This window comes from Diabrotica undecimpunctata, chromosome 9, assembly GCF_040954645.1.
Source record: "Diabrotica undecimpunctata isolate CICGRU chromosome 9, icDiaUnde3, whole genome shotgun sequence".
In the NCBI taxonomy this organism is placed as follows: Eukaryota; Metazoa; Arthropoda; class Insecta; order Coleoptera; family Chrysomelidae; genus Diabrotica; species Diabrotica undecimpunctata.
This window is the reverse complement of record NC_092811.1, coordinates 117,890,020-118,178,377: the sequence shown is the minus strand read 5'-3', so window position 1 is coordinate 118,178,377 and position 288,358 is coordinate 117,890,020. Positions and strand designations below refer to the sequence as shown.

General features: G+C 32.9%; 2 protein-coding genes across 16 annotated transcripts in view; both read left to right on the top strand.

The window, feature by feature from the left end:
• Positions 1–90,292, top strand: part of cu (NADP/NADPH phosphatase nocturnin) — a 94,725-nt gene extending 4,433 nt beyond the window's left edge. The window contains exons 2-7 of one of the 9 annotated variants that reach the window (XM_072544614.1): positions 41,336–41,540; positions 73,061–73,278; positions 76,112–76,177; positions 82,040–82,161; positions 83,814–84,020; positions 89,637–90,292. In XM_072544614.1, the coding sequence (XP_072400715.1) occupies positions 41,479–41,540; positions 73,061–73,278; positions 76,112–76,177; positions 82,040–82,161; positions 83,814–84,020; positions 89,637–90,140 (1,179 nt within the window). In that variant the 5' untranslated portion in view covers positions 41,336–41,478 and the 3' untranslated portion in view covers positions 90,141–90,292. Of the gene's footprint in view, positions 1–17,019; positions 17,541–41,103; positions 41,541–47,386; positions 47,563–47,622; positions 47,909–49,988; positions 50,078–59,094; positions 59,341–73,060; positions 73,279–76,111; positions 76,178–82,039; positions 82,162–83,813; positions 84,021–89,636 lie in introns of those variants that run through there. The other 8 variants (XM_072544612.1, XM_072544615.1, XM_072544617.1 and 5 more) reach the window with 8 other exon arrangements.
• Positions 90,293–145,631: 55,339 nt separating this feature from the next.
• Positions 145,632–271,578, top strand: LOC140450839 (UDP-glycosyltransferase UGT5-like). Of its 7 annotated transcripts, none has more exons than XM_072544516.1 (5): positions 145,632–146,135; positions 252,938–253,299; positions 255,470–255,692; positions 257,926–258,145; positions 271,211–271,578. In XM_072544516.1, exons 1-5 carry the CDS (start codon positions 145,679–145,681, stop codon positions 271,485–271,487), a joined length of 1,539 nt encoding a protein of 512 aa, XP_072400617.1. In that variant the 5' UTR covers positions 145,632–145,678; the 3' UTR covers positions 271,488–271,578. The 7 variants fall into 7 exon arrangements, with proteins under 7 accessions (XP_072400617.1, XP_072400618.1, XP_072400619.1 ...); XM_072544517.1 differs by lacking the exon at positions 145,632–146,135 and adding an exon at positions 159,805–160,272; XM_072544518.1 differs by lacking the exon at positions 145,632–146,135 and adding an exon at positions 178,676–179,160.
• Positions 271,579–288,358: the final 16,780 nt, after the last annotated feature.

The following is a 288,358-nucleotide window of genomic DNA, read 5'->3' as shown; positions in this document are numbered from 1 at the left end:
TTATTTATTTTCCATACTTCCTGATTATGTCTTTATTAATAAATATTCTCCGCCTTCTGTTTGTCTCCGAAAATTTTTCTGAGCACCTTTCCTTCCCAGGTCTCTACTTTCTTGTCTTCCTGTTGGTTCATAATCCACGTTTGGCTGGAATACATCACGGTGGCGCGTGGCTCTGATTACTGTCTCGTGGACTCGCAGTTTAGCTGTTCTTGACAAATTTTTTGCTTTCAATATTGAATTTAGTGACCCTAGGATCAGAAATGTGTGCCCGTAAAAATCATTGGTTTGACGATGAATGTAAGAATGCAGCAAAAGAAAAAAATGAAGCCTACAGAAAGATGCTTACCCGACGAACTAAAACAACTGTAGAGAATTACCACATAAAGAGAAGAGAAGAAAAGAGGGTACACAAAAGAAAAAAACGAAACCACTTAAATAAGGAACTTAAATATATAGAAAACCTAAAAAAAAGAGAGAAAGAATTCAGAGCATTCTATAAGAAAGTTAACATCAACAAAAAAGAAATCAAGGCTACCACAAAATAATGCAAAAGTCAGAATGGCGACCTATTAACAACAAGGAAAGATATATTGAGTAGATGGGTGGAATACTTTAACCAGGCACTTAATATGAAGGAGGAAGAAGAAAACCTAGAAGACGAAAGAGATGAGGTAAGTGGAGCAGACGAGAGGAAAAATGAACCACCAACGATTCTTGAAGTTAAAGATGCAGTTAAAAAACTAGGCAGAAACAAATCACCTGGAATAGATAATCTCCCAGCTGAACTACATAAAGAAGGTGACCATGATACCATTATGGTATTACAACAGCTTATAAAAGAAATATGGACACACAAAATGCCTCCCCAATGATTGGAATATTGGAATACTTTGCACCATACACAAAAAAAAAGATATCTTTGAATGCACTATCCACATTTGAGGCGGAAATAATATTAACTATCAAAAGACGAAAACTTGAGTACTTAGGACATGTGATGAGAGGGCAAAAATACGCATTATTACAAGTTAATATGCAAGGCAAAATCCGAGGAAAGCGAAATGTGGGAAGACGAAGAATATCTGGCTTAAGAACTTAAGGGAATGGTTTCAATGCAGTAGTGCAGAACTTTTTAGAGCGGCAGTCAACAGAGTCCAGCGGCAGTCAACAGAGTCCGCATAGCCATGATGATTTCCAACCTTCGATAGAAGATGGAACTTAAAGAAGAAGAAGCACTATCCACAGAGAAATTACGCTTCTAAATGCAGCGTATTAAATATTTTCCACGGTACTATGTCATCGTATGGCACCATATGCAGAATGGATAGTAGGAAAATACCAAGCTGGTTTCAGAGGTGGTAAATCAACCATTGAGATTGCAACCCTGAGACAAATTAAAAAAAAAACTCTGAAATATTGCATTGACACTAATCATATATTAAGAGACTACAAAGTAGCCTACGACTCTGTGAACAGAAGAGAAATGTTCAAAGCAATGAAAGAGCTAGTAATACCAAATCAGTTAGTAAGTTCAACAAAACTAACTGTTGAAAAAGTTAAATGTAGATTACGAATTCAGGGAGAACTGTCTGAACCTGTTAAATCAAATAAGCAATTATTATTTCCACATCTTCCTCTTTTTCTTCTTTCGCCTTCATTTATCCATTGTTGGACATAGGCCTCCTCCAATTGCTTCCACGATTTTCTATCTTTTGCAATTCTCATCCACTGCTTTCCAGCTACAGATGTTATATCGTCTATCCATCTCTTTTTGGGTCTTCCCACGCTTCTTTTTGTTTCTCGAGGTCTCCAGAATGTCACTTTATGAGACCATCTGTTGGTGTCTTGTCTTGCTACATGTGCTACCCATTGCCATCTCAATGACGCTATTTTTTCCATGATGTCGGTTACTTTAGTTCTTCGATGTATTTCGGTGTTAGGAAGTTTGTCTCTGAGGCTTATATTTAACAACATTGTGGTTTTTTATATGTTAAATATTTCCACATGCCGATCAAAATCAAGTCTACTGTGGAATAAGTACAAGGTTGAGATGTCAGATGACATTTTACGTAAAATTCATGTCATTTCAAAAATTGTCAATCTAGAGTTAAATAAGGAACAACCAGGCTTCGTTTTTAAGCAAAGAGATGTGTTATGTGCAGCAGTGTATTGGTAAGTTAGGAATGCCATCTAAACCTGGTGAATTAAATGACGTTTTCAATCGAGAATTGGAACGTGAAAGTAAATATGATCGAGATGCATTGAATCGATTAGTTCGAACGAATATACCAATGTTAAATTCTCAACAGAAAGAAGTATACGATAAGTTAATGGAGGCAATTGGTGATGAAAATGGTGGGTTATTTTTTCCCGATGCAACCTGTGGAACTGGGAATATATTCATCATGTCACTTACTTTCGCTAAAGTTCGTGCTAGATGTGAAATTGCTGCAGTAACTGCTTCTTCTAGATTAGCAACCAAGTTGCTGAAACTATGCAGAATGACTCGCTCAGCGTTAAACCATCAAACGACCAAAGAACCAACATACAACGTTGCAAAATACTGTACTGCATAATAACTCAAGATGTTTTGGAGGCGTAATGATTCTACTGTCTGGCGATTTTTGCCCAACACTAGCAGTAACTCCAAGGTCGACCGCTGCGAACTAAATATCCATTTGCATGAATGCAAGAACATGGACATGAGATATTACGACTACGTCCATATCACTGTCAGTACAATCCGGTAGAGTTGGTCTGGGAGTTTGTAAACACTAGGTATTATGATTGTCACATGACATTGACAATATAGACGTGGAGATACTGTAGTAAAAAACGTATAGAATGATGCTCTAAGTGAAGCAACATCTGTGATACAAAATGATTGGGCAGAGCCTATCATATACGACGAAGATAAAGCACTAGTTATAGATATAGTAGGTAATCCAGAAGACGGATTTATATGAATAATGTGTGTAGGTAATTTGTTTTTCTGTTTTTATTATTCTCCAGTTATTCATATTATAATATGGTTTTAATTTATATAGGTTTCAATCTCGTTTTGATATTATAATGTAAGAAATAAACTTTCATAAAGTTTAACAAACAAAGAAAAGCTCATATAGGCTTTGCATAATTTTGATCCGTGATTACTAATGTTTTTGTCAACTAGTAATAGGTACGGAACTATTTTTTTTTCTATCAAGTGGTAAATATCTATTATTTGTACGTATTTTTAATTTAATTGCTATTGATTAATTTTAATTTAGAAAATATTGGTAATTTGATTAGCAGTTTCATCTTACTCCAGTGATTTTAAATATCAAATCGACCAAAAAGGGTGAAGCGGACTATAATAACTACTATTTGTATAATCAATTTATACTATGCTCATTACGTTCCTGTCCACTTTTATTTCTAATATCATCTAATTTACGTATCCTTTTGTAATTATTAGTTGTTATACATCGGCAGCACGGCAGTAGGATGTAAACAATGTTTTATTAGTCATAAGGAAGTGAATTACTAGTAGATGACCTCCCAAGTTCATGTTTATAATCGCCGCGGCGGTTAACTAGCTTGTGTTCGAGAAGAAATTAAAACTATCGAACAGCTGGCCGGAATAGTTACAAAATTCCGACAAGTAGTCCTTTCTCTCTGGGAAGGAATTCCGCGTTCAATCTACACCCAAACAAACAAGTAAACGACAACAAGCTCTTTTTATTTTCAATTTTATGAAAAAAGTTATTCTTTCTAAAAAGTTCTGAATAATTTAGAATGACCTAGAAGAGTACAATCATTAAATATTAAAATTTTTAGACGCCGTTAGTCAAAAAATATAAATTTTATAAAAGAGTTAACAATATCCACAAATATTTTTTGACAAACCGCATATATGACTGAACAAATTTAATATTTGATCATTTTATATTAGTTATATAAAGAATAACTTTTTTTCACAAAACTAAAAATAAAAAAGTTTCCCATATGGTGCCGACATACTTATATATATATATATATATATATATATATATATATATATATATATATATATATATATATATATATATATATATATATATATATATATATATATATATATATATATATATATATATTGTGATGATGTTTTATTTGTGAATGATGAGCAATGAGTGTTTTTTTTTAATAATATATATAGGGTTTTTATCGCGATTCTCAAAGAATTAGTTTGTAAGCACTTTTTGAAATTATCTTTATTATATCTATTATGAAACACACATATATATCTAACATAATCAATGTAAAATTTAAAATAAACTATCTTTAAATTAAAATTCTTATGAAACTAATTAAATTATATAGATAATGTAAATTTTACACAAACTATCTTTAAAATTGAAATTCCTATGATACTAACTAAATTATATTAACAAAATTTTGTACCTTTATTTCACTGAATGCCTAAATAAAATATTCTCCAAAATAAAGATTTTAATCACCACTCAATGTCTTCGTTCTCAGCCTCGATTATCCTTGTTTTTGTGAAATTACCAAATTACCAATTATCAGCTTCCACCAATTTAAAATATTTTTCTTCTTAACAGCATTTATATATATTCTTCTTTACAATATACCAATATCCAATCACCAAATATATTATATAATTTTAATTTTTAATTAATACTTCCTTCCATTATCCAATTACCATTTTTACATAACATAATTTTTAATCTTCAATAATATTATCTTTATACTGTTTCTTAATCTTCATTGAACTTATTATATTGAACATCTGGACCTTTTGACGGACTATCTTGAACTTACTGAACAATTGACTTCACTAACTAAATGTGTCTATCTTCTAACTAACTTTCTTACTAACTGACTGGCCATCTGACTGAACTGATTCTTTGAATCTAAATCACCGGGTATTTATATCTTTTTCCATGTTCCAGAATCATCCGGCAAGAAATCCTATTCGAATTGTTCTATATGATTGTTCTCGAAAAAGTATATGCTCTGGTTATGTCCATTTTACAGACATAACCATATTCGAGAACGTTCTACGTAAACAAAGGTTATCTTCGGTGATCTAGAGAATTCCTTACTTTTCTATCGAGAATTTTGTTGACATTTAGACTTTTCAGATCAGAATGTACACTTAAATCAGTAACCACATATAAATTAAACATTTTAAACTAACATATTATTATAACCCCACTTTATATTCCTAATTATTATTTAAAATGTCACTTTCAGAGTATGTATATCTCTCTGTCACTTAAATGTATAGTTGGTTGCCTATGCACATGGCTCACTTAAATATATTTACAATATTATAATTATTAAAATAAAACTTTATTACACTTATTATATGCTAATTTCTTAAGAATACCCTCATATAAATAATTTTTATAAAATTCTCTAGTATATAACTTATTAAAATAACCAAATACTTTTAATATCTAATATTATCTAGTATATAACTTATAAATTAATTTTTTAAAAACTATTTTTCCTCCTCCTACGGTCCAATATCATTTCAATATATATATATATATATATATATATATATATATATATATACATATATATATATATATATATATATATATATATATATATATATACATATATATATATATATATATATACATATATATATATATATATATATATATATATATATATATATATATGTTCGGAAAGATTTCCGCGGTTAGTACAATTAAACTTAGTATATATATATATATATATATATATATATATATATATATATATATATATATATATATATATATATATATATATATATATATATATATATATATATATATATATATATATATATATATATATATTCTGTGCAGTTCAGAACAAAAATTAGGCCGTTTTCCGTATGCTTCACTACATTGTACATTATACTAAGAGACTTAATCAGACGCCACTCGTACCTCGAGTGTGACAGGAACATGGGCCTAATCAATAAAAAATCTGTGGTTGAAACTCCTTCCGAGTGGAACGAAATTATTGAAAACTCCAGGTCCAAATCAACACCATTTAGAGTTATTTATTTTACGACAAAAATTAATCGTATTATTAATTATATTATTATGTCATTTATATTATTGGTATTACGAGGCATGTTTTTTAAGTAAGTACCGTTTTGTGATTCCGCCACCGCAGCGCCACGGTCGGCGTTCCGCGCATAAGCGCTGGTTACCTACGGCTAGTTGTCTACGCACTGACTCCATTACAGTCTGATTCTTCATTGTATACTTGTTTACTCCAGTGTTTAAGATGCCTCCAACAATCGTGAGTCACACTGATTGTGAAGTACGGGCTGTTATACGATTTCTTAGTGCTAAAGGCGTAAAACCGATCGATATTCATCGTGAGATCGTTGAAGTTTACGGACAAAACATTATGAGTGATGGAATGGTAAGGAAATGGGTGAGAGCATTTAAAGATGGCCGCACAAAAGTGCATGATGAAGAACGGAGTTGGCGTCCTTCGGTCGTTAATGAAAATTTGGTGCAGAAAGTGGACGAAAAGGTGAGAGAAAACAGACGCTTTACAATTTCATCATTGTCCGACTGCTTTCCTCAGTATTCTCGTAGTGTTTTGTATCGCATTGTTACCAAGAACTTGAATTACCGGAAATTGTGTTCACGTTGGGTTCCAAAAATGTTGACGGTTTGCACAAAACCCAACGTTTAGGCAGTGCATTGACTTTCCTTGAGCGGTACCACAGTGAAGGTGAAGATTTTTTAGACCAAATTGTTACTGGTGACGAAACGTGGGTGGCCTACGTCACACCAGACTCGAAACAACAATCCATGGAATGGCGACATTCATCATCACCCAAAAGAGTGAAGTTTAAGCAAACAATTTCTGCCCGGAAAATCATGTGCACAGTTTTTTGGGACAGAAAAGGAGTATTGCTAGTGGAGTTGCTGCCTCGTAATGAGACAATCAATGCAGCGTCTTATTGTGAGACATTGAAAAATCTGCGTCGTGCAATCCAGAAAAAAAGACGTGGCAAGTTGAGTAAGGGTATCGTTTTGCTGTATGACAATGCCCGTCCACATGTGGCTAATCAGACCAAAGATCTCATCAAATTATTTAAATGGGAAACTCTAGATCATCCTCCATACAGCTCTGATCTGGCGCCCAGCGACTACCATTTGTTCCAGCACTTGAAGAAATACCTGGCCGGTCAGCGTCTTCAAGACGATAACGAAGTCAAAACAATTGTGATGCAGTGGTTAACAAGTCAGGCGGCAGAATTTTATCAGGAGGGTATTCAAAAACTGGTGGCACCAGTAGTAGTAGTAGTAAGTAGATTAAGGTACAGGCTTTCATGTAATAATAAAATTATTGCCATATCTTTGCACGTCTTTTTTTAATTCCAAAACGGTAATTACTTAAAAAACACGCCTCGTAATAATTAAACGTCTCGTTTCAAAAACAAAATATGATTGACTCAGTAGATTGAAATGTCAGTTGGTATTTCAGATTTTTTTCCTAGGTATCGTAGTTACCCTATCGGACAAACAGCGTGACTTGTCCTAGACTTTTATATGTCTAAATAAATAACGTAAATATGTATTTCTGACTATTTGGTCGTCAAGATCTGTTGGCCGAAGACAGAATTCTTGGTTGAAGGATATACGTGATTAATATTAATGCAGATTGATTGATTTGTTTAGAGCAGAAAGTTCAAAAATAAAAATAACCATTATGATTGCCAACCTCCATAATATAATATACTTTTTGACGATAGCGAGTGTTGCATTTCGCGATAGGTCGTTGGTACTTATTGATGAGATGTATTTTGCAAAATATATGTAAAATTGATTATTCGTACATCGATTCAAATAACAAGTCTGACATTTGCTTTCAATTTGAATATTTTTGTACTCTATTACAATACAATAATAGTTAATATACAATAAACATGTTTTCTTCGGGACGTTACTGGTCAGAAAAAATAATAATATCTATTCTAGAAATTATTCATCAGTCAATTTGAATTTAACTATATTCATTCTATTACTTTACCATATACAAATAGTGACTATAAAGAGTTCCACTCAAAACCTATTATATTACATAACAATACTTAGTTTTATTGTTTTTCTTCGTATTTCTTATCAACTTTCTCCAATGTAATATTTCTCATTCTCGCTAATTATTTCATTGGGTTCAAATCCGTAGACCAATCATTTTGTAACTAATTCAAAGAAATTATTACAACGACAATCAAATGTTTCCAATGATATACATGTGTCATAGCAAATTCGGTAAATGTCTTAAGCATAATTGGCGATTTGATTGGAATATCCAGCATTTGTTAGCTAACAATGAAGTGATCCTGTTCGCTTTAAAGTAGAAAACATAAATTTATGTAATTCTGTTGGAGAAACAGGCTAGATGTCTGTAGCAGAGACGGATTAATATTAATTTAATTTGTACATCAAAAGTTAATTCTATATGACATTGCGTTAAATTAGTGTTATTTAAAAGGGTCCTATACCACACTGCGATGTCAAAGATATTTTGTGTATACACTACATTTAAATTTTAGTCCAAAAGAATCTAGGCTTCTAAATAAGCCTATTATCCTTTTTGCAGCTACGTTTTTATTGGATTAGGTTGTAAAATATGTTCTGATTATTTATAGCCTTAGAAAAAAATGACTTTACTTGAAGACAATATCATCATTATATAACGGGGGCCCTACGGCGATTGCCGCTTCCCGCATTTCAGCCTCCATCTTTTCCTATCTCTCCAATCTCCCTCTTCTAAGCCTCTAGATTGCATTGTTTTTGTAATTTCTCTTCTGCAGGAATTTGGTGGTCTTCCCCTTTTCCTTCTTTCTGGCGGAACATACATTAAGGCTTTCTTTGGCCACCGCTCCTCCTCCATTCTCGTCACGTGACCATACCATTGTAATTGCCTTCCTTGTATTCTATTTGAAAGAGTATCTCTAATTCACGTACGGTTTCGTATTTCCTCATTCCTGATTCTTTCCATTCTCGATACTCGACATGACCTTCTAAGATAATCCATTTCCACAACGTCTACTTTATCTCGTTCATTTTTTGTCAATCGTCCAACATTCGGCACCATATGTGGTAATTGGTTCTACAATTGCTCTGTATACGCGAAGTTTGGTATGCATCTTTATTTTATTAGACCACAGTAATGAATTCAGTATTCGGATGCATTTTTTCCCTTGGGTTATTCGGTTTTGTACATCTATCTTAACTCTGCCATCTGCTGATATGATGCTTCCTAGATATTTATACTGGTTGCAGCCTTTGATGACTGCGTTTTCAAGCCTCCGATCTGTGGTATTTCCTCCAATTTTTAAATATTCTGTTTTGCTTATGTTTACAGTAAGCCCCCATTTGGCATATTCCTCAAATAATTTTCGATTCTCGGTTGCAACCACCACCTGATCATCTGCAAACAACAATGTATACAGAGTTTCTTGTTCCACCTCGATGCCCATAAATCTACATTTATTTCTCCAATTCCTCAATGCTTCTTGGACGTATATTTTAAAGAGTGTCGGTGACAAACAGCATCCTTGCTTTAGGCCTTTAGTGACTTTAAATTAATTTGAGGTTCTGGTTCCAATTTTTACACAACTAACTGCATTTTCGTACAATTTATATATCGCTCGGATATACGTCGAATCCAATCCGGACCTTTTGAGGACCTCAAACATTTTCTTTAATGGGACACTATCATATGCTTTCTCAAGGTCTATAAATACCAAATGGGTCTCTCTACTTCTTTCGACACGCTTTTCAATTATTTGTCGTAGGATAAATATATTATCAAGGCAGGATCTCCCGGTACGAAAGCCGCTTTGTTCTTCAATATCTTGTATCTGTCTTTCAACCCTCTTCTTTAATATTCTGCCATACAACCGGCCCACAGAGCTCGTCACACTAATACCTCTATAATTGGAACAGCCTCTTTTATTCCCTCTCTTATATATGGAGCTTATATAAGATTTATTCCAATCTTTAGGAATTTCCTGGTCTCCACACATACATTTATTAAAAAGGTCTACTATTAATTCTAAAAGTGCAGTCGGCCCATATTTAACCAGCTCTATGGGAATGTCTCCAGGCCCTGCGGCTTTTCCGTTTTTAACCTCTTTTAAGGTTTCCGTCAATTCAGGTAATGTTATTATAGGGATTTCCTGTCTTTCGTCTCTGTTGTCTATTAATTCCCTTATCTTTTCCCATCTGTACTCTACTCTATCCTCTTTCAGCAGTTTCGTATAATATTCTTCCCATTCATTTAACTTTATGAGAGAAATGTTGTCTTCATTTTTCCCATTTTTCCTAAACTGCTTTAATGTTTTCCAAGCTTGTGCTACTTTTGTTCCACCCATAAATCTGTCCAGTTCATCACACATAGCCTCCCAGTTTATATTTTTCGCCTTATCCACGTCTTTTTTAACTTCTCTATTCCATTTAGCGTATATTTCTCTGTCTTGAGGATCTTTGGATTGAAGCCATATGTGATATGCTTGTTTTTTCTTGAGAACTTTCTCTTTTAGTTCCGTTGACAACCATTCAGGTTTTCCTTTTTTCCGATTTTCAACTTTTCCCAGTGCTTCATTTGCCGCTTCATGAATATATTTTTTAATTACCTCATACAGACTTTCAGGGTCTAAGTCCTTTGTTTCTATATTTTTTATTTTCTGAGCTATTCTAATTTTATATAAGAACTTTGTCGAATCTTGTTTAAAGCTTTCCAGGTTATATTTTATGTTTTCTATGGTTGTTCCTATGTCTGTTACTTCATCATTTTTGTGACTTAATTGTTCTCTCTTAAATGTCACCATTACTTTTGCAATAATCATATGGTGGTCACTTCCACATTCTGGACTTGAAGACAATATATTCGGTCATTTTCTTTGCTCTTTCGTAGAGTTTCTATGTTGCTCTGTCCACTTTGTCCATTTTACAAAGTTGATCTGAGTGGGCAGTGTTCATTGAGAATTGTTTTCAGAAGCTCAAAGAGTATTTTAAGTGACGAGCAGAAGTTTGTAATAACTGTTTTACTTGCCCTTGGCTAAAATATTTTCTCAGTAAGTTTCGCATCTCGTTTCCAACAATCCTTTATGCCACATCACTAATAATAAAGTTACTTTTTTGGCTTTGTCATTACTTAAAAGACTGTTTATACCATTGTAAATCATAAACGTTGAATATTTTTGTTAGTCATTGAGTACCGTCGGTTTTAAATAGCTTTATGAGTTCAGCATATGCATTGTTAGGTCCAGGAACTTTATCGTCTTTTAGTTGTGATATTGTTTTTTCCACTTCCTTTGATGTGATTGGTAAGTGGTTATTACATACGTAGGACGGAGGTTGTTTGGACCTGTTATCATCAAAGAGTTCTTGTAGGAACTTGGTCCATATGCGTATTTCTTGATTTTTATCTGTGATGATGTTCCCCTGTTGATCTTGCAGCTAGCTGTGTTGGATTTTTGAAGACTATAGTCGGTTCGCTATATTTACGCGGGTTTCGGATTAACAAAATTATGCTAATAACTCATTGATAACCAGTTGCAGTAAACGACTTCCCAGAAAATTAGGTAAAAACTGCATTAATGGTCATATTTTAAAATACATTAAAATAACATTAGGGTAGGTATAAATTTGTTACAATATTGCAGTTGAATTGATTCTTTGCCAGTGTTGACATTGTATGTTTGGTGGAAATATTTAAAAATGCCTAGACGTGTGTTAGATGTAGATAGTCTAATTTGTAGTGTACATAAGTATTTTACGGATGAAAAAGAAAATGGCGGTCCTTTAAAATCGGTAATGTCTGTTCAACAACGCGTATGTGATGCTCTAATAATTAGTGAAACCAAACTAAGAGGAGTATTACAAAATCGCAATAATGAACGGCCGAAAGAAGATCACCGAAAAACTCGCATATCATTGAAAACGAAAGATATTCCAGATGGAAAAAAATTTGAAATTCGTGATACCATTTATCGAATGCGAGCCAACAAGGAACATGTGACCTCAAATACAATTCTCTCGGAATTAAAAGATAGAAAATTTGACGAAATTGGCAGAACAAGTCTATGGCAAGTGATACATAATTTGGGTTTAAAATTTCAAAAGGAGGATAACAGAAAAGCCCTTTGTGAAAGAATTTTGTTGTGCATAAAAGAATTAACTTTCTAAGAAAATATTCTAAATTAAAAGAAGAAAGGGCAAATTTTATATATTTAGACGAAACATGGATATTTTCTAGGGGTGCAACCAAGAGAATATGGCAAGATGATAACGTAAAGTCTATCAAACATACTGATGGAGAAGGGAAGTGACACATAATTTTACATGCAGGAGGGATATCGGATTTTATAGAAGGTGCTGATTTAATATTTTCATCTAAATCAAAATCAAGTGACTATCACGATAATATGAACACAGAAATGTTTGTAAAATGGTTACATGAAAAACTTCTTCCAGGTTTAAGTGAGCCCAGCGTAATTATTTTAGACAATGCACCTTACCATTCTGAAGTATTAAACAAAAGTCCAACGAATTCTTGGACTGTTAATAAAATTAAAGAATGGTTGACAAAGGAACATATACCATTTACACAACATATTTTAAAATCAGAATTATTACGCTTGGCAAATATCCACGCAAAACCAAAAACCTTTGTTGTGGATCAGATTATTGAAAGTTACGGTCATCAAGTTTTACGTCTGCCACCGTATCATTGCCAGTTTAATCCCATCGAATATATATGGGGAATAGCAAAACAATATTATGACAACCATATTGGGCCTAACGGTTATAGCGACGACGCAGTTTGGGAAACTTGGCGAAAGGCACTTTCAATTGTAACTCCAGAAGTGTGGTGCAACTGTATATTCAAGTGCGAGAAACTAATAGAAGATTGGTGGACTCGTGAAAATAAAATAAACGAAATAAGTCCAATCATAATAACAATTAATGGTGATGACAGTCATGATAATGACGATTATGATATTTTTGATGATAATGACTGATTTTCATTTTTGTTGGCAAGTTAAATTTTTTTATTTTTCATTAGAAATTCTCTCCATGGAACAAATATACATAGACCATATTTTCTGTGTGAAGTGTAATATAAAATTATTATTAGGTTTATATTAGCCACATTAGACTCCATTAATGAAGTAATTCTCCTTATTATACTGTCAATTATATAAAAGATTTTCCATTATTATTTAATTAAAACAAGTTATGGATTATTTTTCATTTCATTTGACCAGTTGATATTTCCCCAAAGAGCAGGTAATTAAAACTGGGTACTTACAATAACATTTTTAATCCGAAACCCGCGTAAATATAGCGAACCGACTATAGTTGTTTGTTTTATCTTTTTATGCATATTAACTGTATCGCATTTTTGTTCCAACAACTCTATCTCTTCACACTGTGCTTTTAACCAATTTTGTTTGGCCTTTTGTATTTCGGTTCTTATTTGTATCAGAATATTTTTGTACTTTCTTTTGCTCTTTGATTTTCTTCTTTCTTCCATGAGTTAAAGTACATTGTCATTCATCAAAGTTTTCTTCTTCTCTTTCTATTCTATTAGGTGTTTTCCTCTGATCTTGTAAAGGGTTTCACATATATTCTGGAGTGATTCTTTTGGATCATATGTTTGCTCCATGTTACTAAGCTTTTCTGAAAGAATCCGTGCGACTGCCTCTTTTGTTTCCTTATCTTTGAGTCTTCTCATATCACATTTTTTATAACTTTTTTAAATTTAAACCTGAATTTACCAATAACAGGAACATGATCTGATGATATGTTATTACGGAATATCTTGTGCACCATTATATAATCAATTTGATTCCGTATTGTGTTTCCTGGTTATCTTGCGGAGAGACCAATAATACAAACTTCTTGGTGGTAGTTTGAAGAACGTATTTAGTAATGCAAATTTTTCTTCATCTACAAATAGTTTTAATCTTTCTTCTCTTTCATTTCTCTTCCCTAGACCAAAATCACCAATGAATTCACCGCACTTTATCAATTTTCGCACTCAAGTCACCCATTATAATAGTTATATCTTCTTTTTTAATTTGATTAATAACGTATAATCACTGCTTGTATTTAACTGATATAACACATTTACGTTTTCAAATATTTATTTTTTATTTATCAAGAAATAATCGATTTCGTCCCTTGTGCTTCCATCTGGGTTTTCCCATGTCCATCTTCTGTGTTTTTTCTTTTTAAAGAAGCTGTTTATTCGATAGAGATTCTTTTCCAAAAGGAAAATGCTGAAATGTTGAAATTGCCACTTATTATTAAGAATTTACAGGATTTTCCTTGATTGTACAGGATATTTGATCGTAGAATATTTGGACTTCTTCGTCTGGCTGTCCTGTAGTAGGTTCGTATACGTAAATGATCTTAAGGATATATCTTGCTCTTATTTTGATTTTTAATTAGACCACGGGTTGAGATTTGGTTTATTAAAACAATTCTGTTGGCAATTCTTTTGTGAATAAAGAAACACACGCCTCCGACTATCAATTTCTCTTCTTCTTTGGAGTACCATAAATAGCCTGTTGGAGATAATTGTCTAGCTTATGCAGACCAAATTGTTTTATTATCTGGAGTTATGAAGGAGCTGGAAAAAGTGGTCAGAAAATTAACAAAAGCAACGTCAAAATATGTACTCGAAGTACATACACTATGTAAAATATTTATATGAAAAGTTAACAGCTATAAATTTTATAAACAAAAAACCTACCATTAGAAATTGCAAAAGATTCATTGGGGCCGCAATAGGCACGACCAGAAAGCATATACCAAAAGACTATCGAAAAGAATACATTCCTAGTTGGCCCATAAGAGCTAAAAACTGTACCAAAATTTCCTTGAAAGCGGCTATTAAGAACTAGCCGATGAACTGCTCCATAGCCTAGATGCAGCGAGACAATAAAAATGGACGGAAACTGTTGAAAGTCTTAATTTTCGAACATCAAGTAGACAAGCATGGACACTACTAAGAAAATTAGGAAGTGGAACTCCCATAACAAGGAACAAAACAACAATTAACCCAAACACTATTGTCTCACATCTGGTATCGACATCTAGGGATCCGAAAGACAAGCCACACACAATCAAGGTAAAACGAGAGCTCAAAACTTTAAAATTCCAATCTACAGAAACCAAATACTCCTTCACTTGTACTTGCGAAGAAGTCACCATAGCTCTCAAGGATGTAAAACCACACAAAGCACCAGGTTTTGATCAATTTTGATATTTTTGAAAAATTCATCCCGAATTTTTAATTAACACCGGAAAATATGCGAGAGAAAAGATAGCCCACTTTTTCACAGATATTATGAAGAACGGTACCATACCACAGGAACTCAAAGGCTTAAAGGTCATTGCCATATTAAATCCAGGGAAACCAAATGATAACAACCCTAAGAACTACAGACCAATAACCCTACTATGGGCGATGTTCAAGCTACTAGAAAGACTTATCTACGACAGAATTATTCCAAAGCTACTTGAATCAATACCGGTTGATCAGGTAGGTTTCCGACCGAAAAGAAACGCGCAGATCAGGTTCTTTCACTTACCACATTTATTGAGGCAGGGTTCCAGAGAAAACTGCAGCCGCATTCATAGACCTAACAGCGGCCTACGACACAGTCTGGAGAGAAGGTATGATATACAAGCTCCTGTATACAATCTCCTGTAAATCCACTGCTCAAATAATCAACAGCATGCTAGCTGACCGAACTATTCAAGAAGTCGTGTGAACCGAAATTAGCACCCCAAAAAAAAACTGAAGAATGAACTGCCTCAGGGATCTGTTCTAGCTCCTCTTCTCTTTAGCCTGTACATCGCTGATATACCAGAAACCAGATCAATGAAGTTTGGTTACGCCGATGACTGGCTCCTTGCAACAAGGTGTAAGTCATTTGAAGAAACAGAAGATATCCTCACGGCGGACTTACACACAGTGGAAAAGTATTTCCGTAAATGGAGACTTCAACCCAACGCTACCAAAACAGAGGTTTCCAGTTTCCACCTAATTAACAAGCTTACAGGAAGAAAACTCAAAATCCAATTCGAAAACACTACACCAAAGTCCCTTGCGGGGATTCTTGACTGAACCCTATCTTTCAAGGAACATCTTTTAAAAACAGAGTGAAACTTTAAATCCAGAAACATCATCCAGAATCTGTGCGGCACAATATGGGGAGCACCGGTTTTCACCTTGCCATCATCTGCCCTGGGCCTTGTCTTCTCAACCGCAAAATACTGCTCTTCAGCCTGGCTTATCAGCCCACATATACACAAAGTAGATGCCCAATTGAATAATACAATGAGAATGATTGCTGGCGTTATGAAATCCACCTCTACGCAATGGCTCCCAGTACTGAGGAACATTCCACCACCCAAACTACGGCGGATACACTCCCTCCTAGTGAGTACAGAAAGATACTTAGTACCGAGATCCTGCCAATCTATCAAGGTATAAGGAATCAGAACCCAACAAGGCAGATGCGGTTACATGATGCACAAATGGAGTAAACGACCATCCCCACTCTGTGACTGCGGACAACCACAAACCATCTGTCATATCAGAGGAGTTCCTAATGGCGACTCCAAAGTCGATAGACTATATAAATAAGTTAGATGTTCGTTTGTAAACATATGTACTATGTTTTATTTAAAATATATGTACATTTAAATGTAAATGTGTCAAGTGCTATACAATAAATAAATTTGTAAACAAACCGTTTGAGTAATAAACCATTTTTATTTAATTTTTTGTTCTTGTAAAGATTAAATATAATTTTTTTTAATGAAATATTGCATTATAGTTGTAAAGCCTGACCTGGATTCCAATCCTCGCACCTCGTCGGGGTTGCATTGGATTTATCGTAAGTGCTCGAGATAAAAAGCTTTTGATGGACTTTACCGACTCCAGTCCGACTTGAAACTTTTCCACACCACCGGCTTAAACTATTTACTGTAATTTGCACATGTTTTAATATATTCATACAAATATTATTCAAAACACATCGGTGCCAGGTCAAAAATCGTCGTAAGAATAGATTGGTTCGACATCGGCTGAATATAAAAAGAAAACTATCAACATCGGTGTAAAACAAGAACATTGTATGTGCGTGCGTGATGTTACAAGTGCTACTAATAATTTAGTAAATACACTTTTGTTAAAAAACAGTTTTAAACTTATAAATCATTTATACATCTTCTTTATTCTGTTACCTTAATTAACGATCTAACGAAAACTACCGTCATGTCGACTACTATATCGGTCGAAGAAGTTAATATAAATTTGAATAATTTTCGCGAACAATTGGCATTAGCTGAATCTTTGTCTCGGACTAATTTCAATACCACGCCAAATACTAGAAGAAGGGTAGTGAAAAACGTGCAGCCCACATTCGGCTCTTTTGATGAAGTTTCTGGGAATTTTGTGCCACCAAGGCAGCTGTTGCAGATTCTGGTGAGGTAATACATAGTTTTTATAATAAAAATATACAATTATCTTTCCCACTGTATCTTCAACTCAAACTCTACTTTTGTACTACTTAACAAGTTTTTAACTTTTTCTTTTAACTTAATTTACATTCCTTATTATTTTTTTTGTTTTGTCTTTTCTTTTATCTCTTTCTTCTTTGTTTTTTTTCCTCTTTATTTTTTCTTTCTTTTCTTCCTCTTATTTGTTTTTCTTTCTTTATTTCTATAATTCTTTATTGTTGGTAATTTTTTGCCACCATTACTACAAATTCCAAAATTTATTCTTGACTTCTGAGTGGCACTTTCCTTCTGTGGAGGTGGATTATAATTTTAGTGATTTTTTAGATAGGCTTGTCTGTATTTTCAATACAGCATTATATTTAATTACAATTAAGTCAAAACATCACAAACCCTGGACCAACAAAGGTATACGCATATCAGCCAAGAATATGCGTTCACTACTGTAGCTCAAGAAATTTACTGCCAACGTCTTTGTTAGTGAATATATCACCAACTACAGATAAACCTATCTAAAACTTATCAAACAGCTTAAAATAATGTACTATAGTCCATTTCCATCATATTGATAGCACATTATGTATGCAAATCCCCAAACTGTTGATACGGGTGACTCAATGAAAAATAGATATTTGTCAACAAGTTTACAGAAGTATATAGGAAAACAATTTTAAATTGAGTATGACCACCAATTATAAAGGTTGAAGCAGAATAGAATACAATAGTTTTGAGGGTTACTAATCCCTAAATAAAGTTGCCAGTGTCGGAGTGATGAAGATTAACAGGTACTAATAAATTTGCAAGAAATGTAAGATGTTTATTTTATTGGTTATATATAAAATAATTTGTGGCCGTAACAGGGGCCGATTTGTAAAAAAAATGAATATTATTTTAATCAAATTCCATTTCAGATTCACTGCTTTCTTCAGAATCTAAGGAATCTTCAACTCCAATGTTAATTATTACCGGTTCCAGCATTGCATCAGTCATATTATCCAAATTCCACATTTTATTTTCTTCCTTGTGAGCATGATTAACAGCATTTTTCCAATTTTCTGGAGTTACTTTTGTTTGAAGGAATGTTCTAATAATTTCTGTAGGTCTTCTAATTTAAAAGTTTTGTTGTTGCGTCCGACTTCACCCTTTACTTGAGACCATATATTTTCTATCGGATTCAGATTACAGTGGTATGGGGGTAAACGTAAAATAATTACATCACGGTTTAATGCCATTTCATCAATTATATCTTTTTTATAAGGTGCTTTATGTTGCCTTACAATAGGTAATAATTCCTTTTTTGTCGAATTCTCCTTGTACTCAATTGCGTGTTTATCCAACCATCTCCCCTTTTTTCCATGCCGTTGTTGGCAATTTTTCTGCTAGTCTTGAATGGTAACTAGCATTATCCATAACTATGACAGAATTTTTTGGAATTAAATCCAACATTTGCTCAAAATATTCTTCAAAAACGTCAGCAGTCATTTCCTCATGGTAATCTTTGGTTGATTTTAAGGCAAAACTTAATAATCCACCATTGACAAAACCGTATTCGTTTCCAATATGGGTTATTATGAGTCTGCGTCCTTTTCCAACGGGAATATTGCTTATTCCAGTAGATACACCTTCGATGAATGCCTGACGGGAACTTTTCACATTTGTATCAACCCATAGATATGGTACAGTATGACCTTCATTTAGCCAAGTCTCGTCCAAATAAAAAATTGTTTTCCCTTCTTCTCGGTACTTTTTAATAGTTCTTAGATAATCTCGTCTCCAACATACAATGTAATCTTTTTCAATTAAAACGGATTTTCTTCTATTCTTTTGCCAACGAAATCCCATCTCTCTTAATAGTCCCCATAATTTCTTGTTGCTTATGATTGGTAACTCTTCGTTTTCTCTAATTAATGTTTGGATTTTGTCCAATGTTGGAAATTCTTTATTAAAAAAAAATGAGTGGACGCTGCGTCTTATCATGTTTTTATGTATTTCTTCAACTTCCAAGGGTTTACTCCCTCCACTCTTCTTGGGAGAGGAAACAGTTCCTCCTTTTCTTTCTTTTAGGAATCTATAAATTGTTGCTTCTCCAACCCCTGTCATATTTGAACACATGTTAACGATTTCACGAACATTACTTAAAGGGCGTTGATGTACAAGTGCATCGTGTACATTTAATATTATATTTTTCTCTCTTAGACTGAAGGCACATTTAAAACTACACTTAACCGGGATAAAACCTGTTGTTGACGTCATTTTTAAATGCAAATAACAAAATATCGACACCAAAAACGTAGGTAGGTAAGACATGAACAATGTACATCTACAAACTAAATGGAAGATGCAATCAATTTCTAATTTATATTATTGGCATAAGCTGTAATGTGGCATAAAAACTACTTAAACTATCATTAGTGAAGCCTTATCAGCAATTCCAGGTAATCGTTCAAAGAAGGTATTCTTTTTATGTCAGGCGATAACTTGTATAGAAAACAATAATCACCTTTAAATTACTGTTTACATTAATTTATTTCGTGAAACATTGAATTCTCTCGTTAATCACCCGTGTATAATTAACAATAATCGTGTGGCATATATACCGACGTTTTTTACGCACAAAAAAGGTATAGTGAGATTAGTGGACACTTATTTTACAGAAGATTTTTTAAAAGATAATGAATTGTTGACGGCATCTTAAAATATTAATTTTTTTTATTTATTTCAAAACAAGTATAGGGTGACGCCTATGGTTTTTTGACCTGTTGAGGATTTGTATACATAATGTGTTATCAATATGATGGAAAAGGACTATATCAAAATCGACTGGGAAGCTTTAAAAATGTTACAAAAGAAACTTTTTTAACTCTCCCAAAACATGTGTTGGAAGTCCTGGTCTCACTAATTAATGATTCCTTTGAAAAAGGTATATTTCCAGAGTGCCCAAAAACAGACATTATTATTCCTCTTCATAAGGGTGGTGAAAAATCGAATGTCTGCAACTATAGACCTATTGCCTTACTACCGGTACTATCCAAAATTATTGAGAAACTTATAAAAGCCCGACTTATGTCCTCTCTCGTGCAAAACAACACTTTATCACAAAGTCAGTTCGGCTTTTTATCTAATAAATGTACTAGATATGCTATGTTTTCTGTACTACATGAGGTCTATCAAGCACTAAACAATAATCTTTATACTGCCACTGTTTTTTGTAACTATGCCAAATGCCTATGCCTTTTGTAAATCACGACATTTTGATAAAAAAGCTAAATTTCTACGGAACTCGTGATATTTCTTTAAATTGGCTCCAATCTTACTTGGGAAATAGGAAACAACTATAGTGTATTTTTATGTATGAGAGAGTAATAAAACAATAAATTATGTATGCAAATCCCTAAACTGTTGATACGGGTGACTCAATGAAAAACAGATATTTGTCAACAAGTTTACAGAAGTATATAGGAAAACAATTTTAAATTGACTATGACCACCAGGTATAAAGGTTGGAACAGAATAGAATACAATAGTTGTGAGGGTTACTAATCCCTAAATAAGGTTGCCAGTGTCGGAGTGATGGAGGTTAACAGGTACTAATGAATTTGCAAGAAATGTAAGATGTTTATTTTATTGGTTATATATAACCAATAAAAGTTTAATAAGTACCTACCTATTTGCAAAATAAAGTTTAATTCTTTAGATAAAATAAAACGTTTTATTTTATCTGAAATGAGTGCATTCCACGAAGTAAGGGTTTCAACAATCAAACATTTAATTCTTTAATTCCAGGAATCTACGACAGTAATTGACTAGATAATTACCTTCTAAACTTATTCCACAGAAAATGTGATAGTGGGTTTTTCCATTTTGTAGGAAGGTCCAAGTGGCGTATTCAAAATTCTTAACAGTTCACTAAAAGTAGGTACTTCAGTTGCAAGGTGCAGTTTATTGTGTATACTAGTGTTATGGAAAATTTGGAAGTGCCGTGTAAACGCCGAAAAATTGGTCCTCTAACAGTTAATGAAAAAACATTAATATTTAATTGTTTTAAATCATTTACAGACAAACGTTTATGTGAAAGTGTTGATGAGACCGTTGAGTTAGTTAGCAGTACACTTGGTGTTGGGAAATCTACGATTTACAGAGTTATTAAAGAAGAGAAATATGGTAGTTTTCAAATGCCACGTAATGCTCCAGGGAAACCAAAATTTCAAATAGAATATCATTTTAAAGAAGGACTTCGACGGAAAGTGCATGAATTCTTCTTTAGACAAGAATTTCCAACATTGGATAAAGTTCTTGTCTCAGTTCGAGATGATAAGGATTACCCAGAAATGAGTCGAAGTACGTTATGGAAACTTTTAAAAGAAATAGGCTTCCGCTGGAAAAAGAATCCCAGAAAGTCTATTTTATTAGAAAGAAGCGATATTGTCATATGGAGAAGACATTTTCTAAGAACCATAAAGGAAATGAGAAACCAAAGAAGAAAAATATTTTATCTTGATGAAACATGGATCAACGAGGGTCATACACCAAATAAATTTTGGCAGGATGAAACTGTTACAAGTCAAAGGCACGCTTTTGTAAATAACTTATCTACTGGTTTAAACCCACCATCAGGAAAGGGACGCAGGCTAATAATAGTACACATTGGCAGTTCAGACGGTTTTGTTGAAGGTGGTTTATTAACTTTTGAATCAACTCGTACCGGTGACTACCATGAAGACATGAACGCTGATGTCTTTCAAGAATGGTTCGAACAAATGATAGATCTTCTTCCTAAGAACTGTGTAATAGTAATGGATAATGCAAGTTATCACTCCAGACTTATAGAAGGACTGCCCACAACCAAGTGGTTAAAAAAAGACTTGCAGAATTGGCTGAGTTCAAAAAATATTACGTACCATCCCGGATCTATAAGAAAGGAACTTTATTCGTTGTGTGCCCTTCATAAAGAAAAATTTAAAAAATACGAAATTGATGAAATTGCCAAAAATCGTGGAATGACAGTACTTAGATCCCCACCATATCATTGTGAATTAAACCCGATTGAACTGGTATGGGCACAGATAAAGAGTGAAGTTTCAAGAAAAAATACCACTTTTAAAATTCGTGATGTTAAACAGTTGTTTTTGGAGGCCGTAAATAATGTAAAACCTGAAAACTGGGAAAAGGCAGTAAATCACACTATTAAAGAAGAGGGAAAAATGTGGAAGCTGGACAATATTACTGATAAAATGATCGAGCCAGTTATTATAAATCTTGGTTCTGAAAGTTCATCTTCTGAATTTGATTTGGATTTGTAACAAGTAGCTGTAAGTTTTATATTAATATTTTTATTCATCTATTTAACATACCTTAGACGGTTTTAAAAACTCTTTTTCTCTTTTGTAATTTTTAAAAATTAAAAAAAATGTGAATTTTTTAAAACCCTTTTTAATGTAGGCCAGTCAGTTCTAATATAGTGTGTGATAAAAGAGGTCACTTTTGTTTACATACACATAACACTTTATAACACTGAAATAATTCATTTATTTTTTACAATTATTCAAAGTAATTTTTCAATTAATCTTGAGCACGCCCATGGAGTGGTCGGAGGTACCAGTTAAAATTATGCTAATTACTCTCTCGTTCATAAAAATAAACTATAGTTAGAGCAAATGATACTGGCTCTAGTCACAAAAGCATTGTATGTGGTCGTGTATTTACCACAAAGTTCAGTATTTGGTTCTCTACTTTTCTTTATTTTTATAAATGGCATCACTAACTTAAAAATCGATGGAAAAATTTTTCTTTTTGTAAATTGTTAATTTCACGATCTAATTTCTAAAGTCTGCTTATAAAACCTTAGTACACAATGGACTTAACGACTTACGCCTTTGAAATGTGGACCTATAGAAGAATAATGAGGGTTTCCTGGGTAGATAGAGTTACGAACAATGAAGTAATGAGAAGAATATGTAAAGAGAAGAAAGTTGAACTAACAATTAAAGAAAGAAAGCTACAGTATCTCGGACATGTGATGAGGGGCGAGAAGTATGGCATCCTGCGACTCATAATGCAAGGAAAGATAGATAACAGAAGAAGCATCGGAAGAATACAAATTTCATGGCTCAAGAACCTGAGAGAATGGTTTGGATGCAGCTCAAAAGAACTTTTTAGAGGGACTGCCTCAAAAATTAAAATAGCTATGATGATTGCCAACCTCCGTAGCGGAGATGGTACCTGAAGAAGAAGAAGACACAATGGTTGATGGTAGTCATTGTGTACAGAGGGCAATGAAGCGTGATGGCGAACAATGATCAATGAACGGTAGTTCGTGGTGCTCGATGGGGATGTTGCCAGTTTTTTGGGTACATTTCAAAGAAATCCAGGCGTACTACAGCAAGTATTCTTCACACAATCGCTCATTATTCTATTCGTTACCGTTGCTTTACTCAATCACTTCAAAGTTCGATGTAAGTGTCGCCGAGCAACAACGAGCATTGCACTACAAGTAATGGTCTCACAGTCGCCCATTGTTCCATTCGTCACCTTTGCTTTACTCAATTACTTCAAAGTCCATATTAATTGCTTCACCTGGCAACAACGAGCCATGCACTACTGTGTGAATACCTATCCACCGATGATCGATACTGGTCTTCCGTAGTATTTTGACTCTGGAATTAGATCGAACTCGTTTGAACCAAGAGGTCAATATTCATCTGGCATTGATCATTATAATTAAATAAAGGCACACGCCGCGTCGTATCGTTGAGCGACCCGGTATCATGGTAAAACAGACGGTTATTTTGACAAATAGTTATATAAATCTGAAGTACACAAAGACACCTCATTATTATTGTATTTGTTACGATTTACGATGGTCTAATCATATATCATTATAATCAGATGAAGTCAACACGAGTTTTATTCGGGTTAGTAGAATTGTTGACGTAGTAATATTGACCTAGCTTACGTTCGTTTAGCAATTTAATATAATACCAATAATACTTTGTAATACAATTGCATTTTATTGTCAAATCAGTGGCAAAACTGAAAACCTAAGGACCACAGCACATGGCATTACCTATAACAACACACTTGGTCGTGTATGGCACTAATGTACTGGGTCCTTATACTTTGCAAGTTAATTAAACTACACAACAACTCTTTTTCACTCTTAACATTTTTTCTCGGATTAAATATCTTATTGGTACGATATTTACAATAACACTGAACATTTTTATCGACATAAAACTTGTTTTTTTTTGCTAATACAGTTTTCTTATTTCATAGCATTTTCTTCCGGACTATTTATCGTTTTTGTTTAAGCGTTGATTGAATATTCAATCAACGGTTTAAGTATGTTCAATTTAGTCAAATATGTATAAAAATATACTAATTTATCAATAACTTTCTAAAAAATAACCACTTATTAAAACACGTATAAATTATCCCTAAATGCCCTTGATATGTGTTAAAAATAGGTATAAATATTCTGTGATATAAAAAACTATATTCTTCAAGACAATCCTGTTTAGAAATAATTCCCAAAATAGAAATTACATTGATTCTTGAAATCGCCAGGTTCATTTTTTGGCAGAGGTAATTGAAACTTCTTCTTCTTCAGGTAAAATCCCCGCTACGGAGGTTGGCAATCATCATAGCTATTTTAATTTTTGAGGCAGTAGCTCTAAAAAGTTGTTTTGAGCTGCATCCAAACCATTCTCTCAGGTTCTTGAGCCGTGAAAGTCGTCTTCTTCCGATGCTTCTTCTGCCATCTATCTTTCCTTGCATTATGAGTCGCAGGATGCCATACTTCTCGCCCCGCATCACATGTCCGAGATAGTGTAGCTTTCTTTCTTTAATTGTAAGTTCAACTCCGTCTCTTTACCTATTCTTCTCAGTACTTTATTGTTCGTAACTCTATCTACCCAGGAAACCCTCATAATTCTTCTATAGGTCCACATTTCAAAAGCGTTAAGTCGTCTTATTGTGTCTAGATTTAACGTCCATGATTCCACTCCATAGTATAGTACACTGTATACGTAACATTTTGTTAGGCGTACTTTAAGAGCTAATGTTAAATCTTTGCCACATGGGACCTTTTTCATTTTCATAAAATTAGAACGTGCTTTTTCGATTCTGACTTTGATTTCTGCAGTGTAGTCATTATTTTCTGTTATAAGTGTTCCTAGGTAAGTGTACCTTTTTACTCTTTCGATCTGCTGGCCTTCTACTGTCAAGATTTCGTTAGTATTGTGGTTGTTTTTACAAATTTTTATAAACTTCGTCTTTTTGATATTTAGCGAGAGTCCGTACTCCCTACTACACATTACTATTTTACTTATGAGTCTTTTCAGGTCTTGTAAACTATCGGCTATTATTACTGTATCATCTGCATATCTGATGTTGTTAACTAAGACTCCATTTACTCTTATGCCGACTGTTTCATCTTCCAGAGTTTCTCGAATTACCTCTTCCGAATAAGCGTTAAATAATAGAGGTGATAGTATGCAGCCCTGCCTGACTCCTCTCTTTATTTCCATTTCTTCAGATGTTTCTTTTTCAATTCGTACTATTGCTCGCTGATTGTAATAAAGGTTTGTTATTAGCCTTAAATCTCTTTCATCTAGGTTTTTATTTTTTAGAATTTCCATGAGCCGGTCATGTTTTACTTTATCAAACGCTTTATTGTAGTCTATAAAACAGACGTAAAGAGGACGGTTAACATCCAAACATCTCTGCGTCAGCACGTTGAAGGAGAATAGTGCCTCTCTGGTACCCATACCATTGCGGAACCCATATTGTGTGTCACTAATATCCAGCTCCAGTTTAGTGTGAATTCTGGCGTGAATAATTTTCAACATTGAAATTGAAATTGAAACTTCTATTGATTTGAAAATTCTACTGTTATTTTTAATGACAAGATAAAAGTCTACATTTTCATGGCAGATTTTTCCTACAGGTTAAACGGAAATTCTCTAACAAAACACGTATTAATACAAAAATTTTGTTACATTATTAGTACATAATTAATTATAAACTAAACAAAAATCAACGAAGCACAAATATCATCTATAATCGTAAAAAAGTGTGGAGGTCAAATAAAATGGCGAACAAAAACAACTTATACTATTCTTCTTTATAATTCCAGTGCGTCTTTCATTTCCTTTTGGATTTTAATTTAATTTTTTATTAGAAATATTTTTTTATCGATATTCATTCATGGAGTGCATGTTTAGACTCCATAGAGTAAAATAGACAAAACGTAACATTTTTAAATTAAATAAGATGTTTATATGGAGTTAAGCCACAATTGATTGTAATGAAAATTACATTTTTAAATAACGTTAGTATGTTATGTTTTTAAAATTGATAGGTGACTAAACTACATTCATTTTACATATTCCCAATTGTCAACAAACGCACGTCAAAGTCAAATATTTTTTAAAATATTTACTTTTGAAACTATTAGTGTAAGAATTTCTTGAAATGTAATCATTGTGAGCAAAATTTAATGTTCCATTGAAGAAAAATGTGCTAAAATAAAATATTCATTAACTGAGAGATACAGAACAAAGTGAACATTTTAAATAAAACAGCATTGTCATAAGTTTGACAAAGAATAAAACATACCACTTAAATTACTCAGAGTCTGAGGAGCTACATGTGCTGCTGTCTTCGTCTGGATTTATTATTATGGGTTCGATATGGTTCTCTATTATAATGTCCAACTTCCACATTCTGGACTCGACTTTCTTTTGAACGTGTTGCACATATTATTTATTTTATCATAAAAAATATTTTTTATATTTGCATATTTGAAAGTAGTGTTTTTGGCTGCTACATAATTTTTTACTTCTGCCCAGATGAACTCAATCGGATTGAGCTCACAATGGTATGGAGGCAGCCTTAACACAGGCTTTGGCTTTTTGCCATCTCATCAATGATATATTTATTGTATTATCCCTTATCTTCCTTAACGATAGCCAGAAGTTGCACTTTTAATATGGAGTCCGCAAACCCTTTTTTTTTTATTTCAGCCACGCTTGGATGTCAGCTTTTCTAGAAGCAGTAGTTGGAATTTTTTCCTGGAATTTTCTGGAATGATGGAAGACGCTTTGTCCAATACGATGATGGAGTTGTCTTCTAATCGGGGCAGTATATTTTTGAACCAATTTTCGAAAGATTTCCCGTTCATCTCTTCATGGTAGTCCCCACTTTTTTTGATTCAAACACCCACAGTTCTTCTGGAACAAACCCATCTTCACGGCCAATGTGACAATTATTAGTCTTTTCCCTTTTCCTGAAAATTTTATTATTTTAAAATTTACTTGAAGTGAAAAAGCACATAAAAATTTACCTGCAGGATTTTTTAACTCCATAGAAAGTCCATGTAAAACGCTTGTTTATAAGACGTTACCGAATTGTCGACCCATACTTTAGATTTTATTTATTTTTTATTCACAACCAGTGATTTTGCCACCGGGCTTTTAAAAGGACACCCTTTTTTGAAAAATATATTGTATTTTTTCCAAAATTTCTTCCATACTTTATTTCTGTCAACCTTAATAAGCTTCTATAATATAATATAATAAATTCTTCTGCGGCTCTATATTTATTTCAAGAGCTATTTTGCCATATATTGTCCAAGTTCCTCATTTTTTTAGGGAGAGAATAGGAATCACCCGGTACTCTCTCCAACTATCTGAAATATCTTCTAATAACCATATTTGATTAAAAAAAAAATTTAATAGTGTTTTTTTTTCTATCTTGATATAAATTTGCCAACATAATATAACGTACATATATTCCTACTTCTGGCGAAGTATTTTTCTTATTCCTAAGACTGGCTAAATGGTACTGAAAGTGGATAATATTGTGTAATGGATAACACTGGACAAAAAAAAAATACTTTAGATTTGGTGTGACCAGCGTTAAGCCAAGTCTTGTCTAAGAAGTAAATTTTACGGTTTTCATTTCTGTAGGACTTAATTTTTATCAGAAATTCTCGTTTCCACAAGACAATTTCGTCCTGTCTAACAAAATGCTGTTTCGCTGACGACGTTGAAACTTAGAATTTATTTCTTTGCGTACACTACGGCTACACACGCCTACAATAGATAAAAAGTAACAATATTTGTTAAATAAAGTGAAAATGCGCACTCTAAAATAAATAATGGGAAACAATATCAGTACCTGTTTTATCTGTTACTCTAATAGAAATTGCACTTTTCGAAATTGTAGGGTTCTCCTGCATTTCCGTTTTAAATAGACATTTTTGTTATTCTATTATTTATCTTCAATAACTTAATGTACTTAGGTGATTGAGAGAATGTCAAAATAGCCTAGGGAAAAATAATATGTATTGTAATAAAACCAGCATTATCGAAAATATCGGTCAAGTTATGAAACTGCATTCCGTATACTTTTTCAAGTTCAGAAATATTCCATTCACTCACGATAAAATCTCCCCAAAGAACAGCTTGGATTGACAGGACATTTGGCATACACATACCTAACATATTAAATAAAAAAAGTTATATTGTGCCGATGTGTGTTTTTGCCCTAGAGCTGAGTTTCACCCATTCTCAGGGGTGAAAAAACATACTTTCAAAATAAGTCAGGAATTGGATAAACTGACTAATTCTAAGCCACTTTTGTTTTATAGAGTTTTTTCACTGAGTCAATACTTTTCGAGTTATTTGCCAGTGAATATGTCCATTTTTCAACAACAAAAAAAAAAGGTTTTTAGATGGTTTTTGCAAATAACTCAAAAAGTAAGTATTTTATCGAAAAAATATTCTTAGCAAAAATATAGCTTATAAAATAGCAAAAAAATAGTGTACGTATAAAGCCAAAAGCACATTTGTAGCTAATAAAATGTAGGTTCTTATTCGTCAAATTCCAAATCGAATATTTCAACGTAAAAGAGTAAAAAAACAAGCACTTTCCCACACAGCGAGTTTTCCCCGAAAAGTGCTTCATTTTTTTGATATTTCTCGTTGAAATATTCGATTTGAAATTTGAATTACTTTTCATTAGCTACAACTCTGCTTTTACTGAGTGTACAGACTTCATATTTTTGCTAAGAATATATTTTTCGATATAATACTTATTTTTTGAGCTATTTGCGGAAAACCATCTAAAAACGTGTTTTTTTTTTATTGAAAAATAATCATATTCTTGCGAGTGAATATGATAACTCGATAAGTATTGACTTTGTGCAAAAACTGTATAAAATAAAAGTTGCTTAGAATTAGTCAGTTTATTCAATTCTGGACTTATTTTGAACGCGTGTTTTTTCACACCCGAGAAGGGGTAGAACAAATACAACCACGGAAGGTAAGTAAGTAAGTAAGAGAAGGGGTCAAACTCAACCCCATGGCAAAAGCACACATCGGCACAATACCACTTTTTTTGTCGTTAGCTATATATATACCAAATTTCATGTCAATTCAAGTGATTCTTTAATATTTACAGCAAAAACTGTGAATAAATGGACTAAAAAGGAAATAAAACTTTTCGAAACATCAATAAATTAAAATATTGGTTTCTCTTACCTTTATTAAAGTGATTATCGCAAGCTATTTTTACTTTTGATTAACAAATATTTTGTTTTTGGATATTAAAAGTTCACTACACACTATAAAACTTAATACTAAACACTTAAACTAAACTCTAAAAAATAACACGACCAGTAAATAACTTAACAATAACTATAACATATAACACACAATATATTAACTTAAAAACCAACACGCTACAATTTGAATTTAAACAGACTGGCAAGTTTGGACCTGTAAAGGGAGAATACGTCTGGCTTAAGGCAATAAATTATATTTAATAGCGTCTTCACGAATATCAACACGTGCGTTTGTTTACAGATGGGAATTTGCTGAACGAATGTACTTTATTGGCCTCGATATTATAGGCAATAGCCTTGTTTTGTCGTATGTGCCAAAAAAATCAAAATCAATTATACTGATTTAAAGTTTACATAGGGACACAGCTATTGATGCTGAATCTAGAGAGTCTCAGAAGCCAGAACTATTAACATTTTATAATAGAACACGAAGATGGCCCGTGGCTCTTTTTTCCATCTTTTTAACGTTTGCACTATAAATGCTCTTGTGATGTATAATTCTTCAAACATTGACGAACCTATAAACCGAAGAAATTTTTTGAAAAAGTTGGCTCGAGAGTAACAAATTGAAAGAAAAGACGACTCACACATTCAGAGAAAAATCAAAAAACGACTTCAAAGTCATTTTGAAGAAGAACCTCAAGAAGTTCAAGCTACTCCGGTGGTTGGACAAACAACGAAGAAAAGACGTCACATTTGCCCTAGATCAAAAAATTAATCCAGTAGGATAATTTGGATCATTTACCAGAAAAATATTGGCCAAGAGCACCAAAGGAACCTCTGTTCAAATTGTTATGAAGATGAATAAAGGACTTGAATTATTATTTTTAATGTGCTAATGTTTTTTTCATTTATTTGCAACTTTTTATACTCATTTATTTGTAGTTTGTTGTAAAATTTTTTGTAACTTGTTGCAATATTTTATTTGTATAGAATAGAATAGTTCAATTAATCAAAGTCGAAGGACTAAATACGGACTCCACACGGAATACTTATACAGAAAAAGAATATCAGAGAAGATCGCTGGGAATGAAATATTAGAAAACGATAACATCGATGAAAACTGGAAAAAACTCAAAAATAACATAATTAACGCAGCAACAGAATCACTTGGAGAGAGGAAAGTAACGAACACTTACATATCAAAAAAGAAAACACCATGGTTTAGAGAGGAAGTGAAGACAAAATGTGAAGAAAAGAAGAAGAAAGACTTTTTACAATACAGAACACAAAAAACACAACAGGCATACAACCACTATAAACGAATCAGAAATGAAACGAATACTTTAGTTAGACAAATAAAAAAGGAACTCTGGCAGGGTTTCTCAAAACAGATGGAACACGATTTCTACGGAACACAAAAAGAAATATGGAGAATGATCAGAGGACAAAGAAAAGAGATGACCGAACTAATAAAAACGAAACACATTCAGAAGGAAACATGGGTAGACTACTTTCGATACCTATTTGCTAAAGCTGACGATAATGAATCACCAACACCAGAGGTGACGACAAACGAAGAAATAAATATTGAGGAGGAAGAGGTAAAGGAAGAATTAAGGAATACCGAACGAACTCCTAAAGTACGGAGGACCAGATCTGACCAAACAACTATTGAAACTAATCCAAAAAATAATAGAACAAAACAGAATTCCTCAAGAATGGAGATCAAGCATCCTAATACTTCTCTTCAAAAAGGGAGACAAATCGGACCCGGAAAATTACAGAGGAATTAATTTATTAAACACAACACTAAAATTAACAAATAAATTGAATAAAATTATAACAATAGCAGAAGAACAACAAGGTATTAGGTCAGGAAGATCATGCACCGACGCTATATTTATAATGAGGCAAGTGCAAGAGAAATCATTAGAATACAACAAACCGGCATATCTATGTTTCGTGGACCTTACAATGGCATTTGACCGGGTCAAATTAAAAGACGTTATCCACTTACTGTATGCAAGAGAGATACCTCTAGGAATAATCAAAACGATCGTAAATATCTACCAAAGTCCTCTATTGTTCAACCTGATTATATAAAATAATACGAAATAATAAAACAAGTAAGAACTAAAAAAGGATATCAAATGGGAAAAAAACAACTTAAAATAATCTGCAATGCAGACGACGCAATACTACTCTCTCAAAGTGAAGATGATTTACAACGTATGCTGCACCAATTGGGTAAGAAATAGAAGAGTAGAATGGAATGATCATATAAGCCGAGTAACAACAAATAGAGTAGTAAAGATGACAAGAGACGGTTCCCCAATAAAAAAACGATCAGTAGGAAGACGACGAAAACGATGGAACGACAACTTACTTGAGTTTATTGATCACCAGCCTTAGTTCGCTTTCAGATATATCAGTATCCTGGTAGATTTGTTATAGGTCTTGGACGTCTTTATATAAATCATGGCAGTATGATTTCCTCTGCTATAATATTTACTGGTTGTTTTGATCATCATCATCATTTTTGTCCTCATCACGGTACTATAGCTCTTAAAGCTTTTTCCGCGAAATTCTGCTTTGTCTGTTTTTTGAATTTCCAGTTGGCTACACCGATCTTCTCAGCATCCTCTATCCGACTCCGTCTTGCATATTCCCACCTGCTACGCTGTTAGAATTTCAGTTTATTCAATTCTGGTCAGTTTAAAGTTATATCTACGACCCCAATTATCATGGTGGTACCGTTATGGTATTAACATTGAAGAAAGAATTAAATTTGTTTTACTTCAGGATGTTATGAATGAAATACTTCAAATATTTCTTCTAATGTACGAAGATGCTCCTTCAATCTCCTGGTCTAAATAAATTAACGACTTATGGAATATATGCTTTAGAGACAGGCTGTGAAGAAGAGTTGATTGGTTGTTTACATAATGAGTTTACTGTAACTGACCAAAACATAATTGATTACCTAATTTTGAAAATGAGTTGAAGCTGCAGGGATATATTGGACAGAAGACGGTGGGGGTCATACTAGGTACTTAATGTTTATGTTACATTTTTAATGATTATTTATTACAATTAGTGGAGTTGTAGAAATAAATTTTTGTTTTTTTTTAAATCTCTTTACATATAAATCACTAGGAAATACAAAAATCTGAATATTCAAAGCTAAAAATTTTCTAGAAGATAATATCTTACTTATTTAAATATTTTTGAAGTATCCCTAGACATTGTTGATGTGTGTGTTTATTTGTTTAATATGATTAAAGCAATATTTTGACGTTATACCAATTAACACATTTTTTGCTACTACAATTTTTTTTCTCAAACATCCTTCGCGTTTAACTGATTCTTATAATTAAAGTATATTTGTTTAATAATATTTATATTTAAGATTATAATGCAGCTAAAAGTAGAAAAAAAAATTATTTATTAAAAGAAAAAACCAATATGTTGTACTGAAAAAATATTTGTAACTTCAGTCTTAATACTCTTCCGAAGTGCCTTCTCGATTAGGATTGGCGACCATTTTCTGGGTCTTAATCTTGATAAATTATTTCATTTAATGTGATATTTTGGTACCCCTCTACAATTATTTTGCCATATTTTCTAAATACTATACATTATATCAGTCTCAAGTATATTTTAATCTAAACATAATGTTTGCAAAAAACGATATCAACATCAATACTGTGAGCATTACTACTTATCATAAATATCGAACTTTTGTTGCGAAAATTTAAGATTAACCTTACCATTGTATGTCATCGATTATTGGGGTCTTCGAACTAATCAATCTTTTTGTCTTCAAAAACATGTTTACCTTTTTTATGATTGGTTTTAAAATGATATTTTATTTGTTTGGGATATTTATATTTACCTGTCTACACTAATCGTGACCGTATTAAGAATATATTAGCAGCAGAAATAATATTTTTATTTAAGTATCTTAATATTTTTTATTATTTATTATGTGTATATTTTTAATTTGCGTATTTTTATACTTTTCCATACTCTTGATAAGTTGTATATGTCGATATAATTATATTTTCTCACTTAGAACACTTTAAAAAAAACTTTATTTTTGAAAGTATACAAATTTACAAACTATGCTTAATAATAATGTTAACAATTACAGTTGAACTTTAATTCAAGACCTTCAAACACAAATTACCACAAAAACACGACAAATAAATACCAAAACTCAAATCTACCTCGATCAACACAAAACCCTCACAACCCTCGACCAATGAGTGGTGTAGAAACAATATGTACAGAAGCACGACACATGACAACATCAACTAGATGGACCCAAAACTTCAACGTCGAATCAGAAAACTGCCCCGATTCCATCAAATAGAAGTCCATCCCGAAAGTCCATCTAGTCATCTATAGAAAAAACCTCTTTCACTGTACCTCATGGCCATTTTGAATTTCTCAGAATGCCTTTCAGTCTAAAGTGCAGTCCTGCAACTTTCCAAAAATCAATGGACAACATTCTACGCCCCTTTTTACACAGAGTTTGTTTCGTCTACATGGACGACGTAATCATATTTTCAAAATCATTACAAGAACATCTTATCCACAGCAATATCTCGCTGCAGTCGAGCTTAAACAAAACTAAATAATAAAAAAGTATAATAATCAAATCTCTTATGGCGAAACCTTTAACACCAGATTCGACATACTTCTTAAAAAGTTGAATGAGAACAATGTCCTATTATCAAATGAATTAGATCACGTTTCCAAATAATTAGCCATAATTAATGAAATTTTAGAAATACAAAGCATAAATGAATACATCAAAAAACTAATAAGAACAATAACAATCTCTCAATCCAATATTCCAAATATCGAACTTCTTACCCTACATGAGATACTCAATCTTCAAAATACACTTCTCGCAATTTATACTCGAGACGGCCTAATACTTAATGAAGAACACCCCTATGAATTCTTAGAAGCCTCACACTCAGTAATATGTATAAATCAGACAAGTATGCTTATAATCCTAAAAATTCCTATTCTCCACGTCCACTCTTACCCAACTTTCAAAATATATTCGATACCCAAAAATGAACAAGCAATGATAATTCCACCTGCAAAGTACTACGCAAACAACATATGGTACGAAAATTGCACGCCAAAATCAAACATCATCATATAGATCTCAAATATGTAAACACGCATGGGATAATGAACATAGGGTTCAATGGAATGATTCAAATATAGTCCTAAAAGAAACGGATGGTAAAAAGAGAAAAATCAAAGAAGCGGCTCTAATTATGCTAAATGAGACCAATTGTGTCGCGAATTCCTCGGCAGAATGTAGTAGGATCTGGTTACCCATATTGAAAGAGGAAGTTATTAAAAGGAAAATACCAGTATTGGTAAGTCAGTAACATATAGAGGATACATCATTTATGTTTTTTAAATAACAAACATATAAAATCGGAATTTGGTGTTTATTGAAGGTAAACTAAATTCACGATCAAATACTTACCATGTCGGGATAGTATTATGAGGTTTTTTTCCTGGGTTTTCCCTCATAATTTACTATGGAATCACCAACAGGAGAATTTTACTGTCATCATGGCATGTATTTGTCTTTTTAAAGACGAATTACATGTTATGATCTTTTCTGACGGATATTCTCAAGTTAAAGTTGATTTCATGTAATCGAATGAACTATCTTATAAGTAAAGTCGTCCCAGGAACGCAACTCAACAATATTGGCAATATCATTTTAAAGTCGTCTACTTTAAAATGTATAATGTATGTCTGAATTGTCAATATAGATGAGTCAGATAAAATTAAATTAGAATTAGAAGAATTTTTCACTAAGTAACAAAAAAACAAAATTTGTTTAATTTACTAATGTTTGTATTTTGAGAATGATTTCCGAAGTGGAAATTGAAACGTCAATAAACGTACTTTTACCTTTAATTGTGGCTTATTCCCATTTAAATAATAAGAACTTTTTAATGAAAATATTTGTAAGCATGTAACATTTCCGGTTATATTTGAAATAGTCCCCAATTTTTTTATTTTATTTGCATTCGGTCTTGGATTATTCTTTCAAATTATCAAACTTTAGCGGTTTGCAACCATTTACCAACTACCGGTTGCCGATAGGCCACTGGTCAGTTACCGAGTACTATCTACGAGGGCATTTATGCTAATTGGTGATGAGTTTGCGTATGCCCGTATTAATAATATATGGGTATTATTTGCGATTCCAAAGACCAGCTGTTTTGCCGTGTCTTTTGTAGATTTCCCATCTCTTATAATTTTTGCAATTCTATCTTTTTCTATTCCAAAAAATACTTGGCGCATTTGTCAAGTATTTTTTGGAATGTTTTGTATAGATTTATAATTCATTTTTGAATTTCTAGATATAGCAAACAAAAAGCGAATTCTATCTGAATTCTCTTTATAAATATAAGTTATATCATCACGCTTTTTGAACCATTTAAAAACTATTGTTTAAAACCACTTGACATTTAAGTATTAATGACAAGTCGCATGCCGTTTAGAACATTAAGTAAACGGTTAACCTCCAGACACCATGCGAAACTGATATGATAATAATTTTTGAGATAACGTATTCCAAAAATTGAGATAATGATTCGTTTTTTGGATTTTTGACTTAATTAGGCCTCTCCAAAAACCAGTTTTGATAAGAAACATCTGATTGTGCAAAATTAATATTATAGAAATAATTTTTTAAGATTAAATGTATACGCAGCCTCAAAAATAACAAATATTTCATCATCTGATATGAGCAGGTTTCCACATATTCATTTCTTCATCACTAACATATTGAATACATTTCTTTCAATTTTTTACTTCATTATAGTCATTAACTTTTTAGCAGATGTGTTGTGGTTCATGATTTATATGTACTGCCTATATGTACTGTAACTAGTCTGTGTGTTGAGAAGCTTTTTCGTAATTGCCCATCGCTTTGTGCTAGTCCTCCTATTGACGCTTTTGCTATGTTGGCTTTTTGTATTGTGGCGTCTACGTGTGTATTAAATGTTAAGCCTTTATCCATGATTAATCCTAGATATTTTGCTTCGCTTTTCCACTCGATGGGGTTGTTTTGCACTGTTACTTATTCCTCTGCTTATTGGTGCCTCTTTTTGAAGAGTACTGCCTACGTTTTTTTAATGCGAGTTTAATGCGATTTTCCATTTTAAAGTCCACTCTTCGATATCGTCTAGCGATGATTGCAGGTTGTTTACCGCAATGTCTATGTTTCTGTGTTTGGCCACTATCGCTGTGTCATCGGTATATAGACTTAGTAAAGTTCCTGGTGTTCTAGGTAGGTTGGCTAGATATTATATTATATTATATATATTGTGTATAGCAGAGGTGACATAACCGCTCCCTGTGGTACTCCAGCCTCCGTGTTCCCGAGTTTTCCCGTGTTCCCGAGAACTCTGAAACTACGGTTACTCAAATACGAAGAGATATGTCTCGCCATTACCCCGTTGTAATCGTATCTTCTCATTTTATAAATTAGTCCTTTATGCGAAACTCTGTTCAAAGCTTTGCTTACGTCTAGGACGGCAGCTCCTGTATACTATTTATCGTTAAATCCAGCTGCTATGAACTCTGTTAATCTGAGTACTTGTAGCTCGCTGAAGTGCTCTGATCTGAAGCCGAATTGCGCTTCTGGTATTATATCTAGTCTGTCTATTTCGGCTTGGAATCTGCTGAGTATCACTCTCTCTACAATCTTGCTGATTGCAGATAGTAAGCTTATTGGCCGGTAATTTTGCGGGATTTCACACATTCCTCCCCGGTCGAGAAGTTGCGCGCTCGCAGTTATTGCTCATACCTTAAACTTTTGTGGGTGAAATAAAATGGTAGTTTTTCGTTACCTACCCCATTGGTAGGGAATGTAATAAGGAACCGAAAAAGGAGAATTATAAACAATTGCAAAAATCGTGCAACGTTTATTTAATTAACAGCTTTACAGAAACTGACTTCATCTGCGGTAAAATGCAAAAATTGCATACGAAATATGCAGTCTTCATCTTTAAGAGGCATTTTAATTTTTGTCGATAGGACACTCTGATCAAAAGATATCGAATTTTTACAGTCGAGTTGATAAAAATTTGATTTAAAATTGATTTCGCGCATCTAACTGACATTTAAAATCACCGGTCGATTTAAGTGTTGTTTATGAGAGAACGGTTTATTATACACAAAAAGTGCTAATAAACCTTTTTGTTTAAAATTATTTCAGCTACATTTCTTGTTTAAAACATTTTTTACTGCTGCGTACAGATTTTTGGTAAATCGAAGTGTTTCGTTTCACCCAATGCGAGGGGGTGTTTTAGGGGGAAGCTCGAGGTTAAGAGTGACAAACTTTTTTGCGTCTTTTTCGGGTTCTCAAAATTGATATTCTCAGCAAAATTCAGCCTGTTCACATGATTTTTAGAGGTTTAGAGTGGTATTTTCGTCGCTAACGACTGGAGTAATAGAGAAAATCTGAAATGGACTTTGGGAATGGGAACTAGGAATATTTAAAATTAATAAAAATAAGCTTTTGAAATTAATTATTGAAGGGAAAGTAATGGGTAAGAGGGGACTGGGAAGACGCAAACTGATATGACACACAGTCTTTGTCTCGAGCTTCACAAGATAGACATTAATTTGCTGAGGTTGATGTCAACGTTTAGTGAAGATGGTGTCGTAAGAAAACCATGTAAAACTCAACCGTTTTCTCAAATTTTCCTATTTAGCCAGTCCCCTTCCTGTAGGTTTCTTCTACTCATTGCTTCGTCCACTTTATCTCTGAAAGATCTTCGGGGTCTGCCTCTCTTTCTTCTTCCTATCGGGCTCCACTCTGTTATTCTATTTATCCACCGATTTTGGTCTGATCTTCTGACATGTCCGTACCAGGTTAACCTCTTCTGTTCGATGTAGTCTATTATGTAGGAGTTCATTCCCATTCTCATCTTAATCTCCATGTTATTTATTCTATCTATTCTTGTTACTCTGCAGCTTCTCCTTAGGAATTCCATCTCTGTTGCTCTTATTTTGTTTTTGGTTTTCTTATTTATTGTCCAATTTTCACACCCATAAGTAAGGATACTTCTTGTCATGGTATTATATATTTTTTTCTTTGTTTTCATGCTGATGTTCTTATCCCATAGTACCGGGTTCGATTTTCGTATGCAGTCTCTTGTTTGTCCTAGTCTATTTTTTATATCTTCCTCCGTTGTTCCTTTGTTTGATATTATGAAACCTAAATACTTATACTTGTCTGTTCCTTTGATTTGTTTACCTTCGTCTATTTCCAGCTGTTTTATTTCTGTATTCTCCGTTGTTAGGTATTCAGTTTTCTTTAGTCTTTAGGTTTATTTCCATCCCATTCTTTGTATATTCCTGCTCCAGTTTTCTCATCATAAAACTGAGATCATCCTCGTCTTGTGCGATCACTATTTGGTCGTCGGCAAAACTTAGCGTATATAGATATTCGTTCCTTACTGGTATACCCATTCCTTCGCACTTTCTTTTCCATGGTTTCAGGGTTTTTTCCAGGAATCTTTTGAACAGGGTGGGGGATGTGGAACAACCCTGTAGTAGTCCCTTTGTCATCTTAAATGGACTGCATATTCTATTGCCCGTTTTAATAGCTACTTCGTTATTCTTGTAGAGTGCTTTTACCGCGTTTATTAATCTTCGTGGAACTTCGATGTCTTCCATTGCTTCCCATAGCTTGGTTCTAGGTATTGAGTCATATGCCTTCTTAAGATCAACAAGAGCCAGATGGACGGATCTATTTTTGGCCATTCTTTTTTTATTAGTTGTTTGACCGTGTAAATGTGATCTAAGCATGCTTTCCCCGCTGTGAAACCTGCCTGGTCTTCTCCGATTTTATCTTGTATATATATTTCTAATTTTTCCTTTATGGTCTTTCCATACAGTCTGCCTATAGACGATATAATGCTGATTTCCCGATAGTTTTCGCAATTTTTTCTATTTCCTTTCTTGTATATTGATGTCGTATATGCTTGGGTCCATTCTGCCGGTAAGTCTTCTCCATTCAGTGCTCTCTCAAACATTTTATGTATCATACGGAATAACTTTTCCGATCCGTTTTTTATCAATTCATTTGGTATTCCGCCGGGACCTTCTGCTTTTTTGTTCTTTAGGGTTTTGATCGTTCTTTTTACCTCATCTAGGTTTAATTCGATTTCGTCATGTGTGTAGATTTCTATTCCGTCTATTTCTGATTCTTTGAATTCGGGGCGGTCTTCGGTTAGCAATTTTTTATAGTATTCTTGCCATTCGTTTTCTGTGATTTGACCGATCTTGATTTTCTCTGTTTTATTTCTTTGGAGCGACTTTAAGATGCGCCATGACTCTGAATTTCTCGTTCCTCCTATGTGGTGTTCTATCTCTGTGCATGTTTTTTCCCATCTTTCATTTTTTTCATTTGCCACTTTTCTTTTCACTTCTTTATTTTTTTCCTATATAGTTCCAAGTCCTCATAGTTTTTTGTGTTCAGGTATTTTATATGTAGTTCTTTTTTCTCTTTTACGCATGTTTACAAATTTACAAATACATCTTCATGCATCTTTACAAATAAATAGACTTTTATAAACTTTCATAAGCTTTGTAGTAGACGAAGGGTATTGAATACATTTATCTATCTGGATATATTGATTAAATAGCCGCCAGGTAGTCTACTTTCCGTTAAGTTTATCTAACTTATAGATGCTTTCAGTGTCCTTGATTTTGTCTCTAACGCTATTATAAAAAAATCTAACGTGTGCTACATTCGAATTCGAAACAAAACTGATAATTAAGACAATTATTGAGATAAAGCATTTCAAAAGCTTAGATAAAACCTACTCTTTCGATATTTAACAGGAATCGAGATCGTGGTTTTTATCAAAACGCGTTGTTTATGTTCATGCTTTAAAAATTTTTCAAATTGTTTAAAAACAATTCGAGTCTCGATCACGCCAAAACAACACCGTTGGTGACACGTCGTATTTCCCGGTCTAAAATTAAATCGGTGAAAAGCGACGAGTTAAGTCGGGAGAAAATACGCAGTCAATCGAGTACCAGACATCTATCAAGAGATTATTTATCTTAACGATCATCAGCAATTGTTATATAAAACCTTTTTTGTGCTAAATTTTTTTAATCTTTTGTTTAGCCGGTTGTGATGACATACAAGTGGACGAGCGCCTGCAGCTACCATTATCAAAAAGTGTGTTTTAACAAAAGTCAAAACTGTAAAATAAGAACCTTCAAGTGCAATTGACGAACTGTGTTTGAAAAGTGATCTTTTTGGTAAAAATGGCTACAAGAAATATGATTCGTGTCGTGAGGCGCTTCAGTAGACTCAACATCCTACCTAGGTAAGTCCTGGAGGTACCTTTCGTTCTTATAGCATGTAAGAAAAACGTCGTTCAGTTATAGAGACTTTGGGGTGTATAAAATCTGTTCAATTATTATTACTTTACCGGTTTTTTGTGGACTACATCTCATTAAAAATAAAATGCACAATATAGCAAGCCTTGGAAATTTGCTTAAGGCGAACAAACACTTGCATTGTTTAAGTATTTTAGTTTCAAGAATTTTCGATCCATTGAGAAAATAACAGAGAACACCTTTATAAAATATGTCCTTTTTTTCTTTTCAAATGAAGAGTATTAAAATAAGCTTACATAATTCCTTCTTATGGAGAACAAATTTGGGAGATTAAAACGTCTTCTGCACAAGAAAGGCCTATAACTTTTTATTGTTGTATAGGATACTACAGTTATATATTATAGTATACAAGGGTTAAAACAATAATCGAGGTTTTTGTACAACAAGAAAACTTTTATTTTGTTTATACTACATTATATTTAATATAATTTTATGCTAAATTTGCTCACCATCTGAGTCATCAACACTACTCTTATTGTCCTTTTCAGTTTCTACTTTTTTCTCTTAAGTACTGAAACAAGTCTCTCACGTCTTTTATTTTAGAGTGATTAATAGAAACCAGAGGCAAAGGTGTAAGAGTAAGGTCAAGTGGCAACGTTCTTGCGTACTTAAAAGGAGTATACATTTTAAAGTAGGTTTTAGAAGCAGCCAGTGCTCCACAAGGTTTATACTTCAGCACGGGATATTGTGTATATAAGAAGTGCTGCATCCCAGTAATTTACGTTAGGAATTTTCGCAAGAGACTCCTGGTTTGAAAAAATACAAAATTAAATTTCTATTACAAAAAAAAATACTATTAAAATACACACATGTGACTTTAAAAGTTTTATTTATTTCAGTTTCTTCGGTGGTACAAATTCGACTCAGCTTATTTTCATCAGTAACACTGGTCACAAAATTATCCACATAAAACCCAGTCATAAGCTTTTCAATTGTGTTTTTAGAATACGGATTACCATTACAACATTTCTTCAGCGCCTTTGTTAAATGAAACTCTATAGTGGCACCCAGAAGAAATGGACTACAATTGACTTCAAAAACAACCCTCTTGTGTCGAAATACAAATTCCTTTCCTTCATCGTTCAGCCATAGGAACCTCAAAAAATCTCTGTCCTTTGAATGTATAGAAATTTTAAGAAATGCCTTTCGAATATCCGACACAACTCCTACCTTTTGTTGTCTGAATCGTAATAGAATAGAAGGAATAAGTTCAATAAGATTAGGCCCCACCTCCAAACACTGATTTAAAGAAGGACAATCCTGTTTATGAGACGATCCATCAATTGATTTGACTGATAAGATAGCTTATTTGAGACAAGCCTCTGTAGAGTCTAGTAAGCAAAGACGATTAGTGGAGAGTTTTCCTGCAGTAACCGACAATTACTCAAAAATTATTCAGAGTTTACAGTCTAGGTTTGGCAGAGAGGATCTCCAGATTGAAGTTTATATTAGAGAGCTCTTAAAGTTAATTTTGAGTCGAGTTTCTAGTAGTTCTTGTAATATTTCTGCTCTTTATGATATGATTGAAAGTCAACTTCGTTCACTTGAGACCTTAGGCATAACTGCTGACTAGTATGCGGCGATATTGTCTCCTCTTATTGAGTCATGTTTGCCAGAAGATATGATTCGACTATGGCACAGATCTTCACAATTTTTAAGGCCTTATGTTTCCGTGTCCATGGAAAATATCGTAGAAACTGAAGTTACAACTTTAGAAACAAGATTGAGTGGGCTAACGAGCTTTTTACAGAGTGAAGTTCAAAATGAACAAAAAATTGATTTAGAAACGGAAGGTTTTGGTTTACCGACTGAAAATAAATATAAATTCAATAGCCTCGTTGCCAAGAAAAATGTAGAAATACCTAAGCAAGGAACTGATCAGCCCTTAGCGACCGCTGCTGGGTTAGTAAATTATGAGGTTTACAGGTGTGTATTTTGTGAGAGGCAGCATGACTACAAATTGTTTTAAAGCACAAAAATTTACTATGGAGCAGAAACGTCGAACATTGTCAGAAAAGAAAACCTGTTTTCGATGTCTGAAAGTAGGACATTCTTCTAAAAAGTGTAGAGGACGTTTGAACTGTATATTATGTTGTAGATCATATGCTGTTTTGATGTGCCCTAATTTGCCTGTTAATAAAATTGATACATCGACCTCAAGTACTACCCGTTCGAAAGAAAATATAACTGAGGATCAGACGCTTGCTAATTTGAATAAAAATAAGAAGTGCACATGGTACTAAACAATTATGGGCACTTATTGACACTGGATCGCAGAGGACATATATTTTACAAAGTACCGCGCAAGAAATGGGATTTTCTGCTAAGGGAACGGAAAAGATTGTACATGCGTTATTTGGCGGCAGAAGCACTTCTAAATAACGACATAAATTGTACGAGGTAAGTGCGTGTGAAGGAACCTACGCTTGTTCATTTGAAGCCTTAGATCAACCAAAAATTTGTGCAGATGTCTCTTCTATTTATGACGGCCCTTGGATTGAGGAACTCAGTGAGATGAATATTTCACTCAGCGATGTCGGAAAGACAGCACCGATTACAATTTTTGTTTGGAGCTGATATTGTAGGCAAATTGTATACAGGGAGGAGTTACAATGTGGTCTTGTAACAGTTGAAACTTTGTTAGGTTGGACTCTTATGGACAAGGTGCCGGCAGTTGCTTCTAATTTTATTACAAGTATACATTTTCGTTGTTTGTTGATAATTCTTCTGTAGCGAAACTCTGGAAGCTTGATGTTATTGGGATAACCGACCCTATAGAAAAAATGACACGAGAGGTGGCAGCCAAAGAGGCTAAGAATTTTTTTCTATGAGACTGTACGACGTGACAGCGAAGGCAGGTATGAAGTTATGTTACCTTGGTTGAACGAGCATCCTTTAATTTCAGATAATTTAGTTGTCGCTAGGAGAAGGTAAGATAATACTTTAAATAAGTTAAAAAGGTCTTAATTGTTTGAATCGTATGTGATTGAAATAGTGAATAATCCCGAAGAGAATAATAGCGTGCATTATTTACCTTACAGGCCCGTTATTAAAAATAATAGTGAAACCACAAAAATTAGGCCAGTCTTTAACGCATCATCTCATAAAGAGGGCTGTCCTTTAAATCAGTGTTTGGAGGTGGGACCTAATCTTATTGAACTTATTCCTTCTGTTCTATTACGAACAAAAGGTAGGAGTTGTGTCGGATATTCGAAAGGCATTTCTTCAAATTTCTATACATTCAAAGGACAGAGATTTTTTGAGGTTCCTATGGGCGAACGATGAAGGAAAGGAATTTGTATTTCGACACAAGAGGGTTGTTTTTGGAATCAATTGTAGTCCATTTCTTCTGGGTGCCACTATAAAGTTTCATTTAACAAATTCGCTGGAGTAATGTTGTAATGATAATCCGTATTCTAAAAGCATAATTTAAAAGCTTATGACTGTTTTTTATGTTGATACTTGTGTGACCAGTGTTACCGATGAAAATAAGTTGAGTCGAATTTGTACCACCGAAGGAAACTGAATTAAATAAAACTTTTAGTTTTAGTCACATTTGTGTATTTTAATACAAAAGTAATTTTTTGTAATAGAAATTTAATTTTGTATTTTTTCGAACCAGGAGTCCCTTGCGAAAATTAATCGTAGAACATTCCTAACGTAATATATATTATAGAAGAGTGATGTTTGGGGCAGAAAGGAGAAGGAGTTTGTCTGTACTGTACGATTTTTTCTAGGTAGACCTTGGGTTCCTCGACATCTTAAACTTTTTTTAAGGCCTGTCTTATAACCCTAAAATTTCTATCGCACTGACTAAAGGAGTGTTTATGAACAGGATAAATAAATGTCACTTCGACTCTGTATAGTTTTGATATCCAAGAACAAAGCCGGAACAAAGTCTGATTTTTATTTTGGCCTCCAGCTTCATCTGATAAAAGAACAATATGTTTGGTATTAGGATAATCTGCTAATTTATTGTGAATACAGTCAAAGATGAATGAAGCAACACTACTACTACGTGTATATTGAATACGTACATCCATAAAAGTGTTTTATAGAACTGTTTTGTTATGCTGAGTTTTGGCAACAGTAGATTTTGTGCGTAATCAAATTCCAGGACACGAATGCCACTATCATCTGTTGCCTTTCTCAAGTAATCATTATTTAGCTTGGAATATGCCTCGAGTCTCTTTTTATGGAGATTGTGATCAACACGGCATTCATCATTCCGGTTCTTTTCCAGTTCGATTTCACACTCACGATAATAATCCCATGTGTCGGTTTTCGGTTTTTTGAACGTAAAATTAGTTTTTCCGAAAAACTTGAAATAGGTCTTGTATTTCATGGTAAGATTATTCCCAGTAGTGTCTTTAAACAACTTTTGAAACTGCTTAAAAATGTTCTTAATCGAACATTTCGATCGAACTTTAGGTAAAAGAAATAAAATAAGACTTACAATCAATTTAATTTTACCACCAAAACGACCGGTTTTGCTTACTACACTTAGCATAAAGCATCTTCAGGTCTAACGGTACCAGATAAATTAAATGATGCCGGTACAAGAATTATTAATTAATGATTCGGAAAACAGAGTTCAAACTATCCTGGATTGCTGGTGATGGGTAATCATCGGTTTTATTGTAACTGTTTTGACAATTAGCGGGGAAGTTCTTGAGAGAAGAGATATTAACAAATGAAATAGGAAGTAGATATTATGTAATTGTTTGTTAAATGAAAGTGATGTTTTATATTATTTAAATTATTAAAAGTTATTTACATTAATTTATTCCATAGATATATTTTAGAAATATGTGTTAATTTATTGAATTTTTTCAAAAGGATAGTTATATGACAATGAATGAAGTTAGATATATAATTTTGTGGGTGTGCAATTGCTCTAACTTGTAATTATCAAATTTTGATAAATTGAATTTGGTTTCTGTTTTGGCAGAAAATTGTGATGTCAAATATATTAAAAATATTAAAATTAAAACAATTAAGGACAATCAAAGACACTTAGGGAGAAACAGAACACAATCAAAAAGAGAAAACACATTAAATTTAAAAGGAGGCATTTATTGGTACTACATCACTTATTAGGAGAGGAACTGGTGGACTTCCTATTCAGGGATCCATATTATTCACTTTACCTTAACATTTTATTTATTATTCTTTCTAGATTTTCTAAATTATCAGCTGTTATTACGGTATCATCAGCAATCTATTATCGTTAACTAAAAACCCATTAACTTTTATCACTGCTGATTATGATTCCATAACTTCCACATGGTCACAGCATCTACATTTGCATGTATTCAGTATTTTTTCTGCCGTTAAATTACTGCGATACCAGAATTTGGATTATTTCTTAAATCGCTTGATTGTGCACTTATAACTGATTGGTATTATTCAAATAGTCTTAATCTATATTTCTCATTTCCCGTTGTAATTCTGCCAGTTTCTTCACATTTCTTTCAGTTTTATTTTTACAATAATTGTTTGAGATTGATATAAAAGGTCACATTATCCAACCGAATTTTTACTAGTGCAGCCTTTTCTAAATTTAAATTTGACACAATTATTGTATTTCTTTATAAAAATTCTTGAAACACTTTGTATATTACAACTTTATTATTTGAATCAGTTTATAAAATCTTTACCCGCGACGCAAACTAATTGACCACTCTTATTGTCTAAGGTCACGTCAATTAGGAAGTCTATCATTCACAAAAAACTCGCGCCAGGTATTATGATTATTCAGTAATTTACCAACTTTCTACGTCCGCTACATCGATAACGATATCACGTAGTAATTTTCACCGCATAAATTATACGCATTTTTTATAAAAACGTTTATTTTCCGAAAACGTGCAGCAGTGACAATTCTACGAAAATGACAGTCAGAAGTATAGTTGGCATTGTTGTTCGTATGGGTAGATTTCTACCAAGGTAAGCAGAACGGAAACAACCTTTAACTTGACCTTTAAATATTGGAAACGTGTTGTTTTAACGAGATAAACTGCGGTAGTGAGTATTTTATCATGTGGAATGCTATTAATGATCGTTTCAGAAGTAATAATAGGCAGTTGTAGGAGATAGTGAGAATACCAATTGGTAAATTATGTAGTTTGTGTAATAAACGGAAGTCATACGTGAAGTGAATAATGTATTGTGTGTTGTCTAAGCTTATGCTAATAATATTCCTGACTTTATAGTGCTCGTGCTTGATAATGTAGGTTGACAATTCAATGGCAATATTTTTAGAACAAATCATGTCTTTTAAATACCACAAAAAGTACGTATATATATTTTATATTTATATTGATTTGTGTTTAAAGTACATTTTATTTATTTATGTAATATTCATATTAACAAATACTTTTAAATATTTTCTTTATTTAGCAGAGGCCCCTATCTTCTAATTTTTCAAGTTGTTACGTATGATTTCATCATCACTACATTTATTTGTGGCTTGCTAGTTTGTTTTATCAATCATTCTTGTCTATTGCCAAACGTTATAGATTTACAGCTCCAACTTTCTTCGCATCCTCGTCTACACCATTTTTCCACTTCAGTCTTGGCATATCCTTACTTATATTTCCCGTAGAAAGGGATTCGTCTGGTACGTAGTTTTCGTTTGCTATGGACAGGTACCGATCTTAAGGTTCGTTTTCTTCGAGATGACTGTATCGAAGGATGGTTTTTGAGAGATAATAAGAGGCTTCTTTGTATTTCCTATAGAGCTGTGATATTCCGTATCATATCAGTAGAACAGTTGTGGGTGGAATATAATCATCATCATTTCATCATCATCAAGCTCTTTCAATGTGTCTCTGTCTTGTGCGGTTTGCACTGAGTTATAACACGCTTCAGATCGTCAGTCATCAGTTGGCGGACGTCTTCTGCTCCGTAGTCTTTCTTGTATTGGTCTCCACTTGACAATACGTTTTGTCCATCGGTTGTGTGAGAATCTGGCGGCGTATACCCAATTTCATTTTAGCGATGTGATTTTTTCGATAGCGTTCGCTGTCCCTCTGAGTCCCTTTTGTTATCAGTAATCAACGAATAGTTGTCGAGTCACAGAACCATTTAAAATCGTTTATTTTTACTCAATAAACTTATCTTAATTGTCACACAAGCACAATGATTAAACAAAAGTAAACAGCAGACAGAACAGGCAGATAAATACACTACTGATTACTGAAAGTTAATAATCGTTCACTCATTAGCAAACGTTTCTTCTTATTCAAGTACCATATCTGCTACGAAGGTTGGCTATCATCATGACAATCTTGTTCTCCCTTTGCTGCGTTTGCGTCTAGTCTTTCCTTGCCTAATCTTGTTCTTCTACTTTTATCTAGATATATATTCCCTGTTTCTGTTCAGTATTGTATCGTATTCTGTTAAGTTAGATTAGTTTCAATATGAGTGGGCCCTTAAGCATCCTTCCACTCGATCTAAGAATCTATTGTGACTCATCTCTAGATTATAGTTTTCCAGCATTTAAAAAAAAATCTATTATAGTCTATTATAGCCTTTGGTGACACTTATCCTATCTAACCCTGGACAGTGGCACAGAAAGTGTTTTGCCTAACGGATTTTATTAACGTGCTCCTTGAGGTGACAGCGTTCTCTTAGGAGACGTACAATAATTCGAGAACATTCATATTCATATCTATTAAAAACGACAGGTTCTGGGAGTATGAATGTTTCTTTTCTCTTTTGCCTCTCCGCTGGCAAGTAGGTCTATTTTTTGTTCCCTTCAATACCAGTATGTCCAGGCAATCAGAGTAAAATGACTTTGTTACTTTTCCGATGCGAATCAGATTCTGAAGATAGTTCCAAACTGACTTGAAGTCAATTCGATTCGATTCCAGTGATTGCCTGGCTATCCGATATAATTTTTATAGATCTGTCCCTGCAGTTCCTGTTTATTAATGCCTGCAGGCACTCTCTATAGCAAAAATTTATGCTTGGAAGAAAGTGGAGTAAATAGCTAGGCTTTTATTAAGGCTTAACCTTGGGTGTTCTCCTTATACTTCAGCTTCAACTCCTTCATCGATTTTAGAGCTGTCTGGATACCAGTATTGATCTGCCACTATCAGATTCGTTTTATTCGACTTACTGAAAATACGTTGATATTTTTCTAATACTTAATTTATATATAATACTTCTCTAAATAATATTTGCTTACATTTTTCAGAGTATTGGAATTTGAGTTTTAGTTTAAGATATTGTTTCCCAGTAAATTATAGTGTATCGTAAATGGTAATATATTTATTTTACCTTGTTGCTAACGCTAAGTGTACACAAAGCTTTCCTGGATTAAAATTTACAAATGTTATCTACATTTCTTATAGTATAAATAACTATCTATCTATTTAGTGCGAAGCACAAAATTTTTAATAAGCAAAGGTGTAAATTCAAGTATGGCGGGCCGTTGTGAAGAGCATATTTATGATAGGTATGTATTAATTTTAATCACTCTATTATACTAAGTCATAAGAGTAATGCTGTCCAGATAGTATTTTCATTCTAAATCATTGAAATCGTAAGAAAAACTGTTAATACCCTCTTAACAGACGAAACAAAATAATTCAGTAGAGTACAAACAAGTAGGACTCTGCTTCATATTATATGCGACCGCTTAAAGCCTTTATTGTTCCTACAGATGGTAAGTAGATGCTACATACTAAGATGGAAAGAATTAGTTAAGATGGAATACATTATTCGAATTATACTTCGTAGATTGGCTGTAAGACCGTGTGTTGTAAGACAAAATGTATTTTCTGACTCCATAACCTAAGACAGTGTGGTCCAATCTTTTAGACGTTGCTGGCCTTATTAAATTTGAAATGATTATGAAGGGCCAGAGAACTCGACTACATATAAAAAGTTTATTTAATTTTAATTCAATTTTAACTTGTTGCTATAGATACTAATTTGTTGTTTAAACATTGAGAAGCTTACTACGCATTAAAACTATTTATCTAAAAAGCCATATTCTAAGTAAGACATCGATAAAAATAAAGCTTATGTTTAAAAATAAGGAAATACACAAAGCTGTTATGTGCCCTTTTTAGATAGAACAGGGGATTTTTGATTAAAATGAATTTGCATGTGAAGAAAAAGAAGCATTATAGAATTATATACTTTTTTTTATACATTACATATTACATTTTTAATACATTATTAAACTATCCATTCAACATTTCATATTTAATGAAGTTTACATCTTCTTCATTTAGGAATCTGAAAAGGCTTGTAACATCTTCAACTTTCTTCTGGTTCACTTCTGGTCTGGGACATTTAGTTGTACGTACTTCATAATTTTGAAGGGAACTTTGTTTCTGGACACAGGTTTAGGCAAGATAAAAGGTTTAAGGAAAGAGTCCCAATCTTGAAGAAGGTCACTGTTCATTTTTACCTCAAATGGCGCAGGATTTTTCCTGCATGTTATAATAGCAGTAAGGTATGGCTTAGGACTTCCTATTACTTCAGCTTTGTTAATAGTCTTGTTGATCAAACCAAAATTTCTGTCACATTGTAAAAAGCTGTGGTCTCTAACCAGAAACAGTTGTATGGTAGTTACTTGGAATACTCTTTCAAACCACGATGAAAATCTTGTAACAGTTAAATTTCTGTTTTGTCCTCCTGCGGCATCAGATAACAACACAATAGTTTTAATGGTAGAAAATTTACATATCTGTATTTTAATACAATCAAATAAAAAAAGATACCACAGCATTGGGAATCTTCTTTCCATCACACTCAGTAAATGTATAGCAATAACTAAAGTCGTCGTGACATGAATGTTAAAACAGTACAACCAAAACATTCTTTTGTAAAATTGGGTATTGACATTTAGCTTTGGTATTGGAAAATTTTGAGACTCCAAAACCAGATGCGAGGAATTTTCTTCTTTGGATTTAGCAATATAAATATAACGCAGTTTTTTTCTTTTATTTGCTTTCCTTTTGTTGATTTAAAAAAAAAGGCATACATGGGTCTTTATCATTGATATTTAGCTCCACCTTTCTTGGCAATAATCGCATACATCTGTTTTAGGTTTGCGAATAGAATAGGAAAACTTTTAAAGTACTGATAATATGTTTTATAAGACAGAGAACTCTTGAGAGTTTCCTTTTTTCTTTCTTTGAAAAAGACCTGAAACAACCCATACAATGGTTTTATATTTAACAAAGTGTTGTCAAAATATTGCAAAATACTCTTGTTTCTACAGTAATGACTTTCATCATGGTGTATACTAGCCAAGTGATCCCCCATTAACACAACAACGTCATCTGAAATGTTTCTGGGCCTATTTAAATGTTTTCCTCTTTTTTTTTCAAATGAATCTCCCAACAAGATCTTTTTTTGAATAATTCGTATGCGTTTTATTGAAAATTGAAACAAGTCCAAAATAAATTTTATAAACTTTAAATAAGACACACTTAAACAGTATTTCCTCCTACAGACATACGATAGGCCCAGTTGTGATCTCTTTTTTTTTGGGTTAAGAGATTTCCTTTTACTTTTGGAATCTTTAGCCAGGTCCATACCAAATAAGCACTGAGGTTTGCCTTTTAATTCGATGAAGAAATATTGATTTTCCCATGTTCCTTGAAACGTACTCTCTTCGAAAATTTTCTGAATTTAACATTCAATTTACTCGCTACTGTTGCAACACTACACGTGCAGCTGACTGAAGCTAACTGCCCGCTCATCGGGAGTGGGTGTTCAAGGTTAACTACTTTCTTAAGATTACGGAAAGTTAGACAGGTTGGAACAGGTGAAAGTTATCAATGGCAATATTTTTGAAATGTGTTTGCGGAGGCCGCAATTTAACGAGCCTCGGGCTGCATGCGGCCCGCGTGCCTGAGGTTGGACCACACTGACCTAAGAACTTGGTTTAATATATCGACCGCAGGCCTGTTTCGAGCAGCTGTTGACAATGACAAAATTGCCATGATGATCGCCAATATCCGGAAAGGATAAGCCCCGCAAGAAGAAGATATTTTGAGAAAAGTCTTGAAAAGATGGATATTCAGACTAACGATAGGTGGCGAAAGAATTAAGAATCTTAGATATGCGGAAGAAACCCTAATAATAGTCTGCTCAGAAGAGGAACTTTACACAACAGGGAATATGGTCTTATACTGAAGGTGCAACATTAGGAAGACCTAGGGGAGGTATAATATATAACCGTTAATAGAGTACCTGGGATGGCGGAAAGTAATTATGACGATGAAAATATACATGATTATATTGGAATTGTGTTTTGTATTTGTACTGAGAATACACACATTTTGAATGTGTATTGTATTGAGAATTATAAAATTCCCACTATTTGAGATCATTTATGTTGTGTTCTTAGGAATATGATGATTAATTCAACTTTATCATCATGTTATAATGTTTTATTAGAAATTATCGTCATATACCATTATACAAAACAAAATAAATGAAAAATGTCGTCACCTTATTGCTGAGGTTAATCTTTCGTTCCGTTAATCAACTTATTCATAGACGTCTCATAATAAAATTTAAGAAGGGAATAAATAATATAATTTTGATGTAATCTGCCATTGTCGCTGTACCATCGGCATCTCTGATATTAATAAATATGCCGTTTACTAAAATTCTTTTTTTACGTACATGTTAAACAATATTGGAGAAAGCATACAACATTGCATTACTTCCTTTTTTATTGACAAATCCGCCATTTTGTTGAAATTTTGAAGACGTACTGTTGCTTTCTGGTTCCAATACAGATTGACGATAACTCTTATATCCTTGGCATCCAATCCCAATTCTTGTAGATATTTTATCATTCGTTCATGTTTTACGTTATCAAGATAGTGAAGACAATACTACTTTGGAGCAATATAGTGAAGATAATTGAAGCCATGAGTCTCTAAACCTTAAGAAACTATTTGTTGAGATTAATCTCTTGCTTAACACTAAGTGTTATTAACGACTATTTTAAATTATTCTTCCTTTTATACATATGTTTATTTACTTAAGTTCAAAGAAATATATCACATAATTCTGTCACTGTTTTTTTATGATTTCTTCTTCTTCTTCTTTCTCTTTATAAGCAATTCTGCTTATTTATTGGCGGATTAATACCTCTATGGAAGGTTGTCATATCTTTTGCGCGGTCGTCCGATACTTCTTCTGCCGATTGGTGACTTATCTCTTGCTATTTTGACAAACCGGGTCTCCCCCACTGTGCTTATGTGGTTATTTCATTTTTTTTTTCTATTTTGTATCCATTCATTTATACACTGTACATTACATTTTCTTCTAATGTCTTCACTTCTCTTTCGATCTCTCAGCGTATTTCCTGTATTTCATCTCAGTACTCTCATCTCTGCCGTTTCCAGTATCCTTTGCATTGTGGCTGGGTCGGGTCTTGTTTCTGAGGCATATGTCATTATTGGTCTTACACTGGCTTTATAAATTCTTGATTTCATCTCAGTGTTAATGTGTCTGTTTTGCCATATAGTGTTATCAAGGCATCCTCCAGTCTATTTGCTTTTTGTACTTGATCTCTCACTTCTTTGTCCAGGTTTTCATAGCTAAACAGTGTAATTCCCAGGTATTTTATTTCCATTACTTGTTTAATACTGATACCATCAATTTCCATTTTACATCTGGTTGGTTCTTTGCTGACTACTATTGTTTTAGTTTTCTGAGATGAGATTTTCATATTAAATTCTCATATTGCCCTTATGTTAAATCTGTGGACCAGTCTTTGCAGACTATCTTCATCTTGGGCTATTAATATTGCGTCGTCTGCGTAACAGAGTATTTTGATTTCTTTGTTAACGTTTTTGATGATTTCATCCATGATCAAATTGAAGAGCATGGGACTCAATGAATCCCCTTGTCTTATTCCGCTGCCCATTTCTATGGGTTATGTAAGTTTTCCATCTATTCTGACTTCGATTTTGTTGTTTTGGTAGATGTTTTCGATAGTTTTTATAATATTTAGTGGAGCTTCTCTATTATACAGAAGATGGAGTACATCTTTGAGTCTTACTCTGTCTAACGCTTTCTTTAGGTCAATCAGACACAGAAATGCTGGTCTATTATACTCTAGTGATTTCTCATTAATTTGCTTTATAACGAATATTGCATCTGTACACGTTCTTCCACTACGAAAACCCTGTTGTTCATCTGCTAAACTTATCCTCTGATTTATTAGCACTTGTAAAATTTTAGTTGTAAGTTTTAGCGTAGTATTTAACAACTTTATACTCTGTAGTTTTCTGGCTGTTTTTTATCCCCTTTTTTGAATAGTAGAATTAGTTCGCTCGTTCTCAATTCTTCCTGTATTTTATTGTGTTTGTGTTTTATTGTGTTTTATAATTTTATTATTTTTTTATGACATGTTTAAGTTAAATATTGTATTTCTATGGGATTAAAGCACCATTATTATTTGTGATAAAAATTACACTTTACGTTTTTTTTACGTTTCAATTTTAACTCTGGAATAGTATTCAGAAAAAAGATTAATAATAAATCAGGAATTGTTTTAACCAATTTGAGAGATGCCAAAGGCACATTGGTGAAAACCGTGGTAATATTAAAACTGACTAGCATATTGTCAGGATTGTAACCTAGCTAACTAGATTGTAACCTCTGCTAGCTTTTTATTAGCTATTAGAAAATGTGAAATAAATGCTGTGCATGTTTAATATCTAAAATGAAAATTTAGGAGAAAACCACAGACAAAAACCACACATATAAACAATTTCAACAATCTTTTAGAACACAACAATAACACCAATTCCAAAAACCAAAAAGGTACAATGTATATAACACAACAGTTATCAATTTATTAAAAAGACTAAACGCAAAAGAGAACCTGATTCTTTCAAAAGGTCTTAATTTTGTTGTAACCTGCTTATCAGTTCCTAAACTATAGGTTATTCCACGAATATACGACTGTTTTGGATTACTTCGACAACGAATATTTTACTGTGCAAGTAGAAGTATGAAGGTAAATTGGTCTAACCCAATATTCCAATAAAAAGGATCTACTATAATCCGAAAATAACAAAAATTTTTACACAAACGCTACTATAAATAAATATAATGACAGACATTTGGGTAAGCTTTCCGTGAAATGCATATGCATATGCATAATGCATTTCCGATATTACACTATTTTATTACTTTATTAGGTACTACAACTGTGATAAAAAGAAATATACTATTTTTAATATAAATGAAAAGAAATTGGCAGAACGATGGTTCAGAAACCAGAAAAAGGATTTAATATTTCACTTTGTTAGTTTTAAATATTTGTTTGTTTTGAGTGGATGTACTCTTAAAAGTTCCGAAAGTAACGGGTATAACATACCGGCTATTGATAGTTAAAGTAACAAGTCGTTACAGATATTAAAAAGGAACGAAAATTTATATACAGTTTCATATATCGCCGACTGATTATGGCTGTGAATCTGATCATTGATGATAGTTTTAGGAGATTAGGAGAATAAGAGAATAAGTAAGTTTTTTTGTTTTTTTTTAATACTAATTGAATATTCGACTAAATAAATTACACTATTTAATCACTTAAGTATTGTTACACTTCGTTTAAATAACTTAATTCAAAAACCAACTTGTTTACAATACTAAACTCAATGATAGTAATTATATACTTCAAAATCTGAATTACTGTTCTATAAACTATTAACTCTATATTTATATCATAACTTCATATTTAAATCTAAGGTTTATATTTGTCATAACAGTATTTTAAAAATGGAGAGAATTTACTATTGTACAATTCAGCACATTGGACCATTTGAATCGATACCTTAAAGCGAATTTAAAACAGTCGTATATTCGTGGAATGGAGTATAGACATAATTAGTGCTGTTAAAAGAGTCTGTCAATAACTACAAACACATGAAGAGTTAGAATAAGAAGAATTAGAAATACGCTTATGAACAAAGCACACAAAAAATCAGAAAATAATACTAATTACAATTTACTGAAATTACATAAATCTTCAATATCATAAAATAAACAATTCATTGCAAAATTTAAATAAATTTTAAAATGCGTAATAAAACCTTACGAATTAATCCGATAAAGTTGCTGCATATGGTACTCAAATATAGATAAAAATACTTTAGTTACTTATATATAAAGGCACTGTAATTTCTTAGTTATTCATTAAGAAACTCTTCTATTGAATAATATGGTCTTGTAGATAGATAGGTTTTTGTCATTTTACGGAACTTGGGGAAAGATGTTGCAGGTATAAGTTGTAAAGGGACATAGTTGTATAGTTTTTTTTGCAGAATATAATATATATTTCTTTTCTAACTTAGTGGACGGGATCGGTAAATAAACATCAGTGATTGAATTTCTGGTGGAGTAGTCATGAAAGCATTCAAGCATGAAAGTAGTCAAGCATTTTGTTAGAGCAAATGTCAGTGTACTTTACTCTAACCAGTCGTTTTTTATTCCCCAAGTAAGATTGGAAACAATTTAAAGAAATATCTCGAATTCCGTAGAAACTTAGTCTTTTTATCAAAATTTAGTGACTTACACATTCAAAAGTTTTAGCATACACGTTGTTTTCAACGAGAAAGGGCATAAGTCGGGCTTTTATAAGTATTTCAATAATTTTGGATAGTACCGGTAGTAAAGCAACAGTTCTATAGTTGCAGACATTAAATTTTCCACCACCCTTATGAAAAGGAATAATAAAGGCTGTCGTTCGGCACTCTGAAAATGTACCTTTGTCAAAGAAATCATTATTTCTGAGACCAGACAACACATTTTTTGGGAGATTTGAGAAAATTTTTATGGATGGTCTATCAGTACTACAGGAAGATTTGCTTTTGATACTATTGATTGTTTGGATCAGTTCACTCTTTTTACTCTAGATAGAACGTAAGTACTCTTTGTTTACAATACTCCTGTTTAAACAATCTTTAATAATTTTGTTTGCTAAAACTTTTGTTTATATAAACACAAACAAAACAAAAGTAATGGCCGTTACACGTGTACCAAATACCGACATTAATGTTAATATCTACAACAAACAGATAGAACCCGTACAAAAATTCCAGTATCTTGGTTGCTGGATACCAAACGATCTTGACTACGAAGTTGAAATACATGCTTGTATAGAGTATGCTAGGTCCGCTTTTCAAAGAATGAAAAAATTCCTAATAAACTTTACCTTATCGTTAGATATCCGATACCAATTTGTGAAAACATTCATTTATTCCATATTGGAATGTGTGTGTGACGATCCGAATCACAAGTATGAGACGTGTAGAAGCCTTTGAGATGAGGGTTTTTCGAAGGTTGCTGAGGATCTCTTGGATAGAGCACGTGACCAACAACGAGGTGCTGAGAGGAATTAGGACTGAGAGAGAACTCTTAAATATTGTAAAAACCAGAAAAACGAGTTATCTAGGACATATTTACAGAGGAGAAAAATACAACTTCCTACGACTGATAATAGAAGGGAAAGTGGAAGGAAGAAGAGGTCCAGGAAAAAGAAAATGCTCCTGGCTGAAAAATGTAAGAGACTGGACAGGCATGGACACACATTCGATACTAAGAACAGCTCAAGATAGAGAGCAATTTGCTGCAGCCAACCGTTAGTAATGGAGAGGGCACCTTAAGAAGAATTAAACTTTTATTAAAAACTTTTTTTTGTTATAAAAGATTGGTTAATTTCAGCCCTTAATATTGTTAATTAACGTAACAGTAATGTAAAAAAGGAGCTATCTTGGCTCCTAAGGGCCCTAGAACACTTTTTTTTTTGGTTTTAAAAGTTGTATTTTTAACCAGATTTCCAAATATTTTTTAGCCATTTAATTTGAACTAAATTTTACGAAGTTATTGTAAATGTTTAAAAGCTTAAAAAGTGCTATTTATTATTAAATCATTTTGTGTACATAAATGTATTTTTTAAACATAAAGTAGAGACGAAAAAGGTTTATTTTATACTAATTTGATTGGCCTATTGTTAATCTGCTCATAACAAATGTGCTACACAACCACAGGTAAAATACCTACTTATTTCAAAACAATCTCTTTTTGAAAATGATTCCCGGAGTGGAAATCAAAACTTAAATTGTAATTTTTATTATAATCAATTGAGGTTTAATCTTATATAAATACAATTTTTAATATCACATAATGACGTTACTGCTGAAACGTAAATGTTAAGACTATTACATGCTGCAGCTGCGTGATTTCAAAATCTGGCAACACGCCATATAAGATTTAATTAAGTATTGTCTTAATTTGCGTTTGTAGTAGTAGTATCAGATAATTGAAATTTTTCAAAATCCATAATATTCCAAATACAATTAAATTGATTTCCCTCCTACACACCATCGATTTTAATAGCCATGACGTTTAAAAGTGAGCAATCATCGGTAATTAGCTAAAAAATCCGCGAACAGTTTTTCGCGAATACTGGTGCAACCTCCGCGCGACACCCATGCTCGTTCATTTGTTACATCAATAATCCAGTTCAAAAATAAATTCATAGTTTTGGTGTTGGCAATTCCCGGCGTCAAATGTGGTTTTTGCATCATTCATGCTATAATAAGAAAAGATAAATATGAATTCTTTAGAGAAACAAAAACTCGTGGATGAAATGAACATTTATAATTATGACACGGAGAAATTGTGGGTGATGGCAGTGAAGAAATGGATTATAAGGTCAAAAATAAAGTGAGTTTGTTATTCTTATTCAACAGTTTATCAACAATTTATTTTATTTTAAGATTTTTATTACTTAACGTCGGATATCTCGTAGAAAATTGCTTACAATTATGAAATAAACTCTTTATTTGACGCTTCATTTTCCGGATCGTAGGCCGTTTTTAAGATACAACAATTTTATTTAAAAAATATTGAGGCCTCTTCTTGAATTACAGTATATTATTTAAAATCTAAAGAGTTGAATCGACAAACTAATCTGATAGTATCCGAGTAGTCTTTCTTTTTTCCGTTTTTCTTGTATTAACCTGTCAAAGCTGGTACCTTTCAGTATTCTTTTTGTATTCTTTCAATATGCCTAATAAAAATCTGAGCAGTTTGCAAGGCAATTTGTTTAATTTAGTAAAATAAGATCAGCTTCTTTGATTTTCTTTTGTGATCGTTCCATGCATGTCTGCGGCCTTTAGGAAAACTTTATTCCTAAAATTTATAAAATCATTCACCAACGGAAACAGATTTCTTATTTCTTCTGCAATTCTATTTACCTTGTGAGCTACACAAGTTATAATAAAAAACCTTTAAATTGAAGACATGAGATGATAAAGGTGCCATGTCCACTTTTTCAGATATTGAGTAATTGAAGGAAACGCGTTTTCACTTATATACTTTTTTTAATAAATTTTATAAAAATTACCAATATCTTATTAGATTAGAATCGTTTTGTACTTTTTTATATAATATTTTTTGTTTTTCTAGAATTTAAACTTTTTTAGTAATTTTAATTTTAATGGACATAGCACCTTAATCAACCAACATTTTATGCAGATGTTGGTATAAACTTGAGTAGAGAAAGGTGTTATGTCATCTATGTTGTATTTAAATTTAAAAAAATAATAATAAAAAAAACTATTAAATAATCTGGAAATTAAATTTTATTTGCAGATTAACAAAAGCAGATTAACAAAAGATACATTAAAAATGTATAAACAAAGACACAGAAACATTTAAATTTAACATGAATTAAGTTTTTTCTTAGGGTTTTTCAAACATTCTTCTAAGACAATATCATAATACCATTTATACTCTGCTGGAATAAACGTAAGTTGATCTTGTAGATTTGAAATTTTTTCAGAAGTGAAACCACCGCATTTAGGTAACTTTTGTAAAACAACTTGATTACTTTGTACTATCAGTTCTCTTTTTTTTTGTAAGTCAACTTCCATAAATGGGGTAAACGGATCTAAACTAGTTTTGTAAAAGTATTTTCCAAAACAACTTACTCTTAGCCACTTCACTTTATCTCGAAAATTTATTTTTTGGTCAAGACTATTAGTGAGTCTTTTGTTTAAATGAAGTTTTGCAGGTAGAGTTTCAAAGCAAAAAAAAAATGTTCCATGTTAAGGTATACACTTTGTTTGGTACTCGCAGATCTAATAATTTCCCGATATTTCATTACTTCCCCTATTGGCAATATCCTCAGTCCATGTAAAAAATAGGACTTATGACCAGAACTGGTTAAACAGTGGACTCCAAAGTTGTATAGCCACATTTGTCTTAACTAAAAAGATTTTGACGTTGATAGCTTTGGCAAAGGCATCGTTTGTTGAAGATCCACTGTTATGTAACATTTTTCTTTGGAAATTTTTACTGCTTCGCGGTCAACTTTCTGCTGCGCAAAAGCAAGTTGAAAATTATTCGAGTGCTCTAAAGAGTTCTCTCCAGCATCGCATAAACTGCAAGTATCACTTTTTGGTACACCAAAAGATAAGTTAAACCTTGTTTCAAATATATGTCTGTAAAAAGAGGTCTTTACGAAATATTTAGTTTCGAGCTTTTTTATTTGACAATCCTCTACATACAGTTGATGAAGTCGGTTAATATTTAGTAAAGAGGAAAGGTATTTTTATGTGGGTTTTTAGTCCTAGAATAATGTGATTCTTCTGAAGGAAACTGCTTGATATGATTTTCAATGCAGTTTATTACTTTTTTTTAGATTTTTGTGATGCCCTTGCTTATGTAGTGAGGGCATTTACCTGGGCAGATTTTAAGTCATTTTGAGCTTTAAAGACTTTTTTTCGTCCAATTCGGTATAAAGAGCAGAAAGCATCTTTACGCACTAGTGTATTTTCTTTATCACACGTAATAAAATATTTAAAGCTGTAACCTTTCGTTTTTATATTTTTACGAGGGCGTAGACGATTAACTTCCTGCATCTTAATACTTTTAAAAATTAAAATATTTTTGGAATTTGTATCTAGCTTATAAAATTTTCTTAGAATTTCTTCTCTGCTTGCAATACTAAACTTCTCAGTACAGTTTAGTCTACATTTTTCTTTACACAGTAAATCTCTTTTAATTGTTTTTTCTTCCATCACTTTACCAGTCTTTTGAGAAATATATTCTTTACCTTGTTGTCTTAACCTTGCAGCTTTATTTCGTCTCCAATTATCAGGTTTCCGGACTCTTTTTTTAGATATTTTTAAAACTGGTTTAACAATTTCTCTTCTACTTATTTCATCGGCAGTAACATGGAATTGCTGGTTATGGTCTTCTATACGTATTTCCCGAGGTATTTCCTCCTGCACTTGGTCAATCCTATCCGGGGTTTCCCTGCTGTTTGTCGGAACCTTAAAAATATCTTAGTTATTTATTAAATTTATACTTATTTCTAATTTCTATTTTTATTTCTTAATCTTAACTTTTTTTAGCTTTACCTTTTTAATTTCTTGGTTATCAGAAAACATTTTACGTTTGACTCTATCAACATCCGGATATTTGTTTATGAGACTCGTCGAATAAGAAATATTTGAGTTATCAGAATCCTCTTCTGAATCTTCTTCACTGGATGGGGAATATTCGCTGCCTGATGTAACACTTTCATCAGTACAATTATCCATATAGTCTAAAAATTTAATTTATGTACATAGGTAGGTATGTATGTAATAATAACTCAAGTAAGGTATATTATATCTATATTTTTTTAAATAAAAAATTGAATTGCAGAGGGGGTAAATTGTTATTAAAAAGAGATGATTAATTAATAAAGGTAGTAAAAAATTTTTTAATATGCTTACCTGGTTTAGAGTTGACCTTCTTTTGAAGTCCACTAGTGCTTGGCTGCTCCAAAATCACCGCATTGGTATTCACCTCTAGAGAAGTACAAAATAGAGTTTCTATCTACAAAAAATTCTCTATTCGGACTTACCTTTATTTGAAACACATATTTTCTTGTTTTTTACTAATTCTAACATTCTTTTCTTCTCGAACCTATGTTGAAAGATGTGATAAACAACAAACATAAAAATGTCACATTAAAATGTCACATGGCACCTACCATGTAAATAAAACTTTCCCACTATCTAGTGGATAAAGGTGCTATGTCCTTAAATATGGACATAGCGCCTTTATCTAATAAAAAACTGTACTTGGTCATAGGACATAGTACCTTTATCAATTAAAATAATCCTTATTATTAACAATTTAAGAATCTTGAGTTATTCAGGGGTTGTATTACGACTCTAGGTAACCAAATATATAAATAAGTCATTTTTTGAAAAAAATGGACATAGCACTTTTATCAACTCATGTCTTCAATTAACAGCAGCTTTTAACATATATTCCACAGCTTCTGAAAGCATTAAAACTATTTTATTCACTGGTGTACGGTTGGGTAAAATGGGGTTTGTTATAAATTAACAGCAGCTTTTAAAATATATGCCGGAGGATTTGAAAGCAAGTTTATTAAAATATGTTGTATAAATATACTTATAGTAAAATTATTTATTTTTCCCATTCTTTAACGACAACTAAATATGGTATTCTCACAAAGCCTTTGTCCAAAAGTCCAACCATCAAATTAGCTATATAACTGCCGTATACATCTATCGTTCTATTTACGATCATATACAAAAAATTGCCCTCTAATTCCTGCTTAATTTTTGAAATACATTCCATATAGCATTTTTCCATAGTCTGGTTTTTCAATGAACTCCACTTCGGAAAGATTTTTTTCTAATATTTCGTTTGATTTTTCAACTAATATTCCATTGATTTTTACATGTAAATCGTCAGCCTGGAGTCGACTTTCCGAAACGGGTCTTCTAAGTCTAAGAATTCACACAGTCGGATGGATGGCTCGGATCATTCATTTCTGAAATTTCGGAAAAGTGTCTTAATGCGCAGTTTCACTTAACACTTTAATTGGTTGAATTCTATAAAAAAACACGAATAAAATTAATTATTGAAATATTGATTAAATTAAATATTAAAAAAAATCTATAATATTTATAAATGTGTGGACCCTGTCGACCCCGACCGGCTGCCACTGGTACTATTATGCCTTTACAATAATCCTTAAATCTACTAGAATTTTCGCTGACATCGTTGAAATTGTTGAATTTCAGCGGAACAGTTCATGGATTTCATTCAAAACTAGATATTCATTTGTTTTATTCTTATATAAAATGAATTTCCATCAAGTAACATAACAATTCCCAGTATATTTTCAAAGGTATTTGAGTATGGATATTTAAAGAGATTAAATGGTTATCTAAAAAACAATAATATCATAACCATAAATCAACATGGATTTCAAGAAAATAAATCTACTAATACGGCAGTCCATGCATTTTATGCTCATTTAATTAATTTGATTGATGCAGGTGAATGCCCTATTGGAATATTTTGTGATCTTAGTAGGGCATTTGACTGTGTCAACCATGAAATATTATTTAAAAAACTAAAACAGATAGGTATTACAGGAAACTCTTTACGGTGGATTATGTCATTTCTAAACAATAGACAACAATATGTGAGCCTGCAGACGAGGATCGAGGATTGTGTGACCAGTTGTAGATCTAGTCTTGTTACTACAAACATGGGTGTTCCCCAAGGATCTATAATAGGACCAATTCTCTTTGTAGTCTACATTAACGACATCGTACAAGTGGACAGAGCGGTAAATTTCACTATATATGCGGATGATACGTCAATTATTCTATCTAACAAATCCAACGTAATCCTACAACATCAATGTAATGATTTTCTTTCATCTTTATATTCTTGGTTTTGCTATAACTCGTTGCATCTTAATGCAGAAAAAACGCAAGTTATACATTTTCACAATAAACAAAAATACTTGGAAAATCTTCAGGTTATTTTTAACAACATGCAAATAGCTACGGTGTCGTCAGGCAAGTTTTTGGGAATAACGATTGACGAAAGTTTGGATTGGAAGTTGCATTGTGGAGCGGTTGTTTCGAAGTTGAGTTCCATTAACTATCTAATTAGAAATTTAAAATATGTTCTGACGGAAAATCAGTTAATTATGATTTATTATGCACTCGTAGAGTCCAGGCTAAGATACGGGATATGTTTTTGGGGTATGTCTGGTTATGCTAATGGTATTTTCGTCATACAAAAGAAAATATTGCGTTGTGTCGCTGGTGTCTCCCGACTAACTAGTTGTAGAGAATATTTTAAAAATTAAAAATTTATAATCTAGTCTATAAAATGTATAGACACGCCAATAACATTGGCGTGTCTATACATTTTTGAATTATGTGTTTTTATTTTTAATAACTTACATCAGTTTAAAACGAGTGGTGATATGCATAATTTCAATACTAGATATTGTAATAAACTTTATATACCATTTTCAAAAGGTAACATTAAATTTAAATCGCCCAGGGTATACAGGTGTTTAATCATTTACCTACAGTTGTAAAGTCCACCAGTTCAATAAATGTATTTAAGAGGAATCTTAGGCAATTTTTATATGAAAAAGTGTTTTATACAGTCGAAGAACTTTTTAGATCTTAGATATTAGCTGTATTTCATTTAGCTTTTAAATTCATTTCATGTCTTGTTTAGTCTAGTTTAGTGTTTAGTTTTTAGCAATGTATATTTATGACTAATTCTATACAAACTATGTTTGTCAGAAAGAAAATAAAGAATTTAATTTAATTTAATTTAATTTAATTAAAGTAAAGGTCGAATCCATCACTTCTATATATTAGTTTTTAAATATTTATGGCATTTCTTATAAACAGTAAATTTGTAATAGCAAAATGAGTGTACCTCATTTTGCTGTTAAAAGAACCATTCAGCGGTTCAATCAAAACGGCAACTGCATTAGAAGGTCAGGATTAGGTCGTAGGAGATCAACATCTGCACGCGATGATCGATTTTTGGTTTCTTCCTGTTTAAGAAATAGATATCTAACTTCAATTGAGGTGGCAAATCGCCTGAACGAAGTCCGAAATGTGAATGTAAATAGGCGAATAGTTCGTCGAAGACTTCATGAAGCGAACTTATTATCCAGAAGACCAGTCCTATGCCCACAGTTATCCGTGGAATACCGCAAGCTACTTTCTTTTGCACGGGAAGACGAAAATTGGAATTACGTAGATTGGAGTAATGTTTTGTGTTCGGATGAGTACAGGGTTTGCTTAAGGTCACCAAACAGTCACGAAAGAATCTGGAGAAGACAATAATGATTTGCCCAATGCTATATTACCGACAAAATAACCAAGAAGTTCAGTTATGGTTTGGGATGATATGAGTTGCGATGCCTGTACTGATTTAGTTCTTGTGGATGGAGGTTTTATGATAGGACCAAGGTATACAACAACCATTTTAGATGAGCATGTGGTACCTTTTGCGCGATTCATAGCACCTTATTTTAATTCTATTGACAATAACACGTGTGAATGAATACTTAGAACACGTCAGAATTGTCCCTATGAATTGGCCAGCTTCCAGTCCCAAACTCAATCCAATCCACTGGGAAGACGAATTGAAGTTTAGCTACCCCGCCCAAACACCTTCGCTCTTCTGTGACAGCACGGGACGAATTGGACCAACTTCATGTTCAAATTTAATTACCACAAGGCTAAGACATAATACAGGCTGTTATAAGGACCGAGGAGGAAATACTAGGTATTAATAACAAATTAATAAACATTATTTTGGTATATCTGTTTTTATCAACAAAACTACTGTAATTTTTTTCAATTTTCGAACAATGTCAGATGTTTTCATAAATAAATGATTTTTTCGCACACATTGTATTTCTTATTTACATTAAATGTTCCTCCTTAAATCTATTCCCAATATATAAGTGGCATCCCAAAAAATGCCTTCTTCTCTATAAAATAGCCGTGAATCGAATTTTTTGCACTAAAATGTATTTATAAAGCTAAGTGCAAAGTCTGTTCTTATTCATTAAGAGGGTTTTCAGACGAGCATACTGTATGCGAGATACTGTATGCGAGATACAGAATTTTCGATGGCGACTGTATCGGATTCACGGGCATACTCGTCAGTATGAAAATAGTAGCAGTGCAGTGCGGTTATATTTTTGGAGTATGGATGTAGAAGAGTATGTTATGCTGTGGTACATATTAAATAAGAAGAAAAAGAAACTGAAAAGACGCCGTAATTTGTGGGTTCATCCTATTGTAGAGTTAAGAGAAACCAAGGGAACGTATAACTATATTCAGAAAACACCGTCTTTCTTTCGTTGCTCATTCACAATTATTCGACAGAAAATCGCGCGTCTATGGAATGTGGTGCAAAAGTATTCGTGTCTGAAAGCGTTCATTTAACGTAATGTTTCTTCTGTATCTGGGATACGCATTCAGTCGTCGGCGACAGGAGGGCCCGAGATACTGAATTCGGTATCTCGCATACTGTATCCTTCGCGCGTCCCGTCTGAAAAGCTCCATTTGAGTCTATGTAATATCTGCGTCTCGGATACGCGTATCTCGGATACAGTATCCTCGTCTGAAAGGGGGCTAACAGCCCAAATTGTGATTAGAAAGTAGGCATAAACTTTACCTAATACCTCTAAACACCCAAGTTTTTATATTACGAAATTTAAAACGCGAATTTTACACGTGCCTTTATCTAAACAAACCAATCACGAGTCAATAATCTACTAATTTTAAATTGAACTTCCAATTCAATAGTTTCATAAAAACAATTAATAACCATTATCCATTATTTTATGCGATAAAATTAAATTTGACGATTATTTGTTCGCATCTACTATAATTTTTTCAAATCTACTATAATTTTATGGTTCTGGCACAATAATCCCACACTCCAGGGTTGGGGACACTGTTTTAGAGGGAAACGTATGTGCAAGGTATCCGTCACACTAAAATTGAAAAGAATTGGCAAAAAAATAACAAATAAAACATTACAATATCAGCGCCTACAGTAAACAAATACCAAAGAATATTTGTTTTTAATAATGAACCCTGTTCTCAATCCCACTGTTCTCGGTGAATTCCGATTGTGAAGTATGTTTATACCATGCGGTCCATATGTATGGAATAAATTCATTTTTAGCGTTATTATGTACTATCTGAAAAAAACCTGAAACAGGTCGATTTTATTCTTAAATTGACAATTTACAGTATGAAAATATTATCCCCCTTCAGCACCCCCTTTGAATTATAAACACCCCCTCGAAACTTTTTAATAACAAATGGGGTCGTGTGACACCTTGTTATAGTGTATTTTTATGTATGAGAGAGTAATAAAACAATAAATTATGTATGCAAATCCCTAAACTGTTGATACGGGTGACTCAATGAAAAACAGATATTTGTCAACAAGTTTACAGAAGTATATAGGAAAACAATTTTAAATTGAGTATGACCACCAGGTATAAAGGTTGGAGCAGAATAGAATACAATAGTTGTGAGATTTACTAATCCCTAAATAAGGTTGCCAGTGTCGGAGTGATGGAGGTTAACAGGTACTAATGAATTTGCAAGAAATGTAAGATGTTTATTTTATTGGTTATATATAACCAATAAAAGTTTAATAAGTACCTACCTATTTGCAAAATAAAGTTAAATTTTTTAGATAAAATAAAACGTTTTATCTTATCTGAAATGAGTGCATTCCACGAAGTAAGGGTTTCAACAATCAAACATTTAATTCTTTAATTCCAGGAATCTACGACAGTAATTGACTAGATAATTACCTTCTAAACTTATTCCACAGAAAATGTGATAGTGGGTTTTTCCATTTTGTAGGAAGGTCCAAGTGGCGTATTCAAAATTCTTAACAGTTCACTAAAAGTAGGTACTTCAGTTGCAAGGTGCAGTTTATTGTGTATACTAGTGTTATGGAAAATTTGGAAGTGCCGTGTAAACGCCGAAAAGTTGGTCCTCTAACAGTTAATGAAAAAACATTATTATTTAATTGTTTTAAATCATTTACAGACAAACGTTTATGTGAAAGTGTTGATGAGACCGTTGAGTTAGTTAGCAGTACACTTGGTGTTGGGAAATCTACGATTTACAGAGTTATTAAAGAAGAGAAATGTGGTAGTTTTCAAATGCCACGTAATGCTCCAGGGAAACCAAAATTTCAAATAGAATATCATTTTAAAGAAGGACTTCGACGAAAAGTGCATGAATTTTTCTTTAGACAAGAATTTCCAACATTGGATAAAGTTCTTGTCTCAGTTCGAGATGATAAGGATTACCCAGAAATGAGTCGAAGTACGTTATGGAAACTTTTAAAAGAAATAGGCTTCCGCTGGAAAAAGAATCCCAGAAAGTCTATTTTATTAGAAAGAAGCGATATTGTCATATGGAGAAGACATTTTCTAAGAACCATAAAGGAAATGAGAAACCAAAAAAGAAAAATATTTTATCTTGATGAAACATGGATCAACGAGGGTCATACACCAAATAAATTTTGGCAGGATGAAACTGTTACAAGTCAAAGGCACGCTTTTGTAAATAACTTATCTACTGGTTTAAACCCACCATCAGGAAAGGGACGCAGGCTGATAATAGTACACATTGGCAGTTCAGACGGTTTTGTTGAAGGTGGTTTATTAACTTTTGAATCAACTCGTACCGGTGACTACCATGAAGACATGAACGCTGATGTCTTTCAAGAATGGTTCGAACAAATGATAGATCTTCTTCCTAAGAACTGTGTAATAGTAATGGATAATGCAAGTTATCACTCCAGACTTACAGAAGGACTGCCCACAACCAAGTGGTTAAAAAAAGACTTGCAGAATTGGCTGAGTTCAAAAAATATTACGTACCATCCCGGATCTATAAGAAAGGAACTTTATTCGTTGTGTGCCCTTCATAAAGAAAAATTTAAAAAATACGAAATTGATGAAATTGCCAAAAATCGTGGAATGACAGTACTTAGGTCCCCACCATATCATTGTGAATTAAACCCGATTGAACTGGTATGGGCACAGATAAAGAGTGAAGTTTCAAGAAAAAATACCACTTTTAAAATTCATGATGTTTGTTCAAACAGTTGTTTTTGGAGGCCGTAAATAATGTAAAACCTGAAAACTGGGAAAAGGCAGTAAATCACACTATTAAAGAAGAGGAAAAAATGTGGAAGCTGGACAATATTACTGATAAAATGATCGAGCCAGTTATTATAAATATTGGTTCTGAAAGTTCATCTTCTGAATCTGATTTGGATTTGTAACAAGTAGCTGTAAGTTTTATATTAATATTTTTATTCATCTATTTAACATACCTTAGACGGTTTTAAAAACTCTTTTTCTCTTTTGTAATTTTTAAAAATGAAAAAAAATGTGAATTTTTCAAAACCCTTTTTAATGTAGGCCAGTCAGTTCTAATATAGTGTGTGATAAAAGAGGTCACTTTTGTTTACATACCTACACATAACACTTTATAACACTGAAATAATTCATTTATTTTTTACAATTATTCAAAGTAATTTTTCAATTAATCTTGAGCACGCCCATGGAGTGGTCGGAACTACCAGTTAAAATTATGCTAATTACTCTCTCGTTCATAAAAATAAACTATAGAAAGGGATTTTAGTCCTCTGTTTAGCAATATAAAGTTTTTTGAGTTTGTGCAATCATAACTGAGAAAATTGATTATTACAATTAAATTAAATGTTCAACTCGACCACTATTATTCACGTCTTGACAATAACCGAGGCGATTTTGAAATTCTAGTACATTTTGTATGACCTCGGGGGTTATTTTGTTAGTTTCTATCGTTCTCCTAACTTTTAAATCAGCAATATTGCTGAGTCTATTAAAATATACTTTAGAAATAATCAGGTATTTTCGTATCTGTTCTGCTAAACCTTAGGGAAAAAACTTTGAAGATAATAAAATATTAGTCAAAAAGCCAAATAAACAATTGATATGAATCTAGTAGGCTGCTGTCATTTAGGTATTTAAAGTTACTAAAAGACGTCAGTATATTTGTGCGCATATTAAATTTAATTATGGCTCATTTGTCCGAGACTCAAAGAATAGACATTTTAATTATGATTGGTTTTGGTAATAAACAACAAGAACTCAAAAGGAGGTTTGTGAAATGTTTAATAATAAATACCCTGGTCAACAAGTTTCGCAGTCTACAGTTAGAAAAATTGAAAAGAAGTTTCGTTTTGGACATGTAAAAAATATTGAAAAACCAGGTAGAAATGTTAAATTTACTGATGAAAAAAAGGATGTACTTCTAGAGATTGAGGAAAATCCGCATAAGACAACTCGAAAACTGGCCGCCGTTAATGATGTAAGTAAATCATCTATTTTGAGAGTTTTGCATAAAGAAAAATACCACCCTTACAAAATTCAGTTGGTTTAGGAGTCAAATGAAGATGATCCCGACATAAGGCAAGAATTATGGAAATTATGATGAACAGAATGAACGCAGATTAGCAGTTCAAAACAAAGTAGTTTTTTCTGATGAAGCGACGTTTCATTTAAACGGAACGGTTAACAAACTCAAAGAAAATCCTCACTTGGTGTGTGAGACTCACGCAATATCCGAAAAAAAAAAAATAACATTTGGGCTGGTATCAGTAACAATAAAATTATTGGTCCTTTTTTTTGAGCGCACAGTTGATGGTGAGGTTTATCTAGATATTTTGATTAACTTTTTAGTGCCTACATTACGAAGATTTTTCCTGATGTCAATCATACAAATGAGTAAGATCGATCTATTTACTACCAACAAGACAGAGCTCTTCCGCATTTTGCACGTATAGTTAGAAATTATTTAAACGAGGTTTTTCCCAATAGGTGGATTGGAAGATATGGAACGATCGAATGGCCGGCTAGATCCCAGATTTGACTCCTCTTGATTACTTCTTATGGGGTTATTTAAAATCTAAAGTATATTTTAATAGACCAAACAGTATTGCTGATTTAAAAGTTAGGATAACGGAAGAAATGAACAAAATAACCCCCGAGGTCGTACAAAATGTTGCGCGAGAATTCCAAAATCATTTTGAACATTTAATTTAATTGAAAATTACATTAAAAATACATTCTAAATATTGTGTGACATTATTATCTTCATTCGACCTAAAGTTTTGTGATAGAGACATTATCAAAATTTTACATCTTAAAAATCAATTTTTTCTCTTTACGATTGCACTAAACTTAAAAAACTTATTATATTTCTGAACAGAGGATTAAAATCCCTTTCTAACACGGTGCCACACGATCCCCTTTGTTATTTAAAATTTTCGAGGGGGTGCTTATAATTCAAAGGGGGTGCTGGAGGGGGATAATATTTTCATACTGTAAATTGTCAATTTAAGAATAAAAATCGACCTGTTTCAGGTTTTTTGCAAATAGTACATAATAACGCCAAAAATGAATTTATTCCATACATATGGACCGCGTGGTATAATTATGAGGCTATAATAAAAATTGTGGAAGGTGTAAATGTGTGATGGGGCGACTAATATTTTTATTCTTAATTTCATGTCAAAAGACCACATTCTGTATATATTAAGTTAAGGAAGTTAAACTGTTAAAAATACTGAATGATCTAAGTAATTATTTTAATGTAAAAATCATTTTCCTGGTTAGTTTGGTAAACGAACTGTAACAAATTTAGTATTTTGTGATATAGTTGTTTTACTATTGCTTTTTTTGTATTTCGTAACTGTTTTGTAAATAATGTATTATTCCGCTATCTGTGCGATTGCTGTAAACAATTATCAACAAAACGTAAACAATTTTCGATATTTACGATTTTAACTCAATTCTTTGAAAACTCATTTTACACAAAACATTAAAAGCCAACTTTGAACCTTCTAAGAAATACAACATGAATACCTCATAAATAATGTAGGAAAATTAAGCGTGTTTGTTAAAGAGTACGCTTTCTGGTATTATTTTTTAAGACCAAGGTCATAGGTTGCAACAATTCTTTGTTCGTTTAGTAAATACCATAAAAATATTTGTTTTTAATAATATCCAAGAGGTTTTACAATGACAAATATATGTAAGGCGTAGTAGTGGAAACATATTAAAAACTAATGAATCATTTAATTTCATTTAAGGTTGAACAAGCAATGTGGTTAAATATTTAACGTCCTATTTTTTTCTTCATCTCTGGAAGCCGTTTATTCCACATCAGCCGTATTGCAGCCAATTTGATTATTGTAGGGAAGACCGGGGGGATGGTGGCCCCCTAAGCCTTATCTAAAGTATTTTTGCAATTATTTGGATATTTTATTACAGGTTAGGTTGACTCACCTGCCCACTAGTCGAAAATTTCAAAGCTGAAAATTAATGAATTCGATTTTGAAGAAATGCCTCATTCGCTCTATTTTTTAGCAATATCTGTTTTCAAATCAGATGAACTGATGTAAACAAAAGTCATAGCTAATTTAAAAGTTAGAACATCTCAAAAAATACCAAACATTTAATTCTATTTCTTTTTTACAGAATGGGCAGTTTCACATCAACTCCTAGGGTCCTCAACGAAGACATTCTAGACCATGACGTCAACCTTCCCAAAAACATAAGCAGAACAGAGTTGTTGCAACATTGTCAGCGTCAGCCAAAAATACAACCTATGGTGAAGAGAATGTTTCGGAAAGCTAGACCATCTTCAGATTTCAACTGTGGGGTTAAAGTCAAGAAGTTGAATGCTGTATCGAGAGGTATGTATAAAATATAATGTTACAAGCAATGTCCGAAATTGGGCAATCCTAGCATTGTACGGAAAATATTGTCCATTTCTAGCCTTGTACCCCTTTACTGTACAATCTCCGAAATATACATAATCGTTACACTTTGTATAAAAGACTTGCAGATAAAAGATTGAACAATGTTCGAATTTGAATAAGTAGCCATACGTCAAAGTTTGGGAGAATATGACAGATATCGATTCATTCAGTGGCGGCGCCTGGTGTAAAGTATTGAGGGTGCACACATATTATATATACCATATAAAAATAGATAACACCATAGGCCTCCGCTTCAGCCTTATTTCCGTAAGCATAAGTTTTTTGAGTGTCGTCAAATTGTAAAAATCAAAAGATCTTATTAAGAAACTACAATAAATAATGTATTTTATTAAACTTAAAATTATTATAATTTAGTTTTTAAATGTTACAAGCAAGTTTTGTATTGAAAATCAAGTCGCCTGTCTTTTTTTGAGATAAATTCTTCAATAACCAATTCATTAAAATTTGGAATTTCTTGAATCATTTTTTTTTTCAATTGATAACATGGCGAGTGCAGTTAGTCGATCCTGGCCCATAGTACTTCTAAGGAAAGTTTTGATACGTTTCAATGTAGAGAAACATCGTTCTGCTTCTGCTGTTGTCATTGGCATCGTAACAAGTACTTGAAGAATTAAATTAATTTCAGAAAAATCTTCTTGAAAATTATTTTTAATAAAAAATTTAAGTAAGTGAACTGCTCCGGAAAGTTCTTTAAAATCGGATCTTCTATAAACAATTTCCAATTCAGTCCTTAATTTGTTTTTATTTAAAAAGGGATAATTGTTAATTGCTGATTCCAATGTCAATGTAGGAAAATTTGAGCTGTATATTTCAAAATTGTCCACTGAAAATAATTTTGCTATTTCCAAATGTCCTGTAAACAAAAACCTTCTTTTAATTTCAGATAGTATAGTATCGCAAACTTCCTTAGCTTGAATAATTGTGGAGACATAACAATTTCTGTCATCTTTCTTTCTTCTCTTCCTGGATTGACTATCGTCAATGTCTGTTAACTCGGTTTCTCTTATAGTGTGAATATTGTCTCTTTCTTTTTGTATATTTTCTTCAAATGTAGTCAGGCATCGTTTTACGATTACGGAATCAGTAGCAGTTTTTTGTATTTGTGAATATAGTATGTCAACGTGGGGCATAACACGATGAAAAACTTTCAACCAAAATACAAATTTATTATCATTCAATAACCTTAAAAGTGCACCTGCTTTTGTTATGGTACCAGATTGCCTGGATGTGGATTGTATTCTTTCCATGCACTCTATTAGGGCTTCTCTATTTTCATACACCATGTTCACCGTTTTAATTTTGAAATTCCATCTTGTAGCAGATGCTGACGGAACCCTATTTCCCATAACTTCATCTAATATGGCAACTCTCTGAGGTGAATTTGAAAAAAAATTAGTAATGTCGGCCAAATCAGCCAGTCGACATTAACAAATTTAACTGATGCGCATAACAATGTATATAATTGGCATATCTAAATTTATCCTGAATGAGTTTTTGCACACCCCCATGAACGCCACTCATAACACTTGCTCCATCATAGCTTTGAGAAATTAACTTATCAGAGTCTTTATTGCCATATTTTGTCCATTCTATTTCCTCATCTCCAAATAGCAAACACGGAAAACAGTAAAGAGTATTGGTAGTAGCACACCCACACAACCAGTCAGTTTTTTCATAAATCTCAATTTTAAATGATCGTTTATAATTCCGACTTTTGCATTTTGTTACCTTCGAAATTAACAAATTTGGTTTAGGACGACCGGCACTTTTAATTTTTAATTTTTCTTCTAAAGATAATGAAGAAAATTTAATTGATTTTACCGCAAAATTTAAATGTGTATTTGCCGTCCGTACAAGTTACAATGACAATAGGATTTAGGACATAGAATAACCTGTTTAGGATCACCGATCACAATCGAATTGTGCACATCAGGCCAGCTACAACGCTTGGCTATTGCGGGGAAGTGGGAAGTTGGAGAATCAGTTGGAGAAAGCCGTAACGTTCTTGATCTCTCATTACATGTCCTAGATATTCCGACTTTTTAGTTTTGACGATCATGAGAATTTCACATTCTTTCCCCATTCTACGCAGGATCTCCACATTAGTAACTCTGTCAACCCACGGTTAATTAGTTGATTAAAAATATTATTTATAGAATAATAAATTTTAAATATTTATATAAATGTTTGTATGAAAATAATTGTGGGAGTGCACGTGCACATGTGCACTTATGAAGGAACCGCCACTGGAGGGAACAACTCTATATATAAATAGAAAATGTTTTGATATAATCAAATAATTAACAAGAAATGTTCGATTTTTGATGTGGTGTGTCGCTTGTCAATAATAAAATCGATTTGAATCGATGAGCGTTTCGATAATCATTTTTAATTTTGATCGTCTTGAGTGTCATCGTTAAAATAAGAAAGACATTTTTATTTATTTAATGTATGAGATATTATACAATTGATTGATATGACCTATTTATTTAAAAATTTCTAACTATAAAAGGTTCAACTATGTTTAATTAAGAGATTTAAGATTTTATTCAACTAACTTAAGAGTAAAATGTAATAAATAAAAATCTAAATACATAATAACATATTCAAATGGTAAAATTTTTGTGTCATCACTTCACTTATGTGTCATCACAGACTTTTCAATATTTCAATCACCATTCATCTATTAATATTAATTACTATTATTAATAATACAATTATTATTAGTTCTGATGTTTTATTTTAGCATGCAGTGAATATACCTCTGGCCCCAACAATCTACGGGTATTACAATGGAATATTTTATCCCAAGGTAAGTCAATTTGTTTTATTTAAAACGAAATACATATTTAAAAAGCAGAGTTAACATTCCAAGTGAAAATTGGACAACGGGTTTGAATCTGAATGCAATTTACTATTTTAATTGGGAATAAGCCACAATTTTGCTTTTAAAATAAGTTTGTTTTGATGTGTCGATTTCCACTTCAGAAATCGTTCTGAGAAATTTGACACTGACGTGTTTTTGTACCGGTGTGGGCTACAAATTCAGGATAGGTACATTCCATCGAAGCCAGCTGCCATTTCCTGTTTTGTTTTGGTTAAGTACGTCGTTAAGTCATCCAATGAGCAGGCAAGTGAGGATTCTGATCTTGCTGGAGTATTTGAAGTTTGAGTTTTCTCAGATGGAGCTCGGGAGTTTTTAGTTATTCTGTTGACTCTCTTTTTTGGCTCAACTGTTGATTTGTTCGGGTGTTGTGCTCTACTTGCTTTACCCAGTTTGCGAATCAGTCCCCGTCGTCCGTCTGTGGAACAATTAATATGTTGTACAGTAGACTTCCATTTATTAATTCTAGTTGAGTCCAGTGACTTCAGTAAGTTGTCTCCAATTTTGGGATCCTCTGATCTAAAAAATTGTCATATAGTTTTTGATTTTCCTCTGTCCAGCCTGGGATGTACTCTTTTCGGAAACTTCTACTTCTGGGATATGTTTTTTAGAGATAGAGATAACCATTTATAAAAAACAGTGATAATTGTTGGCCTTTGGGTCAATGAAGTGAATGCAGGTGTCCCGCTCTTTGGTGTATTCGGGCCAGTTTGCTTTGTTAAAATGCCAACGGGGTCTTGGCGTGATTCGACGGTAGGAATTTGTATACCTATCGACGTTGGCCGTGAGGGAAACTAGGGACTACGGTCCAAAAGCGTGGGAGTGATTGCATCTGTGAGTTACTCGAAACCCAGCAAAGATCATTGTTGTAGCCTTTGCGCTATCTTCTGGAAAAGAAGGTGGCGTTATCTTTTAGACTATGGATAAGTTGAATATGGTTCCCTTCGGCCCACTCAAGCAGTTTTTTCCCATTTTTATCATTGTTTTCATATCCCCATTGTAACGAAATATTTTGTCTACCACATGGGGTATTATTATGGGGGTTGAAAGTTGGGGATAGAAACTATTGGGGGTGGAGATAGGGCAAGCAAAATAATCGATTCTTGTGCGAACGGCACTCAGGGTTTGTTTGGAGAGCTGGGGTCGTGGATAAGTAAATGGCAAGGGGTCGGATTGGGGCAACTACAAAAAATGAAACAAAGGGATATTAACGTGAATCTCTTGGGACAAACAAAACAGAAGGAAACAGGAAATACCTCTAGCAACTTAAAAAGGACGCCGCTTCGAGGTGCCAAATTATAACCATTACAACAGCTAGTTGTAACTATTGAAATAATTATTAAACATAAAAAATATATCTTTATACATGAAACTCAAAAAGGGGTTAGTTAAAAAAATAAACAAAATGTTAGAAAAAAAATTAAACATCTATTGTGTCTCATCACAAATAGTTACAAAAATAAATGACACAAATTACTGTATAGATAGTTACAGAGTACAAAAATAACAAAGAAAAAACTTACATGTGTTCTAGCCGTTTACAAACTCTAGGAGTTGGAGTTGGATACTACAAAAACTTACAAAGAAATTGTTACTGCAATGAAGGTTAACCTTTTTTAAAAACAAAACAAATGAATTAATACCAAATATGATTATATAGTACAATAATAATAATTATTACAAATTCTTTTTGTTATGAAAGCAAATTATTATTATTAAAAAAATGTCTGTCTTTACGTTAAATTTTAACACAAAAAAGTTACCTGGATTGCACTTCGGTTTTACACAAAAACTCTGGGGCTAGAAACCAAACTTCGCTGGAACTCAAACTCTGTACCACTCGAACAAATTCAACTCCACTGTGATAGGACAAGACAAAATTGAGATTGGAAATTGGGCATGGAACACAAACTTTAGAGCTCTGCTTTTTAAAAAGACTGGAAAATTGTGGGTATATTTCAAATCCTCACTTTAACTGTAACTACTAAATAAACAATTAATTGCCACTAAACTTATTTTCCATGAAAAGGGGCAAAAACAGGAAACTTTACAAATTCGACGAATAAATTTGGATCCACACCTAAGCCGACTGTCTCTTACAGCGACCCAAGTGAGAATGACGAAATTATCTTTAAAATTCATTCACATAATTTGGAATAACAAAACACTTGACCGAAAATATTTATTTAAAACGCAGAATTTGAAACGCAAAAGAATGCCGAGAACGTGCACATCTGTAAAACATAAACAAACTCTAGAAGTGTGTTTATATTACTTCGGCGACGTAAAAAGAACGAAATAGCTATTTGGGTTTTAACTCGTACGAAGAGAAAATAAAATACAATAAAATATTCTTTGATATTTTAACAAATACGAGGGGATTTCAATACATATCCAAAGAATTTTCAAATGCTACACCATTTAGTTACTGGTGATTTGTAAATGTTCTTGCTGGTTATGCCATTCATTTTCTGAGATTATGGATACATTATTTTCACAGCTTCAGTCCGTCATCTTGGCCTTTTGCATACTGTTATGGACATAAGTTAGTGTGTCGTAAAGGCTGCTGTAAGTATCTCCAATCATGCTATATCCCGGAATTTTACCCCTTCTAAGAAAGTCGGTTTCCAATAGTGTGTGAGTTTCTTGAATGGCTGTGATGTTAACGTTATTTTCGATTAGTAGTTTTGAAAGAAAATGCAGAGGGTTAGTCCGATCCTTGTCAAATGGCGTTGATAAACACCTTTGTAGTTTTCCATACTCATATATAGAGATTTCTTTTCTTACTTTTTTATCGTACTGATTGCCAGGAAAGCTCAGCGGCTAGTTTGACAAACAAAATTATATAGCTCATTTAACGTTACCCAGGGTGCATCTCGAGGAGGCGAACTATCATTACATCCCTAATGATCAAATATCATTCATGAGACAAATATTAGAAAAAACGACGGAGTAAGACATAGACTGTCATCACATCTTCGTAAACTGTAAGGTAGCGTACGAGACTATTGACAGATCCCCATTACATTCGGCTTTGATCGAATTTGGAATACCAAAAGGATTGGTATACTTTTTCCAATGTCAGTTTGCCAAACGTCGGCTTTTGAGATTCTTTGATGCCAATGCCGACCATTGGCGTGGAAATTAAGAAAAGGGATCAGTTCATCAAACGCACATTTCAAGAAAAATCATATAATTTTTATTAATTTTTACATAATTATATTCAGGAAAATTTCTCAATTTTTGGGCAGAAATTGTTTAAACAATTTTTTAAACAAATTCAAAATATCACCTTTTGTGCTCCAAAAAATATTTTTTAGGTTTTTGGGCGACTCTAAATAAGATCTATGTCATTTTCCTCAAAAGTTAATAGTTTTGGAGATATAGGCGATTTAAAATCCGAAAAATGCGATACCTAATATGCATTTTCGAGGCTGAAAAATATGTAAATGAGTATTTTTGAGATTCAAGAGTATCTAAACTTAAGTCTCAACATTGATTTTGGTGAGAAATCGGGGCAATATTTTCCGTAGCAGAAAAAGGTGATCTTTTGAATTTGAATTGTTTCCGGCAAAAATGTCCGGCAGCCTTCAACCTTCGATTTGTTTAAACGGGGCATTTTTGAATAGGACTCTTCAAAGGACAGAATCAGTTTTTTTTTAAATGGGAGCGGGCTCACAACATCGAATAAATAACAAATTAATTCTTTCAAATTAAAGCTTGTTAATTTTAGTGATTTATAAGAATATTGAACTTATTATTTAGTTTTACTTTTACTTTTTTCATTAATTGAAGAGCTTATTTTCAAAGTGTCTTAAATCCAAAATTTCGATTTTTTTAATTTTTTTTTTTTAAACTTTATAGATTTCTTCAAGTCTAGAATAAAGTTATATGTACCAAAACAACTTCTTATTTACTATTTAAAAGTGCATATGAAAATTGTAAAATTGTATAATTTGTATTTTAAATTTGTATGAAAATCTGTAATTTCATGGATTTCATTATATGGATTTAAGACACTTTGGAAATAAGCTCTTCAATTGTAGTCAGGATTCTAAAACGGACAGTTGGCTGTCCCGAGATGCAATCTTTAGAGAGCCAATTGTAGATTTAGGATCGAGATTACAAATAATACTGAAAAACTAAAATTGCGAATTTTGTCATGAAATTTGGTATGTGCGGTTACAATAAGTGGAACAACTTTTCCAAATAAGTTTTTACGATTTCTCTAACGCGAAGCAAAATATCGAAAATTTACTCTGTTTGTGGATTCGCAGTAAGCCTCGTTTAAAATTTAAATTTCAGATGACTATCTTAAAAAAATGTGCACTATCAACATGTATGACTGTGCAAAATTTCAAATCTGTATGTATTTTCATAGCTGATATATAGAGGTGTTTTCATTTTAAATGCTATACACTGTATAATAATGAATACTAGTGATCAAGATGCATCGCGATAGCTGTGAAGAAATTAATTAGAAGGACTAAAAAGAATCGTCCGAGTCTTCTGAAGTCGAATCGTTCCCAGGTTGGATAACTATTGGTGCTATTGCCGGTAAAACAGCCACTAATTACTTCTCGAATATTCTCAATGGCCACTGCGCTTAATGTTGGTGACTGATTATATTTTCGCAATCGTTTTTTTACGGTACCCCAAACCATTTCAATTGGATTAAAAATGCAATAGTATGGGGGTAATCGCAAAAGAGTATGGCCGTCCCTGCTGCAAATGGTGTCAATAACGTATTCGTTTTTAAAATTCCGACTTTTGATCATTCTAATTAATTCTTTCTTTACTGGAATCTTTTTAGGAACAGTGATGTTTTTAAGTTGCATAAATTTTAAAATTTCGTCCTTTTTCGTGTTATTATTAGGTATTTTATTTAATATGCGGGAATGATACGACGCATTTTCCATAACAATCACTGAATTCGGCGGAATATTGGGCAAGAGTTGTTCAACAAACCACTTTTCAAATAAATCGGCTGTCATATCTTCGTGATAATCGGCAGAAGACTTTGATATATTTGTATGTATCTTTAATACCATATTAATATATCTGCAATTTTTCATGTTTCCAGGTAAGGTATAAAATCAATGAAATTTGGAAAAAAATAATACAATTCTTGAAACCGTTTTTGAGAACTTGGATTCTTAAAAGTTGTCTGATTTCTTAAAAGTCGATCATTATATCTATAAGAGTATTACTGCTAAATTCACCAACATGGCAACGTCGGTATAGACCGAATGTCCAAATTCTCTCCAGACTACAATGTTGCCGATATTCGAAAATTACTTAGAGTATAAGTAATATATACAAAGTTCACGGTTGCTTTAATTCATTAGTGGAGAGTCCATGGAAATATTAGTACCTAGTTAATTAATTTATAGATATATTTTTTGAGAATATGGTCATATTATTTTTTAAGAGTGTCGTTCGTTGACTAGCAATTAAATAATAACGAATAGAGAATAGAGAATATTTTTTAAATATAACCTTAGGAATTTTAGGAAATATGTCTGACAACCTTGATTTGAAAGGCGGTCTCTTTGATACCAGAATGAGGCATGTTTATGTTGAAAAATTATTAGTGGATGTACACTAAGACTAAAATGACAATGAGGAATTTTATTGTAAATTGCGGATACAAGGGAAAAAATGGTTTACTAAAGAAAATTAAATTTATTATAAAGAATTAATTTAAGATTAAATTAAATGTAATTTAAATCTCAGTTTAAATTTAAATTACATTCTGACAAAGTTTTATAATGTTTTTCGTCTTTTCAGCTTTGGGACAAATGAACGATAACTTTTCTAAATGCCCCGATGAGGCTCTGGAATGGAATGCAAGACGGTATCTGATTATAGAAGAACTGGTAGAGTATTGTCCCGACATTATTTGTCTGCAGGTATGATATGTTATACGTTTTTATGATTAAATTCTACATAATTAAGTTAATACCAATTAAAATGATGAAATAAATGTATATCGCTGATTGAGAAAAGTTTAAAATTAATATAGTTGATATCATTTTTGAAAGAGGTTAACTATCTTGGATTTATCCTTGATAGGAAACTTACTAAAGTCTATTCGTTTGCAACAGGCAGCTCATTGCAAATGCAAATTTTCAAATAGAGCTTAAGGGTTACCGTCAAGGCCATAAACCATTGCCGTACGGGTGTAGTTTCAAATCGTCTTTGGGGTATCTGCCTACCTGCCCACCGAGTAAGGGAAAGTTGTGCTGAATTAGATACCGTCCATGTTCTCTGATCCACCTACTAATGCAACCAGTACGAGATCATCGGCATAAGCTACAAGAGTGCATCCCCTTTGCATCTGTAGCCTCAACACCCCGTCGTACAGGGCATTCCAGAGGATGGGACATAGTACTGAATCCTGCGGAACACCCTGCGATAAACTGATGCTAGTATCTTTTCCTCTTATGGACCTGTCAGTAAAGTATCTGTCAATTACATTGACCAGGTACTCACTAACGCCCAATTCTCTCAGCCTGGACATGATTTTTTTCCATGATGCCGTATTAAAGGCATTCTTGATGTCAAGCAGGATAAGAGCCACCCATCTCTTTGTATCCTGCGTAACTAAAGAGATTACTTCTTTGACCGCATCTATGGTAGACCTTTTGGCCCTAAAACCATATTGGCGGTCGCTCAGAGCATGCTTTTCTTCTAGCTCTCACTAAAGGCGGCCTTTTACAAGCTGTTCGTACAATTTAGCTATCGAAATAAGAAGGTAAATTGGCCGAAACTTTTTTTCTTTCTTACCTCTTTCTCTTCGCCTCTTCCTTTCGGGATAAGAACAACCTTAATTTCTTTCAACATTGTTGGAAGCTGCTGTTGTTCAAACAGTTTGTTTAGCAATCTCAGGAAAACCTACGGGTATCTTAGTGTGGCGAGTCTTACTGTCTCCAGCATAACTCCATCTATGCCAAGTGCCTTTCGGATCTTCATCCGTCCAACAGCCTCGCCGAGTTCCAACTCAGTAAAAGGTTTCGCATCTACGAAACCAATAACCCTTTCATACCTATCCTCCATCTGAGAAAAGAGTTCCCGTATTAAACGGAGTTTCTCATCCTTAGGCAGGGGGTAGGGTGTATTTTTCCTCTTCAATTCAGTACAGACAATCTTGAAGCCCTGCCCCCAGATATCCCTTTCGAAAGCCTGAAGCAGGCTACTCCACCTTTCTTTCTTAGATCTTCTTATCTCATTCCTGAACTGATCCTGAACGCGTCCATTACTCGTACTGTGAACGAAAGTATTATTTGAATGGTTTCAGTTGACCACTTTACCTGCTATTTGCAGATTAGTGAAGATTTGCATTTGTAATGCGCTGTCAGTTGCAAACAAATAAAGTTTTTATATGAATACTCCCAAATATCTCGTTTGGGAGACACATGGGGGTACAATACAGTACTTAAATATTGTTGAACAGAAATATATTAGTATAAAAATATTCTATTTATGCAAATAATCGCGATTACCTTGCTATATCTATCATTATTACAATACTATTGTATAAAATATTTAAACTTATTTTTAGGAAGTTGATCATTTCAACTTTTTAAGCCATATATTGGAGACGCAAGGTTACACTGGCTTATTTTTCCCCAAACCCGACTCACCCTGTATATACATCGATGGTAATAATGGACCTGACGGATGTGCTATTTTTTATAGAAAGGACAAATTCGAATTAGTTGAGGCACAGACCAAAATTTTGGAGATATGGAAGGTTCAAAGTAATCAGGTACAGTAATTAATATAAACAATACATTATTAGGTATAACACTAGACATTATTTTTTATCTAAATCATACCTACATTATGAGCTTTTCATAAGTGTTAATTCACTAATCCTTAGAATATATCGGTATTAGGTTTGTTGCTTTGTTTTCACGATTTTCTCAAATTTTGACTTCTGTTAATTTTGTTTGTTATATGTAGTTGTAAAAAAGATGAACAGATTTTTTATTATGGCATTTAATTTGTCTATAACTGTTTACATTATTTAAATGCTCAAGATTTGACCCAATGGAAAAGTGGGACCCACATGTCCAAAGGTCAAACCGGTCACACTCTAACAGAGTGGTACCTATCTGACAATGGGGAGGCTTATGTACTGAACGTTACTTTGGATACCTTGAGTAATGGGACATCTTTTGTTTTACTTTGTGTGGTTAAGCCACCTGATTTTAGGGATAGCTCGAAGAGCTTTTCTCCCTATGATTGACTGAATTTAATTTTTACGTGACTTAGGACTTGTGTCCTAAAATGTGTATTCTGGACAGCCAGTCACCAATCTAAGTCGGTGGCTCCCCGCTCGGATTCTGTGTGCTCTACTGCATGGATATCATTTCTTCACTGTTATTCTGGGTCTTCAACACAAGAAAAGAAATTCAAAATCAATTTATTAGAAGAAGACTCAATAAAAGACCTATATAAGCGAAGATTGGACCAAAAGCTAGAAGAGTTTCGGTATGAATCATTAGAACAAACATACGAACACATAAAAACCTGCATGAAGACAGCAGCCCTAGAAGCTCTTGGAGAAGCGGACCAAAAATACACCCACCAAACTACGAAATTAACCGAAGACACACTAACATGCATAAAAGAGAAAAAAGAACTTCATATAAAATACCTGAACACAAAAAACTATGAGGACTTGAAACTATACAGAAAAAAAAATAAAGAAGTGAAAAGAAAAGTAGCAAATGAAAAAAATGAAAGATGGGAAAAAACATGCACAGAGATAGAACAGCACATAGGAGGAACGAGAAATTCAGAGTCATGGCGCATCTTAAAATCGCTCCAAAGAAATAAGACAGAGAAAATCAAGATCGGTCAAATCAAAGAAAACGAATGTCAAGAATACTATAAAAAATTGCTAACCGAAGACCGCCCCGAATTCAAACAATCAGAAATAGACGGAATAGAAATCTACACACATGACGAAATCGAATTAAGCCTAGCAGAGGTAAAAAGAACGATCAAAACTCTAAAGAACAAAAAAGCAGAAGGTCCCGGCGGAATACCAAATGAATTGATAAAAAACGGATCGGAAAAGTTATTCCGTATGATACATAAAATGTTTGAGAGAGCACTGAATGGAGAAGACTTACCGGCAGAATGGACCCAAGCATATATGACATCAATATACAAGAAAGGAAATAGAAAAAACTGCGAAAACTATCGGGGAATCAGCATTATATCGTCTATAGGCAGACTGTATGGAAAGACCATAAAGGAAAAATTAGAAATATATGTACAAGATAAAATCGGAGAAGACCAGGCAGGTTTCACAGCGGGGAAAGCATGCTTAGATCACATTTACACGGTCGAACAACTAATAGAAAAAAGAATGGCCAAAAATAGATCCGTCCATCTGGCTTTTGTTGATCTTAAGAAGGCATATGACTCAATACCTAGAACCAAGCTATGGGAAGCAATGGAAAACATCGAAGTTCCACGAAGATTAATAAACGCGGTAAAAGCACTCTACAAGAATAACGAAGTAGCTATCAAAACGGGCAATAGAATATGCAGTCCATTTAAGACGACAAAGGGACTACTACAGGGTTGCTCCACATCCCCCACCCTGTTCAAAATATTCCTGGAAAAAACCCTGAAACCATGGAAAAGAAAGTGCGAAGAAATGGGTATACCAGTAAGGAACGAATATCTATATATGTACGCTAAGTTTTGCCGACGACCAAATAGTGATCGCACAAGACGAGGATGACCTCAGTTTTATGATGAGAAAACTGGAGCAGGAATATACAAAGAATGGGATGGAAATAAACCTAAAGAAAACTGAATACCTAACAACGGAGAATACAGAAATAAAACAGCTGGAAATAGACGAAGGTAAACAAATCAAAGGAACAGACAAGTATAAGTATTTAGGTTTCATAATATCAAACAAAGGAACAACGGAGGAAGATATAAAAAATAGACTAGGACAAACAAGAGACTGCGTACGAAAATTGAACCCGGTACTATGGGATAAGAACATCAGCATGAAAACAAAGAAAAAAATATATAATACCATGACAAGAAGTATCCTCACTTATGGGTGTGAAAATTGGACAATAAATAAGAAAACCAAAAACAAAATAAGACCAACAGAGATGGAATTCCTAAGGAGAAGCTGCAAAGTAACAAGAAGAGATAGAATAAATAACATGGAGATTAAGAGGAGAATGAGAATTAACTCCGACATAATAGACTACATCGAACAGAAGAGGTTAACCTGGTACGGACATGTCAGAAGAGCAGACCAAAATCGGTGGATAAATAGAATAATAGAGTGGAGCCTGATAGGAAGAAGAAAGAGGGGCAGACCCCGAAGATCTTTCAGAGATGAAGTGGACGAAGCAATGAGTAGAAGAGACCTACAGGAAGGGGACTGGCTAAATAGGAAAAATTGGAGAAAACGGTTGAGTGAAGGAATACAGTGAAAACTGTGGAAATCCTTGTATATATATATATATATATATATATATATATATATATATATATATATATATATATATATATATATATATATATATATATATATATATATATATATATATATATATATATATATATATATATATTTTGGGTCTTTCCTGTATCCAGCCAGCTGCTGTCTAGGCCGCCGATGTACTGTCCCCTGGTTTTCGTCATAGTCTGTCAACTGTCTTAGTAGTCTACTCAGATGGTTCCTGAAATCGTTAAAAATCACGTGTGCTTTTTCATTCATAGTTCTCAGGATTCTCTTTTGTTCTGAATCCCTAAATACGTACCTTAATAGAACGTACTTAGGTATATTCAAAGCCTCTCTGATCATATTATTCTGGACCATTTATATTTTCTTCCTGTTGGATTTGCACGTGTGCCCTCATGCGGTTGAGGCGTATGTTAGTGTGGGCAAGATTATACAATTTGCTATCCTAGTGCTAGTGATGAGAGTTGACTTGTAAGTGTTTAGCTTTGTTGATCGTTTGTTTTACGTGTTCTGTAAAGGTCAGCTTTTTATCCAACATTATGCCTAAATATTTGGCTTGATTTGATCATTCGACTTGTGTGTCAAATAGGAATAGTACCCCATTTGCTCTATGTCTTCTTTTTTGGTACATGACGGCCTGTGCTTTGCTAGGTTTGACAGCTATCTTGCACTGTATACACCTAGTTCGTTTAGTTCCCTTTCTAAGTGTATTATTGCTAGATCTGGATTGGTTCTGCTAGCAACTATCGCTATATCGTCTGCTTATAGACTCAGGAAAAGCGGAAAATCCGAGGAAAGCGAAATGTGGGAAGACGAAGAGTATCCTGGCTTAAGAACTTAAGGGAATGGTTTGAATGCAGCAGTGCAGAACTTTTTAGAGCGGCAGTCAACAGAGTCCGCATAGCCATGATGATTTCCAACCTTCGATAGAAGATGGAACTTAAAGAAGAATAGTCTCAGCATCGATCTGGGTTCGGTTGGTGTGTCTGCTGTGCATATGGTGTATAGATATGGCGTCAACCCACCCTCCTTGTGGCACACCTGCTTTCATGATTTCTACTTCGGACAGGGTCGGCCGTATCCAAACTCTGAACCTCCTGTCGGCTAGGTATGACGAGAGAAGACATGTCACCGCCTCACTATCACTATATTGGTTCATTTTATACAGCAGGCCTTCGCGACAGACTCTGTCAAATGTTTTACTGACGTCTAGAAATGCCACTGCTGTAAATTTCTTTTCGTTGAACCCTTATGAGATGTATGCTCCTAGAGGCAGTACCTGAAGCTCATATGAGTGTTCGGATTTGAATCCGAACTGTGCTTCGGGTATTGTTCCGGTTACTTCTGATTCCTCTTTTAGTCTAGCTATGTCTAGCTAGTATGATCCGCTCTGCAATGTTGCTTATTGCTGGTTATAAGCTTATTAGCTGATAATTCTGTAGGAATGTGGCACTTTTCCCTGGTTTTTTATCATTATTATGTGAACTCCCTTCCATCTATCAGGAAAGTGTCTTTATCTTAAAATGTTGTTAATTAAATTTGTTATGTAGACTATTGCTTTTGCTAGCAGCTTTTTCAAACCTCTGTTCGTAATCTGGTCCGATCCTGGAGATTTTTTGGCGTTAGTACGCTTGATCAGTTGTCTGTTCTTTTCAGCAGAGGTGTGTGTAATAACTATGTTTCCCCTTCTTTTTTTTTAGTGTCCTGTATCTTCTTTCCACTTCTTCTGTGAAGTCTAGACCTTCATTGGGATGATAGCTTTTCCTACATATTCTTTCTAGCGTGTTTTTCATAACTTCCGCTTTGTCTTCTTGTTCGTACACAAGATTTGACTAATATATGAAAAATTACAACAGTAAGAACACTGAGGTGAACAAAATTCATCAAATCGTCAAAATCTAAGTAAAATAGTAGTACGAGGTTATGCGGTTAAATGTAATAATAAAAACTCCACAAAGGAAGACTTCTAAATACATTTAGTAGAAAACTCTGCTAAATGGAAAAGCTCTTGAATGGAAAAAGAATATTGCAGTAAATTCACATTAGAAAAAAAATAAGAGATCAATTATGAAAGTACCATATTCTTACTAAATGTTGGTGATCATTATGGTCACATGCGTTTGTCTACAGCGGCTCTAAATAGTTCTAATATTATTTTAGCAGTCTATTTCTCAGATTTATTAGCCAAGAGATTCGTCTTCTACCCGGCTCCCTTCCTCCTTCTAATTTAATTGCTGTTAGGATCTGAATAGTGTGGTACTTACTTTTTCTAACTACATGATCAAAAAATGGCAGCTTTCTTCATTTAACTATGCAGAGTATTTTTTTGGTTTTGATCTATTCTTCTTTTGATGTCTAAGTCATCAGTGATGTGCATTTTACCGTATGCTTGACCGGATATACTTTCCCAATGTGTGATATATTGTGTTCGGATCTGGTCATGGACGGTGCCCTTCTAAAGATAGAAGTATTTGCGCCAGTCTATCGAGTTTTTCTCTGCATTCCCAGAATAGCGTACAGTATAACTTGAGGCACATGAGAGAGCTTGTAGACGCTTGGCCTATAGATCTGTATGTTTACCTAGTATAATCCTGCAGCCTGGGTTATATAGTGCTCTGCCCCATCCCTTTTACGGGCAGATGTCCACCTGGAAAGGTACTTTAAGTCTGTATCCGTTTACCATATGATTAGAATCATCGTCCATACAGTATCCCTAATTTCATTTATGATATGTAGAGTATAGTGCTAAAGTGTGCTGCAGAAATGATTATATATGCTGCTCATTTTTAGTCTTGATATGTATTTATATATTTATTCTTAACGAATTCGTGTTGTATTGTTCAATATCCACTAAAATATTTTTATTTTTAGGTCGGTCTACTAACAATTTTAAAGATTAAGGAAACAGGCCAAAAAATTTGCGTCGCCACAACCCACCTCAAAGCCAAAAAAGGAGCTCTGCTTTCCACTCTTCGCAACGAACAAGGTAAAGACCTCCTGCAGTTCGTGAAAGCAAACAGTCAGGATCTTCCTTTGATTCTGTGCGGAGATTTCAACGCAGAACCTACTGAGCCTCTGTACTCAACCGTACTTGACAATTCTCTGCAGCTGGGTAGTGCTTACGCTGACTGTGATACCGATCCTAGAATTTCCTCAGCCGAAAGGGAACCTGCATATACGACGTGGAAAATTCGAGGCGAAGGCGAGGTCTGCCATACTATAGATTACATGTTTTATTCTAAGAATAAGTTAGAACTAGAAGCCGTATTAGATATGCCGACGGGAGAGGAAATTGGAGAGAACAGAGTGCCCAGTTTTTCTTACCCTTCAGATCACTTCTCCTTAGTGTGTGATTTTAAAATAGGCCATAGTTAGGTTTAGGTTGTGATATATTTATTAATATGTTTAGATGTATAATTTTGGATTTTATTTTATATTAAAATAAAATTAGGACGGTACAAGCAGGTACAACGATTAGGTTTTAGAGTGTAAATATGAATTCTGATAATAAAATGACTAATAATTTATTGCTTATTGTATTTATTAAACATATATACCTATTGTGTGTTCCTATAAATTTGTTATGATTGTTAGTGTGTTAAAAATAAAACCAAAATCAGTGAGAAGTTTCTTCTTCTTGATGTGCCTACGAATGTTGGCGATCATCATAGCAATCTTTATCTTATCCGCAGCAGCGCGGAAAAGCTGCACAAATGTTGTATTGTACCAGATTCTGATGTTCTTTAACCAAGATGTTCTTCTTCTTGGAACTTGTTTTCCAAATATTTTTCAGATTTGATGGTGGTCAGTACCTCTCGGTTCTTATTTATTCTTCTGAGGACCTCCTCATTTGTGACTTGGTCAGTCCACGGGATCTTAAGTATTCTCCGATATAGCTACATCTCAATTGCTTCCAGTTTTCTGCACATATCTTCGTTCAAGGTCCACGATTCAACACCATGAAAAAGGTCAGAGAAGACGTAGCATTGCAGCATTCTTACTTTTGTGTCAAGTAGTTGTAGTGCGTCACTCTTTCTACAGGGGATTGGTTGACGTAGAGTTGACCTTCTGTTATCCTTTTCTTGCTTATTATCATAAGCTTTGTCTTCTTAACGTTTAGATTGAGTCCATATTGTTGACTGTAATACGTGATTTTGTTCATAAGAACTTGTAGGTCTTCTAAGTTGTCCGCAAATACTATAGTGTCATCTGCATATCTGATGTTGTATAGCCGGTAATTATTTAGTAGAATACCGTTTTCAGTTTCGTGCAAAGCTTCGATAAATATTCTTTTAGAGTACAGATTGAAGATTGGAGGAGACAAAATACAGCCCTGCCTCACTCCACGCATGATTTTCACATAGTCAGTGTGTTCGCCTTTAACTCTGAGATTTGCTGTCTGATTCCAGCAAAGATCCCAGAGATTCCTGCATCTCTGGAATAAGACTTGTACTGATCACAAAGCCTCTCTAGTACCAACATCATTTGTCAACTCGAACTGGTTGGGAGAAATTTGACTTTCACACTGCTTGTAGATTCTCTTATGAATTATCTTTAGAAACAATTTTAGGATATGTCTCATGAGGCTTATAGTATTATTTTTCGGGTTTTGGTTTTTTTTGGAAGTGCAATAAACTCAGATTTCAGCCATTCTGTTAGTATTTCTCTAGAGTTGTATATGTTGTTAAATATATTTGTGATTATTGCTATTGATTCGTTGTCCATTAGTTTGAGTAGTTCTGCTTGTATATTATCAGAGCCTGCCGCCATCCTTTAACTGTGTAGTTAATTTCTGCTATTCCCATGATTTTAATATGCATTCTCTTCACCTCCTGTATTGCATTGTGCATTTCAATTTATTATTTCTGCATTTCAATTTATTATTTTTTGGTAAACTCAAAACTGTTCTCCCCGTAGACCCGATCGGAGGACTTACTCCGGAATTTATTTTAGTATTGAGCATTGCCATGATTGATTGACTAGGGCGTATTGCTGTGGATCTTGAATGAAGTGTTTGTCCTACTTGTGTTTCCCCATCCTTATGCCGTTGATCAAATCTTTGGTTCATCCGCCTTCGTGGCTGACTTTACAACCTCAGGACAAAAAGGTGTCTTACCACTTACCAACTCATCCGCCCGAAGCCGTTGGTCAGTAAACGGAGGATTGCTTATACCGGCAATCGCTCGGTGAATGACTCGTCACACTGAATGACTCGCCACACTGAAGAGTAAGAGGTAAAAGGAAATATAGTGACCCGTCTGCTCTCGGAAACCTAATAGCCATTCGAGGTCGGAAGAAACAAGAGTTATCCAAAAGAGGCTGATAGGAAAGATTAAAAACATATCACTCAAGTTAAGTTGAAAAAGAGTAATTTGTGAAGGCCCTTATGATGCGCCAGGTGCGTTTCATAAGCGTATGAGTATTAATGTACCTTGTGTTCCCGCTTATACCTCGGGGTGTTGACTACAGACTGTATGGCTCGTCCAGCAAGCTATAGCTATTCGCTCCGTGCGTGACCATGGTAGGGGTACCTTGAAACGATGCCAGCGTGCGTAGCGGCGAAATATGACACAATTGGAGTCTTTATACGCATAAATTTTATCAAAAATGTGTGCAAATACATATTGCGTATTTAATTGTGATAATAATAGCAAAAATAGCAAGTGTAGTTTTTATAGGTTTCCAAAGATTACATATAAATTAGAGAAAAGAAAAATATGGATCCGTGCGATTAATATGAAAAAGTAAATATCACATAACATCATTTTTATGCAATTAAAATAGGAAATATTTAAATAATTTACCTTAAATGATATTTTATAAGGCTTCAAGCTAACTGCAGAGTGCCTGATGACTTTAGCTTTTATATCATAACTTTTACTATTACTGTTTTTAATTATATGCTCTTTCACGTGAAAAACTTGATTTGCCAGTACTAGATTTTTAACTTTTCTTTTCCGTTTGGGCTTAAAAAGATATATTATGATGAATTTTGAGAAACCCAGTTTTTAATACTACATTTATTTTGTACATAAACTGAAAAAATATAGTTAAAAAGTTAATTATTAATAATTGTCAATTTCGCCTGTATTTAACAATGTCAAACATATGTCATTAATGTCATATGTTTAACCTGAAAATTGGTAGACTCCAAAACTGTCAGATGAAGGCGGTAGGTGTCGCGTCAGTCACGCACAGAGCGAATATAAGGTATAGAATAGGGTGCGCGTCATTTTTAAAATGGAGACACCTCAACACCATGACCTGACAAAAGTAGTGAGAAGTTACATTCGCTATATATATATATATATATATATATATATATATATATATATATATATATATATATATATATAATCCTTTTCAATTTCTTTCCATGAAAAACAAATTTAAATACAGAAAAATGTCGAAATTAAATTGGCGAATAAAACGCAACCGAAATAAAAAGAATATAATAACCCGAATAATACCCAGACCGACAAATTTAGGTACTCTATGTATGTCACTTTGATACTGATAGTTGTTGCCCAAAATTTGGAGAATAGAAACAAGGGCACCTGCTACTTCATCCTTTATTAAAGAAGGCGTTTTGTATATAAATCCATAAATATCATCAGTTTATCTAAAATCATTGAAATGAGCATACTTTTATAGAAAAATTAGTAAAACGTTTACCTTACAAAGATATGCAGCTATAAAAAGATGGAACAAAAGTTTAATATATGAACCATGAAAATTAAACGTATTTTTTATAAGAAAAACAGAAGTCAGTTTTTACGTAAAAAGTGATAGGAACAGAAGAATATAAAAATGGAGGAAAAGAACAGAATACTCTGTAACATGGAGGACAAACAGAATTTCAAGTGTTTATTATTTAAACATTTAAACATTTTAAAGTTTTAATTTTATTGGTCGCCTTGTTATAAATTAAGTATAAAAGAGTTTTTATTACCAGCGAAATCACCAATTGTAATACATCAAAGGCCAACCCAAATAGGACATTAAGATAGACTTCAACAAACAGCGGTAATTTCAAAAAAGTTAACATACCGATGTGATATTACTAGTAGTGTGAGTTGACGTCATAAATGAAGTATGCAAAGCTTTAATCATCTTTATTACTAACGTTATTAAACACAAACGATTCAAAAAAATATATTCTAATTTATCTGATGTTCACTAAAATCATTAAGCAAGATATGAAATCTGAAAGCTGAATCAAAAGTGCAGTTCAATTATGTAAAATTAGGGAATAATAAATGTAACTGATCTCAGTTCTCCTAAAGAGCATTAGAGTGTTTAAATAGATAACACATTTCCAAGAACTGTCTTTTAGTGCCGTTATGTTCATTACAAAGAATTTTAACCTCTTCAAAATTGACTTTCTGGTTAGGTGAAGTAGGCATGTTGTGCTAAGACGAAAGAATGTTTGGATAAGTTGATATCACTGCGATGTGAAGTTAATCTACCCTTAAGTGATCGCTCGGTCTGACCTATGTAACAAGAAGAAGCAAAGGAGTGTTGGTTTTGAAAAACAAGTTTCTGACAGTCTTGGCGTTCTTAATTGCAACTTATTTCTAGACAACTTAATAAGCAAGTAAATAATTTAATAAAAGGGTCATTCAGTAGATTGTAAAAGAAGTATAATGACATAAAACAGTAACTAAATTGTTACAATATCACGAGCACAATTGGATTATGTTTGTGTTCATTTGAAAATGGTTAACCTCCTACTCAAGAGAGACGATTCATTATATTTCTATAGTATATTTGAATGTTAAACAGTAGAGCTAAAGGTAAACATTAGATCCAGCTTAATCCCTTGCAGCTGGGGCTAATTTTCAAGCGATAGAAGATTGTTTTTTCTCCATTTTACCTTAAACTTGATTGTATGAAGCAATTCGTTAAGGTGGTGAAAAGAGATAGCTAAGTTTGTAATAGAGATTTCACCTATCCAGCTTTTTGGCGTACGAGAAGATCAAAGCAGGTAAGTTCGATGGGCCGGAAATACGAACCACTATACGTAACAAAGGATTTTTAATAAAAATGAATGCAATTGAAAGTCTGTGTGACTATTTTAAAGACGACATTTCAGAATTTCGATAACAAAAAAGCTGACAATTATAAGATTCTATTTGATAGAATGCTACTGGCTTTTTGCGATTACGGGTGCTCGACCAAGGAGGTTGGAAGATGAATATAATGGTGGACTATTGTTGGAGTATTTACAAACGCAAGTTTTTACCAGGAGAGAATTAATAGGGTTAATTTATGAAACTTAAATTCTTTGTTATAAATGCCGATTTTTAAGGGTAGATTCTCTTTCAGTTATTGATCTGTGGAGTGAGTTACATCGAGCCGCCAGCCCCATCGCTTGCCGCACTGCTGATCCATAGTCGATCTGCAAAACCACCGTATTTTGCAGATCCACTTAGAATTTTAAATTACTACTTTAGCCTTTTTGTTTTCTGAGCAAGGTCTGAACCATCGACTACTAGATCATTCACAGTGAATGCGATTCATCCGCCTGGTTTGCTTGATTATCTGACCGACTAACATACATACATATATAACATATATACAATATATAAAATAATCTTTTTGTACGGTAAAATTTATTTATTAAATGTAATCTTTTTATGTAAAGTATTCATATTTTAAAATTATATAAGATGTAGAAAATAAATATGTTAATGTGCCAAAAATCAGTAGCTTACTGGGAAAAAATAATTTCACATCTTCTTCAAGTGCCATCTTCGTTCCGAAGGTTGGCGATCATCAGGGCTATACGTATTTTCGAAACTGCTGACCGAAACAATTCGTTGTTGCTACAGCTATACCATTCCCGTAGATTCTTTAGCCAGGAGTTTCGTCTTCTTCCTATGGACCTTTTTCCTGCTATTTTTCCTTGCATAATTATTCGAAGCAGTTCATATCTTTCGCCTCTTGTAATGTGTCCCAAGTATTGCAGTTTTCGTTTTTTGATCGTAAATTTCACATCAGCAACCTCTAAATAGTTAAAAGCAAGAAGTGTTTGTATAAATGTAAGAAATTTTTGAAGCGAAGCTTCTATACTGCTACTGTTGTATTACTTTTTTCTCTATAATAAAATGCTGAGGCGAGCGTCACGAAACTAGCGACACGAGAAAGCGTCACGGGTAGCGTCTAGAAATAGCGGTTCTTCACTTCGATTCACTACTCTCGATCATTTCTTTTCTAGTCGTTATATATTTATTCTATGCAGATTCAAAGTGTTGTGTATTTAATGAAGTACAGACTAACAAAACATAACTATTTATTTACTTATAAAACGGTTACAAATAATTCATTTAATCTTAGCAGCGTGGACATTCGGAGCTGCTCATCGACCTGACATAATCTCACCCAAGCCTGTCTAAGTTTTCCGAAAGGTCTACTGTTCCAATGCAGTAGTAATAAATAACATCTCCTTCCTCGTTAGAGATCAAGCTTAATGGGAGCTTTTACTAAATTTCCGGAGTGCGTTTTAATATTGCACCCCGTAGATGTTTCATCTCTAGGTAGAAATGGGCTTGTTTATTCTTGTGATGAACTTGGGATGGGCTTCTTTGGATTTGGATTCACTGTGGGTTCAATTGTAACACTGGCATATTACCACACACTATAGGAGTTTCTGACTTTTACTACATACTAGATGAGTACAGTAACTTAAAATTTTCCTAATCTTACCTTTCTGCCATAATTTTGTTTCTTTGTTTTTAATATAAACACATTCATTAACTTTATACAAGGTATGACCATTATCAATTAAAATCGATGTTTGCTCACTATTATGGCAAGATGGTTTCAACATATTAAATCTAGTTCTAGGACGAATTTTAAAAATACTTTCGCTTGGAAAAATCCCTGTAGCCATTGAAGGAATTGTTCTATAAAGGAATAAAAAGTTTTAAATTTTCTGAATAAATCGTAACGTTATAAACGTCACATCCTTATTAATTCATTCATTCCTTTACATTTAGTTTCTTTTTTAATATTTTTTCTTCAAAAAAGTAGTTGGCGCCCTCTGTCTTTCTTTTCTTTTTCTTTCTCTCCGGTAGAATAAAGATTTGTCTTCTCTCTCTCTCTGTCCGATAGACTAAGTATTCTATTCTATGTTGACAGAAAAGCTAATTCCATCATATAGGAACATCCTACGACATCTGTGCTAACTTCATGCAGTCCCTTCCTATTTCTGTCAATCACCTTTAATGGTGGGATTATTTTTTGTTTATAATTGAAATTTATAAAAGAAGGTAGGCATCATAATAAGCTTCATTTTATGGTCTGCAACATTCTCTTGGGTTTATTGGCTGAATTAATTAACCATATTCATGGTTTATTGGCCGTATTCCAGACATTATTGACCACATAGGATGAAAATTTATTGACCATTGGAGGACCTACCCACTTAATTGGGAGTCACTCACATGGTATAACTGCAGCTCACAGAAGGATCTAACCGTCTAATTGGGAGGATACATAAGCAGCCCATTGATGCCATCGTTGCCTTAAGTATCACCCTCACTATATTCATTGTTAAGCATTGGCAGAGTTGATTAAAATTTGTTTTATTTGCTATCAGCTGGGGGTTCAGGTTTGATTCCTAGTTTAAGACAAGACGAACTAACACTTGAGATATTGAGCTAGGCGAAGCATAGATGATAAGCGCCCATGGTTGATTAAGGTATTATTTTTATAACAGTATTTCAATTCTCTTTGGTAGTCTTATCGTTACAAAATAATTGTTTATTAATCTCCTTTCTCTTAATAGTTAACAGGGCCTTTTCCAAATTTTTGTTTAATATTTGAACACTACGCTCTGCAGCACCATTACTTTCAGGGTGATACCAAGGTGTCTTCACCGGTTTTATTCCATTGGCTTGACAAAATGCCACAAATTCACTGAAATTGAAAGGAAGCCCATTGTCTGAGAATAATTAGACTGGAAGAGCACCTATAGTCAAAATATCTCTTAATTTTGATAAAGTCATCTGATACATCTGTGCCATTTGACATTAATGTGATATATAACCTAATCTAACTCATCTAATGACTTTATCTACTTTTTCTTCAATTGCAGCTACATTTTCCGGTTTCATCCTTCTAACTTGACCTTCTGTAAGTTCTATTGACAATATTATCTCCTATTTATAGGAAATATCATCTTCTGCCAGGAGTTTACGTTTTATTGTGACTGATCGTACACCACGTACATGTCTGTCTCTGATTCTTTCAAAAATTGACCAAATTTACAATATTGAGCCATACTTTTTAGTTTTGACACACAACTTTTAATATCCTCTCACGGCTCTTTATTTGTAAAATTTATACCTTTCAGCGATAACTAACCGCTTTGGAATATAATGTTCAGTCAGAACTCTTTTAAACTCCTCAAATGTTTTGAACTTGGTAGTTCTGTTGTTAATAGGTCTTTTAAGACACTGTAAACTACACTCCACCAATTAGAGTAATCAATAATAGAACTTTCTTGTCTTCTTTCACTACATTACATAAAAACAACTGCTCAAGTCTCTCTAGATAAGACGCGACATCACTTTTAGTAGGATCGAATTGTTCAATGGCTCTAATTAACGACATTTTTCGACTTTTACGTGGATTCTTTCTGTGACTCGTCGCCAAATATGTTGTGTATTTAATGAAGCACATACTAACAAAACATAACTATTTATTTACTTATAAAACAGTTACAAATAATTGCATTAATCATAGCAGCGTAATAAATTTACTATTAAATGATATTTATTTATATTTTATTATTAATTCAATATTTCGTGTGAATTTGACAGATCTGTCTGAAGTAAAAAACGTATGCTTTGTTAATACGTTAACAGGTGGCATTAGAAGCAAAAATAATAATTTATTGAATCATTTTAATATAATGCAATTTATTTAAAATTTAAATAATAGATAAATACTTAAAATTAACTAAAAATATTATTTAAATTTAAAAATTACAGAAAACATAGTATAAAGCTTACACTTGTCTAATATACCGCCTAATGTACTATCTTTTTTTGTTCCGTATAGTCCATTCTTTCGCGGTAAAATATTGTAAAACCTTTTTAACCCTCTATTGCCCGACTTTTTTGTAAACTTAAGAGAAAATATTTTAATTCGTATATATGCTCAAATATGCATTTACAACAATTAGTAATTTTTTTAGATTTTTAAATTTTGTTTGGGGAGAGTTTTGGGAGTGTTGCCCTCAGGCAACTGTGGGTAGCAAAAACTAACGAATTAAGTTATATACTTATTTATTATGCCAATCAAAAAAACAATTATTTGTAGTTGTAAAACATAAAGCAACTTTACATTTATCGTACATTACTTTAGGAGTATTACAGCATCTTGGTTCTTTGCATGTTCCCTTTTTTTCAGAAAATACTGGCCAGTGGGAGGTTTGGTCAAGCCTAACTTCCCTTGGTGGTAGAATAGCAGTAGGTCACCTCTTCTGTTTTTTTTACAATTTCGTTCTCAATTTCACTGAGCTTGGGACGTCCTTTATTTTTGATCTGGTCAGTTCTTGCTAACAGTACGCTACATAAGTGGGACTTAAACTGTAACAAAGGCAACTGGTTTTTCTTTTCAATTTCAAAGTAATCGCAATCACGACGATACAACAACTAGCTGTTAACAACAGCTAAATCCAGAAGGTGAAAAAATATTTTTAGATACCACTTTTTAGGTCTTATGTCTGTTCGGTAAAGAGCAATTAGTGAATCCATAAGATCGACACCTCCCATAAATTTATTATAAAATTGCACTGCATTTGGACAGCATATATCAATTCTTGATTTTTGTTTCTTATTCCACCTCTTGACTAACGAAGTAGGCTCAGAACCAACAAATGTACTAAGCAAATGAACCGGTTTATTATCGTACCACTTTAACGCTGTTAGTCTTATGCCATCTACTGTAGCGTGCTTTTCTTCTACAGTACCTCAGCCCTGTTTCTTCATATTCTTGTCATCAGAAAAATGGCAATTAGGCAATCTGTTTGGACGAACACTTCCCAAACATTGCAGTCCACGTTTTTCCATTTCAATCTGCAACTGAATGCTATTGAACCAGTTGTCAAAATATGCTTTATAGTATTTGTTTGGTTCGACTATCTCACACAATCTTATTACTACATTACCGCTGGTGCCTACATTAGGTAAATGAAGAGGATGTTCAACAGTTCCTGTATATAATTCCCAGTTATAAACAATACCATTCCTATCACACCAAACAAATGCCTTGTATCCCCATTTTTTGGGTTTGTTCTTCATATATTGTTGCAATATCCTTGGCAAGCCATATATTGACATCAGTAGAACAGATCCAATAAATTGGTTTAATTCTGCTAGTGTCATATTCAATGGTTTATTTATATTCTTTTGCAGTGCATACAAATTACTTTGTTCTACTATGTTTTCCAGCATATTGGTAGATATTGTTTGACATTAATGTAAGATAGGCTTAACGTAAACCTGGTAACTATGTCAAATATGTCAATGTCAAGTCAACACCACTTCCCAACGGGGACAATGGCCGACATGATCATGTTGTAATGTATGAATATTATTAATATATGTTCAGCCAATACAGTAGTTTAATTGAGACCTTATTAACATACTTTAAACAGATATCATCTTTTTAAAATAATGTAGAGGGGAATTTGCATGTCGGTAAATTACCTTTCCATTCTGGAATTGAAAATACTGTTCGGGGACCACTCTTCCACTGAATGTTTTTTTCGATAATGTTTGACCTTTTGAACACATTTTGTTCAGTGTGTTTTTCTGTTTTATCGGTATCATCATCATCTTCATCTTGGTCTAAATCTAAATTGGTATCCTGGTCTAAATTTGCTTCGTACAAATCGTCTTCATTTTCCATTTCATTTGATCTTGGATCGATTGATATCTGAATACCTATGGAAAATTCATTATCACTTTCTTCAAAGTCAGAGTCTTCGGATTCCTCGGATTTGTTGGGAACTTTTACAAACAATAACGAATATTTACTGCTTTTCCCGTAGAACGTTTTTGTATCCATCCTAAAAAAATAATTTAAAATGATATGGTCCAGTGTGGATTATTTAAAGCAACATACCTGTTTTTTATCACAGTACTGAAACAACACAATAAAATAAACAAATTTCAACGGCAATCAATATCTAAATGCTGATATAATGCTCTATGTATTTTTATATAAATTGTACATAATTTATAACAATAAATCACGATCGAAAATACAAACTAATAAGGCAACCATGTGCATTTGACATACTGTTAAAAATTTTCATATAGGTTTCGTCGTAGGTTCATAGATGGCACTAAGTGTATTAAAATGTATAACCAAATGTTGCCTGAAATCAACAGAGGGCATCTTAGAGTCGGAAATTGTTTTAAAAAAGTTTTCTGCATAAAAACTCCTGTGTTGCCTTGAGTACACACGGGGCTATAGAGGGTTAAATAACCGCAACGATATTGATGAAATTTTGCAAGTAAGTAAGCGGTACCTACATCCCTCTTCAAAGTAATTTTAAAACAATGGAAAAGGTTTATAAAATTTTAAAAATTTGGCGTTTACGTGAAACAAAGTAAATTTTTAATTATGTGGAAAAGTCATTAATTTAATTTTTTCTTTTCCTTTTTCTTAATGAGATAATCGTTTTGTTTTTTTTAATCAGGTGTTTTTCATACGAATCACTTATTTTAGCTTTTTTTGAAGGTCTTTTTAAATACTTTTAGAACATTTTTAGTATCACTTTTAAAAACCCGTTCTTTTTATGTTATTTAACGATAAAAGTTTGATTGCAGATAAATTTAAATAATCCCATACTTTCAACAGGTTATAATTCGGTTACCCCCGATAAAATTAAAAGACCACTTGATTTGTTATTTTAAATGACAATGACATTTTCATTTGTTAACATCTCTCCCCTCAAGAAACTTTCTCGTTAATTGTCAGACAGTTACAACATTAACCGAAGATCACCCATTATCAGCAATACAGGATAGTTTGAACTATATATCACGAATCATTATCTAAAAATTCTTGTACCGGCATGTAAGTGGTAATTTGTTTATTTCTAATTTATTACAATTCAATAGATTATCTCTTACCAATTTGTGGGTTTTCACTTTGTCTGCTAAATCAATTATATGCATATTAATAAACACAGACGTGTAATATTGGCATAATTACTATAACCTTTTGTTATCTATATCTTTATAGGACAGCACCCTAATATGGGCTTTTTATAATTTCAGCATTTAATTTACTTTGTACCGTTTGACCTGAAGATGCTTTGCAAAGTTTAGAAAGCGAAACCGGTCGTTTTGGTGGTAAAATTATTGTCAATGTATTCTCCTATTCTTAAATGTTTGTAAAAATGTGAGTTTGATTAACAATGTTATGAACGTAGTGATTTTGCATTGGGATCTCGTACTATCATGGCATATTATGCCAAGTTGAAAAAAGTGCAATGATTGTTCCGTCTGAGAATTACAGGGAAAATGCCAGTATGTCCCACATAAACACTAGAAGCAATAGCTAGCACGTCTTTTTTGTAATATTTGTGTGATGCAAATTTGCATATGTTCATTAATTAATAAATTAGTGTCGAACATTTATTTTTAGAGAATATGAGATCGTCATGAATATTTGGATATCGTGTAATACCTGTTATAGCTCAGCAGAAAAAGAACCAAAGAAGAAGAGTTAATGTTCAAAACTAGACTAATAGATATATAATATATAGATATAAATTTATAATGCGTACTCTTTTAGAATAGAACGAATAGAATGTGCAGAGAGAATAGTATGGGAATTAATATAAATGGAGAGAATCTAAACCACCTAAGATTTGCCGATGACATCGTTATAATATCTGATAGAGTTGATAAAGCTACAAAAATGATGGAAACACCCTGTAAATGATAATAATAATAATCTAGTTGATGATGACACTTTAAATTCTAAATTTTTTGTATGGTTACCAAATCCAATATTATATAATATACTCTCCTCCTATTTATTACTATTCCTCAGATTTTATTGCATCCCTTACTTACTTTCCCAAGCTACGCCCCTATCTACAATCCACATATCAATGTTTTTGTACGACTTAATGATTTTCGAATTACTTAAGTTGTTTACGAACAACACGTTTATTATTATTAATTTTTTATGCAATCATATTATTGGTTTGGGTCATTAATTTAAGTGAAATAGAAAAATAAAAAATAAAAAACTGAGAAAATTAATTTTTGTTTGAATGGCTCACAAACTATTCAAAATTGTAATACATTTAATAAGTATTTATTTAATACAAATAAATAAGTATACAGAGTGATACTTATCTGCATATTCATAGTGAAAGATATTAATATATTTTTTTTTATTAAAAAAAGTCGTATCCACCAAAAAGTTATTAGCGATGGAACAAAATATAAATAACAAAAGTGAATAACTACAGATTATAGAAAATGTTTATAGATCTGAAATATTTAACTATGTTATCAAAAGAACAGTTTTGACCTAGAACTTCTACTATACCTACTTTCATTAAGCGATGCAGGGCGTATAAACAAAGATAAATTTAACAGATGATTGTTAAAGATGTTCCAAATGAGTTTACTCGTTCCGATAAGTAACAGTATAATTATGACAGTTTATTAATTTTTTTATTTTCTCAACTATTAGTGTTTATTGCATAGTATATAAATTATTTTTATCACTGAATATATAGTAAGTAAAAAAATAATCCTATTCATAAAATTAATGAATATTTTATGCATACATGCAAGTAACAGTTCTTCAAGAATATTTAAAAACTAACCGAAATGTCCATCTTTATTTCGTTACTGCCGACGTAGTCGGAACTCATACAGGTTCGGACACGATTTAAGTAGGTATTATATTTCGGTATTGAAATTTTGTAATTTGAATCGATTTGTGAGTATATTTTTAGTCATCTTGATGGTTAAAGGACAATAAATTATATTTATGCTGTTAACGTTGAATTAGCAATTATTTGTTGTGCGATTTAAAACTATTTAAGTATATATTTTTATTTGTATAACGACCATATCTATACGTGATTGTGATTACTGTAACAATAACCACGTATTTCAATAACTGATATTGAAACCAAAAATGTCATCCACTGATTCTGCTGATGAATTGATTGAAAATACATGGAGTCCTCCTCGAAAACGAAGTAAAAGAAGCCCTCTTAGCGTTGAAGTTAAAGAAATCATTTTAAATGTTTTTAAATGTGAAAGACAAGAAAATCCCGGGTTAGTGGTTGAAGATATTGTGAAAAAAGTGGCTAATAAAGTTGAAGTTTGTGATAGAAGTGTGTTTACGGTGATAAAGGAATACAAAACGAATCATCAATTCGCTGGACCAAAAGTATGTCTGACCCGGAAAAAGAAGTTTGACAAAATTGATGATTTTGACAAAAATGCCATTAGAAGACTGGTTCATAATTTTTTTATGAGCAACGAAATATCCACCGTTGATAAGGTTTTAAAGAAGGTGAACTATGACCCTGATTTGCCAAATTTTTCGAAAACTACATTTTACCGAATATTGAAAAACTTAATTTTCAATACAAACGTAGGGGAAGCTCTTTTACTAGATAGAGACGACATTGTGATGTGGCGAAGAGAATATCTTCAAAAGATGAGAGCTTATAGATTTTACGTTTTGTTCTGATGACATATTTATAGTACCTACATATGCATTCCCCAAAATTTTTAGATTTAGATAATTTAACAGTGACGAGTCACGACATATTAATAATTATATAATTATATATATATATATATATATATATATATTATATATATATATAATTATATATATATATATATATATATATATATATATATATATATATATTATTTCAACATAATTGAGGGTAATGAGTATTTTTTTTGTTATTATTATTATGAAACTTTTTAGAATTATACAAACAACTAAGTATAGTAAAAATTAAAAATAAAACTTATATTTTCTGCAGGCACTCTGTACATAAAATTGTTGGCAAAAAAAAATAAATTCTTGGGTTTTTCGCCCTGTATAAATGGTTCCTATTATCGGATATCAACTAAAACAATCAGGTTCTTTGTCGAGCACTTTTGCAAAATTAAAATATAAATTTCGTATTTTATAAGATAATATATCTGACTAAACAAAAAGATAATCCCAAATGCGGCCCTGTTGCAGGCCTACACGTGGTAATGTTTACATCTTCCTGCATCGGTTAATGAATTTTACTTTATAGAGAGTTCGGGATATTGTAACGATGTCTTTCTTGATCATAATTACCACAATTTATTAAAAAGTGTTCGACTGTTAATCAAATCTTACACTAATCACATATGGGTGGGTTATTCTTTATGAAAAGGTAATAGTGCGTTAACTTGGTATGTCACACACATAGCGATCAACACTGGTCCTAGGAACATGTCTATACCATTGCGCAGTGGCATCCACATGTCCGAAGATCAAACGGGTCTCACTTGACTGTAAAGTGGTACCTATCTGAGCCCCAGGCTTTTCCTCCACCACTCTCCAATGTGTGACTTACGTGAGGAGGCTTATAATCTTGAAAGTTACTTCGGGTACCTTGGGTAATGGAACACCCTCTGTTTCTCATGACTGTGGATATGCCACCTATCTGTAGGGGTAGCACACATATCGGCTTTTTTTCCCCGATTTACATTACTGACATTATACAGTATGATGCAAATGTATGGAATAAATTCATTGTTTCAGAAACAGTCGACTTTTAAAAAAACCTTTAAACACGTCAGTTTTAATTTTTGAATGATCATCAACTGCTATATATTTGTTAGACATTACGTCATCAGTGTCGGCGTAATGACGTAATCGACGATTTTTTTAAATACAAACCGAGGTCACGCGACAGCTTATTTGAAAGTTCCCCTTATCGCCTTTGCAACGATAAAATAATTTAAATATTTATTTCTACAGGGTTAGCCAAAACTGTTGGTTTATTAATACAATTAACTTACAATAAATGTTTACTTAAATACAATTAAATTACAACAAATGTTCACATCTAACAACATCTTTTTGACTATCAGATGTTGTTAGATCTAAATGTACAAACGTTATTACAAACTTTTTGCATAAAGAAGTCAAAGATCATTTTTTAAATAAATACTATGTGCAAACTAAACTATTTCTTAAAAACCATCCTGAAATTTACATTGTCAAAAGCGATAAAGGTAACGTAACTGTTGTAATGTACAAAGAGGATTATCTACAAAAAACTGGAGAACTCTTAAATGATACTAAGTATTACACTACACTTAGAAGGAATCCTGTCTGTACTTTGCAACAAAAAGCAAATTGTCTAGTATCTAAATTAAACATAAAGAAATTTATTGATAATAAAAAAGCAAAAGAGCTCAAAATTTATAATTCTATTGCTCCACGGTTTTATGCTCTGCCAAAAATACATAAACCAACTTTATCTATGAGACCAATTGTTTCATCTTTATGCCCTCCTAATGGACCAATAGCACAGCTCCTCACTGACATCTTAACTAATGCTTATAATTTAAACAACAATTTTTACATTAAAGATTCATTTGATTTTAGTTCTTTCATTAATAATTTCCAATTACCACAAAATTATGTTTTAGTTAGTTTTGATGTAACATCTCTTTTTACTAATTTGCCTTTAGATTTAATCATAAGTAGTGTTGAAAAACATTGGAATGAGATTTCACAACACACTAATATTGACTTATTACATTTCAAAACACTTATCAACTTTGTTTTTGATTCTAATATTTTTATATTTAATGGTGTATTTTATAAACAAATTTTTTAGTAGTCCTATGGGATCTAGTCTTTCACCCATTCTAAGTAGCTATGTCATAGATGATGTTATCAGTGATTGTATCAGTAATTGCACTTTTTTCATTCCTTTTATTAAGAGATATGTAGATGATTTAGTTTTGGCACTTCCTATACACAAAATTCATGAAACAGTCAACATTTTCAACAGTCATAATCAACATATACAATTTACAGTTGAGGAAGAGGTAGATAATTCTCTACCATTCCTTGACATGAGAATTGTAAGAAATACAGACAATATGTTGAAAACCAGATGGTTCAGAAAACCCATATGTAGTAATAGATTTATAAGCTATTACTCTCACCATCCAAATAAGATGAAAATGAACCTTATAACAGGATTAAAAGAACGTGTTTTAAAACTTTCTCATCCAGATTATCTACAAGAAGATCTTCAATTATTAAAAAATATTCTAATTGAAAACTCTTATCCTCCAGATATGCTACATAGGATGCTTTTTTCTAATATTGGTAATATAAATAATTTAACACCATTTTTTGCTCAATCTCAAAACATTGTATCTAACAATTAAAACATCTATTATCATTCACTACCTTTTATACCATCATTAACACCTAAATTAATACAAACACTAAAAGTTATTGACAATATAAAAATAGCAACAAAGAACATCAAAACTATTTCATCTTTATATTCTAAAACTAAATATCCTATAGACAAATTTGAAAAAACGAATTTAGTATACAGCATTAGTTGTACTCAGTGTGAGGCTGAATATGTTGGTGAGACCGGAAGAAATCTTTCAAATCGCATTATTTCTCACAAAAGTGATTGCAGAATTAAAAAACCATCTTGTGCTTTGGCAGAGCATGTAATCGATAAAGACGATATTATGGATTTTGATAACATTAAAATTTTATGTAGTGAAAGTAATAAATTTAAAAGGACTTTTTTGGAAATGGTTTGTATTAGCAAAAGTGATAATAGTTTAAATAAAAGATCAGAAATTCAAAATTTAAGCAAAATTTATAATTATATTCTTTCTTTATGATTTATATATAAAACTTGTAAAATGTCATATTTAATTCTCCATATATCTGTTACATTCTTTTAGACATCTGTCAACGGTGAATAAATCTTCTTCTTTTTGTTACTAAACAAAAAAGAATGTTTAAACGAAATTTTACTTTTGGCAATATAATTGTCAAAAATAAAAATTTTATGTTGGCATTTATGACATTGAGGCTATTTGTAATTGGTTGCTATTTGAACTTATTTATAAATTCAATTATTTTTGTATTAAAACAAATGTTTTTAAAATTATAAAAATATTCGGAGAAACATTTATTGGATTAAAACATTTTTGTATTAAATATTTTGAAGATGTATTAGCAGTAATTTTTACTTACTAAACTAATTTTTATTTGGTAAGTTAACAAAAATTGTTTTTTCTTTTTAGTTCAACCTTGTAAATATTTTGTCTTTTTTAGCTCTTGATAATAATTGTAAACACAATTGAAAACTCGAGAATAAAAAAATAGTTAACCAATAGCCCTTTTATTAACTCCAACCCATCCAAAACAGTTATATATTTGTTCCAAACGAGTCACAAGTACTTCTTTTTTCTTATATATATATATATATATATATATATATATATATATATATATATATATATATGTATATATATATATATATATATATATATATATATATATATATATATATAGTTTGAAATCCACACTTTCAGTGTGTACTATTTTGAGTGTATATATATAATATATGTATATGCTGCTCCTAAGTTACTAATATTTCTGAAGTTATTTTTATCTAAAATGTAGTTGTTTTGAAACAAAACATTTGTCCACATTAGTTTATCATTTAATACCATTAGCGCATACATTAAATAATTTACTTAATTGAACAAATAACGAACACTAATCGAAACATTTTATTCTGATAAAATTATTAAAATGGTATAAGGATATATCGAAGTACATTTTAAATTATACTCTTTAGATTTTTTCACATTATCTAACAATATGAAGGTTATGTGGAAAAAAATATTAATTACCTACGTCTTAGCTATTAGACCCTTGGCAATGTACAATATTCTGCCCAAAACCGATTTAGTGGAAAAAGAAATAAACAAGTTTTATACAAAGCTAGCAAAATGTGAGTTACTTGAAATTCCGACGTGCAGATTTAGCCGTCGGAGGCCTCCAAATGTAAGAAGAGGTACGGACTGGTACATCTCCAAAAATAAATGTATGGTTTTTCAATACAAAAACGTAAGTGTTTACCACAAGAGGTTTCGGGTACGAAGGATTTTTATGCTTGTGTCAGGTGTTGCAGAGGTATACCATAAAGCAGATAAGCTAGCAGTGAGCCCCATCTACAAACCAGAAATAGAAATTGCGTTCATTATCTGCACAAAACTTAATAATACCCACTTTTTAGACAACTTACTTCGTTATATTTGGTCCAAGAACATATCAAGATATATAATAGTCTTTGTTACAAATAAACTACAAATCTATACTTACAACCCGTTCATATCAAAGACAAATGTAAAAATAAAAACATTTGGGAAACACTGTGAAAACTTATTTGAAGATAAAGCAAAAAATCTACATGGGAATCCAATACGAGCACTACTTTTCCTCAGAGTGCCATACGCATACAAAAATGGTCAAGAGTGGTATGGCGAAGATATAGAAATTTTGCAATTAATTGTTAAAAAACTAAATGGCTCCGTCGACTGGAAATCTGTAAGCACCTCTGAATTAATTTACTCTTATTCGGATCATCTGTACCTTAATGAGGTGGATGTAATTATGGTACGAGTTTTTATGGTAAGAATAATAAATTATTATTTGATTGACAAATTCATTAAACCCAGAGATCATATTATAGTATATGAAAATCTGAACGCCACAGTCTTTTTCTTTTATCTTGTTAGATAATTCTGTATGTTCCTGTTTGCTTGGGTTCTACCTTTATGTTATAATCGTTACCCTAAAGTGCTAACCTGCTAAGTCCACTTTTAATATAAAATAATATTTTTGCATGGTTCGAAAGCTATTTTGCTGTTTTTAATGAGCTGTTAACCAACCAACTCCTAATTATGCCAGAAATATCATCTATTACCTGATACGAAAACCTGCTATCTGTAAGAATCTGGATTCGTAAAGGGAAATACTGCTAAGTCCTCGGCGTCACGCCGTTTCATGTCTAGACTCGCTACAGCACGGTCTCAAATTTTTGTCTAGCGTACAATCAAGAGATACAGATTCAAGCAGCATCATTAAATACCCAGCAAAGAGTAAGAGAAGAAGAAAAAAACATTTTCAAGTGCAGGAATCAACTTAATTTGTATAAAAAAATAAACAATTACGCGAAGCAGGAAAAGGATATTTAGGCAAGGTAAAAAAAGAAGGAAAATGGAACTATGAAGAACCAAGGGAACCTCGTGCTATAAAACTGAGATGCAAAAAAGGGACAGCTGCTACAAAAGCTCTGTCCTTGACAGAACAGGACAGCTGCAATGAACGCTGCAATATTTTTTAAAGGTCAAAGACCAGAATTTTAGAGTGTGTAGAACCATGTTTTTGAATCCTCTGGGAATCGGATGGACAGTTTATCCTTGGAAAAACATTTCTGAAGCTCTCGCTCCAAGTATTTTAAACAAAAACTCTTTAGGACCAGAAAAATCATTGGATATGCGTCGTAAATGCTTAACTGAATTTTTAAAGAAATACTTATTAGCAGAATGGAAATCACAACAATCTCTCTACGAGTTCTATGTTAACGAGTGGTACAGATTAAAAAAAATGAACCTATCAATAGTCACTTTTTCAGATGTCTTTGGAAATGAGAATTTTGTCTTGTTCTAGCCGAAAAAGGATAAGTGTGAAAAATGCACCTGTTTTAAGAATGGAAGTGTTTCGGAAGATAAAAGTAAAGCACACATTCAAAGAAAAACACAAGCCAGAGAAGAAAAGAAAAAGACAAAAAGATGAGAAAGTATGTGTTTACAGCAGATTTATAAGCAGTGTTGATTTCTCTAAAATCAAACGTCAGTACATTTTATCATAACAAAACTACAAGTGCACAACCTGTGCTTCTACACACTAATAAATAGTAATGTATTTTGTTATCTTTGGAATGGAGCCAAAGGTGGTCTAAATGCCGAAGAATTTGCAAGTATTTGAGTATTAGTTTTGGAAACCCACATTCTTCCTGAAATTGCTAAGCAAGAGAATGAGAATGGGGAGACTATTACTATTTTTACTGATGGCTGTAGCTATCAAAATCGCAATTGGGTTATGGCCAATGTCCTACAAAATTTAACAATAAATCATAATATAACAATAAAACAGAAATTTCTTGAGCCTGCCCATACACAAATTGAAGTGGATTCTGTCCACTCAGTGATAGAACAAAAGCTAAAAAATAGGATAATAAACGTACCTGCCGATTATGTCACCGTCTGCCAGCAGGCAAGAAAGAAACCAGCTCCATATAATGTAACTCATTTAAGTTTTGATTTTAAGAAATTCAATGCAGTTTAGTTTTACAAAAGTATCCAACCATGGAGGGTAAAGGGCGATGCAAAAGTTACCGATGTTCGCGCTATTTGATATTCACCCAAAGGACAAATTTACTATCTATAATATGCATTTTACATAAAAATGGACAATCATTTCTCAAAGAAAATCACTACAAAATCTACACTCAGGAAGGCGTAAAATAACTTTGATTTACGACCTGGTTTTCGTTTTGTATTAATAAATTCATTTTATTTTAAAGCAAGAAGATCTAGTTTTATTTTAAAAGATCCTTGAAAACCTGTGAAGTCCATTTTTACTGCCGCTTTTAAATGGCGAAAACCTGCTATCTCCAAAATTAGCACTTTTCGGCTAATAACCAAAATATATCTTGTAAATTTCATCAGCATATTGTAAATAAAGACATTTCTAAATGAATATAGTTATTAGATTAATATTTTAACCAAAAAATTGTATTTTTAGAACGTTTTTTTGCTCTCCTGTAAAATTAGTTAATATGGACTTAGCATTTAACACTTTAGGGTGACGATATAGTCTTTCCATATTTTCTTTGATCGGTTCACACTTCTACCCGACGGGGATTTGTTTTGACAAATATTGCGTCTGGATATGATCTTTTACTTTGACAATCTTGTTGATTGTCCTCAAGTAATATTCTCTGGTTTAATCTTCTTCTTCTTATTATGCATACACCAAAGTGCGTAGGCGACTATCTCATTACTAGAATTCTGTTCTTGGTAGCTCGCCTGTATTGTGTATTCCTGTCCATTCTTTAATATTCCTTAACCAGGATAATTGTTTGCGGCCGGCTCCTCTCCTACCTTCGATCTTCCCTTGTAGGATTAACTGTGGTATTTCATATTTTGCTCCTCTCAATATGTGTCCAAGGTAACCAATCTTGCGTTTTTTAATTAATTCAAAGAGTTCTCTTTCCACGTCGGCTCTCTTAAGGACGTCATCGTTTCGAACTCTATCCACCCAAGGTATGCGCATCATTCTTCTCAATGACCACATTTCAAATGCTTCAAGTTTGTTGATAGATGTTTTTTTCAAAGTCCACGTTTCCATGCCATAAAGCAAGATGGACCATATGTAGCACTTGACCATTCTGTAGCGTATTTCGAAATTTAGGTTTTGATTACATAGGAGCGGTCTGAATTTCACAAAAGCTTGTCTTGCCATTTGTATTCGGGTTTTTATTTCTTGTTGTGGATCCGATTGGTCATTGATTGTGGTGCCAAGGTATTTAAAAGTTTGCACGCGTTTTATGCAATCGTCACCTAAGCATATTATCGGGTTTTCTGGAGGGTTTCTGCTAATGACCATATATTTCGTTTTCAAAATGTTGATTTTGAGGCCATATTTTTTACCTATGCTATTCACCCTATCAAGTAATAACTGCTGATTTTCCAAATTATCAGTTATAATCACTGTGTCGTCCGCATAGCGTAGGTTGCTAATTGGTATGCCGTTCACCTTAATGCCTAATTCCGTGTTTTCTAATGCTTCCGCAAATATATTTTCAACATATAAATTAAAAAGCATCGGAGAGAGTATGCAGCCTTGGCGGACACCTTTCCGGATTTCAAATTCATCCGTATATTGGTCTTGATCAATCCTCACCTTTGCCATTTGGTTCCAGTATAGATTCTGAATAATTCTGATCTCCTTCTGGTCAATGTTGGCCCTATGTAGTAGTTCCATAATGATATCATGTTTAATATTGTCAAATGCCTTCTCGTAGTCGATGAAGGTGAGGTAGACATCTTTTCGTTGATCTAAACAGTTTTGTATTAAGGTGTTCAAACATAAAATTGCCTCTCTTGTTCCTAGTCCTCCCTTAAAACCGAATTGTGTTGACCCGCTAAGTTCTTCTAGTATCTTGTACATTCTTGAGTGTAATGTCCTAAGGAAGAGTTTTAGTAAGTGACTCATTAAACTGATTAAGCGGTGTTCATTGCATTTTGTGGCATTAGCTGTTTTTGGGATCCTCACAAAGGATGACTGCAGCCATTCTCGCGGAATGTAACCAGTATCATAAATTCTATTGAACAGCTTTACCAAGATTTCGATATTCTCCTCGTCTATTAGTTTTATTGCTTCTATATTAATTTCATCTGGACCTGTTGCTTTATGCATCTTTGTGGTTCTAACTGCATATTCTATTTCACTTCGCATTATTGATGGCCCTGATAAGTTTTCGGAAGGAAGTTTGCGCGTTGGTTGTGTTGGTCTTTCGTCATTAAAAAGTCTTTCTGCGTATTCTTTCCACGCCATTGCTATCTCCTCTTCTGACTCTATGTATTCGTTTCTGTCGTTGCGTATTCTTGTTCTGTGGTGGCTTTTGTGTATATTCGATATTTCTTTGATCTTCTTATGTAGTCCAAAACTATCTCCTTTTTCCTGCAATTGTTCTATTTCGTTGCACCTTTCCATCATCCAACGTTCTTTTGCTTTCTCTCTCGTTTAATAATTGGGTTAAAATTTTTGTCGTTAGTTTTAACGTAATATTTAATATATTGTTTTGTCTATAGTTTTCCGGTCCTTTTTTGGCACCTTTTTTAAACATTAGGATTAGATAGTACGCTTTGAGTATATGAACAGTACATTGCGAAGGATCGTCCATGGAACCCACGAGTGCAAGGCGGGAGAGGGAAATATTTATCAGAATGGATTCACAACGTGGGGTTTACCGTGCTATGTTCGTGAGAGGTAATAGTGAATCCTTTCTTCACATCTTAGTGGTTTCAAGGTCACTTCTAACTAGGGTCGTAAGCTTGACTGTTTTAGAAGAAGAATTGCTCAGCTTACACAAGTATGTGAATTGGCCTATCAAAATGTGTTTGTGTCACCATAGTACATTCCTACTGGAGTTGTTGCGCTATAATATATATTTCGAACAAGAGTTGTGTGCAAGATCAAGTCTGTAAGTGTTCTCAATTTTAGATTTATGCTGGACTCAGTTAAATGCTTTCCCAAAGTCTACAAATATTAATGTCAATGGCTTGTTGTATTCTATAACTTTCTCTATCAAGGATTTTATTACCTGTAGGTGGTCATTCGTTCCAAAGCCACTGCTGAATCCGGCTTGCTCTAGTGGTTGGTGGACATCCAACTTAGGTCCCAGTCTGTTAGTAGTTATTCTCATAAATAGCTTATATAAAATTTATACTTATAGGTAAAACATCCAAGAGGTACTTTTTAGTGCGTCATTAATTATGACGTCATAGAATGAATTAGGTGTGTCGAGAATTATTTCATAATATAATTATTTAAGAATCTGATAGATGCCAGGATCGTACTTAGCCATAGGTGAAAAGCTTGTGGAACTCCTAGTATGTATTTTTATTGCAATGTCATCTGAGTAAATTTGATTATTACAAAATATGTTAAAATGTAATGGGGGTAATCCCATATATTAATAAAAATAAAAAGTAAACAATATTGTTTATTAAATTTATAAATATGGAAATATTTAAAATTTACGACAAAATGATTCATTTATTGAATTTTTGTATCTTCTTCTTCTCAAGGGGCTATCTGCGCGTCAAAAGTTGGCAATCATCACAGCGATTTTTAATTTTAAGAGCGCGGCTCTAAATAAGTCGTTATTACATGAGTTACGTCTCCTTCCTATGGATCTTTTTCTCCGGATTTTCCTTGCATAATGACCTGGAGTATTAGATATTTATCTCCTCTCATCACATGACCCATAAATCCCACTTTTCTCCTCTTAATTGTTAGTACTTCTCTTTCCTTATGCATACGTCACATTACCTCAACGTTGGTGATTCCATCTACCCATGAGATCTCTAGTACTCTTTGATACATCCGCATCTCGAATGCCTTCAGTCTCCTCACGTCAATTTTCTTCAGTGTCCACGCTTCCATCCCGTATTATATTACGGATAGCACATAGCACCTCAGCAGTAGTATTTTTAACTTAAGGTTTGAGTATCTACAGCAGAGAAGCCTCTGTATTCTTATAAATGGCTTCTGGCCTGTTCGATTCTGATTCGTATTCTCTTCGAGGCTGATTCTGTACATATATCTCACGAATGTCCTGAGTTGTCTTTGTTATTATCATATATTTCTTGCTCTGTTGAGTAATGATCCATATTCTTCTTCGCTTTCTGCGGTAACCTAATTAAGAAGTATCTGTAGGTCTTCATGTAATTCGGCTAAAAGAACTGTATCACCAGCGTATCTCAGGTTATTTATGATCCTGTTTTTAATTCTAATGACATTTCGTTAATCCATTGCCTTACTTAATATGTCTTCTGAGTATAATATACTAAATAATACTGGTGAATTTATAGACCCTTGTCGAACAACTCTTTGTACTTCTATTTCTTCTAATGTTATGTCTTCTATTCTCACTACTGCTTTTTGGCCATAGTATTAGTAACACAAAAAATTTATTAGGTAACTTATAAATTAATTACATAAATAAAATTTAATTCTAATCATAAAAACTATTTATTCACTAACGCGTAATAATAATAGTTTATTGAAAACACTGAAAAGTAGAATTTGAATATCAGTGTAATAGAAAATTATAGAAAAATACTGCCAGTGGAGAGTTTCCTTAAAGATATATTCTTAGACCAATTTATGGTGAAATATTTCGGCATAACCTAGCAAAACATTAATTAGAGAAGAAATTTCTACAGCAACACGCTGAAATAAACAGTAAATATAATAATTTTATTTTCAGGGTAATAAAATACTTAATTAATAATTAAATACTTCACGAATAGCAGAAATTTGTAATAATGTTTGTCCAGATTCCCTTTAAAATTGAAAATATCTAAGCAATTTTAATATTAGTACTTGTTCTTTTTCCGTATATCTTGGCCCTACACAAATACAAATAAACACCCAATGCCCAATACTATGTACAAATACTGACCTGAACGACAGCCGTCACTTGCTGTTCAGCTGTTCAACACTTCGAAAGAATGGCCAGCATGGACGAAGTTTTACGTCAACTGTCGGTAATAGGCGTATTTGATTGGCTAGAGAAAGCGCGCATCTAAATATCAACGAATCAAACGTAGGTTAGGAAAGAACTGCTTATGTATGTAAGCTTATTCTAACGCTGCAATATAGTTCGGTTTAATCACGGAACTACCGCTTTTTCCGTCACACCCAACTTAATGCATTAGAAAGAAATCGAAAAACTGTGACGCACTGAAAAGTACCTCTGGGATGTTCTTTTTACATCAAACTCTGTATACATAGAATGTATTTTTATCTTTGCAATATATTTACGATTATGTTTTTGTCACAATTTTTCAGTTTAATATTTTAACAAAAAAACTTGTTCTCGAACATACTCCATATCTCAATATGAATTGTATGACGTGAACGACATTTAAATTGATAATTAAGTTTTTAATATATTATTATAATAAACTGTTACACCGTATGTGTCGATTGCACTAATTATTTTAATATATCTTGCCGCTACTTTGAAATGTTAATTAATTGGAGTTTAAAATATTAATGACCTATTTGTATTGATAATTCACAGAATAAAATAAACAATAAAAATTAATGGTTTATTTTAGTAAGTAAATTATTACAAGTTTTGCTATGTTTTATTCATTTCCGAAATTATAACTCATAATCTTCAAGCTAAAATTTGTTTAGGGAAAAAGTTTTTCCCAGGTTTTTAAATTATCCATATATTCTATAAGTTTTTACCTATAATATATACCTAGAGCCCAAAAATTAGAGACCGACCGAATGTGATTTTTTTGGCCGAAGCCGAAGCCGATGCCGAAGTTCGGCCTGTAGGTTACCTTCGGCCGAAGCCGAAGCCGAAGCCGAAGGTGACTAAAAATATACCTATTATATGTTAAAAATTTAAATAATTTGCTTTATTTTTTTATTACCTGATAAGTGGTAAACAAAAATATGAAAGTATGAGATAAAAAGTCAAACACTTATACATTATTTGGTAATAGAAGCGATAATAAAAATAAATAACATTATAAAACATTAAAGTCGAATAATTTATAGTCAATAGTCTTTGTTTTGCCATTTAGGTATCTAGTCAAAACACCAGTAATCGTGAGTTTTAACAAATACAATAAAATTATTATTATCAGAATTTTACTACGTGAGAAATATTCAAATGATTGTTAAAATTTATATCCTACCTAATACCTGACCTAAAAGTTTGTAAAACGTTTTAGTTAAGGGTATAAAATAGGGTGTAAATATTATTTAAATTATCAAAGACTCGCCGAAGCATATTGTTCAGAGATTGTTTCATTTCTATAGTATAGTAGTATAGTATACTGACAGAGCATTTTATTATTCCACCTTCGGCGAAACCTTCGGCTTTGTTTCGGCCGAAGCCGAATTTAGGCCGAAGGTTTAAATATTGGCCGAAGCCGATGCCGAAGCCGATTAATCGGTCGGTCTCTACCAAAAATCTATATGCTTTCAGCCAATATTTCAGGCGAATAGCGTCATAGAATAGCGAGTCTTCACATCGATTACTTACTCTCGATCAATTCGTTTCTAATCATCATAAATTTACTCTAAGCCGGTTTAACCGTCAGCCGGGCGCGCCGCACTAATTTGCTGCGTAAACTCAATATTTCCAGGTAAAGTATTAACGGGATACGCTATGTACGTGATATTTTTAAAATTACCTTATCGGTTCATCCTTAGTCGGTACCCATCATCGTCTTGTGAAATCCAAATCCAATTAGTTAGTTATCGTACTTTATTGTGAATAGTACATCGAGGCAGACAATTGCTGCAAGGCGCCTGGTAGTGAAATTCGCGCAATTTTTTTTAAATAACTAATATATTATGTATCTTTTTCGAGAAATTGAAATTTTATTGGTAAGTAAAATTGTTAATAATATAATTATTTATAATATTATTATTAATAATATATGAAACATATTAGATTATTGTAGAATTCTATATTATAACATATTTTATAATTTTAGATTAAGCCATGTCTCGTAAAAATCCAAAGGAAGTGTTAACCCAAGTACAATAAGAGGAAATTCTAAATAATATGACAGATATTGAAGATGAAACAGATGAAATATTGGAAAGTGATAGTGATTTGGATGAACCACAAATTAAGGAGAACCACGACGATACATGTTCAGAGCAAGATATGTCAGATGAGGAGGAAGTGTTTTACGAAAACGTTGAAGATACATTCATTGGCAAGGATAAAACAAGTAAGTGGTATAAAACTTCTTTTGCCACATCTAAGACAAAGCAACAAAATATAATGAGAGTACCACCATGATTAAAAGGAACTGCACGTCAAATAAAAACAGAAATTGATGCGTTTTTTACTATTATCAATATTGATATCTGATATGGTTGATGAAATTCTAATTTTTACCAATTTATAATTATATAAATGAACATAGAGATAAAACGCAATATGAGAGATAGAGATTGCAGGAATGTGGACAGGAGTGAGTTATTGGCCTTTTTTGGACTCCTCTATTTGATTGGCATAAAGCACGGCAATCACACAAATGTGATGGAACTTTGGGAAAAATATGGCACAGAGATTGATATTGTTCGAGCAGTAATGAGCTACAAACGTTTCCTATTTATTGCACGTTAATTGAGATTGGATGATAAACATACAAGGAGTGATAGATGTAAAATAGACAAGCTGTCGGCCATTAGATCGTTTTTTGACAGATTTATAAAAAATTGTCAACTCAAACAATTTGTCAGAGTATACAACAATTGATGAAATGCTCCATCCCTTTAGAGGTAGGTGTAGCTGGATACAATATATACCTAACAAACCTGCTAAGTACAAGATAAAAATGTACGCGTTATGTGATGCTCAAACATTGTATACCGCCAATTTAGAGATATATTGCGGTAAACAGTCAAGTGGCCCATATGACGTATCAAATTCGGCCTTTGACGTTGTAAAACGTCTAATAGAGTCCGTAGAAATGACAGGAAGAAACATAACAACAGATAATTTTTATACTAGTATTCCGTTAGCTAGATATTTGCTGCAGAAGAAAGTTACTCTGCTTGGGACGCTGAAGAAAAACAAAAGAGAAATTCCTCAAGAATTTCTTCCACATAAATCAAGGGCAGTTCAATCTAGCATATTTGGATTTCAAAAAGATTATATGATTACCTCTTACGTGCCGCGTAAAAGTAAGTCAGTCATATTATTATCGTCTATGCACAACGAAAGTACAGTTGACATGGATACTAAGAAACCACAGTTGATTTTAGATTACAATAAAACAAAAGGAGGAGTTGATACTGTAGATAAATTATGTTCATCATACAGTGTTTCACGAATTACTAAAAGATGGCCGTGTGTTATATTCTATAATTTAATGAATATTGGAGGCATAAATGATTTTGTTCTACATTCCGCTGAAAATTCTGGAAAATCACTCAAATGGAGACATTTTCTCAAAAACCTTGCAATAAACTTGATGAAAGAACACCTTCATACACGATCACAAATTAAAACACTTCCACGTGATATAACCGAGTTCCTGTCCAGGATGTTTCCGAAGCAACCAGTACCCCATCAAAAAGACGAAAATCCTGTTAAACGTGGTAGATGCTGCAATTGTTACAGTGAAAAAATCAAGTCGTATACCTCTATGAAATGTACACAATGTAGTGCATTCACTTGTAAAAGACATTCTAAATCTAATATTGTATGTATTAATTGTAATGATTAGACTTCGGCAAATATGCAAATAAAAATGTAGAAAATATGCGCATAAATATGCACGTGTTTACCCGAAAATATGCAAATATTTTACAAAATATGCATACAAATAAATAAAAAAATCGTAAAATAGTAACAATTTTATTTAAAAAAAAAAGTGTACATAACTAAATATTTCCTACTATTCATTAAGATTTACATTTATTTTAAGTAACTACATCATTTTTAAGTATGAATAAACTTATTTAGAATTATGGTAACAATAAATGACCAAGTGGTGTTCAAAATTTTCTAACAAAAACTTGTGGCTTCTGTCTGAGTACATACATATATTTATATATGGAAAAACTTCGTTCAACATCAACTGATGTAACGGGAGCATTTTTCAAACTAACCAAAACATTTGGTTCTAAATTAATTGTTTCCGAAATATTTCCAGCTAGAACACTGACTACTTCAGAAAGAATATGGTAACCTTTATTTTTTTCCATAGTAGCTTCAAATTTTTTTAAAATATCTTTTCCAATATTACCTCTAACGTTCCGACAACACTGTACTTTCTACTATCTGTACTTTCGAACAATGACAGTTTTGGTGATTCTAACTGAGTAATTGTTTTTTGAACAAAACTAAAATTTGATTTTATAAATGAAAGTTCTTGTTGAAGCAAGTTACTCTGAAAAGTTTGTTTAGAATCCAAAAGAGATTGGGAACTTTCATCTGTTAACGTATCAATTATGTTCTTTATTTTAACAAAATGATCTGCATAAAAATTAGCTGCTTCTAACCATGTTCCCCATCGCGTTAAAATAGGTTGTGGTGGAAGAGGAATGTTAGGTAGCATTTCTTTATAAAGTTGAATTCTTATAGGAGATTTAAGAAATACTTTTTTGACACTGGATATCATGGTATTTACAAGAGGAAACTTTTTTCGTATTTCCACTGCAACTCTGTTTAATCCATGCGCTACACAAGTAACATGTATTAAATCTGGGAAAAATATTTTTAAATTTTGTCCTGCTTTCACCATATAAGGAGCAGCATCCGATAAAATAAGCAGTAATTTATTAGAAGGAATAGTTGTCGGAAGAAGAAAAGTTGCTAATGTTTCTTGTATAAAACGCGAAATTGTTAAAGCATTTGTTTTCTCAAGTTGCTGGCATGAAATAAGATGAGATTTTGGTAAGGTATCTTCTTTAAGAACACCAATCAATAAATGAGCAATATACTTTCCTGAGGAATCAGTGGTTTCGTCTACAGATATGTAAAAATAATTATCTGCAATTTCTTCGTTAATATTAATTAACACCGACGAGTATAGCCCGTTCACATTATTTCTTCTTAGAGACCGATCACTTGGAACATTAAGTTTGCAATATTTTTTTAGAAACGAACTAAAATTTACATTTGCTAATTTTGAAAGCGGTATGTTTGCAGACACTAATGCGCGACACAAGTCTTCATTAAAAGTTTCTTGCTCATCTAATTTTTTTGAAGTAGATTGGAAACATTTAGCCATTGAACTTTGATGTTTTCCTCCTATTTTTCCTGTTTTTGCAATGTGTGAAGCAGTTCTCACATGTTGGTCTATCTGAAATTTCTTCTCACATGCTATCTATAAATAAAAATAAAAACCTTTATTTTAACCCAACCTTTAAAATATAAAAATATACAAGGTGTTTTTGGTTAATCAAATAACTGGTTTGGAAAAAAAAACACTCGCTAAGTGTTTTAAATGCAGTATTAATCCACAAATTAGTTTTTGTTACTAACCATTAGTACATCATATAACTTATTTAAATTCAACAAAAGTTTTTTTTTTGTTAATTCAACTACAATAAAAATAATTGTGTTTTAGAATAGCTGACTTCATAAAAAAAAGTAAAGGTGAAAAATTTTTCTAAATACACACCATTGTATTGTACCATGGACAATTTTTTCTCACTAAAGGTAGCTATTTTTCATTTAAAAACAACCTACGAGTACTAAATTTCAAGTAAATACGTTTATTGGTTTTAAAGTTATTGTTGTTATTAACTAAAAGAATTTAATTTTTTTTAATTTTAACACCCTGTATCTCGAAAAGTAAATAAGTTTGACCCCTCATTAACTATATCGTTTTGTTCAATTTTTCGAGAAGTATCTACAGTCAAACGTTGTAAGTGTCATTTGGAAACACCCTGTATGTATGAAATATTAGATATTTAATAGAAAATATTAGATACTTACAATTTTGCCACAGACTGAACAGTAGATTTTTCCCATATCCATAGACAGCTCTTTATAAGGTTTAATCCAAGTTGAAGCACTGGTTGTTTTAGGCATTATAAAATCACAATCTTTCTTTTTGTTACGCACAACGAGTGTTTACGCTTTGAATATCAAAACAAAAATGATTTACAAATCTGAGCATCAAATTAGAAATGTTTAGGTACCTAATTCAATAAACTGGGAGATTTTGGAAAATCCCTAAATTAGGAACAAAACTATTAGCCGTTTACCTGCTGTTAAGATACAATAAATTGTAGATAGATTTGGGGATTAGATCATAAAATGCAAATGAGCGAACCCTTAGCGATTATCCAATAACTGAATGCCTCAGTGACCGAGACTTTCTAAGAATGTTGAGGGCTACTTAAATTGATCTTCTTTGAAATTGTAAATGTTTTGTACCTGTAGAGATTACGTACTTAGATCATTTCTTGATTAAAATGACTACAAAATTTTATACAAGAATTGAAATAAATTGGTATGTTTAAAAATTTTCAAATACAGTATAAAAATCTGAACTTTTATGCACTTTATGCAAACTTTGATACAAATATGCCAAAATATGAAATATTTGCATAAAATATGCACAATATGCAAAATATGCAATATGCATATTTGCCGAAGTCTAGTAATGATCAAATAAATTAAAAGTTTTTTTCTGTACAATTTATTAAAATTAGTTAAATTAATAAAGCGTTCTTATTTTTTGACAAAACAAATAACGATACAGTTAATCAATAATTAAAAGTGTCGAAAACAATAAGAAACTACATGGCAGCAATTTGCTGCGGCGCGCCTGATGATGTAATTATTTAGGGCGCGCCTGGCCGAAGGTTAAATTAAAAACTCCATAAACAATAACTAAAAGAATACAGACATTCAATGAAAAGTAAAGAATTAAAAGTATATGTGTCAATAAAAGATAGTAAAACAAACATAAAAATAAAAGAGCGATGCTAAAATTCGATTTATAAGATTTTTGAACGTAAAAACACTGCTATGCAGCTTTGATTATATTTGCTATAGATAAAGTCACGTTGAGATGGCAGTGTACGGATATAGGATAACAGCGTTGCCAATTCTACTGCCATTGTAAGTTTTGCTACTTTTGTAAAATAAGCAGGGCCAAACTCACGGTAAACTAAGATATGTTTAGGTCAGCTAAAGTTGTTAATAGAAAATTCGTGAATGAAATAAATGGTAATAATTCCTAAAATGCTTTTATACATAATACCGCAGTTAATAGGGAAAAAAAATATGAAAAATATTCTACAGGTTTTTTAATGTTCTAAACGGTAGATAAGGGATAACTGATGATAATTCCTTGAAGAATTACAGCCAATTTTGCTTTGTTTATTTTTTAAAGAAAGATGAAGTTTGGAAAAAATCATTTTTTTGCCTATTTTGTTCCTCGTGCATTTTAGGGAAAAATGTTTCAAATAAATGTTGCAGATCTTAAACAGTTTTTTAATTTTTTAGTTTGTAAATTAAAATACATAAACAAATGACTGAGATAATTGCAAAAAACCCCTAATTGAGGCCCCTAGAACACAAGGGTGTAAGTGCAGTTGCTTATCACTTAGCAACTGATATCTAACAACAGGCACGTACTTTTGGCTTCAAACTTTCTACATTAACAACAATAACACCATCAAAAATTACATGTCATTGAAAACATGCTGAAAACTGAAAAAGTGCTACCTAGGTTTTTAAATTTATATCGAACTTTGAACAAAGATTTTTCAAAACTTTGTTTTTGGCACTTACACCCCTTGTGTTCTAGGGGCCTCAATTGTGCACTAATTTATTAAATGTTTATAACTTTATTTTTTGCATAATGACGTCTAATATAACTACTTGAAATTATGTCGATTAATGAGTTATTTAAGTGTGCTACATTTCAACCAGATCAACTAAATATTTTATTACCTTTACTGAGAAAAGAATACCCCCGAAAAACAATTTTCAATCATCTTCATTTTCATAATCTAGTTCATCTTCAGAGTCATCGTTTAATGAAATTCTAATAGGTTCAATGTCATCTTGAATGTTGTCTACTGTCCAAAAATTATTCTCCAATTTTATAACATGGTTGACGTAATTTTTCCAATGTCCATTGTTCTGTACTTTATCATAACCTTCATAAATCAACGTTTTAACGTCGTTTTGTTTGAAACTTGAATTCTTAGAGGACACGTACCGTTTCACTTCACTCCACACCATTTCTATTGGGTTCAGTTCACAGTGATAAGGCGGAAGTCTTAAGATATGTACATCTACGCGGCATTGTTCGTCACTGTGATTCCTGTATTTTTCACCAATACAATCAATTTTGTATTTGTCATAAATATTTTTAAATACATTAGCAGTTTCCAGAAGTTCATTTTTTAAGTAATCTTCTTCAAAATAAATGTCCTTTTCATAGAGCCACTCCTTAATTTGACGTTTCACCCAATATTGTTTGGGAAAATTTAATTTCCTAGAGTGATAAGATGCATTGTCCAAGATAATGACATTCTTTTTATTTTTTGGGAGATTTGGGAGATGTATTAACATCTCTTCAAACCATTTTTCAAATAGATCTCCGTCCATCTCTTCATGGTAATCTTCAGCACCTTTTTTGGCAAGAAAAGTGATGTCAGCACCTTCAACAAATCCGTCTTTGTTTCCTGCATGGACTAAAACAAATCTTGGTCATTTTCCGGTCGGAGTTTTTAAACCTGTGGTAAGTCCATTTACGAAAGCCTGTCGGCTATTTTTTATTGTTGTATCTTGCCATACTTGCCCATTGGTTATTCCAGTATTAACCCATGATTCGTCCATATAAATGATATTGGCTCCTTCGTTCCTCAGTTTCTTTTCCCGGAGATAGTGACGCCTCCAAGCGACTATTTCTTGTTTTTCTATTAATATTGAATTTCTACCTTGTTTGCCATATATAAAACCCATGTCGTGCAATAGTCTTCTCAACGTACTCTTGGAAAAATTCGGAAGATGCTCCATTTGCTTAATTTTTTCTAGTACTACGTCAAGGGTTGGAGGAATATTGTCCATAAAAAAACCGTGCACTACTTGTCTTATTCTAGACCGAGTTGCTTCATCATATCTATTCTCACGACTATTCAAATAACCGGTTCTTTTTTTTCTTATAGGAGTTACGAGTGGACCATTTTTACTTTCACTTCTATATCGGAATATCGTTCGCTCAGAGACTCCAGTCATAGCAGAAACTTCCCGCACTATTGTTAATACACTTTTATCATTATTACTGTTTGATAAATAGTTAAAAACATTTAACACTATTTTTTTGCATTCACTATTTAACAAATTACCGTTTTTGAATTTTATTACACTCGCGGCCATTTTGACACTGACACGACACAAACGTCTGATATCAACTGAAAATTCTTTTAATGACTCTCAAGTATTTACCTGAATTTATAATTGCTGGCATTAGACAATAATTTTGAATTTATAAATAGGTATATTTTTTTAATTCTAAATTATTTTTTAATGTCTGTAACTGTAAATGCAGGTAGAGAAAGTGTGTCATTAAAAGGACATTAAGATCAAAAACGGATTATACAAATAATTATTTCATTTCCACGAATTGTAAACAATTTTGAACAGAAGATATAATTCCGAAAAGACCAGATTTCCGAAATATAACTTTCTATTTTTAAAATACCAACAGAAAAATTATATAATTAAAAAAATGTAGTATTTTTCCGTTTCACGTTCATAAATATTTCCGAAATTATAATTCTTTTATAGGAGCCGGCCCATAACGTACGATTGTAGGTACGATTAAAAACTTACAACAATGTAGTTATTTCTGGCATATAGAAAGTACAGGCCTATCTCTGGAACGCTTCCATCTGAATGTGAATTTATCTATAGCGCTTCATGTATTTCAGACTCGAGGTCAACTAAGTTGTCTAGAGTTGATCTATCTTTACGAAATCCACTTTGTTTGTTAGATAGAACAGATCTTTGTTCGAGTATCCAAATAAGGCGTTGGTTAATTAATTTTTCGGGCACTTTGCTCATTGCACATCCTAACGATACTGGACGGTAGGAGTTTTGGTCTGAACGTGGTTTACCAGGTTTAAGGATAGGTATTGTGTAAACATTATTCCAAGTCTGTGGAAACACTCCTTCGAACCAAATTTTTAAGGAAAATAATAGGAATATCATGTGGACCAGGACCAGAGTTTTTAATAGAATTTATAGATTCAGTTAACTCTTCTTCTAGTATTGGTGCATTTATTGCTAGGTTATCGCTTTTATCATAATTAAATTCTTGTAATTCTGCTTTGGTTTTAAGTTGTAAAAACTCTTGAGAAGAGTTTTCATTACTTGAATATGACTCGTAGGATGAAGCTATTCCAGATCTAGATGTATGAATTTTGTTATTATATTCTAAAAATCTTATTGATGAGTTTGTGTGACGCCCCGAAATTTTGTTAATCTGTTTCCATACGATTGCTGCTGGGGTAGAACTGTTTATTGTTGATAAAAATTTTTTCCACGATTCCTTTTTTGTTTCTTTTACCACTTTTCTACTAATAGCCCTTAAGTTCTTATATTCTAGAAGATTTTCTTGTGTTTCTTGTTTTTTGTATTTATTGAATGCTCTGTGAGTCCTCTTTATAGCATCCTGACAGTGATTTTTCCACCAGTACTCCACCAGTACTCCACCAGAAAGTATGACGAAGGAAAATTGATTTATTAAGTCGTTTATATTGTCATGCGGGGAATGATCTAAAAAAGAATTCAATTGACTCTCCACAAATTGTGTAAATGGTGACTAATCCTCTATTTCTATATTCCATCTAGTGTATGGTTGAATTTTTTGTTTGTTTTCGAAATGTATCACTATGGGAAAATGATCGCTTCCATAGAATTGTGTACTAGCTTCCTAAGGTATGTTTTGTACTAAAGTTTTCCAATAGTTTTTTCAACTAGTGTTCCAATAAAAGAGTTAAATCTTGTGGATTGTGTCCATTTAGATCTCATATTATAATCTTAGGCGATGGAATTTGATCTACAATATGAGTTATATCTTTTATAGTTATATCAGTATTCGGTGGAAAATAAATGCTACAGATGTTAATAATTTTTGGAGTTTTTATGGTTACTGCTACTGCTTCAAGGTTGGTCTTTATAGGTATTTGTCTAGATTCCAATGAGTTATTAACATAAATAGAAACCCTTTCACGGGCTTTTTTAAAATTACGTCTGTTTTTATGATAACCTGAACTGCTTTTAATTTTGCTAATTTTTGGTCAGTAAAATTCGTTTCTTGGAGACGTATTATTGAAGGTGAGTGTTTAGTAATTAATAATTTAAACATTTCTAAATGTGTGTAATAACCGTTTATGTTCCACTGAAGAATTGACATTTTTGTTTTATATGTTAATTTTTATTCTTGTACTTGATCACTGTCTAATTCTGAGGAGGAATTTGTATCCAGCAATTTGGATATTATGCGTTTAATCTCTGTGCAATGTATGTTCATTATTTTTTCATTGAACAGAGAGTAGATGTTGTTAATAATTTTAGTAACCACTTAATATCTTTTGTAAAAGTTTGAGCAAGGAGAGCGTTTTACAAGGAGAGGAAGCGAGAGTAGACATCGAAACAGTAAGGAAGGCTGTAATGACTCTAAAGAATGGTAAATCCGCTGGACCTGAGGGAATCTATGCTGAAATGCTTAAGAATGGAACTCATAAACTATTTGAAATATTAACTTATGTGATCAATCAGTGTCTAAATGGACACCCAGTACCAGAACAATGGAGAACGGCATACATGTCCTTAATACACAAAAAGGGGAACAAAAGGAATTGTAATAATTATAGAGGCATATCGGTAACCAGCACCCTGAGCAGACTGTATGGACGAATTTTGAGAAATACGATCGAGGAAGAATATAAGCACAATGAAGAGGAAGAACAAAGCGGGTTCCGTGCAGGAAGATCGTGCACCGATAACGTATTTTGTCTTAAACAAATAATAGAAAAAAGATCGGCTAAGAATCTAGAAACTCATATTACTTTTGTAGACCTTCAAAAAGCATATGACAACATCCCCTTAACAAAACTGTGGACAACGTTGAAAAGATCTAACATCAACCACACATTGATAAATGCTGTACAAGAACTATATAGAGACTCTAATTCACAGATAAAAACAGGAAAATATCTAACGGAAGAATTCCTGGTTACAAAAGGCTTGTGACAGTGATGCTGTATCTCACCAACCTTATTCAAGATATATGTTGCAGCGGCATTGGAAAGATGGAAAAGAAAGGTACATAGGATGGGTATAGAGCTGAGCAATGAATGTATATATACACTCCAGTTTGCTGATGACCAGGTAGTGCTAGCGACCGACAGGGAAGACATGCAGTACATGCTAAGAAAACTGATAGAAGAATATAACGACTGGGAATGAATGTCAATACAACAAAAACCAAATGTGTTTGTATTGGAAACGAGTCAGATAACATAGACCTCGAAAACGGACAACATATTTCCTGCTGTCAGAGCTATGACATGTATGAGCTATGGGTGTTGCCTTTGACAATACAGGAACTGATACACGGGAAATAGAAAAACGAATCACTCAAGCAAAGAAAGTCTAAGGATGTCTCAATGGTATACTGTGGAGTAAAGAGATAACGAAAGGAAGGAAATTTAATATATATGAGACCATGATTAAAACTACTCTTCTTTATGGCGCTGAAACATGGAGAATTAGTGAAAAGAACAAAAAGCGAATAGAAGCAGTAGAGATGGATGCAATGAGAAGATCTTTAGGTATTTCCAGACGAGACCGAATCAGAAATGATGTAATAAAACAACGTATGGGAATAGAAGGAAATATACCTCAAGATATAGAGAAGAAACAATTAAGGTGGTATGGGCATGTTCAACGGATGCCAGCATCAAGACTTCCCAAAAAAGTAATAGAATGGCAACCGATAGGTCGACGGAAATGAGGAAGACCCAGATTAGTATGGCAACACGGCGTAAACAAGTCCATGAGCGAAAGAAATTTAACAACAAACGACTGCGAAGATAGGAAGAGATGATGTTTAGGTATCGGACAACGTTGAAAGACGTTCTAAACCGATGTATATATATGAGCAACAGCCAGTAGGTTGGGTGAACCATACGCGTCTTCAAAAAAGTGTATCGTTTCTTAGTAATTAAGAATACTTTCGTTTGTGTCGTCTTTAAAAAATACTTTTGTTGGCTGCATCAATTTCTGTATATCAATAGGATCTATTGTTGGGATAGTTCTCTTCTTTTTTGAACGTGTATCGTTAGCAGGCCGTATAAAGCATTTATGAGGTTCAGGTGGTGTAACTGTTTCGGAGAAAGCTCTTTTGCTCTGTGTTTGCAACATGTTAGGTTCTGTGCTAATTGGTGAAGTGATCAATGATTCCTTAGTTTCTGATCCTGTTTCATTAACGTTTATACCTTCGTTTGTAAGCGGGTTATAGTTTTTTGACCTTGGTTTATTTAAAACCACATCTTTATTTTTGTATCTGTTAGATTGAGTGTCTTGAACCAAATAATTTGGTTCCGAATCGATTTGTGCTGAATGTTGTGTTACGTCGATTATAATGTCTGCTGTAGTCACTGTGTTATTTATTATTGAACTGGAGTTATTACACTCGCGATCATAAAATCCGGGTCACCTTGAAAATCATCGATATTTCATTTTTAACGAGCTTTATCGTAAATAATAATAACACAAAAACAAACTAACGCATGTTTCTGGGAATTGTTGTCAGCTTAGCGGTTTCCTTTGCAACAAAGAATTTCAATAGTGCCGATTTCGCGGGAAAGCACACACTTCCCAAAATGAACGGTACCTGTAACTGCCGCTTGTTTTAAATATCTCATTTGTGCTTCGACTTTCTGTTCAAACGCAACGAACAAACGTTTATTATTGCCACCATTAGTGTTTATTAGTGCCATTATTAGTGTTTATTATTGTTTATTTTTTGCCAAAAATACCCTTGACTGTCGTTGAAACGACACAAATTGTTGCGCTTGTGAAAGACGGTCACACTCAACGGCAAGTCGCAAGAAATGTTGGCGTAAACCTTTCTTCGGTTCAACGAGTGCTTCAACGCTTTCAGGAGAAGGGTTTGCTATACAGACGACCTGACTCTGGACGAAGAAGAATGACCACGATACGAGATGACCATTTTCTTGTGTTTCAGGCTTTACGAAACCGGACCTCAACTGCGATTATGCATCGAAATCGTCTACAGGAAGTACGAAATCGCAATGTTAGCGCTGCAACAGTCAGGAGAAGACTTCGTTCTTTTGGACTACCACCTCGGGTAACGGCTACAGGACCGCCACTTCGCCTGGCGCATCGAGTTGCACGACAAGCTTTTGCTCGACAATACGCGAATTGGGGAATTAACGATTGGAGCAAAGAGTTATTCTCAGATGAATCCCGTTTCGACCTAACTGGATCCGATGGACGTGTAAGAATTTAGAGGAGAACCGGTGAATGATTTTCACAAGCTTGCATTGCTCCAAGAATGCCATTTGGTGGAGGCTCGGTCATGGCTTGGGGAGGTGTATCTTCCGACTTCCGCACAGAATTACCCTTCATCGAAAATGGGTCCTTAACTGCACGAAGGGACATTACGGAGATTCTGGAAGAACAAGTTATGCATACCATGTCAAGGCTTGGAGAAAACACACGGTTTTTGTGCAGAACAACGCTCGAACGCACGTTGCTACGATCAGTATGCAATACTTGGACGAGGTTGGAATTACGAGGTTACCCTGACCAGCTAGGTCTCCGGACCTGAATCCTATCGAACATATCTGGGACGATTTAAAAAAACGTATTCAACCCCTAACATTTCCTCCTAACAACGGACAGGAGCTTAAGGATCTGTTAGTGAGGGAGTGGAATAACATACCACAACATGTAATCCAGAGAAAAATTGAGAGTATGCCCCGTCGTCTGCAAGAGGTCATTAGAGCAAGTGGAGGCAATACACGATATTAGTCATTGAAATTTCACTGACATTTTACCACGTTCTGTATTTTCCATTTTTTTCGTATGCCTGTTTTATCAACAATATGGTTTGTTTTCTGCTTTTTCAATAAAAACAATAAAAAACCGTTTTTTTTTCTTTCAAAACAAACATTGATGACAAATAAAAAATACGTTAGCCTAAAAAAAAGGTTATTACTGCACCAGAGGAAAAAATAATCCAAAAACTTAAAATTTTCAAGGTGACCCGGATTTTATGATCGCGAGTGTATTTTTTTGAGGATAGTTTGAGGCGATATGGTCAATCTTTTTTACAAATATAACAGGAGTGTTGGTCTACATACATAAAAATTCTATAGTTTGTATTGTCATGACAAATTAACAAGGATTCAGGAAGTATTAGGTCCACTAAAGGTGAAATATATACATGTCTACGGAAATTTAGTACATGTTGAAATTTGGGACGAGATGTGCCAATTCTAAGCAATGATAAGGGAGACGTAAGCTTAAAACCTAGTTTCTGTAGTTCTGATTCTAGAATATTATGTGGAATTGATGGGCATACATTGGATAATATTAGTCGTTCACTTAGTAATTAATCGTTCACTTAGTAATTAATTAGTAATTAATTAGTAATTAATCTTCTTCCTTGTATTATTTTATTGTTTACTACGATTTTTCCTTGATGAACATTGATAAATTTGTCAACTAATTCTTCCTTAGATAAATAAATACAAATCCTGTTGTTAGCTATACGTGAAGAGAACAATATATTTTTTGAAGAAATAACTGATCCTAGTGATACAAGGTAATCTTCTAATTTTACATTTTCTAATGAACTAAATACAATAGCTTGCTTTCTGGATGGAAAATTAAAAGTACAGGTTACTGATGGGTACGATTGTTTAAGTATTGGTGGTGAAATACAACTCATTTTCCGAGCTAATTCGGAATTAATATCATCCTTTTAAATAAACTTCGAAACTAGTCATTAGATCTGAATGCGGTCCTGTATCAAAACTATAACTATAGCTACTTTCATTAAGCGATGCAGGGCGTATCAACAAAGATAAATTTAACAGATGATTGTTAAAGATGTTCCAAATGAGTCTACTCGTTCCGATAAGTAACAGTATAATAATTATGACACTTTAATTTTTTTATTTTCTCACCTATTAGTGTTTATTGCATAGTATATAAATTATTTTTATCACTGAATACATAGTAAGTAAAAAAATAATCCGATTTATAAAATTAATGAATATTTTATGAATACATGCAAGTAACAGTTCTTCGAGAATATTTAAAAACTAACCGAAATATCCATCTTTATTTCGTTATTGCCGACGTCGTCGGAACTCATACAGGTTCGGACACGATTTAATTTCGGTAAGTATTATATTTCGGTATTGAAATTTTGTTATTTGAATCGATTTGTGAGTATATTTTTAGTCATCTTGATGGTTAAAGGACAATAAATTAAATTTATGCTGTTAATGTTGAATTAGCAATTATTTGTTGTGCGATTTAAAACTATTTAAGTATACATTTTTATTTGTATAACGACCCTATCTATATGTGATTGTGATTACTGCAACAATAACCACGGATTTCAATAACTGATATTGAAACCAAAAATGTCCTCCACTGATTCTGCTGATGAATTGGTTGAAAATACATGAAGTCCTCCTCGAAAACGAAGTAAAAGAAGCCCTCTTAGCGTTGAAGTTAAAGAAATCATTTTAAATGTTTTTAAAAGTGAAAGACAAGAAAATCCCGGGTTAGTGGTTGAAGATATTGTGAAAAAAGTGGCTAATAAAGTTGGAGTTTGTGATAGAAGTGTATTTACGGTGATAAAGGAATACAAAACGAATCATCAATTTGCTGGACCAAAAGTATGTCTGACCCGGAAAAAGAAGTTTGACAAAATTGATGATTTTGACAAAAATGCCATTAAAAGACTGGTTCATAATTTTTTTATGAGCAACGAAATACCCACCGTTGATAAGGTTTTAAAGAAGGTGAACGATGACCCTGATTTCCCAAACTTTTCGAAAACCACATTTTACCGAATATTGAAAAAACTTAATTTTCAATATAAACGTAGGGGAAGAAACGCTCTTTTACTAGATAGAGACGACATTGTGATGTGGCGAAGAGAATATCTTCAAAAGATAAAAGCTTATAGAGAGGAGAAGCGGAAAATATATTATCTGGATGAGACATGGTTGAACGCTGGCCATACAAAGTCTAAAATATGGGTAGACACTACAGTAAAAATATCAAGACAAGCTTTTTTGGATGGATTAACAATGGATTTAAAAAATCCTTCAGGTAATTATCTATATATATATATATATATATATATATATATATATATATATATATATTATTTCAACATTATTGAGTAATGAGTATTTTTTTTGTTATTTAGAATTGTACAAACAACTAAGTATAGTAAAAATTAAAAATAAAACTTATATTGTAGGAACTCTGTACATAAAATTGTTGGCAATAAAAAATAAATTCCTGGGATTTTCGTCCTATATAAATGGTTTCTATTATCGGATATCAACTAAAACAATCAGGTTCTTTGTAGAGCACTTTTGCAAAATTAAAATATAAATTTCGTATTTTATAAGATAATATATTATTCTGACTAAACAAAAAGATAATCTCAAATGCAGCCCTGTTGCAGGCCTACACATGGTAATGTTTACATCTCCCTGCATCGGTTAATGAATTTTACTATAGGCAATTAAGCAGGTGCAAAAACAAAAAAGATAAGATATTCTTGTTTGTATTTGAAATATTCGGTGGTTCTTCTTATGTTGTCAAATAGATATTTTTGTTTATTACTAATAATTGATGTAATATAAGCTGACTTACAGAGTCTTTGATATTACTCCTACTCAGAAACTTCACCAACTCACTCTTGTAATTTTTCAACGGGTATATTTAACTTAAAATTCACTTAACTTAAGAGCCGATATTTTCCTACTATACTGGTAAACTTCCAAGTCAGGATGACCCGACTTTAACATTCTAAAACCAAAAAATGACAAACGTGGGCTAGTACTGCAATGTAGAACAGCAAAAAACATATTTTTAAACATCTTTGAACATATGTATATTAAGTTTAAAGTGATATTCTACATCTCCATTACATCAACCCGTTTTCAACATACAATCTGTTTCTGTTGAATTAAGGAATTCAGGATAAGACAAAATGGCAATAATGTCACTCACTTCAACTGAAAATTCATCACGTTCGATCAGTTTAAAGGTCTTCTTTATTTCATCCGTAGATTTATATCCTATAACGTCTAGGTCCTTTTCATTGACTTTTTAAATTTTAGCAACATAGCGGTAGTACTGCTTCTTCCTTCTTCTTCCCAATACCTTTACTAACAGAAAAACTCCTTCTTTGATGTCATCCTTGTTATAGGCAAAATATTCAACCCCATCATTATTGTCAGACTCATCCAAGTTTGACGTTTGACTTACTTTTTCGTTATCACTGTCGCTTTCAGTTTCATCAGGTTGCTGAGCTACAACACTTTTTTTGGCTCGACATTTAGTTTGGTTCATTTAATATTTCGCCTGGATGGTGCAACTGAATATTTTTCCTCCTTTAAATAATGTACCAAAAGATTGTCGATTTGGCACTCTATTTCTTCATCTTCTCTAGGTAACTTATTTCAAACTATGCCGGGGAGAAAGAATAAATTCCCGTGGCTGCAAAGGAGGAAATAATAATGCGTTTTATAGCGCTGTTTCTATTTTTTTGTCCATATGCTGAAGGGTAGTGTTTAACAAATTTGAAAAATCTTTCTTATCTATTGTGGTTAATGTGGGGTGATAGTTCTTCCAATCACTAAGAATTTCCCCCCAAGCCATCTGAAAGGGACGGAAAAAATCGATATCAAGTATTTGGGTCAAATGTGTTGACTTTTTGACCAAAAATATAAAGCCTACATTGTTTTGTTTGCAAAAAGATATCACGTCATAAGCAAAATTTGCGGAAAGGTTATCTCCTATTAGTATTGCTTTGATGATTTTTCGCCCTTCAAGACGTGTTAGATGTGATAAAAACGTCAAAGTAAACCAATTCGTTAATTTCTGTGAATCTATCCATCCATGATGGGTGCGATTATATCGAGAACCTATAGAGCAGCATATGTCAGTACAGAAAAGTTATCCTTTTGGACCATTTTCAGTCCATTGTTACCACATTTTTTCTGCTTTACTGTATAATTATATAATTTTTTTACTATTTAAATGGGAATAAGCCACAATTAAAGGTTAAAGTACGTTTATTGACGTTTCAATTTCCAATTCGGAAATCGTTCTCAAAATACAAACATTAGTAAATTAAACAAATTTTGTTTTTTTGTTACTTAGTGAAAAATTCTTCTAATTTAATTTTATCTGACTCTTTGATTTTTCTCTTTTTATCTCAAAGAAGCGGCTCCAATTATGCTAAATGAGACAAATTGTGTATCGTATTCCTCAGCAGAATGTAGTAGGATCTGGTTACCCATATAGAAAGTAGTGTTGCCCAAATGCAAGAACAAGACGAGACTTAGACAGTCTTGGTCTTGGTCTTGCGCCAATACACCTGGTCTTGGTCTTGGTCTTGGTATTGCACTCCCGGTCTTGGTGTTGGTCTTGGTCTTGCAGCAAGAGTCTTGCAAGTCTTGCAGTTACCCGTTAGCCTATTGCTATTTATTAAACGTTACTAGGGAAGTTTGAAGCCACGATCTAAGCGATCCGTGCCTATGCTCTAACTAACCCAGCTATCTGCCATGCCCCATGAAAGTCAATCAAACATGGTTAAAACACAAAAAAACCAAATTAATTACATAAACTTGACTGTATTTTAAAGAACATTTTCTGTCTAGAAAGGTATTGATGGACCTCCACCATATATGAAATGGACATCTTAAAAAAGATTGGTACGTGGCAAAAATCCAAATACAGGTATCAAGGGCACATATTCTTTAGGTGATAAGATAACAAACTATAATCCACTTATTAAAGCAACATAAATGTTATTAACAATCTTAGCTCTACTTTTATATAAAAAAACTAACTTGAAAAAATAAAGAATGGGTAAGAAAGCAATGACAATCAAAAGAAGTTATTTTAAATTAAGGAGATATCTACTTAATAAATACATAAATTTACCAAAATAAAGTAGTAGGAATATTTTTTTAGGAACCAGAATTTTGGTTTTTCAGGAAGAAATATTTGTAATTCTTTTTTGAGAAAAGATATTAGATGCTTCCTTAAACCTGAAGTGTTTCTGTTTTCATTTTCATTTTAATCTTTCTATGTAGGCACAATTCAAACAAAGCAATTTGGGATGCATAAATTATTTCGAAAAACTCATCAAATTTGCTTTTAGGTCTTTTATATCTATAATTCCAACGCTCACTACTCCGACTATTTTAAAACTATTTGAATATTTGTCCCCCATGTCAAATTGTAAACTTGTCAAATGAAATTTAGTGATGTCGAAAAAGTACCTACTACTATAAATGTCCGTTACTATTCAATACCCTAAGTATCGAATAACAAACCGAGAATTATATATTATTGTTACTTCTTTATTCTAAATATTTCGGTATTTTGTTTACACAGTAAGCTACATTATCTGTTATTAATAAACTTTTGAATATTATCGCGCTCTTTCAGCAAATTTGGTTTAACCGAATGATCTCATCGCACACTCAGCAGAAACAATGTTTAGTCTTAGGCCGATAAGATTTGTTTATTTAGATTCATCCTAACTAAATTATAATGGGAAAAAAATTGAATTATTAAGTGGGTGTCCGTAATAATAAGTGTTATATTTTTTATAGCTAAAGTGCCATATTTTTAAAAAAATTCGATACGATATTACTGTCGACGTATCAATGCAAGATTATTTTATGATTAGAGGGCGGCTATAAATCTGGACAATTTATTTCAGAGCGTAGAAGTCGTCTGCTGGAAAAGAATGTACAAAATATTTTATTTTTACATATTATCTCTGAGCACGTGTCAAATGTGTTTTTTTTAATGAATATTTTGATTGATGATTTTGATGTATGTTTATGGTATTGTTCGTAATGCGTATAAATCCAGTTTTTTAAATTTTTATTACATATTTTTTTGCGTCTCATAGAGTATTTAAGCATATACCCGAACTACAATACTCGCTTAAACAACACTCCGTCCTAACTGCAAGACGCAAGAGTCTCGCAGGCTTAGTCTTGTTCTTGCGTAAATCTTGCACGGTCAGTCTTGGTCTTGGTCTTGCTAAAATTAGGCGGTTTTGGTCTTGGTCTTGGTCTTGCGAAAACGCAAGAACAAGACCAAGACTGCAAGACCAAGACCGATTTTGGGCAACACTAATTGAAAGAGGAAGTTATTAAAAGGAAAATACCAGTATTGGTAAGTCAGTAACATATAGAGGATACATCTAGAGTAACATATAGAGGATACATTTATGTTTTTTAAATAACAAACATATAAAATCGGAATTTGGTGTTTATTGAAGGTAAACTAAATGCACGATCAAATACTTACCATGTCGGGATAGTATTATGAGGTTTTTTCCTGGTTTTTCCCTCATAATTTACTATGGAATCACTAACAGGAGAATTTTACTGTCATCATGGCATGTATTTGTCTTTTTAAAGACGAATTACATGTTATGATCTTTTCTGACGGATATTCCCAAGTTAAAGTTGATTTCATGTAATCGAATGAACTATCTTACAAGTAAAGTCGTCCCAGGAACGCAACTCAACAATATTGGCAATATCATTTTAAAGTCGTCTACTTCAAAATGTATAATGTATGTCTGAATTGTCAATATATATGAGTCAGATAAAATTAAATTAGAAGAATTTTTCACTAAGTAACAAAAAAACAAAATTTGTTTAATTTACTAATGTTTGTATTTTGAGAACGATTTCCGAAGTGGAAATTGAAACGTCAATAAACGTACTTTAACATTTAATTGTGGCTTATTCCCATTTAAATAGTAATTACTTTAAAATGCCACAAGAAAATAGCTTCAAAACATTTTATTTTTTTTTGTTGTAGAGTAAATTTTGGAACAACATCACATCCTCTTATCCTTATGGAATCGATCACAAAGTGGTATTAGTACCCAGGCCAGAAAAAATACCACAATACGAACACTTCTTAAAAGTTTTTGATGTCGATGTAATCCTTCTAAACCTGTTAGCGACTCTTGGAATATGTTATGTTTTGTATATAGGCAATCACACTAGCCACATGGGCGTCACGGACTACTTCTTCAATATGCTTCAGATTTTGTTTAACTCGTCAATGCCCAATTTGCGCAAAATAACGGGATATTTGAAATATCTTTTAATGTTGTGGGTGTTTTGTATGTCTGTGAATAATACGCAATTTAACTGTTTACTAACGAGTATGTTAGTCAGTAGCCGAGCTCAGGAGCCAATAAAAACTATCGAACAGCTTAGTAAAAGTAATTTAAGTATTTATATTCATGAGTACTTTATTCGCCGTAGGTACATACCAAGTTCACTTGGATTGAATCATCAATTTGTAAGTATTGATGATCAACCAGAAAATATGTTGTACTCTACGAAACAGAACAATTGTGCCTTTGTGGTTCGTATTGATGCAGCGAGGTTCTACATCAATTATCTTATAAACAAAGACGGGCAATCTCGGTATGCTATAATGAAGGAATCTTTGATACCCGGAATAGATGGTTACACTCTGCAGAAGAATTCACCACTGATAAGTCAGTTCAACAAATGTTTACTACTGGTCAAACAGCATGGATTGATAAATTTTCAAAGGAGCTCTAAATATACAGCAAGACCAAACGAACCTGAGAATTTAAATATCAAACATCTGCTGAGTTTAGTAGGTTTGTATATGGTGGGAAACTGTTTGGCGTTGTTGGTGTTTATAGCGGAAGTATTGTGGAAAAAGTACAAGTCGAATTAAATGTCAAACTCAAATATTATTATACATACAGGGTGAGTCATAACTATTGGGACATAGACTAAGGATAGGTTATTTGGACCAAAATATGGCTATTGGGCCAAATATGCCTTAATAAAATGTTGCTGAGAAAAAAGATACAGGGTGTTAAAGTTAATTTTTGTTTTTCGTTTTTTGCTAATAGTTTCCCTGTATATTTATAAATTGCTATCAAAATTGGCACAGAGGCATAATCTTAGACAAGAAATAGTATTTTATTTACAATTCCACTATCAAATACCAAACTAATAAACAAAGTTGCAACTAACGTAAGGTTTCTGTTTTGACGATAAATCAAAACTAAACACACTTTAACTTAAAAGAACTCACAAAAACTCAAACTAAATGTTCTACATGGTCTCCGATTTCTATGCATTTTCTAATTCTTTTTATAAAGGATTTTCGAACGTTAAAAAAAATATTATTCTGTCCCCTTATAAGATTAGCTGCATTTTGAATGTATCTCCAAAGTTCGTCTCGTGTATTAATTTCATTGGCATAAACTAAGGACTTCATATGTCCCCAAAAATAAAAATCTAGCGGGTTGTACTCAGGACTTCTTGGTGGCCATTGAAAATCACTGCCTCTGCCAATCCATCGTTGAGGAAATACGTCATTAAGATGATTTCTAACAGCTAATGAAAAATGAGGTGGCGCTCCATCCTGCATAAACCACATTTTTCTTCTTACGTCCAGTGACAGATCATCTAAAATATTACTAAGAGTATTTTCCAAAAAGAATAAATAAGAATCTCCATTTAAAATCGGAGGAAGAACATAAGGCCCTAGTAGTTGGTCCCCTATAATGCCACACCAAATATTTAATTTAAACTCATGCTGAAAATGTCTAGCTTTAATAGCATGCGGGTTTTCTTCTTCCCAATAATGACTATTTCGCCAATTAAAAACCCCTCGTCTGGTAAAAGTTGCTTCGTCGGTGAACATAATATTCTTAATAAAGTGTCTGTCATTGCGATGTTTATTCAGAATACGTTGGCAAAACTGTAACCGTCGTGGAAGATCTGTTGGAAGTAAATTTTGAACAGGAGTGAAGTGATAAGGATGGAGGTTATCTTTTTTTACCTAAACTACGATATAATCTTGCAAAAGTTTTGTGATTTGGTTGCCTTCTGTTTGCGTATAACATTCCATACCTTCTGGTTGCCGAGCGACCGCAAAAATTTTCTTGTGCGTATACGCAAATCGTATCTCGCCATTTCAATCAAAAGAAGTAATGATTACTTTTAAAAAATGCAACATTACACTACACTGTCACATCAAAAATAATTTACTCTGAACAAATGACATTTACCAACAACAATTATCTGACAGTATAAAGCATACTTTTCATAAATGAAATAATATTTGAAATCCTTTTTTAAGACTCTAAGCAGTTCGACTGCGTTTTTATCGAAAACGGTTGAAATTATCATGTTTAAACAAGAGTACCAATTTTACGTAAAAATGATGTTTACGTCATATTTTCTAATAAAAATTACTAAAAAGTTTCATCAGAAAAAGTTTAGACTCAATTTGATCATTAGGAATGATCCACGTGGCGCCCTCTATGACATAACGTAAAATTGTAAATAAAATACTATTTCTTGTCTAAGATTATGGCTCTGTGCCAATTTTGATAGCAATTTATAAATATACAGGGAAACTATTAGCAAAACACTAAAAACAAAAATTAACTTTAACACCCTATATCTTTTTTCTCAGCAACATTTTATTAAGGCATATTTGGCCCAATAGCCATATTTTGGTCCAAATAACCTGTCCTTAGTCTATGTCCCAATAGTTATGACTCACCCTGTATAATCCATCAAGAAAGTATCTGGAAATTATAATTTATCTCTCTATATTTCAATTATTAAATTGTGAAATTAAAACAAATAATTTATTTGTTTTATTTATGAAACCTCAGTGGTGTGTCGTTTAATTTTGAGAAGAGAAACTTTGAGTAAAGAAGATTTACCAAACTTTTAGCCCCCCCCGCGCACACACAGACAGCGGTCAGGCATTCTGTGTTCTTTGTAATATTTACGTTAAAATCTAATAACACACACTGTGCTAGGGGTCAGAACTCAGCGGTCAGTGAGAACTCTTGAAGTATGGAGTTCTATTGACAGAAGCCTGCTCGCACACAAACAGTTGCTGATCCAAGGGTGGGGGGGTCACGGGAGTCATGACCACCCCCAAAACAAAATTGAATATCAATCAAATAATCCTAAAAAAAATAATTTAAAACCGATCAACCCTATAAGCAGGAAGTCAAGAGTTGAAATGATTCAAACTCATTTATTCTAGGGGTAAGTGTAGAATTATACTGAAGACATTTTAAATTTTAAAAATCAACAATTCTAAATACAGTAATACCTCGACTAAGACTTCCACGAACTAGGTTTTCAAATTTTGTCAATTCGTCGTTTGAGTGCCAGAGAATCGTTCGATTATCGATGAGATAGAATTACAGCCCACACATTATTGCTCATTCAATGTACATGACATGAATTTTCGCACGAAATCAGCACATTTTTATTTTGTATTAGGTATTTCTTATCTTCAGTTTTGTCTACGAATTGGTTGTTTGTAATTTGAATATGGAAATTGGAAACAAATAATTTTGAATTTGAATATGAAAACAAATTGGAAATATGTTGCTTAGGATAGAGACCGATGGAAGGAGTTGGAAGAGGCCTGTATCCAAACATGGACGACAGAAGGCTAAGAAGAAGACGAATTTGAATATGTATTATAATTGTTGAGATTGTGTGCTATATTTTAAAATTTATCTATAATAAATATTAAAGTGAATATTGTTGTCGCATTAGCTCTGTCTGATACGTTAGTGAATACAAATAAAAAAACTGGGGGCTGCTGTCCAAGGTATTTGTGAAACTGAAACAGTAGTATGTCTTAGTGATGTTTTAGGTAGAACTCTATCACTTAGTCGTCTTCTTCAGTCAGCAAAAATTAGGTTTTAAGTAGGTCATTGAGGCCATAGAGGACACTAAATGCATTATTCAAAATAAAAGATCAAGCTGAATCTGTTTTTAGCAAATACTATGAAGTAAACAAATAGCCGAACAACTAGACATTGAATTGAAGATGCCTCGTATAGTTTCTCGTCAAACCTGTCGTTAAAACCAATCTGCTAACTCTTGCGAAGAATATTTCCAAAGATTTATTTATTTACCCCTTTTAGACAATATCCTAACTGATTTAGAAGGACGACTTTCACCGAAAGTTATGAATGTATTTAAGTTGCATTAAAAAAAAATTGTTGACACCTTCCAATCTATTATTGGACCAACTACTTACTGCATATTCCACAGTAGAACAAGAGTTTTTACTATGGATTCAAAAGTGGAAAAGAGTCGTGCAAAATAATGGAAAACTTCCTGATTGTATTTTAGAAGTATTAGAAAATACGATATTCATATGTATCCAAAAGATATCTATCTATATTCATATGTATACTATCTGTCTAAAGACTTGGCTTTGAAATAGAACTTCTGCGGAAAGGTTAACTAGTTTAGCATTCATCAATGTGCATCCTGAAATTTGTCTACATGTTGATGCAATCGTATAGCGATTTGCTAAATCAGATAGGCGAAAAGAATACATTTTTATAAAATTATATAATATTTACTTATCTTATTCTTATAGTATTTTTAATCACTGAACTTTTATTTACCACTAGTTGTCGGCTGTTACTAACAATTCGTGACAAAAATTTTAATATGCTTAATTATAAAAATAACTATTTTTAAATTCTATTATGTTTTTTGTTGAATAAATTAATTTAAATAAAATGTTGTTTACACTTATTCTTAAGGTTTCTTCTTCAGTTCTTCTTAATAGCATTTATATTTATTCTTCTTTTTAATAGACCAATATCCAATCACCATATAACTATTATAATTTTAATTTCTAATCTCCAACCAATATTCTTCTAATATACTTTCCAATACTATCAAATTTTAATACTAAACCACTGATTATTGCATACTTTATACTTTCTTTCTAATTCTGACTGACTAATCTTGAACTTACTGAACAACTGACTTCACTAACTGTAACTAACTGTGTCTATTTTCTTACTAACTAACTGTCTGACCTTATACTGACTTCATAGTAACTGTTCTCCTTGAATCCAAATCACCGAGTATTTATACCTTTTCAATGTTCCAGAACCATCTGGCAAGAAATCATATTCGAATTGTTCTATTACCTACATATATGAATCTTCTCGAGTAGTCTATTTCGCAAACAAGGTTATCTTCCGTGTTCTAGAGAATTTTATTGACATTTAGGCTTTTCAGATCAGAATATAAACTTATATTTAAATTAAACAGCCTAAATTAATAAACTACACTACCTCAAATCCGTAATTATATGTAAATTAAACATCTCAAACCAATAAATAACCCCACTTCTACATTCACAACCATCCCTTAACTGTCACTTTCAGAGTATATTTGGTTGCCTATGCACATGACTCACTTAAATATATCATAATTATTAAAAAAAAAACTTTTTACACTTATTATATGCTAATTTCTTAAAAATGCCCTCATATGAATATATTCTATAGTATATAACTTATAAATTATTATTATTTTTTAAACACTATTTTTCTTTCTCCTATATTCAATATCATCTCAATATATATATATATATATATATATATATATATATATATATATATATATATATATATATATATAAATAAAATGTAATGGCATGTCTCGCAAAACAGAAAATCAACCAGGGTATATCGATGTATGTATTTCTGACTATTGTTCGTCTTCAGTACGTTGCAGCCAAGTTAGAAAAGGAGCATGTTAACTTGGGAAAGGATCACTACAGGAGCAATGCATCCAATTTGTGGCATTAGAGTTAGAAGACCCTGATGGTTTCCAGGGCAACAACTAACAATAACCACGGAGGAAGCTACCTAGGGAAAGGAATGCCAAACATTAAAATATTTAAAACAAATGGAAAAGGATATTGCGGGTGAATAATAAAAGTAAAATGTAATGGCATGTCTCGCAAAATAGAAGACCAAAAAAGGTATATCGATGGAAGGCAACCGTATATACGTATTTCTGACTATTGGTCGTCTACAGTAAGGTGCAGCCAAGTTAGAAAAGGAGCATGTTAACTTGGGAAAGGATCACTTAGGTTGCCATCCATCGAAATACCTTTTTTGGTTTTCTGTTTTGGGAGACACGCCATTACATTGTAGATTGTAGATTATACATAGATTATAGATATTGTTTATGATGGAACATATTGAAATAAACATTGGATGTTAAATAAAAACAGTTCATCAAATAAACTAATAAATAACTAATTTTCGCTGTTTTATTTATGAAATACATTTTTCTCAAATTACACCAGTGGTTGCCAATCAACAAATTCAATGTAATTAATATACAGGGTGTTAATAAATAAGTGCGATCAAGTTCAGGTCGAGATATAGTTATTAAAGAAATTTTCCTTTTACAGTGCAGATCTAGAGACATTTTTCCGAATCACATTTGCAATGGTCTAAGAAATATCGACACTCTTCTACAAGAGACACATGGTAGAATTAGCGCAGAAATTACAAATTTTAACAAAAGATTAAGAAAGAAAATTTTGAATTTGGAAATTAAGGCACCAATTAGTGAGTTGAACAGGATAGAGTACGAAATTCAGACAGTAAAAGACCAAGTAAGCTCCTAGCTCTCTATATATTTTAAACGAATTTAATAGACGTAATCTGATTAAATATAACAAACAATTTCACACAGTTAAGTCTAGAAATTTAGAAAAGTGAATTTGGTCAGACAGTACGATAGATACAACCAGAAGTTTCAAAGACCCCAGATGGAGAGAAAGAAATCGAAGGTGTATACAATAATTTTAGCTGCTTAACTGAGGAAAATAAACATTCACATTTAAAGAAATTATTCAAAAGGAAACGAAAAAAGTCAGCAAAATAAGACAAAGTTCATATAAATTACGAAAGTTCAATCAAAGTATGGGTTATATTAAATTTTACAGAAAAAATACAATTCATACAAAAGAGATTAACTTAAAAACACTAGAGTTGTAATAATTACTTTGTTTCTCAGTGTAACTACAATTTCACTACTGTTTTGAACGACTTCCCCATTAGTTTTCTTAGTGTACCAACTGGTACAATTGTTATTCTCTCACTGCTATTTCTGTCTTATATACAGAGTTTAATTAATTGGTATAAAAGGTCAAAGGCACCGATAAAGCTCTCGTTTATTGGTGGGTGGGGTATTCTTTGGTAATATAAATTGTATAAAAAAATAGTGCTTAAGCTAAGTAATCGGAATCGAGTATTACTTAATTTGAACAAATCATGTTAGTGTTATTCCTATTCTTAGGTTCATTAAATTTTAGTCAGTGCGTAAGAATTTTAGGAATATTTCCGACACCCTCATACAGTCACCAGTTAGTTTTTCAACCATTGTGGAAAGAGTTGTCGTTACGAGGCCACAATGTCACCGTCATCACTACTCATTCCCTTGTTGACCCGAATTTAACAAACCTAACAGAAATAGACATTTCTTTCACATATAATTTGTTATCAAAGTACGGATGGCCAAACGCATATATCAATTTGCCTTCAACGTTGCATAAACTGGAATACATGTGTAATTTCGGAAATAATTTGTCCACTGAAATCTTGGAATATGGACCAGTACAAAATATTCTTGACCAGCATGATGGGTTTGATTTGGTGATGTTGCAATTGTCCACCACCACAAATTTGCTGTTGTATAGCTTGGCATTCAAATATCGTGCTCCAATTGTTGGTAAGTCTTTTTAAATTTAATTAAACTTCATTTTTGTAATTGTTAACAAAGACGAATATTTAAAATAAGATCATAAACAAGTCAGATGGTAAGCGATGGCGCTGCTTTAGTTGAATTTTTATATAATAAGCCAGTAAAAGAAAAAAAAAGCTGAAAAAAAATCTTATACAGGTTTTTGAAGGTTCTACAGAGACAAGGCGAAAAGCTCGGGTTCTTTTGGAAAAATATTTTCATGAGATATTTTTACATCATTTTCATGAGATACCACAAAAATAGGGTTCAAGAGTAGGGTTCAACAAATTGTAACGATCAATTTTTTCGGCCCGGCAATTTCTGAATAAAATAAGTCTCTTGCAGTGTTTTTTTTTGTAAATTTAATCGTTTTCGAGTTTTTTATAAGGTGGAAATTTATAAGAAACTATTTAAAAAACAAGAATTCCGAATTTGCCAGACAATTTGTGTTTCTTGACATAACATGGATTTTTGCGAAAGGATATAATACCAAATCATCCTGGAAGATGATTCTACCAAATGCTATTCGAGTACTAGTGCGAGTAATGGCAAAAGATATATTATATTGCATGCAGGAAATACGGAAGGTTTTATACCCAATGCTAGTCTTATATTTTCTTCGACAAAAAAAAACTGATGATTACCACGGAAATATGGACGCCGATATTTTTGAACATTGGTTTGAGGAAAAATTATTAAAAAATCTGGAAAATCCGTCATTAATAGTCTTAGACAATGCTTCGTCTCACACCAGAGAGGAGGAAAAGTTTCCCACAAGCAGCTGGAAAAAAGAAGACTTAAGAAAGTGGCTGTCAGAGAAAAATATAGAACACGAACATCTAGTTTTAAAAGCTGAATTATTAAATAAGTGCAACGAACACATTACTGAGAAAAAATTTGTCGTTGACCAAATGGCACTAAAATATGGTCATGAGGTCCTAAGACTACCACCATATCACTGCCAGTACAATTCAATTGAATTAGTGTGGGGCATCACTAAAAACTACTATGATAAACATGCATGTAAGACCACCGAACGAAGCCAGCGTTTTACAACTCTGGCAAGATGCACTAAACCAAGTCAATGAGGAACAATGGCGGAAATGTATTGAGCATACTGAAAAAAAAAAAAAAAAAATAGAGTCATATGAAAAAGTTATTGATGAAGTAAGACCTTTAATTATTCGTAATGATGAAGATTCAGATGAATCGGATAGCGAGTCAGATAGTGATGATACCTATCCATAGATTAAGACGTAGATAGAAAAATTACCACAAAAGGGTACCAACCGCCAAAAAAAAAACAAAAAAAAAATAAAACAAAAACCGCATGCAGGAGAGAGCCGGAGGCACGCCGCACGACGCTCTTGAATGCAAGCACCAAAAAAATTAGATTAGCAAGTAAGGTAGATTAAGTACATGACTGGAAGAATGACTGGGTATTAGACGACGGATGAAAGGATTCCATGCTTGCTCGCTCTCGACTGCACTTGGTGCAGAAAAGGGAAAGCAAGTATCGGCACACACAACCATCATTAGATCGCCGAACAATTGCTTTGGCCGGTAGTGATAAAGCCAAATGAGCTAACCTACCGCTTAAATGTAAATACACGGAAATCCCCCATTGCCTGACGGGGAATACCGTGAAATAGTCGAGACCTGGCTTCAAAGACCAGGGGGCGGAGGAAAGCCGCTGGTTGTACCGCAAGAGGACAACCTACCACGGTGGGTTTGGGAAGGTGTGTGTGGGAAGTAGGAATAAGTCTTTGTTATATATATATATATATATATATATATATATATATATATATATATTTTATAGATATATTTATAAAATATATAAAAATAAAAATATACTACAAACTTTTGAACACCCAGTATTAACATTGGCAAATCTGTTTATGCTTAAATAAAAATAGAGTTTAGTACACGCTGAAAAAGAATTTTTGTTTTTTCAGCATAAATATTAACCACAATATTAATTTTTGAAGTTGCATGTGTAATATGAAAAATTTTTCAAAAACTTTAAATATCTCAAAATATTTTTTCGAGAATGGTATCCCAATAAAAATCGATCCAGAATTTTATGTAGATTCTAAAAAAAATAACAACAAGCACATTTTCTATTTAAAATAAGAAACTTAATGGCGACTTCCGGTACAACCGGAAGTGCTAGATGAATGCAAACATTTAAAAACTGAAGAATGCTTTGCTGAACGCATTATTCCAAGTTTGCAGAAACCAGTGACGATCAGAACTTTGAAAACTTTTAACCAACATGTTGCGTGAATGACCCTGTATATTTCATACTCAATATTTATCAATTTACATTATGATATTCAATTATTATAAAACATATTACAAAGTTATTTTATTAAAAAAATCCCTAATGTCGTATTATCAAATTAAGAAAACCTTACATTTTTAATTTGAGAACCGCTGACTACCTGAGGCAAATCTGAACAGACACTTTTATTACTTATGCGACAGGCTAAAACGATCCTACTTTAAATAACTTAAAACTGAGAAAAACGCAAAATTACGATTTTCAAGGCTAAAAAACACAAGTAGAAAACAATATTTTTGAATTCATCAAGGACCCAAATTCAAGTTATAACCTTGTTCTATCATTTCCCGATAAGTATTTTGAGCTTATTTCAGTTTAAAATATTGTTTTTCAATCGCTAATGAAGTGCTTATGACAGGACAGCCACTCGGCCTGCGGCATAATTGCCCTCCCTGCCATCATAAATAACCTGTATGTGTCCAGTGCTAGACATAGGTCTTCCTCAGCTCTTTCTATCTTGTGCAAGTTGCATCCCGTTATTGCTAACACCCTTCAGGTCGTCAGTCCATCTGGTTGTTGGGCGTCCTCTGCTCCGTAGTGCTTCTTGTCTTGGTCTCCACTCGACAATACGTTTATCCATTGACTGTCTGATAATCTGGCGACCTGTCCTGCCTAATTCCATTTTAGCGACGCGATTTTCTCGTTGGCGTCTGTTGTTTTTGTTCTACGACGGATTTCTTTGGAATGAAGAAGATTTCTTCCTAATAGGAAGACGAGCAGTAGGAAGACCACGAAAACGATGGAACGACAACTTACATTGAAAATCAGACAGAGTCCTGTCTACATAAAAGGAAGAAGATGTATTTCTTCGTGTGGGATTTGGTCTCTCATAGAGACATCCAACATCTGTCGCTTCCTAGCCCTCACGCGAGTCTTATTCATTACGTTTTTGAATTTATACTTCTATACGCGCATTTTACGTTGTAAATTTGTACGGGAGTGAATCGGCAAAATCATTACATAGGTAAGATATAGGTAAAAGAGAGACACAAGATATATTTTCTCTCTCTTTCTCCCCCGAGAATAAAAATGTTCCTTTTCTAAATATATTTAATATTATTATTATTTTTCCATTCTGTTCAGATTTGTTTGAGCCTCGTTAGGCGTGTTAAATTATAAATTAAAACTTGTAAATATCTCAAGAAAGTTCAAATGTGTACTTATATACACAACAAGCAACAATTAAATTTTGTATATGTCAATATCAGACAAATTGACAGTTGTATCACGAAACGATATTTTTATTTTATTAATATTATTATCATGGTAAATTAAACATATGCGTAAGTAAATTATATATATATTGTCATTTTTAAATACTTATGAATATTGCATTTTAATTTGTATTGTATTATTATATTGAATTATTTTGCAGTGTATAGTATGGTATTTTTATATTAATAACAAAATAAACAATGAATTTTACTGATGAGTACTTATGTATAACAAAATTTTTTTGCATTCTACTCCTTTCATACACATATGAAAATAAAAATATACATTTCAATCAAAATGTTGATTCAATACTTCATTTACTATACTCCTATTACAGGTTGTTTATATACAGCAAACGATGCACCATATACCTATATACCTAATTCTGTTTCTCTTTCTGCTGTTTCTTACCTATAGCATTAGATATTATTTAATGATTGTGCAGATTGACTCCCATATAAATTTGTAACGGCGAACGCGTGTATAGAAGTATAATTTTTATTGGCAGTCCCACCACACCTTTTTTTTCTGAGTGTTAATCTTTTCACTCCATAAGTGGATTTAGGTAACACACATTGGTCAAAGATTTTCTTTTTGAGAGACTTGGATAGGACCAATACATAGTTTAATTTACCAACCACTGCCAGGCTAATCCTATGCGACATGGGAGCTGCTCAATGTCTGGTTATCTCTGCCCAAACGAATTTCATATTCTAAGTACTTATACGATGCAGTCTTCAAAATATCCCTTCCATCAACAGAAACATTTCGATTTAGCACCAGATTAGTCTTTATTTGCGTCTTGTTCATATTATTCCTTAGTCCGACCTCCAAGAGCGTGATATAATTTTTCAAAAATTATTATTGCATCATCCATACTATCGGCTATAAGGACGATGTCATATGCAAATCTCAAATGTGTAACGAAAATATTTTGCCTACCATAGGGTATTATTATATGGGGTAGAAAATTGGGGGAAGAAACTACTGGGGGTGGAGAAGGGCAAGCAAAATAATCGAAACATATGCGAACGGCACTCAGGTTTTGGTAGAAGAGCTGGGGTCGTGGATAAGTAAAAGACAAGGGGGTTGGAATGGGGCAACTACAAAAAAATGAAATAAAGGGGTACTTATACAAATCTCTTGGGACAAACAAAACAGAAAGAAACAGGAAACACCTCTAGTAATTTATATAGAGCGCCACTTTGAGGTGCCTAATTATAACCATCACAACAGCTAGTTGTAACTGGAGATATAATTATTAAACATAAAAAACATACCTTTTTCAAATAAAACTCAAAAAGGGTTAGTTAAAAAGGAATAAACAAAATGTTAAAAAAACAAAATTTAACATTTATTGTGTCTTACCACAAACAGTTACAAAACATAGAGAACGCAAGAATGCTCAAAAAAGACAATACAAAAATATTACCACAATAGTCACAAAATACAAAGAACTTACGTGTCATCTACTGATTTACAAACTCAGGAGATGCTACAAAAACTTACAAAATAGCATGGACGTTAACCTTTTTTGAAAAATAAAACAAATAAAATCAAAATAATAATAAAACGAGCTGTCATAAGTTAACAATAAATTTAAAAAAAAACTGAACACACAAATTGACAGCTAAAGTCAAACTCTAAAATTTTACAATTTAAAAAAAAAAAACAAAAATTTAAATTTTTACGAAAGCAATTATTTCTCTAAAACTCTGTCTTTACTTGAAAATTAAACACAGAAAAAGTTACCTGAACCTCACTAAGCTTCATTCTGCATGTCTGGGGTCGGGAACTGAAAACATGCTGGAACTATACTGGGGGCAGATCCTGGATGATGATCAGGGATAAGAAAATGAGGAAGGAAGCCAGCACCGGCTGGATCACAACCTTGAAAACCCGTCTCCTTCAAAGACTGGAACAGGCACAGCACGATGGCAACATGAGGCCATCTTCAAAAACTATCGTAAAACTGCTAGAATCACCTCATGCTACATTTCCATGAAAAGGGGCCAAAAACAAGAAAACACAAATTCGACGGTGAATTTGTGGATCCATACTTGTGATCCACACAGCGAACCAAGTAAGAATTAATCTACACCTGCACCTACGGCGACCCAAGTACGAATGACGATTATGACGAATTTAAAAATTCGTTCATATAAGTTGAAAATAAACAAATACTTGACAGGAATTAAAACGCAGAAGATTCCATTTCTACGACGTACCAAAATTATAAGGCGACTTCGAATAAAACATTAAAAGAAAATGCTGAGAAAGTACACATCTTTAAAATAATAAACAACTCTAAAATGATTTATATCACTTTTTGACGCTAAGAAATAATTGAAAACATTTGGGTTCCAACACGTACGATAGGAACAAAATTACATCAAAAACAATATTAGATCTCTCAAACATATATGAGGGGACCTCAATATATCACATATACGAGGGGACTTCAATATAAAATGCTACAAATGACTAAGCTTCTTTCCATTTATGTTGATACCATGCTCGTTCAGATGTGCCTTCTTACAAGTTTGTTCTAAAAGCGTCGTGATTAGCTTTGGAGAGACGATGTCTCCTTGCCGTACTCCTCTCTGTATACAGAATTTATTTGTTTGTTGTTCAGATAGTCTTACGCTACCTGTGGCATTTTGGTAGATATATTTGATTATGTTTAGTGTAGCGATGGTTACTTTGGCATGCAGTCAATACTTTCAACATTTTCTGATGTCTTATGGTATTGAATGCTTTCTCGTAGTCCACAAATGTGGACAGTGTTTTGTCAGTGTCAATGGTTTGTTGTATTCTGCAGTTAGATTTTAACTTCTCTATTAGATTCTTTATCACTAGAAAGTGATCGTTAGTACTGTATCCCGATCTGAATCCAACTTATTCTCTAGGCTGATAAAAGCCTAAGTTAACGTCCAGTTTTTTTTGATAATTTTTGTGATAAGTTTATTATGTGAAAGCAAACTGAACAGTAGTTTTTTAGATCTGTTATGTCTCCTTGCTTTTGTAATAAACTAATGACTGCATTGTTCCATCGAGAAGGAGTTTTTCCTTGGTTGATGCAGTGGGGGAAGAGCTTGGCCAAAGCCTGGATAATTTTATTTCCACCTAGTTTAATCGCTTCGATCACTACTCCGTCATCACCAGGGGATTAGTTATTTTTTCATTTCTAAAAGGGCCGTTTTGAATTCGTATAGAATTATTTCTGGCATTAATTCCGATCCCTGGTTTGTGTTTTTTGGCAGAGGCTGATCTTACTTTTCGTCGGTGCTCTCATACATTGCGCGATGAAAGGATTCGATATCCTCAAGGGTTTTGGTTGTATCCGTAGTAATGTTTCTATCTTTGTTTTTTACTTTGTACAGATTTTTGTTTTTTGTATTTCTCCTCATTAAACCTTTGTTTTCTTGAATTATTTTAGTTATTTCTCTTGTATTGTTTTCTCTTACGTCTTTTCGCATTAACCGGTGGATCTTATTTAATTTCTTCATTTTTGTGTAGTTGTAGCCGTATTTTTCCATCAGCTGTCTTCTTTTACCTATTAGCTCCTTGGTATTTTGGTTTAGTTTTTCTTTATGGGTCAGAACGGACGGGCAGCACTCCCTTTCCGTTTCTTTTAGAGCCTTCAATATGCCATCATTTGTTTGATTTACATCTTCTATTTCGTCTTGCAAGTCTTGTATATGTCTGGTTAGTGTATCTTCATACAGGTCGTTGTTTTCTGGGGGAATCCATTTTTTTTCTTTTCTTTTTCTTGCGTTTAGGATCATATTTGTTCTTTACAATTTTACATTTAATAGTATCTTAGTTCGGATTAATCTGTGGTAGCTTCTTATTGAAAATCTGTTAAGTACTTCGATGTCTTTAATTATTTCTTTCAGAAAGAAATAAGAAGAAAGAAGAATAGGAGGCTACGGAAAAAAAAAGATTTTATAAACAGACAAAGAACAAGAATTGACAGCTGACGGCTGCGGAATAGAAAAATATTTGACAGACGAAAAAGAAGAAGAACTAAAAAGAAGACTAAGTGACAATTGACTAGCTCACCTTTTCACCTAGCCCAACATGCGCTACATCAAAGGATGCCGCTGAAAAAAAAGTTCCCACGTTCCGAGAAATTTTCCCAGGCCCAAGTTGCCCAACCTCCTGCCCTAAAAACTTTTAAGAATTTTTATAAACAATTACACGTATCTCGAAAACGAATTGACCGATCAGATCTTGTGAAGTATTATTCAGTTTTTAATTAAAAGAGCTCAAATTTAATAACTTTTGCATATAAAAAAATAATTTTTAAAAGAGTTATTTAAAAAATGAAAAATGGAGAAAAATTGACATTTTTGGACCTTACTCATTAATTTTGCATAAGCTATTGGATCAAATTTAATGTACCAATTCAATTAAAGCTTTTTTATGTTCTTTTACAATATTGTACTCATGTTACACTAAAATGTTCATTTGATAACATAAAAATAAAATTAATTAAAAAAACACCGTTTTTGCACCTTAAAGTGTCATAAAAGAATTATTATAACCAACACTTTGAAGTTGCAAATATTGGGTGGTTGTTATTCCAGGCATTGCCCTTCACAACGCTGTTCTGGTATCAAAAATTCACCAATTAATGTTCAAAATCATTTATTTTTTTCTACGGCTTGGACGATTCGCCTTGGTTCGTGTCGTAAACCTTAACCTTGTGAATAATAGGAATTATAAGCACATTGAATAATACACTATAATAAATGAAACAATATTATACAAATTTGTTACAAATATAATTTAACAGTTATATATATACAGTAACCGTTCTTACGATATTTTAGGAATAATCATCTGTTTTATGACTAGCGAATATTTGTAATTTTACGGTAATTAAATAAAAATTGCTGATTAGACAACAACGTTTTTAAAATACAAATGCTTTTTTATCTGTATTAACTTACTATTAACCTACACTAACGTATTAATAATAATAGTACAGTAGACTCGCGATTATCCGAAATGTATTATCCGATTATTATTTCGGGTGAAAAACTTTCGGCCGATTCATCTAAAATTGAGCCGTTTAATTTAAAATTGAGAGATCTTATTTTAAAGCATCGCCTCACGGCAACTGTGACGAAACGGGTCTCAATTTCAGAATGCTTCCACCCAAAACACTGACAGCCCAAAGTGAAAAAAACCGCGCCTGGATACAAAAAAAGCAAAGAACACGTAACTCTTTTGATGTGTAGCAACTCTTCTAGATCCTTAAAATTAAGAACCCTTAAAAAAACTTATTGAAAAATCGAAGAATCCAAGGGCTTTTAAAAATCTTTAAGAAAACTGCCTACCCACCATGTACAGGAATCCACGTAGTGTGTGGATGGATTGTCAAATTTTTAAAGATTGGTTTTTTGACGAGTTCGTTTGCGTTGTTGAGGCCTACTTAAAAATGAAAAACCTACCAAGAAAAGCTATTCTTCTTTTGGACAACGCTCCGTCTCATCCAGATGAAAGTTAGTTGGTTAGCGGTGATATTAAAGCTGTTTTCTTGCCACCGAACGTCACATCTCTCATTCAACCTCTGAACTAAGCAGTTTTAGAAGCTATGAAATGGAACTATCTTCGAAGGCTTCTCTAAATGTTGTTGACCTGGTTGGATAAAGGAAGGACTGTGACAACAGCCCTTAAAAAGATTATTGTTAAGGATGTGTCTTACTGGATACCTTCAGTGATACCTTCAGTGAGAGTAACAACTTTGCAAAAGTCGTGACGAAAGCTTCTTCAAAATGAAGCAAAAAGTGATGGAAAAGATAACAATAACTGTATTTCTAAAATAGCAGACCTCGCTAATCAGTTACCAACGGAACTGCCGATAAATGATGAAGACGTCAACGACTGGATTATGCAAGATCAGAAACTGGAACTGACTGATGATTAATCGATGACATGGTTATTAACCCACAAAATGTCACTGAGGATGACACAGATTAGATAATCGAGAAAATATCTCACTCCGAAGGATTGAAGGCGATTGGAGCTGCCTCTACATTGATCAACAGAAAGAGTCAACCGCTACCGACGTTATTTATCTACAGAGTTGGCGCAAAATCGCAGCGTCAAAAAGACGTTGACGCAGAAATCTATCAAAAACTTTTTTAAAACATGAAGATGATCCAGTACGAAAATGTTTAAGTCTCTATATATTTTAACTATGTACTCTGTATATAGGTTTACATACTTCAATTGTATGTACATAATAAACTAATTACATACGTCATGTCATAACTTTTGAATTTTTCGTTTATTTTAAGCAAATACCCGATCTCGCCTTATCCGAGTTTTTCAGTAAGCATCCGAGGTATGCGCAGTCCCAATTAGCTCGGATAATCGCGAGTCTACTGTAATAAAATGAAAGAAGTATGTAAAAATTCCTTAATTGCAATAACATTTGCATAAAATTTTCACAGTCAAATAATTACTAGTAATATAAATACAAAAAAACACAGCGCAAAAGCTAAGTAAACGGGTATTAATGTAAACAAACAATGCTTGTATTCTTCCCACTCTTAGACTCATTACGCTTTATCCAGTGCGTAAGAATTTTGGGAATTTTTCCCACACCCTCATACAGTCACCAGATCGTTTTCCAACAGATATGGAAGGAGTTGTCGTTACAAGGTCACAATGTCACCGTCATCACTCCTTATCCCCTTTGTGACTCAAGTTTAACAAACTTAACAGAAATAGACGTTTCTTTCGTGTACGGTAGGGTAGCAAAGTACGGATGGCCAAAGGAATATTGCAAGTTGCCTTCAACGTTGCATAGACTGGATTACGTGCTTAATTACGGAAATGACGTCACAATGGCAATTTTGGAATATGGACCAGTACAACATATCATTGATCAGCATGATACGTTTGATTTGCTGATAGTGCAACTGTGCTTTAACTTAAATTTGCTGTTGTACCGCTTGGCGTTCAAATGTCATACTCCAATTGTTGGTAAGTCTTCGTAAATTGACTGAATTCATTTCATTTTATTTAATTAAACTTTATTTTTGCAATTGATAACAAAGACGAAGAATTAAATTAAATTAATTTAATTAAATATTAAATATCATAAAAGGTAAAAGAAATAATAAGTTAGACTTACTCACAATCAATTTAATTTAACTATCCAGACGACCGGTTTCGCTTTCTACAATATGCAAAGCATCTTTAGGTCTCGATACAAAGTTAAATAAATGCTGAAATAATAAACCCATATTAGGGTGTTGTCTAATAAAGGTAAACAAAGATATATGATAAAATTATATAAATTACAGTAATTATGCCAATATTACATGTCTGTGGTTTTCAAAAATGAATAAAATGTTTAAGCAGACAAGGTAAGACCCACAAATTGGTAAACTAGTCTATTAAACTGTAATAAATTAATAAATGAACAAATAAATAAAACATTACTTACATGCCGGTACTCTATTAATTGATAGTTGAAAGAACATGGTTCAAACTATCCTGTATTGTTGATTGGAGAACTTAAGTCTGCTATTGTAATTGTTTGACAGTAAACGGGGAAGTTCTTGAGGAGACAGATTTTATCCAATGAAGTAGAGATAGGTGTAATGTAATTGTTTGTTTGATGAAAGTAATGTTCTATACCACTGAGTTTTTTAAAGTTATTTATGTTTATTCTAGAGATATATTTATGAAATGTGTGTTATTTATTGAGATTTTATTTTTGAAGGTGACAGTTGTGAGACAATGAATGAGATTATTTAATCTAATCTATATATATTTACAACTATATATAATATATTTACAAAAAAATAACTTTTTTTGTAAAAACGCTAGAGGCTTCGGACCAGCGCAAAGTTGTAGGAACCAATAAGAGCTTTCAAAAGGAATATTTAGTTCATATGTCATATTGGCAGGTGGTTTTAAAAAAATATCTCTGTAGCTGCCCCGATGGATCCTGTATTTAGGGTCAATAGATACACCCTATTTATTCAATTAACCCCAGAGAGAGGATTATTGGGACAAGAAAAGTTTTAAAAATTACTTTCACAAAAAAAGTAAAAAATCAACTATTAACTTCAAAAAGATTTATTATTTAACAAAAATACAACCTTTAACTTATTAACTTGCTTAATCAGAATAATTTTATTTTACTTATAGTTTAATATTAATTAAATTGAATATGCCCTTTGGCTCGATTTCCTTGGAAGTTCATAGCCGCCTCTTCTTAGGATGGTTGGTTTCGAGAACAATCTTTTCACTTGGTTTCTGTTAATTTGTTTCTCTTGGTTTTTCTTTTTTTATCTCCTGAACTAATGCCACAAAATATTTGTTGCCCTTTTCAACAACTTCAACAAAATTAAAATTTAGGGAATCATCATCATTAGTTGGCCTTCATCAGAAGATGAAGTATTTGACTCCTTATAGGCGCCTAGATCCTAAAAGTCATCAAGATTTTACCAATCCTTATCAGCTCCTTGACAATTGGGTGATCCAGATGCTGCGAAATCTTCTGTGGAAACACTCTGTCCAGTTGTAACAGATACTTTTTTCTCTTTTGTCACTCTTGGCTTGCAAACATTTCTTCCTGAATTCAACAGATCCACAACAGAAGCTACCCAATTTAATGGCACTTTTTCGCCATCATTTTGTTTTGGAAGTTATTTTAATGCTTGATTCTTATCCAGTGGAATAATAGTAGTTTCAGAAAAAAAATTTTTAAAATTTTCTTGTAAGGTCTTCATCTCATCAATCTCTTTTTTCAGTAAGGCTGGAAAATACTGTTTTGGGATAGGTCCTTTGTATTTGTTCTTCCAGTCTTGGAGCACCCTTTTGCAAGTTTTTTTCAGTGGACCAAAAACTGTCACATTTACTGGCTGAGGGGGGCGGGAATACAATTTTTATGAAATTTTCCTCATACATTTCGATTAATTTGTAAGAGAGGTGACTGCACAAATTGTCAACTATCAGAACTCTTGGTGCTGGATGGTTCATTAAATAAGGAAAAGGAACACTTGAAAACTAGTTCTCAAAAAGAGGCTGGTCAAACTAACCACTCAAGTTTCAGCCATACTAAGCATTGCTTGGGCCATTAGACATCCAAGTGTCATAGATATGTTCGCTGTTATACACAACAAAATTAAGTAGGTAAGGTGGTAAATTTCCTCCCCTACTGGCAGCCAATGGAACACAATGCCCACAAAGAGCAATGGAACGAATCATGCTTGGAATATCACTAAGACCCAGGATTAGAAACACCGAGATGAGACGTAGAACGAAGATTAGGGATATTGTGAAAGAAATTGCAAAAATGAAATGGCGCTGGGTAGGTCACGTAGCCCGATATAATGACAACAGGTGGACACGGAGAATTCTAGAATGGAGACCAAGGACGACAACAAGAAGCATGGGAAGACCTCAAAAAAGATGGGTAGATGACATAAGAACAGTGGCAGGCAAACAGTGGATTAGATTGGCGCAAGATAGAGAAAGATGGAAGCAATTGGGAGAGACCTACATTCAGGAGTGGATGGAAAATGGTTGACAAAGAAGACTAGCAGCCAACATCACGGACGTGAAACTTTTTTTGAAAAGCCTTTGGTTTTACTACCACTGTCTTTCTACCGAGATCATCAATGTAACAGGTTTCGTCGTAATCAATTATGGCATTTATTCAAGGTATCCTGGAGATTATCAAAATATAAATTCACAGACTCATGTGAGACACCTGCACGGGCCCTCTTGATATTTTGGCATTAGTAAATATTTATGTCTGACACAAATTTCATGAAATAAGTGTCAGATCTAAACGTATTTTTAATCGTTCTAAATATATATACAATATTTTAACAACGCATGTATATTTTATGACTAGCAAATATTTTTAAGCTATGGGTAATTAAATAAAAAATGCTTATTACACAAAAACGTTTTTAAAATATCCAATTTTACTAAGAAATTAAAAATTCCCTAATTGCAGTAACAATTGCATACAATTTTCACAGCCTAATAATTAATAGTACTTAATATGTATATATACAAAAAAATAGTGGAAAAGCTGAATAATCGGGTATTAATTTAAACAAACCATGTTTGTATTTTTCCTACTCTTAGACTCAATAAACTTTATCCAGTGCGTAAGAATTTTAGGAATCTTTCCCACACCCTCATACAGTCACCAGATCGTCTTCCAACCGATATGGAAAGAGTTGTCGTTACGAGGCCACAATATTACCGTCGTCACTCCTCATCCCCTTTGTGACTCAAGTTTAACAAACCTAACAGAAATAGACGTTTCTTTCGTGTACGGTACGCTAGCAAAGTACGGTTGGCCAAAGGAATATTTCAAGTTGACTTCAACGTTGCATAGACTGGATTACGTGCTTAATTACGGAAATGATGTGGCAATGGAAATCTTAGAATATGGACCAGTAAGACATATCATTGATCAACATGATACGTTTGATTTGCTGATAGTGCAAACGTCCATCAACAGAAATTTGTTGTTGTATAGTTTGGCGTTCAAATTTCATACTCCAATTGTTGGTAAGTTTTTGTAAATTGATTGAATTTATTTTGTTTTATTTAATTAGATTTTATTTTTGCAAATGGTAAAAAAGACGGATAATTAAAATAAGATCATAAAATCTAGCAGAAATAGATTATAATTCTATCAACATTCTAATCAGTTTTGACATTATCAGCTTATTCGCTACGGGCGTTTAGAAAAAAATTGTATTCATGAACGCCTAGCGCTAAAATACAATTAATATAATATTTATATATTACAAAATCTGTATCAAGTTATGTAGCTTCTTGTCTAATTATGCTTCTTGCCTACCAAATTGACTTAGTATTATCTTCCAATCATCCCTGTTTTTACTCTTTCTTTCCTATCAATTTTCGCTTTCTGAGATCGTTTTTACGCTGGAAAACCATCTTGTCTGGGTCATCATTTCCTTCTTTTCGTGATTGGACTCCGTTTTGAGATCACCTTTGGGATCCTCTTCCTTTCCATTCTCATCACGTTCTTCATCTATCCCACACTCTACCTTTATGAAGCAGCTGATGCTTTTTTCGTTATACAGTTCTTCTAGCTTCCTGTTTGTTCGTTGAACCCAACCTTTCACTGTGTTTTTGCCTCTATATATAGCTCTGAACATTTTCCATTCCCTTCTTTCCAATTTCTCCGCATCTTCTTGTTTTATTGTCCATACTTTACTACCTTACGTCACTGTGGGCCTTATTACCGTTTTATGTATCCTCAGCTTTATTTTTCTCGATATATATTTGAATTACATCAGTGGCTGTAAGCCTCTTATCTTTTTATTTCCCTTTTCCAATTTGGAATTTAGTTTCCATTCTTCCTGACCTTTCTCTTCTATAATAACTCGCAGATACACAAAATGGACCAGTCGCTCAAAATTATATTCTCTTGATTCATTAGATATGAATCTCTTCTTTTTGCCGTGTATTTCCGAGTACTTTGACTTACCTGGTTTATTTTTAGGTCAATTACTTAATTCTTTCTTGTTTTCGTTAGAATCAGTCTTTACGATTCTGGTATGTACAAAGGAGATAATAGATGGGGCTTATTCAGACAGGACCATCACTACCTGATCCGACAGTCAAGCAGCGCTAAGTGCTTTAGAAGTAAAGAAGCTCTAAGTGCTGGTTCTTGAGTGCAACAGAGCACTTGCTGATATTGGACTGACCAATAGGGTTAACTTGGTATGGATACCGGGACACATAGACGTGGAAGGTAACGAACGGGCTGATGCCCTGGCACGACAGGGCTCATCCACTCTGCCTATGGGATCCGAACCTGAGATCCGAACCAGGTTAGCTTCCACATAGTGGGGCCAAACAAAATTCTCACAACCAAACTTCTCCTTTTAGATCATAGAAGATTTGGTGGTAATCATGCTTACTCAGGTGGCACCTTCATCTGATTGGATTGGCGGATGGCCCACGGTGCCGTCTTTATAATGAGGAGAAGAAAACCCCTCACATATCCTCTGGAAGTGCCTGGATTGCCTACCAGAAGTGGCAGATCCTGGTTTCGGCCTTTATGCAATCGAGCCAAATGAGGGATTTACTTATATAATATAAATATATTATTTACAGAGTTATATACTATAACCCTCTATATTAGAGTGGGATTCTTGGTAAAACAAAGCCTCACACAGTGTATCGAAGAATTCAAGCCCATATCAGACAGAGTAGCATATCTCATCATCAGGATTAATAAAAGAACCACTCTGAAAGTGACCCAAGTGTACGCTCCGACCAAAAGCCACGACGATGAAGAAGTAGAAATATTTTATGATGAAATAAGAACAGCTATAGAAACAAATAAAGCAAATTACGAAATACTATTAGGAGATTTTAATGCTAAATTGGGCAAAAAGAGGAAGATTATGAACATTTAATTGGTAACTATGGCTACGGGAAAGAAACGATAGAGAAGAAATAAAAAGACAAAGAATGAAATAGATTATATCTTAACGAAGAATAGAAACCTAGTAGAAGACGTATCAGTATTAAATCAGTTTGAGCTAGGAAGAGATCATAGACTAATAAGAACAAAACTAATAATTAACAAAAAACTAGAAAGAAAAATAATACATGAAAAAAGATACAAATGGACATCTGAAGAAATCAAAAATTGTGAATTTAATAAAAAGATAGCGCTTGCATTAAATCAAGTTAGCATGCAGCAGATAAACTCCAATGATATTCATGATTTGAATAACCTTATTACCGAAACAGTGAATAAAAGCCTCCTGCAACTGAAAAAACCAAAAACAACATACAATGAATTAGACAAAGAAATATTACAACAAATAAAAAGAAGGAAGATCTTAAATAAATCTAACAAAAGGGGAACCGACGAATATAGAGAACTTAATAGGCAGATTAGAAAAGGAATCAGACAACAAAAAAAGAAAACGAAAAGAAAACGAAAAATTAATAACAACAACTATTGAACAAAATAAGAGTATGAAATGCCTCAGAGCGACACTAAGACTACGTCAGATGATATCATTAATGGTAAAAGACGAAAATGAAATCACAACTAGAGAAAACATACTGACACGAATAGAAGAATTTTACACAGAACTTTACAGAACACATCAACAAGATGATGAGATGAGACCAGCACGGAAATTAATAAAAAATGTTGGATCAGAAATAATGTCAAAAGTAACAATTTCAGAGGTAACTACAGCATTGGAAAACATGAAGAGAAATAAAGCTGCAGGAGAAGATAGTATTACCACAGATATGATATAAGAAGGAGCTAAGGAACTAATTGCAATTGTAACTAAGCTTGTGGACAGTTGTTTACATCAGGGCAAAGTCCCTAAGAGCTGGAACAACTCTAAAGTAATCTTATTACACAAGAAAGGTGAAAGGTGAAGGTCGAAAATTGGAAAACTACAGACCCATCAGCCTACTGTCACACCTGTTTAAAATACTCACCAAAGTCATAACTACTCGACTAACAAGGAAATTAGACGAATACCAACCATATGAACAGGCAGGTTTTAGAAAAGGCTATTCAACTTCCGCTCACCTGTTAACCACAAAAATATTAATAGAAAAATGTAACGAATACAAATTTCCAGTTTTCCTAGCATTTGTAGACTATGGAAAAGCTTTCGATACCATAGAACACACGGCCGTAATAAACGCAATGCAAAATTGTTGAATAGACAGCAGATATATTAAATTAATAAAAGAAACTATGAACCAAGCTACAGCTACATACTACCTAAATAAAAATGAACACACGAACCCTGTACCATTAAACAGGGGAGTCAAACAGGGAGATACTTTATCACCCAAACTGTTCACCTTAGTTTTGGAGGACGTTTTTAAAAACATAAATTGGAAATATAAGGGAATAAACATCAATGGCCGCTACCTCAGTAATCTACGATTTGCAGATGACATAATCCTGATAGCTACTGACCTACAAGAAATGCAAACCATGCTTTTAGAACTACATACCGAATCTTCTAAAATAGGACTGAAAATGAATTTAAACAAAACAAAAGTCATGCACTCCGAAGACACCGTGACAATAATAAACGATAAAGTTATAGAAAAAGTTGAAGAATATATATACTTAGGACAAAAAATAATACTAAATAGGAAAATTCAAACTGAAGAAAAAAAAAGAAGAAGAAATTTAGCTTGGGCAGCATTCGGTAAACTGAACTATATACTCAGAAATCAACAAATTCAATTACATCTTAGATCTAAAGTTTTTGATGCATGCATTATTCCGATATTAACTTATGCGGCACAAACATGGACAATCACAAAAAAGAATATGAATATACTTAGAGTCACTCAACACGCGATGGAAAAAGCAATGCTAGGTATATCACTTAAGGACAAAAAAACAAACACATGGATAAGACAGAAAACCAAAGTCACCGATGTGGTGCAAAAATCATTAAAGTTGAAATGGGAATACGCTGGACATGTAGCTAGGAGCGATCTAAACAAATGGCACAGATCAATTTTAACCTGGAGGCCATACCAACACAAAATACCCAGAGGCAGACCTCCTATGAGATGGACAGATGATCTGAAAAGGACTGCTGGGAAAAATTGGATACAAGTAGCCTACAATAAAAAACAATGGAAAGGAAGACTTGAAGAGGCTTATGTTCAGATGTGGACGTGAATGGCTAGACGAAGAAGAAGAAGAAGAAGAAACTGATTGTTTACTATATTTAATATGTCAATATTAAAATAAATTTTATTGTGTGTAATAAAGTATATATTATATAGTATATTCAAGTATAAGTGGATATTGGAAATAAAACAAGTGTTTTAGAGACCAGTTATCCACGAATACTTTAAGCTATTTTATTTTATTGGTAAACTTCTTGTATTATTATTACAAAAAATTGAAATAAGAGCTGATAATGTAAAATGGTTGAATTTGTGATGTACATTAGTATACTTTTCGTTCTTATGTAATAAGAAAAACAAAAATTAATTTGCAATCTGTCACATCGGATTAATTGGTATTACGGTATTACTGATTGTATATTGATGAGAAGAGTGTTTTAAACATTATTGGGAGTGCCATTAATGGGAGTACACCATTGGCTTCTGAGAATGTCGGTAGTATTAATTTGAACAGCATTTCTTTTGATTTAAAAAACGGAAGTATAAATATTTCAAACAATACCAACTGCACTTTCTACATTCATTTAAAAGATTAAGATTTCCAAATATTTGAACAAAGCTTTTGAAATATTTGTTGGTAAATATTTAAAACTGTTGATGAACATGGTAATTTTAAAACACGCGCATTTTTGAAAGTTGAATTTAAACACGCTACGTCGTACTTTAACACTACAGACTGTTTCAAGTTAAGAATTCACAACTGAACAGATAGGCCAGTGCATTTCTTACGGGCGTATGTTGCCAATAGTTCACGGGACTATGCAGGGCCGGCCGAAATAACCCATTCTTTATTTATATTCAAATTTTTATTTATATTTTCCAATGTTAATCAAATTTATTTTAAAAAGATAGGTACGTATCTATTTAATAAGCTTAACGACTACAATTACTTATAAATATGGTTACATTTTCAGGGAAGTGATTTTAAAGATTATTAGAAAAATGTCTTTATTAGTGGTTAAAATATTAGGTTTTACGCAATTGGTTAATTATTATGGCACAGGTAATTCTGACAGCTTAGGTGTCAACTCTCAAAATTATTTATAAAATATTACTTTCACAATAGTTAATAAATAGAAAGCAATAATAATTAAGATATTGTGCTTAAACTTCCATTATCGGGCAAGCCGGGCTAACAGGCCCTAACAGTAAACAATATTGATTACTTTATAATTGACTATTAATAGTTTTCTAATTCTCTTTATGTACTTAGTCATTCCAAACAATAGTGTCATTTGGAAAGCACATTTGGAAAGCAGACAGATTTATGAGTTATAGATAAATGAGCGGTATGTTTTTCAAAATAGTGTAATTAGGTGAAGTGGAGATTATATGTTTGTCTGTATACATAAGCCCAAACTGCCCGATTACGTTTTTAAATTCTTCTGCCCGGACAAGGGTTAAGGCATAACCATCGCGCACTCAAATCTCAAGTGTAAAAAATTATATTGTTAAAATGGATCCAGTTTTGCCGTTTAAAAGTGGTCAAATTTTACATCTGAGTGCTAAAAAAGTGATCTTAAACGTAGTGAGATACCACATTAATTTGCTTCGAGATGAAAGTCAACGTATTGTATTCGACAAAGTATCCGCGATGACAGGAGTGTCAGTTCGTACGATTCAAAAAATCGTACAGGAAGACAAAGAAGGTGAGCTTTCTGAGGTAAAAACAAACAGAAAAAGAACCCGTTGCCGAAACAACTCCAGAGACTATACTTACGATGAAGGTGTTCGTATCGGCGTTCGTCGAACAGTGCATAGTTTTTTTTTTGAAAACATTCCTCCTACTTTGAATCGTCTTCTGCCAAAAGTGAACCAAGACGAAAACTTGCCAAATTTTACCCGCAGTACAATGTACAGGTTGTTAAAAGACATGAACTTTGTTTATGCAAAACGTGATAAAAGTGCCGTGCTAATAGAACGTCCTGATATAATTGCATGGAGGCATGGATATTTAAGGGCCATTAAACAATATCGGGCTGAGGGCTATGACATTGTGTATTTGGATGAGTCATGGGTCAATGTGGGGCACTCGGTTTCCAGAGAATGGAAAGACAAAACCGTCACCTCGGCAAGAGATGCGTTCATAAAAGGGCTAAGTACTGGACTAAAGCATCCCACTCAGCGTGGACCACGTTTCATCCTTGTCCATGCCGGAAGTGAAAATGGTTTTGTAAACGGTGCTGAAATGTTTTTCCTTGCAAAAAAAAACAGCGCTGATTATCACGACGAAATGGACGGTCCGTGTTTTGAGAACTGGTTTGAAAACAAACTGTTGCCCAACTTAGTTCGAAAAACGGTTATTGTTATGGACAATGCTCCATATCATAGTGTAAAAACCGAGTTGTTGCCTAACCAATCGTGGAATAAGAATAACATTATGGACTGGTTAAGACAAAAAGACATATTTTTTGAAGAAAATTATCTGAAGTGCGAGCTTTTGGAGGTAGTCGCGCAATTTAAACAAAATTTTGATAATTACAAAATTGAAGAACTTTGTAAACAACAAAATAATGTCAAAGTGCTTCGTTTGCCTCCATACCATTGCGAATTAAATCCAATTGAAATGGTATGGAGCCAAGTAAAAAGGCATGTGGCCGTAAATAACAGCACCTTCAAAGCGAAGGATATGGAGGACCTCATAAAAAAAGCGTTTTCAAATGTTACGTCTGATAACTGGAAAAACTATATTCAACATGTAATGACTCTGGAGAAAAAATTTTGGGAAGTGGACGGTCTAATGGAAGACGTAACTCCCATAGTTATAGATTTATATGATAGTAGTGACAATTCCGATTTGGATATGGACGAAGAATGTACATAGTTTTTGATAATTGTAATATTGTAAATATATAAATGTCAAACTAAAAAACCAAATAATTTGTTACATTTCTATGGTTCTGTTGTATTTTTTTTAAAATATACAGAAGTTTTTATTGTTTTTTTATGTTTTTTACTGACACTAATAATATCTACCACAATACTCACTCAATTTGTTCATTAAACAATTAAGAATATTTTTAAGAGTCTGATGATGACCTAAGCCGAAATTTAATAAATAACTGTTGTGAGAAAAAGACATGTCTTTAATTTTTATTTTTCAAAAAAACAAAAAAAATTTAAAGTTACCTAAGTGAAAAAACGTCTAATGTGCAATATAACATGCAGTTCGGCCCTGCTTTTTCGCTGCAACTCCACTACTCTCGCCTATCTCAGTCTATCGGTAGTTCTGGCATCACCGCTTCCCATAAGGCTCCTTTATGAATTCTTAACTTGACACAGACTTTAGAAGCACCAGCATTTGTGCATACCTAGAACCACCGGCGGTCAAAATGACGGATATTAGAATTTTCTATTGCCAGCCGTTTTTATATTCTTTTTTATTTGATAAAAACCTATATTGAGTTAATAACTAATAATAAAAGACATATTTAATATATTTAAATAAATTATTTAATTATTTAAGTACAATTTATGCAGTAGCAAAATTTTTCAATTTTGCTTGTACATGACCCACACACAAATTTTTTACATATATGACAAATTTCAAATGTTTTATTTTTGTTGCAATTCCCTGTTTGACACTGCTTACGTTTATTATTTGGTGTTTTTTTTGTACCTCTTGGATTTGTATCCGTTGATGTTGTCCTGCCCTTAGTCATGTGATCTTCTCGCAATTCTTCTCTTAACTGAAGTAGGAAATCCTGCCTAGATATTTGACTGCCCGTAACTTTCTTATACAGAACCCAAGCATTTATTCCTGCCATATCTAAAATATTAAAAAAAACTTCTTGAAGTAGATTTGGTTGAATACAGTCTAGCCATCTGATCTACAACGTCTACTCCGTATTTTGTCTGGTTGTAGAAGATGATGGTTTCCGGTTTTTTCTTTTTATCTGTGCCCATTTTAATATCATTCGAGTGTAAAGAACTTAGCACTAGAACATTTTTGTTGACTTTTCCCTGGTACGCCGTTAGCGTCAAGTCTTTGTGTTTGAAAATTTTTGTTTTGTACAATTCCATCTTTTTATTTTTTACTGACGGTGGAATATCCTTTCTTGTTCGGTTGATTGTTCCAACAATGCTGGTAGCCTTCTTTCGTAATTCTTTTGCCGACTTTATGGACGTAAAGAAATTATCCGTCATGACATTTCTTCCTTTATTTATAAATGGTTCCATTAGACGGCTAACAACATGTTCCCCCAGAAGTTGATTGGCTGGTCGTTGTTCATCTTTCCCTAGGTAAGAAAATCCGTTCAACAAATATTTGGACTCGACATCAGCTAGAAGCTAGAATTTAATTCCAAACTTATCGGGTTTATTCGCCATGTACTGGGTAAAGCGGCATCTTGCCTTCGTGGAAAAAAGCTGTTCGTCGATAGTTATATTTTCGCCAGGTGTATAATATAATATACAATTCTCTATAAATGGGTTCCATATTCCCGACGCAAGTGCAAATTTATCTGTTGATAATCGCTCAGACCTGGTATTTCTCATGTCAAAACGGATAAGCAAAATGGGGTACCAATAAAAAAATATTATATTCATTTCATTTGCTATTAATACACTACTCCAAGAAATTAACGCACCATTTAAAAAAACAAAAAAAGCGATTCATTGGTGTTTTAAATTTAATTGTATTCATTTTTTATGGAATATACCATGTACTTGAAATGTTTTTATCAGGTTACTTGTGTTGTTTTTTTGTTTTAACCGGTTTCTAAGGAACACAAAACTAAGGTGCTGTAAATTTGTTAATGTCAATAAGAGGTTGTTAGTGTCATTTTTCAGTCGTTGTGTGAACTATTGCTGTTTGGTGGTAACATTTTGCTATTGTTTTAATCAAAATGCAACGCGAATCGAGAAATTTGACTAATGAAGAGTGTGCTCAAATAGTGGTTTTTGCACGAAGAAGGTTGGAGTTACAGACATTTAGGGGAACGGTTTATGTACACCATACATCGGTCTCACGAATGATGGAACGGTACAGAGAGACCAGTAGTCACTCTGGGCGTCCAGGACAAGGTCGACATCGTGTATCATCGTCCGTTCAAGGCCGTTTTTTACGACTTCGGCTCCCTAAGACAACGATTGTAACTACCAGAAGCTTACAATCCCAACTTGAAGACGTTCATAATGTTCGAATCAGCTGTGAAACTGTTCGCCAACGTCTCAAGGAAGGTAATTTGGTAAATCGTATACCTGCCAGAGGGCCAGCCTTGACCGTAGCTCATCGCAGAGCGCGTTTAGAATTTGCACGAAATCATATTCATTGGTTGAAGGCTGATTGGAATAGAGTTCTGTTTACAGATGAGAGCAAATTCTGTCTTTCCAATTGTGATGGGCGTATTCGCGTCTACCGACGTCAGAACGAACGGTATACACAGTGTAACATGCGAGAAACGACGTTATTAGGTGGAGGGTCGGTTATGGTCTGGGGTGGCGTTTCTTTAACGGGTCGTACAGACTTATTGGTGTTGAATAACGGTACCATCAACGCTCACCGATATATCGTTGACGTTCTTCAAGACCTTCTTCTTCAAGTGCCATCTCCGCGGCGGAGGTCGGCAATCATCATAGCTATTCTGACTTTTTAGACGGCTGCTCTGAAAAGTTCATTTGATGTACATCCGTACCACTCTCTCAGGTTGCGCAGCCATGACATTCTACGCCTTCCTATGCTTCTCTTTCCTTGGATCTTTCCCTGCATAATCAGTTGGAGCAAGGTGTATTTCTCTCCACGTGTAATATGTCAGAGATATTCTAATTTTCTTGTTTTTATTAAATTTAAAATTTCCATTTTTTTGTCCATCCTTCCCAGAACCTCTTAGGTTTGTGACGTGTTCTGTCCATGATATTTTCAGAATTCCTTTGTACACCCACAGCTCAAATGATTCCAGTTTTTTCATTGATGTCGCATTCAAGGTCCAAGATTTCATTCCATAAAATAAAGTCGAAAAAACATAGCACCTCGCCAACCTAACTCTTAGTTTCAGTTTTAAATCCCTGGTACATAGAACTGTTCTCATTTTGTTGAAATTTGCTCTAGCCTTTTCTATTCTTATTTTTATCTCCTGATTGTAATCATTTGTGGAGTTAATCATTGTTTCCAGGTATGCATATTTGTCCTCTTTGGGTAATACGCCTTAACTATAAATTTGGTTTAAGAGTGTCACTAAAACATCAATGTGCTTCTCATCTAGATTTTTTAGGATTTCTATAGGAAGCATATCAGGTCCAGGGCTTTTCCCGCTCTTCATTGTTTTTAATGCGTGCAATATTTTTTCTTTTGTAATATATGGACCTATTTCTTCTGATGTAAGTTCTATGTGCTCCAGATCTCCTCTTTCATCATCGAACAATTCATCGATATATTCTGCCCATCTTTGTATTTTCTCGTCCGTATGTGTTATAGCAGTACCGTGTCTATCCAGAATTGCACGTGGAATTTTGTTTTCTTAGTCCTGCCAGTTCTTTGACTTTCTTGTGCATGTCTTCGAGGTCTTTGCATTGCTCTTCAAAGTATTTTTCTTTTGCCTGCTTTATCGTCTTTCTAATCTTGTGGTTTATCTCTCTGTATTTATTGTTATCCTTATTTTTAAATTGTCTCCGTTGTTCCATCATATTGAGTATCTCGTCATTTATCCATTCCTCTTTTCTCCTTGAGGAAGTCTTTAGTATTTCTTTACAGGGTTCCAGTAGACAATCTTTTAGTCGATTCCAGTACTCGTCAATATCATTGGTGTTTGTGTTCAATTTGTTGCAGTTCACATGCAGTTCATGTTAGAGGCATTCTTTTACTTTAGGTTCTTTAAGTTTTCTTGTGTCTATTGTAGGGATTCTTTGATGTTTTTAAATATTTTTAAGGGTGAGTGTAATTTTGGCTATAAGTGGATTGTGATCTGAGGCCACGTCTGATCCAGGATATGCTTTTACGGCTTTAACAGCATTACGGTATCTTTCATTGATCATAATGTAGTCTATCTGGTTCCTGACTACTTTCTCCGTATCTGCGGGCGATCGCCATGTATACAGTCGTCTGTTTGGTAACATAAAAAATGTGTTTATAATAATAAAGTTCTGCTCTTGTCAGAATTGTAACAGACGGTCTCCTCTCTCGTTTCGATTTCCCAGACCATAGTTTCCTATACACTTTCCGCTTTATCCCTTTCCAATCTTTACATTGAGATCACCTAGGACTATCGTGATTTCTCTTGTTTTCGTTATTCTAAGTGCCTCTTCGATATCTCGATAAAATAATTCTACTTCTTCTTCGTCGGCATTCGCCGTAGGAGCATAAAATTGTATCAAATTCAGTTTGGCATGAGATGTCACTAACTTCAGTACCATTACTCTTTCTGAGATAGGGAAATAGCATTCCACCGCTCTATTAGATTTTTTATTAACTATTACTGCCACGCCGTGTCTGTGTTGGTTATTCTCGCTACCGGAATAATATATTGTGGCTTCGTCTGTTGAAAAACAACCTGAGTTGGGCCACCTAGCTTCACTGATACCCAGTACATCGATATTCAACCTGTTCATTTCTTGAATAACATTGTGCATTTTACCAGGCTGAAACATGCTCTGAACATTCCATGTTCCTATTCTAGTGTTGGACAATCTTATTTTTTCATCTGCGTTCTTTTGACAAGGAATTCGCTAATTAACGACCTGAGAGTCCTTGTCTTCTTCTCCCCTGCCGGATCTTGGCTTCCGAGGGCCATGATCAGTAACGCCGTTATAAGTTTCTAAAACCATGATGATTTTACTAGGGATATCCATGGGGATCTTTAATGTAGTGGTTTCCCCTTGCCTTCTACATCCTTATGCTGTTGACCAGTATATTGGTTCCTCCATCTTCGAGATCGATTTCTCAACCCCAGGACAAAAGGGTGCCCTACCACCTACCAATTCTTCCGCCCAGAGCCGTTGATTAGTAAGTGTGAGATTGCTTATACCGGCAATCGGTCGGTGAAATTTTCACCATATCTGGCTACCCTCACTTAGTTTAGCCTGCAGACCAATGCAGTTGTCCGGGGTGTGCACTTGGAGCCATAAGTGAGAGTTAGGTGTCTTATGAGGACCAGTTACCAAGAACCATCTCCCATCTATGATGGGATGATAATAAGAATGTATCTATGATGCTCGATGTGGTCGTTCCGATAAAAGGTGATACCTCTATAACACAACCCTACACCCCATCTTCAAGACCACGTTGTGCCATTTGCTCCTTAGATTGGCAAACATTTTGTTCTAATGCACGATAATGCACGACCGCACGTTGCAAATATAGTGCAAAATGATCTAGAGGAAGTTGTAATTGACGTTATGGAATGGCCAGCGAATAGTGCCGATCTCAATCCTATAGAGAATGTTTGGGACTTGCTTCGTAGACGTCTACGGAATTTTCCTAATCAACCAAACACTCTACAGAAACTGGAACAACTTCTTGTCCAAATTTGGAATGAACTGGATCAGAATACTTTAAGACCGTTTATTTTCAGTATGAATCGTCTATGCCAAGCTGTCATTCGTAGCAGGGGTGGAAATACGTCTTATTAAGCAAAAAAATTGAACAATTTCTATTTTTAGAATTAGAGATTTTGTTGTTAATTGTTTTAAGATTGTGTTAAGTTTATGAATATTGAAGATGGTTAGCGACAACAATCACTAAATATGTTTGTTTTACAAAGTAAAGTAATACGAAATTAAATGCTTTTCATTTCAGTTATAATTTTCCTGTTATATGGTAAGTTTTAAAGTGGTGCGTTAATTTCTTGGAGCAGTGTAGAACAAAATAATACATTTTTAATGAACATAAAATAGAGCCAATCAAATTATTTACTTTTCTTGTGATTGGAATTAAATTTGAAAGCCACTGTTTGAGGCCCACTGATCGTCGCCTAATTACTTATCGGCCTTTATGTATGGTTTTTACTTTGGCAAATATTTTTAATTTATGGGTAATTAAATTAAAACTGCTAATTAGACAAAAACGTTTTTAAAACATTCAATTTTACTTTTACGAGGAAGCCAAAATTAAGTAAAAATTCATTATTTCCAATCACAATTGCATAGAATTTTTACAGTAATTACTAGTAATATAAATACAAAAAACAGTCCAAAAGCTAAGTAATCGGGCATTCATTTCAACCAACCATGTTTGTATTGCTTCTACTCTTAGACTCATTAAACTTTATCCAGTGCGTAAGAATTTTAGGAATCTTTCCCACACCCTCATACAGTCACCATATTGTTTTCCAACCGATATGGAAAGAGTTGTCGTTACGAGGTCACAATGTTACCGTTATCACCCCTCATCCCCTTTATGACTCAAGTTTAACAAACCTGACAGAAATTGACATTTCTTTTGTGTACGATATACTATCAAAGCACGGATGGCCAAAGGAATACTTCAAGTTGCCTTCAACATTCCATAGGTTGGATTACTTGCTTAATTTCGGATTTGACTTGACAACAAAAATCTTGGAATATGGACCAGTACAACATATCATTGACAGTCATAATGCGTTTGATTTGCTGATAGTGCAACTGTCCTACAACATAAGTTTGTTGTTGTATAGCTTGGCATTCAAATTTCATACTCCAATTGTTGGTAAGTTTTTGTAAATTAACTGAATTGATCTTGTTCTATTTATATACCTATATATCTAATTATATTTTATTTTTGTAATTGGTAACAAACACGCAGAATTAAAATAAGGTCATATAATCTATGGTTTGTTTTTTAACCAGGAGGAGTAATTCAAATTTATCGCGCCGTATTGCTTGTTTGTAATTGTTCCAAACGCAGGCAAGTTTACTCCACTAAATTATGACATTTTGACACTATTCTCCGTTCATAAATTGTTGAGAGCACGAAGTGTGCCGCAAACTCATAAAACGGTCGTAAACCATAGGCGTTCCTGAGGTGTTTATTCATTAAATAATAATATAGTATTTTTTAATACTGTTATATATATATATATATATATATATATATATATATATATATATATATATAATATTAATAATATTTTAATACTAATATATTTAGCAAAAAAACAATTAAAACTTTCACGGCTAATGTTATGTAATTATATTATATTAATAAAAATACGAATTTAACCATTAACAATTTTGTAAATAAGAATACCTTATCTCTTTGGATATTTCAATACTAATCTTCGCGTTTAATCACTTTACTAGAAAACCTGGAATTCATATCCGAAGGTACTATTCGTTGCAAGATAATTAGGATGGAATTCCCCAGATTTTTAATAATATAATGGGTATGCTTTGGCCACGTGCCTCGTTTGTTCAGTATATATTCGAAACTTAACTTAAAAGGGTGAAGTTATTACGAACGAAAACAATTTTTTTGTTTAGTACGTTTTTGATCGCATGTAATTTACTGCTCGTCGGTGTGTCCTCGTCTACGGCAGTAATTAGCGTCTCGAATATTTCTTTTGCGAATTATATGCAGTGCGTGAGTGATTTTTTATTCCATATACCTACGAACATATACGTACCTTTCGCTCGTGCTCGTTTTGTTGGATTGTTTGTGATGCCTTTATCATCAACATCATCAAGTTTTACACCGGTACTGTTGCGTATAGTCAGTAAGTCTGTCTATTCACCAAGAGAGAAGACTATTGTCCTGAATGTTCACGATGCTCTGGTTTCTCAGAATCCCACAAACACTGTTCGCAACATAGTCGAAAGTTGTGCCAACATGACTGGCGTAGGAGAGTCAACTATATATAGGTTCCTATCAGAAAGAACAAAACACGGTATAGCTAACCCAAACACAAACGAACTCTTAAAGAGAGGGAAAAGCCTATTGAAATTGATGAATTTGCCAAAAATGGTATTCGAAGGAAAATTCATGGATTTTTTTTCAAAAAAGAAATACCAAACCTAAACAAAATTTTATAAGAAGTTAGAGACGACCCGGATTTGCCTCATATCGGACGAACTAAATTGTGGCAAGTTTTAAAAGAATTAAATTTCCGGTGGGAGAAATCAGACCGAAAATCACTTTTGATTGACCGGGAGGAGATAATATGTTGGAGAAGAAATTATCTAAGATCCATACGAAAATTCCGGGCTGAAGGAAGGCCCATCTTCTACCAGGATGAAACGTGGGTAAACTCAGGTCATACTCTAAAAAAAATTTGGTCAGATAAAAATATATTAAGCTCCAGGCAAGCCTTTATGGAAGGTTGGTCTACTGGTATCTCCCCACCTTCTGGTAAAGGCAGTAGATTAATAATTTCTCACATTGGCAGTGAAAAAGGATTTGTTAAGCATGGTTTGTTGGAATTTCAGTCCAAAAGCACAAAAGACTATCACGAGGAGATGACAGCTGATGTTTTCGAAGAGTATTTTGAGCAGATGATTGAACACATACCATCAAATTCAATTATAGTATTAGATAATGCACCTTATCATTCACGACTAGTAGAAAGACTTCCAACGACTGCGTGGAAGAAACAGGATATTCTTGACTGGCTGCGGAATAAGTATCTGCCTTACGAAGATGGAATGGTAAAAGCAGAACTTCTAAAAATTGCCCGGCAACACAAATCTAAGTTCAAAGAATACGTAGTTGACAAAATGGCGGAAAGGCGAAACATTACAGTCCTTAGACTTCCACCCTACCACTGCGAAATAAATCCAATTGAACTCATTTGGGCACAAATGAAAAGTTATGTGGCTAGAAAAAATACGTTATATAAAATACAAGCTGTACGTGAATTGTTATACGAGTCTTTACAACATATTACAGAACAAAACTGGAAAGATGCAGTAAGGCATGTAATACAAGAAGAACAAAAAATGTGGGATTTTGATAACATAATTGATGCGACCGTAGAGATTATTAACCTAATTATTAACCCTCAAGACGACTCGGATTCGGAAGTTGATCCTCTTTATTTTGAATTTCAATAGTTTTCTAATCGTAATTAAATAAGGTAAGTAATAGTAGTTGTAATCGTAATGTATTAAAGGGGAAAGGCGCAAAATGTCGCCTGTCAAAATTTTCAATGTGTTTTAAATGTATAGTTCATCCCAAACCCTTCTTTCAGTGCGTCATAGTTGATCGAATTCTCTCTAACACATTAAGCTAGAAGTGACAGAAAAAAACGTGAGTCTGTGATTATTATACATAGAACTTAGAAAATGATTTATCGTAAAGCTAATTCTACTTACGGATGTATAATTGGTTGGTATTTAGAATACGCTAAATAGATATCCAATCAACGATGCGCATAAATATAATTTGACGCAGATTGTCTCGATCGTGACAGTACTTTCACAATGTTAACTGATAAAATAATAATTGTCATTCCAGGTTAGTATTATCAGAGATTTTACAGTGAACATTTTGTATTTATTGTCATAACAATATTTTAAATATACCGAAATATATCGAGAAAGAACAAAGACTAATATTAAAATTATTAAATTATTTTCAATTAGCAAAAGAGAGGTTACGATCCTACATCTGTCAAATTTAACTAAAATGTCATGCAATAATTCTTAAAATCCTATATGACGTCAAAATTAGTGACGCACTGAAAGAAGGGTTTGGGACAGACTGTATCCATTTTTTTTTTCAAATCCTGAGAAAACTAAAAAGCATTTTTGAAAAATTTAAAGGCAGAATGAAATATTTTTTAGAATAAATAAAAAGTTTCTTTTGCATGCAATATTTTCAATTAAAAATTATACTATAGATTCTCTTTTATTTTCACCCCTGTTACATAACATATTAAAATAAACATTGTAGAAGTTTTCAGGGACTTTCTGCCCTGAGTAATAATGTAATCTTTCATTCTGCGTTCAAATTTTTCAAAAATATTTATTAGTTTTCTCCGGATTCGAAAATAATGGATACATTTAAAACACATTGGAAATTTTGCCAGGCGACATTTGGCGCCTTTTTCCTTAATTAAATAAATTTATCTTTTACAAATGGCAAGAAACTTTTTATTTTTGAATAAAATAAATAAGTTTTAATAAAAAATACAATTTACATAAGTACAATTTAAAAAATATATTTATGTTCAAATAAATGTTTCAATCATATAATCTACGACACTGGTCGTTCATTTCTAACCATTCAAAATACCCCCGTAATAGGATTATAAGGTATTGTATTCCTTCAGATATAAGGTGGGTTAGTCGAAAACATCTTAAACTGTCAGTTTTAGGTTGGTTTTTACTATTATATCGTATTACCTATCCTCTCTGTATTTCAGTTTTCTAATTAGGGTTAAACTTGTAGTGAGCTATCAACAAATTGTGAACCGTGTATACATGTTACAATTTTATAAAACTTGTTTCCCGAAGCATCTCCTATATTAACTATTTTTTGAGTTTTGATAATAGATTTTTTCTTCAAAAATATCAGAGGTTTTAATAAAAAGTCACATTTTTATCGTAAAAAATAACGTATTAATTTATGATGAAAAAGTCAGTGTCAAAACATGTTTACACCTTTGCTAAAAATAATTTTAAAATCAGGACATTAAAATAAATAAGTTTGAATGACACATTTTTGATAAACACTTTACTGAACCAAAGAATATACCAAACTTAACTAACTGTAACTACAGACAGAACGACAATTGCATTTTGTCTTTTGCTAATACAAAGTTCTGGTAATTTGTTATTAGTTAAGCTTAGAAGAAAACCATATTGATTAATGATTTTATTTAATGCCGACAACCAGCTTATCGCGTTTTACTGTCATATTGTCATATTATGCTAATACCAATAAGGGGTATTTCTGAGGGATATTTTTACCTACCTCGCTAAATTAAATTCTTAGATTGCATTCTTAGATATTTTTCTATATTGTGGTATATCTATTACCGTAAAATATTACTTTTAATAAATGCATATGCACTTATACAAAATATGCAAATATGCACATCAATAATGAGTTTATTTAAGCTATTTGTAAAACTAAATATTTAATAGATTTAATAAGCTTTGTCTGTCGTTTGTGGTTTATTTTATATTTTTTTAGAATTTACGATAATTTGGAAAACGCAATATGTAAATAAGACATGGAAGGTGGTAATTAAACAAAAATATTCATTTTTATTTGCATTCAAAAATACAAAAATATGTAAATATTCTCTAATTGTCGATAGGAACTGTATATAATTGGCATTGCTTATTTTCTAAAAATATAATTGTAAAAAACAAGAGTCCAAAAGATAGTTACCTGATTTTTGATTTGAACCATGCTTTTACTGTTTTTACTGTTAGACTCATTTAATTTTAGTCAGTGTTTAAGAATTTTGGGAATCTTTCCCGTACCCTCATACAGTCACCAGATATTTTTCCAACCGATATGGAAAGAGTTGTCGTTACGTGGCCACAATGTTACCGTCGTCACTCCTCATCCCCTATATGACTCAAATTTAATAAATTTGACAGAAATAGATATTTCTTTCGCGTATAATGTGGTATCAAATTACGGATGGCCAAATGATTTTACTAATTTGTCTTTAACGGTGCTTAAAGTGGATTACCTGTTTAATTTAGGAAATGAGTTGACAATGGAAATCTTTGAATATGGACCAGTACACCGTCATATTGACAATCATGATGAGTTTGATTTGTTGATAGTGCAACTCTCACACAACTTAAATGTGTTGTTGTATAGCTTGGCATACAAATTTCAGACTCCAATTGTTGGTAAGTATTTGTAAATTAACTGAATCCATTTTATTCTATTTAATTGAAGTGTAATTGTTTATAACTCAGACGGATGATTAACCCTCCTAGCTTAGGTCGTATACAGTGGCGGACTAAGGCCAAATCGGGCCCTAGGCAACATTGTAATTCCGTGCCTATTGTTAACTTATGACACATATTTTACATTTAGTAGTTTGGTTTCAAAGCATATAATATGTAGTTCTGTTTAATTATCGGATTCCAAGAAAAAAATTAGAATGGTTGAATAAATTCTCAGAATTGTGTTTAAATTTGGAGATATCTTATATTAGATCAATTATCGATTATGGATGCATATTATATGGTTCAGCAAGTAAACATATTCTGAAAACAATAGATGTGTTTCAAAACGCAGCATTGCGTATTTGTTTGGGTGCCATGAAATCGACGCCTATTAATGCTCTACATGTGGAAGCTCTAGAAAATCCCTTGGGCTATAGAAGAGAATACCTGAGTCAGAAGTTTGTTATTAATATACAAAATCGTAACACTACTCTCTACTCAAATATCAGAAAACTGAACGAAGAGGATTTAACCAATCGATATTGGAGACTTAAGAACTCACCTCCACTTTGTGAGACTTTTAGAAGCCTGACAAATTTCGATTACGACTTTAAATCAGAGGATAATCTTAACATCGGACATTTTTATTCGTGCTTGCAACCCATCACTGTGATACAACCGAATTACCATGTAAATTCTTCTGTTAGCTCGAATATTTTGAGGTCTTGTTTATCTAGTCTGTCAGACGGACGGATAGTTATTTATACGGATGCCTCAAAGTCTATTGTTGGTACTGGGTGTGCTTTCTACATTCCATCAACTAATACAGAAAAACTTTGTCGACTAAATCCTAGTTTTTCAATCTTTAGTGCTGAAGCTGTAGCAATATATGCAGCATTCAGATATTTTGAAAACACTCAGAATACATCTGTTACAATAGTATCTGACTCATTGTCTGTTATGTTAGCCATTGAAACTTTAAATTTTCCTAGCAATAACTCAAATATATATGTCTTTCAAATTAAAAAACTTGTTTATGACCTTTATAAAAACCGAAGAGTTGTTCATTTTTTGTGGGTTAAAGCACATATAGGTCTCAAAAATTTTAAGTCCTATTAAGTTGATTTTAAGGTCAACATGTTCGTACAACGAACATGTTGACCTATTAGCTAAAAAGGCCATTGATATCGGAACGCAAGCTGATCACCAAATCTGTAGACAAGACGCATTAACAATAATTAAAAATAATATCAATAGTAAATGGAAACAATCTTGGCATATATATATATATATATATATATATATATATATATATATATATATATATATATATATATATATATATATATATATATATATATAGATATAGTACGCAGTCTTCCTCGCAATATGCTTCTATACAGCCTTTAATCCCAAGTGATTATCGGTTTAAAAATTATTCTGTTCCACGAAGGTATATAACATCCATAATTAGAATAAAATTTGGACACGCCTGCTATCCTAGTCATCTGTCCAAACTAAAAATCGTAAATTCAAATTTATGTCCAGACTGTCAAAAAGAAGGTGATTTAAATCACATTTTCTTCGAGTGTAAAAAATACACAAAACAAACTGAAGATCTAATAAAAAATTTAGTCAACATCAAAATTTTTCCTCCGTACAATATGTGCTATCTGCTATCTCTAAATATAAGAGTTGTGAATGAATGTTTGATGGAATTTATTTGTAAAAGTAAGCTTAATATTTAACTGTAATTAGAATTCTAACCTCTGTTTTACCCCATTTGTTATTACCTTTTATCCGTGACCCAATCTAGTTTGTCTTAAAATGCCTTGATGGGTCCCTAGACGAGAAACGAGTGTCCATGTTTTATCTCTATCCTATCCTTAATAATAATTTTAATGCTTAAAATTTGTAATGTTTTGAAATTTATATTATCTTTTTATTCTTTTGGGTAGAAAATTTTCATGTTGTGACTGGCTGTATGGCACTTGCCTATGCCATTAAAACAAAAAAAAAAAAATTTGGAGATGTGGCAATAATATTATTTTTCTTAATAAATGACCACACGGATACAGGCGAAATATTATTTTATTTACTTATAAAAGTCTTAAATTGTAATACTTCATTTTACAGTTCTTCTTCTTCTTCATGTACCATGTCCTTTCAGAACGTTGGTTACCATCATAGCTATCTTAATTTTATTCACTACCACCCTAAATAGCAAGCTTGTATCAACACCATACCAATCTCGCAAGTTCTTCAACCATGAGGTTCTTGTTTGTCCTGGACTGCATTTGCCTGTTATTTTTCCTTGCATGATATTTTGTAGCAACCTATATTTGGGACCTTTCTTTGGCTTTCTTTGTTTGATGCTTTTTATGATCTCAGTAGTCTTGCTGAGACGCTCTAGTATTGTGGAGTTTCGAATCTTCTCACCCAGGAAACTCTTAAAATTCTTCTATAGCACCACATTTCGAAAACCTCAAGGCGATTTAGATCGATTTTATTCACAGTCCAGGACTCGACATCCTAAATTAAGACCGAGAACACGTAGCAGCGAAGTAGGCGGATCCTCAATGCCAATTTTAGGTCTCTGTTACATAACACCTTGGACATCCTTCTAAAAGCCGCTCTAGCCTGCTCTATCCTAGACCTAATTTCGCCGTGACTTTCTACGTTACAATTTAATTGCTCTCCAAGGTAAACGATTTTATCAACTTGCTCAAGTTTGATATTAGTTACATATATACAGTCTGTCCCAAACCCTTCTTTCAGTGCGTCACTAATTTTGACGTCATATAGGATTTTAAGAATGTCGAGAATTATTGCATGACATTTTAGTTAAATCTGACAGTTGCAGGATTGTAATCGGCTAAATGTGAAAAGATTATTTTTTTAAAATGTGAAGTAAAATCTTTAAGAATTCAATTTTTTTTTTACTTTACATATTAGAAGTCCCGTCCTGTATAAAAATTTTTATTGCGCATTATATTGAAACGGCATTTTGTCATAATTGCTATTCTATGCATTCCAAAGAAAGTGCTTAATTAGCTAAGATTTATTTATGGATTTATTATTATTTATTATAAACACTATGGAATTGGAATGTTTGTTTATTTAAAATACTGCTTCCTCCTATAGAATCTTTTAAGAGTTGACTGCGAGATAAAAAAATTTACTGGCAATTGCAAGGCATCAAAGCAAACATTCCTGTGATAAAATAGCATCGATTGAAAGTCATATTCGGATAAGTAATTTTCGGAAAGTTTCTGTGGCAGCCATTAGTTTAATTTTGTAAAGATTTATCATAAGATCGTGAAAATAGTTTAAATAGTGAGTTATTCTACTAGATTGGGTGTGCAAATGATAGAGTGTTATGAAGTTTAGGTAAAAAAACAATGGACAGTTTAAATAGTAAAGCAGTTGATTTTTGAGTTGATCTACCAGTTTCGGTATGCAGATGAAATAGTGTTAATGAAGTTTAGTTAAAAAACAAGATACCGAATGTAAGTTTATGTAAATAGTTTAAATAGTGAAGCAGTCGATTTTTGAGTTAATCTACCAGTTTCGGTATGCAGATGAAATAGTGTTAATGGAGTTTAGTTAAAAAACAAGATACCAAATGTAAGTTTACCTTCTTTTTTTATGAATAACAAAAATGAATATTATATTTCAAACAATCCACAATCCGATTCAGAACCTAATTCATTAAAATCAATGATTACAGGGGATATGTGGCTGGCATCAATTATATCTTATATTTTAATAAAATGTGGTTCTAAAAAGAACCGTTTTAATACATATGAATATCTTCTAATTGAAAATAATTTAATAATTTTAATATTAGGCTTTGTTCTTTCTCGGTATATCTCGGCATATTTAAAATATTTTTATGACAATAAATACAAAATTAAATTTTCACTGTAAAATGTCTGAAAATACTAACCTGGAATGACAATTATCATTTTATCAGTTGACATTATCATAGTACTGTCACTATTGAGACCATCTACGTCAAATTATATTTATGCGCATCATTGATTGGATATCTATTTAGCGCATTCTAAACTCCAACCAATTATATATATCCGTAAGTAGAATTCGCTTTAATATGCAAATACCCGTGAACGATACATAATTTTCTAAGTTCTATGTATAATAATCACAGACTTACGTTTTTTTCTGTCACTTCTAGCTTAATACGTTAGAGAGAATTCGATCAACTATGACGCACTGAAAGAAGGGTTTGGGATGAACTTGTAGACGGTTTTATATGCTGTTGTTTACTTATTACTAGTATTTCGGTTTTCCGTATGTTCAGATCCAGACCTGCCTCCATACAACTCTCAACGACACTATCAAGTGGTGTTTGCAGATCCTCTTGACTAGAAGCTAGGAGTACTGTATCGTCCGCATATCGCAAATTATTGATGACTTCACCGTTCACAAGTATTCCTTCTTGTTTTTCAGAAAGTTCTTTTGTAGCAACTTGTAGTTTATTTTGTACGAGGAAGGATATACACAAAAATATATCGCACGACGTCTCAGGAAAGTCAATCAACAGTTTTTAATACTTTACAAAGGTACCACGAGACAAGAAATTTTGTACGAAGTCCTGGTTAAGGACACCAAAGGCGCACAACTGCAATTGATGACCATTTTTGGGTTCTTAATTCTACACTAAATCACTCATTGACATCATTGTACCTCAGAAATGAGCTACTAAATGTTAGCCAAGTAAATGTGAGTTCAAAAAAAAAGTTAGACGAAGAATAAGAGAAGTAAGCTTAAAGCCTAGACGCCTAGCCAAAACTTCAAGTCTTCTCCAAAATTATAAAGCTCAGCATCATCATCATTATTCTGGCTTTATAACCTTACGTGCGTTCTAGCCTCCTCAAGAATTTCTCTCAAGTCGTCTCTACCCATCGTCTTTCTCAGCCAAATACGTATTCCCATATTTCTCATATCTTCATAGATGTTATCAAGGAACCTTGTTCTGAGTCTTCCTCTTCTTTTCTAACCAATGGGTCTATCAAGAAGCGTCTTTCTAGCTGGGTTATTTTGTTCCATCCGTATTACATGCTCTATCCACCTAAGACGTCCTATCTTAATATGTTTTACGATATCTGGTTCCTGATATATTCTATAAAGTTCGAAGTTGTATCGTCTTCTCCACACTCCATTGTCATTCACTACTCCATAGATTCGCCTTCTTACTTTTCTTTCTAGACATCCTAACATGTTTTCATTACTTTTTGTTAGAGTCCAGGTCTCTGAACCATATGTTAGGACTGGGCGTATTATTGTTTTGTAGAGTTTTTTTTTGCATCTTATATACTCGATATAATTGTGGATTTAAGGAGGAGCTTAAGCCCAAAATATAATCTGTTATAATATAACAAGTGGTCGTAGAATTTGTGGTTCCATGCTTATTTTTATACACTTAGTTTTGTTGTTGTTTATTTTGAAACCCATTTTTTAGCTGATTCTTTTAATGCTACATACACTTCTCGTACTGCGTTTTCTGTTCTTCCATCAATATTAATATCATCAGCATAGGCAAGGATTTGCACTGATTTATTATATATTGAAACAATGGTTGTGATTTGTGACATACGTATTACTTTTTACAGAGCCAGATTGAACAGTATACAGGAGAGAGGGTCTCCTTGGCGCAGCCCGTTATTTGTTTTAAAAGATGATGAGTATCTATACCATATTCCAGTGTTTTTTCTAAATTTGTTTCAGGGTTGCAATTTGATGAATTGTCGATTTACCACCTCCGAAATCAGCCTGGTATTTTCTTACTATCCGCTTTGCATATGGTGCCATACGGTAAGATAGTACTGTGAAAAATATTTTATAAGCTGTATTTAGAAGCTTTAAAAATCAGTCTAACGTCGGCGGCAACGTCTTGAGGAGTGCGATACTCTCGGTTCTCCATTTTGTTTTTTACAGAGTTAAAATCCTAAAGTGCTAAAAAGATTTCTCCTTTTTTGTTTATGGTGCAAAGTACTCCAATATTCCAATCATTGAGGAGGGATTTCTGTGTCCATATTTCTTTTGTAAGCTGCTGTATACTGCATCTAACTGCTGTTAACTGCATCTTTAACTTTAAGAATCGTTGATAGTTCCTTTACCCCCTCGTGTATCTCCCTTTCCTCATCTCTTTCGTTTTCTAGGTTTTCTTCTTTTTTCCCTATATTAAGTGCCTGGTTAACGTATTCCACCCATATATTTAAAACATCTTTTCTTGTTGTTAATCAATTAAAAACCAATCTGACTTCTGCATTGCCTTGTGAGTGCCTTGAATTCTTTTCTGATGTTAACTTTTTTATAGAATGCTCTAAATTCTTTCTCTCTGTTCAGGTTTTCTATATATTTAAGTGGTTTTATTTTTTCTACTGTATATTCTCTTTTCTTCTCTTCTCTTTGTCTTGTAATTCTTTACAGTTGGTCTAGTTTGTCGGGTAAGCATCCTTCTGTAAGCTTCATTTTTTTGTTTTTTTGCATTCTTGCATTCATCGTCAAAATAATGATTTTTACGGGCAGAAATTTCTGTTCCAGTTTATCTTTTGCTGCTGCTTCAATGTTTTCCTTTATTCTGATCCAGTAGGAGTCTATATCTGTCTGGCCTTCTCCATTTACATTTTGTTTCCTTAGCCTGTTGATGATGTTTTCCGAGTACCGTTCTGCAATTATTGCATCTCTCAGCTTTTGCATATTCCATTTTTTTCTATCCATTTTATTTTCATTACTGGTGTTTGAAATTCTAGCCCTCACTCTTGAGATCACTAAGCAATGATCTAAGTCTCTGTTTGCGCCTATATAACTTCTGCAGTTTATTACGTCTGTTCCGTGCTCATCATCATCACGTTCCATACTCAATCATAAAGCTCGTTGTTTAGAATTTGCAAGAACACATATTCAGTGGAATATCGACAACAGGAAAAATGTTGTTTTTACTAATGAGATCAGAATACTATTATAGAAGCCAGATGGTCGAAACGACGTCTCCAGAAGACTTGGAGAACGATTCACCATCTGAAATCTCGCCCAAATAGTTAGTTTTTGAAGGGGTGGCATAATGTTTTGGAAAGGTATTAGTTAGAAGGGCCTCACCGCTCTTGTGAAAGTGACTGGACATATGACTGGTGACTCTTACGTTTAACATATCCTGCAAGATCATGTTTTGTTATATGTTGGTTACATTGGATATAACAGATTCATGTCAATTCACGATAATGGTCGACCACATGCCGCTGCCATAGTGAGTAATTCTTGATGAGGTCCAAATTCGTCCAAAATCGATTGGATTGGCCACCATTTAGTCTGGATTTAAATCCAATAGAGCACATGTGGAATTGTGGAATTAGCTAAAACACCGCATGCGACAAATAATATCCCGTTCCAAATGCGATAGAGTAGTTTCGGCTTGCTGCACAGGATGGATGGAATCATTCTTGCTGTCTCCGGTGGCTCCGAAATATCCGACAGTGTCATCAAAAGACATTCGCTAATCTGTTTCGAGTTGCTGTTAACTAAGTTATTATTACCAACATGATCACCAACCTTCCATAATCGGACAGGGACAGGGTACTAAAAGAATAAGTGTCAATGACGATTAGATGTCGAGAAAATTAAATTTAAATAAAAAATTATTATATGAATATTTTATCCGGCCCTCTATTTCTTCTGACTTTTGTTTGTCTTATGGCATAAATCACTTCTTTTATTATATAGCCGTAACTTCTCCATCATCGTGTACGTGTTCTACTTTATCGTCGTCATCAATGTTACGATATATTTTTTTTCTAAGCTTCCCTATAATAATTTCTTTTATATTATATCTTACAAAAAAAGAGATAAGTGTTTATAATCCTAATTTTTATCATTGTATGTAAATAACACTTAAAGATTCTTGTAACAATCCCATCTTTACTTGAGTGGAATGATTAAAATATTGCATGGAAGCATGACCATGAGATTTTTTTATTTATTAACAAAATAACAGTTTATTATAGTTAGTTTAACGCAATTAATTGAATCGAATATACGATATTTTGTGTATCTAAATTAAAAAACAAAAAATGAAAATTTTATTGTTGTTATTGGCTTGTACTTTTGGTGACAGTGCTAAAATTTTGGGTTTTTTTCCTCTTCCTTCGATTAGCCACCAGATGATTTTTCAGCCAATTTGGAAGGAACTTTCTCTGAGAGGCCATGATATCACAGTAATAACTACTGACCCTCTTCGTGATTCAAATCTGACAAATGTGACAGAGATAGACACTTCTTATATTTACGGCAAACTGGCAGAGATGGGCTGGCCTCATAAGGCGTCTTCGGCGAATAATATCTTCAACAGAGTCGCCTTTTTGTGCGATATTACATCAGGTATTGCTGAGCTGCAATTTGGAGAGGTACTAGATCTTCTTAACAAAGGGGAGAAGTTTGACTTTGTTCTTGTTCAAATATCTTACAATCTCAATTTGGCTTTAGCAGTGGCAAATTCTTTTGGAAATCCTCCTGTTGTTGGTAAGTTTACTAATTTTTTTTATTGATAACCAAGATCCATAACATCAGGATCAAAAACCAATTCTACTAATGATGATACCGCCTCGACAGCGTAACGGTCAGAACGTTAACTTGCTCAATTTGAACCAGGTCTCCCTCTATAATAAATACAATGAAGTCGACTGAAGTAACAAGATATTTAGTCAACATAATACCGTAATTTCGGGTGACTTTGACTCACTTTCGAAGTTTAAATTTAGATTTCAGTATTCTGAATATATAAAAGTATGTTTATTTATTTATTTATTTATTTGTATTTGAGTTTTTGACATTTTTTTACAAAAATTACACTAAAACACAAAGAAGCGTTTACTTTATTATATAAAAAAATAAATATGTGGTGTGCAAAGTCACCTGCTAGTGTCGGGTGATTTTGTCTCAAGCTTCATTTTACATTTATTCTCTGTGAATATTGATTATTATTATTTGGGCTAAAGTCACCCTACAAGATGAATCAGAAACAAACACTTTATTAGGCATAAAAAATATTTATTTAAAGTAATTACTATTTAAATGGGAATAAGCCACAATTAAAGGTTAAAGTAAGTTTATTGACGTTTTAATTTCCACTTCGGAAATCGTTCTCAAAATACAAACAGTAAATTGGGTTGTTAAATTATTTCAATTTACTAATGTTTGTATTTTGAGAACGATTTCTGAAGAGAAAAATAAAAGTCAATAAACTTACTTTAACCTTTATTTGTGGCTTATTCCCATTAAAATAGTAATTACTTTAAAATACCACAAGAAAATAGCTTCAGAACAATATGTATTTAAATTTTAAACAAAAAAAAAACTAAAACTAACATGAAACTCTACATAGGGCCCTAAGTTCCCAAAAAACATAATTCCTTAACTAAAAATGAACAATAAAAACGATTTACAAGCTTTTTTTAAGCTGGAAAGAAATATCGGTTATCTTCAAGTTCCAATGGCTCTGTGAAATCAATATTACTCAAGTGGTAGGATTTTCTTACAGCGACTTCGGGCCATTGCCATAAACTTCTTTCACCCAGTACCATTTCTTGCACCCAACCGTAACAGTTATTACTATCTCGTGCAAATCAATCGAATTTTCTTGGAAAGCTGTCCAAGTAGTAGGATACAATTATGAAGTCTCCAACTCGAATGCAAAACTCTTGTAGATCTGCATTATTCCTATAGCTCCTATTAGATGCAGAATTAGACGTAGTATCTGCAGTGTTTCTAAAATCTTGTATTTTATTGAAACGTTTTGTTTTTTTTACCATCTTATGTTTAGGCAATTCACTAGAGCCAGCTGCAGCAATGGTCGCTTGTTATGTACTGCCAAGTACAATTTCGTTAATAACTTCTCCGAGGACCTATTTGGTAGATTTTTTTTCTTTGTTTCGCAAATCTGATTATTGGCTTGATTGCTCGCCTGTTCAGTTTTCCTTCAAATGTTACGTTTTGCTGCCATTCCAGTTTTCGTTTTTGATTTTCTTGTAGTGCCATTTTCTTTTACTGGCTTTTTCTTAGCCGCTTTTTTTGCAACTGCAGCATCTTGTGGGCTTTTAACATATTCAGCGCAGATACTTTTTCCTGCTGCAATTTCTATTTTTCTTTTTCTTTTAACAACTCCATCAGCTGTGGACTGTGATTCCCTTTTTTCTGCAAAAAAATTTAAAACAGCATCACTTACTCTCGAAGGTACTTGCGCAGCATCAGTTTTTGAGTTTGGAATTCTGGTTAGTACTTCTTCTGCGATTAGGGGAAAAATGCCACATTTCCCAAAGCCACTTTTCAAATTTTTTCCGTCATTTACACTAATTATTTCAACCAGTTTTTTCAAAAGGGTGGGCAAGGTGGTTTCTGGGATTAAGCTGGTGTTAACATTCAGTGTTTTCTATTCTACCAAAATATTTTGCCAAGCTATTTTCATCGGTCGAAAGTAGGCGACATCTAATGTCTGTGTTAGGTGCATAGAATTGGCAGGAAGACATACGAATTTAATGTTTTCTGCTTTACAAAGCTGTAAAACTAATGATATATGGGACGATAAATTGTCACTAATTAACACTTTAATGGCAGGAATGTGTTTCAATGTTGGCAATAAAAGAGAAGTGAACCAGTCTTCGAAACCAGCTGTGTCGAACCATCCGCTTTTCGATCTGTTGTACCATGCTCCATTTATGCCATGTTCTACCCAAGTCGACCACAATTTATTGGATTTATATATGACGTATGGAGGTAGCATTTCTCCAGCCGCATTTCCACAAAACATTATTGATGTTGCCGATTTACTAAAATTTATCATTCTTTCAGGATATTTAGTTCCAAGTTTTGTTAGAATTTTCTTTTTGGCGGGGTCGTCACTTAAAGGCTATAGCGGGAAAAGATGGTCAAAATTGCACCATGCTTAATTCAGTTTTGGGTCTGGCCATTCGAAAGGACATAATTAAAAACCCACTCAGTTAAATTTTCAAGTCCCTAGGTGCCTCTGGGGGTTCGCTATGGAAAAAAACGTATTAAAAAAAAATTTAGACGCTGTATTGCTGTAAAGAATCTGAAAAAATTAATGAAAGCGTATTTTAGTAATACAAAATTGCCTGATTTTTTTCAGATTTTTAGCTTGAAAATTGAACCCAGGAAAAATATTTGAAATTTTTAGTGATATTTTAGGTTATGTCGGAAATTTTTGGCCAACTTTAAAACAATGTTTTTTATGGGTTTTTCCCGTTCTTTCGAATGGCATAGGTATTATTATAATTTTCAACGTGGAAAATGCCTAAAAATCGAAAAAACTGATTTTTTTGGCATTTTTCTGAAGCTTTTGACTCATAACCTCTTACTAATAACTCATAACCTCATAACCTCTTCATGGACTTCTTCATATAGGTTTATTTAAAAAGCAAGATTTATAATACCATTCCAGCTTCATTGGAAGAACTAAGATAACGAATAGTGCATGAATGTAGTGTGGTAACCCCTAAAATACTCAAAAACATTTTTCGTAATTTCGAACATCGACTTTATACTTGTATGGGCGTTGGTTGATATCATTTTGAACATTTAAGTAAATAGTTATAACTGATGAGTAAAGCGTTTTTAATTATTAGAATTTATTAATTTAAAATTCAGGTTATTTTATTTACGTTACATTTGATAAAGTTTCCTATTAAAATATAGACCTTTACGTTTATTTTTTAAGAGCTGTAATACAATAAACTGATAATTTTTCACAAAAATAGAGTGAATATCCAAAAAATTCTCCAGCGAAATCCTGTCTGACAATGTGCCACACGTGGCTTATTCCCTATATAAAATTTAAGGATTGAGGTTATGGGACGCAGGGGATTGACAATTGACAGATATCTATATCGTTAAAAGATGACCGCTTTAGAATAAGAATCGACCTGTTTTAGCATTTTCACAAAATCCAATAAATATTGCCAAATATCAGCGTAGCCTCTTTTGAGTGACCAACTCTACAATTTGTTTTTCCTGGTCGTGAATTTTAAAATAGAAACCTTTCTAATTCCTGGATTTTTCGGTCTATTATAAATAAAAACACTTAATTATTGCATAAGCTTTTGGCTATTTGCCATTTTCAATAAGCACTTTATTTTATCAACATTTCATTACTTAATTATAATTTTTATGTTTGCACTCTACAACAAGTGGTATCTAACCTTAGATAAGTATATCTGGCAGGTACTTTCAAATATGAGTGGTTCAGAGTAGTTTTTTAAATATCTGCCATTGTATGCCAATTTATGTGTCTCGTCAACATTAATAAAACCTGCAAAGAAAAAAGGGTCATCTTATTTAGTGAAGGAACTGACCAATGAAAGTTTCTATGATCCCAAACAACTTGCTTGTGGAAACTATACAGCTAGCGAAGTTGGAGATAGGTTAAAATGATGCAAAATAAAGATAATTCACATTGAAAAACAAAAAATTTACATTAATTATCATATAAGACTTTTTATCGAGATATTCAAATCAAGAAGCGTTCAAATCTATGATAACATTAAAAAAATGGCAACAAAATTTTAGTAATTCTGATATTACACCAAAGGGACTCAGTGGCGCACCCAGAATTTGTCTGAGAGGGGGGTTTCGAAATTTTTTTATGCTACCTCCATTTTGAGTCCCTAAAATTTGGGTTTTAGTTTAATTTAAAGTACTTAAGATAGCAGTGCCAAAGATTCAGGTATCTATTATACTGCCTACCAACTAAAACCACCCTCTCTTAGTTGTGCGCAGTTGACTGCGAAAGTGAGGTGACCGCTGTAAGACTGACGACATTTTTGGAACACTCCACTATTTCTACACTATTTTAATGGGAATAAGCTAGAATTTAAAGTTAAAATAAGGTTATTGACGTTTGACATTAATATTTGTAAGGTAAGTGAGCTAAATATTGCCACCTTACCGTTTGGTTCTAAATAAATCCTACACTTTTATTAATAAATGAAAACAAATTTGAGTAGTAGTAAAGAAATGTATTTTCTTGAACAATATATTTTAATTATATCAAAAAACTAAATAAAGAATACTTTTTTATTGACGTTGCGAATGGCAATATTAGGATTATAGATCTCCTATTATTGCCACTAATGTCAATATTAGGCACTGCAGAACTACAACTACAGTAACACATTTTTCTAAAAAAATAAAGGCAATTAAATATTATAAACGTGACAAACATTTCTGAAAAATATAACTTAAGAACAGTGAGGATAAGTAAACTTTTCTTTGTCATTAGTCAGTAATACACAGGCTTCGTGAATATAACGATAGCACACTATGTACAAGCGCATATGTTCTTTACTGCAGATGTTACAAAGAAAACAATACCAAGATTCTTCATTACTTATTTTTTTTTTGTCGTACTGCTCGTTGCTTTTTTCACAAATTTGATCGGATTATTAAATTTTGGTATTGGTTCTAACAAATCTTTGGTAACTTGATGGGTTTTACTGTTTAAAGCTGGCTTTCTCTTCACGGTGGATAATTTAATTTCTGGTGTAATCAGCAGTCCTGTATCGTTAAAAGTAACTGTTTAAGCATTTGGAGTAAAAAGTTTTTACTTGATTAGACCCAGGTTATATTTTGTTGTTTCTTTTGTAGCCGTATTGTCTCCCTGTTTATATTTTAATTCAATTAGTAGACTGTCATCTTCAGAGCTGCAGCTCCTCTTAGATCTTTTCATAGGTACATCTTAACTAAAGACACCGTCAAGTAAGTCATCGTAAACACTAAAATCTGATAATAATTCGCTAAAAGAGACAGTAATTAAACGCTTCTTTTTTTTTGTTATTAGTTTTCTCTGGCACTTGGTATCCGCTTATACTCGCCTCGTTTTAGTATGCGGGTTCAACCGACTTGCTAGAACTTCTAACAACATCATAAATCTTGAAAGCTACTGTGATTTACTTAGTCTTCTTCTCTGTGAGTAATCTGACGTGGTGCAAAGGCAGCTTCAGGTATAGCGTCTGGTTTAAACGGATAAATGCCGGTAAATGCAAAACCGGAGATAATGTTTGATGGTGTCATTGCTTTAAGCAACAATGGAGTAAACGATTTCTCCGAACCTCATTTTGGTAATCGTCTGGCTAGGGTTTGTGGTCCCAAAATGTCTTAATGCTTTTAAACACTGATTTTTCCATAGGTTGCAACTCGTGTGACGTGTTGCTAGGAAGACTAAATAAGTTATGTCCATGCGGTTATCTGCCTCAACTATGAAAATATCTAGGTGACTTTAAGCTTCATCAAATATTAGTAGGGAAGGACCAGAGTTTCTGAATAAAAAGAAATGGTCAATCCACAAAACAAATGCTTCGCATGTCGTACTACCTTTATTTGTAACAATAGCTTTTGAGCCAGGGGTAAGTGATCAGACCATTTATTCATTTTTTGATATTATATTCATTTTTTAGGCTCTAGCCGTATTCATTAGTTGAGCTTTTCACCTAGCTACGTCTGGATGGCTGCACAAGAATTCTTCTTCTTCTTAGCCTTCTGTAGTCCATGTTTGGATATAGGCCTCTCCCAACTCCTTCCATTGGTCGCTATCCTGAGCAACATATTTCCAATTTGTTCCGGCTATTCTTTTAATATCTCAACCCATCTCATCTGTGGTCTTCCTCTTGGTCGTTTACTTTCGTAAGGTCTCCAATGTTTTATTGTAGTATTCCAACGTTGGTCTTTTTGTCTAGCAGTGTGGCCCGCGAGGCTCCATTTAAGTTTGGCAATTTTTGTTGCTATGTCCTTGACTTTTGTTTTAGATCTTACCCAGTTGTTCCTCTTTTTATCTGACAGTCGTATACCTAACATTGCTCTTTCCATTGTTCTTTCTGTTGTGGCTAGTTTATTCATGTTTGCCTTGGTTAGGGTCCCGGTTTGACATCCATATGTCATGATAGAAAGGATGCATTGGTTGAACACTTTGCTCCTCAAGTATTGGGGTATTTTGCGGTTCTTAAGTATCCAACTAAGTTTTCCAAATCCTGCCCATGCTAGTCTTGCTCTTCTAGTAATTTCCGCACTTTGGTTCTCTTTTTCAAGTCTCAGGATTTGGCCTAGGTAAAAATATTCCTGGATTTGTTCTATCTCACTGCCATTTATAGTTATAAGTCTGGGGTCATCTGTGTTTGTCATTATTTTTGTTTTTTTATATTCATTTTTAGACCGACGTATTGGGAGCTGGCTGCTAGTTCCTCCATCATAATTTGCAGTTCCTCGAATGTGCTCGCTATAATCACTAAGCCGTCAGCGAATGAACTTGTTGCCGTTAACGTTAATGCCATAGGTTGACCAATTTGTAGTTTTGAAGACGTCTTCTAGGGCAAGGTTGAAAAGTTTTGGCCATATTACGTCTCCTTGCCTCACTCTTCTCTTAATTGGGATGGGATTTGTATTTTCGTCTAGTTGTACGATCATAGTTGCATTTTCATATATATTATGTATTAGTTGCCTATATCTCAAATCTATTCTACAATTATTAATAGCTTGTTCTATGACCCACATCTCGATACTATCAAACGCATTTTCATAGTCGACGAAGGCAAGAAATACGGGTAGTTGGTATTCATTTGCCTTCTCTATCAATGTTCTTATTGTCAGCAGATGGTCTGATGTACTATATCCTTTGCGGAAGCCAGCCTGTTCAACCGGTTGGTAATTGTCCATTTTGTATACTTGATTGAGCAATGATATAGGTCTATAATTCTGTATATTCAGCTTTATTTGACTCTTTAGAAAACGGATTTGGTATATGAGTTGTTGTAGCGTAAGCAAACACACTTTTCATTAGAATCTTGCTTGTAATAGGCATACCTACTTCAACTAATGTGTAAATTCTTTCGACAAGATCATTTTCTTGTGCTGCAGACAACACGGGTGATCTTCCAAGCTTTTTTACGGGATTATGTTTTCTGTGATAAAGACCTAGCGTTGAGCGAGGAATGTTATAATGCTTGGCAGCACCTCTTATTGACATTCCATTCGCTATGATTTGCAGCGCCAAGCGCTTATTCTTCTGATCACTTAGCTCGTTTTCTTGGCATTCTGCAAAAGAGTTTAATATTTAGTCCCTAATATTGTCACTGGTAATATTATGAATGGCAATATTAGGTACAAATGACGTTCAGAAAAAAATCCGTAAGTTAAAATTTCATTTGAAATAATTCAAGCAATTCATAAAATATTAACCACTGGACTGTACTTACCCAAACTTAATTACAAAAATCCAAAAAAAATTAATATATCTTGCGTAGGGTCAACGGGAAAAGCAGGTTTATTTAAAACGAGGACACGAACAATAAATAGCGAACTTCTATATCTGATGGATACCATAGACTAAAACAGCTGAATAACGTTTCTCATAGACACAGACACTTACCACCTTAGTTGCAGCGTCGATAATATTTGTAATATGGGGGTGGCACTATTAAGAACCGTGGCAATATTTAGCGCACTCACCTTATTTTGAGAACGAATTCCGAAGTGGAGATTCAAACGTCAATAAACTTATTTTAACCTTTAATTATGGCTTATTCCCATTAAGATAGTAATTAGATTTTATCTCTGTCGTTGGTCCGGTTGATGTTTCTCTTCTTCTTTTTTCTTTTTAATGACTGCTTGGATGTAATTGTGAACAATATTCATACCTATTTATTTATACATTCTGTTTCTCTGCACTGTACATCTATTACACTCCAGCATTGTGTGAGTAACAATGTCGAAATATTCGCAGTATAGGCATTTATCTCTATCTGTCTTTCTAAACCTATGAAGATACGCCCTAAAATAGACAATCTACCCAGTCCCTTAGTCTCTGGATCAGCATCTTGGTCCACTGGACAACATGTTCCTTGTTATTTCACTCTTCTTGCCATTGCTTCTTCTTGCCATCTTTCCATTGATCTTTTCCTTTCTTCTTTTTTTAGCTATATAGCTGTTGTCAAATGCTCTCTTCTCTCATAGAGATGTCTCTTTTCTACTTCTAACACATACAGAGGAACAAAACCCGTGATAGCCCACAAGGCCGCCGCAGATACAGTACTGTAGGCGCATACTACTCGCAACAGACTCGTTCTCTCTACTTTTGTGATGAGCCTAACATTAGGTATCAGTATCTAAATATAATGAAAAATATTATTAATTATTGTGTATTTATACAATAATTATTGTATTCTACATATTTAAAGTAGTAATTTAATTAATAACTTAGCGTTTTGGATTTTTTGTATTGTGTGTGAAAGACAAGTTACACTTTCCTACCATTCTTTATATATTTTTTACTTTATATGCCGTGGGGCGGGGTGTTTAACCCCCAAAACCCCCCCTGAGTGCGCCACAGAAGGGATTTTATTCTTAGAAGCTACAAATTGCACAACCAGAGAAACAGTTTATAGATTGACTTTGTCATCTTTTTTTGTCAGAATTTTACTAAAATCTACATAAATTAATGACAAAAACATTGTTTAAAATGTTTGTTTCTTTAGTATGTGTCCTTTTATTTGAAATACTTATCATGACATAACAAATATTTTTATACAAAAGAGATATATGCTAATATCTCTTTCAGAGAATATTTACGCTGTATTTCAATACAATATCAAAACAGTTTAGATTTACCTTTCTAACAATATTTAACTTGCATATCAATGATATAAAATAAAAGAGAAATTAACAAAAATAAAGGTCAAAACTTTGCGTAGTTACTCTGTGAAAACTGAATTTCGTTGCTGGCTCTTTTATATTAAAGTAGAGAATAAGAAAAACTGAAAAAAAATCAGTTAACTTTAAAACCCAAACAAGAAGACAAAACACAAAACCTTAAAAAACTAGACATTTCTACTCTACCAAATATCAGGGTAGAAACTAATATCGTCAACATCTAAGGCAACAAATAATGAAGAATTCTATTCCCTACCGAGTAAGGTTAGTGAAGAAACAATGGATACCAGAGATAAATCACAAACATGAAATCAAAACAGGCTGAAAAGAAACCTCAGTGTTCGTAATTACATTAGACAAAGAAGATGTGCCAAAGGCAAAGAAAGTTACTAACTTATTATACATGACTAATACACTGTTTTGGGGTTTAGGAAACTGTTAGGGTTTCCTTCTTCTTCTTCTAGTGCTGACTCCAGTAATGACGGTTGTCTATAACCATTGCAAATTTGTCTTTATCTGCTGCTTTTCTTAAAAACGTCTGTGTGCTCAATCCGGTCTAGTCGCGAATGTTTTTCAGTCAGGATATTTGTCGTCTACCAGGACCTCATTTTTCTTCGATTTTACCCTTCATAATGAACTGCAACAACTCGTACTCATCATTTCTAAGTATGTGCCCCAAATATGCTGTCTTTCTCCTTTTAATGGTGATCAAAAGTTTTCTGTTTCTTCCCATTCTATGCAACACCATTTCGTTCGTAATATGGTCAGTCCATGGTATTTTCAAAATTCTCCTAAAATGCCACATCTCAAAAGCTTTCAGTTTCCCTATTAAGTCAACATTATCAGTCCAAGCTTCGGCACCAAAAAAAATTGAGTATTTGGTTACTGAGAAATCTCCTCGGCTTTAAAAAGGCTGCTCTTAATTATTACAATCTTGATTTTGGAATTAAATCTTCAGTAATCTAGACTCCTAAGTATTTAATTTTTGTCCACTTGTTCAATATCTTCATTTTTTTATTGGAATCCTTGTTATAACTTTACCTCTCTTACTGACAACCAAGGGCTCAGGGTTTCCACCATACCTAAAATGCATGCTACAAAGACAAAAGGTGTGTTAAGTTCAGAGAAGAGCACAGTAGCAACTTATGTAAAGTTCCAGCCGAACAACCAACGAAACGTGCTAATTTTAAAGGAAACACTCGGCAAGTTATAGGGAATGCCAAAGAGTATCTAAGTAAAGTAGGTACTCAAACCCAAACAAATAACAACTAGTAATAAAACACAATAACGTAGAAAAACAAATGGGCAATCCTACGCCCAAATCACAAAGCAAATTCAAACACGAGAAACAGATGCTCCAATTCTTATATGAAAATAACAGCAAAAAGGACTGGTCATGACGGTAGAAGAGTTGGTCACAACAATGACAAGGGGATACCTCAGGATATGCTTCCGAAACTCAGGTGCGATAAGAATAAATACACAATTGCTAGACGAACTAATTAACCAACATCAATTTCAGGAAACAAAGATTACACACAAAATAAACGTAAAGTTTCTGGGAAACGATGCGACGTCTACAGGAATGAGCATAATATAAATACAGGCTCAGAGAACTCACCCCACCTGATATAAGATGATATATTACTATCGGATATTGTATTTGCCAAATTTTTTAAATAGTTCATTGTGTAGTTTCCTTATATGATAACCAAATACCAGTTTACCTTATTTTGATATTTTATGTGTACGATCGTTAGCATAATTGGTTGCTAGAAGGTCACTAATTACATATCCGAAGTGCTAAAGTAGTAGTTTAGATAATAAAGTTATTTTATTGTGCTTTTATTAGAAATTCCACGAAGCCGTTTCGAAATGCGGTCATTGAAATATTGGAAATGCTAAACGAAATATTTTGCATATATAAGTGTGTTTTGTGTTCTGTTTATCACTTGATTAGGCTTATGCAAATATTGGGAAAATATTTCGAGCAATATTGAAGGTACGTAAATAACTTGGTGGATTTTATAGTGCTAGCCAAAAGTCCCCTTGCCCCCTTGTATCTTTTGAATGATTATACTTATAATAGTGAAATTTTTACGCCGAATATCCTCAAATTTAAATATACACAGCGGCCCTCGAAAACCACCCGTTTTCTCAATTGCAATTTGCGTTTCCTCATAAGAAATTACAGAATATATAAAGTAGTATATTTATTTGTGCTTCTCTATAGTAGACTTGACCAGAAGTTGTCGTACAGTGTAGCCAATTCTTGTTCACAAGTAGTAATTATGGTCATACAAAAGGTCCCTTAAGCTAGCGGGGACACATGAGCGGAATCCAATTTAACCTACGTAATATTTTTTCACCAATTTTTCACTAATTTATTACCACCCTAATAATTTTTCACCACCAAACCAACCTTAAGGGGAGCGATTCTGCTGGCTTAAGGTTCAAGCTAGCAGAATTCAAAAAAAAAAACTTTTTGTTGATGGCATATTTTTTCACCAATTTTTCACTAATTTATTACCACCCTAATAATTTTTCACCACCAAACCACCCTTAATGGGAGCGATTCTGCTGGCTTAAGGTTTAAGCTAGCAGAATTAAAAAAAAAACTTTTTGTTGATGGCATATTTTTTCACCAATTTTTCACTAATTTATTACCACCCTAATAATTTTTCACCACCAAACCACCCTTAATGGGAGCGATTCTGCTGGCTTAAGGTTTAAGCTAGCAGAATTAAAAAAAAACTTTTTGTTGATGGCATATTTTTGCACCAATTTTTCACTAATTTATTACCACCCTAATTATTTTTCACCACCAAACCCCCCTTAATGGGAGCGATTCTGCTGGCTTAAGGTTCAAGCTAGCAGAATTCAAAAAAAAAACTTTTTGTTGATGGCATATTTTTTCACCCATTTTTCACTAATTTATTACCACCCTAATATTTTTTCACCACCAAACCACCCTTAATGGGAGCGATTCTGCTGGCTTAAGGTTCAAGCTAGCAGAATTCAGAAAAAAACTTTTTGTTGGTGGCATATTTTTTCACCCATTTTTCACTAATTTATTACCACCCTAATAATTTTTCACCACCAAACCACCCTTAATGGGAGCGATTCTGCTGGGTTAAGGTTTAAGCTAGCAGAATTAAAAAAAAACTTTTTGTTGATGGCATATTTTTTCACCCATTTTTCACTAATTTATTACCACCCTAATATTTTTTCACCATCAAACCACCCTTAAGGAAGCGATTCTTGCTTACGGTTCAAGCTAGCAGAATTAAACAAAATATTTATGATCTACCACAGTGTTCTGCTAGGTTTTTACGAATTTATTATAACTTTAGTAATTTTTCACCCCTTACTACCCCTTTAACAAAAATTAAATAAATTTGTTTTTTCAAAAATACTTGAATACATTTACACGGTGTGTGTGTGTGCGAGTGTGTGTGTGTGTGTGTGTGAAAAACACTTCTGTTGTAATAATTGGTATATTTAATTAAAAATTACTACTTACCTATTACTTATTAATTACTTACTAAAAGTACTACAAATTTCACTGGACTGATAAGTCCGAAAACGTTTTGAACTTAATCCTTTAGGATTTTTAAAATTTAATTAAATATACCAATCACAACAGTGTTTTACTTCAATGTTCGAGTTTTTTAACTATATGATATACAGCCAACTCACGGGAATGATCCTTTTTTAAGTTGTAAAATTTTGTTAAAAAATAGGTAGTGTACAAAACAACAATATTGCAATGTTTAGCATATAAAAAAGTTGGTGAAGTTGGTGTTTGTGTAAATTCTAGCATTTAAAGATGTAAACTACTTTCCTTATTTGAATTTCTAGTATTTATGGGAATTATCTTCCACACTGACACATACGGATTTCAAGATTGGAGGGTTATTGGAAAACAGATCCACTATTCAGCTTAAAATCTTTTTTGCAGAACATCGGAAGAGATCTTTTTCTTATAATTTTAAGGTGCTTAATCTTCATCCATAATCCAATGGGACCGAATGTGATTCCTGAAGATCGGTTTTATAGAATAAGAACAGTTATAGACTTTTAATAATAAAATGACTGCTCTGCGTTATCCAGTAAAATAATTATCGCTAGATGAATCGATGGTACCGTGGAAAGTTAGACTTAGTTTTAAACAAAAGACATAAAAGACGATATCAAGGTTAGAAATAATTCGTAAATTAATTTATAAAAAAGCAAAGAAAGTCGGAATATCGCACGCGAACATTTACCTATAAATAATTGCTAATAAATCGGACAAACGCGAAACGAAAACGAAAAGATGCAGAGTATGTCCTATCCTAAAAATAAGAAAAAACCCAATTTATGAGTGTGTGATTGTGCCGAGAAATCAGATCTCTCCGTGGGCGATTCTTTCAAACATTTTCATAAACAAAATAAATAAGTTAATATTTTTTTGTAATAACCTTTAATTTTTACCTATATTCAACTGACAATGAATGAAAAATCGACAAAGAATTAAAATACAAATATCTTTAAATTTTTAAAATGCTGCTAATATAAATTTATTTTACTACGCAAATAATCTATATCAGCTGTTCTGACCAATCGGTAATTTCGGTCTCATTTGAATATACCTACTTAAAATGTTTTGCAATATAAATTCTTTATGTTATACACCTAATCTTAAAATTATGTTTTGACCAATCGTTAATACTCTTCTTATTTAAATATTATTAAAATATTAAATACCTAAATTATTTTCAAATTTTCATCTACCTAATGAATGCAAATCTTTTAACAATAGGGTGCAATAGGTGCGCACGATCCCGACGACCCTCCTTTACAATCAGATAAATAATGTAATAGACGTAATAAAATTATTTCAATTTGAATATTTCTTACCTGGTAATTTATTCTGTGAAATATAAAAATTCCATTGTATTTACTAAAACTCAACTTGATTTCAGTTATTTTATATTCATAAAAAGGACTAACGATTCGATTTCGCTTAGCCATGTAATACGACTCGAATCAGAGTCAATTTTTTAAAACGGGTAAAATTTATAGTTTTTGGAATAAAGTGTTTTCATATTTTTAATATTTAAACATTGAAAAAATAAATATTAGTTAGTATAGAATAACATTTGAAAATGTTTTTCAATTAGGGTAGTTGAGAAAAACATGACTAGGCTGGTAAAAATATAGTAAAATTCTAGCAGAGCACTCTTGTGTTTTCAAAAAGATTTTTTATTCACCTAGCGTCAATGTGGATCTTGTTGAATGTTTCCCATTATCTGAAGCTTAGGGGGTCAAAAATTATAAGGGTGGTTCAAATTTAGTAAAAACCAGGCAAGCAATTTATATTTTCAGTTACAAGTAGAATACAATAAAATTATAAAAATAGATTTTTTATCACCTTAAATTTTAAGGTAGTAGAATTATTGACTCCTCATAGAGGGTAGTTCAAGGGTGAAAAATTACTAGGATGGTAATATATTAGTACAAATCTAGCATAATACTGTAGTATCTCATATTTCCGAAAAGATTTGCTTTGCATTCAACCAGCGTAAAAATGTGTAGATGGTGGAATTGGTGAAGTTCGTTAACATTTAGTAAAAACTAACCAGAGAGTTTCTTATTTTACTTATAAATAGTATTAAGTAAAATTATAAAACAAAACTTTTTCACCTTTAATTTAAACATAGCAGAACTATTGACTGCCACTAAGGGTTAGTCGAGGGATAAAAAATTACTAAGTTGGTAATAAATTCGTAAAAACTTAGCAAAATACTGTGGTATATCATAAATAATTTTTTTTAATTACGCTGGCTCGAATATTAAGCTAGCAGGAATGTTTCCAAATAAGATTGGTTTAGAGATGGAAACTTATCAGGGTAAAAATACTTTTTTATGTCAGTTATAAGTAGAGGATAGTGAAATTGTAAAAAAAGATTTTTTTCACGTTAAATTTTAACCTAACAGAATTATTGACTTATCACAAGGGGTAGTTTTCTTATTTTGCTGGTTCTAATATTCAGCTAGTAGGAAAGTTTTCGAATCGGTTTATGGGAGCAAAATTATCAGGATGGTCAAAGTTTAGTATAAACTTAACAAAACACTTTTTTATTTTAGTTATAAGTAGTGGACAGTAAATTTGAAAAAAAATTTCTCCTTAAATTTTAATCTAACACAATTATTGACTTTTCACAAGAGGTAGTTAAGGGGTGAAAAATTACTAGAATGGTAATAAATTCGTAAAAACCTAGCAAAACACTGTGGTATATTATAAATATGTTTTTTAATTCTGCTGGCTTGAACCGCAAGCCAGCAGAATGGCTCCCCTTAAGGGTGGTTTAATGGTGAAACAATATTAGGGTGGTAATAAATTAGTAAAAAATGGGTGAAAAATATGCCATCAACAAAAAGTTTTTTTTTGAATTCTGCCATCTTGAACCTTAAGCCAGAAGAACCGCTCCCATTAAGGGTGGTTTGGTGGTGAAAAATTATTAGGGTGGTAATAAATTAGTGAAAAATGGGTGAAACTATATGTCATCAATAAAAAGTTTTTTTTTGAATTCTGCTAGCTTGAACCTTAAGCCAGCAGAATCGCTCCCATTAAGGGGGGTTTGGTGGTGAAAAATTATTAGGGTGGTAATAAATTAGTGAAAAATTGGTGAAAAAATATGCCATCAACAAAAAGTTTTTTTTTTGAATTCTGCTAGCTTAAACCTTAAGCCAGCAGAATCGCTCCCATTAAGGGTGGTTTGGTGGTGAAAAATTATTAGGGTGGTAATAAATTAGTGAAAAATGGGTGAAAACATATGTCATCAACAAAAAGTTTTTTTTTTGAATTCTGCTAGCTTGAACCTTAAGCCAGCAGAATCGCTCCCATTAAGGGGGGTTTGGTGGTGAAAAATTATTAGGGTGGTAATAAATTAGTTAAAAATTGGTGAAAAAATATGCCATCAACAAAAAGTTTTTTTTTTGAATTCTGCTAGCTTAAACCTTAAGCCAGCAGAATCGCTCCCCTTAAGGTTGGTTTGGTGGTGAAAAATTATTAGGGTGGTAATAAATTAGTGAAAAATTGGTGAAAAAATATGCCATTAACAAAAAGATTTTTTATTTTATTATTCTGCTAGCTTGAACCTTAAGCCAGCAGAATCGCTCCCATTAAGGGTGGTTTGGTGGTGAAAAATTATTAGGGTGGTAATAAATTAGTGAAAAATGGGTGAAAAAATATGCCATCAACAAAAAGTTTCTTTTTTGAATTCTGCTAGCTTGAATCTTAAGCCAGCAGAATCGCTCCCCTTAAGGTTGGTTTGGTGGTGAAAAATTATTAGGGTGGTAATAAATTAGTGAAAAATGGGTGAAAAAATATTACGTAGGTTAAATTGGATTCCGCTCATGTGTCCCCGCTAGCTTAAGGGTCCTTCATACAAAACCTGTATTCTTCCACGTAGCGATTATTACCGTCATAAAAATACCAAAAAACACTATTTATTTCAATAGTAAAAATTAAGCACAAAATTGTAATGAAATAAATTTTATTTATATGTTCCGTTTCGTTACATATTTAAATTTATAAAATAAAAATCGATATTTTAAAACATTATTTTTCAATCGTTTGGCAACGTTGAAATTAGCGAGGAAACTCCGATTTAGAATTCCGACCCAGACATAGCTGTAAAACTAGTTTTTATTATTTTTTCGGCGAAGAAATGCCCATAAAGACATAACCGATGGTTCATTTACATTGGCGTTTCTATGGGTAGTGCATGTGTTGCATTTTGTGAGTATATTTTATGTGATAAGTTTGTAAACTTATTGTTGTCAATACTGTTTTATCAATACTGTATTGTAGTATTGATAGAACGTGTTATTGATAACAAGAGTGTTATCGTTTGTCGTTTTATAGTAAATTTTTAGTTATATTCTGTGATTATTGAAATATAATAGACGAAAAACCGAGTTGTTCCAAGAGAAGACAGCAAAATTCTGATGTTGATTCCAAAAATGAAAAGCCGCAAAAGAGACGGAAAATGTTAACGTCCGAAGAGAAGGTAATGATACGAAACGTTTATGAAGGAATTGTCGGCAGAAAAATGGCATTAAACGTTAGCCAAGCGGTTGACATTTGTAGCAGTTTAACAAAAGTATCCGTTAGCTGTATTTATCGTGTACTTAAAAATACATCGAAAAATAAAAAGCAAGAAAAAGGTAAAACTAGAGGTAGGAAAAGCATTTATTTGGATGACGAGACAAGGAATATTATACGTTGAAAAATTCGTTTATTTCTTTTCGGACTGAAATTCCAGCACTAAAAAAAATTTCTCAAGAGCTCGAAAACGATGACTCCTTACCCAAGATATCTCATAGAGTCTTAATCAGGACCATGCGCGAAATGAACTTTCGATATTTAAAACGTAACAAAAAAAGTATGCTATTAGAAGAAAATTTAATTATTCTGTGGAGAAGAAAATATTTAGAAGAAATACGAAAAATTCGCAGCACTGGACGCAAAATATATTATTTGGATGAAACCTGGATTAACGAAGGTCATACAGTTGGAATGCTGCGATGCTGCGATGCTACGTCTTCTCTGTCATTTTTTATGGTGTTGAATCATGTACCTTGAACGAAGATATGTGCAGAAAACTGGAAGCATTTGAGATGTGGCTATATCGGGGAATGCTTAAGATTCCGTGGACTGACCGAGTCACAAATGAGGAGGTCCTCAGAAAAATGAATAAGAATCGAGAAGTACTGACCACCATCAAATCTCGAAAGTTACAGTTCTTCGGACATATTATGCGAAATTAATCCAGATATGCTCTCCTTCAAGCCATCCTGCAAGGAAAAATATTTGGAAAACGAGGTCCAGGAAGAAGAAGTACATCTTGGTTAAAGAACCTCAGAATCTGGTTCAATACAACATCTGTGCAGCTTTTCCGCGCTGCTGCAGATAAGATAAAGATTGCCATGATGATCGCCAACATTCATAACGGATAGGCATATCAAGAAAAAGAATATACAGTTGGAAAAGTTTGGCAAGGTTTAAATGTCCAAAAGTAAACGCGAAGCATTTATAGAAGGCTGGTCTACAGGATTAAAAGCTCCATCAGGAAAGGGACGGCGTTTAATCATCACCCATATAGGAAGTAATACAGGGTTCCTTGATGATGGTTTGCTTTAATTTGAGTCGAAAAAAAAACAGGTGATTATCATGAAGAAATGACTTTCAAAGTATTTGAGCGCTGGTTTAAGAGAATCTTACCAAAATTGGAATCTGGGTCTGTGGTTGTTATGGACAATGCGCCTTATCATAGCCACAGACTAGAACAATTACCGACGACGGCATGGTGGAAAGGGAGAATTTAAGAATGGCTTACAGAAAAGGGGATTGGATACGAAGAATCAATGCTCAAAATTCAGCTACTTGACATTGCACGGTTAAGGAAAAGTAAATATCTTAAATATGCTGTGGATGAAACTGCAAAAGATTATGGTGTCAAAGTTCTGCGTCTACCACCTTATCATTGCGAACTTAATCCCATTGAACTTATCTGGGAGCAAGTGAAAGGAGAAGTATCACGCAATAACCAAACGTTCAAATTAAACGAAGTTAAGGAACTTTTAATTCAAGCAATCCTCCATGTAACTCCAGAGAAATGGGCTAAATGTATAGGCTACATAATTAAAAAAAAAACATCATATGTGGGAACTTGACACTCATGTCGAAGTTTGACTAAAGCCAATTATAATTACACCAGGTGAAGATAATAACAGCGATAGCAGCACTGCATCTTCAGATTTAGATAGCGAATAATATTTTTTAATAGTTTAGTAGGAACATCGGCATAAAAAAACCAAAAACAAAAAAAAAAAAACGAGAAGAACATAGTAAGTGTGTATAGTGTTTGTGTTTAAATAGACTACAATGTTTTGTTTCATCAAAAATTATTTTTATTTTGTTTTTATAGTATTTTATTTTGTTTTATAGGATTTTATTTTGTTTTGTTTTATACTGTTTTGTTCATTTGATTTAATGGGACAATATGCCTCTTGGCGAACACCCATTTAAAAAAAAGTAACGCGCCACAAGACATACCTTTGGGGTGGTGTGGAAACTGTCTTAAAATTTGTTTTAAAAAAATTTCATTGTGTAACTCTTTAAGGACGGGTCACGTCAAAAGACGTTTTAGCGTAACTTCCGCGACAGCCGGGTGGCATCAGTAAGCTTTCTGCAAAATTACTTGTTTTTTATAGCTTTTTGTTTGTGGCATTCTGTATTTTTAGGAGACTGTAGGGAATAAGTCACAAAATATTTATTTATAGGTTTAATTTACTGATGTTTCGATCTCTATCTCATAATACATCATAATACATCTATTTACATGTTTATTTTACTGACGTTTTGATCTCTATTCTAGAGACCGTTTTTAAATTTAAGAAAAAAAAGCAATTAAATAATATAAGATTATATAAATATATAATAATAAACAAATAAAATAAGTATAACTATAATTTATATCTTTGAAAACGGTCTTTGGATATAGAGATGGAAACTTCAGTAAAAACCTGCAGATAAATATATTGTGGCCTATTTTGAACAATATTATTTAAACGAAATAATATAATTAACGTTGAAATAAAAGTAAGTGTACGCCACTGGATTTTCATACCTCTTTCCCCACTTCTCCGCCTTCAAACAATGAATCACTCTTCCAAATAGTGAAATTAGAGTTTAGTTATAGTGATAGATGACGTCACAGAGCCACTGTGACCGATGATTTTAAATCTGTGTTTTCTAACGTTGCAAAATAAGCAACGTTATGGCCCGTTTACACATGGGAGTCCGTTTTACTGGTTCCTTTTTAACGGATACGTCATAAATTTATGCTCTGTACATATAGGCACCGTAGAACGTTCAACGGATCCGTCATTACTGGATGCGATGTGAACAGAAAACTCGCAGGGTATACGCCGCTATTCTATAAGGATGGACGCTGTCGTGTTGTATTGGTACTATCGTCGGAGAAAGAAGATTCGACGTTATTGGCAGCATCCACTTATGACCCAAAGATCTAGAGAGGGTGCTTACAGTTTATTTATGAGTCAGTTACGAGATAATGAATCGAAATTTTACAATTACTTTCGTATGTCAATGTCTACTTTTGATGAACTTCTTAAACTATTGGAAAAGGATTTAAAAAAGCAAGATACTCGATGGAGGAAAAGTATCTGCCCAGAAGAAAAACTAGCGAAATTTTTAAGGTACGTACTTTTATCTTTAAAACTCAGACAGATCTACTAACGTAGCATCACTGTATACAGATTATACTAGCTATAGTGCACTATCAGTAGGCTGTGGTCTGCTAAAATAGCCCTGGGATTGATAGTGACTAGCACCAGATGTTTGTGTATAGGCTAACCACTCATAAGTTGACTGGCCAACTCTCCTATGTTTAATATTTTGTCGTAGGTTTATCACCCCTGATTGGAATTCCAAAGTTTGGTCATTATCAAGCAAAGCCAAGGACGGCAAAATACCTTTGAAGAACGATAAATTGCGATCATCTTGCTCAATTTTCTTCGGTTTTATCTGATAGTCAATGTAGGACATCATTTTGGCATCAATTTCGTTAACATTTGTTTTGGCTGGTGCTCTGCGTTTTGGCAGGGTAGCTAGATTTTGTTTGTCCTTTTGATTGTCATTGTCAAGTTGTGTCATTGTAGTCACACTGTCATCTTCGTTTGTAGGTTCATTCGATGTCGTAGTGTCATCTTCGGTGTGTTCTTCTTTTTGTTTAGCAGAGACGCTTTCGTGTGTTTCACCAGCAGCAACTACTTTAAAAACTTTAAAAACAGCATCTGATTATGGTATTTGTAGCGGAACCAGTCGTCTTGCTCCACTTTTGCATCTCTCATCTTTCTCCACTTTTTCATAACAAGTTTTCCTAAAACAAGTATAAAACAATTTTATTTTCAGGTATGCCACATCCGGGTGTTCATTTAAAGATCTTCATTACACCTATCGCGTTGGTGTATCGACTGTTTGCAATATTATTAAAGATGTTTCAAGATGCATATGGAACAATTTAAGTAAAAAATTTATGAGACTTTCTACATCAATCGACGAATGGGAACAGATAAAAAGTGGATTTAACAAAAAAACTAATTTTCCCCACTGTCTCGGAGCTGTCGACGGAAAACATATCCGACTTAAAAAACCACTAAATAGCGGTTCACTGTATATCAATTACAAGGATTTTTTTTTCATCATATTGCTATCGATCTTGGACTCCGACTATCGCTTTGTATACTTCAGCGTCGGATCTTATGGAAAAGAATGCGATTCATCAATATTCAAGGAGACAAGATTTTGGAAAATTATGCTAGACGGCAGTCTACAAATACCAGCACCATGCCCATTAACAAGAGACTTAGAAACGAGAGTTCCTTATGTGGTCATTGGAGACGAAGGTTTCGGATTACACCAAAAATTTTCCAATGCCGTTTGGCGGGACGCATTTGGACAAAATGCGTCCAATCGTATCGTAGCCAATAAGTGGAGAATATATCATCGGCCTCTAGGTGTCGATAAAACAACAACTGTATGGACTGTTAAGGTATGTACTATTCTACACAACTTTATAAGAGACAAGGAGGGCTCAAACAGTGATAATAACGTATCTGAATAATTTAGCCACGAAAACCTAACTCATAAAGTAAGAACACGAGGTGGTAATACTGCCAATTTAGTTCGAACAGAAGTCGTAAACTATTTTATGTCCGAAACTGGATCAGTTCCATGGCAGGATGAAGCTATTTAGAGTGTAATTAAATAATAAAACAGACACTTACCGAACTATTGTCTTTGTCTTTGTTCCATAGCCTCAAAATCCTCCATTCAAATAACGCATATTTCGCGCCAAACTGCAATACTTGCAGTATTATCTTTGTATTTATCCAGCGTCTTGTCCCAAAGGACTGGCCTATCTTCCACACACACCACCCGCTTTTAATTTTTAACTGTTCCGTCGTCCGGTATTCGATGACAAAACGGAATGTCATTTTTTAATGGAACGATATTTTTTACTGTATACGGAATACTGTGCCATGTGTGAAGTCGCTCATACAAATACATACCCAATCGACGAAAAAAACACGAATCCTGAATTCGATTTCCGATTTACATTCTCATTAGTAGATGTCGCTGCAGCGTCTATTCGTAAATATTTTTTAAATATTTACTTTTATCGTTGGAAAAGGTTTTATTTCGTTAGAGCTTGTCATAGGTTCGCTCTAATAAAGCCATTGGTAGAAATATGGATATCAGCGAATGGTGGAACAGTAACGGAATCAAACCTTAACTGTATATTTTATTTTTTGTTATTTTAACTCTAATATGGAGTATTATGCAATTGTTTTCACGAAGGGATTTCTGTCTAGACGAATTGGCATGGCGTGGATATAATTATAAATCTCCATGCCAGTGTATAGTGCATTTTTCATCTGCTTGCTTTACAACCCTTAGAAATCACAGATTTAGGCTGAATCCTGAATTAGATTTCCGATTTAAATTCTTACTAAAATTATTATAGTTTTGCATTTAACTAATAAAGATGCTGTCCGCCTCTGGGTATTTATTAAAAAAGTTACAGATTATCAATTCTCTAATTGTTTTAACTTTGTAATAACTTTTATTTATTTATCGTATGGCACTTGACACATTTACATTTAAATTTACATATATTTTGTATTAAACATAATACATATGTTTACCAACGAACATCTAACTTATTTATAATATAGTTAGCCCAGTCTGGTTATACAAAAATCATCGATTTCACGGCAAAATGTTTCGCAGATTTCTGAAGCTTTTAAGACATAAGTGGGGGTTACTAAATGACAAATAGATAAAAAGATACTCCTATTTTTACCTTTCGTTTTTTTTTTAACAATAATTTATGGTCAGAATTTGATTTTTTATCTATAAGTTTTTTCCCTTATAATTTAAATAAACAATATTTATACCATTTTTTTATATCAAGAATATCTTTATTTTCCCGTTTTTTCAATTAAAATTAATAAATAATTTACAGAGATATGTGCAAAAAAGCAGTTTTTTTGCACTAATTTATAAATTTAATTAATTTTTTATTAACAAAATAAAATGTTATTTATACATTTCAACATTGAGGAATTACCTTCCTTTAAATTCGTACGAAATTTCCCCCCGATAGGTCAAATAGTTTAAAAGTTATTCAATTTGTTTATCCCTGGAATTAATTATTTAAACGATTGAACTTGCCCTATGAATAATGCTAGACACATTTAACAAATTTCATAGGATTCTTTACGAATCATACTATCTCAGAAGTTAAATGAATATTGAGTTTTCATCGAAATTATTTACAAAATAAACGTTTGAAAAAGGGGTATGTTTTTTACTTATAAACAATTGTAATATCTTCTATGTTTTTCAAGCTACAGACTTGTACGTACAACCATTAGATAGCTGGTAAAAAAACTCACATTTAACAAAATAAATAAACCTTCTATGAACAATAGGAACGAAGTTAGCGACAATTTTTTTGTTAATTGTATCTCCATTGTTTATAAACATTAAGAAGTAAAATTTGCACAAATTTTGAATAAAAATCTAAACTTTATATCGAATTTTATAGCTATAAAATTCATCAAATTTCTCGAAATTTAAAACCTTTCGAAACGAAGTTATTTTCGAAATATCGACATAGGAAAGTGGAGGGGCAACTGTTTTAGCTCCTCGCTGCAAAATTTAATATTATGGTTACAGATTTATCATTCAAAAGCTTCAATAGTTCTGTAGAAATTTCATCAGGTCCATTTGCTTTTCCATTTTTAGCGTTTCTTATTGCTTATTCTACTTCTTTTGTTTCTAAGTTTATTTAAATCTAGTCCCTTTCTGTGGGGTCTTCTAATCTTTTTTGGTCTCTCCTCTATCACAGTGACTACCGGGTTATGATCTGAGCCTATATCAGCTCCTGGGTAAGTCTTAGTACATTTAACAGTATTATGATATCTCCTTGCTATCATAATGTAGTCTATTTGATTTCTCACTATTTTTTCTTTGGTATGTTGTGGAGATGTCCATGTATATAACCATCGAGAAGGTAATTTGAAAAAGGTATTTGTTATTACGAAGCCTTCACTTTGGCAAAATTGAATCAATCGATCTCCTCTGTCATTTCTGTTTCCAAGCCCATATTTTACTACTTGTTCTCCTACCTTACTTGACCCACCTAGGCATTAAGATTGCCCATTATTATGTTAATGTATGGAAAGACTGACTTAATAAGTGAAGACAAACAACCTGCAACAAAAAGGGTCAAACCATACAGTGAAGTCGAATAAATGAACAAAATTTTAACTTTTAAACCAATGTTTGTAAAGAAAATAAAAAAAGTAAAGTTCAATAAACATTGCAAAATTTAATAAGGCAAGTGATGAAAAAATCGACTTATTTTATCAAAGCAGTAAGGCAGATTAGATTAATATTGTATATCATATTTATAAGAAAAATAGAATAAAAATCTATATTGTTAATTATAAAAATACAAACAATTATAATTATTATAAGGAATATAATAATATAATGTGTAAAAAATTACCTGATATTTAATTTATAAAATATATAAGTATTATTACATCATTGATATAAAATGAAAAAACATATGTTGATTTTCCGGGATTTTCGGAGATGTATGGGGGGTGAAAATTATGTCATCATTATTAATACTGCGACAGACTATTCGAGCAAATTAAAAAAATTAAGTATTTAGGGTGAATTTCAAATGGAGTTTTCCCATATTTTCCGACCAGTGAAAACTATGTAGTTATTCACATTTCGACGAGCTATCCCAGAATAAAAAAAAGAGGCTTGCATCTGCAAAGGAAGCCGAGATAATGTAAATTTTTCCTACGTGTTGCAATTTGAAGTTCCGATGCCGAAAAAAAAATGGAGCTGAAACATATAAGTATCTTCTCCACTTTCCTATGTCGATCTTTCGAAAGTACAGTCGTTTCGAAAAATTAGATAAATTTTATAGCTATAAGTTTCAATATAAAGTTTAGATTTTCATTCAAAATTTGTGCAAATTTTACTTCTTAATGTTTATAAACAATGGAGATATGATTTTTTTAAAAATAGTCACTAACTTTGTTCCTATTGGTCATAGAAAGTTTTTTATTTTTTAATGTGAGCTTTTTTACCAGCTATCCAATGGTTGTACGTACAAGTCTGTAGCTTGAAAAATATTGAAGTTATTACAATTGTTTATAAGTAAAAAACATACCCCTTTGTCAAACGTTTATTTTGTAAATAATTTCGATGAAAACTCAATATGCATTTAACTTCTGAGATAGTCTAAATCTTAAAGAATCCTATGAAATTTGCTGAATGTGTCTAGCACCATGCATAGGGCAAGCTCAATAGTTTAAATAATTAGCCTCAGGGATAAACAAATTAAATAACTTATAAAGTATTTGACTGATCGGGGGAAAATTTCGCACAAATCTAAAAGATGGTAATTCCTTGATGTTTAAATGTATTAATACCATTTTATTTTGTTAATAAAAAAATTAATCAAATTTATAAATTAGTGCAAAAAAACTGCTTCTTTGCAAATATCTCTGTAAATTATTTATCAATTTTAGTAAAAAAAAAAACGGAAAAATAAAAATATTCTTGACATAAAAAATGACATAAATATTGTTTATTTAAAATATAAGGGAAAAAATTTATGGTAAAAAAATCAAATTGTGACCATAAATTATTGCTTAAAAAAAACGCAAGGTAAAACTAGGAGTATCTTTTCATCAATTCATAATCTAGTATCCCCCACCTATGTCTTAAATGCTTCAGATATCTGCGAAACATTTTTCCTTTTTTTTTTAACCAGACTGGGCTTAGTCTATCGACTTTAACGAATCGTACTTATATCGAATACGGTAACAATCTAGCATGACATAAAAGTTTGTATGCATCATGGACATTAATAGATGTGTATACCCTTAGGCGACTTAAAAACAATCAGTCCAGAGGCTCTGGTATTTTTAAAATAGTAGCCCTTAGGCATAACAACTACTTAACCCTTCAGTAGTCGCTAGGAATTTTTGAAAATTAGTAGTCGCGCGCGGTCGAACCGACCCTTTGGTCTTTTACTTCTTAGTTTGTGTTAATAAAAGTATTTGGAACCAGTTTAAGTAAAATACGATTTTATTAAGGTTTAATAAGAAGAGTAACATATTACAAAATAATATAAAAAGTAAACTAATGTTAAAAACACTGAACAGAACATTAAAAGAACTATTTTCTACTCCGATAAAAAAAGGGAACTTTTAGTTAGTTAATCCGAAAAAGTTAAGTTTGGTACTCTTCGCATACTGCACGTGTATGTCCTCTGCATAAAAACTTTTTACATTTACAGCAGGAAACAGTCGTTTTCCGATTATTTTTACGGTCGCAAAAATAGCATCTACATTGTACTCCTTCATTCGTTGGAGTGCCGTCTGTGTTAGGAATATTACATATGACCTTAATACGTAACTTCAGATCTCTATTTAAATTGTCTACTTTTGCTCGGACTCGTAGATTTTCATCCATAAGAGAAAATGCTAAATGCTTCAAAAATTTTCTTCCAAGCATTTTATTATCAGCAAGGTTGTTACTTGCATGAATCACTAGCGAATTAATGCCTGCGATATTTAGTATGGTGTTAAAACTTACCATGGTCCAACGTCTTGTTTTTCGCGAAACATTATAAGAGGAGCATAGATAATCAACGACGTCAACCCCGCCTTGTTGTTTTGTTATAAAACGTCAGAATTTCTGGTTTATATTGTTCAAATGTTTCTCTATATATAGCGTCGTCATCATGTGAAACAAGCAATACAACTTTCTTCTTTTTTGGGGATATACGACACTAAGGTACATGTATCGCTAAAGGCGAACATACTTGATTTTAGAGGACGAGATCCCTGAAGTAATTCAGGCGGCAGTTTCCTTTAATGAACCAATTATCTAGAGTAATGTTGCGCCCCGAATTCTTTATTGGCGCACACACTCTTTTTACAACTTCTTTCCGGGAATTGTCTACAGTAAATGGGCCATCTGGTCACATAAACTAAAAATTTTGAGCCCGTACTTTGAGGGTTTGCTTGGAATATATTGTATCCAAGGGCAATTCCCTAAAAATCCAGGAATCATTTCATCGCATGTTAAATTTTGCTAAGAGTTATATCCCGATTTACACTTTTCTACAAATTTGTCAAAAAATACTCGGATGGCGGCCATCTTATCCAGTCTCCTACGTTCTTCACGATCGACCTTATCATCAAATCTAATGCATCTTAGAAGAAACCGAAATCGGGATAAGGACATAACTAGTCTAAATATTTCGATACCTTCGCCATTAGTTTGCCAGATACATGGACGTATAAACACAGATGGACTCAGTTATTTACATAAAAATGTGAAGCCAAAATTATTTGAATAGGTCACATTCTCAGCACCTTCAAATGTTGTCACGTTTTTTTATTAAAATATCTTATTCACGTATCGCTGAAAATATTACTATATTTATTTTATACTCTACAGGTGCTATCAAACCAAAATAATAATTTATTAGTTAAATTAATATATTTAATTATAATTAAAACATCAAGTGTGCACATAGTGTGCATATCATTTAATAATAGCGTATAACAGATATCAACCAATTATTTTATACCTATGTAGAAGCACTAAAAACTATTTATTAATGGCAACGATGTTTACATTTCTCTGTCTTATGGCTCTACGACAAACTTCAAATGATGTTCCATGTTTGTTTACTTTTTACCAAGATGAGGAAAAGTTATTGATTTTCGATATTTTGGCTGTACTTTGAGTGATATTTGTAAATAGTGAAATAAACATATATTATAATAATGGTGCTACAGTATTGCATTTGCAAAAAACGAAATATTTACATCCCAATGCCTCATTTAATTTGTAAGTACTGTTTATTTACATTATTTAAGATGAGGAACTGAGGAAGCCTGTTTGTTTACATTTTAAAATATGTCTTTCATAGCCGTACCATTGGGTTTGTTCATGAAATTAGTATAGACATTTTTAAATTGTAAGTAGACATCATCTGATTAAAAAGTAGACATCATCTGTTTAGTAGCTTTTTAATTTAATATTTCTCATGAATTCAAATAAATTAGTGAAATGAATAAAACTCATTTATTTTTCTATGTAGGTTTCCAAATAATATTGATTAATGATGAAACTTACTCTAAACTTCAACAGAGAAAACAGTATAAAAACCTTTCAAAAGCATTCTTTTTGGTTATTAAAACTTGTAAGGAAGCTGAAAAAATTTCCAGATTTTTTAATCTTCTTCTTCCTAAGCCGTCCCCATTAACGGAGGTTGGCGACCACATTTTTAAAAGCTTCTCTGTCTTTTGCAACGTGGAATAATTCGTCTACAGTCATGTTTGTCCAGTCTCGATTTTTTAATAAAACTATAAATATCTACAACAGACCAGTTAAAAACTGGTCAACAAAAATTATGAATATTTTGATTAATAAAACCATACAAAATGTTCCAAAATCAATTTATGAGCATTTTGGTGACCATATGTATAATGAAGATGCAATCGATGGTCACTCTATGCAACTTTTAAAATTGGTTCTTGAGAAATATTTTAAAATAGGAATTCATCATGAAACGAAGACTACTTTAGATGCTAACACCGCGCGCATAAGAAGCGTTCTTACTAAGACTGTTTTATTTCGCAATCAATAAATTTATTTCTGTACCAACGTCTTCTATTATGTCTATTTACCATTTTTACTTTAATACTTCTGTTCGCTAAATAGCTTTCCAATAATTTATACATTTTCACGCCTACTTTTTAATAAGTATATTTGCAAATAATTTTATGTCAAATGCCAGCAAGAGCTTTGGAATGATCAATAAATATTTTTGTAGCAGAAACCCTTACTACAAGGAATCTATTCATATTGTATTAAAACAAATTTGTCACAATTTGAAAAAATATGTTTTAATACATTATCAATAAATATAGGTATGTACTTAAATTTGACCAATGTATATTTTTTAATTGTTTTTTTTATCGTAGCATTATTTGATACCTATTAAAAAATTAACTTGAGCTCAACTATATTTTATTGTATTAATTTTGAAGCAAATAAAATTGTATTTTATTTTTTCTATTAAAACGTGTTTTTATACATTATTACTTCCAATTATTAAGGTCTGAATAATTATCCCCGCGAGAAAAAATTTAAGCACGCTTATGCTCATTGAGGAAATATCACAGTCTATCGATACCCGTTTTACTCCCCTTTACCCTCTTGTCCAGGAATATCGAAGCTTCAAAACAGTGTGTGTTTAAGGTATCTTATTGCTGTGTCCATCTATGTTTATACGTCCATGGCCAGATATCTTCTGTATTCAGGTGATGGGCTTTATATGTCCCTGCCAAATATAAAAGGCCTATAAGAGCGCGAATTTCAGATGGGTTTGTAAGCTTTGCATCCCTCTCCCTAGAGAAATTGCTTGCTATACTTTCAATGTATGTAAATCATGTCCTCATCAATGAAATAACTCCATATTTCATAAATGTCTTTCAACTTTGTCGTAAATCTATTAGGCCCAGGTGATTGTTTTACTAAATTACCCTTTTGTTTTTTCTTCGATGCTTTCTCCACACTGTACCATCTTTTCCCCTAAAAACACTTTCTTCTTGTACATTATTCAGTAAAACTTATCCTATTTCCTCTAAATCCTGTTCTTGTTCGCTTTCCGAATCTTCCGACCTCTCATCAATAACTTCCGGTTTTACTTCATTCTTGTCATAGTCGTCGTCATATTCTATATCAAGCGGTTCTTCTTCCATGAGGGCTTGAAGTCTTCTTTGTTACTTCTCATAGTCCATTCTAAAAATAAAACCAAACAAGTTATATATAAAAGTTTGCTGTAGCTTAAAATTTAAAAAAATTAATATTTGATTCTCACTAATAGAACAAAGAAAATTATGAAATATCCTAATAGTAATTTGCTGCAAAGTAATTTAAAATTTGATGACTAATTACATAGTAAAAGAAAAAGAGAGATATATTCAAAAGGTTACTAAACAATAAGACAAAAGTATAATAGTATAGTATTTAAAAAAACTAGCGTTTATAAAGACCTTAAGGTGATAAGAAACACAATAAAACGATTTATAAAATTTTTTTAGCTGACTAGACGCGCGCGGAAATTATGACCTTTGCGCTGTAACTCCTAATCAACAAACCTCCCGCTACTCTGATTTAGTACTGAGGCTCCTTGTATCGAATGACTAAGCTACTGAAGGCCGTGGTTGCCAAATGTAATTTTTTTCAGAAATATTAGCAATTTTTAATATGTGCGGTCTTTTTGACCATGTAGAGACTAGTTAAGGGTTAATGCCGTTGGTACATAAATAACCATATTAATTATATCTAATATTCATTTATTCTTCATTACACTCTAAATCTTTTATTTGTATGCTCTACTTCTTCTTCAATTTGTAACTCATTTTTTCAAATCATCACTTCAAGTCGTCGATTTTTACAGTCTGCTGGGGTATTTTTAAATGTAACTATTTAACACAAAAGAAACGTGCGTTTACAAATACAAAAAGGGCGCTAGTGTCATTTCGATATAAAATAACGGAAAATATATATGAGTTTCAGTGGTATGTAAAAATACGACTACTTAATGTTAGATTTTTTGAATAAACGCTATTTTCGTTTTTTTTTATTTGTGACCCTTTTGAATTGAAGTGGTGATATATTACCGCGACTATACCATTAAATACATAAATAATTTAAATTCATCGTATTTAACGATAATGTTAGAGGACATAACAAGTCAGAAATAAATTAAAATAAACATTACCATATTCCTATTTGAATTCTTTAAAGATAAGAGAGCCTTGCACAAAAAACCTTACCATTTTAGAAGTCAAATCGCAACTATAAGTAGTCATGAAGTTAACATGTATTTTCGGAATTTTGTTAACGTTTACCAAGTCCGTCGCGTCTGTCAAAATATTGTGCATTTTCATGACACCCTCACTGAGTAACCAGATCATCTTTCAACCAATTTGGAAAGAGCTTTCGCTAAGAGGACATACTGTTACGGTAATCACGCCGAATCCTCTCAGAGATTCAGCCCTTACCAATCTTACGGAAATTGATTTATCTTCAATATATGATTTTGTTAAGACGATAAATGTGTCGCAAGAACTATCTTACAAGAATTCCGTCATAAGAAACCTAAACTTTATGTTTGAGATTGCGCTGAAGTTCTTGGATCACGGTGTCGAAAACAAAGAAGTAAAACAACTGATTAACGATAATACTACTGATTTTGACCTGCTTATTATACAGAGTGGTTTCTTTTACGACATAGGAAAAGCATTTGTGTGGAAATATCAAGTTCCCATTATTGGTACGAGTATGTCTTATTTTTTACTAAAAATTTTATATTGAGTAAAATTTTTATTTGTACAAAAATTATTATTCCATTCTACAAATAGCTATTTGTAAACTTTGGGAAAGTATTGAGTATTTATTTACTTATTTTGATTTTAATACTTTTTATTATCGAATTAAAATATGATCTTATTTAGTTACATATATTTTAATTACTTCGTTATAAGGTGAATCAAAGTAAACGTAAATCTGGGTCAAGTGTAACCTATAGTTTATTTAAAGATTATAAATGAGTTACAGTGGTGATATCTACAAAACAGTAGTGGCACTATAGCAGTTGTGTTTCTGTGGTAACTAATGGTTTTCAAACTAACAATAATTAGTTCTTGCCTAGTAGCTGGAAAGTAGGGTCATAGTTCGAGGTGTAAAGCTTTAGTATAATTATACTTGGACATTTCTGTTTCTTGAAGTTTAAAAATTTGGTAAGTAGTACAATTTTGTTCTTTTGTTAATGTATATATATATATATATATATATATATATATATATATATATATATATATATATATATATATTTACACGACCCGACTATAGCTCCTCTTTTCAAAATGCGGTTATAAGTCGTCTTCTAGAAGGAGTGAATATCTTTAAAATATTATTCGTGTATATTAATTTTTTTACAATTCTTATAATGTATCGAAAATAAAAACATTATAATTTTTTATACAATTACCAAATTAAAATCAATTGGTCTTCCATCTAAAATTACTATACATACCTCCTCCAATGTATATTAAATTAACAAAATAAATCTTTCTGCTATTCAAAATATACGTCAAAACTACATTACAGTGGTTTACTCCTCCAAATATAAATCAGAGACTAAACGACGGTGGATACGTAAACCAAATAATATATTAGAGTATATTTGGCGCGAAAAAATCTGTAAGCCTAACGATTTCTAACGTTTTGTTTTGCAGTGATAAAATATTCTTTATTTCGAGGGTATGAAGTAATGTCAAAATATGCTAAATTATGCGGAGCTAAAAATCCTAGTGCTCTTACATGTACAAGGCTGAGAAAACATCTAGCAACGCTAACCCAGTTGTTTACCATGTCGGAAAATGACATGGAGCAACTGGCTTCATTTATGGGGCACACATTAGGAATTCATCGATCTTCATATAGACTCCCCGATGACATTTATCAAACTGTAAAGATCTCTAAGTTGCTCCTGTTAATGGAGAAAGGTAAAGCAGGTCAATTCAAGGGAAAAAGTTTAGAAGAAATAGAGATAAATTTGGAAGAAGACATTATGGAAGATGATGATGGACATAATAACGAGGTATTTGGGGAACAAAAAAATGAAACCAATGATGTTATTGAATCAAAAGGTTCAGAAAGTTGTAATAATGAAAAAAAGGGAATATTGGATATGAAGGCAAAAAATAAAAAAAGGGTTTTAGTTCCGTGGACAGAAAATCAGAAGAAAGTAGTCAAAATGTATTTTAAAACCCACATTAAACAAAAGAGGCCCCCCAAAAAATCGGAATGTGAAGATCTGATTTTAAAAAATCCTGATGTATTAAAAAATAAAAATTGGCTCAAAATAAAGGTCTTTTTCAAAATGAATATAAAAAGTGTTAAATGTCGCAAGTTTTTTTCGAAATTCAGTTTTTGCAATATATTCTGAGTTTTCGTTAAGTATTTTTATTTGTGTTTATATATTCAGTTTTGTTCATATTTTTATTATTTGTTTTTAAATATAAATAATGATTAAAATTAAATATTTATAACGAACATATATACATGTTTTTTTTCGTTAGCCCTTGTTAAAAATTTAACAAATGATTATCAATAATATATATATAGCCCTTAAATAATCAGATTCGTTTACAATATAACAAATACATTACATTTAAATTCATTTTTCGTTTTTAACATCACTTTTATTGTGAACAAAAACCTGTCTACTTTGATTCAGATTTTTTGTTAAAATATATATATTATATTACTTTAAATATTAAAGAAAGATTGGAAGACTATTAAGTAGTTTTCGAATCATTATTCCAGAGGAGGACTAAACCACCGTAATATAAAAATAGGAAGAACTAAGGTCGGTAAACTATAATTTGAATATACGTAACGAAATATACGCCGACGCTGGCGACACAACAAGTAATGTGGCGATCATATTGAACTAAAGTATTCAAACGTACAAAAACATGCAATAACTCATCCATCTGAAATTTTGCTCAATGGTTTAGAATGACGTTTAGACTTCTTTTATAATGATTGCGATAAGTCCTCCGTATACGGAGGACCTACCACAGTGGAGGACCTATTATATGTAAATTTCCTATATAAGGAGGAGCTATCCACTGGTGCGTATATATATATATATATATATATATATATATATATATATGTATATATATATATATATATATATATGTATATATATATATATATATATATATATATATATATATATATATATATATATATATATTGTGACGATTGGGGTTTATAGAAAATAATTTATAAGTTATATACTACATATTAGATATAAAAAAGTATTTGATTATTTTAAATAAGTTATATACTAGAGAATTTAATAAAAATATATTTATGTGAGGGCATTTTTAATAAATTAGCATATAATAATTGTAAAAAGTTGTATTTTAATGTTGTAAATATATTTAAGTGAGCCATGTGCATAGGCAACCAACTATACAGTGAGTGATAGACAGATATACTTACTCTCCAAGTGACATTTTAGGAAATAATTGGGAATATAAAGTGGGGTTATAATAATATATTGTTTGAAATGTGTATTTTATTAAATTAGAGTGTTAGTTACTAATTTGAATGTTTATTCTGATCTGAAAAGCCTAAATGTCAACAAAATTATCAATGGAACATTAACGAATTCTCCAGAGTGCAGAGTGTGACCATTGTTTACGGTCGAACATTCTGGAATAATGATTATGTCGGTGGATGGAACAGATATTTTTTTCGAGAACATCCATATCGAAGAAATAGAACGAAATGGAACATGATCTCTTACCAGATGATTCTAGAATATCCAAAAAGATATAAATACCCGTGATTTGGATTCAAGATGGCAGTTTTTAGTCAGAAGTCAGGCCAGTTTATTATGAAAGTTAGTAGACACATTTAGTTAGTGAAGTAAATTGTTCAGAATTTTCAAGAAGTCAGTCAGAAAAGTTTAGTAAGAAATATGAAAGTTAGTTGGAGTCAGTGAATCAAGTACAAATAGTCCAATTGTTTAATATAGTGAGTTAAATGAAGATTAAAAATTATGCATATATTTAATGCACATTTATAATTATACACAAATAATTATTGAGGATTATAAAAGTATATTAGAAGAATAATAAATATAAATGGTGTTTGCTGGTTTGATTGGTGGTTTATAAATGCTGGTGAAGAAAAATATATCTTAAATTGGTAGAAGCTGATAATTGGAAAAAGTAATTTCACCAAAAACAAGGATAACCGAAGTACGAAGACATTCAGTGGTGATTAGAATCTATATAGTGGAAAACAGTTCATTTAGGCATTCAGTGAAAGAAAGGTACAAAATTTTGTTAATATAATTTAGTTAATGTCATAACAATTTCAATTTTGAAGATAGTTTGTTTAAATTTTACATTGTCTATAGAATTTAATTAGTTTTATAAGAGTATCAATTTAAAGATAGTTTATTTTAAATTTACATTGGCTATGTTAGATATATATGTGTGTTTCATAATAGTTATAATAAAGATAATTTAAAAAAGTACTTACAAACTAATTCTTTGAGAACCGCGATAAAAACCCTATATTATTAAAAATACTCATTGTTCATCATTCAAACAAAAAACACATCATAACAATATATTAACTATATATTAACGTATGTTTTACCTGTTCATTTGTCCTTTCAAAAAATTTTTTTATCTGTTTCCTTCACTTCTTCTGCGTTGTCTGGTTCTGCTCTGATTTCCAGTTTATTTTCCGAAAAATTAATGGTGATATGTTTTTCACTTAATTCATCAATTCCCGCTATCATATCATGATTTAAATCTTCGATCACCACACATTGCATAATATAGAATTTGTCTCCCACTCTGATCCGTACTCCCAAACCTTCGTTTACCGTCGTCAATTTTTTATTGTTTGCGCCCACTAAAGCAACCCTAGGAATCTTATACACAAATCTGTCCAAATTTAATTCTTTTACTAGTTTTTTATTGATTAAAGATATCTCCGATCCAGAATCAATCAAAATTTTAATCGCTTTATGTTTTATAAAGGCATCTAAAAATATTAGATTGGAATTAGAATTTTGTCGTTCGTTTCCCGCCAACTGTATAAACTCTCTCGGGTGACAAAATATACCGGAGAGTTTTTTACTTTTGTTTAGTGGATGCTTTATTAAAAATCCTGTCTGGATTCATTGCATACATCTTCTTCTTCGTTTTCTATTGCTACATGATTCATCTCCCTTCTATTTTGTCGTTGGAAGCTCTGATTATTTCTACCGTCCCTTTGTTCGTTCTTATTCCTATTCGGGGGATTTTGTGCAGCTCTGGTCCTGTCGTGATTTTCATATGTTCTATTTTGTGTGTCATTCCGGTTATAATTTTGTTGTCTAGTGTAATTGTGGTATTCTCTTGGCCTATATTCATTTGTTGATCGGGGATGTCGGTTTCTCTGGTCATAATTTGATTGATACCTTCTTTCCGGTCCATTGTATTGGTCATGTTGTCTTCTGTTTCTCATTTCTCTTCTTTTCGTTTCTTTTAATTGAAGGAATTGGCACAAACTATCAATATCTTGATAGTTTCTCAAAATCACGTGATCCTCCAACGTTTCTTCGAAATGTCTGCTTATCATTTCTACCAGTTGTTCGGTAGAGTATTTGTAATCTAGATATTTTGAATTGTTATATATCTGCAAAGCATATCTTTCTTCAGATACTCCCATTTTCTCGTGATATTTTCCATTCTGTAGCTCTTGGTTGATTTCCCTTTGTTTATTTTTCCCCCAGAAATAATTGAGAAATTTATTTTCGAAATCTGTCCAATTTTCAAACTCATCTTCTTTGCTTTCATACCATAACGCTGCTTCTTCTTTCAGATGGTTTCTAATTGTTTCTTTGCAATCGTCAAAATATCTAACATGTTGCAATTTAGTTTTTAAATTTTTAACAAATGGTACTGGGTGTGTCGTTCTAATGTCCCCGCCAAATTGTACTTTCGCCTCGCTTGAGCTATAGACGATAATTTCTTTTCTCTCTCCTCCTGTTTGTTGTTTTATTTCTGCATTATGTGTTTCATTTTGCTTTAATCTCCTTTCTACTTCTTTCTTGTCTTTTTGTAGCGCCATTTTAAATTTTTCTTCTAACTGTTCTAATTCCTTTTTCTGTACAGTCTTAATATCTTTCATTTTAGTTTCTATTTCTTCTCTCTGCATCTCTAGTTTCCTCTCTGTTTCTTCTCTGACTTTTTCTAAACAGACTTTTACATCATTTTCATATTTGTCCAAATGCTTTTCCATTTTCCTATCATTTTCTTCTAATTTTTGTTCATAGTTTTCCAGACGCTGCTCTATATTCCTGTTGTTTAGTTCTATTGATTGTTTTGTTTCATCCATTTTTAGTGCTGTTTCTTGTTGATTTCTATCCATTTTCTTTGATGTTTCATTCATTGTTTGTGTCTGTATTTGCATCATTGCTAATAATTTTTCTAACATCCCTGTTTCTTTTCTTTTCTCCATTATTGTAGCATTTCCTTCATTATCAGATCCTTCTTCAGCAATTGTTTCCTCTTCTCTGTTATCCTCCCTCCTTTCTTGTATTTTGCTTTGACTCCTTGTGGTCGACATATTGTTTTTTTTTCGTTACTGTTTTTGTCCCCGCCAAATGTGAAATTTTACAACACTCTATATGTTGCAGAAACACGACAAATATTTCTCCCCAAATTTAATAAATTTTCACGACAAATATCAAATATGCAATCAGTAAAATTCAAATAATTCAAAATAAATATCAAATGTACGATTGGTAAAGAAAATAAAAAATAATTCAATAGCAGTAAATATCAACTAACTACGATCAATCAATAAATAAAATTTTTATCCTCTGGAATAAAATTGTCAAAATACTTTCAGATTCAAATTCCCTCAATGTTATATATTTTTTTTTATCTCCGGATCACCTGTACTTATTCCGAATCTCTTTTCCTACCATCATACGTAAAGCTGCGATATTTTCAAGCCCCACGTTGGGCGCCAGTTAATGTGATATTAAAAGTCAGAGGTGCGCCAAGCAATTAATTAGCTAATTAATTAATTAATTAAACTTATTTAAATGATGCAATTATGATTTTATCACACTATTTAATTCTCTTATCTCAGGGTTATATTCATGCTTCAATATCTATGCTTTACATATGATAGGTAAGGTCTAAGGAATATCGGAATAATAGTCATATATGATACAAAATTATATATTGAAATAAAATTCACACTCAAATATCTTAAACAAAAAATATCTCATATAAGGATTATCAAAATTTTGTTCTATGTACGTGAACCTTCAAAATTTAATATTATACACTATATAAATTAAAATTTCAAATCAAAATTGTTGTTCTATATCTCTTGATAAATATTTCTATCTTTTCGGAAGCAATTAAAAAAAAAACTTTATTGATAAAGAAAAACTGACGAATGTTAAAAAAAACTATCTCTCTGATGATGAGTTGTCCAAATCCTTGTTCCTTGTAGCCTACACTATCTATTCTTAGCAGTTCCCTAGGTAATCAGCAATCTTACAACAAATTAGTGCGGGCCTCTCGTCTTCAATGATCTCCTTCAGATGCACGTATCGTTCAAAAAAAAAAAAAACGCTAGCCTCTTCTCCTCTCGATAAACTGAATCTCTCGTTCCGGCCTGAACAGTGACTCTTGGAATATATAAGTAGAAACGTATGACTTACAATATTTTACTGGATCAGCTTCCGTCAGGATACACTTAGTCCACGAAAACTCACAAGCATTCACTTCTAATGCTTACTATCATTTGGGAACCGCCAATGAACTACGACTGTTCGCCTTGCACCCTTGGAAAACAACTACTGATGATCTTTTTTTCCTCTAAAATCTAGCTAAACTCTCATTTATCTATCTCTCCCACTTTCTTTCACTCTTTGCCAATCAAAGTTCGTCATATTTATCCCCATTTAGATAACAAACAACAACCTTAACTACAATTATAACTTTCCTAAAAACTATTAACATGTTAATCGTTTCTACAAATTCTTAAAAACTAACGGAGAAATATAATTTCTAAATTCTACCCCATTGTCTTTATTCATTGTACAAGTCCATTTGGAAAAAACGGTCGTATTGTTCAATTCACTACGTTCACTCCAATATATTTTACAAAGAAAATAATTTATGCATATCTTAAATTTTGTTTACTACAGGTAATCCAAAGATAATGGACTTTCATTTCTTTGAAATATCTCTCATAGTTTATCAGTTGAAATATTTTGAATTATTATGTTTTATAATTTGAAATATATTAAGAGCAAACCAATATTATTTTTAATTTTACATAGCATAACAATATATATATATATATATATATATATATATATATATATATATATATATATATATATATATATATATTGTACGCCGCTGCGTTATATGTTATATCATTTTAGTGAATATGTATGATATTGTTATGGTTTATAAACTGCAATATATGCAGAAATGTAATTTGTGTATGTAATTTGTGCACTAGGTTAAGTGATGCATTTAATATATATTTTCGGAGCTTTTTTTACGTTTACTAAGTTCGTCGCGTCGATCAAAATATTGTGCATTTTCATGACGCCCTCGCTGAGTAACCAAATCATCTTTCAACCAATTTGGAGAGAGCTATCTTTAAGAGGACACAATATGACAGTAATCACGACAAATCCTCTCAGAGATTCAGCCCTTACCAATCTTACGGAGATTGATTTATCTTCAGCTTATGATATATATAAGGCAATCAAATTGTCGCAACAACTATCTTACAAGAATTCTGTCATTAGTAACTTAAACTTTCTGTTTGAGCTTACGCTAAAGCTTCTGGATCATGGTGTCAAAAACAGAAGAGTACAACAACTGATTAATGATAACACTACTAATTTTGACCTGCTTATTATGCAGAGTGGTTACTTGTTCGATTTAGGGAAAGCATTTGTGCGAAAATACCCAGTGCCCATTATTGGTATGTCTCATTTTTTATTAAAAAGTTTATATTGAGTAAAATTTCCATTAATACATAGCAAATTACTAAAATACAAATATTACAAAGTTTACAAAGATTAAAATTTATTCTAATGAAGAGAAATCATATTAACTGTGGCGCGCCGTGACATTTGAAGAAAGGGATGCAAATTAAAGGAAATAATAAAAAGACTTACTAACCGTTTTACTTGTAGTGTAGCTCTATTCTTCTGTCATAATTGGCAAACTCGTTTATGACAGTCTCATAAAAACTGGGATTTTCAGACATTTCTCTAATAAGTTCTTTTTCAATTGATAAAATCGTTAAGTTAGCTAGCCTTTCCTCACTTGTGGAATTTCTAACAAAGTTTTTAATCCTCTTTAGTACAGAAAACTTCTTTCTACAGACGCACTTGTAGCAGGTATTGTCATCACTAAGTCACATAATTTTGAAACCTCACTATATGCTTCACCCAGTTTAGTTTGTTTAAGAAATGTCAACATTTTAGAGCTAGTATCAGTTTGTACAGAGTGTTCAGAAGCATACGAAACGCATAGTTGAGAATGCAGGGAAAGAATGTCAAAAAAGTTTGCATAATGTTTTTTAGACAATTAAAAGCCTCTTTCGGGAAACTACAGTTGGCATATTTTTTGAAGTTGCATAACTCCCCAAATCTTAACTCACAAAGGTTTTTAAATCTTTCTTTAAGCTGTTGGGAAATATTATGTATTATTTATTATGTAAGTCAATTATAAGATATTTTTGTGCCGACTACATCGTCAATCATTCCTCAACCTCATCGTCGTTTTTTGCACATGATATCAAATTGCTCCCTCTGTCTGTTGATTTGGAGTTCGAATTTGTTCCCCCTGTCTGTTGATTTGGAGTTCGAATTTGTTAATTGTTTTAATACAAAATCCAATATCATTCGATTTAGTCTGTAATACATTAAATAAAATGTCTGTATAAGGAAATATTTCAGAAAATACTTAAAGCAAAAATCTCGTTTGACTAGTTTCAAATAACCTCTTGAGGAATTCACAGTTATAGAGTCCCAACGGTCTTTATGCTCCAAAATGCTTTCAAATAACTCTATTAGGGATTGTCGATATTGGGAAACTATTTTTACTAACCTCCCATTGTAGTTCCATCTGGTGGGAGCTGCTCGAGGGAACCTTTTCTGAAGAATGACATCTAAAGCATGTGTCCTTCTGGACGATTTAGAAAAAAAGCAGCCATTCTGCGCAAGGTTTGGAAAAATACTTTGCAAGTCTTATTGAGTGCGACTGATTCCGCTTGAACTAAATTTAGCCTGTGTGCAAAGCAGTACAGAAAAATTGCATTTTGAAACCTCTCCTTAACTTTTGTTTGAAGTCTTCCCAGGTGCCCAGCCATTACGGCAGCTCCATCATAACTTTGAACGACAAGTTTAGAACCACAGTCCAGTTCCTCAACTATATTACAAACATGTCTATATATACCTTCTGCCGATCTATCTGCAGCTATATCCAAAAATCCCCAAAATCGTTCTTGTATTTCACCATTATTTTTGATGTAACGCAGAACAACCGACATTTGACTCAAATTGACGATATCTGTAATTTCATCTAGAACAATGGAAATAAAGTGTGCTTCTTTTATTTCTTCTTTGATTTTTTGCAGAACAATATTTGCCACAAACTTGATAAAATCGTTTTGTATCCTATTCGAGGTACCTCGAAATACAGTAGATTGATCTAAATGACTTTTTAGTAGTTCGTCATATTCAGATAAAAAATTTGCTAAATCTACAACATTTCCTCTATTTACAGATTCATAATTGTCATTATGCTCTCGAAAACTAAGTTCATGTTCTCCAAGGAAACATGTAATGTGAATCAGCCCCTTTAATATTTCACGATTTTTTTTTACTTGCTCATTATGCATGCGGTGACTAACTTTAAGCTGATTATCTAGAGCGTGATCAATTCGTGTTTTACCAAAAGTCTTTTCTTTTATAACTGATTCTAAATGGGTTTTACTTAAAATGTGTCGTTTTATAGATTTGTGCAAATTATTTAAATCTGAGTAACTCGTACTATTCCACACTTTTTTCTCACTTATATTAAATAATATACACGGAAAACTAAATAATCTCGAGAGAGTTTTACAACCTGTCAAATCGTATATATTTTTGTTAAAATAACGTGTACATTTCGTCGACTTGGTTTGAATTTCCAGTAATGGTTTTGGCCTGCCTACAGATATAATATTACACTTTTCTTGAAACTTAAATTTGAAAATCCACATTTTAATAAATCTCACACAATACTGCACTGTCCATTACTGTTTTCCTGGCAGGACGAGAACGTGTACTTGAATTATTACAAATCAGTTTGAAATATGATTATGTAGTTTTAACTACTGATAATAAATTTTAGATTTTAGGGGATGCAATGTATCCCTTGCATCCATACACCGCACGCCTCTGCATATCAAATGTATTCTTATTATTGTAATAGTCTTCAAAAGAAAAAAATATACAAACATTATAGTTAAAGTAAAACTAGGCACAATAGCCTGTTAGTTTTTATCAAACTAATTTTTGAATCCATTTTAAACTAGTAGCTTCTACTATGTCAACATTTAACCTGTTCCATTTATCAAAAACTTGGTTATCTAAAAAGTTTGCGATGCGTTTCTGTGGGTAGCTTTCATATTTGTTGTATTCTTTCTTGGATGGAGCGTAGTATGTGTTGATCTGCTTGTCTTCTTATCACATGTTTCTTTTTACGAGACTACTGACTAGTTTTGTCAAAAACTTCTTCTGCTATATGCTCTCTTATTTTTAATCACATTTGTAAAGTACAAATACGTTAATTCCTGTTACATTAAGTAGGGCGTAAAAGACCACCATCGACCATCTTCTAATATTACGAGCTTCTTTGGATTTTGATGATAACTGATCTACCACGTCAACTCGTACCTTCGTTTTGTTATATTAAATGGTCGTCATGGGTGAAAGATACCAGAAGAACGTTTTTCTTCAGTTTTGGAATATCTTTGTTGGAATTGATCTACATTGATCTTCAGTAAACTGGGTAGGTAGCTGTTTCTTATTTTTTTCGTCTTGTACCCAAGAATGTTAATTTACCTGCATATTAGTGGTATAAAACATTTTGGCATCTGCTAAGGAAAATATCTTATTACTTTACTTAGACGGCTTGGAAGGTATCCATCCATCCAATGGCGCTACAGCCCAAATCGGGCCTTGGCCTCCTTTAACAGGCTTCTCCAATCATCTCAATTTACCGCTGTTCTTTTCCATGAACGCGTTCCCAGGCAGTTCCTGGCATCCTCATCGACTTCATCTTCCCATCTCTTTTAGGTTTTCCAACAGGTCTTTTTCCCTGCATTCTTGCATTTAATAATTTTCTGGGGATTCTATTCTCATGCATGCGGACCACGTGCCCTGCCCATCGTAATCTCTGCAGTTTAGTATGTTGTGCTAGAGTTGGTTCGCTATATTGCTCGTATATTTCTCCATTATACCTAATTCGCCAGTTGTTGTTTTCACTTATTGAGTCCAGGATCCTACGTAATATTTTTTTTTCAAACACATCTAATGCATTGGCAGATTTTTGTGTCACCACCCATGTTTCACAACCATAACTTACTATGGGCCTGATTATTGTTTTATAGACCCGGAGTTTTGTTTTCCATTGTACGTCTCGCGATTTGAATATGTGGCCCATCGCGAAATAGGCTTTATTTGCCAGCACAAGCCTTCTATTTATTTCCGGTTCTTCTTCATTGCTTGCGACCAGATCCATTCCTAGGTATGTGAATCTATTTACATGTTCTATATCGTCAATAAAGTGTTGTTGCACTGGTCTATTTGATCTGGTTTGTATGAGTAGTTTTGTTTTATTTGTATTTATTGCTAGCCCTACTGCTTCTGCACCCTGTTTCAACTCAACGTAGGTTTCTTCCGCTGCATTTCTGAACACTGCTCATTATGTTTATATCATCTGCGTATACTGCTAATTGGGTAGACTTGTTTGTAAGTATGTTATTTCCGCTCACCGTCAACCGTCTAATTACATATTCAAGAACAAGATTAAAGAGCGTTGGAGCTAGTCCGTGGCCTTGTTTCAGTCCTTGCGTTATTGTAAACGCATCAGTGATCTGTCATTGAATACATACCTGTGCTTCTGTTTCTGTCATTGTCATTTGCACTAGTCGTATTAATTTTGATGGTATGCCAAATTCTTTCAATATATTAGGTAGAATTGTTCTATCTATTGAATCATGGGCTTGTTTAAAATCTACAAAGAAATTGTAAACGTCCATATCATATTCCCATGCTTGGAAGGTATATACTGTCGAAATGAACAGCTTCCACAAATTCGCTACTAAAATCTTGTCTATGATCATGTATTAAGATGGATTGAAATTATTGATGCAGTTTTCATTTACTTGGCACAACACATCTCGAATTGGAGCTCTTTATCTACAGCTTTTCTGGTTTTTCGTGTATCACAGTTATCAAATCTTAGATGTCAAACCAACAACAACCAACAAGTACAATAAACCAACCAATGCTTCCACTTCTAAGACATCACTGGCCTCGTATAAGTTTGTCTGGCAGATTGTCCTTGATCAAATTTCTGTATTTGCTGATCGGTATAGGTAAAACTAGTATTAATAAAAGAGTCGTTAAAAAACGCTTTCCAGATTTCTACAGGGTCGGTAAAATTGCGGGTAACCCGTTGTGGTCCCGGTAATTGTGTAACAATGTTTTTTGATTTTGCCCTATAGCTTCGTTAGTTCATTGGTGGACAGTGTTTTTCCATGACTTCACTTTATCTTTACCAGATTAACATCATCATCATCATCATCATCTTGGTGCTACAGCCCTTAGAGGGCCTCGACCTTCTCAAGCTTTCTACGCCATTCTATTCTGTTCCTCGCTTGCATTTTCCAGTTGCCGACTCCGATCTTCTCGGCATCTTGTGTTACCCCGTCCATCCACCTTAGCTTTGGTCTACCCCGTCTTCTCATTCCCACGGGTTGCGCTGTTAGAATCTTTTTTATCATGTTTGACTCAGAGGCCCGGGCTACATGTCCTGCCCACTGCAGGCGGCTTCGCTTAATTATAGTGGTAATATCTTTACCACCAAACGTATGCTTGTAGAACCAGATTAACATAGACTGTCAATATTTTTCTTTGATTAGTGATAGTTCTGACTCGGAACTGGCATTTAAAATCGCCAGTTGCTTCAAGCGTAGTTTCTGAGAGAACGGTTTGTTCTACACAAAAAGTGCTGATAAACATTTTTGTTCAAAATTATCTTAGCTATATTTTTTATTTAAAATATTTCTTTCCATGACGCACAGATTCTTATTAAATTGATTTTTTTTGGGTTTTTGCCCCTCCCTACGAGGAGGGTTTTAAGGGACAGCCCGGGGTTAAAGTGGTAAACTTTTTTGCTTTTTTTTGGGGTCCCAAAATTGATATTCTCGGCAAAATTCAGCATGTTTGTATGATTTTTAGAGTCCAAATCTCTGATGACTGGACTATTATAAAAGGTATAATAACAAAAAAACCCCTATCGGGCTCCATCACACAACGCTTTTGGAATAACTATTCTATCATCAGTGCTATCCTAAAAGTTATAACCACTTTAATTAAATCAAACGTGAAGGTTAAAATTTTGACCAAGGTATATTCCGAAAACGTTCTGTGATCTAGTCCGATAGGAATTTTTTATTACCTTTTATGAAGGGATTTTAAAATATATTTTTATAAAAACCACTTACATTTGATATTATTTGGAGATAAATAAAAATATGTGCTTTGCCAAATCTGCTAAAAAAAATTACGCTAAAATAAATATAAGTAAAATAAATAAGTGTTTAACACACGTGAAAACACACAAAATATCAATCCAAAAGATTTTATTGTATTTCCCTGTACGCGGACATAGTTTTTTACCCGCCGACCGTGTTTTTGGAAGAGTATAAAAGCAGTTGCGACAAAAACCCATAATTTTAATTAAACAGGAATAACATAACATCTACAGTGGTATAGGTAAGATAAAAGCACTAGGAGAAGATTGGCCACTACTTGATACTAAGACGCTAAGTAAATACTATAAGGACATCCAATCAATTATTGAATTGAAATACGCTACCGAACACAAGAAGAAATTGAACACCTGCGAAAGAAAGGAAAAGGAAAGTCTTACAAAAAGATTGTGTTGGTAAGAGACAAACTTTTGAAAAAAATATTGTTCTAAAGCTGTTTTCTTGTGGCATTTTAAAGTAATTAATTTTTAAATGGAAATAAACCACAATTAAAGATTAAAGTACGTTTATTTACGTCTCAATTTACACTTCGGAAATTGTTCTCAAAATACAAACATTAGTAAATTAAACAAATTTTGTATTTTTGTTGCTTAGTGAAAAATTTTTCTAATAATTTAATTTTATCTAACTCATTTATATTGACAATTTAGACATACATTATACATTTTAAAGTAGACGACTTAAAAATGATATTGCCAATATTATTGAGTTGCACTCCTGGGACGACTTTACTTATAAGATAGTTCATTCGATCACACTAAATCAACTGTAACTTGAGAATATTTGTCAGAAAAAAATCATAGCATGTATTTCGTCTTTAAAAAGACAAACACATGCCATGATGAGAGTAAAATTCTCCTGTTAGTAATTCCGTAGTAAATTATGAGGGAAAACTAGGAAAAAACCTCATAATACTATCCCGACATGGTAAGTATTTGGTTGTGCATTCAGTTTACCTTCAATAAACACCAAATTCTGATTTTATATGTTTGTTATTTAAATAACATAAATGATGTATACTCTATAGTAGTATACATCATTTCATTAGTATACATCAGTATACAGTAGTATAGTATACAATATTTAAAAAAAAATAATGTAGCAAATTCTACTAAAATCATCACTTAAATTTACAATAATTTCTAAAGAATTATGAGTATCCACAAAAAAATGTTTTAGTGGCAGCATTGTAATCCACGCCTATTGCAAGTTGCAAATGGCGTTATAAAAACATCGTATCCCAAATTTTAGAAATAGGCGATAAAAACAGTATACATCAATTTTTATATATCTAATAAACACTGCTAAAAGAGAAGAAGGTACATTACCAAAATTATTGCAGATGGTCATTTAAGGCAGAGTATTTTAGAAGGTATGAAACTTACAACAAACCAGTACTAATAAATATAGAGGTATCTATATTTGTATATCAAGAGGAAGATCTCCAACGCGATGGGAAGATTAAATGAAGATTGGTGGAAAAATACCTTCATGAAGTTGTCCATCTGGTACAGAATTGCAGCTAATAGAGACAGCAAGCTAACAATATTTAGAGTGTATCCATCCACACCTTAACAACGGCTTAAGGAATGAGAAGGGGAAGGATATTTGTTGCCAATACTTAAAGAAAGAAAATTATAAAAAATAAACAAGTGTCAGGATATCTGTGTTTTATTTTGTTGTTTTGTGACTTAGGTTTGTTAATGTAATGGAAAACAGGTATAATCACAAAATATTAAATAAAAACTTTCCTGTACCATAATAATACTCTCTCTGTATCAGATATTATGTTATACATTTATATATAAAAATGTGTAAGTGTATACTATATTTTTGGACAGAGAGAATATATTCTTTGGCGTAGAATAAGTTTGCATTTATTATTTTATGACTATATTAACTTTCCATTAAAATAATAATTTTTGAATTTTGGCGCCTAAAATTCAAAGCATATTTTTTTAATTTGCCGCCTAAAATTCAGAACCTACGTTTTGAATTTGCCGCCAAATGAAATTAGTTTCGGCCCGTCCATATTTGGCGCTAGAAACACTCTCCCAAAACTTTCTATGGGAGTTACCTTACTAGGGTAATATATACTCTGCACACTATCGGTTAATGGCTCTTTCCTATCAGAGAAGTCAACTGTGTCCCCTAATTTTCAAACTATCAAAGGGTTGGAAGAAGCAGGAGCTTATGCAATCATATATGAACAAAAGTCACTCACTGTTTGCAGACAATTTTTATAGCAGCCCAATCTTGTCACTTTTTTTTGTGTGAACATACAACGAATTCTTGTGGCAGAAAGCTTTCTTTACCAGAAAAATTGAAAAAGGTGAAGTAGATTGAAGAAATTTTAACATTTTCTTGGTGTTTTACTGGAAAGACAGAAGAGATGTTATATTGATAACAACAAAGCATGAAACAAAATGGTTGGTCTTGAAAAATTGATCCTACTACTAAAGAGCCAGTGAGGAAATTAGATTGTATTATTGCATACAATAAACAAATGGGATTAGTCAACCGCTTGGAAATGAAGATAAGTAGCATTGATTGAACGAGCAAGATCAATAAATGGCATAAAAAAATTATTTTTTCACACAGTAGATATCTGTGTACTAAATTTCTATGCTTTATTATTGACAAACCAGACTACGCCTATGCCACTTTTTGTATCTCTATGTCAACGAGTGTTATGCGAAAATTATTAGTTCTTTGGACTAAATGATAGCTGCGGTTTTTAGGGTCTTTTAATTTTTTTAATTTTAAATAAAAAATTGTTAACCTCTATATTACAGTATCTAAGGCCTGAGCTCTTAAATTATTCATAATCTCACTTTAAAATTAATTCAGTAGACAATTATTTATTTTACTTATATTTATTTTAGCGTAATTTTTACATTACTAGTCGCAGTTTAGTTTCCAAATAACTATTTTTAAAATGGAATAATAATTTTTGTATAAGTACCTAGTTTTGTAAACGATTCGATATTTACGGAAAAAACACATATTTTCATTTGTTTCCAAATAATATCAAATGTAAGTAGTTTTTATGAGTTAATTTGAGTTATGTTTGCTATTGAGCTATACCGGGGAAGCATATTCATCCACCGAGTATACAAGTCCGAGAGCGGATGATCTGAGTACGGAGGCTGAGTACCACCATGTAGTGCCACATAGCTTTTGGACTATATTATTCCTCATTTTCAGTTTTGCTGTCATTCTTTGTAGATGTTCTTTAAAACTTAATGTTTTCTCCAGAGTCACTCCAAGATATTTTGGTTATGAGTTATGAGGGAGCAGTCTGTTTTCAAAGTGAACGAAGAGTTTTTTGTTGGCTTGGGCATTAATCAGATGGAAACAGCACACTTCGGTTTTTGTTGCATTCATCCGTAGCCTCCATTTGCGAAAGTATTCTCCCATAATGGCAAGATCAACCGTTAGTATTATTTCTGTGATATCCATGTTATTATGTCTTTTCACCAACCATTAGAGCAGGCCGGATTTAGGAGTGTCTTTGGAACGAATGACCACCTACAAGTAATAAAATCCTTAATAGAGAAAGTTGCAGAATACAACAAGGCATTGATATTAATATTTGTAGACTTTGTGAAAGCGCTTGACTCAGTCCAGCATAGCTCCATGTTAAGAGTTCTTACAATGTGCAGCATTGATCATAGGTACACAACTCTTCTTCGGAATATATATATAATAGCGCAACAGCTGCAGTTAGAATGTATTATGGCAACACAAATACATTTCCCTTCGAAAGGGGTATTAGGCAAGGAGATACCATCTCTCCTAAGCTATTCACCGCTTTGTTGCAGAGTGCTATGAGAAACAATAATTGAGAGAATATTGGAGTCAACATAAATGGAGAATTTCTGAACAACTTGAGATTTGCAGACGACATAGTCCTTATTGCAGACCTGCCAGCTTCTTCAAGACCTTTAGAGCTCGTGTACATGAGTTGGACTTTAATTAATTTCTCCAAAACACAATATATGACCAACCTAGTACTGGCGAAAAACATCTCAACTAACGGCACGCAAATTGAACAGGTGTATAACTATAAATATCTGGGTCACGAGATTAAATTAGGAAGAGATAATCAAACAACGGAGCTAAACAAGAGAATAGGACTGGCATGGATGGCTTACGGAAAACTGAGAGTCTTTAGATCAGATATTCCCATCTGCTTGAAAAGGAAGGTCTTTGATCAATGTGTACTCCCAGTTCTAACGTATGGAGCAGAAACATTGAACCTTACCAGAAAAGTAATCAATAAAATACAAGTAGCACAGAGAGCGATGGAGAGGTCAATGCTGAATATATACCTCAGAGACAGAGTATCAAATACAATAATAAGGAGAAAAACTGGAGTTACTAACGCACTTCAAAGGATTACAACATTGAAATGGAACTGGGCGGAAGATTAAAAGATGGAAGGTGGACGAAGAAAATTCTGGAATGGGAGACTTAGACACGATGCTTATCGTAATCGAGGACGTCCTCCAGCAAGGTAGTCAGATGACATCAAGCGCATTCAGCACAATTGGATTCAGGGTGCTTAAGATAGAATGTATTGGAATTATTTACAGGAGGCCTATGTTCAGCAGTGGACTTAAAACGGCTGATGATGATATCTTGCTGCAATGGTCCAATCGTCAGCGTAGCCAAATTTCTGTGAAGTTGTCTCAGGTAGGTTCTATTACAACAAGTCTATGTTAGCTTTGTAGAAAATCTGGAAGTACTGTACGTGAAGCTACTAGTGTTTGATTGTTTTCATTTGTGGAAACAAAACATAGGTCTGGGTTGTAATCTCGCCTCCAGGCTGCAGATCGAAAAGTTCAGTTTAGCAGAGCCTCGCTGTTTTGATAACTGTGCCTATACTTCCACAGTTCATGATGACTGTTGAAGTTTTCAACATAAACTGGGGGGTGTGATGGGTGTAAATAACATGCGGAGGCCACAGTTGGATGGTAAGTTTCACTCAATAAATTATAGCCATGAATTCTTCCTCTAGCGAGAATCTGTTCTTCGTTTTCTACATGGGTTTTCTGAATTGTGACCATGTCGATATTATTTTCAATGAGTACCTTTTGAAGGTACTAACATTTACTTTTACTAATACCTTCTATATTTAAATAGCAGATTCGGATGCTTGGTCCGAGTCCTTTTGTCGGTTGGTCCTGTGAAGGTCCATTTAAATTGTTGGTTGGAGCCATATCTTATATTCGTGATGTGTTCTTGCCAGGAGATCTAGAGATTCTAGATTGTCTATCTGCCTATTGTGCTAGTTAATTTAGCATTACCCAGGGTGCACTTGTAGTATTCTTCTACGAACGCCAACTAGCTCTTCATCCCTTTAATAACTTTAATTTTTAAAAAAATTATTAAAAAAAAATTAATAAAATAAAATAATAGTTATTTAACCAACAAGTGTATTAATAAGGGCGATTAACAATATTGAGATATTTTAACTCGTGATCGGAGCGAGCTCGTTAATGTTCGAGATTGTTAATCGCTATTTTAATTCACGAGTTCGTTACAAAACTTTTTTGCCGACCGTACTTTTCAGAAATAAAGATATCTTAGTTTAAATTTTTATTTACTTAATGATAAACAACAATTTTTTCAGCTTTCATTAACTTTATTCCTATTATAAGTTTAATTTTCCTTAGTGGTAGTTTTATTATTGTAAACATACATGTTAATATTCGAAATAGTACAATTACTGAAATTAAAGGAAGGTATTGATAAATGATTATCTGCTGTATAGCATTTTGACAAATTTATATTTAAGTCTTCTTGGACCTCTGTAAATTCTGTGATAGAAGAAGAATCGGTGGTGCTAAAGGAAGTAATTTGACAAGGTTTAGTGGTATTTTGTCCCAAGAGTTTTTCAGCCGTCTCAGGTTTATTCTGCATAGAATCATCTATATAACCTTCTGCTACAGCAGTCGATCTCCAGCCACCTAGTCTTTTAATAGCTGAAAAGTCTGCATCACTGTCACACAGTATTGAGGCAGAGGAACGTCTAAAACAATGCCCAGTGTAGAGATGCGGGTGCTCTAATTTTAAGAATTTAGCAATAACGGAAGGAATTTTGGAAAACGTATTTATACCAACTGGCTGTGTGGAACATTTGTTATTTTTATAAAAAATTAAAAATCGTTTATGTGGTGTGTGCGCCGGTCTTAAAGAAGTATAGTTTTTGATCGCATTAAGAATGGTATTTGCTTCGTTATCTACTATGGTAAATATTCTATTTGTGTGTGTTTTTGATACTTTTATTGTGACAAGAAACTTTGACACCAAGTTTTGAACGTTATTTGTTTCTAATTTCAATAGTTCGTCCTTTCATAACGCACCAGCTACTCCGAAAATCAATGCAACCTTCAAAATGAAATGTTATGAAATACGAGTATTAAATATATAAACTTAATTTATTGGTTTATCTCGTTAGGAGCATCAGAGATGAATTTCTGGACATGTTCTTTTTCAAGTATTTTTGATTTCTTTGGTACATAACCTGTTTTTTTTTTCTTGATAAACATAATTAACTTATTACATTTAGATATATCAATGTTTGATTTTAAACTTAAGGTTGATTTTAGCATCGAATATTTGGGACACAAACTTGCTATTAGTCCTTTTCCGGCAATGTTTGAAAAATATGTCAACAATACAGATTCTGAATGTCGTATTATTTTTCTCTCGTCACACCATGCAATAAATTTAGCGTATGTTTTTTCGTACAACACTCTGCTTTTTTCAGGCAGTAAACTTAAAAATATTTCATTTGTAGTTTCTGCCTCTTATGGTGGATTTAAATTAAACTCTTCGTCAATATCCATCTTTTGATTTTTCAAATACACAGAATTTTAAACAATAAAGTAAATAATGACATACAATGACAGATAGAACTAACAGCGGCTACTTCATTTTAAATTTTTTAGTGGGAATATAAATATGTATATGTTTGGTTGCGTACACCACAGGTCACTGCCAATCACAGAGCGTTTAATTAATTTATGCAAGCAATGTATGTTGTGTTGCCTATAATGAAATCGTTCATTAATAGAAAATCATTCATTAATAGGGGTCATTAATCAATGATTTTGAGGGTGTTACAATTGATCATAAATGGACGGTCAACGGAAAATAAAACTTAATAGGTATTTAAAAACACTACAGCGAATTAACGTCAGAAGCTCGATCTTTTTTGCTTGATGGTCAGAGGAAAAATTAATTCTGTAATAATATAAAATTTCATAATGGTAAGTACTGTGCCATTATGAAATTAAAAATAATTTATTTAAGAGCGTTTTTTAAGTTCCTCTAATATATTACGAGTACGGTGATCACTCGTCTAGAACCTAAAATAATATTTTTAGAACAATCGGATCATCCATGCGAAACTTTGAATGCAATAACAGATTATTCTTGAAATCTGAATTTTACAAATCGGTTGTCAGTTGTATCGTAAATATTGTATTATAATGTGCTCTGTTGTTTTTGTCGTTTTGTTTTTGGTTGTTTCTTTCGAATATGTACATGGTGCGCGGATTTTAGGGATCTTTCCAACTCCTTCTGTAAGCCATCAAATAATTTTTCAACCAATATGGAAAGAACTATCACTAAGAGGTCACCAGCTAACCGTAATTACAACGTATCCAATCCGAGATAATCGTTTGTCAAATCTAACCGAAATAGATGTGTCGTTTACGTTTGATCTATTTGCAAAGTCTGAAATGTTAACAAATCTAGCTAAACCGGATGCATTATCTTACGAAAAACAGATTTATTTGCTAGAAACCTGTTTCTTAATAACAACAGCTCAATTAGAATATCAACCTGTACAAGACTTACTTAAAAGCAATAAAACTTTTGATTTGATACTCTTACAACAAACGCACAACTGGAACTTGGTGTATGGTTTTGCTGCAAAAATCAGGGTTCCTGTGATAGGTTTGTATATTTGAGTACTTTAGTGTTGGTGTAACTTTTAGACTATTTAAATGATTATTTAAATGTACAATGCGTTAATATTACACTTAAAACTGATTCTTTAATACAATCTTTATTTTTATTAATAGATAAACTAGCAGTTTAGTTTTTAATATCTTCTAAACCATCACATCAGCGTTTTTTACACATTTTAAACTAAAAAGTTAATCACAAACAGTTATTTTTGTGTGTTCAGTAAAAAGTATTAATAGTGAGTTATACAGGGTAATCAGCTTTTGTGACAAGTGAGTGTCATACTCGCTTGAGTGAGTGCCGGTTGATGTTCCAGCGCAGCACCTTCAGCGTGTGGAGCTCTTGTTGTTTAGCTCACTTGTGGTTGTAGTTGTTGTTAGGCTGTAGCTGATTGTATGACAGGGGGCCGTCTCCACAATACCAACGACCCGCATGCTATCACGTCTAGCGCTGGCTTCAGACGTGCCCTGGCGATCCCCAGGCAGCAACACTAAACATAAATTGTTATTCTTCATTTTCATGGGTGTGCATTTTATACCTACCTAGGTGTCAGTTTTTGTTCTACAACAGGCATCCCTGCTACCTTCTGGGTATTGGTGCTACGAAAAACCACCCAATTCGCAGGGGGCCGCGCCTGATAGAAATGACAATAAACTTCTACCTATTATTATTATCATTATTAATTGTAACTATGTTATTACCAGATTTGAGTTTCTAGAAACATTGAACTTCTTATCATTGCCGTTTTGTTTTACTTATATATGTTTAAAGTATTTAATTATAGCAGCTGATAAACAGTGTTTGCATTAAATATGAATAATTGTGATATTGTTTAACAAAAAATCGAAACCTTTTTTTATATATATTTCATTGTGTTTGGTGACACTCAATAACAAAAAGCGTGGATTGTCTAAATAAATTTTTAAGTTACAAGAAAATATGCGAGCTATTTTATTTATATGTTTTGTGGTGTTTACTATTGAAAACGTATATGCAGTCCGAATATTGGGAGTATTTCCATCACCTTCAATAAGTCATCAGGTATTTTGCCAACCGATATGGAAAGAACTTTCACTCAGAGGACATCAAGTAACAGTTATCACTCCGTGTCCGCTTAAGGAAAAACAATTAACAAATTTAACAGAAATTAATGTTTCGTTTGTACTGGAACATATGGGAAAGTCTCCTTTGATTAAAAAGCTTGCAAATACCGAAGAATCGCGGTTGAATAAGCTGATTTACTTACTAGAGGCGCTGTTATATTACCTACCAGCCCTAATAGAGCATGAGCCGGTGCAACAACTGATAAAAAGTAGTGATAAGTATGATCTACTTATTCTGCAGCAAAGTCTCAGTTGGAATCTGGTGCATAGTTTTGCTGCAAAATATAAAGTACCTGTTGTGGGTAAGTTTGTCTTCATCTGATAACTATTTTATGCATATTGTTATATTTAACTCTTTCCCGTAAATCTTTTTCTCCATAATCGAACTTTATCTTTCTTGGTTTTTTGTTTGTTCTTGGTACTCCTTATATACATATATTCATCATTATTCTTCTGCAAATGCCAGTTTAGCGACAAAGGTCGAAAATGATCAGATCTTCGGACTTTAGAGACAGCTGCTCTAAAGAGTTCCACATTTGATGTAGTTACATGCTTACCATTCTCTTAGGTTGCGCAGCAATGATATTTGACGTCTATCTAGACTTCTCCTTAGGTGTTTTTCTGCATAATCAGTTGGAGCAAGGTGTATCTCTCTCCACATGCCATGGGTCCAAGCTATTAATCCATTAAATGACCATATTGAAGGGTAATTTTTCTCATCACGACGAATTTGCTTGAAAATTTGGATTTAGGTTCCTCTTACCCTCTACTTTACTTTTAAACTTGAGCCCAAGTTTGCTTCCTTCTCTTTACCTATTATTCTCAGTACTTCATTATTCGTAACTCTATCTACCCAGGAAACCCTCATAATTCTTCTATAGATCCACATTTCAAAGGCGTTAAGTCGTCTCATTGTGTCTAGATTTAACCTCCATGATTCCACTCCATAGTATAGTACACTGTATACGTAACATTTTGTTAGGCGTACTTTAAGAGCTAATGTTAAATCTTTGCCACATAGGACCTTTTTAATTTTTATAAAATTAGAACGTGCTTTTTCGATTCTGACTTTGATTTCTGCAGTGTAGTCATTATTTTCTATTATAAGTGTTCCTAGGTAAGTGTACTTTTTTACTCTTTCGATCTGCTGGCCTTCTACTGTCAAGATTTCGTTAGTATTATGGTTGTTTTTAGAAATTTTCATAAACTTCGTCTTTTTGATATTGAGCGAGAGTCCATACTCCCTACTACACATTACTATTTTACTTATGAGTCTTTCCAGGTCTTGTAAACTATCGGCTATTATTACTGTACCATCTGCATATCTGATGTGGTTAACTAAGACTCCATTTACCCTTATGCCGACTGTTTCATCTTTCAGAGTTTCTCGAATTACCTCTTCAGAATAAGCGTTAAATAATAGAGGTGATAGTATGCAGCCTTGCCTGACTCCTCTCTTTACTTTCATTTCTTCAGATGTCTCTTTTTCAATTCGTACTATTGCTCGCTGATTGTAATAAAGGTTTGTTATTAGCCTTAAATCTCTTTGATCTAGGTTTTTATTTTTTAGAATTTCCATGAGCCGGTCATGTTATACTTTATCAAACGCTTTATTGTAGTCTATAAAACAGACGTAAAGAGGACGGTTAACATCCAAACATCTCTGCGTCAGCACGTTGAAGGAGAATAGTGCCTCTCTGGTACCCATACCATTGCAGAACCCATATTATGTGTCACTAATATCCAGCTCCAGTTTAGTGTGAATTCTGGCGTGGATAATTTTCAACAGAATTTTCAAGGTATGTGACATTAAGCTTATGGTTCGATAGTCACTGCACTCTTTGGCATTCACTTTCCTTGGCAAACACACAAATGCTGATGTCAACATTTCTCTAGGGATGATTCCCGTAGTATAGATAGCGTTGAACAGTTCTACTATTATGTCTAGGTTTTTCTCATTCACCAACTTTAATAGCTCGCTTGGTAATTTATCTGGACCAGCAGATTTGTTGGTTTTCATTGAGTTTAATGCCTGACTAACCTCTGATTTGGTTATCTCTGGGCCTGCATCTCCCGTTTCGCTATCTGCATATGTACTAGCTTCTCTCTGGTCATGAAATAATTCCTCGATGTACTCTTTCCATCGTCGTAGTTTTTGTTCTGTCTCCAATATAATCTTACCATTTTTGTCGAGCAATATATTCGAGGTTCTTCTACTTCCTACTCCGGCTAGTTCTTTGACTTTTTTATGTAGATTAAAGTTGTCATATCTGTTTTGCAGTTCTTCTATTTCTTTACATTTTTCAGAGAAGTAGGTTTCTTTAGCCTCCCAAATTTTTCTTCTTATTTGGTTTTGAAGCTGTTTATAGCGGGTTGTATTGATGGTTTTGTTTTTTCTCCTTTCATTCATCAACTCTATAATTTCCTCGGTCATCCATTCTTTTTTCTTACATTTGGTTGTTGTAAGTACTTTCTTACTTGGCTCCAATATAGAGGTTTTGAAGAATTGCCACTGCTGTTCTACGTTGCAATTATTTCTTGGGTTTTTATCTAGATTTCTGTTGATTTCGTGTTTCAGATTTTCTTTTGTTTCTTCTGACTTTAGTTTCTATATGTTAAGTTTATTGTTATTGCGGCTCTTTTGCGTCTTTTTTAGTTGAAGTTGAAACCTAGCAATAAGAAGACTGTGATCAGAGGATACGTCTGCTCCTGGATATGCCTTTACTGCCTGAATTGAGTTTCGATATCTGTGTTTTATTACGATGTAGTCAATTTGATTTTTGATGATTTTATTGTCTTTGTCAGTTGGTGATTTCCATGTATAAAGGCGTCGCTTGGGTAATTTAAAAACTGTAATTGCGGCTATAACATTATGCTCCTGGCAAAATATTTTTATTATTCTTATGCAAACGATTGGAGTCGTTTAAACAATTTATCTTTATTTTCTAGATCTAATTAAAAAAAAATTAACGTACGCATTTGAGCGGTTCCGTATAGATTTGAGATTAGTTGCAGTTCCTGTCATCTAATTTCTGCAAGAGCAAGTCATATTTGTGAACAGTTCGCCCATCGAAGCACTATATATGTCAATTTTGTATATTTATGCGTAATTTTATTAATGTAAATTAAAAGATAAATACATTATTTAAAGATAAATACATTTTTTCCTTTACGTCAACATTTAATTTTGTCAATATGAATATCAATGTGAAATAGTTCGTCACACATAATATGTTTTATTTTTAAAACAGTAATTCCAAATATGTCCCAATTTCTGTATTCACATTTTTCGTGCAATGTTAAAATTTTTGCATTTTACATAAACAGCAATTAAGCGATAACTTTTAGCAATTTATGTGACATTCTTAGACACAAAGGAAGGGTACACGAATAAAAGGGGCTCATCGGCATTTTGTCCGTTTTTAATCCAGTAAAATAAGGCAAAAAAGGGGGCAAACCTCGGAATGAAAGATAATAAGCTGAAAATTTGCATACGTGTTTATTTTGATGATATAAAACTTACCTCAAAAGTCTCATATAATCACGTGTCCGCGACTTAAGATATTAAAGGTCAAAGGCCACGAAAATGAGTTTTCTGCAAATATCTCGTTTCCCTTACACTTTATGACATTTAAGGTGGTAAGAAAAATTGTAGAATGGAAAATTCTCTTCAATTTTTGTCTGAAGTACTTTTATGTACCTTCAACCCTTCTTAAGATAGAGCGCAAAGAGTTGGGGACCGCTTACCTGTGTATACGGTAACGCGAATTATCATTAAATTTTTATTATTTATTATTTAATAAACTATATTTATAGATATTAATTATAAAATATATATTTTTTATATAATATTTATTTTATTTTTAACAAACATACAATATTAAATAAAATACTTTTCGTCCATATTACTACGAATATTATATCTCGAAATACAAATCTCTTGTACGGCGGTTGCTGTTTCTGCGAAGCTGTAGCAGATGCTCCTTTGTTATATATGACCTAACCGGTTTTTTTTTAATATAACTTTTTACACACCGTGGCTAATGAGTTTGGGACTTCTATGTATATACGCACAATAGCGGTGGAGGGATATTTCACTTCATGATGGGAATGGTAGGGTAGAGCTATTTCTCTGCGTTAGTATTTCTTTACCGAAAAAAATTTATTTTATCGTTCAGTTGAAAACGACATCTTAGCATCGACAGACGTATAATTTTGAGTGAATATTTTTAATTGCAATGGCCGATTTGTGTTTTATTTGTAACAAGTTAATATCAGAAGGTGTCTCTGTGAGTCTTGTGCGTGGCTTACAAACATTAAAAACTGCAAGTATTGAAAGAAATGACGGTCATATAAATTATTTAAATACTACAACATATATTATCGATGGTGGATTTCTTTTGCACCGCGTTGTATGGAATAAAGATGATACTTTCTGTAATATTTTACATAAATACGTCAGATATATACAAACACATTATGGCTCAAGTATCGTTGTTGTATTTGATGGTTACGCAGACTACACTAAGAACATTAAAGCAATGGAACAACTAAGAAGAACTGCAGGAATTTCAAAATCTTACGAACTCTGTTTTGATGAAACAATGAATGTGCCTATCGGCCAAGAAAAATTTTTATCGAACACATCTAATAAAAAAAACTTTATAGACATGCTTATCGACAAATTAAAAGCTGTTAATATCACTACAAAACAAGCCAGAGATGATTCTGATTTTCTCATTGTAGAAACAGCTATTGCCGAGTCTGAACATGTAGGAAAAACTTCCGTCATTCTAGGAGAAGATATTGATTTGCTAGTTATCTTGATAGGACGAGCTCAATCACATCAACAAGAAATTTTTTTTAAAAAAATTGGTAAGAGTAATGTGGAGACAAAATTATATTCATCGAAAAGTTTTGATAAATACCCTCATTCTAAGAAACACATCTTATTTTTACACGCGTTTAGTGGATGTGATATGACTTCTGCGATTTATAGGAAAGGTAAAATATCGTTTATTAAAATGTTCGAAAAAAATCACCATTTACATCAGTCACCTCAACTATTTCAACAAAAAAACTGCTCTGTACAAGAATTATTTGAAAATGGAGTACGTATTTTCTTGCAGCGTATAATGCTCCAACATCAGAAGACGATATAGACTCTTTTCGATACACCCAGTTCATCAAATCAACAAGACTCAACAAACCAGTGCAGTTATCAAGTCTTCCACCTTCAAGTGCAGCAGCTCGTCAGCATATTATTCGTGTCTATTATCAGACCCAAATTTGGTTGGGAAATGATTTAGAACCCCAAGAATTCGGCTGGGTAATGCAAAATGAATTTCTGTTTTTTTTTGCAATTTCAAGAAAGGTTGTGGTTCTAATTGCGGATGCAGGAAATCAGGATTGCAATGTACTTTAATTTGTGGGCAGTGTAATGGACAATCATGTCTAAACGCTTCATCAACTTCAGATGATTTCAATGAAGAAAGTGAATATGCACCTGATATTCTTGAATATTTTTTTTCTGATACTTTAATAAACGAGAATGATGATGATGAATCCTATATTGAGCACTCAGAGGAAGAAGAAGAAGAAGAAAAAGAAGAAGAAGACGATGAAGAAGAAAATTAATACAAAAATATTAACCATACATAATAAAAGAATATATATTATATTTGTAACTTTAATAAATCGATTATTGGATTAATAAATAAATATATAATTTAAAAAAATAATAAATATGATTTTTTCAGTATTTAATTAAATATAAAAATGATTATTGTTGAATTCTGCACTTGATCTTAATTTATCGTATATATACAGCTGTTAAAAATATCATTAAAGTTCATTTGAAATATTTCATTTAATATTGTATGTTTGTTAAAAATAAAATAAATATTATATAAAAAATATATATATTATAATTAATATCTATAAATATAGTTTATTAAATAATAAATAATAAAAATTTAATGATAATAATAGTATTTTAAGTGAATAATTAACTATATAACTTATTATTTATTGAATCCTACTGGCTGACTTCGCGTTACTGTATACACAGGTAAACGGTCCCCCACTCTTTGCGCTCTATCTTAAGAAGGGTTGAAGGTACATAAAAGTACTTCAGACAAAAATTGAAGAGAATTTTCCATTCTACAATTTTTCTTACCACCTTAAATGTCATAAAGTGTAAGGGAAACGAGATATTTGCAGAAAACTCATTTTCGTGACCTTTGACCTTAAATATCTTAAGTCGCGGACACGTGATTATATGAGACTTTTGAGGTAAGTTTTATACCATCAAAATAAAGACGTATGCAAATTTTCAGCTTATTATCTTTCATTCCGAGGTTGACTATTTGAGTAAATCAATATTTAAGGAATAATTTTCATATGGCCTCTTTAAAACACACATAAACAACTGTAAAATAATATCCTCTGATTACTGAATGTCTGTATAATATAAATTTACTTGTGTTTGTCTAATTATGTACTCGTTATAGACGATCTGTTAACATTCACGCACCATGTCAGATATCTGCAAATAAACAAGCGGCTCATTCTTGCAATGTGCCCCTTTTGGTACTTTATCTAAAAGCATAGTCTCCTTAACGATTAAACAAAAGTTGGGTTTATCTGTGAGGAAATTAATGCAAACAATGTTTCTACTGTTTATTGATATAGCAATATATGTTTAATTTTACAATGTTACATTAGTTTAAAAAACTTACTACTTATAATTTAATGTTAGTGTAGTATTCGGCTGCATTCGTTGAACAGAACTTCTTTAAATCTTGCAGGTCCTTTTATTTTTCTGCAGAAATTGGCAAGACATCTTTCTAGGCAGATCCTGGTAGTATGAATTTAGTACCAAGTCTTTATGCGTCTTTTGTTTGTTCCAGCGATAGAGGCCTGTTCCCACACTCCATTGTATGTTGAACGGAAGTAGATGTTAGTGTTTGAATTAGTAATTTTTAGTTCCTTTTTCGGTCGTGATGGAAATGTTGATTTCTTGGCATATATCGTATCAAGATGAGATGTCCAACTTCGAAAAAATAAATGGTCAACATTAATTACCTCAAATGGCGTCGGTGTTTGACGAGCATCCTTAACTACCTTAATCTAATCGTCAGGAACCTGTCCTAGTTACAGATTTGATAAGTCCCATATTTTTATTGCACTCTAAGTATGAGTGCCCTCTTACTGGAAATGTCATCATTACAGATTTAAACTATTTTTCTGCATGAATTATATCATGAAGGAACCGAAACATTGTAAAATTTTTGTTTTGGCCACTGCAAGAGTCACAAAAGATACTTAGGTGTTTTGTATTTAATTATTATTTATTATTATTATTATTTTATAATATTGTACACGAAGTGGTGAACAAGAGAACAAACGTCATCACTACCTTTTTTCTCCTCTATTTCTGGATACATGTAGAAGATACTTTGTGATGTAGCCAGTACGTGAATATTAAATACATATTCAGAAAGTTGCCTTTTATAGTAGACATATGTCGCGTTCTGGGTCGAATGTCGCGTTCTGCGTCGACGTTCAGATAAATGTCACATCCTGCGTCGAATGTCACATTATTCACGTCATTTCATGTGACATTTCAGGTCGAATGTCACATTCTGCATCAAATGTCGCGTTCTGCGTCGACTGTCACATAACTGTCACGTCCTGCGTCGAATGTCACATCATTCACGTTATTTCACGTGACATTTCACGTCGAATGTCACGTTCTGCATCAAATGTCGCGTTCTGCGTCGGCTGTCACGTTTTGTTAGGCACTATATGGAAAAGAAAAATAATTGACAGTTGATAGTGAACGTTGACAGAAAAAGAATTAACAGTGGGCTTCTGTGTGTAACCATCGCTTTCATTTGACACCCCATACGTCAAAATCAGGCCAATAGCAACAAAGATACGTTATAGCGCCCACTTCGTAATGCCGTTATCTTTGTTTTTTGCCTCAACGTATTCGTTACCTCCTCCCAGTTCTAACGAGCCCTCGTACGTCATGATCAGACCAATAGAAACGAAGATATGACGTAATGCCCTTTTGGCATGCTCCGATGCGCACGGCACATACTATTTTAACTCCATTTTTCATCCTCTTTCCAACGATACCTCACACGTCATCCTACGTTAAGCCGTTTGGCAGTTACGTCGGGGGTTGCGATTTTAGGGGCATTTTTAACATTTATTGTTGTGTCACCACAAACAGTTACAAAAATAAGACAATGCAAAAATATTACATCAATGGTGGCAAAATACAAGAATAAAAAAAACTTACATGTCATCCATTTACAAACTCTAGGAGTTGGAGATACTACATAAACTTATAAAAAAACTGTTACCGCAAGAAAGGTTAACTTTTTGAAGTTATACTTCTATACGCACGGTCGGCGTTGGAAATTTGCATAAGAGTGAATCTGTGAAACCATTACATATGTAAGATAATGAGTAAGAGAGAGACAGAAGATATATTTTCTCTCTCTTCCTCACTCGAGAATAAAAATGTTCCTTTTGTATTTAATATTATATATTATATATTATATATATAATATTGTATATATATGTATATATAAAATATAATATGTATTAATATTATTATTTGTGTGATATATTTTGTATTATTTAAAATTAAACATTTATAATTATTTTAGGCTTTTGTATTTCAAAATAATCACTTTTTTACCGAGAACTGTCAATTTTGAAATCCGTTAGTGCCATGTCTAATTGGCAAATCCTTTACGTGTTTGGTTCATACGCTGGTGGTTGTGAGTTCGAATCCCAATTATGAATTTCCTTTTTTATTTTTGAAATATTTAAAAACCTTACGTTAATCTTATTAAATATATGTAATATACGCAAAAAACATAAATTTTAAAATAAAATGAAAATTTACAACATAATCCGAGTTGTTGGTTTTTTATTTTTATCTTCGTAAAGTAAGTTATGTATATTGGCGGTTTTAAATACTTATGAATATTACATTTTAATTTATATTGTATTATTATATTAAATTATGTTGCAGTGTATTTATTGTATTGTAATTTTTATATTAATAACAAAATAAACAATGAATTTTACTGCAGAGTATGTTTAAATTTTTTTTTTGCATTCAACTCCTTTTATACATATATAAAAATAGAAATATATATTTTCATTAAAATATTGATACAATCCTTCATTTACTATACTCCTATTACAGGTCAAATGTTTATATACAGCAAACGATGCACCATATACCTATATAACTAATTCTTTTTCTCTTTCTGCTCTCTTTTACCTACAGCATTACATATGTAATGATTGTGCAGATTGACTCCTATATAAATTTTTAACGGCGAACGCGTGTTTAGAAGTATAATTTCTATCGGCAGTCCCACTGGACTGCCACACCCGTTTTTTTTTTAAACCGAAACAAACTAATAAGAAAATAATAAAGCTAGCTGTCATACGTTAACATTAAATTTAAAAACATGAAAACAAATAAAATAACAGCTAAAGTCAAAACCTAAAATTTACAATTTTAAATATTACAATTTTTAAATTTTAACGAAAGCAAAATATTATTTAAAAAGTCTTTACTTTAAATTTAAACATAAATAAAGTTACCTTAATTCACCAAAAAATTGCACTAAAATTTCTGGAACCAGAACTGGAACTATAACTGGGAGTAGACATGAGCTCCACTCTCTGTGCAACGAACACACGAACAAATTTATCTACATACTACCAAAAATCCCGGGGTGACAACCAGGGAGAAACAAAACGAGGATGGAACCGACTATTCTTCCAATCCTCACTTAAAATTTAACTGAACCATTAACTTCATACCACCGCTCTTCGCGGCTCCAACGAGAGTGACCTCATATTCTTCTAAATTCATTCGCTTAACTTAGCATAAACAAAACATATAAACTGGAATATTTATTTAAAACGCAAAATCGGGCGGTTTGAACAAAGAAATATCGAACAACATACGCAGCTGCGAAATAAATAAACAACTCTAAAATGGTTTATATTAACTCGAGCCGACCTAAGAAGGAATTGAAATATATTTCGGGTATTTTAACTTAAAAGATACGAACTAAGAAACATGGAAAAAATTATTCGTTATTATAATGTATATATGAGGGAATTTCAAAATACAAATCAAAATTCAATTCAAAATACAAATTTCCTTCAAGGAAAATGCAAATGCTACAATATTGATCTTTATTTTCAGGCATCTCCTCACTTGGACTATTCCTTCACTCCCACGATGCCCTTGGCAACCCAACTCATCCAATCGTATCACCCGACATGATGCTGAACTTCGCCGGAGAATTATCGTTCTTCGACAAGGTCCAAAGTTTTCTGTACAATATTTGGTACAGAATGTTTTATTACTGGTATGCTCTTCCTAAGGCGGATAAGATCGCTAGAAAATATTTTGGAGAAGACATGCCTTACTTGGGAGATCTGGAAAGAAATATTAGTTTATTGTTATTAAATGTGAATCCTATTATTCATAATGTAAGACCGAATGTTCCGAATGTGATTGAGATTAATCAGATGCATATAAAGGAGAGAAAACCATTACCTAAAGTAAGTATATTTTCCACGAAAGTCTATTTTTTTCTAAAACGGGAGTTAAAAACATGCAATGATTATTTTGTTCGATATTATTTTGAAAATTTTTTACATGTTTTATTTTCTTTACAGTTTCTGGCGCTGCATTTTCCATAAATTGATTTATTTCGTTAGAAAGCCCTGAGGATCACCCTCCAAACAGAAATTACCTTGATTTTTGAAATTTCCCTTAATCTCTTTTACCAATTGCCAAGCCATCTTAGTTTTATTTTCGCTACTTTCAATTCGTTATTTACAACAATTTTTTCGAGATTGAGTGAGTAAAGAATTGTATTTGCGTTTTTCTGTCCTGTAAATATCTTTATAATCAACAATATTGGTAGACAGTGTAAACAAATCATCAAGCCTAGATTAACAATGTTTTATATCATCATTTTTAAAGTACTTTTGTAATTTTTTTTATTGCTGCATTTTTCTCTTTGAGGGGAAAACATTGTATAACAATTTTCTGAACTATATTCATGAAAGCATCCCACTGATTATCTACTTCTAATGTCTCAAAAACAGATACCCAGTCTACATTACCTAACATGAATTTAAAAAAAAGTTTATTCTCCTTGCTTAATATTCGTTTTTTTATTGTATTTGACTTAAATCAATTTAATTCAAATTTTACCTTTTGAGCAGTATAATCAGATCTATGAGGATTGAATACAAGACAATCAAATATGTCAAGATTTGTAAAAATATTATCTATACAGTTTTTTTTGTTACCTTGTATGCGTGTATAGTCTTTGATGGAAAGTTTAATATCAAAGGAGCTCAAAAACATTTTTAAGGTGTCTGGGCACCTCGCACCCTCAAGCAGCATATCTAAGTTAAAATCACCAGCCAGAAAAATGATGGAGTCAACCAAATCACAAAGTATTTGGTCTAATTTGTTTATTAAAACTTGTGGGTCTTCTGTTCGGTAGAGGGATAGGATTACAATCTTCTTCTTATTAATTCGCACCTCTGCAGCGGAACACTCAAACATCGTTTCTTCTGATAAACTAGAAATATCTTCCCGGGCTTTTGCAATAAACGTGTCTTTGATGTATACCGCACTGCCACCATGCTCCTGTGAACTGCTTCTACAATATGAAGAGATCAGTTTAAAATTCCGCACATTGTAGTCCCGCAGTTGTTCTTCTGTTTTCCAGTGCTCAGTTAAACAAAGAGCAAAGCATTCATCGTGATCTTGTAGGATAAAATTAGTGGTATCAATACTTGTTTTAATTGATGGCGTATTTAAGTGGAATATAATTTCCTGTAGTGTGTTAAAAACAATTCAAGCTCGTCCGTGAGATGTTCTTCTATATCCAGAAGACTACTAGTTTGAAAGGCGGTTGCTCCATGGTCGTCATAAATAAATGTTTTTGGCGTATTACGGATCGGTTGGTTATTATGGTATACGTTAAAGAGTACTGGAGAGAGTACTCCTCCTTGTGATACATCGCTTTTTTGAGCATGACATTCACTTGTTTTTCCCTGGAACTCAACATGGAAACGTTGATTAATCAGAATCGATCGAAGGACTTCAACTATTTTGTAGCTTTTTGTTACTTTGTACATTTTGTTTAGGAGTATTCGATAGGTAACAGTATCATATGCGGCCGTTAGATCAATGAATACGACACCAGTCTTTAATCCCTTTTGATATCCGCCCTTGATGTACCTAGGTACGATTAAGTATTTGGCTAGTACATGACCATTTAGTTTTTTTAGAAAAAAAATCTCAAATATCACTAATTAAGGGATTTTTTCAACAAAAAATTGTAAATAACTCGAACAAGAAGCATTTTTTTTAAAATTATCAAGCTAAAAAGTATTTATTTCGATAAAACGCGCCTAAAAAAAATCCTACTCAAATCGATTCGGAAAATTGTTTTTTTGTTATCACTTATTTACTAATAACAATTTCCGACCCATTTGGAAAAATTTTAAAAAATGCATTTAAACTGAAAAAATTTATACACTCGAATCAAAACGTTTTGGTCCAATAGAAATGCAGAAAAAATTCGGTTTATTTTCTGCGTATGTGAGTAAATGGCTCGCCTATATTGCTTACATTATTTTACGTTTTAAAATACATTACTGAATGTACATTAATAATGGAGCTACTGCACTATTTGATTTTTTTCAGGATATACAAGAGTACCTAGACTCCGCTCCACAGGGAGTAGTTTACTTCAGTTTGGGATCAAATGTAAAAAGTGCCAATTTGACAGAGCAAGTAAGGAAAGAAATTGTTGCTGCATTGGGAGAATTACCTTACAAAGTTTTATGGAAATGGGAAACTGACTATCTTCCCGGTAAACCTGATAATGTAATGACTAAAAAGTGGTGCCCTCAACAGGATATTCTTGGTAAGTAGTGGTTTTTAACACTTTTTATTTTTTGTATTATTTTTATTTATTACTATTTTTTTTCCAATTTTTTTCAATTGATAAGTTAAATTTTTTTAAACTAATTATAATACCACGGAAAAATACATAGCAGAAGGAATCCTAGGAGTAAACGAATCTCTTCGAAACGAAACAAAAGTCTAGGGATATTTTGATAAGATGATTATTAAAAATAAATTTATGTGGTCGTTTAATTTCAATTGAACTTGTAAAGTTGCTCATCCTGTAGATTTTTGAGTTGTGCGGTTCTGCGGTATAAAAACTTTAGTTTTTATACTGTAAATATTCTGGTAGTTTCGATTTTGTTCGTGCTATACAGTTCTTGTTTAGTTTAGTGCAATAAAAATATTATTTATTCATCATGGAATGATGTAATTTAACTGGATGTGAATTTGGATTAGACTAATAGAGCTGTAGGCCTTCTTCAAGGTGGCATGCGGCAAATTACTGAGCGCCAAAGGAAACGGGACTGTCGAATATTTCGCAAAATTTACATTGGATCTAAAAACTGAAAAACACGTTTTCAATATTTTTCAAAATTCTATCGAATAACACCAAACATGACCTTCCACCCCAACCCCTAGGGGCTGAGGAAAACTTTGAAATTTTAAATAGAAACTCTAATTATAAATCTAAAAAAAACTATTTATTCTGATACCTTAGGAAACGATCTAATATTTCAAGGAATACAGTGCCAAATGAAAAACCGAAAAACACGTATTTTTCAAGAATTTCTCGAGTACATATATGGATATTTAAATCCTTTTGTCAAAGGATAGAGAATACAATAATTGGGACATTTAATGAAGATGGACGAAATATGGATGACAAATATGGTCCTAAAGAGAGGTCCAATCTCAAAAATCTTTAAAATATTAAATGTAATATCTAACAATAAAACACTGAAAACTTTTGTTTTCAAAATTTCCACAAAATTTATTATAATTTTTTTATCACTACAGCTATTTCGGTAGTGTGCCCTTCTCAAGTGAGCTATTTTTGTTATGCGTCTAAAACTTTGGTCTATAACTGAATAAGTTAAGGAGGGGAGAACTGTTTGTCTCAAGTTGGTCATTCAGAATTATGTCTGTATTTTTTAATTTGTTAATTTCCATAAATATTTCCATAAATATCCAATAAATATAGCTTAAGGCTTTTATTTTGAATGTGAATTTAAAATCCATCAATAAAAGCATGATTATGGTCTAGACTAGAAGGTTAAGTTCATGCGTAGAATCTGTTTTTCTATTATTGAAAGCTCTTCTTTATGTTCTGCTATTCGTTTATTAAAAGATCTACCAGTTTTACTGATATAAGTTTTTGGGCAGTCGCCACATTTAAGTTTGTATGCACTAAGTTGTAAGTGCGTTTTATTTTGGATCTTGTTGTTCTTAATATATTTGTCCAAGTTGTTGTGTGTTCTAAAAGCTGATGCTATTCCTTTCTTTTTTATGTGTTTGGATATTATGGACAATTCATCATCCCATCATATACAACATAAATCAGCATTCTACCATAACATGTTACATAGATTAACAGAAATTCCCATGTCAAAAAACAACTCCGAGATAGAATTGAATATCATTAAGCAACAAGCAGTGAACGATGGGTACAACAAACAAACAATAAATAAAATTTTAAATCAAAAACTACATAAGAAAGCCAGGCACTTAGTATTTCCACCATTAGAGAAAAATCCAGTACTTTCTGCTCGATTCTTCTCGGTTATATATACAGGCAAAATTTCAACAAAAATAGCCAAACACATAAAAACGAAAGGAATAACACCAGCTTTTAGAACAAATAACAACTTAGGCAACTATATTAGAACAACATGAGTCAAAATAAAAAGAACTTATACAGTGGTAAATACAAATTTAAATGTAACGATTGCCAAAAACTTACATCGGGCAAACTGGTAGAACTTTTATAAACGTATAGCAGAACACAAAAGGGCTTTCAATAATAGAAAAACAGATTTTACGTACGCCGTTCACCTTCTAGACCATAATCATTCTCTTATGACGAACTTCAAATTCTTTACATTCAAAATAAAGGCCCTAAGCTATATTTATTAAAATATATGGAAATTAACAAATTAAAGAATAGAGTAAAGCATTTATATAAATAATTATTTTGTTCTCAAAAATCAACTCTTGACATTTTACTACCTATACATTAAATTATGTTTTAGCACATCCAAATATTAAGGTGTTCGTTATGCAAGGAGGATTACAATCTATAGAAGAAGCTATAACGTTAGAAGTACCTCTTGTAGGAATGCCTTTCGTTACTGACCAACCTTCTAATATCAAACGAATAGTAGATTTAGGACTGGGTGTTCAAGTTGACTACAAAACCTTGACGAAGGACATTCTTAAGGATGCTATTTTGGAGGTAGCTCAGAATCCAAAGTAAGTATTTGTCTTCCCAGTTTTGAAGAGTTTATTTCGTCTTTTTTATTTATTTAAAACGGGTTGTTTGAAAAAAAGCTAGTTTGACTAGGGGGAACAGTTTGAGGTTCGATCGCTACATACAGGGTACGGCATTAGTGCTAGGAATTCCAATCACTTATTTGCCTTAAGAGATACGAAATAAATTTAGATAAAAGGTGGAACACCGATAGGACCCTACTCTTAAAACAGTTTTATTTGCAGATGACACTAATTTTGTTTTTTTCTGATAAAAATCTTTCAGTTTTAGAAACCACGTCTGAGTATGTAAATTCCAATGCTCAATCATGGTTCTTAGCAAATAAACTTAAACTAAATGATAACACAACTCAACCTTATTTTTACTTAGACAATTAAAACTTGTTACAATTGTTGATACCTTGAAAATAACGTACTTTTTTCTTTTCCATTAATTTTTAAGCTATGGTGTTATTATGTGGGGAAATTCTTGCGATGCCCTAACAATATTTAAATTGCAAAAAAAGCAATAAGAATAATTGCAAATGTTATAGTCCTTTTCCATCATATTGATAGCACATTATGTATGCAAATCCTCAACAAGTCAAAAAACCATAGGCGTCACCCTATACTTGTTTTGAAATAAATACCAAAAATTAATATTTTAAGATGCCGTCAACAATTCATTATCTTTTGAAAAATCTTCTGTAAAATAAGTGTCCACTAATCTCACTATATCTTTTTTGTGCGTAAAAAACGTCGGTATATATGCCACACGATTATTGTTAATTATACACGGGTGGTTAACGAGATAATTCAATGTTTCATGAAATAAATTAATGTAAACAGTAATTTAAAGGTGATTATTGTTTTCTATACAAGTTATTGCCTGACACAAAAAGAATGCCTTCTTTGAACGATTACCTGGAATTACTGATAAGGCTTCACTAATGATAGTTTAAGTAGTTTTTATGCCACATTACAGCTTATGCCAATAATATAAATTAGAAATTGTTTGTATCTTCAATTTAGTTTGTAGATTTACATTGTTCATGTTTTTCCTACCTACGTTTTTGGTGTCGATATTTTTTTATTTGCATTTAAAAATGACGTCGACAACAGGTTTTATCCCGGTTAAGTGTAGTTTTAAAGGTGCCTTCAGTCTAAGAGAGAAAAATATAATATTAAATGTACACGATGCACTTGTACATCAACGCCCTTTAAATAATGTTCGTGAAATCGTTAACATGTATTCAAATATTACAGGGGTTGGAGAAGCAACAATTTATAGATTCCTAAAAGAAAGAAAAGGAGGAACTGTTTTATCTCCCAAGAAGAGTGGAGGGAGTAAACCCTTGGAAATTGAAGAAATACATAAAAACATGATAAGACGCAGCGTCCACTCATTTTTTTAACAAAGAATTTCCAACATTGGACAAAATCCAAACATTAATTAGATAAAACGAAAAGTTACCAATCATAAGCAACAAGAAATTATGGGGACTATTGAGAGAGATGGGATTTCGTTGGCAACAGAATAGAAGAAAATCCGTTTTAATGTAAAAATATTATATTGTATGTTGGAGACGAGATTATCTAAGAACTATTAAAAAGTACCAAGAAGAAGGGAAAACAATTTTTTATTTGGACGAGACTTGGCTAAATGAAGGTCATACTGTACCATATCTATGGGTTGATACAAATGTGAAAAGTTCCCGTCAGGCATTCATCGAAGGTGTATCTACTGGAATAAACAATATTCCCGTTGGAAAAGGACGCAGACTCATAATAACCCATATTGGAAACGAATACGGATTCGTCAATGGTGGATTATTAATATTTTGAGCAAATGTTGGATTTAATTCCAAAAAATTCTGTCATAGTCATGGATAATGCTAGTTACCATTCAAGACTAGTAGAAAAATTGCCAACAACGGCATGGAAAAAAGGAGAGACAATCGAATGTTTGGATAAACACGCAATTGAGTACAAGGAGAATTCGACAAAAAAGGAATTATTACCTATTGTAAGGCAACATAAAGCAGCTTATAAAAAATATATAATTGATGAAATGGCATTAAACCGTGATGTAATTATTTTACGTTTACCCCCATACCACTGTGATCTGAATCCGATAGAAAATATATGGTCTCAAGTAAAGGGTGAAGTCGGACACAACAACAAAACTTTTAAATTAGAAGACTTACAACAATTATTAGAACATTCCTTATCAAAAGTAACTCCAGAAAATTGGAAAAATGCTGTTAGTCATGCTCACAAGGAAGAATATAAAATGTGGAATTTGGATAATATGACTGATGCAATGCTGGAACCGGTAATAATTAACATTGGAGTTGAAGATTCCTTAGATTCTGAAGAAAGCAGTGAATCTGAAATGGAATTTGATTAAAATAATATTCATTTTTTTACAAATCGGCCCCTGTTACCGCCACAAATTATTTTATATATAACCAATAAAATAAACAGTATTACATTTCTTGCAAATTCATTAGTACCTGTTAATCTCGATCACTTCGACAGTGGCAACTTTATTTAGGGATTAGTAAGCCTCAAAACTATTGTATTCTATTCTGCTTCAACCTTTATACCTGGTGGTCATACTCAATTTAAAATTATTTTATTTTATTTTTCATTGAGTCACCCGTATTAACAGTTTAGGGATTTGCATACATAATGTGCTATCAATATGATGGAAATGCACTATAAGTCTGAAAAGACACCTTTTGAGATTTGCTTTTTACTCTGCTAGTGAATACTTTGATCACTTCGTAACATGAACATTGTTTATAAAGAAATGAAGGTTTTAGAAATTTATAAAATCTATAAAATTTATAAAATATATATATTTATTTATCGTCTTTAAATGATTTAGGGTCATAATAATATTCGATTAAAACAATTAGTTTGCTAATTGGGGCACTTTTTTCATTATTTCCGCATTTCTTTTATTCAATAACTATACTTTCTTTGATATTTTTTATGTTAATTGTTCACATGCACTTTGTTACTTATATTACTAACCTAACATAACATTTTTGTTTACAAAACGTCTCTTCGACGTTAAAAAAAAATCATAAATTTAATAAAAAATAAACACTATTTTTTATAAAAAGTCCTATTTCAACAAAAATTAGGCAAAATTTTTTCAGGCTGATTAAAAATATTCGACAAAAACAAATTTAAAAAAAAAAATACTAAATAATCTAGACTGCTCCTTATTTTGTTAGTATTGGATGAGATATCAAAATAACTAAGTAGTTAGGATTGTTGTAGTGTAAAACATTAATAAAAACATAATATTCTAACTAGTTGGCCATGACTCACACTAATCTTGTTTAAAAGTTCAAGATTAGACTATTTTAATAGTTCCTGTTGCTTTGTTACTATTAATTACATGAATTTTTTTTAACGAGAAACGTATTGATAAAGCGTTTGTGCCAAAAGAGTATAACAAAAATGTGCTAGTATAATTATCATTAATTTAACTGAGTTAAATTAGAGAATAAACAAAAAAAAACAAATTAATTCTATAGAAAATGCCTGTGTACATAAAATATCTAATACCTCGTAAATACTTATATATGTACTTACATATACAGGGATGAGTGCCTTAAGAACCGGCAAAATAACGCAAAAGATAGAAAACATAATACGTTGTGAAATAAAAAGAGATGAAAGTAGTAGAGGTGGGAAATTATCGACATAAACCTATAATTTACTTTACACTACATTTGATCTATCGAAAGTTTCCCACCTTCAGACGTTAGCTTATGAGCTGGTTGACTTCAGTCATAGTAATACGTATCACGTAATGTAAGTACAAACAGTTTAAGTGTATTTTTTTATCCAAAATTAAAGTATTGATCAATAATAAACTGTGATTTGAGACGTCGCATACCCTCTTCTCAATACAGAAATATGATAGCTTGTTATTCTGTATTCGTCAACACAGAATTAATTATCAAATTACTACTAATTAAACTGTTTACTTACATTTGCTTTATTGCCTTCAATCAGTTTTTACTTTATGCGAAATTTAAAAAATGTTAATGTTCGACGTCATACTTGTAATATTATGACTGAAGTCAACTAGCTCATAAGCTAACGTCTAAAGGTGGGAAACTATCGATAGTCGTAATGTAATGTAATGTAAATTAGAGGTTTCTATCGATAATTTCCCACCTCTACTATAGTATATTTGAAGAATAAGCTGGAGTAAATTCTCAGAATACTAATCTTCGCACCTCGAAATACATAGGCGTGCACATCTTCTAACTAAAACATAATCTTAAAAGAAAAGTTTGCTTTAAATTTATTTGGATATTTAGAACAAAGAATTAATCCAATCCAATATTGGTTTAAAATAAAAAGATATACATAAAAAGAATAAAAATTCTATTATTTGTGAAACATACAGTTAATATAAAATAATAAAATACAATAAATTATACTGAAACGTAAAATACATACACAAAAACTGTAAGTTTTTTATATATTCCTATTAATAAATAATAATATTCTTAATACTAATAGTATTGGAAATAACAATGAAAATTATATTAGCAATAAAAAATAAATAAAAAATAAACAATGAATTTGTCGGCAATTAGTTCAAATGTAAAATAAACTTCTGAGCTACATTTTAAAGTTAAGCTTCCTTATATTCTGTTTCAGACGAAGTGTTATCCGACCGGGGATGAATTATTATAGGTTCCATACTGCTATCTATTATATGATCAAGCTCCCACATATTTTTCTCAATATTAATAACGTGATTATTACATTTTTGCCAATGTTCAGTCGTTACTTCGGATATTGATTTATGAAAAAGAATAGTAACATCTGACAATTTAAAAGTTGTATTATTTCGAGCAACGTTACTTTTAACTTCGGCCCATAGTAATTCAATCGGATTTAGCTCGCAATGATACGGTGGTAGGTGAAGTATTTCAATTCCTCGTTTTTTGGCTATTTCCTTAATGACAAATTTTTTATAATTTTGTTTATTAATTTTAGCAAGCTCTAATAATTCTGCTTTTGTCATTGTATCGTCAAAGATTAAATTCTTAGAAGTTAACCACATTACAATTTCATCTTTCCTTCATTAAGTAGTTGGTAAACGTTCAACTAATCTAGAGTGGTAAATTGCATTGTCTATCACAATAACTGAATTTTTAGGTATGAATTCAATCATCTATTCGAAATATTCTTCAAACACGTCTCCGTTCATCTGTTCGTGATAATCACAGGTCTTTTTTTATTCAAACAAAAGTAAACCCTTCTTAAGAAATCCATTCATACTACCTATATGGGTAACAGTTAATCGTCGACCTTTACTTGTTGGTTCCTTGAAACCAGGTGAATATCCTTCCAGAAATGCTTGTCGACATGTTTTTATTGTTTTGTCTTTCCAAACTCTCCCTACAGTATGCCCTTCATTAACCCACGTTTCATCTAAATAATAAATTTTCTTATTTTCTGTCCTCATTTTTTTTTATTTTTCTGAGGTAGTCTCGTCTCTAACACACAATTTCTTCGGAATCGATAAGCATTGACTGTCTGCCCACTTTTTCATACTTAAAGTTTAACTCATGCAAAACTTTCCAAAGTTTGTCTCTACTTATTGTGGGTAAATCGGGATCGTCGGTAATGGCTTGTAAAACTTTATCCGAAGTTGGTATTTGTTTGTTAAAAAAAAATAGTAAACCATTCTACGAATTGCATTTTTGAAAAATTCATCCACATTCACTTTCGACAATTTTGGTCTTCCTGGTCTCGGTTTGGGTGGCGTTATACCAGCTGATTTTTCCTCTTTTAAAATGTTATATACAGTTGATTTTGAATATCCCATTACTTTAGACGAAATTTCAACTATACTATCAACAGTATTGGAAGGATTGTGTTGCTTAAAATAATTGTAGACGTTAAGGATAACACTCTTTTCGTTAAGTGATAAATGATTCAACTTTAATTTTTTACCTGGTGTATAATCACACGTTAATTCCATATTCTATAAACTCACTATTCACTCTTCCAAAAAACAACTGTGTCAGATCTCTTCACTTGCTTATAATCGACTAAACAAAAATTTTCTGATATTAATGAATGACTATTTAAAGACCATTAACCATTTTTTTAATCATTGGTTTTCCAAACAAAATCGAAATTTATACTATTTAAGATAGCGTTCCTATTTATCAGAAACTATCTTTCGCTAATCGACTTTTTCTATCTAAACTATCAAAACACCATTAAATAAATACCTATCCCCTGAATTAGCTGGGCAAATTATCCCCTGGGATATTACCCAATAAAGGAAGAAGAAGAAGAAGAACTAAATACCGATGTATTTCAAGAGTTTCTTTATTTCTTGTTTGATGATATTGACCCATTTAATGGGTCAATATCATAACGACAAAAATAACCATAAATAACGTTACTAAAATAAACAGATTTATATAACTATAATATGCTTTGAAAATGGTTTAAATATTTAACAAACCGAAACAAATAATGTAATACCTAAAGTACGTCTATGACCAGCTGAAAAAACCCTAGCCTACACAGTTCTAACAATAGCAGGTATTTAAATTTTACGATAGTCCATGTGACATGGAAAAATTTCTATCTAAATAATCAAACCCAACGTAAAATAAGCTAAAATATTGACGTTGTACAAAAAGCACACGTACTAAAATATGCTTAACAATTTAGTTTTTTTTTCTGAGAATTTACTCCAGCTTATTCTTCAAATATACTATACTTTCATGTCTTTTTATTTCACAACGTATTATGTTTTCTATCTTTTGCGTTATTTTGCCGGTTCTTAAGGCACTCATCACTGTATACAAAAAAAAATGCAAATAGTTTATCCTATACGACACGATAAATTAATATATATATATATATATATATATATATATATATATATATATATATATATATATATATATATATATATATATATATATATATACATCAAATATACAAGATCATAACTGAATTGTACTGTGCGTACAGTACTAAAAAAACAAATGAGCATTAAATCTGAGATATTTCTCGTTAATTAATACTAATCGCAATCCATATCTAAATCGTCCTTATCCTCTGAATCATCTCCTATATTAATTATTACCGGTTCAATATTTTCCTGAAAATTGTCCACCGCAAACACTTTTTCTTCTACTTTCTTGACGTGGTTCACGTAAGTATGCCACTACTCTTTAGATACGCTTTGGTAAGCTTCTTTTATCAACCGTTCTACGGTTGAATCTTCACTGAAGAAATTGTTATTTTTGATTAGGCAATCCTTGATTTGCCTTTTGGTCCACAATTTTTTCGGAAAGTCAAATTTGCGGAAGTGGTATGATGCGTTATCCAACGTTTTCTTTGTCTTTCTACAAGTTTGGAATTAACATTTTTTCAAACCATTCTTCATATAGATCCCCGTCCATTTCGTCGTGGTAATCAGCGATTCCCTTGTTCAAGAAAGTTAATTCGGCCCATGCCACGAACAACAAATCGACGACTTCTTTGGGTTAAAGCTTTCAGTCCAGTAGAGTAGAGAGAATCCAAGACTCATCGGTATAAACAAGGTTTACATTATCCTTATTTCTCACTGTTTTTATTTGTGTGAGGTACTTGTGTCTCTTGTGTCTCCATCCAAGAAGACTTTATACATGGAAAGCACCCAGTGATACCTCAGGGAAAATTATAAGATACCAAATTGATTTTATCAACATAAACAAAAGGTTTAGAAATTCTATCACCTCAACAAAAACATATTCAGGCGCAGATCATAGTCTATTTGTTGCAAATATCAACATACGACTCAAAATAATTCATAAGAAAATGAGGCCCAAGATATAAGACTACTAAAAGAAAATGACATCCAGAAAAAAGTAAAAACAGATATTAATAAGAATTTTGCGAAAATAGTTGAAGACACTACTAGAGGCATAGCAGAACAGTGGAACGAAAACGCTATTTCGAAACGATATTTCAATATCATCAGTATTACTTTCTAAAAAACCAAACGCTAGAAAATGTGAAGAACATAGATGAATTAGTTTGATGAGCCATATACTTAAAGTACTCCTTACTATCATTCACTCGCGCATATACGCCAAATTAGAAAAACAAATGAACGAAGTTCAATTTGGATTCAAAGCAGGACTCGGAACGAGGAAAGCACTTTTTAGTTTGCAAGTTCTAATACAGAGAGCCAGGGATGTCAACTGCGACGTGTATGCATGTTTCATTGATTTCGAGGAGGCATTTGATAAAGTCCCACATGGGAAACTAATCGATATCCTAAAAAGATCAGGACTCGATGGTAAGGATATAAGACTGATCTCAAACTTATATCTCCAACAAAAAGCAACAGTACGATTAGGAAATGAACTATCCGAGATCTTCACAGGCGAAAAAGGAGTTAGACAGGGTTGCATATTGTCACCCCAAGATGGGATTGCTGTAAATGGCCAACTTATAAACAATATTAGATATGCAGACGATACACTGTTGCTGGCAGTGTGCAGGGGCTTCAAAGGATGATTGATAACGTTTTAGAAGCATGTAACAAATAAAAATAGACGTTAAAAGCGCAAATATTTAAGAAGCTTGAAGCCTTTGAACTTTGGATATACCGGAGAATGTTGAGAATTCCATGGACTGCCAGGGTCACCAATGAGGAAGTGCTGAGAAGGATGGGTCGAGACAAAAAATTGTTGAGAACAATAAAAGTACGCAAGGCTGTATACCTTGAACACATTCTGAGGAATGATAAATATAGTCTTTTGCAGGTCATCATGCAGGGTAAAGTCGATGGCAAAAAGGGAACAGGTAGAAAGAGGAAGTCATGGCTGCGAAATATTCGAGACTGGACAAACATGACTGTAGACGAATTATTCCACGTTGAAAAAGACAGAAAAACTTTTAGAAATGTGGTCGACAACCTCCGTTAATGAAGACGGCATAGGAAACAGAAGATTAGTGATTTGTGGAAAGTACGAGAACGAAGCATATTTTGTGGATCATTTTGGGGTGGACGTAGAATTAATCAACTGTATGTTATCAGAAATGGACGCTAATTTTTCGCCATTGGAGGCTTTTGAAATAGAATGCCCGTAACTTTTAGAGAATAGATATTTATTAACGATAGTGATGGGATAGGAGTTATTAATGAGAATTGACTTAGGTACATTCAGAGATTCATCTTTGTGTAGAGAATGTGTCAACGTATGTATTTAAGACGAAGGGCTTGTATTAGGTTATGTTTATATCTAGTTGGGTGTGCAGAGTGATAATTTAAGAAACGGTTGCTTCTTCTAAATGTGCCTATCTTCTAGAGATGTTGACGACCACATTGACCCATCTTATTCTTTTCACAGCAAGTCGAAATATATCACTTGACTTTAGACCAGCCTTTGTGTGGTGTATATATGAGACCCTTAACATACGTCAGTAACATCACATTTCAAATGCCTCTAATCGTTTTATGGCATCTTCTAAGACGTAACATTCTTGTTGCAGAGAATCTTCCTAAGGCTGTTGAAAGAGCTTCTGGCTTTTTCATTACCAGTTTTTATTTTGTAAGTGTGATCCCAAGTATCTTTAATATTGCAGCCCAAATAGCACATGTTTTTCACTCTTTCTAACGGTGTATCCGAAAGTGATTGAACAAAGAAAGCAACTTAAAGTTGGCCCCTGTGATCAACAGACATATAAAGCTCTCTCCAGAGATATTCAACGAAGATGCCGAAAAGACAAACAAGAATACATCTCTGAAATCTGTCAAGAAATAGAAAATCACGGATATCGAAATGAAACCAAAGACCTCTTCCGGAAAGTGAAAATTCTTGCGAGAGAATTTAAACCCAAGAACTATGCAATAGAGGACAAACATGGTATTATCATAAGTAATATCGACAGAGTGTTGGAAACATGGAAAAACTATTGTTCAGAGCTCTACAGGGAAGAACACGTAAATCTAGGCCACACTTCAGCCCTCGAAAACATCGCATACAACCCTGAACCTGAAATTCTGCTGTCCGAGATTGAAGAAGCTGTAACTCACCTCAAGAAGAATAAATCCCCTGGCTGCGATGATATCACGGGAGAGCTCCTTCAGAACATGGGAGACAAAGGATGTTACATAATGTGGAAACTTTGTAATAAAATTTGGAGATGCGGAAAGTGGCCCAGAGAATGGCGCACATCATTGTGCATACCAATCCATAAAAAACTACAAAGTGTAGTAATATCGTACCATCTCACTGATTTCCCATCCAAGCAAAATATTACTAAGAATCATTAAACGCCGTTTGCAACAATACTAAGACAAACAAATTCCCCAAGAACCAGCAGGCTTTGTCAAAGGGAAGGGTACGAGAGAGCAAATCCTTAATATGCGACAGCTCATAGAAAAGGCCCGCGAATTTAAAATTGCAATAATAATCTGTTTTCTAGACTACCAAAAGGCATTTGATTGTGTGAAGTGGGAAGTTCTCTGGACAGTTCTTCATGAGATGGGAGTTCCAGATCATTTGGCAATATTAATTAAAAACTTATACGAAGATAACTCAGTTAAAATAAGAATTGAAAACCAGCAATCTGATACCTTCAAAACCAGCAGAGGTGTACGACAAGGGTGCTTACTATCTCCAGACCTGTTCAATTTATATGGAGAATACATAATAAGGAACGCACTCGATGGATGGAGAGGCGGAATCTCCATTGCAGGAAAAAAGATCTCAAACTTAAGATTCGCAGACGATACAACACTGATACCAACATCTGAAGAGGAGATGTCGAGACTAATAAAGAGAGTAGAAACCGAAAGTAACAAGTGTGGGCTCAAGATTAATAATCAGAAAACAAAAATCATGATTGTGGACCACGCGAATATCCTCCAAACAACAGGCGCCCTAAATCAATTCGAGAAAGTAGACGAGTTCACGTATCTAGGATCTTCCTTAAGCAATGCAGCCTCCTCCCATACGGAAATTCGCAGAAGAATAGGGATGGCCAAGAACGCGATGCGTCGACTGTCAAAAATATGGAAGGACCGCTCTTTATCCAAAAAACTCAAAATGAGACTGGTACGGACACTCATTTTTTCAATCTTCAGTTACGGTGCCGAAACATGGACAATAAAATCAGAGGATAGGAAAAGGATTGACGCATTCGAAATGTGGTGCTGGAGACGAATGCTACGCGTCTCGTGGACGGAGCACAGATCCAATCAGTCGATTCTCGAAGAGCTAAACATTCAGACCAGACTCTCCTCTCAGTGTCTTGCAAATGTTTTAAAGTTTTTTGGCCACATTGCGAGAAGAGACAATGACAACTTAGAAAGACTAATTGTATGCGGAAACGTAGAAGGACGTAGAGGCAGAGGACGCTCACCTATCCGATGGTCAGATCAAGTACAGAAAGCCACTGGAGAGACGTTTTCCGAGTCCATAAGAGAAGCCCAAAATCGCAAGAGATGGAGAGAATTGACAGCCCGCATTGTAGGAAATCACGATCCTCAGCAATGAGGAAACGACAAGAGAGAGAGAGAGAACGGTGTATCGCATATTGTAATTTGGGTGTTTATGTTGGTGTTCTTACTAATGATCATTATTTATGTCTTTATGCAATTTAGTTTTAGGCCATATTTGTTACATGTTTCTATAACGTTATCCATCATCCTTTGGAGCCCCTGCGTACTATCTGCCAGCAACACTGTATCGTCTGCAGATCTAATATTGTTTATAAGTTGACTATTTCCAGCAATCCCATCTTTTGATTCGTCCAAGGCCTCTCTAAAGATGTTTTCAGAGTATATGTTAAATAATGACGGTGACAATATGCAACCCTGTCTAACTCCTTTTTCGACTGTGATGATCTTGGACAGTTCATTAGCTAGCCATTTCTTTTCTGTATCATATGGTGCCCAGTGCGTTATCCTGTGGTGCATCTCTAAAAAGGTGATGCAATTCTCTCTCTCTCTCTAATTCACATGTAAATTTGAGGTAATGATCAAAGCTATTAAAATTTTTAATTTCTTTTTCTCCTATGATACTGGACTGTGAGATTGGATTTCATTTCAATGGTTCCGGAGGGAGGTAACTAGACTGGAAGGTGGAGGATTTGCAAACAATGATACCACATCAAAGCTTACTAAGACGTAGTCATCTGGTAACTGATAAATATTGATGAAATCACTGAACTGGAAAGAGTCTATTATATTAATGTCATTCCTATAATTCATCCTATCACAACCTCCCCTTGACACTTACCCACGAACCCACAACAAATTTCACGAACCCCGTATAATTTTTTTTATCAATTCCTTTTCAATAATTTCGCTCAATGAAAGTACAAGCTTCTTCTTCTTCTTCAGATGCAAATCCACTAATGGATGTTAGCGATCACATTTTCCATTAATTCTCTATTTCTTGCAATATGTATCAGATATTGTATGTCGTTAATCCCTGTCCATTGCCTTATGTTTCGGAGCTAGGACATTTTCTTGCTTCCCATTCCTCTCTTGCCTTCAATTTTACCCTCGATTATAAGTTGGAGGAACTGGTATTTTTCATTTCGCATGATGTGACCTAGATACGCCGTTTTCCTTTTCTTGATGGTTTCGAAAAGTTGGCGTTCTTGGTTTATTCTTTTAAGGACATCTATATTTGTGAATTTCGCTGTCCATGGTATTTTTAGGATACGGCGATAGAGCCACATTTCGAAAGCTTCTAATCTGTTTATATCCCTCGTTTTGAGTGTCCAGCCCTCTAGGCCATATAGCAGCACTGACCACACGTAGCACTTAGTAAACCTTAGTCTCAGTTAAAGATCGAATTCTGAACAAGTACGAGCACTTACTAAGAAATAGAATAAACACATGTGCTGATGCTGTTCGCTAACCACTACCGTGGTAAGGATTTAGGAAACATTCGTTGGACTTTCCGAGTTTGAATTTGTATAAGCCCAAGTATCTGATGAAGAAGGGTTGCTGAATATAGTTTTTAACTTATTTTTTTATTTTTGTCGTAGGTACAAAGAAGAAATGAAAAAAGCAAGAGCTATACTATTAGACCAACCCATGAAGGGAGTGGAAAAGGCGGTTTGGTGGATAGAGTACGTCATCAGACACAAAGGTGCCAAACATTTGAGAAGTCCAGCAGCGGACATGTCGTTCTTCGAGTACTTCATGGTCGATGTTGTACTCTTTTTATTAACATGTATTGTAGTTATTTTGTACTCTGTATATAAATTATTGACCGTATTAAGAGCGATGTTAAGGAGTTCAAAGAAGATTAAAAAACAATAGTTTACAATTATTTCTTGTTTTTAGTATTAATTAGTTTTAATGTGTTCGTTAAGTTACTTTTTAAAATAAAGAAATATATTTTTTAATTAAACGGTTCGACTTAAAGTAAAGTAAGGTTTCTTCTTCTAGTTCCATGACCGTTATCGATCGTTGAATATCATGTTGGCTACCATATTCGCTATCGCGCCTTTATTGACAGCAGTTCTAAATAACGATGTAGTTGATTTTCCATACCATTGCCTTAGATTTTTCAGCCATTATGTTCTTCTTCTACCAGGACCACGATTACCTTGGATCTTTCCCTAAATGATCAGATGTAAAAGATCATATTTTTCAGGGTGTCTCATAATGTGACCGAAGTATTCCAGCTTGCGTTTCTTTATTATATTGACCAGTTGTGTTGCTTGGTTCAGCCCTCTAAGGACCTCCTCATTTCTAACTCTGTCGAACCAGCTTATTTTTAGTAGTCGTCTGTATACCCACATCTCAAAGGTTGTCAAGCGTTTAAGGATAGCCTCAGTTAGAGTCCACGCTTCCGCTCCATATAGCAGGACAGGAAAGATGTAGCAAGATGTCATGCGAACTCTAAGGTCAATGCTAAAGTAAGGTAAGTAAAGTAAAACCCGCGTTGACCAATAAGTTTATGGACTAGGTAAAGTTCCAATCAGAAATAAATGTGAAAATTGAGTTCAATGGATTTATTTAAATGATAGAACAATTGGAGCGAAAACTGAGCTATTAATGATAAACATCCAATACAACAACACATGCATAATCCAAAGAAAAACAGTAGGAAACAATTACTCTAAAGAAATTTGAGAGTTGATGCAGAAAAAGAAAAGCTCGGAAGATATGGCAATGGACTCAAATCTTCTTCTTGTAGTCTTGCAGTGCCTGCTGTCAGAAATGTCCGCGCCAACTCCCACGCCAACCCCTCCAAACCACGTTATTATCAACGGTATGCACAGATAGTCAAAGGCTCTCCATAATGGAGAGCTCCTCTTTAACGAATCCTGGTCTATGGATTGAGAGCTAGACTTATCTACGACATACACCTACACCAATCCTGTGCTATGAGAATGACGTGGTAATTTACGCCTATGGAAAATTGAGTGGCACAGTCAGAGAAAATTCAACTGTTTCTGACTTCAATGGACTTCAAATATAGGACTAAATATAATAATGTAAGTATAAAATCATGAAATTTACAAACAGTAAGAATATAAAGGGATTAATAATGATAAAACAAGTAACCAAGAGAGCAGTGACTACTTTAACCAGACGCACTCGGAATAAATGTGGGAGTTAGAACCCGACGTTTTATATTGGACTTATAACATGGTGGTAAAACCAAAAATTACATAGTCATCAGTGGTATAATTGTTATAGCTGCAGCAAAAAGTGGTATCTAAAATTAAAAATGGTTTAAAAAGTTGCCTGCTTCTATAAGTGAGGCTTTGAGAGGCATACTAATACAAGTTAGGAAAATCCCATTGGACCTTTCTTTGCTGCGCATCATTATAAGCAAGAAGGTGGGAATGGAGTATTATAAACTACAAGAAAACGTGTATAACGTAATGTTTAGGTCAGAACAGAACAATACCAAAAAGTATACCGTATGGATGATGACTTCCGACCATATAGTATCCAGATACAAGTGGAAAATCTTGAATATTTGCTCTTGTGATTATCTCTTTATTATTTAAATTTACAATTATAAGATACATTCATATTATACCTTTGTTATTGTTCCTAAAAACTAACCATAATACCTAATATATGTTGACGTTGACAGCAGTCATTCATCAGGACTTCCGTCAACCTACACTACGTACCAACATATACTTAACACTCCTCCTCGATTTGAACTTCAATACATTACTTAGGAGGAAAAATCGCTTAAATCTAAACAATTAAAAAATATATATACTTATATCAATATTTTTACAATAATTTTACATCAGTTAAGAAACGCCTGACATTGACCTTAGATGGCAAAATTTTTCTTTAGATAAAGGCTTTGTTAATATATCTGCCAAATTATTTTCAGAGCAAATATAATCAATACATATCAGTTGTTTTGAAACTAAATCTTTTATATAATGCTCTTTAATGTCAATGTGCTTGGCACGTTTAGAATTTTCAAAGGACTGACACATTGCTATTGTACTTAAATTATCAATCCAAAGTTTTGATTTACCTTGTACATTAAAGTCAGATGAAATACCTTTTAAGTAAATCAATTCTTGATCTGAGGTAGCCGCAGCTATGTATTCAGCTTCTGCAGTTGAAAGAGCAACACAGTTTTGTTTCTGGGATAACCACGAAACTGGATTCCCACAATAAAATACAATACATCCTGTAATACTTTTCCTGTCAATTTTATTTGATGCCCAATCTGAATCTGAATAACAAACTAGTTCCCATGATTTCTTTTTATATGTCAATGAAAAATTTTGTGTCTCTTTCAAATAACGCAACACTCTTTTTCCTGCTTTCCAAGTTTGTTGTGAAGGTTTATCAAGTACTCTACTAAGATATGAAACAGCAAACATAATATCCGGTCTGGATGTAGTTGCTATGTACATAAGACTACCTATAAGTTTCCTATACGGAACATAAATTACTTTTAGAGTGTTATCTATCTGAAAATTTGTTTCCATTGGCGATGCCGCACCTTTACAATCACTCATACCAAATGAACTCAATACCTTTGATATCATTTTCGGCTGTCCTAATGTGAGATTACCGCTTTCTCTTGATATTGTTATTCCTAAAAAGTTCTTCACTTTACCCAGATCCTTGACACAAAAATTGTTTTTCAAAATATCTATTGTTTCTTTTATTTTCTGTTCATGTCCCGTTAATATTATATCGTCAACATAAACAATCATAAATATGTCTTCTCCAATATATAGACAAAAATCGTGTTTTGATCGACTAAATCCATTCTCTGTTACAACTCTATTAAAAGTATGGTTCCAGCATTTTGGCGACTCTTTTAAACCATATAATGCTCTATTTAATTTTAAAACCTTTCCCCTATCTATTATTAGTCCTTGTGGAGGATAAATATATATCTCTGAATCAAGTTTTCCATTTAAGAAAGCTGTTGGCACATCAAGTTGATAAATTTTCCAGTCTCTTTGCAGTGCATGAGCCAGCATCATTCTCACTGTATTCATTCTTGCCACAAGTGCATAGGTCGATTTTAGTGGATTCTCCTCCTGTACTTGAAAACCCTTTGCAACCAACCTTGCTTTATGAGTTCCATCATCTTTAATTTTAAAAATCCATCTTGTATTTATAATCTTTTTGTTATCAGGTAAATTAACTGGTGTCCATGTGTTTAGGTTTTCCAATTACTCCAGTTCTTGATTAATTGCATTATTAGACTCTCCATTTTTCTGCGCTTCTTCAAACGTCTCTGGTTCACCGTTCAATGATAGTAAGCAATAAGCTGAATATAATTCATATTCACTTAAATGTTTTGGTAAGTGTACCTCTCTTCCTCTTCTAGTATATATTAGGTCCTCTTCATTATTATCTATTTCATTTCTAATTACTTCTTTGTTTTTATCTAAACTTTCAGAATTTTCTTCATTTTGGATCCAAACTGTTTGACTTTTACTGTTATCGTTAACCTCATCGATTACATTATCTTTATATTCAACTTGTTTTTCATCAAAAATAACATCTGTAGATGTAATTATTTTGTTCTTTTTACAATCCCATAATCTATATCCTGAATTAGAATAACCTACCATTATTGTTGTTGTTGTTCTAATATCAAATTTATTCGGTTTTGGAAGAATTACACTCCGTGCTTTAGAACCAAAAACTCTAAGATTATTAAGATTATTCTCACCATGCCATATTTGAGATGGTGTTTTACCACCATTAGCTGTTGTAGGACTCCTGTTCAATTCATAAGCTGAACATCTTATTGCTTCACCCCACAAATGTTTGGGCAAGTTAGTTTCTACTAGTTTAACTTTAACTTTATTTATCAATGTACGATTTATTCTTTCAGATGTACCATTTTGCTGTGGAGTGTATGGTTGAGTATACTGTAACTCAATACCCTTTTGTCTACAAATATTTTTAAAATTTCTTGATGAGAATTCACCCCCATTATCTAGTCTGATACTCTTAGTTTTAACATTATGTTAAGTTTTAATTAAATTTATGAAATCAAGAACATTATTTTTAGCTTAACTTTTATGTTATAATAAGTTAACTACTGTAAAATGTGAGAAATCATCAACTAATACCTGAAAATATTTTTCTCCATCTAAAGTAGGGTTAGCAACTGGCCCTGCTATATCTGAACGTATTAAATCACCAATTCTTTTGCTTTTCTTTTCTTTACTATGAAAGCTTCGTCTTGTACTTTTACCCTGAATACAACTTTCACATGGTTCTTTTGAAAAAGGTAATTGTAAAATTTTTAAGCCTAAATGATTCAAATGCCCTAAGCGTCTATGCCAAATGTTTCTATTAAACTCAGTTTTATCTAAAACATTTACATTTAAAGCCACACATTCTATTTCTAACTTAAAAAGATACAAATTATTTCCTCTAGGACATTCAACAGTATATGTTTTTCCAATAATAAGCTCACAATCATTTTTAAATAAAACCTTATTACCCTTTTCAGTTAATTGTGAAACAGAAATTAAGTTATGTTTCAAGTTTGGAACAATTAAACCATTAATACTTACTTTTCTTCCCTCACACATTCCTCTAAGTTTACCTTTTTTAGTTGATTTCAATTTGTAACCATCTGCAATTTGTACAAAACTTGTTTTATCCAAATTTGTTACATCAATCATATAGTCCACAAGTTGATCTGACAAAAAATTTTGTGTACAACCTGAATCTAAAACAAAATGTACCTCATTAAGGTACCACAGTTCATTGCAGGATAAACCGTCTCTTCATTTCGCACTATTTCTTCACTACTAGTAACACCACTGGACATTTTCTGGTTTTTAACATCATCATTAATGGCATTTATCGCAATAAAACCTAATTCTTCTTCTACATAACCTGCATGCTCAGAGTTACTTCTATTTGTATTGGCACCTCTATAAAATCCACGTCTTCTGAAACTACTAATTCCTCTACTCTGGTTTTTAACAATTGAAGTTCTGCTTCTAAACTCATATGATTTATGGTCCATTTTACCACATTTGAAGCATTTAATATCACTTACTTTGAATGCTGCCTCATTGTTCATAGTATGTGGTTTGTTTTTATCAAATTTCTTCAGCTCCTCATCCAATAATCTAGATTTAACAAATTCAATAGTTACCTCAGTGTTTATTGTTTCTATTGCTGTAATTACTGATTCATACTCTTCATTAAGGGTTAATAGAAGATGACATACTTTGTCTGATTCATCTATCTTACTACCTACACCTTCCAGTTCTCTTATATTTCTGTCAAAATTCATAAAATGGTCTTCCAGTTTTTGATCTCTTTTACACTTCAAAGTCAATAGCTTCTTTTTTAATGTAAGCTTGGTGAATATACTTTTTCTCTCAAAAACGTGTTCAAGTGCTTTCATCATGTCTTTATCGGTTTTGGCATCTTTTATAATGTCTAAATGTTTATCTGTAACACAATAAACTATGTATAATCGATTTTGCTTTTGCATCTTCATCTGTAAAATTTTCTCTCTCTGTTGGGTCTATACTTTCAATCACTGGTAATACTTTCTTTTCATTTAATAAGGTCTTTACACGGAATTTCCAACTGTTAAAATTCTCACCTGCGAGAATCGGAAATTGTTGACCTGCAAACATCTTCCAAGGTAATCACGTTTTCTTGATTTATCTTTTATTCCTTTATCAAGGAGTTATCTGGGCCCATAACCTCTTGAATATTTGCTCTTGTGATTATCTCTTTATTATTTAAATTTACAATTATAAGATACATTCATATTATACCTTTTTTATTGTTCCTAAAAACTAACCATAATACCTAATATGTGTTGACGTTGACAGCAGTCATTCATCAGGACTTCCGTCAACCTACACTATGTACCAACCTATACTTAACAGAAAATACTTTAAAGATGGACTTCCTTCTACGGGAGATAAAGGGCAGAGAAAACATTACACCTGGTACACAGACGGGTTTAAAACTACAGTAGGAATGGGGCGTCTTTAGGTTCCCACGTCCTGATTGTTTTCATCCATTTTGCTTTTATTAGGCTTCCTACCTCGCCGGCTAGTTCTTTTTTGTTTTTGGACTCCACTCTAGCAGTGACAAACTCCATCTATTCTATTGCTTATATCTATTTTATAGTTATTTAATTCAGTTAGCAGGTTTTAAAGTAGTTCCTATCTATAGAGTGTTTAAATGTTCCAAGTCACGATTGTCAAATTGTGTTTTTTTTCTTGTATGGTCGTCATTGTTTAATCAATCCATTTTTTTTTCATCATTTAATTCAGAACTAGTTATTTTTGTTGATGATTGGTTACAACAGTCTTCTATAGTAAGAGTCGGAATTGAGTAGAGGAGGCTATGTGACGCTAGCTAGATATCACGCACACACTACACACATTACAGTGTGTAATAAGACAATTGGAAGCAATACAACCGGTTTGTAATAAATGGCTTCCGAAAGAAATAAAAAACGTAACAACACTACAAAATGTTTTTCCAATTTAAGTTGTTCAGTAAGTGAATCAATCACCTTTGTCACATTTCTGTATTTGTTTTAATGTATTAGAAAAAATAATTTGTCGATAGCCTAATGCTGACAGATCGTAACCCACAAAAAATTGAAAATTCATATTGTGTCAAAGGCAACCAACCGTGCATCCCTATATGCCGTTAAATTTTCGTAACCTAAATAAAATAGTAAGGTGGCCATTCCCGCGATTTCTAACAAGTCCTAACCCGCTCGCGTTGTTTGTTTACTTTCAACTCATCTTATCCCACAGTGTAGCTTGAATGGTAAGGCGTGTTGGTAGTAAGTCGTTTGACGTTTTGGGATAAAAACAAGACAAAACAGTAAAGAATGTTAGGAAGGGAATATACTGGTTATAGAAGGCTACAAAACATTGTAAAACATGATATTCTACGCCCTGAACGTAAAAGGAAGCCAACCTGTGTCTCGAAGTTTTGCGCTACCACGCCGACTCGCTTTTGCCAAACAATATCAGAAAACTTAAGAAAAGAAATATTTTTAAAATTTTGGGAAATGTCCTGGGAACAAAAAAGGATTTTCTTCGCTCATATGGTTACATACAAGGAGAAAAAAATATGTTAGGTAGATGGACCTTCCAGGCGAAGTGGTACCTACGAATACTTTCTGACAGTAAAAGGCGATAAATTACAAGTCTGCAAATTGATGTTTCTTAAAACACTAGGAGTAGGAGAAAAGATGGTACAGAACTGGGTAAGTGTGGCACGAAAAGATGGATTTCTAGAAAGTTGTGACATGATGCAAACAAGGATCAAAGAAAAAAGAGAGTCTACACCAACAACAAAACAGGACATTTTGCGAGTACAGAATTTACAAGAATTTCTGAACAGGCTGCCTAAAATAGAGAGCCACTATTGCCTCAAGTCTACTGGAAAGTTATACCTGGAACATAATTTCAAATCGAAAACTGAAGTATATAATCTTTATAAAGAACAATGTAAAGACAGGGAGGTACCATTATCAAATTGTAAATTCTCTACAGAATTTGACGAAATGAATTTAGCCTTGTTTAAACCACGCAAGGACCAATGTGATATATGTTCATCTTACAAGATGAAACAGGTTACAGATGAACAATACGCATCCCATATTAGAGCAAAAAACCTAGCACGCGTCGAAAAAGAAACCGATAAAACCAGAGCTATCCATAAAGAAATTTACTGTTTTGTCGTTGATGTGCAGGCAGTCAAATTGTGTCCAGTGTTACAGGCTAGTTCTTTGTACTATAAAACAAAGCTACAAGTACATAACTTTACAGTATATAACTTAGAAAACCATCGCAGCATGAATTTCGTTTGGAATGAGACTGAGGCAGACCTTGATTCATCTGTATTCACTACGTGTTTAATAAAACATCTAGAACAATATTTGACCTTTGAAAAGAAAAATGTTATAATATTCTCGAACGGCTGTGGTTATCATAATAGGAATGTCGTCCTTGCGAATGGTTTATCGGTTTTAGCTTCCAAGTATGAAGTCGAGATTGAGCAAAAATTTCTAAAAAGAGGCCACACTCAGATGGAGTGTGACTCTACCCACAGTCTAATTGAACGAAGACTAAAAAATCGGCAAATATTCCTACCCTCAGACTATATTTCTGTAATATCAGAAGCCAGGAAGAATCCTGCACCTTTGGAAGTATCGTATCTCACCCACACTTTTTTTCTAAACTACAATGACTCTAAAAACTTTCGCTACAGCTCAATTCGTCCAGGTAAATCAAAAGGAGATTTGAAGGTAACAGGAAGGTGAATCTTAGAGGCTTAAAATACCTACCAAATGGGGATATATTATACAAAGTGGCCCATGATCAAAAATATGAACTCCTTCCTCAGAGAAAGAACACCGTCAATCACGATTTGGTTTACGATCAACTTTATTCGAATAGATTAAAAATAACCACAAAGAAATAAAAGTACCTTCAAGATCTAAAGTCTGTATTACCTGCAGATGTGCACTACTTCTATGATACGCTGCCTCACGAAGACTTAATCACCAAAGACAATAACAAAAATCCAAAAAAGAAAGCCAAGATTTAAACTTATTATTTAGTTATTTTATTTTAATTATTCCTAAAAATGTTAACTGTATCGTTGTTTAAATGGTATTCGCTTAGTTTGCTAAGCGAATACCATTTTATTTGAAATGGTACCTTTGTTTTTATTTGAAATTAATAAAAATAAAAAAATAAGGATTATGATTTAAAATGACGTAAACCACACTTTTATGAGAACACCTTGAGTTATAATAACTTACTACATTTTCTAAGAGTTCGATATATTCGTAAGCCGCCATGACGTTGGTTACAATATGTCGTATCCCTTAGTACCCTGATCAAAATTAAACAAATTTATATTTTTACAATAAACTCACTTAGTAGCCATTACATAATTATTTATTTAAGAAAACATTACATAAGCAATCTTTTATAATTATGCTATACAGTTATTTGTGCCTCTTGTAAAAATTTTCTAAAATTGGGTTACGACCTATCAGCATTAGGGTATCGTTGTGATATTTTTGGCCAAGTAAATATGACCTTTATATGATTCTTTGTATGCTTGCGCAATTTTTAGATAATCCAATCATAACGCTAGAAATACTAAACTCAATAAGCTATTGTCTAAATATTGAAATAACATGGTTTTATGACATGGCTACTTGCGTGTAACTTTTCATATCAAAACGCAAAATTCCGAGCTATTTGGCAGATATTAAAAAATTTAGGTCCGAAAGTCAGATTTGGAATTTGGGATTTTTAGTTTTAAACAAGTACATCAATAGACATCGCGTTGTCTCCCTTTAAAATAAACTCCAACCCCACGCCCAACACGGTACCGAGTTTCGCCAACCAACGCAACGCAAAAAAGTCATATAATCTCGAGTCCCGAAGCCTAGGGCCCATTGCGAACCGAACGAGAGAGAGCGAGATAGAATAATTTTAACATTATACAAACAGCGTGGCTGCTCGCGGCAGTGGGCGAGCTGCCCCGGGGCACATTGGGCGCGCTGTAAAATATGTTGCCTTGCGGCAGTCCTTGTGTGTTGCGTCGGTTTCGACGGCCTCCGGCTAACTTCACGAATTCCACGCTGGCTGTTTCTCTTCTTCTCTTTCGTTCGGTGCTGGCTGTTACGTCGGGGTGGAGAAGGCCGCGAATGCCAATCTCCGCTAGATATGGTGGAAACGCTTTTTCTTTATCAATAGCCGCTAATTTCAATATTATACATAGACTAAATCTGTATTTAGCTTTTTATTTAGGTACATTTAGAAGAAATTATTTTTTATCCGCAAGTAAATATTTTAATAATCGTGAAATTATTGACTAGATTCAATGTGAAATTATATGCTAAAATAATAAAAAAATTACAAATTTTGATTTTGATTTAGTTCAAACGTCAGAGACGAAAATGCCCCTGAAGTTCTAAAAATCATAGGAACAAGCCAAATTTTGCTTAGAATGTTAATTTTGGGATCTCAAAAAAGATGTAGAAAAGCAAATTAAACCCGAAAGTAAGCATATATTTCAATTATTTATAATTATTAAAATAACCAATAAAAACATTTAAGTATGGCGTTATATCTTTTCAGTTTCTATTTGGCCTCTTTGGAGATACAGTTTAATATTTTTGTAGTCGGTAAGATATTTGTTTTGCAGTTTCACAGTTTTAGATATTGGTTTGCTTTTTACAGTTAATATTAAGGTAAGTGAACCCTTTGTGTGGGTTTTATAATACTTCTTAAGTCTAGTATTTTAGTGAAAAATATAGTCACATGCAGGGTGATTTGTAATAGTATTTTTTTATGTGCAGGTTATGTGTTCTTACGAGAAAGAAATAAAGCGTATTTTAGCCATATGGACTGAAATTAAGAGCGATAATGAGATAGGTGAATCTCCGGAAGACCAATATGACGTTTTGGAAAACAATCATCACGACTTTAATTCAGAGCAATCAGAAGGAGAAGAGCTACCAGATTTTGACGAAACTCAGCAAGATCCAAATACTCATCTGTGTTTTGTGGGAAGGGACAAAAAGACGTTGTGGAATAAATTTCACAACCTCATTTCATGGGAGGATAAACAAAACGATAACGGAGACCGTCTGATTGAATTATGCGAACTAAACAACCTAAAAATCACCAACGGATTCTTCAGACATAAAAATATTCATAAATATACATGGACGCAAGAAACACGAAAGCTAAAATCGATAATAGACTACATAATAATCAAACAAGATACCACAATAAATGTGGAACGGACCACAAACTACTGCCAGCAAAAATGGGCATTAATTGGAAACATACCAAGACCCCCTCTACAGAAGAACCGTTGAACAATACACTATAAGAGAAAAACAATACAATAAAAAACTACTCCAAGAACAATCAATAAAAGAACTATACCAACAAAGTCTAGACCAAAAATTAATAGAATTTAGATACGGCAACATCGAAGAAATATACGAGCATATAAAGGCGAGTATAACACAAGCAGCATTCGAAGCCCTTGGAGAAAAAGAACATATAATAAATAAACAGCACTACTATGAAATAAATGAACCAACAAAAAGAATATTTGAAGAAAAAAAGCAACTATACAGAAAATTGCTGATGACAAGCAACGATGAAGTTTATAAACAATATAGAGAAAAAGACAACAAAAGAATAAAGAATGGGAAAGAACCTGCTTAAATATTGAAACATACATAGGAAATACAAGAACTTCGGAGTCATGGAAAGTACTGAGAGGATTGAAACAAAACTCAAAAGAAAAAATTAAATTGGGAAATATACGGGACAAAGAATGGAAGGACTATTACAAGAAACTATTAACAGAACAAAGACCACAATTCATTGAAAAAGAAAACAGACGAAGACGAAGCAGATCCCCACAACAAGAAATAGAAATAACAGATAGGGAAATGAGAATGGCCATAAAAGCAATCAAAAATAAGAAGGCACCGGGACCTGGAGGCATCTCACCTGAGCTTATAAAATACGGATCAAAAAAATTACACCGTATGATACAATGGATATTTCAGAAAGCCATAAATGGAGAACAGCTCCCAAAGGAATGGACGGAGGTATATATGACATCTATATTTAAGAAAGGAGATAGAAAACGATGCGAAAACTACAGAGAAATAAGCGTATTATCATCACTAGGAAGATTATATGGGAAGATACTGCGAGAAAAGATAGAGCAAGCTATAAAAGGCAAAATCGGGGAGGATTAGGCAGGCTTCACGGCAGGAAGATCATGCATAGACCACATATACACACTGGAACAACTGTTGGAAAAGAAAAAAGCAAAAAATAGAGATATACACTTGGCATTTGTGGATCTGAGAAAGGCGTATGACTCTTTACCAAGGTCAGAACTATGGAAGGTAAGGTATAAATTAAAAATACAGACGGATCTCATAGAAGCTACAAAAGCTCTGTATAAAGAAAATAAAGTGTCCATTAAAACAAGAACAAGAATCATAGAAGACTTCATCACAACAAAAGGGCTCCTGCAGGGTTGTTCCACACCTTCAACCCTATACAAAATATACTTAGAGAAAGCCTTGACTACAGGGAAAAGAAAATGCGAAGGTATGGGAGTACCGGTACGGAACGCATACCTATATACGTTAAGCTTTGCAGACGATCAAGTAGTGATTGCACAAGCCCAAGACGACCTCAGCTATATGATAAAGAAACTACAAGAAGAATATACCAAGGCTGGCCTAGATATTAACCTCGCGAAAACAGAGTACCTATCTACAAGTGAAGAAGACATAGAAGATCTACAGATTGATGACAACGTAACAATCAAAGGAAAGGATAAATTCAAATACTTGGGATTTATAATCACGAAAAAGCCAACAACAGAAGAAGAAATTACACAAAGATTAGGACAAACAAGAACAGCAATCCGACAACTTAACTCTCAACTTAACTTAAGTATGGTGGGATAGACACCTAAATATGAAGACAAAAACACAGATTTATAAAGCATTAGTGCGAAATATTACGACATATGGGGCTTAAAATTGGATCATAAGTAAGAAAAACAGCAGTAAGATAGTAGCAACAGAGATGGAATGCCTGCGATGATGCAGCAGAGTAACAAGAATGGATAGGAGAAGTAATGACGAAATTAAGCAAAGAACATCAATAGAAACAGACATACTAACATATATAGAACAAAAAAGACTAAGGTGGTATAGACATGTAAGAAGAACTAGCGACAGCAGACGGATAAAGAGAATAACCGAATGGAGCCCCATAGGAAGGAGGAAAAGAGGACGACCCCGAAAATCCTGGAGGAATGAGTGTAGACGACGCCATGAGTAACAGAGGCCTGAACGATGGAGAATGGGACGAAAGAGAGAGGTGGAAACGGTTGAGCGAGGGAAGGCAGTGAATACTGTAGAATCCCTGAATGTATGTATGGAATAAATGTCCCGCAGATGTTTAAAAAAAGACCTGGAACAGAAACATAGTGACTCAATCTTCTGGAGAAACAAAAACCATTATTGATGCTTGGCAATTTTTTTTTCCAACTCCGTCAACAGCGAAATAGAACACACAAACAAATATATTGAAAGCTTTGGACAAATTACAGTAGAGAAAGAGCTGCCACCAGTACAAATATGGAAGAAATTAAAGCACTTATTGGTCTTCTATATTTTGCTGGAGTCTTGCGATCATCACACCTACATTTGAAAGATCTGTGGACACAGGACGAAACCGGCATAGAGATTTTTCATCTTACAATGGAAATTAATCGATTTCAATTTTTGTTGGGAGCGCTTCGCTTGACGATCTTGATGATAGAGAGGAACGGAAACAGTACGATAAGATATCTCCCATAAGGGAATTTTTTGATGGATTTGTTGATCGATGCAAAGCCAATTATGCTCTAAGTGAATTTGTGAAAATTGATGAAATACTTGAGTCATTTCTCGGCAAATGTGGATTTCGGCAATATATACCAAATAAACCTGCAAAGTACAGAATAAAAATATTAGCGCTTGTTGATTCCACATCATATTACACCTATAATCTAGAGGTGTATGTTGGGACTGAACCAGATGGGCCCTATAAAGTTGACAATAGCACCTCTTCAGTAGTACAAAGATTAATTAAACCCTTTCTGGAACTGGAAGAAATGTAACTTTCGATAATTGGTATACCTCGATACCTTTAGCTTTAGATTTGCTAAAAAAACACAAACTAACTGTTACGGGTACAATTCGCAAAAACAAATAAGAAATTCCTGAGACTTTACCGTGAATTTAAAGGAGCGTAAAGTTACTTCGAGCATTTTTGGTTTCACCGAAGACATGAACAATGCATTATGTAATAAACGCTGTCACCAATGTAACATCCACGTCTATAATGTTAAGGGATACTTAGCTCTGCGAGCGGAGGCAAGGCTTTCTGGTCCAGCTAGTCTGAACGGACGTGATTTCGCCTTCGCGGATTTATAAGAGGGTAGGGAAAATTTGGAAAGGGGGATGAAGGACGTCCCGTTTCAGGCCCTGTAAAGAGTTGAATCTATGGGCTTGCTTTTTGGGGTTGTTTCCCTTGGGTATGTGGCTGATACATTACAATCACAAAGACGAGATTAATTCAGAAATTGGCAATGAATACAAGCCAACACTGACTACATTTTAGAATGCAACAAGGGAGGTGTTGATACCGTTGATGATCTAAAAGGAGCTTACTCTGTGTCACGAAAAAGGTGCCGGTGGCGTCTAACATTATTTTTTTATTTCCTTGAATATATCTGGAACCAATAGACATATTGTTGCTGACAAAATAACAATAGCCATAGTACTAGGCGAAACTTTTTGCAGTCATTAGCATTACACCGCAACTTAAACATCGTCGAGAAATGGTAAAGTTACCAATAACTATGAGAAGTCGTATAAAAGAAATATTGGACATCCCAGAGGTATCTACGTAACATAGCCAGTATGACGTTCCTGGCAGATGTCATTTTTGCTCGTCAAAAAAGAACAGAAAAACGAAGACCGTATGAGTACAATGCCAAAAGTATATATGCCGAGAACATACTTCCCAGCTTTGTACTGAATGCTCTATCAAGCGTTTCACGTTAAGAAAATAACATTAGGCTTATGGAGATCAGTGTTGCCAAAACTCTCAGGCATGCGGTTTACTAGATTGTCGATATATTTTTCGAATTTCCATTTTCAATTAACATTTAACTGTAAAGTCAGAATAAGAACTGAAGAACCACAAAGTCTTATTATCATTATGTAGTCTCAGAGAACGACATAAAATCGCTGACATACGCACACCGTATTATTTTAAGTTGCAATTAGTAATTGGATATACGCATTCCAAGCGGTCCGTTTATTTGCTTTTAAATCTTTAATAGCCGGCAAAGTGCATGATTTAACTAAGCAATATGTTCTACTGATTTCTATGATTCATGGTATATGATATTCTTACCGAAAAACAAATAAACTGTCGTTACTATAATTAAAATAAGATAAAATAAAATTATCTTTTGTCAATACTATTTATTTAAATAAAATCGTTTTCCCTACTTTTCATCTCTTGTTTCGAATGGACACTTTTGGTCAATTACGTTAAAAAACAATTATTTAAATTATGTCTGTGAAAACAAAAATACAAATTATACAAGCCTGAATCGTGCTTGTGTTCATCGTGGCATCGCTGCGCTTCTATCGTTCATAAGAAATACATGGCCCTATCTCAGAAATGTTATTTTCTTAACGTGGAACGCTGTATAGAAGCCAACAATAAATGAAAAATTGTAACGTTAGTTTAAAATAAAAGAGTTTTTGTTTATATTTAAGTTATACTTGTGAGCGTGTTACAACGTTTTTTTGGCGCGTGTAATGCCGGGTTAAATAAGAGGGATTTACTGCTGGAAAACTATGTTAAAATGGTGGTTTATATGTTTCGAAATTTTACCTTTTACAGTTTTAACTTAAAACGATAAATTTTTAAAGAAAATAAAGCTACATTTATACCAATCATAAAGACCAATCATTGAAGGTTAAAAGTGATATAGAAATACGCCGCGTTGGTACTTATAATAACAACGAATCTAGCCTGAAGGCCATTCCGATTCTGAAATAATAATCACACAAAACTGATTCTGAGTTACTTCGGGCCAAGCAGATATACATTTTTCATATTCAACTCTAATTATATCCTTCGGACACAGAAATAAAGGATTTCTACATCTCCTTTTCGATACCAAAACGTTTCGGGTTTGGGGAGGTATGCTCATACGAAATTCTTGAAAACAATCAAAATTCAGTAAGGCGTGCCTACGCCTCGAGATATTCTCCTTAATAGTAAATATGATTTTAATTCTCCAGACATGACGTTTAGGTAAATATTATTTATTTAATATTTTTTTTATTAATAAAAAAAGATGGCGTTGAATCACGTATCAGTAATTTCTAGTGAGCTGGCACAAATTAAAAAAAATCAATTCAAATAATTAAAAGGGTTTTGCACGAAGTAACAAAGATTAACCTGTATTGGTTTCTATTAAAACCAAATTATGAGAATTTAAGAGAACACCACTACCGATGAATCACTAAATAATATACAGGACAACGTTTTAGTATTATTTAAAACGACTGGTAACTTTTGAAATTCTGGAAATCGGATAAATCAGATTATCTGCTGACAATAAGAACATTGATAAGAGGTGGAGGCCATAAAATGAAAGAAGAAGAAGAAGAACATTGATAGAAAAGACAAATAAATACTAGTATTTTGACAGTACCGAGATGTGGGCCATATAATATTAATTGTAGAATAGATTCGAGATATACATCACTAATACATAATATACGAAAGTGCAATATGATATTACAATTAGATAGATAGATAGATAGATACATAGATAGATAGATAGATAGGACGAACTCCCAGACAGTTTCCAAGACGTCAGACTAAAAATGAATATGACGAAAACAAAAACAGTGACAAGCACATACTACCCCAGATGTATAACTATAGATGGTAATGAGATAGAACAATGTTGCATAAATCAAGAGAAGGGCAAAACTGGCATTGAGAACTGCAAAATACCTCAATACTTGAGGAGGAAAGTATTCACCCAGTGCATCTTTTCTACCATAACAT

Bases quoted from the DNA above. Each gene is read 5' to 3' on its own strand.
- LOC140450839 (XM_072544514.1), top strand. From the start codon at position 219,005: ATGAAGTTAACATGTATTTTCGGAATTTTGTTAACGTTTACCAAGTCC. The intron at 219,471-252,937 runs GTACGAGTATGT...CTTTATTTTCAG, and splicing joins ATATCAAGTTCCCATTATTG to GCATCTCCTCACTTGGACTA. The intron at 255,693-257,925 runs GTAAGTAGTGGT...ATTATGTTTTAG, and splicing joins CCCTCAACAGGATATTCTTG to CACATCCAAATATTAAGGTG.